The 234,058-nt window shown below is 40.3% G+C and overlaps 12 protein-coding genes across 21 annotated transcripts; 5 read left to right on the top strand and 7 right to left on the bottom strand.

Moving 5' to 3' along the window:
* Positions 1-418: 418 nt before the first annotated feature.
* Positions 419-7,436, bottom strand: fam3a (FAM3 metabolism regulating signaling molecule A). Its single transcript, XM_034695509.1, has 10 exons — positions 7,118-7,436; positions 6,626-6,657; positions 6,424-6,531; positions 6,154-6,177; positions 5,892-6,018; positions 5,496-5,554; positions 5,356-5,406; positions 5,147-5,231; positions 3,355-3,481; positions 419-1,681 (listed from the first exon to the last, which is right to left on the bottom strand). The coding sequence occupies exons 2-10, from the start codon at positions 6,639-6,641 to the stop codon at positions 1,583-1,585; spliced, it is 696 nt and encodes a 231-aa protein (XP_034551400.1). The 5' UTR covers positions 6,642-6,657; positions 7,118-7,436; the 3' UTR covers positions 419-1,582.
* A 159-nt stretch (positions 7,437-7,595) lies between these two features.
* On the top strand, positions 7,596-15,723 carry idh3g (isocitrate dehydrogenase (NAD(+)) 3 non-catalytic subunit gamma). Its single transcript, XM_034695508.1, has 13 exons — positions 7,596-7,729; positions 7,949-7,996; positions 8,337-8,348; positions 10,486-10,583; positions 10,675-10,790; positions 10,926-10,986; positions 11,160-11,292; positions 13,360-13,493; positions 13,613-13,715; positions 13,801-13,947; positions 14,079-14,173; positions 14,291-14,351; positions 14,743-15,723. Exons 1-13 carry the CDS (start codon positions 7,649-7,651, stop codon positions 14,842-14,844), a joined length of 1,191 nt encoding a protein of 396 aa, XP_034551399.1. The 5' UTR covers positions 7,596-7,648; the 3' UTR covers positions 14,845-15,723.
* A 3,023-nt stretch (positions 15,724-18,746) lies between these two features.
* LOC117821690 (vasopressin V2 receptor-like) lies at positions 18,747-58,835 on the top strand. Of its 2 annotated transcripts, XM_034696144.1 has the most exons (8): positions 18,747-18,814; positions 43,468-43,575; positions 44,457-44,519; positions 52,501-52,886; positions 53,655-53,900; positions 54,139-54,285; positions 55,303-55,873; positions 57,178-58,835. In XM_034696144.1, exons 4-8 carry the CDS (start codon positions 52,503-52,505, stop codon positions 57,375-57,377), a joined length of 1,548 nt encoding a protein of 515 aa, XP_034552035.1. In that variant the 5' UTR covers positions 18,747-18,814; positions 43,468-43,575; positions 44,457-44,519; positions 52,501-52,502; the 3' UTR covers positions 57,378-58,835. The 2 variants fall into 2 exon arrangements, with proteins under 2 accessions (XP_034552035.1, XP_034552036.1); XM_034696145.1 differs by lacking the exons at positions 18,747-18,814; positions 43,468-43,575; positions 44,457-44,519 and adding an exon at positions 52,212-52,336.
* Positions 58,836-63,416: 4,581 nt separating this feature from the next.
* Positions 63,417-69,147, bottom strand: ssr4 (signal sequence receptor, delta). Its single transcript, XM_034696578.1, has 6 exons — positions 68,949-69,147; positions 68,614-68,732; positions 68,444-68,518; positions 67,024-67,113; positions 66,819-66,884; positions 63,417-64,007 (listed from the first exon to the last, which is right to left on the bottom strand). The coding sequence occupies exons 1-6, from the start codon at positions 68,995-68,997 to the stop codon at positions 63,903-63,905; spliced, it is 504 nt and encodes a 167-aa protein (XP_034552469.1). The 5' UTR covers positions 68,998-69,147; the 3' UTR covers positions 63,417-63,902.
* A 2,418-nt stretch (positions 69,148-71,565) lies between these two features.
* Positions 71,566-82,937, bottom strand: arhgap4a (Rho GTPase activating protein 4a). 3 transcript variants are annotated; one of them, XM_034695511.1, is made up of 22 exons: positions 82,514-82,937; positions 80,910-80,999; positions 80,558-80,729; positions 80,257-80,419; positions 79,989-80,051; positions 79,776-79,904; positions 79,396-79,524; positions 78,048-78,269; positions 77,870-77,971; positions 77,194-77,367; positions 76,912-76,996; positions 76,751-76,778; positions 76,491-76,590; positions 76,289-76,349; positions 76,049-76,126; positions 75,826-75,954; positions 75,624-75,729; positions 73,500-73,727; positions 73,360-73,415; positions 73,036-73,261; positions 72,873-72,921; positions 71,566-72,313 (listed from the first exon to the last, which is right to left on the bottom strand). In XM_034695511.1, exons 2-22 carry the CDS (start codon positions 80,974-80,976, stop codon positions 72,137-72,139), a joined length of 2,544 nt encoding a protein of 847 aa, XP_034551402.1. In that variant the 5' UTR covers positions 80,977-80,999; positions 82,514-82,937; the 3' UTR covers positions 71,566-72,136. The 3 variants fall into 3 exon arrangements, with proteins under 3 accessions (XP_034551402.1, XP_034551403.1, XP_034551404.1); XM_034695512.1 differs by lacking the exon at positions 82,514-82,937 and adding an exon at positions 81,079-81,366; XM_034695513.1 differs by lacking the exon at positions 82,514-82,937 and having other exon boundaries at positions 80,910-81,005.
* Positions 82,938-83,861: 924 nt separating this feature from the next.
* naa10 (N-alpha-acetyltransferase 10, NatA catalytic subuni) lies at positions 83,862-87,052 on the bottom strand. Of its 2 annotated transcripts, none has more exons than XM_034696310.1 (8): positions 86,835-87,052; positions 86,580-86,678; positions 86,418-86,476; positions 86,213-86,258; positions 85,450-85,565; positions 85,326-85,370; positions 84,515-84,599; positions 83,862-84,411 (listed from the first exon to the last, which is right to left on the bottom strand). In XM_034696310.1, the coding sequence occupies exons 1-8, from the start codon at positions 86,853-86,855 to the stop codon at positions 84,229-84,231; spliced, it is 654 nt and encodes a 217-aa protein (XP_034552201.1). In that variant the 5' UTR covers positions 86,856-87,052; the 3' UTR covers positions 83,862-84,228. The 2 variants fall into 2 exon arrangements, with proteins under 2 accessions (XP_034552201.1, XP_034552200.1); XM_034696309.1 differs by having other exon boundaries at positions 83,862-84,420; positions 86,835-87,049.
* Positions 87,053-88,118: 1,066 nt separating this feature from the next.
* Positions 88,119-96,921, top strand: zgc:158263 (ceramide kinase family protein). Its single transcript, XM_034696081.1, has 13 exons — positions 88,119-88,726; positions 89,730-89,825; positions 90,091-90,228; positions 91,379-91,507; positions 91,619-91,682; positions 91,792-91,937; positions 92,021-92,095; positions 92,229-92,381; positions 93,864-93,969; positions 94,485-94,588; positions 95,836-96,032; positions 96,114-96,406; positions 96,560-96,921. Exons 1-13 carry the CDS (start codon positions 88,567-88,569, stop codon positions 96,666-96,668), a joined length of 1,770 nt encoding a protein of 589 aa, XP_034551972.1. The 5' UTR covers positions 88,119-88,566; the 3' UTR covers positions 96,669-96,921.
* A 921-nt stretch (positions 96,922-97,842) lies between these two features.
* LOC117821742 (glucose-6-phosphate 1-dehydrogenase-like) lies at positions 97,843-114,612 on the bottom strand. 5 transcript variants are annotated; one of them, XM_034696224.1, is made up of 13 exons: positions 114,363-114,583; positions 104,585-104,767; positions 103,827-103,864; positions 103,584-103,692; positions 103,270-103,499; positions 103,031-103,189; positions 101,350-101,475; positions 101,158-101,251; positions 99,920-100,106; positions 99,583-99,818; positions 98,460-98,536; positions 98,271-98,363; positions 97,843-98,173 (listed from the first exon to the last, which is right to left on the bottom strand). In XM_034696224.1, exons 2-13 carry the CDS (start codon positions 104,699-104,701, stop codon positions 98,083-98,085), a joined length of 1,557 nt encoding a protein of 518 aa, XP_034552115.1. In that variant the 5' UTR covers positions 104,702-104,767; positions 114,363-114,583; the 3' UTR covers positions 97,843-98,082. The 5 variants fall into 5 exon arrangements, with proteins under 5 accessions (XP_034552115.1, XP_034552117.1, XP_034552116.1 ...); XM_034696226.1 differs by having other exon boundaries at positions 103,270-103,487; positions 114,363-114,582; XM_034696225.1 differs by lacking the exon at positions 114,363-114,583 and adding an exon at positions 105,033-105,147.
* A 3,000-nt stretch (positions 114,613-117,612) lies between these two features.
* On the bottom strand, positions 117,613-162,135 carry LOC117822008 (adenylate cyclase type 6-like). Its single transcript, XM_034696601.1, has 23 exons — positions 161,840-162,135; positions 158,528-158,712; positions 157,499-158,405; positions 135,796-135,945; positions 135,205-135,326; positions 133,636-133,747; positions 133,240-133,367; positions 132,870-133,028; positions 132,631-132,772; positions 132,333-132,461; positions 129,030-129,058; positions 128,630-128,777; positions 128,441-128,538; positions 128,243-128,330; positions 127,992-128,108; positions 124,641-124,790; positions 124,340-124,515; positions 123,539-123,568; positions 123,309-123,441; positions 122,031-122,294; positions 121,680-121,884; positions 121,216-121,340; positions 117,613-119,551 (listed from the first exon to the last, which is right to left on the bottom strand). The coding sequence occupies exons 3-23, from the start codon at positions 158,402-158,404 to the stop codon at positions 119,423-119,425; spliced, it is 3,540 nt and encodes a 1,179-aa protein (XP_034552492.1). The 5' UTR covers position 158,405; positions 158,528-158,712; positions 161,840-162,135; the 3' UTR covers positions 117,613-119,422.
* Positions 162,136-167,058: 4,923 nt separating this feature from the next.
* Positions 167,059-192,440, top strand: cacnb3b (calcium channel, voltage-dependent, beta 3b). The gene is given in 14 exon segments (XM_034696796.1): positions 167,059-167,278; positions 181,684-181,803; positions 181,991-182,113; positions 182,205-182,262; positions 182,265-182,324; positions 182,579-182,631; positions 183,195-183,275; positions 187,790-187,848; positions 188,069-188,169; positions 188,336-188,487; positions 188,582-188,677; positions 188,778-188,948; positions 189,040-189,087; positions 189,192-192,440. Coding segments are annotated over 13 exon segments (1,143 nt in total). The 5' UTR covers positions 167,059-167,239; the 3' UTR covers positions 189,070-189,087; positions 189,192-192,440.
* Positions 192,441-194,249: 1,809 nt separating this feature from the next.
* On the top strand, positions 194,250-210,228 carry rnd1b (Rho family GTPase 1b). Of its 2 annotated transcripts, XM_034696799.1 has the most exons (7): positions 194,250-194,284; positions 196,824-196,926; positions 199,143-199,293; positions 199,803-199,890; positions 206,265-206,374; positions 206,546-206,680; positions 207,268-210,228. In XM_034696799.1, exons 3-7 carry the CDS (start codon positions 199,174-199,176, stop codon positions 207,511-207,513), a joined length of 699 nt encoding a protein of 232 aa, XP_034552690.1. In that variant the 5' UTR covers positions 194,250-194,284; positions 196,824-196,926; positions 199,143-199,173; the 3' UTR covers positions 207,514-210,228. The 2 variants fall into 2 exon arrangements, with proteins under 2 accessions (XP_034552690.1, XP_034552688.1); XM_034696797.1 differs by lacking the exons at positions 194,250-194,284; positions 196,824-196,926 and having other exon boundaries at positions 198,902-199,293.
* Positions 210,229-227,415: 17,187 nt separating this feature from the next.
* LOC117821581 (probable E3 ubiquitin-protein ligase DTX3) lies at positions 227,416-232,005 on the bottom strand. The gene is made up of 3 exons (XM_034695962.1): positions 231,570-232,005; positions 228,056-228,273; positions 227,416-227,786 (listed from the first exon to the last, which is right to left on the bottom strand). The coding sequence occupies exons 1-3, from the start codon at positions 231,876-231,878 to the stop codon at positions 227,708-227,710; spliced, it is 606 nt and encodes a 201-aa protein (XP_034551853.1). The 5' UTR covers positions 231,879-232,005; the 3' UTR covers positions 227,416-227,707.
* Positions 232,006-234,058: the final 2,053 nt, after the last annotated feature.

Genomic DNA, 234,058 nt, shown 5'->3' with positions numbered 1-234,058 from the left:
ATTCAAATTAACGATTTCTGAAACAACACTTGAATGCCACATAACACATTTAAACGGAACATGGAATTTGATCGTGTTTGTCAAACTGTTTCAGTCTGTAGATTTAACGAGAGATGCTATTGTGCGCTGAGACTGCAACCAAACCTGAAGTCTTCTACTCTCAGTCCGCGGTGATTAACCTAACGATAGCATATGCTCAATAAAGCAAATGCCTTGAGCAAAATGAACCGACTAACCCCAGTAAGACGTTGGCTTTTGTCGCCCTCTGCTGCATTTCTTCAAGATAGTCTAGCTGAGTTGACTGAAGACCACTCAGGATCTAGGACAGTCTATGCTCAGGACCCTCAGGACCTAAAGTCTATGCTCAGGACAGATAGAGGGTGGGAGGGTGGGGTGGTGTGAAAATAGAAAACAAAAGTATTTGGACATTTTTATTTATAGATATGGTTGCAACAATATAAAGACAGACTTCAACGCTCCAAAGAAAATGTTTACACGTAGATGTAAACATAATTCAATCAAGGCGTTCAAATTTTACCTTTTAGTTAATCATTAAAACTTATATTTTTATTTCTATACATTTCCCACCAGTCAGTCTGGCAAGACACCCATTCAAAACACTTAACATACAAAAAAAACCAAACCACACACTTAGAGTGAATCCTTAAACAAAGCACTCAGTGAAAAGATGCTTACAAGCTTGAGACAAAGTTTAAACTTATGGCAGTGTTTAGAATAACCCACACCATGAACATGTTTTCTAAAAAAAGTATTAAAATAAATAGTTTTATTAAAACGGAAAATGATCATGAAGAGTATTACCTAATGAGGTTTGTAAACATATGGCAAGCAATAACTGCAATGCATCAAGTTCTAAGGAAACAATGACAGCAAGCGTGAGGCATAACCATGAAATATGTATCACAGGGTGATAATATATTAACATATTTAAATATAAAATCAACTCACAACCTGTTGCTTAGTAGGTTATTAAAACAATAAGTGTACCTCATACATTTGTCCTATGCTGAGCTGGATTAGGCTTTCCAAAACCTTTATGTGTAACCAGTTGAGCATGTCTTTTTTTGTCAACTGAACATGAACTGTGCAAGAATTCAACATTTCATATTCCTGTTGCTCAAGAATATTGACACCCTACAGGCAGGCTTGCACAAAGGAAATATATCCATTTCCATTGCTGGCTTTGGAAGACCTACTCCAGCTGTTTTCATTCATGAGTCGCAGTTACACTTTGGTCAACAAACATTTGGCTTCTCAAGTTTCCCTTAACCCAACGCACACATTTCCCCCGTTTCTACAAGCTCAGGGCTGGCTCACAAAGCTTGATACACAAATCCCCTACAACAAATTCCAGCAACTTTAAAAATATTGAGTCCCAAAACAGTCTTCATTGTTAGCTCATACCGCAGCAACAAGAGGGAAAACAAACTGTAGCTTGTGGCCAAGATATCAGATGTTTCCATTTGTTTGGCAGTTACATGGCTTTCCAATAGTCTTTTGGATCCACTGCTGCTACTCCAGCTGTTACTGTGCTGTTAATGTCAGAGAGTACCAGGCAGGATCATCCTTCCAGGGGTGGACGGAGTGGGATACAGCCATCCATCTCCAGGGACTCGGGCCAGCCTTCATACTTGTTGCTGCTCTTGCTGTTCTTCATACGCTGTTGGGAACAATCACAGTAACACAGTGCAGATGTCAACAAAACAAAGCGGGATCAGCTGCCCAATGGATAGCAGCTGAAACACAGAGTGCTGAATAAATAATAAATATGATTTAACAATTTAAAATGATGAATAGATTTTCCCAACAACAGGGTTGGTGTTTATTGACAGCTTATGAAAGCTTTCTAAGAAACACAAAAGCTACTGGACCCATAATCTCTGACTTTTGAGTAAGCACATAAACGCACCAGCCTTACCACGTTCATAGGGCCTTCTACTGGCTGACTTTCTATCCAACGTAAATTCACTCTTTATAAACTCAAGCTTAAAAAATATAACTATGTAGAAAAAAAGTTTGTAAAATCATCAAACTTAAAACAATGATCAGGTTTGGTCACATTTAAACAGTGGTGGACAAAATACACAGCTTCTTTACTTAAGTCAAAGCATAGATATTCCATGTCAAATATTACTCCAATACAAGTGAATGTTGCACTGTCAAATTATTACTTGAGTTAAAGTACTGAAAACTTGCTTTTAAAAATACTTAAGTATTCAAAGTACTTCTTAAAAAATCTCAAAACGTTGTATTTTCACGATACATAAATGCAGTCAAGAATACATAGGAGTACATTCTGTTACATTATGTTTATTTAGAAGCCATTACTTGAAATCTCTAAAATATATACCATGGAATAAAAACACACACTAAGTTACTCCAAGCACAGACCCCTTAGTTTGAAATGTTCATCTGGAATGAAACAAATGTTATGTAGCTCATCACGCTTTCTCAGGTTGGACCGTGAATTTTTGTATGTTTGGGCAGAGTGGGAAACAGGGAGAACATTTCAAACGATACGTATCATTCATCATTTCAAAAACCTCTAACACGGGCTGAAGATATGACTATGGGTGCTCAGGTGGAGAACTATAGCCATCATCACCACCTCTAAATGAACTGCATGATCTGAGTGATGTTCTGTGTTTGCTCCACGTTTAATCTTGGAGATGCACAATGTACACGTATGGCTAAACCACTGAGACAAACAGAACTACACAAACACATTTTCTGTCTTAGGGATCAGATTTCAGAAAAGAGAAGGAAATACATGAACTGACTTCAAAGCAAAAGTAGTAAGTAACTAGAGCATTGATAGAAATGTAGTGAAGTCAAAAGTAAAATAATTGTCTTCTAAATGTAGTGGAGTCAAAGTAATAAGTTCCCCCAAAAAGTAATACTCAAGTAAAGTACAGATACTCAAAAAATGTACTTAAGTACAGTACTGAAGTGAATTTACTTTGTTACTCATTTAAGTTAGTAAGTTTTTCCACCTCTCTGCATCAGGGTAACATCACTAATCTAACTGTAGGATAACATTGACTTTGCTGGCAGACAAGAGGCCTTAAAAGAGAGGTTATTTCGAATTTATGCATGCAATGACAGTTTAATATGGTAATATTCTAGTTGTAGTTTTCTATAAATCCTCAACAATACAGACCTTACCTCCAATACTGCTCAACTTTTCTTTGTGATTTCGCTACATTACTTAATTTCTTTGCACTCCAGAAAAAAATCTGTTGACAGCTGTAAGCAGTAAATTCTTGTCACAGCCAATGATTGATCATTTCTACCCTTGGCTTCTGCTCATTTTCAATAACAACAGTGACATACCTGCTCAAAAGGACTCTTATTCTCGATTCCCTTGGCACCAACAAACACCCAGCTGTCTCTGAAAGCCAGCTCCTTCACTGCTGTGCTCCCCAAGTCCTCAAACAGTCGCCGAGACTCATCGTTCATCCTGAAAATACAGTGGCAAGTGTGTTAATGTGTATTAATGCACTGGGGGCATGTTGTTCTTCTAAGCAAGAGACGTACGAGTTACTGTAAGTGATTAACCTTTCAGAGATTTTATTGAGCTGAAACGCAGGCTCATGACTTTAAAAGCCTGTTTTGTGTTTGAGCCACAAGGCCATGTCAGACAACAGTAAGGCAGTTTCCCACACAAAGACGATACTTGGGCAGCACACAGATTCTTTTCAACTTATGCTTCCTCTAGGTAGTATCAAGAGGAAACACTCAATACATTTTCACTGTAATGCAGATGTCTCTAAAATTAGTATGGGAGGTAGAACCTTCAGTTATCAGGCCCCTCTTCTTTGCAATCATCTACCAGTCAGGCTCTGGGAGGCAGACACTCTCTCCACTTCTAAGAATAGTCTTAAAACTTTCCTTTTTGATAAAGCGTATAGTTAGAGCTGGCTCAGGCTTGGGCCAGCTCTTAGTTATGCTGCTATAGACATAGACTGCCATGGGAAATGGCTCACCAAGCTCCTGTCTTTTCATCTCTTTCTACTATCTGCTTGTAACCAACTTTAAATCTTCATGTCCCATTAAAGTTACCAAACATAGATCTTAGTAGGAGTCCCTGAGCTCCCTAGTCCCTAGTTTTTCCCTCATGAACAATCAAACTGTAAACCAGTGACTCCTGTGACTGATCACATACATGTGCAATACTTTGATTTCCAGTGCAATACCTCAATAACCATGTGCAATATTGTAATTTATCACATAACATATTTTATTATTATATTCATCTACTACATGTGCACTCCGGCTTTGGCTAAGTGAACTTATTTCATGTCTTTAAAAGTACTTCTTTACCTTTCTTTGTACAGATAGTATTTTTATTTTTATTTAGAATTTTTGGATGTGTTTAGGTTTATATATTTATTGCCCTTACTGTCTTGTTGTGTCCTTACTGTCTTGTTGTTAAGTATCAGTGTTCCATTCACCACGTCAAATTCCTTGTCGGTGTGAGCTCACTTGGCAATAAAGCTTTCTTGAGTCTTGAATCTTGAATTCATTCCTACCCCTATTGTCAACATGATTATTGTGAATGCTAATGCTAAGATCAATATTATAGCATTCGTTTGAAGTTCCTGCAAATGCTACAGATATTTTCACCATCATTACTGGTACATTATTCATGAGTCTAAATGTGCTGTTTTTATTGTTTTTGATGTTGATGTTGTTGTTGCAGCTTTGTTCTCCTCCTTCAGTATTTAGTGGCACTTTTAAAACAAGAGATTCCTCAAAGAGCATTTTTAACAGTGGCTGGAATAAGTACTGTAATTTTGGCAAAACGTTTTCTGTAGATTGATTCTACCTATTTATGATACATTTGTAAAATGCTAGAATTAACAAAGACATAGAACAGATTCTGGCAAAAAAAAAGAGTAAATAATGTTGCTACAAAGGAAAGCTGACATACTTAAGGTCCTGCTGTTGTTTTGCTTTAGTAGTGACTTGTAATATTTTAGCCCTCAAAATATTGTTGAAGTTAAACTCTGAAAGTTCTTCAGCTTTTGCGGACAATGTATATGAAAAAATTGCTTTAAGGTGCATCAAAAGTGGAAAGAGAAGTGTGACAGACTGGAAATGATAGAAAATCATGGATTCTTACTTTGTAGCTGCATCATCAAAGGAAGCCACGAACACGAGTGTTCCCTCATGAAGTGGCCGGAGAAACTTCAACAGCTCAGAAACATCTGAGAACAAACGTCAGATGAGCTATGAACTGTGGTTTACAGCTTGTTATTAAAGAGTCAAATGTTCCAGATGTGATATAAATACATACATACATACTATACATTTATGTCTGGTTTTTATTACCTCCTGCCCACATATCAAAGATCTTAGTGGCCAGCAGCTCTCCTGTCACCCCTGGAGGAAGAAACCCAAGACAGATGTTACAAAAAACATGGCTAACAGACAACATAGCTGGATATAAAGGAGATGGATGATGCTCTCACCATTGACCAAAGCTATGTTAAGTCCTCGGCCTACGTTGTTCTTCACACTGCTCAATAACCTGTAAATGGAGATAAAAGAGGTTGATGCACTTTCTTGTCTGACACATAAGCATATTGTACACACACATACACACTGCCTGGCACTCAAGAAACAACAGCAAATGTAAAAGGACCAACTACAGACAAAAACAAAAGAGGTGGGGGGAGAGACAGAGTGAAACAATACTTGCATTCAGCTCCCCAGACAGACTTGGAGGCCTGGTTATGACAGCAAAGAGGAAGAAAAAAAAAAAAAGAAAAGCATGTGAAACCCAAAAAAATGAAAAGGGGAGTGAGACAGCAGGGGAGACAAAGACACACACAAACAGAAAATAACTGGAAAGCTCTGATTCTCACATCTTGTCCTCCAGGCATATTTTGGGCCCAATGACGTTGGCAGCACCAGACACCAGGCGGAAAGCCAAATGTTTTGCGGGACAGGGAGCCGTGAGTCCACATTTATACCTTCGAGGACGGGGTTCGACTAAAATATCAGATACAGTAGCAAGAGAGTGGATGAAAAATAATGAAGGTTTCAATAATATCCTGGTACTTCTCATTATACTTTTCAGGAGAAGAGGTCATGATACAGTCTTGTCATAGATGTTCTTCTACTTACCAGGTGTTGGTTCCTCACTTGCACCTAAAAAAATGGACACAGTTGTAGCACTTGAATTAGGCCACATCCTATCAGCAAGGCTTTATTTGATTGAACACAAACCCACTATCAGGCATGTACTGAGGTGAAACCAACAAAACTTAACCTTTGAGTTTCTTTTAACCCTGTGTTTGTTCTGTTTCTAGTCAATGAAACATAAAAACAACCCTAACCCAGACATTAATCATCACCGTCTTCATCCATTAAACCCTGAATAAATATTTCTCTTACCAGTGAAGAAAAATCTCACGGATGAGTTACTGTCCCCCCCAAACAAGGAGTTTGCCAGCAGCCAGGTGAGCCCCACTAACAGCAGCACAACCACAGCTCTCAAGGGCCCTGCAAAAACCAATAGAGAACACTTGGTCAGGCTAAATTCACATGAGATTAGAAACAGATTAAAAAATTCCAGCTGAAATGTTGCAGAACGAACCTGTTAATCTCATCATTCACCCTTTCATAGACCTGGAAAGAGACAAATGAGACAGATTGTATTTACTTTCCAATTGTTTAAAGTTCAAAATAAGATTGCTACATACAGATTGCTTTTTTGATGTGCCATAAATATATTAATCCAAAATTCACTTTACTGGTATTGGGACATAAAGGGCGACATAACTTAAGTGCTTTATTGTATTGCATCATTAATGAGCTTATCAAATGTGTACAGTCATAGCAGATAGGATCACCTCGAATGAAAACTTTGCAAATGGTCTTTTAAAGAACTCTGTTTTCATATAAAAGCTTTGATATAAAGCTTTTAATGTTTACTGTGGTATAGCAAGATGGCACTGCAGAAATGACGCTTGAAGTGACCACACGAGCCCAAACCATTCTTAACACAAGGACACACAGGTTAAAAAGGTCTCTTACAACTTATTTCATCACTTATATGCACTTTCAAGTAAAAAGCAACAGGTCTTACCTTCTGTGCTCAAGCTCCAGGCGAGTACCACCTTTTTTCACCTTTTCTCAGGTGCAGTACACGGCAGAGGAGAGCTGTTGCTCCTGCCACTCGGGACTCAGACTATTTCTTGCGCTGTTTCCTCATTGAAGCTTTTCTTTGCATACATAATCTATCACTAACAACAAAAATGGTGGTAATATGCTCTCTGGATTATTTACTCTAGTTTTACAACGCTACTTTTTTTTACAAGAAACATCGAAAAATGATGTTCCGTTCATCCCATCTGGCTGTCTTCCGGATATTGTGCCAACCCTCAGTGCGCGGCCAGTGAGTTTGCGCGAGGAACGTCACGTGACTTAAATGATTTATTTATTTTAAATTATTATTTAAAAGTCTTATACATTTTAAAGAAGCTCCTTCTTTTTAAAAACGAAACGAAAAACAAAACTTAAAACAAAAAAAAAAAAGAGAAAAATATGAATAACTTTCGCACTAGCACAATCACCACGCCTCCGTCCTCGTGCCCGCGACCATCACTTCCAAATCAAGATGGCTGCCCACAGTGCTGTACTCTCGATGTCCAAAATTATTAATCCTTTCTGGGGTGGACGCCTTGGAAATACGGTTAAAGTAAGGACCGACATGTTTCCTCGCATTATTGTTAATTGTTGTTGTGTCGTCTCAAATTAAAGGCATAGACGTAGGTTTATTTTAGCACAAGGTCATATGGTTTGATGCATACAGCTGTATTAGCAAGCTTTTAGGCTTCTGTCAATTCTCTTCAGAAATAAAAATGATTGTTTTATCAAGCAACCCCCCTGTAATGAAATGCTTTACATTGTATTGCAGGTATTTGGAACAACTCTGACAAGTCACAGGAACAAGACTTTGCTGACTGTGAGTGCATCAAATTGTCTCTGTGGGCTTCACTTATAATAATGAGAAGAAGTGATTTTGTCAATATTTGATTCATGAATTCAATTCAATTCATTAAAAAAAAATCACTTCTACTCATGAAATCATTAATTTCCAAGATGTCTGGCTTTGGGTTGTGACTTTGGGTACGTTTGTATCTGTTTCGATGTAACCTTGGAGTGGTTTTTATCTGTTTTCAACCCCCTTGGGGGAGGAGAGGTTCTTAACATTAAACTTCTGAACCACTCCTTGGATTCTCATGTGGAGCTGTCAAACTGATTCTTGCCCTTCTGCTTTCCTTGCTGCGCATCTTCAACAACAGGGAGAAAACATTGTAAGTAGCTGACTCTGATGTGCTTTATTTGACTGCAATGCATCATTTCACATTCAAGAAAGTATAGTACTGAGTAGGCTGAGTGGTATTGAAATAAAATAAAAAACACATTTACAAACAATGACCAGAACAAGTATCATTAAGAACAGTGTACATTTGGATCTCTAAAAGGTTATGAAATATCACGTGTAAATAATGTAATGAGTGATGGATATACTTACCATACTAGTTAAGGTATGACAGTCTGACCCCCCTTCATGCCCCAGTAACTGTTAAATAAGTCAATGATATGTGATGCTTTGGCTGGTGGAAGGTAAACTGGATGCTTGGGCCAGCTGGTCTCGGAATTTGCTAAAGCACTGGTGGAATCACTGACTAACAACTTTCTACTGTCTTCACCCTCACACAACTTCTACCTGGGTACACAGGCCTAGTAGGACTAAACTAGGGATTGTTCCATTAACATCAAACTTACTTAACTTATAAAACTTACTTAACTTATTCATTTCTCACATGTCAGCCTCCAGATGTTTATGTGCAACTGTGTATCAGGGCATGCACAAAGAAATGTGTTTGTTTTGTAATCAATGAGTTTTATACAAATTGCATTTGTGACATTTTTGCTTTTAAATTGACCAAAACATAGAGATAGAGATTTACTTTATTTGTCCCCCGTTGGGGGAAATTCTTTTGTTACAGCAGCTTACAACACGGGGCAGGGGAATAAAACAATGTACTAACATAGTTAAAAAATATAATAACAATAGTAATAGCAATGACAAGGGTAAAATATAATATAATATAGTAAAATAAAATAAAATAAAATGAAATAGAATAGAATAGAATAAAATAAAATAAAACCAAGTAAAAATAAAATAAAATATGGCAACTATCATGGAGGTATACACACTATGTACACTTCTATCTGATAAATAGATAAGGTATTTGGAATAGTTGATATTACTTAGTGTATGTGTGCACTATATGTATTGTATCTTAAATTCTATCATAAATACTGACTCACACATACTGAAAATGGAGTGAAATAGCCAATGCACTCAAATTAACCTTACTCAATGTTATTTAAAAAACATATTCTATTGTTATTTATTAAAATTAGGTAATGGGAAGCTCTCTTGATATTAAAAGTACTTGTAAATAGAGCTGCACAATTAATCAAATTTTAATTGTGATCACGATTCTGACCGCCATCATTAAATTAGCCTTATCGTCTGCGATATTTACATTTAAAATGTGGACTCTGCTTCATATCTGATCAAGCACTTTCTCAACGAGTCAGCCAACCACCAGGGGGCGAATGCATGGTTAAGGCTTCATTAAGCTTGCTAAATAACAAGCGGATGTGCCCAGCAGCGGCAGCCTCAAGTCACTCACTGGACAGATGAGAGCGAGTCATGTCGAGAGAGAAAAGTACAGCAGCAATTGGAGATGAAGAGCATCATAGTGAGGAGGTAGTGCCTTGAGAAGGCTCACCATCCATTGTCTGGACTTGTGACGTTAAACAAGAAGAAGTCATATGTAAAGAGTGCAGCAGAGTTGTGTCTGCCCCGCAAGGTAACACAACTAATCTGTTCAACCATCTGAAAAAAAAATCACAAACTGATATACAAGGAATGCATGTTTGTTTAAAAGTAGTGCAATAAAAATACAGATGTTTTCCCTATGAATAATCGTGATTACAATATTGTTCAAAATAATTGTGATTATCATTTTGGCCATAATCGTGCAGCCCTACCTCTAAACCCACAACATCCGGTTTATGAAATCCATGTTTTGTATTCATTTGGATTTAAATTGAGAAATTGATATTAATAATTAATACCATCATGGCATTTACAATAACCACAACATTGTGGAAATTACCACAAACCAAGCTTCTTTAGGTTGAATTGGCTCTTCAATTTGTCAAGTTTCTGCAAGTGAATATTCTTAAAGTGGTAGGTTGGAAGTACATCTAAAATCAAATGCCACCACATGTTAATACATCATTTACTACATGTATGAATTTTAAGCATGTATAAGGTCATAGATGTATATTAGTAGGGTTAAAGTGTTCAAAATCACCAGTCTTGTCCCTTGAAGGTGAGCACACTTAATGATGTAATGAATGTTGCAGCCTCCTCCAGCAAAGTATGGAGGCAGACACACTGTGACTCTCATTCCTGGAGATGGAATCGGTCCAGAGCTGCTCAATCATGTCCGAGAGGTGTTCAGGTTTGTAAGATTTAAGCTCAGTCCTATTTTAAAGTGTAGCCCACACACTCATGTCTATGGCCTTACAATGTATTTTGTGCTTATACTCTAGGTTCAGCTGTGTTCCTGTTGACTTTGAGGTGGTGCATGTCAACTCTGCCCTGGAGACCGAGGATGATATCAATAATGCTATTACTGCTATCCGCCGTAATGGAGTTGCTCTCAAAGGTAAGCAACCGCTTGTCAGTCTGTTTAGAAGCCGAGCATTAACGCAAAAGCAGAACAGCTGCTGAGAAGAATTCAGTTTATAATAAGACCATGACACTAAAGCTAAACCGTGATATTACTCCACTCTCCTGGTAGGTAACATTGAAACCAAACATACCATGGCGCCATCTGTCAAATCCAGAAATAATCTCCTACGGTAAGAGTTTTAATGAAATACCCAGCTCCCTTTGTAAAATCTCTGTTTTGTCAGATGGCTTACATTTCTCACATAATTGGGTCCTTTGTGTCTGGTTGAGTGAGTTGACCCATTTTTTTTTTCCTGTATTCCCCCCACTTTCCCGTTCTCTTGTTCTATGTGTGCATGACCAGCACAAGCTTGGACCTGTTTGCCAATGTGATGCACTGCCAGTCCCTCCCTGGAGTCCAGACTCGCCACAAGAACATTGACATCATGATCATTAGGGAGAATACAGAGGGAGAGTACAGCAGCCTGGAGCACGAGGTCAGACAGTGCGAGAACACTGAATCAATATTATTGACCACTGAAAAGCACTGAAACTTCAACTTTCTCCTATTGAAGATCTCTTTTCCCTCTGTGTCTTGTATTCGCAAAACAACTTCTTTTTTAATCAGAGTCAGACACTACCCTAAAACTTTTAAGAGTACAGCACTTGTTTACCAAGGGGAGAACATAGGTCTGCTGATCCTGATTAGTATTGGTGCAGATAGTGACCCTATTAAACCAACTTTTATAGACCAGACAAAAGAGACCCACATTAAATACTAGGTTTCTTAGTTACAATACTAGGTTTCTTAGTTACAAGCTCAAACACGCTCTGTTAAGTGTTGAGATAACTTCTGTTATGATTTGGCATTATGTGAATAACAAACTGATGGACTGATTACCCTAACACCTTTTAAGTTTCATTCATAAAATACAAATAATTTCAACTAAAACTAGTGACGGCATGAAGGTCAGTCTAGATCGGGGATTCCCAAACTTTTCAGCCAGCGACCCCCAAAATATAGGTGCCAAAGACTCACGACCCAAACTGTCCCTCAAAGCGATTCATTGTTTCACTTTTTAAAGCTGGCCTGAAGAAAATTAGTCTACCTACATGCACATGTGGCCGTTTCCTGTGCTGCTGTGAATTAACCTGCTGTTACTGATGCTTTTGTTAGTTCATCGCAAACTAACCATAACCTTAACCTTAGGAGTAATCTTGCAACAAAGTTGCAGTTTTAATATAATGAGGTAAAATTTGCAATTTTTACTGAAACCAAAGATTAACTTCTGTAAGACATCTTGCGACCCCTCCATTACTGTCTCGTGACCCACCAGGGGGTCATTAAAGTTAGTTCAAGTTGGTCAGATCAAGTAAGTTCAAGAAAACTGCACAGAACAGTCTGCTAATAATCCTAGCTCAGCTGTCAGAGATCTGTGAGACATTACTACCTAATCCTTGACGACTGTTTAAGCTCTGATAGTTTCAAAGGAAACAGGAGTCGTATTTTCATTGACTATTACTACCAGAATAACTGCCTCAAGCTCGACCCTGGAAGAAAACCTTTAATTTAATTAGAATTTAAAGAAAAATATTACATTTTTTTTGATACGTGTAACAACAATTATATGACTTTAATATAGAGTCGGTAATTCTTTTTTTTTTTAAACTGTTTTTATTTTCACAGCTTGACACACAATTTATACATTACTTTCCTACTATATAATGAAGAAAGACAAAATAAATAAAAAATAAATACACATATATGACTATAAAAATAGATATATAATAATAAAAATAAAATAGTAAAAATAGAAATAAAACACAACCAATTCAAAGGCATTTTCGGCAGAGGTCAGGGCCAGCCATACGACCACGCTCTATGCTGAGCTTAGCCACGCCATGCAGATCATATGGTTACATATCCAAATAAATCCGAAAGCAGTTCCATCTTTGCATAAAAAAAGTCCAGCTCCAGTTGTAGATTTGCAGTCATCTGTTCCATTGTGTAGACCTGCTTTAGTGTCTGTGTCCACTGAGCAGTTGTTGGCGGCTTAGTGTCCTTCCAGTTAATAGTAATAATTTTTTTGGCAATCAACCAAAGTATCCGCATTATGTACCTCTGATCTCTGTCATATAAACCTTTGGGTAAAACTCCCCCCAAAAATATCAGGGGCGTCAGATTAAGTCATCAACAGAACCTTGCAGAAACAGCCTTTTTTTCTTATGTTTACCTTCTAATGCTCACAGTAAGTGGTGCATTTGACTGTCAAAAGAAAGACAAGAAACTCTTATTTACACCTGCAAGAGACAAAATTTGCAAACAGATGAGAAATACCACTTTGTCCACAGGGGTCACCAAAGTCATGACACACTGACATTTCTCACAGGAGCTTTAAGAAACAATAACTACAGTGGATAAACTTTTAGAGTTAGGAAGTAATCTGCAGTTGCACATGTCGCCTCACAGATAACTCAGAACAATGCAACTTATTATCAACAGCTTGATCTACATGAACCGAAGTTGTGATGTTTTAGTCTTACTCCTCTCTGTCTATTTCTAGAGTGTGTCAGGGGTCGTGGAGAGCCTCAAAATCATCACTAGGAACAACTCCCTCAGGATCGCTGAGTATGCTTTCCGACTGGCCAGGGAGAAAGGCCGCCGTAGGGTCACTGCTGTTCACAAGGCCAACATCATGTGAGTTTCTCTGAGGCAAATGTAATGCCAGAGCTGTTGGCCTCCTGAGTCTTACATAATAAAGTAAAGTGAGTTTCTCAGGGCTGGAAATGATTTAAGTGGACTTTCTGCTCGAACAGGAAGCTTGGTGATGGCCTGTTTCTGGAGTGCTGCAGAGAAGTGGCCTCTGGTTACCCGGACATCACATTTGACAGCATGATCGTGGACAACACCACCATGCAGGTAACAGATGATGAAATCTCTCATAATGTGAGTTTAGAAAAGTTTAGAAAGGGTTTTAGAAGTCTGAATGTTTGTGTCATCTCAGCTGGTGTCCAAGCCCCAGCAGTTTGATGTGATGGTGATGCCCAACCTGTATGGAAACATAGTGAGCAACGTGTGTGCAGGCCTGGTGGGAGGGCCTGGCCTCGTGCCCGGGGCTAATTACGGTCATGCCTACGCTGTCTTTGAAACGGTGAGTGTTTGGCACCTCATGGTTATTAGCACACTATCCCCTCTGTTCTATTTTGGAAGAATGGAACATCAAATGAATCATCAGCATGAGTTGTGCCTGGTTCTTGCCCTAATTTTTTCTGCTACGCTCAGGCCACGAGGAACACAGGGAAGAGCATCGCTGACAGAAACATTGCCAACCCCACTGCCATGCTTCTTGCCAGCTGCATGATGCTGGACCACCTTAAGTAAGATTTTTTAAGATGAAGTACTTAGAGTAAATTCCTTTTGGGTTTTGATCTGGAAGTAATGTGTTGACTGTGGTGTACCAGTGTTATAAACAATTCTTTCTCCTTTGTCTCCAGGCTTTACGATCATGCAAGTTCTATCCGAAATGCTGTCCTCACCACCATGAATGAAACCCGGGTTAGTCCTTCTTCACTAATAGGCCCTCCCTTCACCTGTGTCACTGCCATAAAGCTGTTGGTCCATTGTTGTTTGACAGAGGCTTAGAGGCCTTGGTGACATGTCTGGCATGCTTCCTAGTGGGCATCACAAAACACCCACACAAAGCACTATTGTATGCCTTTGATGTCCCAAAGCTCATGATCAAGTGCTTCACTGAGTGGTATCTGATTTTACATCGTGTGGCATTTCTTACAGTCCTTTAGTTCATTTAAAAAACAACTGATCTGCTTATCACTCAAAACAGAAGAGAGGTTTCTGCTTTGGCACAATTTTTGAGAAAGTATTTTCCTCTATTGAGAGTATGTTACAGCTTGCAGGTTTTTAAATTCTCTGTTTTCTTGTCTTGCAGTTGCACACAGCTGATATCGGGGGTCAGGGCACCACTTTAGAGGTGGTCCAGTCCATCATGAGGCTCATCCAGAGTAAAGGGCAGCTCACGTCTGACCTGTAAACCCAACTCATCAGAGGTGGGATTTTGAACAGGTGTCTGTAACTGGGACAGGTGCACAGTATCCAAGAGGGATGTCCATGCATGTTTGTTTCCATGGCACCATGTCCTTTCAATGACATCAGAATGGTTCTGTTTTTTTTCTTATCCACACATCTTGCTTATTCATTCAAACAGAGACCTTATATTCACGTCCACCTTCGCACATTTCTTACCTGTACCAGACCTTAAAAAAAGTTTACTTTCAGTAAAATTCAAATATCACACACATTTAGATTGTTATCCCACTGTAAGAATATATTTTATTTCCTGAGTTCATCCGGTTCAGTCTGTTGAAATTCCATTTCTTACCAATTCTCATGACATCCGAGGAGGCCTCTTTCCCAGCATGTCAATCAACAAACACGTATTAGCTTCAGTACTGTTGAAAGTATCCTGAAATGGGCATGCAGAGTCTTTATTGCGAATCATTATTTATTTATTTTAATTGCAGCTCTGTTACAGCCTTTCAATGAACCAAAAATGTTCAATGTTGATTTAATGCCTTTACTTTCTTCTGTCATACTTTAAATGTAATCCTGTAATGTCTGTCATATACTGTAATACGCCTTGTGTTCACATCAGATCAACTGTATTTTTAAATGTTATATATTCACTGCATCATCAGAAGAGGTATGCATCAAACAACTGTCAGAGGTCAACTTTTATGTTTGTGCCATTCTTACATGTTTACTTAAGTTTGAATCATATGAAAGTATACTGTTGTCTTAACTTAAAAAGGGTTGGCTTTAACATACCAGTGGATGGGTTATATACTGTATAACACATATATTATCAATACAAAAAACAATGTACATTAAAGTGAACTTTATGGACAAAGCATTACAAGTGAAAAGTCTCTTTAATGAACTCTGAAGCTGAAGTAAATAGATATATAGTGCCATGTTAATTTGTGCTCAAGTATGATGAACTAATGTAGAACAATATAACTATCCAGAAATGTTTCAATTCTAATTTTTGGGGCATCTTTGTGATGCTGATGCAAAAAAATAGGCTGTGGTCTTCCTAAAAAACGCTTTTAGTTGAATAAATACCTCTTTAAAAGGGTTAGAAATAATTAAAAAGGAAAGAGCAGGACACCGGCATTCCCTGAAGTAAGGCACAACAAACACCCTGGATACTAAGGCTTACAACCAAACTCTACCCTTGTATCGCTCAGGACTGTTCAGTTCTATCTTGACTCTTTGTCTTTGGTTCAAGGAGGAAAATCTCCCTGGCTCCCTGCTGGGAATAAGATTATTTTTCTGCATATTAGATAAAGCTCACTGATTCTTCCGTTTGTTTTACAATTTCATGCCCCATCAGTCTTACTTGAAACACTGGATGACAAGTTGCTGTTTTACATTTCATCACTAGGTGGCACTAGAGGTGCCAGCAAACTGCAACTTGAGGTCAATTCTTATGAGCAGTGAGCCCTTTTTTTTTTCTTTTAACAGAAGAAATGCATGTTTTAGTTCACAGACTTGATAGGTAAAAAGCTGCAGAGAAAATAAGACGCTGGCAATCTGGCAGCCAGATTGTTTCACATAATAGGGAACATGAGGTTGATATCTGTTGTTTTCATGTCACTGATAGAAATGAGGCTCTCTGCTTTTTATCAGGCCACATGAAAAAGATTTGTTCTCTTCCTTTAAATCATGGCATAAATCTCAAGTACTTCTTATAATGTCATCTGACAAAACTATGTTACATTGTTTGATTAGGTTTCAGATAAGTTGATAAAAGTTTTAGTAATAACAAATCAGAAAACACCCCGTGCTCATATATTGTGCAATAATCCCAGTGTGATACAGTGATAAAAACAACATCCATAATGCTGCATTTGTATGTTGAGAAAGGATAGACCTTTTAGTGCAGCAGATGTCTTCCTGTGGCACACATGTGAAACTAATAACATTAATTGGTGCACTGCATTACATTGATTGCTTAAATGAGACTAATTAATTACCCTGGTAACAAACTGTGTTTTCTTTAGAGATAAATCAGAGGGTTTGCTGTGGAAAAGGAAGGGCAACTCTATTGTAGAATAATGTGAGCTATTATTTTGTCACTGCGAAATGGTAAAAAGCCATACAAACTAAACTGGAGAGCTCCTTCATGAAGCAATTTTTGCAAAATTAGAAATAAAACATAAATGTAATGTCTTTAGGGTCCTGATATGTAGTTTTTCTTTGGATCACTGTAATCATTACAAGCAATAAAAAACTCAAGTTTATGACATGCTCTTTGATGATTTAGTTGGCTGTGGGATGAGCCAGAGATAACACTTTGGGATTAGCAACAGGATAAGCAACAGGATGAGTCCAAGCAAAGACTAACAACCAAAACAAATAGAGAAGAAGGCAGAAGAGTAAGTACGGGAGGAGCTGCTGGACTGTCTACTGGATGAGCCAGCTAAATACCCAAAGTAGGAGGTAAGACAGGAGAATGAGGGGGAGCTCAACAAAAGGTTTAGGAGGAGCTGGTGGAGTGGGCTGGGTCGTGTTGCTTTCAAAGTCTTATGTTGTTAGATTTTGGTAAGCTGACAAAAGTCCCTGTGTGACGTTAGTAATGATACAAACTCAACATATAAACTGCTGCCACATGTCAAATAAATGTAACACCAAATGACCATAATGACTTAGAGTGAAAAGTGTTATGTTTATAAAATAAATAAATTAAGTGTTGTTACCACCACTCAATAATTATTGTATAAGAGTGGCCTATAGGTCAGAAATACACAAAGCTATCCAGACTGCACTCGTCTTTTGTACCAGGCTGTAAACATGTTTATTTCTGCTGTAAAGATCGGCTTTTTTTGGTGTGTATGTGGTTTCCAGTACTTCCGGAGCCAGCCCCAAGCGGATCCTTGATGAACTGCAGTTTTTGGCACTTACGCATTGGACTCATATTTTTTTAGACCGGAGGTTGCTGCTTGGTTACACCCTTAACTTACATATGTTTTATTTCTTTAGGTGTCAAGTGTAGTCTGAGGATGCTGTGTTGTTTAGTATAGAATGATGTAGTACCAAATATTAACAATATACTGTTTAGAGTATATATTTAGCATCTACATACCCACAAAGTTTATTTGGATACTTGTGTAGATAATGAATGCATAAACAGGCTGTGAGATATGCTGCTTTGTCCCTGCTGCACTCCCACTGTCTTTGTTTCATGTTTATGTTTTGTTTTATTTACAGAATGGTATGTCATCCTATTGGACCCATATGTATGTATGTTTGTTTGTTTGTTAAAAAAGAGAAAAACTACATTAAAAGAAAATTATATTAAAAAAAAAGAAAAACACAAATCATTAGCAGTAAAAAGTAAATGTTATATGAAGTTACAGGTAATGCTTGCCAACCATGTTAATATTTAAAGTGAAGAGTACAAACATGTATTTCAAAGTTTAATGATCCAACAAAATAAAACAGTGAAAATAAGCTGTTGGTAAATGCAGTGATGCTTAGTAATATGTTAGACTGTAAATAGGTAAAAAAAAAAAAAAATCTATGATGGAGAAAAAGTTTTCTATCATACTAATATTTATAGTATCAAACATGCATTTGTTCACACTTTGCTAACCAGATTTCAGATTTTTGACTAGACTTTTCCTTTATAAAATTGTTTCATATTTTTTGTACTATTATAATGACATGATATAAAGTGACATGATAAGATGAGTTCACAAACGCCTACAGGAAACGTCGCCACGACTTGTGTTGATGAAGTATCCACTACATTTATTCATTTTTAAAACCTGGGAATGTGAAACGAGTTTAGTTTCACATAGTTTTCGAAGCTAAAGTTGTTAGCCACCCCAACTTCTGTTTCTTTAACCCTCCAGCTCGCTAGCTTCCCATAGCTGTGAATTTTGTCAAAGCACACATGGCAACCAATGTATTCACCCGGAGAGCCCAGTCACATTGAAGTGAGTTTTCCACAACTTCTACACTGTAGTGATGTAATCAAAACACTAAATTAAATTTAATATTTGAGAGTGAGGTTGAAGAGGAAAATCTTTAAAAACCAAACACTGCAGAGAGAAGTCATCAATGCTAGAGGTAGGTCATCTTTGTTGAGATTAGATTAGATCTCAAGTTCCTTTTTCTTCATGGGAAAATAACGTCAGTGGTGGTAGAAGCAGAAGTTCCAAGTAGCCTGCATTTCTGTCAGTAGAAGTGATGATTAGTGGTGTGGGCGTATCGATTCTGTGGTATCGATATATCGATATTTTCAAGCTATTCATTTGAGTATCGATTACTCTAATAAAATATCGATACTACCTAATAAATGCAAAATAAAAGCGCATGTGTCACTTCTGATTCGTTTAGGGTAACTTACTCCCAAGTTTTGTACCAACAAATTCAGAGACATTGTGATCACAGTGACATTTTAACAGTCATGGTGAAGAGGCTGTTTTAAGCTTTCCACTCAGAGAATTTAATTAGAGGGTGTTATCATATCGAATCATAAAAGTGTGGTATCACCCAGCACTAGTGATGATATCACAACAGAACCATGCTTTAGTTCAGGGGTTCCCAAAGTGTGGGTCGGAACCCCCTAGGGGGTCGCAAGACACAAATGGGGGGGCCATGAGATGTCTTCCAGAATGTTTTATTTTTTTAAGTTATCTTAAAATATTACATTTGACCTATTATAGTAAAAAATATCAACAAAAATAGTAGCTAAACTTTGAATAGAAACCTTGAAAATAGAACATGTAATGAGTTTTCTGCCTTTCTTTTTGCCAGATGACTCCTAAGTTTAGGGTTAGTGAACAGTTAATCATTAAAAGCATCAGTAGCAGTAGGTTAATTCATAAAGGCACAGGAAACACAGACACACGCTCATATAGTTAGGCTAATTTTCTGCAGACCAGCTAAATGAAGCCACATTAAATCACTTTGAGGGACAGGGGGGGGTAGCAAGTCTTTGGCACCTATATTTTGGGGGTCGCTGGCTGAAAAGTTTGGGAACCTCTGCTTTAGTTCATAGTACAAGGGTACATGGACATCAACATACACTTAAAACATAAGTACATTTTAGAGGAGCTCTATTTGATTATATCACACCCCTGGATAGTTTATCAAATTCCACTGTGTTAACACATAGTTATAATGAAATACAAGAATGTGTCTGTTTATCATTGTTTAAATTGTTAGTCTAAATCTGCAAATGAACTGACTTTGTTTCATAAATGCATGCTAATAGGCTGTCAGGGCACATAGCAAACCAGAGTGTTAATGTCCTGAATTAGCTATTAGTATATATCTTTATAACCCACTGCAATCGCTCATTGTTTAACAAAAGCAATCAATGTGCACCAGCTCAAGCATAACATTGTTGCTATTTCTATGACAGCACCTGCTCGTTTCTGTCTCGTCTGCTCCCTCCTTGCCTGTGGTCATAGGGGGAAATCCCATTGTAATGTATCAGGTGTCCCATTTGAACATTGAGAACATTTGCGTATCAAGCAAAAGTCATTTAAAAGTTCAGTTGTCCTGGTGAATCAACATTCATACTCAATCATTTGGTGAGCAGTGTATGAAATGTGCAATAAATTACTGCATGTGTACATTGGCCCCTGAAAATTGGCTGTCCATTCCCGTTTTACTTTCTCTTCATTTATGTAAGTTATTCAAGCTAGGGCGGTAAAGAGTTTGCTTCTTAATTTCTCTGCTACTTTTCATTTCAAATCAATCTTTTTTTTTCACTTTCCATAAGAGGTCCCCCACCCTAAGCCAGCTTTTTCTCATCATCCTATTCCACTTGGGCTGTTTACCTCCCGTTCCTGACATCACTTCTCATCGCTGCACATGGAGCTATACTTACTCACTCTTGTCACCCCCTCACCCGCTTCTCACTCTTGTCACTCCCTCACCCGCTTCTCCTCTCTACTCTGAGTCTCTCTGTCCTCTCTGAGCTGCTGCTGGAGCCAGGCCATGAGGCAGATAACCAGAGAGGGAAATGTTGCAACAAACAGCCGGCCACTTGATCTTTATAGGCCACCATGTAGTGCTTAGTATAAAGCTGTGAAGGGCCTCAAGCTGCTGGGCAGGTTTTGCTGCAAGAGCTGCCTCTGAAAGGTTGAATCGCCAGAATAGAAATAAATACAACAACAAAGCCAAATAAATCTAGCCTTTAGAGATTTGTTTTCATGTGCTTGTTTCATTCATATCTATCTCTGAGATTTGTGCTGTCAATCCAGGACAAATGGGGTGTCAGGAAGTTGTTTTCAGTGTTCTGAGTATTGTTGAATTAGCCTGATATGTGGATAACTGACAAATCTCAAGATAGTCTCAATGAAAACTAGTTTACAAAGATCGTGTTAAGGCACATTTTCTCTAAAAAAGATATGTTGCTTGATTTCTTTTCCCTCATTTTTATTCAGTTTGCATGAGCTCCTCCTAAAAACAAGTTACTGTGTCCAATCATTTTAAAGGACCTTAGGTCGTCTCCAAGTTTGTCATTCAAAGATCTCAACTTTTTTTTTTAGTTGCGTCATACACAAACTAAACTTACTCACCCGTCAGTGTTTATTGTTTATTCATGTTTCTCCAACTTGCCTCCTTTTGGACACAGAACATCAAGTGGATCTGCCAGTAAAGATGTTGCTAACTTGCTTGACAGTGATCAGCTTGTTTTAAGGTCAGGTGTTCCCTCAGTGTACGGTATTTATGAGGTTACCCATTGCAGAATTCTTTTTGTGGTGTGACCCTAACACTCGATGGAGGGACTAGCTGGGCTGCCATCCAAGCTGTTACTTAAGTTACGTTTGATCACAACTGCCTAAAACCCTTTGCCCGATTAAGCAATTGAATAGAAAAAAGATGGTGGCATGACTTGTAACACTAGGAAAGGAGTTTCCTGGAATGTCTTTATGTAGTGTTGCTTGAAAAAGCATAAGACTCTAGTGTGCTGATAGAAGAGTATGGCTTGTTTGCAAATTGTTGAAATCAGCCTTACCTAAACCACAATCAGATATAACCGCCTTTGTTACTTTATTGGCTCGACGCCTCATTCTAATGAGGTGAAATCAGCAACACCCCCTTCCCACATCTCTCTGGGTGAAAGAGATTTTTAATAGCTTAAAACTTGAAAGAATTTGTTATACATTAAAAGGATTGTCTCATAAATTCAGAGAGGTGTGGGGCCCCTTCCTTGTTTATACAGAAAAGATTATTTTTACACTTGTTCCTGAATAGGATCCTGCTCTGTCCTGCTGCTGGCCTCTGTTTGTCAATTAAATTAAGTCTTGTAAGTCTTGTAATTATTGTGTTGATGTATGTACAGTATCTCACAAAAGTGAGTACACCCCTTGCATTTCTGAAAATATTTAATTGTATCTTTTCATTGGACAACACTGCAGAAATGACACTTTGATACAATGTAAAGTAGTCAGTGTACAGCTTGTATAACAGTTTAAATTTACTTTCCCCTCAAAATAACTCAACACACAGCCATTAATGTCTAAACCACCGGCAACAAAAGTAAGTACACCCCTAAGTAAAAATGTCCAAATTGGGCCCAAACTGTCAATATTTTGTGTGGCCACCATTATTTTCCAGCACTGCCTTAACCCTCTTAGGCATGGAGTTCACCAGAGCTTCACAGGTTGCCACTGGAATCCTCTTCCACTCCTCCATGGCGACATCACGGAGCTGGTGGATGTTAGAGACCTTACGCTCCTCCACCTTCCGTTTGAGGATGCCCAACAGATGCTCTGTAGGGTTTAGGTCTGGAGACATGCTTAGCCACTCCATCACATTCCATCACCTTTACCCTTAGCTTCTTTAGCAAGGTAGGGGTGTTTGGGGTCGTTATCATGTTGGAATACTGCCCTGTGGCCCAGTTTTTGAAGGGAGGAGATCATGCTCTGCTTCAGTATGTCACAGTACATGTTGGCATTCATGGTTCCCTCAATGAACTGGAGCTCCCCAGTGCTGGCAGCACTCCTTCAGCCCCAGACCATGACACTCCCACCATCATGATTGACTGTAGGCAAGACACACTTGTCTTTGTACTCCTCACCTGGTTGCCCCAACACACACTTGACACCATCTGAACCAAATAAGTTTATCTTGGTCTCATTAGACCACAAGACATGGTTCCTGTAATCCATGTTCTTAGTCTGCTGTCTTTAGTAAACCTTTTGCGGGCTTTCTTGTGCATCATCTTTTGAAGAAATGTGAGGGGTGTACTCACTTTTGTGAGATACTGTGCTTCTTTAGTGTATCTTCTTTTGTCTTCCCTCTCCTACTCTGCTTTAAGGACTGAGATTACTATTCATACCAACAGCCATGATCCATAGTATGACCAGACTGACCACCATGTTCTAATGTTGTCTGTTTTTTTTGTTGATGTAAATCTCTCAACACTGTCACTCATAAGTACTGTGAACCTATTACCTCTTTGTGTACAAAAACGGTTTAAAAAAAAAAGGTTGAAATCAGCCTAGGTGACCTCCACAAACAACATTTGATTCAACCTTTTCTACAGGGACAATGAATCTGAATGTGAGGCGAAGATGTTATCTTTCCATAATTTAGGTCAAGCCACGCCTCCACTGTCCCAGTTACTTACTATCCATCATCACTGACTGGTTTGTAGTTGAGATGCTCTTAACTTACCAGGCTTATAAGAGTCTGATCCTGTTATATTGTTTTATATTCCTTAGTAACCCTTTGTCTTCCAAGCCGCAGACACTTCTCATGTCATGTTCACTCATGCAGTCATGTTTTAGCTTACAAGCACTCACTAAAAAAAAAAGGTGCTGGCTGTTCTGCTCCTTCACCTGTACCCCCTAACCTTCTCGTGTCTCTTTGAAGCATCATGTTTGGTTTTTGTCTTCCCCTCTTAAAGATAAACCCTCATTTTAAAGGTTGAGTCAAACCGTGAGATATGACGCAGCCATTATAACATTTGTTTTCATTATTGGCCATAATTCTGACCATGCTTGCTCCAAAATACTTCCCCTGTTGTTTTTTCTCCGTCACACTTTCACACACATACTATTAATCCAGTGTAATCCAAGACCCAACAGGAAATTTTAACCTCATATGAGCATGCCCCTTCCTCTCATCTTGATTATCTCCACTAGTTCATGCAGTCTATTACAGGTAATTGTAACCAATCAACTTGCCTCTGATCAGGCACTTTGGAGCACAGCTGCATTCAGTTATCTCTGCTCTCCATTAACAGAGCTTCCCCCCCCCCCCCTCTTTAAAGCTTAGCTACATTAAGCTACGTCAGCGGATAGCTATTCTGTACCTCTCGGTCCTGCATATGTGCGTTTATGTTCTCTGTGTATCCCATAAGCATTCTCTTTCAGTGTCTTCCCCAGACAGCACTAATCAGCAAAGGATTATAAATGGGAGTTAGTGGTAGTGTTTGCTTGGCAGAAATGGATGTGGAAAGGAGGTCAAGAGGGGTGGCATACAGAGAGATGTTGTGGAGAGAGATGGAGGAAGAGAAGGAAAAGCGTTGGGGTAACATGCTAGTTAAGGGTGAGGGGGCTTGTTGAGGTTATGGTAAGGAGTGGAGGGAGGACAGTATGATAAATAGCTTGTCTAGTTGGACTATCAGGGAGTTCACTGGTCCATTTGCTTTTGAAACACTTCATCACCATCATATCTCCCACACTGAAAGGAGCCAGTAAAGCATCTGAGTCCAGCCTGCCTCTTTATCAGGAGCTGCACTATGTTATTTTTCACTGGGCTGCTTTTAACCACTAAGTGAGACCAAGATGCTTATCATCGCTATTCTGCTATGAGTGAAGGTGTTGCATGCCTTCAGTGAAAACAGCTTAGTTCCTCTGATATCAGTTCCAGTACTGTGAAAATGAAAAAAGAAGCACAGTGGTTCACAGTGTGCACTTACACATGTGTACACAGTGCATTACGCACGGAGTAGTGAACATTTAAGTGCTGCTAAATTGGCGTACATACTGTGGCGAACCACTGTAACTTACACCATACCAGAAAAACAACCCTTTACATGGTCCATAATCAATAATAACAAACCTCGCTCCACACGCATTTTCAGACCTGGTTTGACCCCTATGTTACTTAAGTGATCCTATGTACTCTGTGTTTGTGAACAAAACTGCATACTGCCACGCTGAATCTCAACAAAGCACAGACAGTCAGCAGAATCGCCTCAATGCATGCAAACAGTATAAGCAGCCTGTCGGATAATTAAGCTAAGCAGTGCACCATGCTCGTCTGCTCAGCAATAAATACTAGGTGGCTGAAAACCTCATAAAGAGATATTCTGTTGTGTATTGTACTGAGCACTTAGCTCTTAACCCAGAAACATGGATAGCATATTCAGGGATACTTCACTGACACCCATGAGAAAGGTTTAATTTTCCTTTTTTTGTCCCCTTTATCTGCTGGGGTCGCTCTACTTGACATGAGGACACTCCAGAGAGCTTGTGCAGGCCAACATGGTGCTTGGACCTTGGATACCACTCTAAGCCCTATGTAGTAACAGACGGCTCCCCACTCAGAGCTCATAGCCAGAACATAGTTGCTTATTTGAAAAGAACCATGCACACTTTGTCATGTGACTGCACCACTTATCTTTTGCAAGTCCACAGTGCTTTTACCCCCCAGGGGAGGAAATCCAAGCTCCCAGCAGGCATAGCTGTCTATATGTATATGCAGGTATGCATATAATTACATGCCTGCATGTGTTTTATATCCTATGGCTGCACATCTGCATATGCTTTTACTAGAGCCGTTTTCTGAGCTGCAGGCATTGAAACTGATCCCACCTGTGCTACATGAGCAAGCCTTTCCTGTGGCCCTGCGCTGGTATTCTACCCTGTCAGAGGTCCAGCATGGTAAAATGTTGCATGCAGAAGGGGGTCAGCATGCATGTGGGGGTGCTTTATTGCATTGTGTCTAAATAGGAACCTGTCTGTCTTGCTCACTTTTCCTCCACCACATAACACAATTTTTCCCCCCTCTCCCGGCACTGGAAGCCTTGTGGTGAATCATGAGTGAGGAAAGCTTGTGAGCCATTTCTGTTTGGGTTTATCTTTATGATGAATTAGTGGGCTTGTGTTGCTAGCTGGGTCTTGTGATAAAGAGTTGTCTCTTAGAGGTTCAAGGCAACACTTTGGCCAGATGTATATTGTGAATGAAGGGCGAAAGGAGAGGTGATTGTTGGTTATTGATGAGCTATTTGTTCCATCTGAAACCATTCTTTCAGCATGGTCAGTATTTCTCTCTACTCTCTCTCTCTCTCTCTCTCTCTCTATCTGTCTCTTTTTCTATTTATCTCAAATGCTATTAAATGTTTCCCCGTCTGTGCCTTTGCAGTGAGTTCAGGTGGCACTGCCAGAGTTACATTACATCAAGGAAAGCATGCTGCACTCATGACAACCTGCATTACACTGGCCTGATGTCATTACAACTCTGCGCCCCTGAAATTGGAGCTTCTTGGCACTTTGACAGCTCAGCAACCCCCCTACTTTCCAGCTCTGTGTTCACCGGTTCAAAAACAGTGTTCCCTCGGTTGCCAAAGCAAAGCATATTTCCCAGCGACACTCGTGTGGTTTAATCTTATAAATCTTTTGAGTCTCATCTACAGCCAGTGACTCAGATCTGAGCAAGGGGCGTGCAATTCTCCATCTCCAACTTGTTGCCAGACACATTCTATTAAGCAAGTAAATATGTCAAATTAAAATACGTACGCCATACCTCTTAAACTCCCTAAAATCATAAGATGAGAAGTTTTATGTTACCTAAAATCCAAATCCTTTCTATCATGTCCTGCATTGTCTAGGTAACAGTACATGTTGCATTAAAATAACTTCCATTTCTTCGTTTGTCTGTCTCAAAGAATCTGGCATTGTTTCTTGATTTCTGTCTGTTTTGTCTCCCTCCCTCCCTCTTCCAGTTCCCTCCCGTCTCCCCTCAGGCGAAGCATCTCTAAAGAGTTTTGATGAAAACAGTTTTCTGCAAATCCACCAGAAAACACAACTTTGATTATACATCTCTATTCCCTATAGCAGGCCGGAAGGATTCTTGTCTATGATGCTTGTCATAAACGTCTAGGAGGGGAGGGAAGAGGAGAAATGTCTGAAAAAAACAAACACACCCTATTGTGGCATTCTGAGGATATTTGGCAGACATGTTGTATAAAGACATTTATTGAATATTTGCTAACAATAAGTGAGTAAACTGACTTCCCATTGACTGAACAATATTTCTAGCAGCTACAGGAGTTGATTTGTTGTCTGCTACATCCTGGCAAACGCTGTGTGAGTCTGCAGATATGAAGCACTGTGTGATTTTGGCAGGCAGCTTAACACACCTCTGGGCATGCTGAACAGGGAAATACCTGATATGACCTGTTGCAAAGCCATGTAAGACAAAGAAGATATGAAAACACAGTCTAGCAATCATCCACCTCCATCTCCTCATCTTTGGGTAAATCCGGAGTGAATGAAGCAGTAAGGGTCCTCTCTCTTTGGGTCGGCTGTTCACAACTGATGTGCTGCCATTAGGTTTTATTACTTATGACACATGTTTCTTAGTTGAAAATCAAAACATTTGCAGTGCTTTTACTTTAATTTCCAATCTTTGATGTTAACTTGTGGAACAGATGGGGGAATCATGAAGGGGGAAAAATTGGAACAATGAACCCTGCCAGGTTTAATGATTTGACATATGTCTCCTTAGGATACAGTCACACAATCAGAACCAAACTTGGTTTTGAAAAACATATTATGTCACCGTCCAACTGCACTGTTGTTATTTAATCTGAGGGTAAAAGTTCATCACTTTTATAGCCTCTTTTTTTTCTCTCAAATTCTTCCACTGCCGCTGATTTGATGTTTCTGTCAGCAACCCTTCAAGTCTACATACCTGCCCGCCTCTTCCCCTTTACCCACTTCAAAGCTCCTCCACCATCCTTATCCATGGCGTCCCATCATCATCACTGCCTAATCTTAGACAAACAACACACACTGCCCAACTGGAGATAAGCAATGCTCAGCATATGGCTCCATTTTTCAGATTTTGCTATGACCTCATGCGGGATTCTTCCAGGCTGTATGTTGTAGTTCCATGAGTTTAGTGTTGAGTCTGTGCGTAGGCCTGTATCTGTTTGTCCAATCTCAGCTCCTACACTAACTCTAGGTGTGCACACGGTCTGTGGTGTCATGGCTCATTTCACTACAGCCACAAGCCAACAAACACATCATCTACACTCTCCCTCTGTGTCAATACTCAAAACTCAATCATTTAAATGATTACACAGAATCGTGGAAAGAATCCTCAGACAAGCTGTGTTTATGTGTCAGCGCAGAGGGTGTTTTAAGGGTTTTGGTTTAGGAAATACAGCGCAAGAAAGACAAAAAAACAGAGGAGAGTCCTTCGAGCAGGCAGGTGGAAACTTGAGATAACACAAAATGCCAGGAGGTCATGACAATCTGAAAGCCCTCTACATCACCAGCTCTTTTTCAAGGCAACACAATGCAGAAGAATAGTCTAATCCCTGCTCTGTTAAGCGTAACAATGCACAGAAGATACACTCTAGATATATCACTTTCCTTCTTTGCAACTATGCAATGCTATCCACTACCACAAAAAGTCAATCAAGCCCTTCGGGTTTTATTAGGGGGCCGTAATCTGCCGCAGGATGCCTTCAATCATGAGAAAATGTTTCAACATCCACTACAAATGACTTGGTTTGTATTTGTAACTGTGGACTTACTCCAGCTAATTGTCTGCATGATGACTAACATATGACCCTATGAGCTGACAAGGTTGTTTATGTTACTCTCTACCTTGTATGAGCCCTATTGTCCTCAGGCAGGACATCTGCTGAAGAGCTGAGGGGAACAGGGGCCAATCAGGGATAGTTTACTTTGTAGTGAAAACCTCACTTCACTTCAAAATACAACAGGCGTTGTGCCCTGCACATTGACTGTATATAAAAATGGATGACATGTGTCCACCTCCTCCTCTTGAAGAAAATTGGACCAAAATCACCTGTCGACTTATTGAGCTTGAGACATGTCTTGAGCAAGGGCCTGCACAATAAGGATCGGCCAATGGAGCTGCAGTATTGACGTCAAGCCCCTTCTGCTAACCAAAATGTATTGCTTCATAAAACGGCTAAGGCCCCTGAGGTCGACAAAGTTTATAGTGTGCCAGATTCTTGTGTCAGTGTGAAGCAAACATTGTTACGCAAAGTTTGATGACTGTAGAGTTAGAGTTTGTATCCTCTTGACGTTCCTGCTCAACTATGCTAACAGGAGCGCCACAGGAGATGCAACAGAGGTGTCAATCAGGGTGTTATATCCTGTTTTTTTATAGCAATAGATAACTTATTAAAACTACACTTCCGAGAGAAATGAACACTTGGACATAAATCAACATGGAAATAATTTACTATAATGACAGAAACCATATAACCATATTATTCACAGGAACATACACAAACACACATACACATATTAACATGTACCACCCCACCTCCCATAGTTTCTCTCTGTTTTCACTTCATGTTATATCATCATCACAACCGGTGATCAGTATGTGGATGACAGTTGTTAATGAAGTATTGTTTCACAATACTCTCTCTCTCTCTCTCTGTCTTTGTGATCACCTGCAGAGCAAGTGTTAGTCACCACACGATACAAGGGCACAGAGCAAGGGCGACTGATCAAAGATGAACATTTCTAAGTTATAAAAAAGAAAAATTTAATTACTTGGGTGGACACTATTATACTTGTAAAGGCCACCAATGTATCATCTAAGTGTGGGAAACACTTCTGTATCTGTTAACATAGAGGAAGTGTGGTTTATGGCCTATAGAATGTAGCACTGCTTTTGTTGAAAAGGGGGAGTTCCAGTGGTTTTGGCCTCACCTTTAAGCTTTGTTTATACTTCCGCCTCGAGTCACTGCTGTAGCCTACGCCCTCCTCTAATAACTTTTCTCTTTTCTTCCTTGTAATAATTACTGTATGATCAAAGGCAACATGTATAATCATAATTATAATGATAATCATAATCATAATCATAATCACAATCATAATCACAATCATAATCATAATAATACTTTATTTACATAGCACTTTTGCTGACATTAAGGACAAAGTTGTCTGTGATTTAATTTCTGACAGACAGTTGTGAAGATGTGTGATTATTGATTGGTCATTATGTCTTATCGGGATGTAAACTTGCGTGCCATCGGCATAGCAATGATTTGGATTATATGGCCAAAGGGGAGCATGGAAATGGAAAACAGAGCGGGACCCAGGACTGAACCCTGTGGAACCCCATGTTACAGGTTCGCCGCAGATGAGTATGAACCAGCCGATGACACTACAAAACATCTGATCTCAAGATATGACCTGAACCAATTCAAGGCCATGTCATTTAATCCAGACCACTTTTCCCGTCTCTCAATAAGAATATTATGGTCTATAGTGTCAAACGTGGCCCTCAGATCCAGATGCATCAACCCCAATTAACCATATTATGCTCAGAAAAAGCAAGCAGAAAAGGTAGCAGGACTAGAAACAGGTGACCAGACTATCAAGACCACACTGGCTTAGGGCCTAAGTATAAACCAGGATTTAGAGAGCAGTCATGTCTCCCACCTTTTCCACAGTCTATTCTTCTACCTTGGTTTTTGAGTTGTGAAAGGATTAACCTGGCTTGCTTCAAATAGATGACATTCGCGCTTCACAAGACTCTATAAACCATCAAAGCATTGAGGAAGAGAGAGAAAGTCATCCATCAAATCTGGCTGCTTGATGCAGAGTCACATTGCCCTGTTTCCACTTAGAAGCTCAGAGGCCCAGACTAAGAAGTCACAATGAGAAAGAAACAGAACTTGTGCTTCATATTGGGCTCCAGTACACTCGACTTATTCAAGGTCTGTTACGCTGCTCTGCAGGGCACAAAAAGTTTTTTCCAATATTTCAAACTTCTAAATGGAAGAGAGACCTCTGTCCCAAGAGAGGAGGAGCAGAAAATTGGTACACCAAGATCTTTTCATGGTCTGAATGGTCAAACTGTTGCTGGGTTTCCACACCCTGTTCAGTTTCCTCTCCTTTGGCATTGACGCTCCTCAAGACACTATAAGAACACTGCCATGAACAGTCGCACTGCAAGGTAACACAAATCACATTTGTACCTTCAGACTTTGTTTAATGTGAACCTCACCTGCTGACATTTGATCGTGATGTAACAACAACCAAAACTACCAGATGCATGCGTCTAGACAAGGTCTAACAAAGTTACTCTATCAGATTAGCACCCTCGGCCACGCTGAAACCCTGAGCCTGATCAGGTGTTAAGACTCATTTTACACATGAGAGGGCTTCATCAAACAAACAGAAATAGGCATGCTCATGACTTCACGTACACACACACTGTAAAGGCCAAGAAACGACCAGGACTTCTCTGCAAGGGTGCTAACCTGACACCTCACAATCTCACAATGGTGACTGACACACTTAATGTTTCATTGACTGTAAGACGAGATGAGCGCCATCTTTCTAAACCCCCCTCTGTAATGTATGCAGGTAGTCTGCTTGTCTCAGAGTGTTTGTGTGAGTGAGTGCCTTTTCTCCCTCCCTCTTTTTGAATCATCTTCATTACCTTTCTTATATTTCCTGCCTCCTTTTTTTTTATTTCAGAGGTTTTCCGCTACATGACTAAACAGTTTTCCTTAAGACCAAATGTACTCCATGATCTCTATTTTCGGTTTCTTCCTTTCCTCCTTCAATCTGTGGATCACTAAAACTCTCTTCTACTCCACTCCTCCCTCTTCGTACATTTTTAATAATGACAACCACAGCCTGTTTTAATCAGCTCTGTTGCTGCTTTAAACTCAGGAAATGCTTGGATTTTTGCTTAGGACTCACATAAATTATTCCCACATTATTTGCGCCACGCTTCAAAGCTGAGCTGAGCAGAGCATGTTTGCAAGTGATGGGCTGTTTCCTGATAACGCCCTCGTATCAACACATATGTCTAATTAAGTAGATTGATTACAGTGGATGGATATGGTGGTAGGTGCAGATCGGAAAACATTGACTAAGCATAAAAATAAACCTTTTTTATAATCTTGGATATGAACACAGTCGGGTTTTGTGGATTTATTAGTCATGGTTACATTTAATTTCCATCAAGAACTTCAAATTTGGTCCATTCTCCTATTTAGTACGCCTCCACTGGTGTCTCTCAGTCCAAATTAGCATCTGGCCAAGCTTAGATTTACACCACTTGCCACATGGAGCTGGTTTGTAAGTTTAGGCTATGATAAATTACAACCGTGGTAACACACTCCCTCTCTTTGCATAGGCAAGTCATTACTTATCAAGCCCAGTGAGTTTCTAAACTAAACTACATGCAGCAACACTTCATTCTGTGGCACTTAATACATAATAGACATAATAGTACCACTTAAGTTATGGTGCGTTGAGGCCCTAGTTCTTCAAATTCCAAATCCATTCTGTGACTCAGCTGCACACGCACACTGCCACACAAACACACAGATACGATCAATCAGGCGAGAAACCACATTGACATGTAAACACACCACAAGAGGTTCTCTCTTTTCTCTCGCTCCGCACACAAGAGGACTATTCACCCTTCTTCGCCTCTCTCCATCTTCCTCGCTCCCTCTCTCTTCCTGGCGCGGACACGGCTCTCTGCAGCCCCTCACACTGCAACCATTCAACCGCCATCTACCTTTTTCCACCTCTGCAGATAAATAAACACCATCATCGTAATCATCATTAGCACTATGACGTCTTGTGCACGCAGAGCTGTGCATGATAAGTATGTAATACGCATGAGAGGGTATGCAGCAGCACATACATAAAGAGCATGCACGTGCACACATATGCACTCACACACCTTGGATTTGAACATGTCCTTTTCCACAGGGGAACACTAGTTACTCAGTATGACATAAACAAATGCTTACGTAGATAGAAAGCACAACACCTTTAGGGTGACATGAGTGTGTGGTCACATTTGGACTTACATCTGTTTTGCAATTTCAGTCCTTGTTAGGGGAAACATCCAGAGATGGTTTCCAGAGTGGATTTACTTTGCCCTAATGCTGTTTATGTTGCCTTCATTCACCGAAACACTTGGGTGGAAGGTTTGTCCTCAGGTTTCGTCTTTGTCTAACTCCTTGTATTTCCAAAGTGGAATTGATATACCTCTATTGTCAATGTTTGTTTTTTCTTTCCAGCCGCAGCTCCTCATCTGTTTCCTTCTAGTTTGTTTTACACAGTCTGACTCAGTTTATCTCTCAGGGTTTACAGAGGGATGTCCCATAATTCAGGGAGATCTGTCTAAACAAATAGCAGCCGCTCATCTGGTGGTTATATCTACTCCAATGCCATTCTTCTCCACACACACTGCTGTTCCAGATTGTTAAAAATCTGTACGAGAAGTTCGAGAACATGCAGGTGAACATGGCTAGAACAGCTTGCTATAGGCAGCCTCACAGCAAAGTTGAGCCAAGGGGCTCCTAGTGACCCCCTAGTCCTCCCACTCTGTGCATTGTGTGTACTCACTCCCTTTCACCTCCAAGTATCAATCAAGCACAAAGCACAAAGCTGACTACACTTGGCAGCTTAATTATATTTTGCCCGAAGCAGCAGAAAACAGCCATTACTCCTTTGCTGAAATATCACCTGACCCAAGGTTGACTGTGCATTTAATGGTGATGTGATCAAAGACAAATGTATTCAGGAATATGAGCCTTGTAAGCACTTTAAACTCAAAGGTCTTAAAACTAGACACCCCAAGAAGAAGTCTAATGATAAGGTGTGGTGTAGTTCGGGTTTATCATTTAATAATGAAGAATAAAGATGACATGTAAATGTTCAACATGTACAATATGAAGCTATGATCAGCAACCTGCCAACATAGCATGGTATTGAGTTTTAAATATTTGAGTTGTGCTCAAATTGTAAAAATACCAAGGTATCAAAACTAAAATGAGCTGTTTCCCAATGCCTAACTGCTTCTTGGCTCTGACCAGTGGCCAAACAATCACAAATATCTTCATATTAAAGCTCGGGTTGGTAGTCACGGAAGACTGGCATGGATTTGAATGTAGCATGTCCTCTGGACTCCGTCTAACACCTCCCCCTCTCCCCTGGAGCTCCTCCAAAACGACTCCCCCGCTCACATGCACGAGCGCCGCTGATTTGCGACCATATGATTTGCGACCATATGATTTGCGACCATATGATTGTGACTGATTCAAAACCGGTCCTCAGCACATCGTTTGTGTTTTGCTCTACGTCAACTCATGTCTCACTCAGCGATAAGAAAAACACCAAAACATTATCATAGTGAAAGTTAAAAACACAAACAAACATGAAATGTATGCGCAGGAGGTGGGCAGAACGGCAGGACGGGATTTGATTGGTTTCATAATTTGGCTCCTGATAGCAGGGATTGGTTGGTGTTTTCCAAGGTTTACTCCGGCTTTAGATAGCGGCTTTTGTTCGCTCTTTTTTAAGAACACATTATGTATTGATTGCCATCAGGACATAAAGATCATTTTAACCAGAATAACAAAAAAGTGTATCTAAATCTGACTACCAACCCCAGCTTTAGGGAGCTTCAGAGGTGCAGGCAGTTTGGTTTTGAGCTTGCCAGCCATCTGCCCTGTTTCCGCCATTTATGCTAAGCTAAGCTCAACAGGAAGCCGGCTGTACCATCAAATAAATCAGACAGAAATATGAGTCCTTTCAATTTCCTTCTACATATCATAAAACCACTTCATGTTTAAACAACTTAGTCAACAACACAAAGCACAAACTTGCAGCCCTTAGCCCTTATTACTTACACAGTGACACTAGTGTTGTAGTCAAGACAACCTCTTGACTTAGACCAAGTCATGACCAAGTGTGTACTGAGATTGAGACAAGACCAGGACTTTAAGGGGTTTTGTGCACACTCTTTGTACCTACCTTTTTTTATACTGTCAAGCTTACATGCACTGTACTACCAAAATCAATAAAAAGAATTGTGAAAGAAAGGACTTTAAGGGGTTGAGTCTCACACATAGACTGTATAGTACATTGACATAATTTCAGTGACATCACACAAGTTTTAAAGCCTATCATTGGCAGTTGCCATATTGGAAATGCTGACTCAACCTAACTTTCGGTAATCTTAATATCTTCTAAACTACTGAGTTATAACCTCCCTCCCCCCGCCCCTCCATTACAGTTTGTGTCAATAAAGAAATGAGCAATTCAGCTCAAAAATGGTTGGTAAGATTGTTTTCTTTAAGTGTGCATATGTGGTTTCAACTATAGGGAGCCAGCCTCAAGCGGACACTAGAGGAATTGCAGTTTTTAGCACTTCTGCATCAGCTTCATTTCTTACAACCCGAGGCTGCCGCTTGGTCTCACACCTCATGCATCTCCCTACTATAATGTGTGTGACAGTTCAACGTGTACTATGGGAAATGTCTGTTCCACCTCTGCAAAGACAGCGTTTCAAAGATACATTTTACTGCTAGGAATTTTCTTCTTTTTACATCTATATAAAAAAACAAATACAAAATGCTAAGATGAACTGAAAATCAATACGAACTTTACCATGTTTGACCATCTAACTAATGCACTTAGTGTCCTCATGAAACACTCAAACAACAATCATCATTAAAGTGATTAGATTCCCCTGAATGAAGGTGGGTGTGTGCTGTTCATATTATCTAACTCCAGAAGACTGGCAGACTGAGAAAGCAGAGAGATCGTTTGACTTGTTTAAAGATGTTACATAACTGATCTGCATCTGTTGATTCAAGCTCACAATTAGCACTCTAATATGAAGTGTGCTTTAAGCCGGACATGAGTGTGTAAAGTCTTTTATAAAGGTGTGCTCTTACATGTCTCTGTCACGTCTCTGTCTCACCTAAGAGGGGGAACATTTCTGTGGCATGTTGCCTTTATGTCTGAGCTGACGTTAGCTAACATTGATCTAACATTCCTTTATATACGTTATCTTCTTTGATGTACTACGTCTCTACAGTCATTGTTTATTAGCCAGATATTGGTTTCATGTGAGGCAAAACGTTTTGCATCAGATCACAAAGATTTTGTGTAGAACCAGACATTGCAGAGAAAAAAAAACAAGATTCCCACACAGCTGGTTTTAACAAGTCTTTATCTTAGACTGAACAGAAATCAAATAGAGGTCGAGAACCTTAAAAAAAGTGGTCTTAAAATCTGTCCAAGAGTCTGTGACCACGCCTTTACTTCAGGACTGCAGCACTAAGAGAAACAGTTCAGCCTCAATGATGGATGTGGAGAAGCTTGGACAACATTAATAAAGATGCACTATGTGATCAAGGATACTCCATCCTTTGCTGAGTGCACGCACACAAAGACGTACAAAAACAAACACAGTGCAGGTCATGAGTCCAGATCCTGCAGGGTTTTTTTGGCTGACGTTGGGAAAAAGAGGAATAAATACGTAGGGTAAAACATCTTGACACTGCCAGTTTATCCACGAGTCCCCTGAAGCGCACACAGTGTGCTATTCACCCCATCTGCATCTCCATCTGCATACTTTCTTCTCACACTCATGCTATACTCTAAACAAACTTCCATGTGTATGGAAACATGGGCCACACTGTGCTGATCACTCATGTACACATGCATGTGCACACGCGAGCACACCGCGTCTTCCCACAACCATCACGTTGTGCTTACAGTCTGTTTTTTCTGGACCATCACGTTCAAAACTCCACGAGCATAGTACTCCTGAGTCGTGCACTTTGTTCCACTGCGACATCACGGGTGTTCCCACTTCTCCTCTCTAAACTCTGACAGAAAGCCCTCCCCCCCTAATTTACCCTGCACTCTTCCTTTCAGCTAATCCCTCTAATTCTTTCTCCTCATGCTGTCTGTTTTTCTCTCTCCAGGATGCAGATATCTACCACCCCTCTGCCTTCTATCCATCTTATACGCTCTACTTACAGCCTGTCCAGTTTTTCCTTTTCCCAACCACTTAGTTTGACTCAGACGGGACGCAGGATTAGGGACAAAAAGTGTGTGCAAAGGAAAAAGGGAGGTAAACAATTCCCCAGCAGAACGCTTTTAGAGTTTGTTTGTTGTGGCCTTCGCTGAATAACGCTTTAAGTGATACATCCTAAAAATGTCTTTCATTAGTCGATCAAAACAAAACATTTCATAAGTTTCCTCATGCTGAGTTACAAACCATGAAAGCACAATGTCCCGTTGTGTAACTGTCTTGTCTTTTCACTGCTCTCTTTCTTCTCTTTTCCTTTGTCTTTTGTGCAAATTCTCGACCTGCTTCTTTCCTTGTTGTCTCCTCTTTTCCGTCAATATATTTGCTTTGTTGTTTATCTTTCCCTTATCTGAGCCTTTTGTGTGTTCGCTGCGCACACAGAGAATCCATCATTGCCACCCAGCAGTAAGGCAGCACTGAAGACCCGTAAACACCCAAAGGCCCAAAGTGAAGAAAAAAGATTTGAATTCTCAACAATTCGCAGAAAGCGCATATGTATCACAGATGGCTCTGCGGAAGAGGTCTCAGGATCCTTTCATACACACACTGTGCATCCTGATAACTCAAATGTGCTGTTAAGTCACCTTCACAACACTTGTCTTGTCTGATAACCTCGATGATTATGTGTGGTATCTTTTTATGGAGAGAGAGAGGGGTCCGTATGCTAATCCTCTGGCTTCTACAGAATTTAGACCGACTTTCTTCTTTTAAAACTGAGGTTGTGATGCACTTTCAGAGTAATTGCAGCACTTTAATTGAAAGTCCATTTACATAATGCTGTTAAAATCTAGGCGAAAAGATACTGTTAAGTTTTCAGCCACTTTGAAATAAGGGCAGCTGCAGCTTCTGTTGTGTCTGGAGCAAATCAAATGTCAGAAATAGGCTGGGATTAATAAGCTGTTCTTCATTACCATATTCAAAACCATTTGGATTGGAAACATGTGTTTCCAGCAGTATTTTTGTATTTTCTGGTTCATTTCCTTTCCAATAAACCTTCTAATCTCTGTAATGTTTATGCACAGAAAAAAAAATGCAAAAGATTTGGGTCATGTGCAAACAGCAAAGCTTCATAAAACTTCTTTCTTCAGGCTCAGATCTGTCTACACAAATTTATATTTACATCCAGCTCTGCAGAATCCCGTCTTCCAGCGTATTCATCTCTGTCCTCTACAGCCATTAGAATGACAAAGCACACAGAGATAATAACCGTATCCCCTCAATGAAAAGTGGTTATGGCTATCATACTGTGAACGTATGCAGAGCTTGCTATGATGTGACAAATGAAGTCATCACCGTGGGCTTCATGGTTGAAATAAACATGTCACTTTGAAAAGAAGATAAGGAAGAGAAAACATATCTGCACTGTCCGGCAGCCGGACATTTGTTTACAGAGCACTTGCATCTCAACCACAAATTTGATCCCAATTATGAGCATCCTGTCCTGCCCTGATTCCTCATTTATAAGTGTTCAAACTTCCCCTTATTCATCTCACATCCCTGGTTGCTTTGGAAAATGTAACTTTGTATTATCAAAGCATTTGTTTTGCTAATAAGACAACTCATTGATGATTAAATCAAGCCAAGTTTTACATTAAAGGAAATAAACGGAAGAAGAAAAGGAAGGAAGGAAGGAAGGAAGGAAGGAAGGAATGAATATCACTTTAGAGCTGTTAAATCACAACAACACAGGAGAACATGATTTAACTTTTCAGCACAGCACACAGAAAATTGCTCAACTCAGCATTGACTCTTTAACAGGACAGGACAAATTTGAGGAAGACATTTTTTACCACATGTTCTTCCTCTTTGTGAAACACCTAATGCAACTCAGTAGCTTTAAGTATGGTGGCATGTTTGCATTTGTTCTGTCAGAGCCTGTACACGCATTTTTGTGAGTAAAATTCAGTGGAGCAGCTCTCTACCGAGAAATAGTCCCGGTGTTAGGAGTGGCTGTGATTATGAGCTGAAGACCTTTCCAAGGAAAACTGCTTCCACAAAGAGATATTACTATTGATTTTTTTTTTATGTTATGTTCTTAAGTGCTATCATCCCCACAAAATGTGTTTAATTTCCTATGCACATGGCTGGTGACAGAGAAGAAGGGAAGGTAGATGGAATAGCTGTACTTTAAAAAATAAATGTTTAAATTATGAGTGATTGGAGTGAGCTAAATCTCTAAAGGAACTATCCGTTTATTGCACGTGTGAGTTTACTTAAATATTCCACTTCTTTTTTCACCTTTGTGGCTCCTTTTATGAGCAGTTACTTCAATCTATAAAACGTAAGTGGAATGTGTTTTCTTAAATGTAAGTGACAAGTTCATAAAACTGATTCATGCTAGTAGCATCTTATGGCAAACAGCTTGGGGTATAATGACAATAATAGGGCCTTTGACAGAAATAAAACAGCCCTTATTGGCTCTCTTATCTACCACAGGATCTTTTCCTGGTTTGAAGTGATTCACACAAGGAAAAATACCAAATTCTTCATCTGTCTTTGTTATTCATGGGCCGGCTGACAGTTAATGATTCCCTCAGATGTTCCTTAACATTTCGGTGCCAACTTTGTCAAAGCAGGTGTTGTTCTGTGCTTTCTGCACTTTTAAACCCAAGCCATGGCCTACTTCAGTCCGTCCAGCAGGAAGATAAATAGCCTTGTTCGACTTTTTGTCCCTCTGAGTGAACATCCAGTTGGACCTCATCATTTTCTTCTTAAGTTGATGGTAGCTGTGTTTCAGAAGGAAACTAAACCAAACTCAATGGACTGAAAAAGTGGACTTGATTGACTTGACTGTGTTTGGACTGAGTTCAGTTTATTCTAGGACAGCCTCCATTTTTTCTGCTCTTGTCAACAGAGAGCTCTTGATTGGCCACACGGCTGATTCACATAATCCCAGTGCAAGATGTTTTCTGATTGTCAACACCTCTGTTGAGATAAGGATGTCCCTGGGAGGAGTCATTGAGAGGTCTTTGCAGAAAGGACCCCCTCTCAGAGGAAAACAGCTGTCATTTTTATTTCTGGCACAATACTAGGAGCTGGAAATAAGCCCCAACATGTGGGAGAATGTCCAGCCAGAAATCTCAGTGGAAAACGTTGTCATAGATTGAGATATTTAAAGGTCTTGACATTCCTTTTAAGCTTCAGTCCTGCTCTGCATCCAGTCATGGTGTGCAAGAGATATTCTACCTGATGAAAAATATCAATAAGAGAATTCTGGTGAACTTGTTCCCAAATTGAACATTTTGAACAGGGTGCTTTTTTCTCTAAACAGTTGTTTTTGTCACACCCTTAAAACTACTTTTGTCCTCCAACCAACACCTTCTCTCAGTGTTGCCTCTCCTTCTCTTGTTCACCAGTTGTCATCAGTGCAGCTGTTAAACCAACAAAGTGGATTGTGGTTTTAATTTTGCTGCTTTGACACAAAACGCCCTTTAAGGCCAGAGGAGCCAGGATAATCACATTACAGTGATTCTCAGGGAGCTCACAGCTCCACCTTTACAGCAGCAGGACAGAATGGTTTGACAGAGCGAGGTGTCTGATGTGAACCTGGCAGCACCGCTGGAGGACAGCAGCCAGGTTTTCTGACATCATGGGACAATCCTGGCCCCGCTGGCTGAGGATCAATGGCTTTAGGCTAGACAGACAGAGAGGGTTCCATGGGTGCAGCATGCTGTCTGTGTTTGCATCTGTTTGTTTGTAAGCTGCTGGGGGCCACTGAATGAGATGATTAGATACTTGAAAATAAAGTTGCTCTGATACTGATGTCTGTGTTGGCCGATAGCCCTATTAGTATCTGCCTCTGACACTACCTAAAATGCTGAATCAGGTATTGGAAAGTACACCAGTAAACGCACGGATATGATACCATGTTTTACTAATGCTTTTAAATGTCATCAGGTTTCAGGTAAATTATCTTGTGACAATAGATGTTCAGTCCTGATAGAGTTAAGTTTGTCAAAGCTAGCAAAATGTCCATCAATTCTGTTTTTTTCTTTTTTAAATCCTCCTTAGGAAACTAAGTATTGGCTGAAACTCAAGTCCAGGTATTGCGAATGTTACCAGGAAAGAAAAATGGTTTCAGAGCATCTTTACTTTTGAAGTGACAAAGAACTTTCAGGAGGAAATGAAGCTGCAGTTTACCTTTCCATTTTATATTTGTGTTTATTATATAAACTGTACAAAACATAGACAAAGTCTAAATGTCATTCCACTGGTTTCTGAGGAAGGGTTATGAAGCCCATTGGCAGCATTTTGAAATGCTAACTCTAACTTTTGACTAATCTAGAGTCGCGCTGTTAGGCTTAATGAAACTTGGCTGCTGGCTACATTTCCCCCACCTGTCAGTTGAATCAGCCAACCTCCAAATGACCTCTTAAAATGCACAAATATTAAGCCTGTTTATACTTCTGTGTTGACACTATGCCATAGTCTGAGAACTACATGGGCATTGTTGTGTCTGTGGCACTCTACAATACTCTGGGAAATGCTTAAAGGCAGTGTGGTTCTGACTCTGAGTATATTATGTCAAGTTGGAGCTGATGAATGTTGCCCTTGACCATACAACATTCATAACAAAGAAGAATAGAGATGAGACTTTGGAGGACCTGGAATGTAGAGCAGTTCTGGTGAATGCTATACATGTATGGAAGTAAATCAGTGAAAAATACTTGTTGAAAATGTGAAGACCTAAACTCAATGACAAAAAATTAAGATACATAATTTCTATGCAAAAAAACTCAGATACATAATTTCAATGCAAAAAAATGCAGTGCTAGGAATTCAAAGGCTTAAAAAATTCAAATTCTGATGAGACTGATTTACTTCCATATAAATGCAGGCTTTAGCCTTAAAGCTCCTATGTGGAGCTTTAAGTGCTGGTTTGGGCGCCCCCTGTGCACAAAGTGGTCCTTTCTTTTCTATTTGCTGATTTTGCCCCGTGCTTCTGTAAGTCAAATTTTTTAACAAAAAATGTATCATGCATTGGAAATCTCTGCCATGTAATTGCATGTTGATAAGGGATGTTTCAGTAGCATACAGTTAACTAACTCAACAGACACCTACCCCCTGCCAGAAGTTTTAGATATTACACAGAACGATGTTACTGCTATGCTGATTTGTTACTGATGGTCTCCTTTACTTTGGAATGTCAATAAGAGGCACCAGTATTTACTTCAGTCTGGTCTACTCACAATGAATTATTTCTAATCCCTCAAAAAAAATATTTCTGCTAGGTTGTAAACGTATGAACTTGTGCTGTAAAAATAGCCTCTTATGGGGTTTCTTTTGCATCAGCCTCAAGTGGACACACTCAGATCTGCAGTTTTTGCACTTCTGTGATGGCATCATGTCACAAGAGGCTGTCAAACGCTACATAAACACCATGAGCCAGTTGGGCCAGATTTTTTTTTATGTGCATGTTTGGGTATGTACGAGCGAGTGTGTTAATCGGAATCTGAACTAATCAATGAGTTTCCTCATTGTGTACACCTGTATGTGTTATGTATTCCATGTGTATTTCTTATCATCACTGATCTGAGTGTGTGTGTGTGTGTGTGTGTGTGTGTGTGTGTGTGTGTGTGTGTGTGTGTGTGTGTGTGTGTGTATGTGTGTGAGGTGGGGGGGGGGGTTGTTTGTGAAAAGTGCCATTAAATCTGAAAAACAGCATTTTTTTTCCATTGCTCTAACCTTCACGGCACTTTGTGTACACCAAGGGCGTGACCTGCTGCTGGCCCAGCTGACTCAGCCATTTGGCATTCCTGGAAAGGTGGAAGAGAAGCAGCCCTTGTCCACCACAACAAAGCAAATGAAAGAAAAAAGATCAAATAGGAGACGGCTTTGAATAAAAACATGAGCGGTGACTATCAGTGATTTACAACAGGCTTAAATCATTACAATGGAGGGAGGGACTTCTTTGTATTTATCCTTGCTTTCTCTGTGCTGCACGCAAACACACACATGTTAACTTCCAAACAAGTTTTTTTGACATTTACACACCTTCACACACACATATCACGTGGACGATAAAGCCAGTCCTCAGTGTCACTGTGCACCTACCTCTTATTGTCTCTTTCTCTTTAATACACATACACTCCCTCCTTTTCTCTGTTTCACTTTATAGGTATGTATAACACCCTCCCCTCCACTCCTGCATGCACGCTCCACCCTCAGTCCTAGAGGACAGGCTGATTGACCCAGGAGGAGGGGATAGTGGGGGAGGGAGGGGGTAAGAAGGGGGAGGTAGGAGCGTACGGAGCTCAGATTCATTTCTGCTGCTGAAGGCTGGAGGGAACAGCACATTGCAGGAGCATAACGTGACGCACAAGGAGCCGGGACACACACATGGATATCAAATGGATTACTCTGACATACACTTGTGAACTCTAACGCAGCAAGGACAATACAGACCGCAGGCGCAAAAAGGGACCTGCACAGGTCCTGCAGACCTTTGTTGTCACAGTGAAAGAAATAAAAGAAAAACTTCCTGATTTATTTTATTTTATTTTTTTGTTGTTGTTTGCATTCTACCTGATTCATACAGGAGCCAGCTGTTAAAGCTCTGAGTGGATTGACAGCACTGAAGATGTCAATGTTTTGGGGGAAATTTTGACAGCGCCTTATCCCACTGCAGCACAGAAACGGATCATTGGTAAGTCCTTTTATTCACTCCATGTTGATACTGATACTGCTGATATGTGTCCATACAAGTCTATTAATAAGCCTTCATTAAATATAAAAAAAAAATTAAAGCTCAAAACACTTAAGAGCCCAGGGGTCTGGAGGAACTCAAAGTTGTCAGATTGTGTGGGAATGGATTTGTTTACTGATCAATCTAGGTCATCTCTCTGTATATCTACAGCGTCCACACGAGGCACTGATATACAACTCAAGCTCTGTATTAAGTCTTGTCTAAATTATTTTGATTATTTTCATTATCATTTAATCAGTATCATCAGTCTTTCTTAACTGTTTAGTTTAACCTTCATTCTGTTAATATACAGAGTGGTCAGTCTGTCATTTAATGATGAATTATGTAAACCAGAGGGACACGAACCATATCTACAATAAAACACCACCAATATCAGGACAGTGCATGAGGTTTGGAAATTGAAGCTCAGTAATAATAGAGAGGGTACTTTTTGAAATTTGTGCTGCTTTTCTAAATGCTTTTATGTGTTGGTTGAAATGATTGAAAGTCTCATTCAGAAATGTATATATATCTCATTATATGACTAAATACAAAAAACACATTGAAAAGCTTTTAATGATGTAATGATAATAAAATGTGTTTTTACCATACCTGTCAGTCCCCGTAAAACATGACAAATTAGAAAATTATGCCACACACACACACATACTAGATTAGAGGTATTTTGTGTCACTGTCTCATTGAAAATTCATGTGGTCCTATACGTTTTCCTGCGGATTAAAGAAGCTCAAGAGAACGCTCAGCTTGTTAATATGATCTGCTCTTGCATGTAATGTTAATGGACTGTAATGTTGACGGCTCTTGATGCTTTTGTCTCACAGTCACAGAGACACGCCAAGAGAAAAGGGCACGCGTGAGACAGCTTACCATGCACTGAAAACAAGGTGAGAGAAGCCAGAGGCACCTACACTCACCTTGGGGTGCTCTTCTTTTATGTGTTTGTGTGTAACTTTCTGTGCGCGTGGGTGTATGTGTGTGTGTGGGTGTGTGGGTGTGTGTGTGTGTGTTTGTCCCCTGCCCGTATTTTAATTGGCGAATCAAAGGTGTTAAGAGGATAAAAGGCGATTTGTGGTACCAGACGGGCTGGGTGTTTATGCAACACACATCTTCAAAGATGATTGATTTATTGCCTGACTTTTAAAAGATCAGCACAACAGAAAACAGATCTCGTTATAATTTAGTGGAAGTTTGAAGTTCCCTTCACAGTGCAGTAAAAACACATTTTTATGACGCCTGGATCTCCTCTGTCTCTGCCTGGATGACACAGTTTGTAGGCCAGCCTGCAGTTTAGTATCAGTCTGGCTTCATTGACAAAAGCCCATTAAAAAATTTCCATTGGATTTTGGATTGTTGCAGAAAATAAGCTCTATTGGAAACCGACATGTTGATACTCAAGCCTTTTGTTATACAGCCGTCTAATCCTCTCAATGAGCACCACTCTTATGATTTTTGAAGCATGAATAAAATCACCAGAAGTCAAAAGCTTTTGCTCAGCAGGACTGCAAAGTCACGACCTCTGCTCATTCATGTTCATGTGATCACAATTACTTAATTTATCTTCTCAGCTTGTAAAAGATAATTAAAAGCTTTACAATTCACCAGAATCAAACCAAAAACCCATTAAGGCCTCTGTGAGGGACTCTCCATTTGTCAATTTGAGGAACCCTTTTGCCAAAGCAGCACATTGTGTCACTTTCTAATTTTATCCTGTCCATGTGTGTATATTTTTTGAACCAAAAATACACACATATCTCACGATGGGCATGCTGGGTTAGCTCAATTGCTACAGCAAGTGCCTCATGTGCAGAGACTGGAGTCCTCACTGTACTGATCACAGGATCGATTCCTGGATCCGACGGCGATCAGTGTATTTCATTCCCCACTCTGTCCTCACATTTCCTGTCTCACTCTTAAACTGTCCAATCTATTAAAGGCAAAAACCCACTTAAAAGAAATTAAACATCTGAAATATCTCAGCCTGCTTGATTTGAAGTTGAATCAAACAAATTACCCCCTGTGATTTTTTCAGTGAAATGCTGAAAAAAGGTTGTTTTTCTGTTTTAATGTTGGCTTGCTGTTAATCACTTTGACACCTTCCCTGAAGGCAGCAGTTTTTAACATTAAAGAACACTTCACATGAATAGTCCATCTTCATACTGATCTTCTCTTTATCTCCTGGAGTTCATCAAGGAGCATCAATAAACAATTGTTGCCTGTTTCATAACTAGCTTAACCTCCTCACAGCAGCTTTTAAAACAGCCCATTGGCTCAGAGACAAGGGAACCCTACAGGGCAGAAATACAAACTGGCCTAACTACAGAATTCATGCCTACACAACACAACAATTTAACAACAGCAGTATTGAAAAAGAAAGATTCTTGTTATAATCAAGTTATTTTAAAATTAGCTCTTCATTTATCATTCTGTTTTATGTTTGGCTATATCTACGATTTGCACTGAATGACTTCCTTCATCGTAACACCCTTCGGGAAAAATCCTCCCCATCATCATCATTACTGTTATTTTCATGGTTAATTTAGTGTAACAGCAAATTATTTTATGGTCCTCATTTCAGCATGTGGCACAGATCCTGACCATAGCTACAAACATAGGGGCCAGTTCAAGCTGATGTTGTAACATCGTGGCCCACTTTCCAATCTTCCAGGGAATGCTCTAAATTTTTATATCACTCTGTTGGCATGAAAAAGGCCCTGCTTGTTGGTACTGTGTTAGTTAATGATACATAAAAAGAAAAACAGTGGTCAGTGGTCTTATGAACCAGCTTTATCAGTGCTGATAAGAGGACTTGAACGTACTTCAACACCTGTCATGGTGCCTTCTGTCCACTGGCCGGTGTATTGTGGAAATAAACGCACGGTGATGTTTGTGAATACAAAGCTCAAGTAGCGCGTCGCAGCACACACACACACACACACACACTGAAATGTGGGCGAGTAATGAGTATATCAGTGTGTGCAATGAGGTGTGGTCCCACATGATTAACATTTAATGGGTTGTTGACAGTAAAAGAACAAAGTGTTGACTTTTTCTGCTCATACGGGCAGCAATCTGCAGCAGAGACAGCCACTGGGTGGGGGGGGGGGGTGGGGGGGGGGGGGGGGGGGGGGGGGGGGGGGGGGTGATTGTATCATGCATACAGAGGTGTAATTCATATTTTATTAAGCACAGCAGGTTCATCCTCAAATTGAAAAGTATGAAAATGCATAACCGACCCACCAGTCATTGAAAAGACTCATTCAGACAAGGAATTTATGCCAATGGGGCTCAGATTTATTTTGAATTAATGCTGCATGTGGAAGTGCTGGTGGGGATCTAATTTATCAACATGTGCAGCCTTAAGGAGTGTGGTCACATTTGCTTTATCATGCAGATGAAATGCAGAACTGCCCAGAGTGTGGCACCACATGACTCATCCAGACCTTTATTGTGTAAGAACCTAATGATTGATATGTAAATAAAGTCCCCAGCCAAACCAAGAAAAGCAGCACAGAATATCAAAGCTGAAGTGCATCACATGGTGTGATCCAAAAAAGGTGGATTTATGGGTGTATTTCAGATGCAGATTGAGCAACACCCTTTTAATCCAGTTACACGCTGCCAAAATCTATTAAAGAGAGTGATAATTGAAATCAAACAGGAATAATAAGCATGTCAGAGAGAGTTTCCTCTGCAGTTTTGATCCCTAATGACAGGACAGAAATAGAGTGAGTGGAAAAAGATTGAAATTTTGAGGAAAGAGTAGGTGAGAGAGAAAAAAGGGAAAAGGAAGAAGAGTGGATCAGAAGAGGGCAATCAACTACAGCTTGTTTTGGCTGCTAATGAGAACAGAGAGGTTCTCATTAATCAGATTAGGTCAAACCTGGTCAATGGGAACTAATGAAAGGACTGTCTGTATTCACAAGACAGACAGGAAGTGATGGATCTTTCATTATGTCTGGATTACTGCACCCTGTGCTTACACACCTGTCTGCCTCTGGTGCCACCAGCGTTTCATGTTGATTAGTTTAAGTTGCATGCAAACAAACTGCTGGGATCCTTAAATACAAATAAGGTGCTGTGTGCATGAGAGGGTGAGAGAAACATGTAGGCATAAGATGGCAAGTGAGGAGTCCAGAGAGGGGATGTGTTGACATCAAACAGCAGGGCAGTGTAAGGACAGGAGGCTTCGTGTCCACTTCATGTTTTGTCTTTTCTCTTAGATTTGACTTTGTGTTATAAAACAAGTTCTTATTCCACATTGTGCACATCCTTAACATAATGGACCAAAGCGATTGCTTTGCATTTTTCAGCCCATTTAACTTATTTAAATGCATTTTGTCCTCAATTACAAAAATCGATTGTATTGCATTGACTTGAACACATTATTAAACCCTAGTGTTGAGCTGTAGAAACCACACTGGCTAACGTGAACCTTCATATAACAGATCAAATCTTTTGCTATAGATGAATTATTTCCAAGATTCGGATCTCAAATGAATCCACACTCAACATGCATGCTCACAAATGCAACGTTTTCCCTGGTTGATTTTGCAATAGAAGTTTCAAGTCTGTTGGTAAAATCATCAATAAAAATCAATAGCCTTTTTCATATTGCCCGTTAAAGACTATATATACATCGCTGTAACAATCATTCTAGTCTGATGTCCAGTAAGAAAGTCTAAGAGGTGTGTGTGTGTGATGGAGCAAAGTCTTCCAGCCGCTGTGACAGCAAGGGAGGTGGTACCAGAGACGCTACAGAGACGAGACGGGATCTCTGTGAGCGGAGCAGGAAGGGCAGAACAACACTGTGTGTATGTGTGTGTGTGTGTGTGTGTGTGTGTGTGTGTATGTGTGTGTGTGTGTGTGTGTGTGTGTGTGTGTGTGTGTGTGTGTGTGTGTGTGTGTGTGTGTGTGTGTGTGTGTGAAACAACCTCTCCTCCCACACCATAATGCATTATGATATGACACTTTAGGACATCAATATTACACCACCACTGGATCAATATGAAAGAGTAATGACCACATGCATTATACCACTGTTGCAGAGTTGCAATATAAAAAGAGCCTATGTAAAAATGTCAGAATATAATAATAACAATAATAATAATAATAATAATAATAATAATCTTTAAAAAAAAAAATATATATATACCCAAAACTTTACGCCCCACCCTAGGGCAGCCTTGTGGGGTTAAAAGCAATCCAGAAAAAGAACACCTTAAAACACTTTACCATAGGATTTACTGTTAACACATAAAGAGTTCAACAAAGAGCAACTATAGACTAAACCAACAAAACATACAACATTTCTGAAGGTGGAGTATCAGGGCAGCAGTGCCAAACTAAAAATCCTTCACTCTACTTTGTGCATCAGAGCGCTTCTAAGTGCTTCCAAGTGATGAACCTCTATATCGTCATCATTAGATACACCTGCTGAATGAAACACAGAGTGGGGAGGGGAAGACACACAGAACAAAACATACAGCTGTAACATTTGGAATGGTCCACCCCGTATTTGAAAGACACATACAGAAATACTGATATTCAATTCATAAAAATATACTGGTATTCAATACATAAAAATATACTGATATTCAATACATAAAAATGACTGTAAAACATATACATAATGAATAAGGTGTCAACATTTGTGGACATACTGGTATCGTCCAGTGTCAGGTGTTATTTCCTACATTTCTGTACTAAATGGTTTCACTCTACTTTCCACCCACAATCCATTCATTGCAGGAAAACAGATTCACAGAAATCTTCACATTAAAGTTTCATATATTGCATGAGACATATGAAGAAAGTGTCCTATTATTTTAATGTGTCACCCAGACAGTATCCAAATTAGTGATTCCACTAGAATATCACAGACAGGATCCTTTTCTCATCTTAGAAACCCTTTTCTCTCTCATGGAGACATGTGGTACTGATCTTACTTCAGGATAGTTTCAGAGGAGTCTAAAAAGAACAGATAGAGTTTGGGTCTCAACATCGCTGCAACATGACGTAGTTTCTCAAAGCAAATGACCAAAACATGTGTGAACAGCAAAGCAGAAGACAGATATGTTGAAGGATGTGAATGTTTGTTAGCTTTATGTCTTTTTGCGATCTTTAACTACCTGTTTCTGTCCTCCCTGAGGCACTGTGGACTCGTGTGAGAGAGCAATGTAAAGGATGGGGTGGACGTGAAAATGGATGGTTGCACTGTAGTCCGGATCTATAGAGGAAAGCAAGAGAGGAATTGACTCCATCATTAATCATACCAAAAGCTTTAAAGTAGCGGGAGGAAGCAACATGCAACACAAAGTATACTAAAGGAAGAGTCTACAGTCTGTCTGGCACTGAGCAATTGAATAATTTGAGCTGAACATTAAGTCGATCGGACAGACAGGAATGCTGTGCACTGCTTGTGTTGTTAAAGAGAGAGCAAAGCAGAATACATTTTCAGAGACAGGGAATACATTAAAGTGCATCCAGGATTTTTTTGCTGACAATATTTACCCTCTCTGAGCACACTCGGTGTGAGGAATTTCCTCAGAGGGCAGGAGAAATCTCTGCCAGAAGTTTGGAGCTATGCGTGGGTCTCCTTCTGTTGAGCCGTTGAGCAACTTGAAAACAATCAATCTTGAGTTCTTGGATGTGCAAGTCATGCAAATGAGAGCATATCTGGAGAAAGTCTGTGGTCCTTCTGGAAAAACAGGCTGATACAGAAGTTAACAGAACTGAAGTGAGAGATGGAGCAATCCGAGAATTGGATCAGGAGGAAATGCCTCACAAAGTTTCTTATTATATCAAGAGAGAAAGCCATCACAGCATATTCCTCCTGCCCGTTAATAACCCTTTTATTTAATTTTCCTGAATACAGTTACTGTTATCATATTCATTTCACATTGTTACACTATAGATTCATTTCTCAGGCCTCAACGTACTATAGCACCTCCCAAAGTCATCACACCTTATCTTTGCAGAAGGATTTCACATCAGAGATGAGTCACGTGGGCAAATATACATAATGAGATTAAATACTGAGTATAAAGGGGCACAGCAGCACAAAGAATCCCCTTATGAATTGTGCTGTAATTACAGAGAGGGGCACAAGGCTCCTCAGGTACTGACAAAGAGGGGCCACAAATTCCTTGATGATAAAAGGCCTCGTTGTCTAAAAACATAATTAAATAGAACACTTAAAACAGTCAAATAATAAGAGAGAATATTGCTTGCTTTTATTCAAAAGACCTTTTGACAGAGACAAGATCAGAGGTAAATTCTACGCACTTGCTAAACTCAAGTAAGCTGGACTATAGATGCAGCTACGTGTCTCAGTGTTATGGACTCCAGCAGGGAGGATTCACTCAAACCAAAGAGTCCGGCTTAAGAGGAAGGGTTCCGCTCAGATTCTCCTCCTTTCAGCCGCAGCTCTGCCTTCATGCTGGGTGGAGAGGTCCAGCTGGCCTGGCTTGTCATGCATTCATCTGAATACATTCCTCTGGCAAAGCCGGCATGCAACGCTTGACAATGTGCTCAGCTGTGTTATCTCACACACCCAGCAGTGAGTTTGCTATTACTAGCAAATTGGCCATTAGGTCTCTGAGGAGTACTGGGAACAACCTTGTAATGTCGTGTTAGTCACACTCAATTGCACAATACTATCCCTGTCGTTTCCCTCCTATTTTTGGTTGTGGAAAAATTCCAAGATCCACTTCAGTGTAACATTTGTGTACCTAACCACTCCTTGCACATTAGTCAAGAAAGACATCAATATTAAGCATCAATCAGCACACACAGACAAGTAAAAGCGCAAAGTTCTCCTTGGGGCTATGTTTGCCCTCTTTTCTTATTGTGTTATCTTCTTTCTTTACCTTTTTCCACACTGTTTTTTTCTTTTCCTGTCCCATCCCTCCTCACTCACTCATCTCCCTTCTTTTTTTCTCCCAGACGTTCTCTCTACGTGCGGTTTATTTGACCAAGGATGCCCCCAGCATCCCACGACTCTGTGTCTTAAAGCTGACATCTCATTCCTATCGGCTTTCAGTTCCTTTTGAGACATTTATTTATAAGCAAAGAAAAACAAACGTAAAATGTATTGAGATTGAGAGAGTTTGAGTGTCAAGGAAAGGGGGGAAAAAAGTGGCGGGTGTATGAGAGAAAGTTGGAGACGGAGATGAGAGGAATAAAAACAGGGGCAAACAGGAATGTATGGGGGTTAGCATGGGATGAAAGTGATTATGAGAGCGGAGGTGAAGGAATAAGAGCGGGATGGAGGGAGGGAAGCTGTCAAATCAACCTTGAGAAAATATGAAAAGGAAAATAAACAACGCTGGACTTGCGTCAAACAGAACCATGAGCTTTGAAAGATGTACAAACACATGCTCTGAAGACTTATTTCAAATTTGGAGACAGCATCAAAAACACAACAATATTAACATGCCGGCGTGATTGGTACAGTCTCTGGTTCTCTTCATTTTATGTCCAATTTCCTTTGGATTGATCAAAAGAGGCTATTTCTGGTGAATCATGTGAGAATGTCATAAATGCAGTGGATAAAAACAAGGCCTGTGATTAATCTCCACATAAACATGTGTCTAAAATGAGGTCTCTGTTGTAGGATAAAAGAGAAGTACCAGGCTTCTCAGCTGACATGTTTTAGGGCAATTGAAGTGTGATATAAAATGGATATTGTGATAAGAACAGAGTAAGTAAATTGTTAGCGATAAAACTGTGATAAAATCAGAGTCTCATGATCCTGCACAAATTTGACCCCTGGTAAGGAATTACTGTAGCTCAGGGCATCGTTTTAAAAATAACAGCAGGTTTATGTATACTGAATCTCTTGCATTAACACTGTTTGTCTTGCAGGAATGGAAAGCATCAGTGTGGAAACAGACTGGGATGGGTTAGCCCCCTCCTCTCTGCTCACCACAGGAAGGAACAACTTCTCTTCTCCGTCTTTGCTGGTCTCCGAGCTGAACTCCTTCAATAGTTCTTACAGCGGGGGGTCCTTCTTCGGGATCTTCCCTGAAAATGGTTCCACCACTACACCCCACACGCTGCCCCAGCCCCGGAACAGGGACCCGGGCCTGGCCCGGGCAGAGATCGCCGTTCTCGGGCTGGTACTGGCACTCACCACCCTGGGGAATAGCTTTGTACTGTGGGTGCTGCTGAGGAGGAGGAAACACAATGCACCGATGCACGTGTTCATGGTTAACCTGTGTGTTGCTGACCTCGTGGTGGCCATATTTCAGGTCAGTTCAAGAGTCAGAGAACTTAAGACCAGAAAAAAAAAAAAAAAGTTTAAAACTGGATGGACTAACTGTACAATTAGATTACATTGTTTAGTGGATTTTTTTTAAGGCGTTCATTATGTCAAAAATGTGTTTTCAGCTACTGAAATTCAAGACTGCCTACATGTCATTAAATTACAATTAAGTCATTAGCCTTTTCTTTGTTGTTAATTATTAGTCATGCACAAACAGTTCAGATAATCACATCTGTTCTACATTGTTTACTAAGTATCTTGTCAGACATGTTTAAAGTGACACAGACTACAAATTGATTTGGACTTATTTGAACTTGTCATTGTGACTGCTTTTGTTAACATGAAAAATTACATATTCAGTTATTTTGCATTAAAGCGCAATGAGCTTCAAACCACCATACCAACATTTAACAGGTCTGGTCCATAACAAAAAATGCATAGATTAAAAATATGAGTACTGTCTCTTTAGATTATTCTTACAGTTGAAGAATCAATTAACCAAATCTTTAATATACCCACCTGTCCTTAAACAGCTATCACAGCTATATTACTCAAACTGGATTAAAAAGTACAATTGTTAGGGACTATTTTCAGCTGTGGATTAACACACATTTCATACTCTACAAAATGTTTATTGCACTTAGCTGGGCAGTGTGTGCTATAGCCTAAGTCGAAATAAGCTTCTTCTACTTAAACTACTTCTAGGAAACCTCTCCTCATATAAATAACTGTTTCCTTTTTTATCTGTGTTCAGGTTCTTCCTCAGCTGATATGGGACATCACAGGGATCTTTCAGGGGCCTGACGTGCTCTGCCGCTCCATCAAGTACTTACAGATTGTGGGCATGTTTGCTTCCTCCTACATGATAGTTGCCATGACTGTAGACCGGCACCATGCTATCTGCTGCCCTTTACAAGCTTACCGCGGGGGGGCAATGTCCCGCTGGAACACCCCTGTCATGGTGGCCTGGGGTTTGGCACTTTTACTCAGCATACCACAGGTGGGGAGGAGGAAACAGACACACAAACACAGACAAATATATACACATGAAATCAAACACATGGTGATAAAGGAAGTGAAAGTTCAGCAGGAATTCACACACTGATCTCTACAGTAGAAGCCAAGAAGTTGGTTTATTTTTAGCCTGATGAGGTCATCACAGTTCAGCTAATAGATGAGGAAACTGACAGTCATGTCTGTGGGAGTGCTAACCACCCTCCTTTTATCCGATCTCTCAGGTGTTCATCTTTTCTCGCACAGAAGTGTCTCCTGGAGTGTACGAGTGCTGGGGTGAATTTGCCAAGGTGTGGGGCCTGAAAGCCTACATCACCTGGATGACTGTGGCAGTCTTCCTCCTGCCTGCCTTGATAATCACCATCTGTCAGGTAACTCTGCTGTTATAGGCTGGACCCTTCATCACTGCTCTGCCCACAAAGACCACATGCTGTCTGCAGCATAATCCAACAATGAAGGCATGAATGAAATTCTGTTTTGTTTTAGTGGAGGATACATTTGGCAGGCATTGTTTGATAACCCATGGGGACGACTGTGGTTGGTGTTATATAGCATCCCACGGTGAGGAGGCATTCTGGGCAAGCTCCCATCAGCCGTGCTGCTCTATTTAGGGAAAGATATTTCCAGGGTCTAGCTATTTCCCCTAATTAACACAGCACTTGGAGGACCACTGCTGAGACTGCTGCTCAGAAAATCTGCCCACTCTGAGAACCTCCTGCCAGGGAGAGGAATGTACTAGATCTCAGCCAAACATAGAAACCCTGACCTTTTTTCATTATCGAATTTCAAATTGAGAGACACCTTTATTGAGGGATGATATGGTTTCTGCAGAAGGAAGTTACTCGGAAATTGACTCAGCTGACCAGTGCAATTCATTTAACTCTTATATACTGTGTGGTGTTGCGGATTGGAGTGCATGTTCAAGTGCACCCTTACAAAGCTGCGTTTAAAAGTACAGATGAAGAGTTGGCAGTAACAAAACTTAGAATCTATAAAAATAGTGTAAAAATAGTTTAGTATAAATCACCTATATACTTGATTTCAAAGGGTATTTTATTTTCCTAGCAGTGCATGAAGAATTATTATACCGCAATAAAGTTTTATGATGGCTTCTCTGATTATTACAAAGTAAAGGAATGGAGGTTTCAAATAAAAATGTCTGAAAGGGCTTTATAGCAGATGCTTAGGGCCAACACACACACTTTTCAAATTTCCTCTCACTGTTGAAGCAGAAATGCAAACAGGATTGTCTGCAAAGAGTAAAGACAGCCATCTTATTCTGGCACGTGGCACTCGTAAAACTATCCTCAGGCCTTCTTGGTTCTGGATTTTGGAATGTATTTTCTCCCTGGGCCTCCCCCTTGCATTATTTCTTTCTTTTTTTCCAGATAAGAATCTTCCGAGAGATTCACAACAACATCTACCTAAAGTCAGAGAGGATGGTGACGGCTGAGCTGAAGAAAAACGAAATCCTCTTCCGCTTCCACAGCTTCAAAAAGGACGAGGAGCGAGCGAGGGGGAGGCGAGCATCAGGGGGCGGGGGTAGAGGAGGAGGAGGACAGGTTTTAAAGGGTGTAAATAACAACCCTCACAATAACGGTCATAACAGCCAAGTGGGAGAGTGTTACGACTACGTGCCCTCCTCTGTTCAATATAACAGTTGCTGCAGTGAAGCTGCGACAGCAACAACAGTAACATCACCCACACAGCAGCAAAGAGTGAACGGCTCAGACTGCCAGGAGTCATACGCATCCTTCGAGCAGGCCTCAGGCTCACCCAGATGCTCCCTGGACTATGTCCCACCTCAACCTCCTTCCGCCCCACCTCCAAGCATCACTAAAGCCATGTCCAAGACTGTGAGAATGACCCTCGTCATTGTGTTGGTCTACACAATCTGCTGGTCTCCTTTCTTTATCGCTCAGCTTTGGGTGGCATGGGACCCCAACCCTCCAAAGCAAGGTCAGTCAAATACACACTTCTGGTCGGTTCTGATCCACAGTACCAGCCAGAGTTATGGTTCAACACTGAACAGCAACAAAAACAGACATCTGGGTTGTAACTGTTGCCAGTGAATCACTTAAGTTGTTTGTCTCATATGGATTTATCCTCCTAAGCCCATTTTATCCATTTAATTGTACTTAATGAGTAACCCCGGCCTGCTTTGCACTATAGGAAGCCAAAAACAAAAGCTAAACAAACAGGTCTGGTTTACTACAACACTCTGGGATCAATGCTGCTCTCTGTCTTTTGGAACATAAATGTAATCGTCCCAGGACAACCTGCTCCAGCTCAGAAATGGTAAGAGTGGGTGGAGTATGAGGTCAAAAACAACAGGTTTTTCTTACCCACAACCAGCCCCCCTCCCCTGCATGGCATCTCTGGTCTCTGTACATTTTGACACACAAACAGCATCTGCTGGTGTCTTTTCTGGCAGCCGGTGATGGAGCGCACTAGGCAAGTGTGGCCTGAAGTTGTTGCTGATAGTTGGGCAGAGTGGGTGTCCTCTGATCTGAAACCGAAGACAAACATCAGAGGCCTGTGGCTAACCTGTTTGCATCCCCCTGCTAATTTTGCAACGCTGCCAGATGTTGACATTTCATCAACAGTGATGCGTGCCAGCAGCTCACACACGTAGTTCGAATCACAAGCAGACACACAGAGCAGGGCGCATCAGTTTGTGCGCATACACATATGCATATACTAAGTGTATTCCCATGCTGATACAAGTATGTATACACATGAATGAGTCCTTACTGGCAGGCGGCCGCTATCCCTACCACACACATAAACACACACAGAGCTGATCATGATCAGCTTTGTACTCTGAAACCAGTTTGTTCATTGCTATTGTCCTCAACTGACCATGTTGAAATAAGCATGTTCTAGTTTCTACATAAAGCACCCTATTATTAGTATTAAAAACAATTACATGGCCTTATTCTTTTGGCTATTTATAGTTATGTTGCTTATTCTAAAGGAAATAGTATTCCTAACATAATCATGAATGATTTACAGTCAAAACGATTGTATTACATATGTATGTTTGTTTCAGAGAGGAAGAGAACAATGTGATGTAAAGTGTGACCATTTGTTGTCACACTTTACATCACATTGTTCTCTTCCTCTCTGAAACAAACATCCATATGTAATACGTAAAAAATTGACATGCAAGTAAATCCACTTGCCACTGTGTTTGCAGGTGTGTATGTACCTTCCCGTGATGTGTGTGTGTATGTGTGTGTGGATTTGTGTCCTCTCAGCAGAAGTGGCCTTCACCATCCTGATGCTGCTGGCCAGTCTGAACTCTTGCACCAACCCGTGGATCTATACCGCCTTCTCCAGCAGCGTGTCAAGAGAGCTGCAGAACCTGCTGCACTGTGGGTCCAGACCAGGCCGCCGAGGATCCCTGCCGGACGACTCCACCACCACACACACCTCAACCACTAAGGACACCCTGTACTGATAGCGACTGACAGGACAGAAGCAGGCACACACACAGAGGCATGTTTGAAAAAGGGACATGCATGGATGCACGTGCACACGTTGCAAGGACGTGCAACTCCACAGCAACCACCACCTCTGGTGTCAAAGCCTGAGAGCAGAGAGTCCTGACCTCCACCAGATGTTTCCAACAACAAAGGACAGCTGTTCTGTCAACAGGACCTCCATCTGTAATCACCTGTCCTCTCCACCCAGGCAGTGAGGAAGGGTGTCATTGAAGATGTCAACACCACTTTATGAGGGTAGCGTGGAGTTTACAGCCGCTGTCAGTGGGAGCATCTGCGATGCAAAATGGCCTTGAAAGTTGCGGTTGAGAGGGATCCTGTTTGTTGTTTCATATGAAAATAAGTCTTGCCCTGCTTAGACAGAGCAGAGCCTCAGGAATGCAAGGGGTGGATCACTGCATTAATGGCCTTATGGCACGCCTAATATACATAGCAGGCGACAAAGCTATGGATGTAGAGAAAACAAAACAGCAGAGGGAGTGAAATTGGAAGAGAGACACATAAAGAGAACAAGAGAGAGAGAGCCAGACCGCTGCTGGACTGAGAACAGACAGAGGGGATGACATGGGTGTTACAGTGGAGGGAGCGTCCCTGAGAAGGCTGTAGCTGAAATCTAATAATGTGAAGAAACTTTGTTGAATCAAAGATGAATGCTTTGGGCTGTATTTATATTTGCTCAGGAGGAATCCGGTTCCAAAGAACAATGGCGATTTGTTTGGAAGATGGATGGACACTGACTCAGAGGATGGTGCGATGGAGTCCAGACACTGCCCAGAAGAGGAACTGGAAGAGCATGGGTTAATGCAGACAGGAGGAGGGTTTGGACCTGGAAGAATACAAATAAACAATCCAGGTTTCCTCCTCGGACTGGGACACAATTATGTGATTGTATTCTGCTCAAACACAGCATATGAGGTACACAAAAGTCCCTTCCTGTCGTGCTCTCCTACAAATACGAAACAGGAATATCAAGCAGAGGACACGGTAAAGAAATAGATAGCAGATATTCAACTGCATTCCATGTACAGTACAATGATAAACTATGTATTTGTGTATGTATTTATTTCAAATGTAAGGCACATTATAATAAGGTGTAGAAGATAAATATTGAATGTCTATCACACAATTTTAATGGTCCAATTTCTGTAGGTGAGCACAATCTACAAGAGAAACCAAAGATTTTTTAAGGCTTAATTCAAGTCTTAATTGTAGATATTATATAGCCTCAACAGATAAGATATATATAAAGGATAAAGACAGTGAATCTACTCCCTGTCATACTAAGTGCCTGTGTCAGAGAAGATTTATACTGGGGCCTCCTTCACTGGATTAATCTCTGAATGATGTCAGCTGTGTTCTTGTAAGATGCTGGTGGTAGCTCTCGTTAGAAATGTAATATATGTTATAAGAGCGAAGCGTTCTTTGACCTTTTTATTTATCGTTGTATGAATGAAAATATACGTAAATAGGATATATATATATATATATATATATATATATATAAACTTCAGTTCCCCTCATTGCCTTATGTTCATGTAGAGTTCTTACATTACATTTTATTCCACATTATCTATTGTGTCCTAAAACTGCATGACAGACTTAAAAGACTTAAAATATTCTGAAATCTTTTTCTGAAAAGTGGGATTATATAAGCTACTTAACATACAGTACATGTGATAGCTGTGTTTGTGTACAATAAGAGTACTATATGTGATCAAACCTTCATTGCAGAGTAGATATTCATGGAAATGATTGAGTGTTTAGTTCCTTCTTTCATGGGAGAGCAGTGTTATCTGAGCGTGTGGGACAATACCGGGATGCTTATAAGGTGTCTCAGGAGTGTTCGTCTGGGTCGAAAGGAGAAGCCTCACCTTTTCCTCTGTGTGGCTAACGTGTTTGAGCTTTCAGCACGCCACTGCGAACTTGTTCCCAAGACACACGCCTCCTCTTTCATTCTCTGCCAACCGAAAGGCTATGGCAACAACTTCCAATGCTTCACTTTGTTATATCAGGAAATAGATGAACTTCTCCCAAAGCCTGAGGGTGTTCGTGTATTTTCCTCTTCCTGTCAGGAAGTGAAGAGGTCAGAGGATGATTCTTCTTTTCTAAAAGGGCCAGACTTCACATCCATCAGGCTTTTTGATTGATGCTAAGACGCCAAACGCACTCTTGTTGTGCATTAAACTTTCCGCACAGCCATTATTGACCATTACAACGGCTAAATAATAAATGTTCTCCTGAATGGAGAAGAGGCTGACACACCGAATAAACACCCTCTAAAATTAGACCCATCACTGCAGAGAATTTTTCCCTCTGACTCAGACTTGCTTCCTGAAGACCTGACAGTAGCTATTATCACCCCAACCACCACCATCCCCTGTTGCCAGAGCGTATGATGGATGGTCTATAGGGTAGGTCCCTGCTTTCTGTATTCCTGCAGTGTGTGTGTGTTTATGTTAAATGTCCTGATGCTTATGGTATCCAGGCTGAAGCAAGGTTGATGTCTACACTGAAGGTCACTTCTTCATTATAGAGGGGCAGAGCGTCCTGGGAGGGGGTGTAAGGGAAATAAATGAGCCTTCTGTGTGGCTGTCACAAGGGCAGGGAAATAGGTGAACTTCCCTCAAATCAATTTCAGGTTGGCTGAGGAGTGCATCCAGTGGCGCTGAAGAATGACTGAGCGCCCCCCTTACCTTACCCCAACCCCCCCTGCCTTGACCAAAGTCGGTATAAATCAGACCCGGAGCCAGGAGCTTTACTGCACAGAGAAATGTGTCTGCATTGCTTAACTGAAGACCCCTCCGTAGACCTGATGACTGCCGAGGTCACTACTAAGCTCATTCCAAGACACAGGGGGGTAAACGTGGCCCCCACCTACTTACACAACAAACTCCAGTGTCTGTGTTAGCTGAGGGCAATGGACCATCTTTATGAACAGAGGAAGCAGAAAGATGTTAGCATTTTTCTCCCCAAAAAATATTCTTTGTTCAACTTTCTTGTGGTCAGGAAGCTTGGAATTTATTTTGAAAGAGACTGAATTTTTTCTCTTAAACTGTCTTTTTTTAACTCATTGCCTTTATTGGCAATGACAGTTTGAATGCAGCTGTTTTCAAGGTGATCTCCTCCGAATACAGCCACACTTTTATTTTTACTGCCAGCCTTGCCTCACACTTAAGAGAAGATGAAGTATTTACTGATTTATTCCTCCGAGAGCCAGAGGCATCAAGGTGAGCTTTTATCGCTCTCACGCACCTTGTTTTCATTACTTAAAGCCTGGTTGCTCTCACACTTCAACAAGAGCACGTGATGTTTCTCCTCATCATGAAAAAACAAACAAAAAAGAGGCATGTGGACATGTATTTCACTGGAGCTCTTTCAACATGCCTTGAATGGGTTTATGCCCAAAGAAATGGTTTATTGTAATATGTCTGCTCCTGTTGAAAAAGCAGTTCCTCATGGCTCCAAGCCAAGATATGAGCGTTTAAGAAGTCTCTATTACTGAGGTTGACCTCTCAGTGTGAAACGTTAAAGGGGTGTCTTATTTGATGGAGGAAAATACATTTACAAAGACAGAAAGAAAAAGGCAGATCCCCTTATATGGTTTGTTTTTGACGGGCAACTGCATCAACAGGCAAAGTGGATTAGAGGATGCCCAAACAGCACAGGAAGAGGCACATATCACAGAGGAAATAACAAAAGCTTTGAACCCACTGTGAATCTGTTCACTCTAACCGCAGTCCAGCTGTTGTGACTGAAGCGGCTACACATGTAACATGCCTCACTGTACTTTCACAACCATGAAATAACCACAACAATAACTGTTATTGTAAAGCTAACAAGGGAAGTCCAGCGTGAAGAGATACAGTGTAGTTTCTGATTGTTGAGTTAAATCCACTGTTTGTTGATCTTGTTCTGGTTTTTTAAGAGAAGTGTGTAAAGAGCAGGCAGTACAAACTTATGGCAGAGACAGTAAGTGTGACTTCATGTGAGAGTAGTTTGTGCGACGCCAGTTTCCACATTGCTGAATCTCACTAAGCCCATCACTGTCTGCCCCCTGAGCTGGTATTTTATACACCCCTGTCAGAGCAGCTCTTCTCTGCCTGACAGCACACACACACACACACACACACACACACACACACACACACACACACACACACACACACACACACACACACACACACACACACACACACACACACACACACACACACACACTACAGTAAAATGATGTCTTATGTAATATTGATACACTTATAATTATAAACACATGCAAACCTCTAAGATTCAAAACGATGTCTTGTGAAACCGTATAAAATTTAATATATCAGATTTATTTGTTTATGTGACTCTGTGGATTAGTGACTGAAGTCGAAATAAATCTGCAAAAACAATTCACCACTGAATGAACAAATTGAGACATCCTGTGAAAGCATCCACTCTCAAACATCAACAATCAATTTAATAAATTTCATCCCACTTCCGCAATAATCTGCCCCGATGTGCGGATAGGAGCTTTTTACTCTAAACACCACACAACAAAGAGGAGGAAGAGTCTTGGCCTTCTTTGCCTGTTTGTTTGTTCATTCCATTTATATCCCTCCATCTAGTTGCCGGAGTCCCCCAACCACCACCACCACCCCCCCACTTCCCACAGCCTTAATAGGTGACTCCTCAGGCAGGGCTGATTCTGGATTCAATCCAGCATGTGTCTGCTCGGAATTAACAACACTGTGATGTCTCTATTGTCTTCTCGCCAAGGTGACTGAAGACAAAAGCTGAGATGTGCTTACACCATGGGAGTGTGTGTGTGTGTGTTTGTGCTGACAACGCTTCAAGAAAAGCAGACATATGAGAAAGCTCTGGTGCACTCTGTACACTGTGCAGGGTTTATGAGAGTAGGATCATGTTACTCATATACAAAGTTTACATTAGTCCTGTGGGAGTCAGGGAGAAGTTGCAGTCTTGCTGATCCTGTAGGCTGAAAAGCAGACTCTCCCTGTGCTGTACGCTGAGCACAAACACCGACTCGGGCCATCTACAGAAATAGACATGCTGAGTGAAAATCTCTCCAGAAAACTGGATCACATGAGAATGAGATTGCACTAAGCACAGTACCTAATGTGACAAATTGAGTGAGATAGATAAAAAAAAATCAGATCAGGGCGCAAAAGTGCATTATACAATTTTCTGCATTACATTAGCAGCTAATACTGACCCAGTAAAACCAAAATCACATGTGGTCCGTCCATGAGGTAATATCTGGCTTCACTGGCCATCAGACAGCAGCTTGAAGAAGCAGCACGCAGCTGCCACAGTGTGTTCAACAGGTGGTACTGCAGTGCAGCAAGCCTGAGAGATAATGGAAGAAGCTCCGGTGTCTAATTGCTGATTTAACACCTCTAACTTGAGTATAGATGATGCATACTGAGTAAAAACAGGACATCAGTAGCTAGTATACTTCTACAATGCACACATTTTTCTCCTTGACTGTCAGGGAATGCTGGAGGGACAGGCAAAAATAGCCCTCATGCCCACTGAGAGCTCAGCCACAACCTCTGTGCTCAGCATCTTTACAGTGAAAACTAGTCATTCAAAGTGCTTCTGTTAACTGCTTAAACACTATCAAATGAGTACTTGGGGTGAGACTTTTTAAATGAGAATAATTCCCATGAGTTAAATATTGTCTAGAAGAAGTAATTTTCCATGAGTGCGGTAGGTGAAGATCTTTCTTTAGGGAAAAGTGATCAAATCAGAGGACAGAAAATGAAGTTCTTCATACTGAATGACTTCCATCTTTTAATGTGTAATACTTAAATCTGGTTGAAACTGGTTATCGTTTGATCTAGATGAGATCAGGAGTTGTTGAGTCATCAACACAGACTCCATAGTTTGCATATGTTGCTATGGAATGAGACACTGTGAACCTTCCAGTCCCTCTCAGAGAAGAAGGAATTTATAGAGGAGGGGGTCTGTCACATGAAGCAAAACATTACTCTGGAGGGGAAAAACAAGCCATTTATTCAATTTACTGGAAGAGACAAACACGCCAGGCCTGTTCAGGCCAGCCTGTGTAGTCACATTATTGACATTTCATTTACATTGAGGTCATGATCTTGCTCTGTTTGTGTTCTGCACATCTGTACAAGTTCCACTCAGACCAGTGTCCACACAAAGGGACCAAGTCTGGCTGAACACATGATTTAATTTAGTTTGTTCTTAAGTTGTCCAGGTTTATTGTTTATTTTAAAAAAATTACAAAACTCCATCCATACTGACGAGCCCAACCCATGTAGAAATTCATCTGTCAAAGGAAGAGTGATCCCAAACAGTCTGAATAAAAAGGAAAATAAAAAGACTGCAGCTCCTGCTCCTCCATCCAAAGCGAGTCGTGTCAAATCAGTGGATTACGGCTCGCTGGTTGAGTGCCACCAGAATTCAGTCTTTAATGATCCAGTGGTGAAAATGTGACTGTGAATCTTTTATGCCTGGATGGTGCTCTTTGCACTGAAGGCCATGTAGTAGAACAGGATTCCAATGAGGGCAGCGACCACTTCAGTGGACACCCATGGGCCGTTCCATGCACCCTGTGGAGAGATTTAAAAACGTTTAGAGGGGGAGCGAAGTAAACAAATAAACATGTTCTAGTTATTCAAGATTCATCTGGGGGGGTGTAGCATGTAGCCAGGTGAGAGGGTAAGCCAGAGTTTTCAGTATAGCAACCCTGGCTCTTTTAACCTAACTGGATCACCATGGTAACTAACTTTGAACCAATAACCTGGTCGGGAACAGTTTATTTTCAGATGACTGTAAAGAGCAGTATTTTTATTAATTAATGCCTGCCGATATCCAACACTATGGATCCTTAGCTAAGGTAATGTGCAGAAGGAAATATTCAGATAATATTTTTTTAAGTTACATTTTTGGGCATTTTTGCCTTTATTGGATAGGAAAGCTGGAGAGAGAGAGGAAATGTGGGGAGTATAGAGTTGGGGAAGACGAGCAGCAAATGGTAGAGGCCGGGAGTCGAACCAGCGACCTCTGCGACGAGGACTGTAGCTTCTGTACATAGGGCGCTCAGACTGCTAGGCCACCAGCGCCCCCAGAACTCTAATATTAATGATGCTTGCTCCTTATATCCTACAAAGTCTGTTTTAATATATAGCCTACTGGTTTTGCTGTGTATGCAATTGATAAGTCTTCAGTTTTTAATCACACATTAAATGAAATCAGTAAATTAATTTGACTTCTATTGAGCTGATTACTTCAGTTATGCCTGTGTGTTTTTCACGAGGTGAAGGTACCCAACCTATTTATGGTTCTTCACTAAGCCTCAGCAGAAAATATGTGTATCAGTGTTCAGGTTTCAAAGATGTAATGTGTATAGTTGTCTGATCAGAAGGTCACAGGAGGCACCAAGTGTATTCTGTGGTAAAATCAATACATTCATTTGAAAATCAATTGAATAATTATCTGCAGCTGCAGTTGTAGTCACTTTTTGTGTAATAACTTTTATATAATCATCGTCATACTTCTGATCATATCAGTCTGACTGAAGCAGGCGGACAGTGATAGTTCTTTTTTGTGCGTAAGAAGACATAACCCACCCTACTCCCCCTTTTTGTGTGATCTGACACAGAAAGCCTGAGATCACAAACTGGGTTCATAACCAGCTTTTTGACAGCCAACCTCTCTGATTGGAGCTTAAGGCTTTGTGTAGCCAGCTTATGTAAAGAAAGACTGGGTATGTTGAACTAGCTTCAAGGTGCACCTCCTAGTTGTAGGAATCCTCTGAGGCTGAAAGAAACATCTGTGACTGCACAGATTGGGCCAAAACCTTCACTAAGAACACAACCAGTGATGACAGTCATTCTACTGGTATCATGTGGGCCTATGATGGGACTCTAAATGGAGTAAACACACTTTTTTCTACATTGATTTAATGAAAAAGTAAAATATTTTCTCACTATGTCAAAACAAACCACTCATGGGAAGAAGCAAAAATAGCACCTACATACCAGCACCTCTGTCGCTCTAAGCTACTGACCTACTGAGCGTCTCTGTGGGATTCTGAAAATAATTTTTCATAAAATGTGGAATTCCAGCTGTGCATCACAAAAAATATTCCTTTCCAATAAAAGCAACATGTTTTACTTCTGATTTTGTATCAACAAATGTAATTAATCTTTGTCTACATTGAGCAGCTCTGGAATTTGTCTGACACAGTAAGGACGATGATAAACAAAACTCATTCTGAAAAGTTAACAATAAAGTATTTGTCTGCTGTTAAAACTTTACAAGGGTAACAGGCTTGTTCATTCTTGTTCAATGCTTTCTGAGAATGATGTAGCTGTAGAAATGTCTTCATTGGTCTTAATGTGAAAATGTGCATGACTATGAGCTTCTAAGGGGATTTTTTGGCCTCTGTGGGAAAGCTAAAACCAGATGTAAACACAGAATTGACAAACTCACCTTTTAAGGTGATTTGGGTTGTGTGTTTGAAAATGACTGGCACTTTGTGAGATATGGATCGGTATTGGGATAAGTGAAAGTTGTATCTCTGGCTATGAATACTTACTGCTGTTTTCGGTCTGAGGTAAATACATGCTCCTCTGTGTTCACCTGATAGTCACTGGGTTTTTGATAGCTCTCTGGAACCTGCCATTAAGTGTACTGAGCTCTTTAATCTTTTTTGTTCTATAAAAGCTTCCTGCTGATGAGAGCCATAAGACCAAACCTAAACAGCTGGCTCTAAGAGCCAAGAAATGAGCTCACGCTCAGGCAAGCAAAGGGAAAGTATGCTGGCCCTTAAGTGCAAATCACAATGGCAAATCAGAAAACATGCTGGCGGCACTCATATTTGGAAAACATGTAAACCATGTTCTTCCGGGTCAAAAGATAGACCAGTCCAATCAGCGACGAGTCAAGTCCCACGGGGGTACCTACATACTTCTTCCGGTTTGGTTCATGTTTTCTGATTTGCCGTATTGTTTTCTGATATGCCATTGTGTTTTGCACTCCAGGGCCACTGTAGGAAAGTCATGTAAAAAATTCTATATTCTAGGGGCACTGTTGGCCTGGTGGTCTAAACGTGAGCCCCATATACAGAGGCTATAGTCGTTGTCGCAGTGGTCGTGGGTTTGACTCCCGGCCTCTGCCATTTGCTGCTCGTCTTCCCCCACTCTCTACTCCCTACATTTCCTCTCTCTCCAGCTTTCCTATCCATTAAAAGGCAAAATCCCCCGAAGCATAACTTAAAAAAAAATCTCTATTCTAGAAACATCAAAGTGTTATGATTCAACCTTAATTTAAAATAAGTGATTTATTTCTGCTGTTAAAAAAAAAAGTGTTAACTAATTTCTTCAAAGTGCCATGATTATTATTATTAAGAGACTCACCCTATGATCAATGTTGACAGAGAAGAGAGGCTCAATAGCATTAACGTCTTCATTGTTTCTCTGGGCCTGGAACAAAGAACACAAACACCTGATTAATTTTAAATAAATCAACCGTCTTTCCTTTAAAACACACCACACACTAAAATCACAGCAACCCACTTGTAGTAAACAAATAGCTTCCATGGAGTATGCATCAAAAACTAACCTTGCGCAGGGCACTGTAGGACTCCTCATCAAAGAACTTGACCTGATATGTTCCAGAGCTGGCCTGTTTGTGAGGAAGACTCCAGGATACCTAAGGGAAAGAAGACACGTGTTGAATGACATCTCCATGAGTGGACTTAAAGTATTCCCCTCACTCAGAAAGGCTGTGTGACATGTTTATTGGCTGTTAGGTCTTTGAGAAAGGTAGATGGTAGATATACTAACAACTTCCCAACCCAGCAGCTAGCCAGTTACTTTTAACCTTTGGTAGTTTAGGATGAGATGTTAAGGTGGTTTTGGTCAGGAATTTCACTTTGATTTCCGGTGCAATACCTCAATATCCATATGCAATATTGTAAATTATTCCATGACATTCCTATTATTATATTCATCTACTAAATTTGCACTCTGACTTAGGCTAATTTAACTTATTTCATGTCTTTAAAAGTACTTCTTTACCTTTCTTTGTATAGATAGTATTTTTATTTTTATTTAGAAATTTTGGATTTGTGTTTATACATTTATTGTCCTTACTGTCTTGTGTCCTTACTGACTTGTTGTGTCCTTACTGACTTGTTGTGTTCTTACTTTCTTGTTGTGTTCTTACTGTCTTGTTGTGTCCTTACTGACTTGTTGTGTCCTTACTGACTTGTTGTGTTCTTACTATCTTGTTGTGTTCTTACTGTCTTGTTGTGTTCTTACTGTCTTGTTGTGTCCTTACTGTCTTGTTGTGTCCTTACTGTCTTGTTGTGTCCTTACTGACTTGTTGTGTCCTCACTGTCTTGTGTTCTTACTGACTTTTTGTGTTCTTGTTGTGTCCTTACTGACTTGTTGTGTCCTTACTGTCTTGTTGTGTCCTTACTGTCTTGTTGTGTCCTTACTGTCTTGTTGTGTCCTTACTGTCTTGCTGTGTCCTTACTGTCTTGCTGTGTCCTTACTGTCTTGCTGTGTCCTTACTGTCTTGCTGTGTCCTTACTGTCTTGCTGTGTCCTTACTGTCTTGTTGTGTCCTTACTGTCTTGTTGTGTCCTTACTGTCTTGTTGTGTCCTTACTGTCTTGCTGTGTCCTTACTGTCTTGCTGTGTCCTTACTGTCTTGCTGTGTCCTTACTGTCTTGCTGTGTCCTTACTGTCTTATTGGGTCCTTACTGTCTTGTTGTGTCCTTACTGTCTTATTGTTAGGTACCAGTCTTCCATTCACCACATGAAATTCCTTGTGTGTGCGAGCTCACTTGGCAATAAAGCTTTCTTGAATCTTGAATAAAATAACTGAAGTCTACAGCAAGACAACGATCAAAGTTGCACTGATTAAGACTTCACTGTGTGACGAACCTATGCGACGTAACACCAAGCACACCCCACCATCACATAAAGTGAGTTCAAGTCTTAATTGGTACATTTGAACATCAAACCACTTCCATACCTGGTACTTTCCAACATCCTGGCCTCTGGTCACAGGGAACTGTCTTCCATTGACATCAGCATACAGAGTCACACTCTACAGAGGCCAAACACATGATCCTCAGTCAGTTCATCTCTCAGTTACATCAACACACAATCACATTGTTAGACATGTTGTACGTGGACTGTTACCTGTGCCCCGTTAGCGCAGGCTAGGCTGAGTTCAACGATGAAAACAGACTCAGAGGAGATGACGGCGTCCGACGTGGTGTAGGCCGACGGAGTGATCGCTGGGTCTGTGCAGCTCTCCCCTGTCACCACAGAGCGAACAGATGAGGTTAGAACATATGCTACACACCTCTTTAATGCATAGATGATGATTAACATACACAACACCAAGAGCCATACTGCATTTCAACCAGAGGACAAACACAAGCGATGTGATGCACTAGCTACCGGCTACCTCCTCCTAGCTTTTCAGGCTGAATTACCTCGTCAAATCTCTCACCGGTTCCCCGATAACTTACCCGAGCAGGCGGCCACGAGCAGAGCGAGGAAAGCGACTATCCGGATCATTGTGAGTCTGTAAGGTGGTCAGCGAGGTTCACTAGTTTCTGAGGTCCAGCTGCCGGACTGTACTACTGCTTTCACACTTCAGAAAGGGAAGAAGTCCACCTCAGCTCTCAGGAGAGATACGTCTGCGCCTGCGCATGAATGACGTGGGCTATTTTGGCGCAGAGCATTCTGGGAGTTTACTATGTCGACACGTCATCTGAAGTCAGTGGAGATCTGTCACATGAAACCAACAAAGTCCTTCATGTTTAATCAATTTAACAAAGTCCTTCTCGGCTGCTAATTATGTTTATTCTCATTTTCAACTCTTGTTTGTTACTATGATAATAAAGGAAAATATTGCTCTTGAATACATCATAAAATTCATCATACTATATGCCAAGTTTTTCATTCACAAATTCTCAAAGGCACTTATGAAGTTTTCAATTTTTCTTCTAGAATTCAAGTCCCTTATTAAATCATTTCCTTTAGTCAATGACAAAAAAAAAAAGCATCAAATTCATGAACTATTATAACACCCTTTTCCCTGAGACTCCTAGGTAAACAATTATTTACATATTTCTGCGTACGTTTTGGTCTTTTGTTGTCATAGGCGTATTTACTTTATATACAGGTGCAGCTCAAAAAATTAGAATATCGTGAAAAAGTTCAATATTTTTTGTCACTCAAGTCAGAAAGTGAAACTCATATATTACATTGATTCATTACACATAGAGTGACATATTTCAAGCCTTTGTTCCTTCTTATTTTAATGATTATGGCTTACAGATAATGAAAACCAAAATTCAGTGTCTCAGAAAATTAGAATACTACATAAAATCAATTAAAGAAAGGGAACAGAAATGTTAGGCTTCTGAAAAGTATTTTCATTTCTATGCACTCAATACTTGATTGGGCCTCCTTTTGCATGAATTACTGCATCAATGTGGCATAGCATGGAGGAGATCAGTCTGTGGAACTGATGAGGTGTAATTGAAGCCCAGGTTGCTTTGATAGCGGCCTTCAGGTCATCTGCATTGTTGGGTCTGGTGTCTCTCATCTTCCTCTTGACAATACCCCACAGATCCTCTATGGGGTTCAGGTCAGGTGAGTTTGCTGGCCAATCAAGTGCAGTAATACTATCGTCACTGAACCAGCTTTTGGTACTTTTGGCACTGTGGGCAGGTGCCAAGTCCTGCTGGAAAATGAAATCAGCATCTCTATAAAGCTTGTTAGCAGAAGGAAGCATGAAGTGCTCTAAAATGTCCTGATAGATGGCTGTGTTGACTGTGGACTTCAGAAAACACAGGGAACCAACACCAGTAGATGACATGGCACCCCAAATCATCACTTCAAGCAACATGGATTCTGTGCCTCTCCCCCCTTCCTCCAGACTGAATTTGGGGTTTTCTGTAAGCCATAATCATCAAAATAACAAGGAATTAAGGCTTGAAATGTGTCACTCTATGTGTAATGAATCAATATAATATGAGTTTCACTTTCTGACTTGAGTGACAAAAAATATTGAACTTTTTCACGATATTCAAATTTTTTGAGCTGCACCTGTGTATTGTTTTGATGTCATGTCTTCTGTATTTATGAAATGTTTATATTATTTAATCTGTCTTCATGTGATTTATGTGTTACTGTCTTCTACTACCTGTATATGAACACCTTTACTCTTGAATAGTAATTTAAAAAATAATTTAAAAAAAAAGGAAAAAATAGTTTTTCATGTTAACGGAAGTATATAATGTTAATGGTGAGGTTTTTTTAGCTTTATGTGAAGTAAATAAAAAGACAAAATAACGTTACAAGCAGTGTTTAGAAAAGTTCGAGAAACATTTGGATGCTTGGTTCTTATTTGACAGATCAATACTCATTTTAGTGTTTTTTGTGTAAAAAAAAAAAAATAACTCACTGGTCTACATTATATATCTAATATTTTTTTTGTAAATGAATACTTTTTTATATATTTAATGGAGCTCATGGTCTTCACTGAGAGGGACTGTCATGACTAGGGTTGCAAACTTATTCACTACTAAATAAGGGACAGGTGCACAGTGCCATGGTGGTGTGAGCATGATGTGTGAATTCAGCGTATATTCATATTCTGATTAGACTGGAAATGCAGAAAGTGTGAATATCCCCTTTAATCCTTACTGTATCATTATGTAACCTCATGAATACACCTCAAAGAAACCACAATTTGGCTCTTTACATCAAAAAACAGGCAAAAGAAAAAATAAATGCAAAATACAGGACAATTGAGGTCCTGTATGAAACAAACCAATTTAGCCCAATATACGGGAAGTCCCGGCTAATACGGGACAGTTTGCAACCCTACTACTTTACATTTGAAAAGGTGAAAAGTAGGGACTAGTGAACATATTTGACTCTATACTGAGCAGTCAGGGATCAAGGTCATGTCATTTTATGTGCTTGAATGTAGAATTAAATTCTCCATTAACTAATAATGCCGTTGCTCGGTTACAAAATTTTAGATAGAAAAACACTTGGTGCCAAAGGATGAGGAAAGGAATTCATATGAGAAACAATATGGATCTGGCATTAATGTTTCTTGGACCCATATAACTGTCAGAATACACAAAATATTTATTTTTGCATGAGGTTCAGATATACAGACAAATCATAGAGTATGAACCAAGTTACAAATAATTAATATATACAAAATCTTTACAGCTACAGTATTCACAGTTCTCTTAGAAATGTTGCAACTCCATTATATTTTCAAGAACACACTCTTGATGAATTCTGTGTGCTGTATGACGATGTGCGTGTACCGACTAAAAAAAACAACCGAAAATTTGTCTTAAACAGAAAATTCAAAATCAACATTTTTACAGATTCAAATAAAGTCGCTAACTGAATAAAAATGTTGAGCTGTACACAAACACACCTGTGCATTTCAAGTAAGCCAGATTTTAACATTGTACTGCAGGGCTCAGATGTACATGAGTGAAAGGGCTTCTGAGAGGAGAGATGGTCTGTGTGAAGCAGCCTCGACCACTTACAGGAACCTCAGAGAAGTGACTATAAATCAGTGATCTAAGATTTTTAGAAATGCAGTCCCTATAACTCATCACCACACACCCCAGTTTTCATTTGTCTCTTCCTATATCCTCTAGTGATGGCAGTGCCCTCAGTCCATTGGATCTGCTGCTTTGAAAAGTCCTACTCCTCTCCCCCTGCGTACATCTCGCCTCCCCTTCCTTTGGGCAGCTTGGGCAGAGGGAGAAGAGGCGGTGGAGGACAGATCTTGCACTACTTGCCGAGAGAGGAGCTCCTTGAAGACTGTGTCCATCTGGCGACAAACCTCCTGTGAGATGAAACAATGGTGATGAGAGAGAAAAAGACAAAAGTTTATTTTCCACAAGCTCTCGAGCTTTGCAATCATTGGTTAGGCTGCCTAATGACACTTTAAGCTTCAACTAACGCTCAGATGGGTTCACAATAGTTAATATAAATACATAATTTCTAAATTCTAGGTTGATCAATAAGAAACCAGAAAAAACTAGGAGGAGGAGTTTCAAAAGATGTTTGTTTTTATCCTGTGTATAAATCGTAGTTCATTGGTAAGTCTTTTTACCAGAGAAGTTTAATTTATCCTCTGGAGTGCTGCAGAACATCTGGAAAATATCTGTTTATAACAAGTAATTTATACAACTCCAAATTTGACTGGTGTAAAAACCCTTTGTGGCTTACTAAAGTTTATAGTTCAGATGACCTACTTGATAGTCCCATGACCTTTATTACAATAAAAACAATGAAAATCTATTCATCAACTCCTTTTCAAACCAATAGTTCCAACTCGCAGACCCTGTCTAAAAACATTACCCTGTCACATAATGAAACAAGTCTTCAGAAACAAAACTGACCTTGTCTACTTTGACAGGAATATCCTCAGAAGAAGACACCTCCTGGTATCTGTATGTTAAAAAAAAAAAAAAAAAAAAAAAAAAAAAAGGGGGGTGAGAAAACATTAATTTGTCTTTCAAGCATGAAATGTCTTGTAAATTTGCATCAATCAGCACTACTCACTGTCTGAGCACATGTCCAGGAGAGTGGAAACGCCTTGGTTTCCCCATGGGAATTTGCAACATTAACTTTCCACCTGGTGTGGTGATGCTGCCCCCTGTTGGTCCAGCTGACAACCTAGTTTGATCAATTGAGCCGCTACTGTTGGCTCTGGGACGTACTGCTTTTTTCTGTGCTGGTGATGCAGATGAGCTGGTGCTGTTATCAGCTGAGAGGCCTGTTTCCAGCTCTGAATGTAGGACAAAGAAATGTTTAAATGTGATGTGTTACAGAGACAAAATCAAAGCCTCAGTAGAAGAACAAGTTTAGAAAATCAAATAAACTCACCGGCTTTGATCTGGCTGTATTCTGCTTCGACATCTCCTTCCTCAATGTTGGGTTCACTGTGAAGGACAACACCCTCAGTTAATCATTCCACTATATATCAGACCTGTGTATGTGTAGTGTATGAAACATTTTTCTCTTACCAGTCATCCTGTTCCAGCGTCATGCATTTCTCATACACCGGTCCTGGTATTTCAGCCTGACTGGGGAAGATAATCTCGTGCTGGTGGATGATGTTCTTCACCAGAGCATTGATTTGAGGCTGCAAGGTGACAACATCCTCATTTTGTTCTCCTCTCACCAGGCTGGGCCCAAAACACACCGCCAGGTTGTAAGGCTGCATCATGTTCTCATCACTGTACTCAGACACACTGAAGGCAGGGAGAGAGGAATATCAAACATTTATCTCAAACATTGTCTTACAAAAATGATCTCACTCTTGAAGTTCTGGTACTGCTACAATGATTCAAACTATATTCAATTTGGTTGTTTGCACACAAAAAAGTGGAAAAAGGAACTAAAAGAAAAATGTAAACAATGTGTTTATTAACCATATTTACCCATCTGATTTTGTGCGTTTCCCTTCGTCTATGCCTGCATTATCTTGCTAGTCACTTTAAAAGCAGTGGCGTGTCCAGAGGGGTGGCGAAGGGTGGCACTGACAATCCAATTGGCCACCCCAAAATCCTAAACTATGATTGGCTGATTGCCTTGTCAGATGTGGGGTTTCTGTTAAAATCTATAATTTGGGATGAGTTAAAAGGCTGACAGTAAATTTCTTTATTACTGCCCTCAAATGTGACTTTGAAAAAACATCTTTTGTAAGTCCTTAAATAATTAAACTTAGAAGATTAAAGCCACTTTGTAAAGTTTTTTTTTTTTTTAAGTCAAAAGGAATATAACAACCGTTTAATACTTTAAAAGTGACATATCACGCTTTTTTCATCAATATATATTGGTCTAAGAGGTCCCCAAAACATGTCTTTAAAGTATACGCTCAAAAAAAACACTTTGAAATCAGATTTTGGCCTGCCTGAAAGACCCTCTTCTTCAGCCCTCCTCAGAACAGTCTGTTTTCCCTCTGACCACGCCCCCTCAGGAAGTGGATGTGGCCTCGGCTCTCCAGCATGTTGATCTAATGTTTACATGTTGGCTGAATATACACACTGCTTACAGATCGCGTTACTTCAACCCTCTGAATTTGATCCAGAATCTGATCCTAACGGAGAGGCGCCTGCAGCAGGACCATTCTGAATGATTGGTCACAGATTTTGTGTTTCTTGTTGTTTTATTTGTCAGTATGTCGACGTGTGTCTTGGTACACAGCTACTAACATGTAGCTATATGGCTATGCTAACTAGCGCTAGCACTTTTCCATGAAAAGTAAAAATCATCCACTAGATCTTCAAGTCTGCAGACGTGGGGAGTAAAACCGACCTCTGTGTTTATTAAGACAGCCTAAAACTAGCATGCCTCCCTCCTAAGCTCCTTGTTAGCACACGTGTGTGCAGGGAATGAAAAACGGAGGAGGGGTTGAGTTGTATTTTAAACAGTCTATGGGCTGAACAAGCACCGAGCCCTGACTCCGTTACAGACCGGATATTGTGACGTAACAAAAACACGGAAGTCTGAAGCGGCTCGTTTCACACACATTCACAGAAAGGTGGAGAAATCAGAACAGGGGTTTTGTAGACATGCCAGGGAAACATATTTCAGGTAGAGAACCATTAAAAAGTCGATTTTGCATGATATGTCACCTTTAATGAAAGTAGGCTGTTAAGACAGAAAGGGTAAATGTTATTTATTTCTAAATGTATTGGCCACCCTTGCCTAAGTGAGAGCCTCAGTTGGGCCACCTCGGTCAAAAAGTTCTGGACACACCCCTGTTTAAAAGTAAAGCAATTCTGCTGTATTCATTTTGCAGAGAAACGTTTTAATTGTGAATAAAAAAGTCCAGAGTCTCCTCTCTTGTCTTTTCAAAATTTTAAATAAAGTCACTTTCTGGCCTCCTTCTCTCAAAGACAACATTAGAAGCTTGCCTTGGAAATCTGTTGGGATGTTTTGCTCAAAAATATCATGTCAAAACAAAAATATGATCTATCGCTGTCAGATCTAATAAGGCATGAACTATCTTGTCTAAATATTTGCTGCTTTAAGTGTCCAAATTACAAAAGAAACAATGTCCTGTGCTCTAATGTTCGATTCATGTGACCTTTTTTGCAGACATATTCTGAAACATGGTGACGGTAATGAGTTCAAACACTTACTGGTGAAGGAATGCAAAGAGGTATCTCATAACGATGATTACAGGCTCTGGGTAGCAGGAGATGACCGTTTTGAGCTGAGCCGCTCTCTCGGCCTCGTTCTTTATTTCTGAGAAGAAGGGACAAAAGGAACGATAAGCTACTTCTGCACGCCCTCCCTCAGCCACACTCATCTGACATGTCAGTGTACGACAAACACACTTACGAGCGTGCTCCAGAAGCAAGCTGGTGCTCTCAATGGGGAAGAGGGGATTCTCCAAACCTCTGAAGTAGAGCTTTAGCACTCCAGCTACAGAGTCCAGGTCAAATCTCTGCTCAGCCAGGGGGTCCTCTCCTGCAGGAGAAGCCCACAGCACACTACCCCACATTATTCAAAGATGAAGGGAGCATTGAAACACACACACACACAAAAAACAACGCAGGCCTACCTCGCTCAAAAGCGTCCCTCAGGTTATTGACTTCCACCTGAGACCCGGGAACTCTAAATATGCCCTCATGGTGGAGACCTAAGGGGCAGACGCAATATTACAGTAACTCTATGCACTAAATTAGCTGAGAACTTCAACAATAAAAGTCACTTTTTAAAATTGGCTTCAAGTCTATCTGTTATCTTGTTGATACGTCTTAATATGCTGTTGCTATAATGTTACCATCTTGAATATACCCACCATTGAGGTTGATGTAGCAAATGCAAGTTTCTACAACTACTGGAATCTGTTGTCCTGATGCCTGAACAAAACAAATTGAGTGATTTAAAAAAGGAAAGTCTCATATTGATGGAGCAGCAAATTCAAAGTCACAGACTCCAACAAGTGTGAGAAATCATGACAGAGGAAGTGATTGACTGCTGTTATCATGATGGTAACTCACCTGAATAAAGGATAACATGTCTCCATTGAAAAGTTTGTGATTGTGCATCAAATTGGCGCTGGAGGGATTCTTTCTGACACGCACTAACTGTCCGTTGAGTCTGTGGAGTCAGATACAGTGAAGTGAAGACACAGTAAATCCACTTTGAAGTAAATGTGGAATATATACAAAGTTTCTTGGGTGTGTAACTTTGTTCTCCTCTAAACCAAGACCAAAAAATGCCTAAGGGCACTAAATATTTATAACTGTACTTTCTGTACCTTGGCTGATGTCCATTTGATGCTTCAGCTAAAAGGAAAAAAAGACAAAAAAAGCTGCTTAAACAAAGTTCATAAAAAAAATGATACACAAGTTCACAGTGTTTTCGAACGGGGTCAGCAGTTTGCTTTTGGAAAGTTCGTGAGAAATGAAGAAGTGATACCTTTTTCCACAGCCCCTTTCAGCAGATCATGTTTGGCTTGCAGTTTAGATTCCAGGGAGCTGCTTACGAGATACTCTTTTACCCTCTGTAACACGAATTAGATATGATACTAAATTATTGTCTAGTCATGATTGGTTACTGTGTTTGTCACGGGAGTTACAACAGACTAACCAACGATCAAACCATAAGATCACATTCTGTCACCATCTTTAATAACTGAAGTCTTTTTGAAAAATGGTAGCCATGATTGCAATGGTTTGTGACATAAGAAAGCCAACTCACAGTGATGTAGAGGTTTTCTATTTCCTGCAGGCTGGCCCTGCGACGGGCCACACTGGGCTTAACCATCAGATTCTCAGTGCTGCCCTCCTGAGATGAGCCGCTGCCAGGGTCAAGATCATCATCACTGATGTTATCCAGCAGGGAAGACTGAGCTGCTGTCATGCTTGTATTGGCCTGTATGACAGATGAAGAGATAACTAATGAATACAGTGCTTTGGCAACACTCCAATAAATCACAACAATCATAACTATCAGGGAAGAAACAGATTAAGTTGATAGACATTTCTTATAAAAGCAATTGTGATGCACTGAAGTGATTGTTGTTGGAAAGATGCAATTATAACATGAGGACATGCAAACTATACAACAGGGGCACAAGTATGATGGGCATAATCCATCTTTATTTGGCGCAAAGGTTTGCTGACCAACAGATCTGATATTTGGTCAAATATCTGTTGAATCAGGCACACTCCGGTCATTAAATGACCTAAAAAGCACACTGGCCAGATTTGATACAGCTTTCTTCTGGATTGAAAAAACAAGGACATAAAATTTTACTTTGAGCAGACAATAACTGGAGCCTTGGATTCATGTGTGGTTAAATAACAACACTGTTTACAGTACACAAAAACAAGGGTGATGAGGGCTATTCAAGGTTTTTGTCAATGTACCCTACCTCCTCAGCTTCCTGGGTGACTGCTTTCAGTCTGGTTTGGATCTGTTTGAATCTGGTATCCAGCTCACATCTCATCTCGCACTCTGCACTGACCTCAGAAACCTGAGAGACACAAAACATTTTAGAGAGAATACCGAACAGCTGAATAATCTGCAGGAAATAAACACAAAATACAGACCTGGTCTCCATCATGTGGCTGATAGGGGAAGCGGAGTGGCATACAGAAAGTGTTATGGTGGTCCTGCAGGAGGATGTCCCTGTCATGGCTCTGGTCCAGACCAGTCACTGTGCCTTGGAGCTGCTGCAGACCTGTAACGAGGTTCTGCTGAGTCTGCCTGCGGCTGGACAGGTAGGTCTGCATCACCCTGCTCAAAGAGAGGTGGTACCCTGCATCTGCACACTGAGGGGACAGATTCAGGTCACAATGACTTCCTGAAACACCTGTTGTTGAAGGTCTGCACTCTGGGTCTGTTCTGATTTAAGGTCATAGCTATGTCACTGTGTTTCAGGCAGAGTGTCATGTGAAAATGGGAACCTGACAAGTCATTATCATTTCAGTGCTTCCTTCTGATCAGCATAAACATTGTTTGAAAATCTGGGAGGAACAATGAGCCATATTTTATGAACAAAATACATATTTGATTGAACTGTCAGCTGTTAAACAAAAAGCGAACATTCGTCTACAGCCACCTCTTTACTAACCCTACCACTTATTAGTAACCTAAATAACATTATAGAAAAGCCTGAACTGCATGCTCAGGGAAGTCCCAGAATTCATTGGCAAATGTTCCTCTGGAGCCTTTTGGAGCAATGATTAACATTTCAAGGCTTCCAGTAAAGCCTTTGATTTCTTTATGCATGCATTGGTCATTGTTTTTAGTCCTACAAAGAACTTGAAAAGCAAGAATGGAGTTAGTATTTGCTTCTTAAAGCCTACTGTTAGCTGCACTTGCATGCAAATAGCCATTTTAAGACAAATCAAAACCACATTGTGGTGGACTATGCTTGTGCACTACAAAACAGAAACCTGACCTCTTTAAATACCAAAATCTGATCTTGCACCTTTCCATTCTGCATATTAAAGAATAATTTGTGATTACAGATAAAGTTTGGGGTAATGTTACCAACAAATTTGCCTTAGTGCTAAGGCTAGCTGTATTTAATGTATTTTATCTAATGGGATATTGTATGCAGTTTTATCTTGAAATATGGCCTGTACCACTCCACATTTCCACCGTTTCCTTTTCAGTTGCTGTTAACAATTTTTTCAGACATTCTAAAAACATGACACAATGAGAAAAATCATTACAACAAGCTCCCCACTCTCAATCTGATGGCAGGAGAAGATGGTGGTTGTGTGAATGTGGTGAGTGGAGCATGGTAGTAAAGGTCAGAATTTTAAAATTCTAAAAGAAATAAACTGATGATGCAGATGATCTCAGAGCAAACATTTTATAGGTACATAATGTTTGTTATCTTCAAAGGAATCACAGCAAAGACACACACACATGAACTGATGCACTCACATCTATGAGAGTAGAGATGTCTTTGAGGTAGTACTTGCTCATGGAGGCGTTGGCTGCAGCCAGGTTTAGAAGGTACTCGTTTCTGGCCTTGCTGCACTTGAGGTAGATCTCTTTGACCTTACCTTGTCTCTGTGGAACAAAAACAAACAATCATAATCAGGGGTCAAATAGATGAGAAGAAGAAGAAGAAGGAGGAGGAGAAGGAGAAGGAGAAGGAGAAGGAGAAGGAGAAGGAGAAGGAGAAGTAGAAGTAGAAGGAGAAGGAGAAGGAGAAGGAGAAGGAGAAGGAGAAGGAGAAGAAGAAGAAGAAGAAGAAGAAGAAGAAGAAGAAGAAGAAGAAGAAAGTGCATAATAAGTCAGAATTAGTATTTTTCTTTTACTTTTTCTATCAACCTCTCCAGTTTCTTAGCAGCACTCTGCTTCTGCTTTTCCTCCTGTTTCTCTGCCTCCTTCAGCTTCCCATCTGCAAGCATATATTCTGAATGGTACTGGTAGTATGTCCGCCATGCCTGCACACAGACACATACTGGCATGATTACCTTTGTGCGATTAAGAAATGGAAAATGTTTTGGGTGCATTGTTTTCTCACTTACGGTCTGCAGCTCTGTGGTAACCTTGAGCAGCCCGTCTTGTAGCTGAGTGCAGACATCTTTACTCTAGAAACAACATGCAGAGACAAAATACCACAAAGTGAAATGGCACAACACGGAAGGAACAAAGTGCGCCACAAAGTGTCAAGTTTGAATGTGTCAAGAGTTCAAGAGAAATCCAATGCAGAGAGTCTGAGAGGGAAGGTGGTAACAAAATGTCACCATACAGGTGCAGACTTGCTTTGTTGGAAGACAGCGCTTTTATCAATACCTTTTTGGCAAGGCGTTGTGTGTACTCCAGGCAGTGTGTGAGGGGCTGGATGAGGAGATTGCTACAGCTTTCACTCAGTCTGTTGTGGTCCTTACTTTCTTGGCGGGTCTGGGACAGAAGAGCCAGCCAGACCTGAGCCACAGAGTGACTGCTGGGCTCCTTCCTGAGGTGTGAAGAAGAAGGAGGTGGGCGCAGGAGGAAAACATTTGTATACAACTAGGAGTGCTTCACAACAGTGTCCTGAAATGCACTGCTTCGTTTTAGTACAGTGTGTGCTTTTGAGGACTGGATCAATCTCTACCTCTTAGTCCGGGAAGTGAATCTTTCAGCAAGTTTTTCCATGGAGCGTGCGTACTCGCTTTCAATCTCACTCCGCCGTCGCAGATAGTCTGTCAGGTCTAGTAGCTGCTGGCTCTTCTGCTCTAGTTGAAGGTCCAACACCTTCAGCTGGTCTACAAGCTGGCATCGCACCTCTGAAAGAGAAAGAGAAAAACACACGAGTAAATATGAGTCATTGTGAAAGACTTGCGGTTGGTGACAAACTGTTTTTTTTTACGGGTTTAGTTTCCACAAAAGAACACGCTGGCCGCAGAGAAAGCAGGTTTGACAATAAAAGAGAGTTTAAAAGAAATGGATTAAAAGAAGCCTCTGACCTTTGATTTGTGTATCATAGTCCACAATCCCGACTCTCTCTTTCCGGAGTTTCACATGGGAAGTCATTGTTGCCCCAACTGGGTGAAATTCTGGAGAAAAAAAAAGATAGCGAATATGAAATAAAATCCCCATATAAAGTAGTAAAATCAGCTGCTCTGTTCCCTTTACCTCTCTGGCAGAATCACAGCGTTGTTTATGTTCATGCAAGCTAACGCGATCTCCTTTCCATGACAAAGTCCAGTCATAATAAAAGGCCTCTGACACACTGCAGCACCAAAGCATGGCCCTCTACTCACTCAAAGTTTTGAAACACACTCTCCTCAGAGGCGCATGCTTTACTTCCTCCAGGCACAGAAAGAGCAAAAAAACAAAAAGAGCATGTTCATCTTACTGTAACACATCTCCTCAAACTGGTCACCCTCTGCTGATCGGCAGACAACGTAGAAAACCAGCTGGCATGTGCTGCCTACCGCACCAGTCATGCTGCAGAATTGCACGACGTGCAAAAATAGCTTCAGCAACATCTCTGCTGCTCTAAAAATAGGGTGAACCACAATCCGTTCAACTCTGCGGGGAGGTTTGCACTGAGGACTACAGGTGGTTTAACTTATGAACTTTGTACTGGTGCATTTATAGTAAAGACTTTTCAAAACTATGAACAGCAAGTCTGGCCTGTTTGAAGCTTTGACTGTCTCTCACTGTGACAAGACTTAGGAAAAAAAAAAAAGAGTAAACGAAAATACAAGTGGTGTTTTGTTTTCTTGCCTTCAAACTTTCACTCCTATGTAATATGTAGGCCTGTTCTCTGCATCACACAACTGTAATGTTGCAGAGAATGAATGGTGCATATTGATGCATTACTGTCAGTTGCTCCAAGCCTGTCAGATGATCTTGTTTGTACATGACTATCAACTTAACCTGTTGTTCCTGTCAGATTTCACATATTCAGACATTATTTAGGTCACTTTAAAAAGGGGAAGAGTAGTTTCTTGCTCGATCATAGCCCTTTGTACACAACCACCACACACATTCCTTCTTTTTTCCCCCTTAACTTCCCTTTTTTCAGAAGCCAAACATCACTCATCAGCATTTAGTTCTTCTGTAACATTTACCAACCGACCTGCTGCTTCTAAAAAGAGACTTCTGCGTTACAGCAAAGCAAGAACTCCCTAATGAGAGGAGAGAGTCTCATTTTCTCCAGCCTGTCACCCTTTTCCATGAGTCCTTCTCATTCTTGCTCAGTGTGATCAGCAGTGAATCACCAGCTCCTGCATTACAGTGTGCAGGAATATTTCATTAAAGCTAACCTTAACTTCGGTGGAAACGTTCTTTTCGGTTGTTATCACAGTGATTCTGTGTGTGTCACCTAATGTCTCCACAAGTACAAACACATAGATGCTGCCTGAGTTGAGAAACGGTTATGACCTGAGGGCTGTAACAAGCACATAACTGAGATAATCAACATAATGATGTTTTATAACAGTACAGTTACTTCACAGCAAAAACATGTGTTCAGTAAACTTAATAACAGTACAACAGACATCTTTTACAAGACAGGTTACTAAAGAAACTTCAGTAAAGTTGAAGTAAACAAGAGTCCTACCTGATAAGGAGCAGTCTTGACTAGTCTCGTCTCCAGAGTGAAGCAACTCAATAATGCCAGTTAATAGCACAGTAAGCTCTCAACTGTTTCACCTCCCCCTCACACTGGACACGGATGGATGTGGGTGGAGTAGAAGAACTCATCTCTCTGACTCTCTACGTCTCTTTCTCTCTCTCTCTCTCTCTCTATCTCTTTCTCTCTCTCTCTCTCTCTTTCTCTTTCTTTCTCTTTCTTTCACACGCACACATTCACCGCTCTCTCTTTTTCTCACCCGTCATCTCAATCACACATTCAGTTTGAGCCATCCGGGCACAATTGTGTGAGTCAGATGAGTGAAAACCTTTTTTGAGTGTTTCTCTTTCATGCTGCCTCTTGAACTCCTCACAAGTATCTCAGTCCAATCAGACAGCAGCTGTTTCCACTGATTGGTCCCTCTGCTCAGGTTGTTCACAGGCCACTGAGTGAAATCAGCTGCTGTGGTGCTCAGTTAGGAGGAAAAAAATACACAGATGCTATGGTGGCACAAGACTGCAGGCCACTATAATCCAAAACTGGCTAATAGAAGTAGTTTGTGAGTCAAGAGATGTAACTTTTAACACTTCATGTGGAGGAAAAGGGCCAAACAAAGGTGTCTGACCTCAAAGCCCCTGAAATATTCACTGGTGGTACAAAGTAGCTGCATTATTTGTCGGAGCCGGATTAGTGGAACATTTGTTTTGACACAGGCAGTTTTTTTTCACACCTCTTGCTGAAAAATGTTTCTGAAAGGTCACTTGGCATAACTTGCTGTTATCTGTTGTGCACTCACTTCTCTCTCCTGCTTCCTTCCTCTTAACACACAGTAGAGAGTGCTAAAGCAGACGAAATAGTCATTTTATTCAGACAACAGTTTTAATCACTGAGGAAATCATAATGTTTACATTGATTTAATTATATGGCTTTTCAAGTTTAAAGCAGGGTCAAGCTGTTTCCAAGTAAAGCATTCCCACAGGGGTTAAAGAAGTGTAATACGTGATGCTTCTCTTCTCATCCCTCCACTAGGGGCCGCCAAAGTGGCAAATATATAGCACTATCACACGCACTGAGGACTGTTGCATGATTAATGACAACCTTTTACAGATCTTGTGTACATCATATGACTGTATGTAAGAGATGTAATATTAATGAAAGAGATTATTCAACAGTAACCTTTACTCTTGATATGTAGATGGTATTCAAGTTCAAAGATTTGATAATTAATTCACAAGAAAGTGTTTCTTTGGCCTACTTGAGGCCAAATTTCACATTTTTCCAGCAGAAAAACACAAAGATTACTGTCATCCAAATGAAATCAGTGCAAAACAAGAGGAATTATTTGAAAGATTTATTTGCAGTAATTGTTAAATTACGAACCAGAATGAGACAACTTAAGAAGCACAGGTTGTTTTCTTAACTGCAGATCTTAATTAATATTTTGGGCAACAAAAGCAATCCAATAAAAACACAGAGACCTGTTACTCAATTTAGTTTCTTTGAGAAAACATCCCGATTCATGTCATCCCCTGAGAGATTTGTTTATCGCTGCAGTGAAAGAGAGAGAGAAGGAAGAAACAAAAAGTGATGGCAAAGGGGGGCTTTGTCGTACAGGTGGTCAGGCTTGTAAATCAGAAATATTGTCAAATAGAGATAAAACGTGGAAATAAGGGATGAATTTAAAAATGTCTACGACTGCAGGGTCATTGTGAATCAGAGGAAGAATCTTTAACATCTGTGCTCTCTGTGGCCTCGCTGACTTCACTCAGCTCTTTGCTCTCTCCTCCGCTGTCTCTCTCGCTCTCTCTCTCCTGGTCACCGGACCCTGATGGGCTCTGGCCGGATGGCGCCTCCTGACCCGTGACTCGGACCCCAGGCTTCCTAAGCTGTGGGACCCGCAGACAAAACATGACAAATTCAGGGTAAGAATCTTCCATTAAAGTGTGAACATGTGGTGTTATGGTCCATTCACATTTAGAAGTACACTACCTCATCAGCCATGTGGGCCAAGTCTCTCTTCATGGCGTAGGCATCCTCCCCATCTGCATAATACTTAGGCTCTACCTCACTAATCCTGAGGAGGAATAACAAAATAACAATTAAAGCAGCTTATGAATGATACAGATGACTTCTGAGGCCAATAAATGCCAAAGACAATACGTGTATCTGAATAATCTAATATCAAATGGCAAAAACTAATTTGTGTTTATGTAAACACAAAAACCAAACATTTATGAGTAGATCCCTCAAAACTGATATGCAAATTAACTTTTCCACCCTCTGTGATCATCTTTTAAAGCAACTTTCCAAATGACCTCAACTATAGGAGTGAGCAAAATAGTTAGGACCAACTTTGTGCTTCAGAGCTGACGCTGCTTATTCTGAGAAAACACATGCAGCCTGATCAAAGTGGAACATACAAGGGTTAAAAAAAAAGATATTAGGGTTGATATTTTTACTGGTCAAGTTTGCATTCACTTCCTCAAATGTCTGTGGTTTCACTGTCTTTTGTCTGCCCCTAGAGGATATTTTTGGCACTTCTGTGATGCAATTTCTCATAAATGGTTGGTCAGTTTATATCCACATATACCCCTAATAGCAATGCATCTTAAATAAGATCATAGCAGTTGATATATCAGCAAAAAAAGTGTATATGTCTAGCTCTCAGTGACCTCATTATGTCCGACCATCCAGGTTATAGGCATGTTATTTAAAAAAAAAAAAAAAACAACACCACCCCAGGAATAAATACATTACCATAAAAATATTTAAGTTGTGTCAGCATGGAAATAAGACTTACTGGAATTTGAGTGTGTTTGAGTACAGGTGAAGGGCTGCTCGGTTGCTGCAGTGCGGAGGAAAAGATCGGTCAGAACATTGAAAAGTGAATTGTGAGTCAACAGTGCAGTAACAGTCAACAGTACCTTTTACGAACATGAAGAGAGACATATTTAGCATTGAAGTTTTCTATCATGGCCCGACTGGCCTGGTCCATCAGCTTTTGAGCCAGACCAAGACGTCTGTGGGAGCGCTTCACTGCCTGCAAGACACAACACAGGGTTTTGTGATGCCTCAGAAAAGCCAAGAAATACGAGCAATTGTCATATCAACAATGGAGGATTTATTCACCCTAGAACACTATCGCCGGATGATTTTCACCAAAGCAAACACATTTACATGTGTTGCGTTTGACTGAGTGTCATGGGTCCCTGGGTAGCTTCAGCATCGTCTTTGAAGGCGTGAGTGTTTCCCTATTCCAAAACCCGCTTTTTCCTACAGGCACGTGTTCAGGTGATTTTCACCCTTTTTTTTTTTCTCTCTCCTGCAGCTGTTTGTGTGTCAAGGAGACTGTGGCTTCACCAGGGAAGTCTCAAATGTCCCAGGAATGGGTGGACTGAACACCAAGTTTCCAGTTTCATAATTTTTTGTTTTAGAAATTTTTGGTCCCGAATTTCCAAATTTTCAGTCATTTTGAAGCATTTTTATCTAGGGATACATTTTTTCCATTTTGTTAGACATGGCACAGTTTAAAATAAAAGAACACTACTCTAATTTATCACGTATTCCCATATTTTGATATATTATGATGACAAGTACTTTTTATTTGGTATAAGAGATCGGTTAGTGATGGTGTTACTAATTTTAGCGATGGTGTTCTAGGGTTAAAGGTGTCTTGTTTAGACTCACCAGGGAGGTAATGTGTCCATGAGGCACATCATCTGGGTCCTCCTCCCTAAATAGAATGAACAATAATTTTAAACATATAACACATCTCCAACTATTCTGGCATATTTACAGAAGTGTTAATTAATATGCATGGTCCTTTTAAATGAAAATAAATAAATAAAACAAATAAATTAATGACAGGTTAAATTAAAGTAATGAAACTTACATCTTTGCCAGCACGTATCCCACAATTTTTCCATTTTCGTCCTCTGCAATGTAAGAGAGCTGGAACGTTGAAAAATAGAGAACAGGTGTCAAACAAATGAACTGTACCATGTTAACATTTAGATCACAGAAGCAGTGTGGCTAACAGGATAAAGAGAGCTACCTGAGGCCAGGATAATCCGTGGTAGAAATAGTATTTCATCTGGTAGTTTTCAGGCAGACACAGCAGATTGCAGTGCTGCATGTTCATCAGGTCTTCAGGCTGCAGAAAAGGAAAATTAAACATGAAAAGGTGCCTGACATGCTAACACCTCGCCCAGCTACATTTGGTCAGATATTCAGTCGGCTTTGGGAACTAGCTTTAGCCACCCGGGTAGTAGAAGCAGCATGGCTGTCGAGAGAGTTTCCACATACTTACCCTGGCGTTTCGTATGTTCATTTTGTAATCTGGCTGTTATTCGGACAGAAGAAATAAAAATCAAATATAATACGGAAATCAATCAATTCATAATAATAAACCTATATACTTTAATGACTCTGACTTGCTAGCTAGCTAACCCGACTTGCTAGCAGGGAAGGGAGGAGCGGAAGGAGCGTGCAATAATAACGAACGGGACTTCCGGTATCAGTGTGTTTGGATTTCAAAGTAAAAGTATTAATTTATAGACCAAATATGTCAGGAATTACTTTTATTTTGAAGAACAGTTTATGGTAATTAGGGAACCGGATATTGTATTTCATACTGTTGAAGCAAACTTTACTTTTTATCAGTCTGGGCAATTCAAATATAACTTTGACTACTACCGCGGGGCGCAGGTCCCCAGGCAGTAGTCCATTCAGGTCCCTCCATCAAGACTTCATTAGAATCAGGGATTCTACCTGTGTCCAAGAGTACACTTTATTGAGTTCCTTTATAGGCATTTAGTTTAGATTGCTCTCTTTCTTGATATTCTAATACTTTGATTCTTCTGTTGTCCTCTAACATTTGATTTTTACAGAAGAGGATTAGGGCCAATGAAGAAAAAAAAAATTAAGGTCAAACTTTTTAAAATTATTATTCAGAGAAAAAAGTCAGAATTATGAGATTAAAGTCAGAATTATGAGAAAAAAAGTCAGAATTATGAGATTAAAGTCAGAATTATGAGAAAAAAAGTCAGATTTATGAGATTAAAGTCAGAATTATGAAATGAAAGTCAGAATTATGAGATTAAAGTCAGAATTATGAGAAAAAAGTCAGAATTATGAAATTAAAGTCAGAATTATGAGAAAAAAGTCAGAATTATGAGATTAAAGTCAAAATTATGAGATTAAAGTCAGAATTTTGAGATTAAAGTCAGAATTCTGAGTTTTTTTCTCATAATAATAATGATTAAAAAAAAATTTGGCCTTCATTTGTTTTTCTTCAGTGGCCCTAATCCTCTTCCGTAAAAAAACCACAAGTTAGAGGACAACAAAAGAATCAGAGTATTATAATATCAGGGAAGAGAACAATCTAAACTAAATGCCTATAATAATAATAATAATAATAATGATAATAATAATAATAATAATAATAATAAAATTACTTTATTTTCATTTTTTTCCCCCAGTGGACCTAATCATTTTCCGTAGTCTTTTATCTCTCCTTGTCAATATTTTTATTTTTTGTATTTGGCTTTTACAAAATTGTATTTCAATTTGCAAATTTTACCACCTACTAAACGCTTTTTATTCGTCTATTTGATATTATACGTTTTACTATACTTTATTTTTTTACTTTGATTTACTGTAAAATTTTTGAATCCCTCTGTCACTCACAAAAAGACTTGTGTCACTATAGTATTCCAATCAGCCGACATGCTAACACATCAGGTAAACTCCTGGCATCCAATCAACAGAGCAGCATGCAAATGGAGCAGGTGTCACCAGGGAGGGACTGAAGAGGAAACGAATATTTTTAGAACAACAGCCCGTGTGCCAGGCTCTGTCTTCAGCATGTCACAGGAATGATGTTCTGAATGTGTTTTTCTGAAGAGTCTTCAGACCCACACAGAGGAGGATGGAAACTTTCACATGCGAGATAAGGACTCCGGGTTGTTGACTGATGGCGAGATCAGATTGTCAATCTACTTCTTAGACATGTTTACGTTTTTAGACTAACATGTGATGTTATGAGTTTTCTGAGAAACGGAAAGAGATCTTTTCAGATGGAGTCAGAATCGAGGCTGGAGTCGAGTCTGTGGGTCAAAAATAAAAGGTACCGGGCTGTCCTGACGGGCTGGCACTTCAAATGGACTGAATTAGATAAGAAGAACTGCGACAAGAAAACAAGTAGGTGACGTTTATCTGTCAAAATAACTTATTATATTGTGAGAGATGCCATTCATGTACCAGGGAAAATACCTTCTGCAGTCACACCTGTTTGAGGCCAAACTAAGATTGCTTTCTATCTGTGTTATTGTGAACAGGATTAATGTCAAACGAAATAGTATCCATTCTCTAACAAGGCAGCAACGTTAATAAAAAAAAACATTTTGATTTATATACATGTTATTATGGACCAATAAAGGGAGGGTTCACTTTAATTAAACCCATAGCTGCTTGAAGAGAACATGAAGAACAAGTTAAACAGCACCAACACGAAACACAACCTACTGAGACAGTTTACTGAAAACACAGACAGAGATCTCACCCACTGGTAGATTTTATTATAGGGGTTGTCTTTACATCCATCAAGTTAGCCCTGTTCTCAGAACAAAATAAACTCATTGATTTGTGTTCAAAATCCGTAATGCTGAAACTATAATCCCAAATATTTCACAGTGATGTTTCATTTGTTGTGCACAAGCTGTATGACCCACATCTCAGTTTATAACTGCAAATCAGTCATTATTTGTCCTGATACTTTGGATGATCATTAACAGGTGTATCTTCTAGAATGAAGGATGGTGTAGCTTTTTTCAGGTGTGCCTGTAAGGCAGCATCAGCAATAATAATAACTTGCAACACCCATTTTGACTTGTCCAAGCAGGAAAAGTTTAATGTTTCTACTAACATTAATACTGGCCCAAACATCCCAGCAAGTACTGACACTCCAAAAGTTAGACAGAATTCACTACACCAGGAAACTTAAGTAGCTAAATGAAATTCAAGCAGCATTTAAATGACTTTTTACATCTGTATTTTCCAAAAGTAACAAGTCAAAAAGGCGTTCAAGTGAGCTGTAGCTTTAGAACGACTCTAACTATTATGATGGTGTATAATAGATTATTTTCATTATATGCAGTATGTGCACTGACGGTAATGCTGAGTGTATCTGTGTGTGTGATTAAAGTTTCAGTGCCTGTGGCTGAGGTGGTTGGAGTGGAAGAGGGCAGGGTGGAGATCTTGCGCCAGAAGTCAGTTGAGGACACGGACAAAGACTTCACAGGTGGGCTCTCTTTGTCAACTCTCAGGTATCACAAACTCAAGATCACAGTAAGACTTAAGTAAATGATAATAACACAACACCAACCCTGCTTATCTGTGTTGTTGAGTTGAAAATGAGATGAGAGGAGTATGAATAATTCAAATTTAAGTCCACCAGACAGTGGCTTAACATTTTATGTAAACATGATCATGTCAATCCCCACATTGCTACAGTTGTTATAATCTCTTTATTACATTGTTCTGCCTTCTTTTTCCATCACTTGCAGTTTTCTATGTGAAGCGCAGCAGCAGTGGGGGCACTTATGGGTTGCTATGGAGACTGGGAAGGATCCAGTTCAGTTGCTCGAGTCGAGCCCTCAGAGACCAGTGGACGAAACACCTACGAACTGCCCTCAAAACTCACAGTAAGGACTTAAAAATTCATGAAGGGTAAAGCTGATACTTTCAATGTGTTGATGAAAAGTTAAAGCCAGAGTGAGGAGTTTCTGACTGGACATGAAGCAGATTTAAATGAACAGTGACGCCTTTTAAGATCAATAAAAGCTAACTGGACCAACAGTGACAAGATCGACAATCTCTTGATTGTAATTTTCAATACTATTTTTTTTTTCAACTTTATTTGTAGAGGGTTAGTTGATTTTCAACATTTTAGACAGACAGTGCGACATACAACAGAAGGTACAAAAATGAAGACTAGACATCAGTTGGCACATCTGAATGTCAACACCCTTCCCCACGCGCCACCCACTACAAGGCCATCCAACAATTAAAAACAAAACAAAAAAACAACAACAATAATAATACATACATACATAGACAAATAGCAAAATAAAATAATAATGGTAATAAATAAACTTTGCACACATCAGTCCTCCAACTCCGAGGAGACATCTAGGGAATGTGTATAGTTCAAAAAGGGATCCCAAGTAACATGAAAAGATTTCACAGAGCCTCTTAGTGTAAACCTAAGCTTTTTAAGTTTAAAATTATACAGCTAATTTTCAATACTTTTAACCATTATTAGGGGGTAGGTGTCTGACAAGACTGTTTGTAGGGCGCTGAAAAGCAGTGTTTACTTTTTCCAGGGGCATCATTCCCAGTAAGTGAATTATTTGCAAACAGAAGGTAGAGATTTATTTTGTCAGAAAATATAGCTTACTTATGTACAAGACAAAATCAGCAAAGATGTAATGGTTACTGCTTATCCACATGGGCTGCCAAAATCAACACAAACTGTACATTTCTCACAGGAACTTTAAATACATAATCAAGTGACAAAAATACAAAAAAAAACCCAGATCAAACAGAGAAAAAATTACAATACAAAGAGTAATAGTAATAAAATGTATACCCACTATGTACACCTTTTCCTTCGTAGACATATACAAAGGGTTATATTGTTGTGAAGAAAACTACATAATTATGAAAACACACATGATGAGCATAATGACATGACAGAGATAGGATTAGATATTCTGTTAGACTGTCCAAAGTAGAAGAAAAGGCTTCACAGAATATTGAATCTATTAAAGATGAATTATTTCCATTTTACAGGTCCATTGCGCCCTCAAAGGCTGTTAGTTTTTATCAATCCATATGGAGGGAAGAAGAAGGGAAGAGAAATCTACCACTCTCTGGTTGCACCTTTGTTTGAGCTGGCTGGTATCAGCTGTCATGTAATAGGTAAAGACTACTTCTTTTATCTGTTTTCAGAAAAGATTGATTTAATGTCACTTTATGTGAAGTAATCACTACACCTTTTTCCAATATGTAACAATTCCATTTATTAATCAGTGACTGAGCGGGCAAACCATGCCAGAGACCACATCCTGAAGAAAGACCTGGCAGGTTTCGATGGGTAAGAGCCATCAGCACCGCAGTGCAAACACTGTGGTATGGGAGCATTGTCACAGCTAAGCCTGCTGGGAGGTGCTCTCCTGACAGACACTGTTGTGTGTTTATTACAGCGTGGTGTGTGTGGGTGGGGATGGCATGTTCAGCGAAATACTTCACGGTTTGATTGGACGAACACAACAAGAGGCAGGCCTTTCTGAGAATGACCCTGCTGTCACCCTGCAGCCATGTCCGCTGCACATCGGCATCATCCCTGCAGGTAGGACACATCAAAATATGTCTGTGTTAGATACAGAGCAGTGACATACACACCCACATCCTGTTGCACTGTGTCATTTGCAGGTTCTACAGACTGTGTGTGTTTTGCCACAGTGGGAGTGATTGACCCTGTTACTTCAGCCTTGCACATTATCATTGGTAAGGAACAATTTTTACACTTATGATCACCATTTTTAAAAATTTACATCTAAATACACTGAGACAATTTTGTTTATTGTGAGCTCTGTAGTGCATTTTGCATGGCTTTAATATTTCCCATATTACCTTGCAGGTGATTCTCAGCCCCTGGATGTGTGTTCAGTCCATCAGGCTTCTACACTTGTTCGTTACTCTGTGTCTCTGTTGGGTTATGGCTTCTATGGGGATGTACTGGCTGAGAGTGAGAAACACCGTTGGATGGGACCTCTCAGATACGACTATTCAGGTATGAGGGAGGCGTCATTTAGAAAATAGAAATAACTTCACACTGAGCTACAGTAGATGTTGTTACATTTATGTTAAGTTCAAAGTTTGAAATTCATGCGGCACTCCCCCTTATTACCATCAATCATATTACAGAGATGGACATTGACTATTGGTTTCATAAGTAAAGCCAGTCCAGAAGTGCAAAACCTGCTTCATTCCAATGGTCAACGGGTCCACTTCCTTGGTTCTAAAAGGAAAGTTCAGTTGACCATTTTAAATGACGGCTATTTTACCCCTGATTTCATAGAAGCTCAGCTTGGAAAGCTCAAATACTGTTATAATGTTCTAGTTTACAAATCGATAAAAGGAAGAAATCCAATACATATTTCTACTCCATGACTTGTCAGCTATTTAAACGAAAATACACAGTGAAGTTGAAAAGACTGGGCCATATTTCAAGTTAAAACAAAATACTTATTACTACTAGTAACAGCTTACATTAGCATTCAAATGCTTTTTTGTCGTTGGCCAACACTGTTTATAGTTTTACGTTATGGTCTAGGAAAGGTTTAACCTCCTAGCTAACAGCAGTTACTTTTTTTTTTTTAAGTTATACTTTTGGGGCTTTTTGCCTTTATTTTTTATAGGACAGCTTAAGAGAGACAGGAAATGTGGGGAGTAGAGAGCGGGGGAGGACATGCAGGAAACGGTCGTGAATCAAACCTGCGACCCCTGCGACAAGGACTGTAGCCTCTGTACATGGGGCGCTTAGACCGCTAGGCCACCAGCGCCCCAGAAGTTACTTTTTATTCTAGCTAACAAAACTTAAAGCTAGAAATTGGTTAAAAGCTAATGTGGGCTATTGTGATGCAGCTGTTGGTAATAAGTTATAGAGATTATTTTTTAATGATCTCATGGCTTTTCAGTCAATGATAAATCAAAAAGAGATTAAATGATCTGAAATTTTTGGCTTGTAAACCTTAAACACAGCAGTACAACATAATAGCAACTGAGCTTTCTGAACTAACATCAGAGGGAAAGGGCTTGTGGCTGAATGTTGTGGGACTAGTTTAGAAAATTATCCACTAATCAGCTGATGTTAAAATTGTCCTATTGAATGTAATGCCATAATTTGTTTTTGGTCGTCTTTAATATAATCTATGTTGTAAATATAAGTCCCATTTAGAGCAAAGTAGATGGTAAAGCAGGGTTTCCATCAGTGCATCAGAACCTGTGATTAACAATTCCCCACAGTAGAGACGTCTCTCTTTTTCTCCAAAATATCTGAGATATCAACGGCTAACATCAAGAACTGAGGAACACATGCCCACAAGCAGTGTTCACCATGTTGGTACATTATCTATGTACATGCTCATAGCTCTGCGCCTAAGATGAAAGGCTTTTACATGTCACATTTTCTTTTTATATAATCAATTTGAGCTGTTGTGCAAACATCTTGTTTTGTGTATTGTCAGCAAATCTAACTGCTATCTTTGTATAGGCACAGTGGTTTACCTGAGCAACAGGAGCTACACAAGCGTAGTTCAATATCTACCAGCAGACCCAGTGCTCTCCAGCCCCAGAGACAGAACACGCTGCCTTGCAGGGTAAAACACAAACTACTACTGACAACATATTTACTTTTCCTCACAAAGGGGACTTTATGTTCATTACTTTACTTCACCCCCTGCCTTTTTGTGTCCTCATTTATTTTAAACTGTCTCAGTACAACAGAAAGTTTAACCTTGTGGACATTAAACCCTTCTAACAGCAAAGAGAGAAAGTGTCCAGCATCATTATTATTTAAGCACTGGTGAAATGGTTCAAATTCACTGCTTGAGATGCCGTAACCGCTACCACCTGCAGTAGACTCAGGTGTTGTTTGCACCTTAAGGAGGGTATAAACTAGGACAAGAGGAACTTGATCTAGATGAAAGGCGAGCTTCGTTGCTCTGTTAGAGTGAACACTACCTCACTCTTTGTCTGACGGAGCTGCCTCTGGCTGTCAGCTAAAGGGGTTTAATGCTCTATAGAATGACATGACGTGTCATGGTAAAGGAACTTGTTATTTCACATTTTACAAACATGGTTAAATTCTTTCTGTATGTGTTTGTGTTTTTAGGTGCAGCGTTTGCTCCAGAAGCACAGAGAGACTTTTCCCCCACTCTTCAGACTCTGGATCTCTGTACAGCTCCCACTGCAGCCAGTTCAATAATGACTCAGAAGGTAATAGCAGACACAAACAAAATGTTCTGAGTGAATGTTAGAGGTATGAATCTTCCTAGTTAGAAATTGTATTTGATTAATTTACCGACAGCAAGTAAAAGCAGTATCTTTTTTTTGTTGTTGATATATTTATTGCTTTTCCAAACATAGAAAACAGACTTAACAAAAAAAAAGCAAAACTAAAAGCTACCCCCCCCCTCCCAAAAGGTAAAAAAAAAAAAAAACAACAACAAAAAAGAGCACGTCTGTTGCAATAGAAGCCTTGATCACGTTAAAACCTTATCTTAAGCACTTCTTATTCGGAAAAAAACAAAAACGTGAAAAAATAAAGACACATATTCGCAGCAGGATGGTGCAGTTATGACACAGAATATTAATCTTTGCCACGAAAAAAGTTTAGTAAAGGGTCCCAAATCCTATTGAACACACCTCCCCTGTATTCTTTGTGGAATCTCAGTCTCTCAAGATACAGTGTTCGCCATTTCTCCCAGTCACAGATCAAAGGTGGGCACAGAGTCCATCTTCCACACTCTTAGTATTAGTTTTTTTGCAACCACCATGCCAAATAAAACAGCTTTCTTCTCATACTTATCAGCAAAAGATAAGGAGCTTGCAGCTCCAAAGATGGCCACCAGTGGGTCAGGTTTCCAACATTTTCCAAAAGCCTCAGACATACAACAAAATATGTTTATCCAATACATTGATAGTTTACTACATGACCAGAAGTAAAGCAGTATCTTAACAACTCAGAAGAAAAGAAAGTGTAAAAAATGTTTTATCTGGGATTAGAGAAATCCCCAGGGACAATCCTGATCCTCAGGTTGGGAAAAACTCCTCTTTAATTCACTCGTGCCCTCAAAGTCTTTCTTGATCTTTTCAGTCAAGCAAGTTTTTCCTTTCAAGCAAAAGGTTAGCAAATTGAAGAGTCTTGTAAATTGATTGAAAGAAACATTAAATCATAATTTATATCAGAAGATGATAGTGATCATTTTTAAGGTTAAGAGTTCAAAGTTATATAAAAAGCACAAGTTGCTCGATAAAATAAACACTGCAGTGCAAAGTTAAACCAATGTTTGTCTAAAAAAATGAGAAGCCCACTCAGAAATCACAAGTATGGCCAGTTTTGGAATTTGGTAGTAGAGATTGCATGATTGGCTTGAGAGTCCAAAAACATCAGTAAGGTCATCATATGATTATTCATGATGTATAGGAATATGTTTTATACGTCTCTTCTTTCGTCCCTGTAGAACAGTGGGTGAGTGTAGAAGGCAGATTCAGGTGTGTGTCCCTCACTTGCATGTCCAGCTCGTGTCCCAAGAGTCCTCTGGGCCTCTCTCCCTCTGCTCACCTAGCAGACGGGACAGGGGACCTCATCCTGGTGTGGGAAACTCACCAACTGGAGTTCCTCAAGTTCCTCTATAGGCACACATGCACCCAGGACCAGGTATGAGCACTTATTGATAAACACAAATCTCTTCATTCAAGTTCAAACACAAATTGACCAAATCTCTCCTGCTTTTCTCAGTTTGACATGCCGTTTGTTGAGGTCCATCGGGTGAAGGCTGTCCGTTTCTCTCTCCCCCCTGGCAAAGAAGGGGACTCTGATGAAACTGAAGGGCAGAATGATGACGAAGAGAGGAGCTACACTGACACTTTTGAGAGGAATGGATCTCAGATACACCTGGCAGAGAGAGGTGCAGGGCAAGAGCAGAAAACAGCGAACCCCTTTTTATGTGGTGTGTGCTGCAGCAAGGCTCCTGATGTGTCTGTGTGGAACTGTGATGGAGAGCTTCTGTCTCTGACTGAGATACTCTGCAGGTGAGTCGCCCATGTTTTTCCTTGTGTAGTTTTATGTGGTAGTGTTTCATTTCTTTGTTATAATGTGTATGTTAGCTCCAGATTTCATATTTACTAAGCTCTGCTGTACATTCGCTCAAGAAGATAATTTAAAGTGCTTAAACTCCTTCTCAGGGTTCATGGCCAGTTGGTACGGCTGTATGCGAGGGGCATTGAGGATGGAGCAGCCCTGCAGAACTACAGTGAGGCAAATGTTCCAAAAGAAGTCTCCCCTAAATGTTGAAAAAAGTGTGAATAGAGGTGATCTGGATGTTTGAAAGGAAGAGCTAATTTGTGAAAGGTTTGCGGTCTCTTAAAGCCACAAAGCTCCTAATGTTTCAGACCCCTTTTCAAGTTTTCTTACTGCAAAAATGAAGATAAATATTTATTTTTAAAGGAGCGTTTTTCCTGAATTATGCTCCATGAAAATGACTATTAAGAATGGATATTTTTTATCTCTGTAGGTTTTTCTGTGCAATAAAAAAAACCTTTTTGGTATGTGATTTGTGTTTATTTTCATTCATGCCTCTAGGGATTTAAACCATGGGTGAAGTCAAGATAAGTTACAACCAAAAAATCATCTTAACCCTCCTGTTATGTTCGTTTCTCTGGTCTGGAAAAGCAATAATGTTCCTGGGTCAATTTGACTTGAGGCATATTCAATTATCCAAAAATGTTAGAACCCCAAAAAATCCCAATAAACATTTTTTTAAATCTAATTTTTAACTCAATTTCTAACCATTTAAATCAAGATTTAGTCCATTGGTGTTCTTTAACTCTCACAGATCATGGTTCAAAGATGATCATGGTTCACATTTGTCTTTGCTGCTCTTCACATGGCTCTCTCGGCACGATCCACGTTATTGTCCAGGATGTGTGTATCTGTGTGTGCGTTTGAAGATGAGAGGCCCCATCTTAGACCACGCACCTGGTAGGGACAGACACAGGTGACATTAGCTGTTGAAATAACTCAAACAATAATTAAATTGACTGAGGCTGAAATGTTAAAATGAATTCATGTGTTGTGATTGATGAACCATTCTTATGTTAGTTACAGTTATTTAGTTTTCATGAAAATTGCATTAGGGCACCTACCTGGGAGCCATTCTCACCCAATGAGGGACATTCAAACGTTTCCCCTTTGTCATTGTTATTACGGGAGTCACCTCATATGTCAAACCAGACCAACAAGCCCTCCTGGTATAAATATGTGGCAGTGCTTTTGTTAGGTGAACATCACAATCAGTGTTGTCATGCTTTAGTACAAACTGTGAAAACAGGCCGGCTATTAGAGAAATAGCAGAGTATTTGAAACATTCAAACAATCATGTGAGACCAGAGTATCTTGCCCTAAGAGTTTAACATACCTAAAGGTGTTAGCAGGAGTCAGTGGGTTTGAAGAGAAAGAAAAAAAGCTGTCAGAAGAGTGAATCATTTATTTTGAAATTGTGCAGGTGAACACTCAAATCAGGCTACTACAGGTTTAATCTAATTTTTAATTCATTTATGATTTGGGATAATCTGTTTTTTTTACATGCAGGATAAATTCAGATGGTCACAGCAGTAAAAAAAACTGTAGTAAACTTTATTTTTGTAAACTTGCCCACAATGGCTTGTGTTTGTGTGTTCGTGAGCTCATTAGTGTGAGATAGAAGGTATCACATTTTGTGGGGCTGCACCCACTTGTATGTTCCCTTATAGCAGAATCCCACTCTCTTCAACAGATCGTCCCCTTCCTTTGGACCCCGACTGTGGATGCAATAAAAGAAAGACAGCATGAAGAGGTCACTGAAAATGAAAATGCTTTTAATGTTTTTTCAATTCAAACATCTTGTGAAAATCTTACCTTCCATAAATGTAAGGGATGGGGTTCTTCTTCTCTGCCTCTATTTGGTGGAGGAGGAGCGTGAAGATCCTCCAGGCCTCCTGAAGCTCATCACTGGGACAGAAAGAGGAGCAGCTCAGGTAAAAAAAATAAACAATAAACAAGACAAAAAAGAAAAGAAAATAGATAACAGAGTATGGCTCAACCAACCTGCGCACAAAGTGCATCTGGTTTCCACAGAAGACATCCAGGATCAGCCGCTCGTAGGCATCTGGGAGCTTCACATTCTAGAGTTAAGAAATGTTGAACAATCTGTAAACTCATGTTTATTTCAGGTTTGAAAATCATAATTATATATAAATTATATGAAACTAGAATGTCTCTGCGTCATTAGGATATAACATGTAAGTCTTTATGTTCTGTTACATTTTATATGACACTTGTATTTGTCCATGGGGGGGAATTTTTAATTTTCAACATTCTGCCTTAATATATTTGGTGAACCGTGACCTTATGTCAAGTTATTCTGGGCAAAATCTTATACCTACTGTAAAGATGAATGAGTGAAGTGAAGGTATATTGCAATAATTATATTATAGTATGTCTGTTGTATATGACTATAGATATGTTTTATATGTATGTTACTTTACTGCATAGGCGTTTCTAGCCCATTTTTGGTGGTGCTGAAGCACCTCTAATCTGGAAAAGTTTCAAAACCATAAAATACTTGGTTGAAATGTAATATTTTAACAACAAAAATACAGCAGCGCCACCGTGTTTTACATGTTGTGCATTGCATTTCTGAAGAAAGTCCAAAAAATAACTCCAATGTCCATTTTTGGTATTTTTGGTACTCACTATAGGGGGCTGGTTTACTACTGAAGCATGCATACTGTTTTGAGGAGCTGCTGTATCAAAATGAGTTGTCTTTCCCCAGAAATGAGGGTTACCATATGTTTCTTATCAGATTTGATGGTTTAGTCACAGACAAAGTGTTATAATTTTCTTTCACAAATGTGGGAATGAAATTGCATTCAAATGTACAAAACAGTGAAATTTATCTTGCACGGCTCAGCACGCTAAACATCCAATCCTAGAATCACCCCTGCTTTACTGCTTACAGATTAAAATATGCTTTTTTTTAATTAGGCAAGACCATTTTCTCTAGAGTCAAAAATAACAAATTAGGAAAGTTGAGCAATTTTAAACAAGAAATAGTTTTAAAGAAGAAAGTCAACACACTGAAAGGATGGAAAAAAACATTCTAAAGCTTGAAGTTGGACCTTAATGATGGACCGGAGTGAATTTTGTGATCTATGTAAGACCTCAGCACCTTGTATCTGCTCTTGTATGTGAGGTCCAGCTCAGTCTCCTCAGGGCTGAAGAAAACCCCGGGCCTCTTGGTCATCATCTTCAGGTAGATTGCTTCATCCGGCTGCACCCGCACCACCAGCTCGTTCCTCTGGCAGCGTTTGTTAAAGATGTCTCCTGGCACGTCTGTAAACTGCAGACGCACTTCTGCCTTCCTCTCGTTCAGAGCTTTACCACAGCGGAGGATGAAAGGAACTCCTGGGTAGAAGGTGACGGACATAAAGGGTGAAAAAACACGTCAGGAAGAAAATAACAAGGAGTGTTATTAATTACATTTTCTAAAAAGTGTTCTGCCCTACCATCCCATCTTTCATTCTTGACATACAGCACTGCAGTAGCAAATGTTGGCGTGCAGGAGCCTTTGGGTACAGTGGGGTCATCAAGGTAACCTAGCTTGGATTGGCCCTCCCCCTTAGGATCTCCCACATACTGACCGAGCACCACATCAGATACAGTGACAGGAGCGATACTTTTCAGCACCTTCACCTGCAGTACACCAATCATTTCATTAAAACAACATGGATCACAATTAAAGCTGGGGTTGGTAGTCAGATTTAGATACACTTTTTGTTATACTGGTTAAAATGATCTTTATGTCCCGATGGCAATCAATACATAATGTGTTCTTAAAAAAGAGCGAAGAAAAGCTGCTATCTACAGCCGGAGTAAATCTGGGAAAACACCAACCAATCACAGTTTTTGGGTCCCAAAATTTTAAACCAATCAAATCCCGTCCTGCCGTTCTGCCCGCCTCCTGCGTGTACATTTCCCCGGCGTGCACACCCCGTCCCCTGCCTCTGCTTCCTCTGACTCTATTGACTGCCCTTCTCGCTCGACCTCGGACCTGTCCCCTCTGACCCGATGAGGTACTTTGCTCAGGACTGTAGACCGGATCAGAGTCTAAAAAGCTCTCACCACGGGGGCTCTGACAAGCAAAGGACTTAATGACATTCAGTAAGTCCTACAGAAAATGTATATGTACGTCCGTCCGGACTCTGTAGGGATTCGTGAACACGTTGAGTTTTAATAACCGTTCACTGTCGGCAGTGATCACGCCAACCAACAAAGCAACAATTAATGTTTGAATGAATGAAAAAATTCTTGTCTCTGCTCGCTCCCGCTCACACCCTCTACACAGTCTCCTGATGCCTTCACTGACCGTCAACACTGTAGGAATTAGGAACATCTACACTGAACACGTTTAACAATGCTAGCATGAAAGTTGTGAGTACTAACAGCAGCCATGCTTGTTTGTGTTTTTAACTTTCACTATGATAATGTTATGGTGCGGAACGGTTTTGAAACAGTCCCGATCATATGGTCACAAGTCAGCGGCACTCGTGCATGTGAGAGGGGGGGGGGTTGTTGTCATTTTGGAGAAGCTCTGAGGGAGGAGGGGAGGAGTTAGACAGAGTCATGAGGAAATGCTACATTCAAATTCATGCTAGTTTTCCGAGACTACCAACCCCAGCTTTAAGTTTAGACAGAAAATATGCACAAGCGTTTACTTTTTCAACTGTTGAGTTGATGGTGTTACCTTCTCATCTCTCACGTCATCAGGGCTGGTGGAAGCAGGCTTCTCCATGGCGACTAGACAGAGCATCTGCAGGAGATGATTCTGCATGACATCTCTACATCAAGAAAAATTAAAAGAATAAGGCCAAGGAAAAGTCCCCTTCGTAACAGTAAGGTCTTATTCAGGGATTAGTCTGGATGTAGTGTCTCTCACCTAATGATACCAAAGTCATCAAAGTATCCTCCTCGACCCTGAGTACCGAAAGGCTCCTTGAAGCTGAGGACCACACAGGCCACATTGTCCCTGTTCCATATGGGTCCAAAGATACGATTTCCAAATCTGGAGGTGAAAAAAGGAGACTTAAACAGGCAAAACAGAAAGAAAGAGATCTAACTAAACAATATAATCCAAGAGGAATGTTTATGTGATATTTGAATGGAGCACAGCACTGCTTATATTCAGTATAACATCCTGACCCTGAGTGTGATATCGCTTTAATTTGTTTGCTAGCAACACAAAGGAATTGTGGGCCCCCAAAAAACATATCATATTTTCTTAAAGATGTTATTGTTTTAATCACTGCCCATAAATGTATGATCTTTTTTAATTCAAACATATCAATAAATGTATGAATACATATGCAAACACTTTTGGATGACTGGGGGACACATGGTGCTCCAGTATGAGTCACTTGCACCTCTTTGCATTGGCTTTTAACACCTATTGAGTGAGACACCCAACATTTTTCTAATTTTCCCAATGTGATATTGTCCTTTTACTCTGAAAACCTCTTTTATTGCCCTTTTAATGCTTTTATTTACTTCTCCATTTTTATTTATTTATTTATTTTTATGTATTTACCCTGAAAAACCTCTCAACACTGATTTACTGGTCCGTTGTCACACCACTCCATACTGTTTAATTGAAGTGTATTCCTTTTAACCTCTTGCGTTGCATTTTGTTTTGCATTGATCAAATTTTCTCCTCCCTGTATTTCAAATTGTTTACTCTGCTATTTTAACTATGCTTTGTTTGTCAAAGCACTTTGTGAACATTTGTTTTTAAAGGTGCTATATAAATAAAGTTATTATTATTATCATTTTATTTTGCTTTTATTTAATGTGGCTGTTTCTTGTGTTATCTATTGTGTTTCTCATATCTATTCTTTTTGAATTACTATTTGTTTTTATTCATTGTGGTTTTAAGCTTGCACAGCACTTTGGCCAACTGCGGTTGTTTTTAAATATGCTATATAAATAAAGTTTGACTTGACTTGACTTGACTTGGCTCTAGTTCAGGGCGGACTAAACCATTTGCGCTTTATGTAGGGGTGGAAGAGAGACTCCATTTTATTTAATATAAAGGTTTCATGATATCCTTTTTATTTGGGATAATTTTACTGAATTTACAATAAGTTAATTGAGTAATACTTTAGAAGGAAAAAGTTGCAAAGAGAAATTATATTTTCCTCTCAGACCACTAAAAGGTTCTACCCTCTTTGGGGCCCAGTCCCATTTTCCCTCTCACTTTGAGCCCAAGGCAAAACATAAATACTCTCCTGCATTCTTACTTCTTTGTGTGTGTTTGTACTTGTCACCACAGTCCAGCTACATTTATCTGTGTGTTTCCATCTAACTTCATAATATAAGTCTGCTGACATTTACATGTGTGGTTGTTAAATGTAGAAAGACAGTTTATTGTAATGTTAATTATCAGTGTTAAAAACACCTGCGACAGAGTGACACAGAAAAAAATGCTCATGATGTAATTCTATACAAGTGCTCATGTAATGTCCTTATCCAATCAGATAACTTGCTGTTGCAAAACTTATGTATGACATTTATTGTTTTAGAAGAAATGAATTGCTTGAAAATGTGTGCATGAATCTTGTTACCTGAGAACCATGAGGTTCTGGACCATCTCCTTGCCCAGGTAGTGGTCAATGCGATAGATCTGGTCCTCTGTGAACAGGGATGACAGGTGGGCAGACAGCTCCTGGGAGCTCTGCAGGTCCCGACCAAAAGGCTTCTCAACGATCACCCTGTTCCAGCCTCTGTTTTTGAAAACAGCTGATTAGAATAAAGTAATCAAATAGTAACTTTCTGTAAACATGTGTGTGTAACAGACACTGACTTGCGACCCATGCAGCGGGCTCTGATGTTTGCGCTGACATGGTGGTAGACAGTGGGCGGCAGAGCAAGGTAGAAGAGTCTGTTGGCATCAGCTCCACGAGGCAGAGACGACAAATGAGCATCAAGCTGCGCGAAGGAGCTGTCATCGTCATATTGGCCTCTGAGATAGGAGTTCTTGCTGAAGAAAGCTGAAAGGCTCTCATTCTCTTCATCAGTGACCTGAGTGAAAAGCTGAACAGTTATTACAGAAACTGAAAACACACTCAATCAGTAGTCTTGTGTAGGAAAACCAACATGGTACGGTAGGTATACTACCTTCATATGAGGCAGACATGCTGTCTTGATGTCTTCCACAGTCAGATTAGATCGGGCAAACCCCACAAAGTAGGTGTCATCTGGGAGCAAACCATCCCTGAATAACCACCTATGGAAGGAACAGCCAGTCAGCAGTGATGCAGAACACTGGCTGAGGGTCAAACCCCTCTTAACACAAGGAGATCAAACAACTTCAGAGTAAATCACAAGCAAATTGGCATTTGAACCACTACTTTTACTCACCATAAAGTTGGATAGATCTTCTTTTTAGCAAGATCCCCCTGTGCAGAAGAATATAAATCATACAGAGATACGATCAGGAACCTCTAATGATCATTTATAAGGCTAACACTGATCAATCAAAAGTCCAAAGAGCAGAGCCACTCTGAAATGAGTTGCCACAGTTGAGTTGAGTGAGTAGATATGTTGAGTAATTTGAGAGCTGTGCACACCCTCTTTAAAGGACCATGTGACTTAAAGATACACTGAAATGAAAGACTTGTTTAGACAAAAGAAAAAAAAGATATTGCAACAAGTGCAGCATTTCAATTAAAGGAAAACAGACAGACAAAATTTCTATGCTCCAAAATGATCCCCGTCTTTCAACGCCCAACAAAGAAAAAAAGTAGATGCAGCACATTTCAGCCAACGCGTTCATTCCCCAGCTTTCATTTACTGATTACCACACTCCAAAACTCCCCTGTGAATTGTTCCCCTGCCCTGCTTATGTCAACTCTGTCGGGGACCTGTCACAGGAAATTCTGTTTCAACCCTTTTTTTTACTGTTACAAGTTAATGCAGGTAAAAAACTAGAGAGACAAACCTGACATTTGCAAGCATAACAGTTTGTTGACATAGGACTTTGAACTTAAACATCTAAAAAAGACCAAATAGCCTATTTGTACAAGTTTTGGGAAACTGCAAATGCTGAAGTTAAAATTTTACAATAAAGGAAATTGTAAGTCATATCATGTTGCAAGAGCTTCAGAGTTTATACTCACAGACGCTCCCAGGATAATGAATATGTGTGCTTTGGACTGGCTGGACTGCTCCTCTCCATAGAGCTCCTTCCTTAGCTGTCCAAACACCTCAGAACGACTCAACGGCTCAGTGCTCATCTCGTGGCCAATCTGGTCTCACACCTCACACCGTCTCTCCTGTTGACTCTCTCATTTCTCCTATTTCTGGAACATACAGTGTGGCAAAAATTCAAAAGTCATCATTGCATTGCAAAAATACCTGAGCATGGTAATGCTGCCACCTATTGTTCTAAATTAAAAATGCCTTCAATTCCCAACTTCCTTGTGCTTTGTAATGTATAATCTCTGATCTTCAGTCCAGCAGGTTCAGTGAGCAGGACAACTCCAGGCTTCAATAATCAAACCTCCACATTCCAGCTGATTAGGCTTGACAACTTTGGAAAAAATCTGCTCATTGTCATCTACTCACATTTCAGGTCGGCACAGACGTGGCTGAAAGTAAATGGCAGGAATGTGTCCCGTTTCAAAACCACTCCTTCAACAAATGTTGCGCAAACCTTTACTCAGTTCCTTCCGACTTAGAAAGTCTTGAGGCTTTGTTGCAGACAGAGAGGTCTTTCAGTCCATCACCAGACACTGTAACTTTCAGTGTAATAAAGTAGGTCATATATAGTGGTTCCATGCCAGCAACTAATAAATCCCAATGGTTTAATATCTGTTGTGTCAGTAACGATAAAGACAAGTCTAAGTTAATAAATGAGAATATGACAAACCAGGTGAATCAGTTCCAACCATTCTTTTCGGCGAGCGGAGGAGAAATTCCAGAACTTCCAGAATTAATACTAATGGTACATAACACAATACAATCAGCCAACCAGGAAAAACCCAACATTAACACACTGGAAGTTACTCAATGCTCTTTTATTATAAATACACATGGTGAAAGAAATTACTCAGTGATATCAATAAGCAAATATCTTTCACATTTAAATACACTTTTTATTAAAAAAAAAAAAAAAAAAAAAAAGAAATCACATACTCTTTCAAATTGTCAAATTTCAACAATCAACACCAGACTTTAGGAAGTCACAGAATAGTGACTTTTCCAAGCTGGATTGTCAATTCCCTGAATTAAGATTATTGCAGGTGAAGGGAATAGCTCCACCATGAGGTAGTACCTCCTGGATGTTGAGTCTATGCTCTTCTTGATAATCCCTTGCCACCTTTAAATGTCTTTTCCCCGGTTTCCATCATAAATACATTTTAAAAAAGGTCAACGCCAACCCAAGCATCCTCGACAGATGTGACTGTGATCACTTTGGTCACCATCTTCCATCTGTCTGCTCTGAACAGCCCAACACACGAGCACCACAGTATGAAGCCGTCTGGATCAATTCTGAGTTGGCCCTTCACAGCAGAGTCTGAGGAAGGCCCGTTCGGTGCCAGAGGTCACCTGATTGTCTGAGTTAGGGGTCAGCTGAAGCTCCAGTGCTGGTAGTTGTTAGCAGCGTCACAGTTGTCCATCTGAATCTGGGCTCCATTTAGCTGTAAACATTTTCCACTGCTTGGATTCTTTAAAAGATTGTCCTGTAGAGTAGCAGAAGTATATGAACACACAAGCCCGACTTGAAACTAATATAAAAACACACATCTTTTCCTCCAACAGCTCTATACTAAATAAATATGACGTTCTAGGGAAATAATCATATTAACAGTTCGTCTTGCACAAGAAGACGAAAAATGATTTCACCTATATAAATAAAAGACTGATTTGAAGCAGGGGGAAACAGCAAGCCATGTTCTGTCCTACAAACTGAAGCTCATGATTATGTTTGCAAAAATCTGCAAAAAAACAGTGAGTCAGAAACAACTGTGTGTATATGTTTTATAGTTGTGTTGTTCCATGCCAGCATCCTTCTTGGCTGGGTGCAGCAACATCCTGGAGTCAAGGATGTGTCCAGTGTTTGTACTAACAGAGGCTAGGCTAACCAATGTTTTTAGTCATATATAATAACAGCATATTCAACAATTGCTTTTACAATTGTCCTTTGAGTCTAGTCTCATATGCTCCTCACCTCTGTAAACGCCCATTCTTGTTGCGGTGACAAACTTGTGCCCCTCCCTTTCAAACTGCAGAGCTCAATCTTCACTGGTTGAGACTGGGGCGAGGCATGAAGACAAAGCTGCTTGCCAATGTTATGACGCAACTCTTTATGAGAAGAGTACTCAAAGTACTAGAAGAGAAAGAGAAAATCATCCAGTCAGAGATCTGACTTTCTAAAAAATAATATAAATAATTGTTAATTTTTCAATTTTAATGTGTAATCCAGAGTCAGCGTACCTGGTTGCCTCCCATGTTGTGACAGTGGTACATGATCACAGGTTTCCCTCCCTCGTTGCTTTCTCCAACATCAAGACAAGTCCCAGATCCTAAGTTTCTGATCTGGGGCAAACACGGACACAGAATATAAATTAAAAACATCTTCTGTTATATAACATGTGAGGTTTCTTATATCTTTGATATCCTCATTCAGGCACAGGGAAACATGACTCACTGTTCCAAATTTTATTGGGTTTAAATCTGGCACGAAGGCCTCTGGGTAGACGTTGCTCAAGAACCAGGTGAAGTTATTGCACTTCAGCCTCTCTCTCAGATTCACTCGATCTGAGATGTCTCCATAATTATGCTGCAACAGGGAAGGTCACAAAGTTAAAACTGTGAAACAATCAAACAATCACTCACTCTTTAATATCATCTTATTGCAGAGGGGGATGGAAATTGCTGTCAAAATCACAGTGGGAGTCCAACGATAAATGGCATTGAATTTATGGGCATTTGACATCAGAACACAGCAGGTCACACTGACCATTCTGGCCATATCTGCAGCATTCTTATTGCGACGATAGAAGATTTGTTTGTAGTCATCCATCCAGACCTCAGCCAGGCGAACCTGATTGCGAGTGATGACCTCTGTTCCCTTTGGAAAAGTGTGGGGGCTCTTGGTACGGAAAACATGGCCAACCACAGAACATGGGATGATCTCGAGCTGACCCCCACACTGCCACACCTGGCAAACACATTTACAACAAGAGAAATCCAGACTCTGACGTCATAACTAATGGGGGAAATGATTAAATAATGTGTGAAACTTGGGAGGTATAGATAAAAAAAACAGACCCTGAAGGACATCTCCACATTTTCCCCACCCCAGATCTCCATCTTGTCATCGTAAGTTCCGATGTGTTCAAAATACTTCTTCGATATTGAGAAGAGACCTCCGGCGAATGTAGGTGTTCTGAAATGTTCAAATAAAAAAAAAGGTTACAGATGATAAAATGTTTCATGATGTTCTGAGCAAAATAAACAAGGGTACTTCTTACTTTACTGGGTATGTTTCATCCTTGCGCAGCAACTTTGCAGACTCAGGGATTTGCTCCCAGCCGAAGGTAAGGCTCCAGTCAAAGTTACCACGGTTGTAAGCACGGCTGTGGGGGGAAGGCTTGTTGAACTGAAAATTGTTGAGGTCAATAGTGGCAATCTCTGGACTAACCACAGCTGTTGGTTCTTCGACAATACGGGCCAACAGCGGCTCAAGCCAACCGTGGAAACACTCACCTAGAATGAGAGAAAGGACAAAGATTGTTTTATTTCTTCCTCATCACCTCTATCACATCAACAATGATTGTTGCTTTGGGTCAGTTTCAGATGTGGCACTACTTATGGTGCAAAAAAGGTTGCAAGACTTATGGTGCAAAGAATGGCCTCATAACAGAGCTCATGCAATATGAACATAAGCTGAAAACCGTTGTTTGATTCTTTTTTTTTGCAACACACAGGAACTTGAAATAGCCATTGTGGGTTGTGTATTGGTTGTTGTGTGAGTGTTTCTCACAGTGAGCATCCAGAAAGGTGAGCACCTCGCCCTGAGCGATACTGGCACCAAGCAGCCTGGCAGTGATAAGGCCCTTCCTCAGCGGCTGCCTCACTACTTTGACAATCTTCAGCTGCTCCACATATTCCTCCAGTTTGGTCTTGAGGTGGTCTAAGAGAAAATAAATCACATCAAATCTTAATTTTTGTATCATTGATAACACATTTGTCAAACTGATAGTGTTGTCTTAGAGGAGTTCCAGTGCTTAGAGCTTTGATAAGATAAGGTAAGATATTACTGTATTGATCCCCCGGGGTGGAAATTCAGTTGTTACAGCAACCCAGACATAAGCACAATCAAGATGAAGTTTCAATTAGTAAAATAAAATAAGTAAAAATAAAAATAGATAAATAAAGCTAGAATACAAATTAGATATATACAATGTTGCAACTGGAATTTAGATTAAATAGCAGTAATTAGAGGCAGCATTAAAAATGGTTCAGACAGGCTGACATGGTGTGATTATGGTTGGTACCATATGACAGACTAAGCAATAAAAAAAATAAATATGGGTATGTAATATGACCGTGAGCTGTAGTAAAAAATTATAATAATGCAATACAACATAATATATTATGGCAAAGATAATTATATAATATAATATATAATGCACTATAATGCCATCAGCAGTCAGAGAGTCAGTGCGGGAAATGAAGTGTGGCCGACAATGCAGGGATGGTATGGATGGGCGTGAGGGGTCAGTGGTCAGCGTGGTGCAGTCTGTGGCCTCCATTACTGTTTCACAGTCTGATGGTAACACTCTATTCATGTAAGAGTATAATCAGGATACACTTTGACATTCATGTCGAGGGTGTTACAAATCACCACTACACATACTCAACGTCCGATGTGGTCCGAGAAGAGCAAACAGACACTCACAGTGGTCAGTAAGACGATTACTTTAAAACTGTCATTTAAAACTTGCCGCTTGCTTCCAAACAGAAGAGAAAGCAAATCAACTATCATATTTATAACCATGAAAGCACAGTTAGAAGAATCGGTAATGAAGTGGAAACGCTGCTCGTAAAACTGGGTCACACTTCCTTTGAGCAAGCCTTTTTTACCACAACACATGCTGCGCATTTGTCACAAGTCTTGGTCTGAGTGAATCCACCAACTGTAAACATTTTGAAAGCTGCTGCTCTGTTACAGAAAATAGGGAAGTGGGGGTTGAGTAGGAACGTGTATATATAGTTGGAGCCGACCACACTCTAGGTTATGACGGATAACTGACGAGGAACTCATTTTCGTCTCAGTCAATAAGTCACAGATTATTTAAAATACATGTAGAAATGTGATAAAATATTCTCATCTCATTAAAATTATATCATGTATATCTACAGTGTTCAAACTGCTTGTCACTGATGAATCATCAAAGTGTCTTAACTCTTGATAACATCAGCAGTGATTTTTGAAGGTCTAGGGGAAGGCATGACTGCAAGACTGAAATCAAGCAACACCAGAAATGTGAGCTGCATTGTTGGTGTTGTCTAAAAACACTGATCTGCCTTTTGAATTAGATTCAACTTTACAGTGGTTATCGTAAACATTAGGACATGCACTTTACATTAAAGCAGAGTCTGTATGTAAACTAATGTACACAAAAAATGCTCTTCTGCTTGTTTATACATAAAACAACAAGCCTTCACAGACTCAATTAAGTACCTGCAGTATGATAATACATGGCCTCTCAAAGTTGAATTGTATGCACGGAGAAGCCCGCTTCTATGCAAAACGTATAACAAAGCTGCTCTCCACCTCAAGATAAAATGACTGGAATTTGCATTTTATACAAGGCCTGTCTTTCACCGACATGTTGTAAAATACACAGGATCATTCGCATGTATGACACTGTTATTTCTTGTGTAACTTCACTCCACAGTCAAGTCTCTTCTTCTATTTGAAAAACTCACCTGCCTTATAATCCACCTGCCTGAGAGCAAGCAGCTTTACATACAAAAACAACTGAAGCTTTGGATATCTTATCGAAGCTTTGGGCTTACAGAGACTGGCATGCTGCCTTCGAAACTCTAAAACTCAAGTTAATAAATTACTTATGACTGCAGACTTCATGATTTCTGATATATTTCCCTGTTTTGGCTCTGCAGCTGTTTCCTATCTATCTTAAGAAATAACTCACCAGAGCTTCCTGATCTCAAACTTGACTTTCATGTGAAACTGTCCCTGTTTTAAATTGTATTTTTATTTGGAAAGGGTAACAATACAAAATGTACAACACTTCTAAAGTTGTATTCATCCTTTTTCAGTCTTTTATATGTGTATTTATAGAGATAAATGGTATGTCCAGATAGCCACTCAATCCTGAAATGTTTCTGTCCTCCATCTTTCCAAGTGAATGCATCAATTTATACTCTTAACATTTAAACACATTATACATTAATCATCACCTCTTCAGTCACTAATCAACACTTATTTTCCTGCATACACCCCTTACACAAACTATCAGATTTATAACTATTTACAGAAGAACTAGGGGAGCTTATATTTATATTTATTCTCTAAGGAGGGGGAGGGTTAATACCTTGTTGGTGGAGTCTTATTCCGAATTTGATAAAATTTGTCCTTTCAGATCCTCAGAGAGTAAGTCAATTAAACTGTCCCTGTTTGAAACGACTGTGCTGTTATTAGAACGTTACATTATATTTGAATCTTATAACTCATATTTATATCATGAATGTGAGTTATCATTCATGTCATATTTTTGTATTGTTCTGTTTCTAGGTTTCTCTGTATGTCCTCTCTGTTTTTTGTTTTGTTTTTATTTATTGTCATGCCACCTGTGTTGCCTTTTCGCCTAGGTCGTTATTGCAAAATGAGAATTGGTTCTCAATTGACTTACCTGGTTAAATAAAGGTTAAATAAAATAACTGAACTACTAACAACTGACATATCTATCTTTTCTTCTGTTAAATATTTCAGTTGCATTCTCTTCATTGAAACATTGCCTAACAGGTTAACAGAGCTGCTGAACACAGTTCAAAGCAAAAAAAAAGTGTTGAGGATTTTTTTTCCTGTCAGCATTTCTTGAGCTATGTTTTATCAATAGTTTGTGTTCATATTTTTCACACCTGCAACGCTGGCATCATCTACCAGGATGATCTCTTTAAGCAGGAAAGCAGGAGATGAGTGCAGGACGCTGTAGACGGTTCTGAGGAGGGTGGACCAAGCCTCATTGTGGAAGACGATAATAACACTGGTGGTTGGTAGAGGAGGACAGCGCTGAAACTTTCTGTCCACACACCTGTGCCCCATCAAAACAAAGAGAGAAAAAAAATACACAGAGGTTTGTGACACACGAATATTTGCAGAAATATAACAGACCACACTAGATATTCAAAGTCTGTTCACAAAAATGTATGATAGCACAATCTGCAATAATAATCAGCCATAAAAGTTGAGCTATTTACTTGTCAGAGGCTTTTAAAATAAGCTCAAGGCCTTCCGAGCCTGTGACACGTACAGATGTCAAGTAGAACAAACATTTATAGCGCGTGGAAGATTATACAACACAGATAAAGGCTCAGTCTCGATAAACCAGGATACAGACACATGGATGCTGCTATGTACCAGCTGTACGTTTTTGTGATCACATTCGGATTAGCCTTTTGACTAAGTAATTGAGCACTATTAAATATCACCACTAACATAACATTAAGAGCATGACCCTGGGTGAGATGCTGAGTACTATCTGGCTTGCTGTGTACATGTCAACACACTTGATGGTAAAACAGTGATTAGTGTAAGATTAATTTGGGAACATTTTCTTACTCTGGAGGTCTTGTGTCATCCCCAAGACTGCGGCTGAGTGATATGCGGTCGCTGGCAAATTGGTTGAAACAGTGCCGTGACATGCCATCTGATTTTTCCTTTTGCTCCTCTGGGGACAGTGGGTCTTTTTTAAATCCTTTCCCATAGGCCCCGGGGCTATTGGGGTCCTGGGGTGGTCTATCCAGGTGTGGTTTGAGCTCAGCCTGGGTGTAGTGTCCAGAGGGGCATTTGGCATCTTCAGTGGGTTGGGGCTGCACTGGGGGAGGCTGAGGAGCTCCGATCTGGAACCGCATGTTGTTGACAGCATCTCTGACCATGACCATCACCTTGTCCCCCTTGTCCACCAGCTCCTGCAACCAGGGGTCACTAGCAGGAGAAGAACTGACATCCTTCTGGAGAACAACGAGGGCCACCATAAAGAGAGTCCCCCCTAGAAGCACAAGCTTCAGGGGGGACATACGCCGGCTGAGGTACCAACGCATGATCCTGAGTGGGTGTTTTTCTCAAGGCTGCTAAAAACAGAAAAAAAAAACTAACCAAATCTCCAGGCGATGACTACAAAATATCTTATCATCTAACACAAGTGTTTTAAGCAATCTTTCAAGAGCACCTCATCATATCCTTAGCCCTCGTCACTTAAGAAAAACCCTGTAAACCGGTTTGTGCGTCTTTGCAAGTGTCATAGCAGCAGGTACTCTTGCCGACCTCACTCCTCCCACCCTTTCCTCCCTTACCTCTTTAGGAAACAGTCCCATAGGGCAGTTGGAGAGAACAGGGTGGAGAATGTGCACAAACACACCACACCTCTAAGCAAACACCTGAGTTCACCTGCTCTGGCCACGGTCCTCCAGGGCCCACGTGGCAGCAGGTGCGCTGTGACACAGCAGGTTCAACCTGCATCTCCCACACAGGTTAATAAGTGACACCACACCAACCCGCGTAGACACCTGCTTCATGCACACCTCATCTATAATGATCAGCTGTCATCTCCTACTGGATGAGGAGTTTGCAACGTGGAGCATGACGAGTCCTTCATGTCAAACAGCCAATCAGGACTATAAGGGACTGTTTCCTGCCATGTGAAACAGGATATGATTGCAATGTGGGACATCCGTGTGTCCTCAGGTGATCACTGTTCACGAAGAGACTCACTCTTACTTGGTCATAATTAATTCACTCTATTCTCAAGCCAGCCTGCCTCATAATTGATTCAAGAGGACACTCTTTTGGTGTTTAAGAAAAAAAAAGAGTTACCACAGAGTACCCTTTGTGTATAAAGGGTAACCAGTTTGTCCAGTTTGTCACCAGTTATGACAGAATAGCTGGACAGAAAAATATTCAAACAAGCAAGGTTAAAAACGATCTACAGATTATTTAGGTTCATATAATCTGGATTAAAAAGAACAGCGTCAAGATTTACTCTACATTGAAAGCACCCTGAGATAAACTGAGGCTGTATAGGTATATTTGACTTGACTGCCAATAAATTGTTTAGTAGGCCTACTTGTTGCTTTTGGCGTAGAGAGACTATGTGTCTGCCTGTCACAGCCTGAGGGACGCACCATCCCATAATATTTAATTTTAGGTGAAGGTTTATGAACATACCGCATCAAGTGAGGACATAAAGATATTCTGTATGGGTGACACAATTGTTTTAATGTGTATAAAATATGTAATATATATAATATGTAATGTATGTGTATGAATTGTATGTGCTTTGGCAATAACATGTCTTTGTTCATGCCAATAAAGCAAATAGCCTATGCATACTTTTACAAGTTAAGCTGACTTATTTACAGCTTGATGTAACGTAACGGTTAAATAACAGATCATGGTAACTGTCAAAAGAAGTTCAGAAAGACAATGCCGCAGAGAAGTGAAAGAGGAAGAGCTGACTTGCTGTCATTCAAAGTGTGAGGAGCCGAAACAACACATGGAAAAGTCACGTCTTATTTTTTGTAGAAGCTTAAAAACACGTTTGATGGATATATAAAACAGGCCCTCTGTAAAACAACATCGACACGCCTCATATGGTAAATATAACAATGTTTCTAGCACTCTGAAATGCCGTCACTTACCTCTTACTGACGCTAAGTCCTCTACACCTGTTCCGGTTGCTGTGATATTCTTTTTTTTTTGCGTGGATCGTTGCCAAATGATCACGCAGTGGTTTTTCTAGTTTCTCAGACTTGTTACTCTGAAAATTGTATCGAACCAGACACAAGGCAGTCCCTTTGCCTCCCGGCTTTTTGCTTTGAAAGGAACAGGTGCCATTTGTTGAAATAATTAGCTGGAGTGAGTCCCCTGCTGGTCGTGTGCGCTGAGGTATTTCCTTGCAGCGCTTTAAAACATTGAATGCAGTTTCATAGAGAACAGAGAACTACAGCGCCTACATTCAGATGTCATGAACTGCAAAATCAATTCATAAATTAGTGACAGAATATACAACAAATATAGAAACACAAAATTAACAGCAAAAAAAAGGACAAAAAAAAATCTCCATTGAACAACCATGAAACGAAATAAATTATTTGCTGTAAAAGATAACAGATTTTTTAGCCTCTGATGAACAATAATTAGGGGTGTCAAAAATATGGCCCGCGGGCTAAAACCGGTCCGCAAGAGGTTCCAATCCGGCCCGTGGATGACTTCCAAAAGTGAAACAATTACAGAGAAGACATTAACTACAATGTTTCAATAAAAGTAACTACTATTTCAGATTTGTCTTCTGGGGGTCGTCATTGAAAACAAAAGGGGGACAGGGCGATCTGCCCAAGGAGATCAGGTCTGCTGAGTCAGTGAGCTCTTTTAAATTACTTCTTAAAACATACTTTTATCGCAAGGCCTTCCCAGATCTTATCTGAAAGAAATATATTTTAAACCATTTTTATTCCTTTAGAGTTCTTTTAGGGGAATTTTGTGTCTTTTAAAATATGTTTTATTTCTTTATCTTGACTTGTGTGTTTTTTATGATCTGCCTGTTTTATTTTGCTGCCCATGTAAAGCACTTTGTAACTTGGATTTTGAAAAGTGCTCTACAAATAAAATTATTTCTATTATACAATCATAGTGCTGATGTAGCACACCTGAACGGCAGGAGAATATTTGCAGATTGCATAATCCGGTGGAAATTCATAGACTTTTTAGAGCACTTCAACATCCAATCAACACTAAAGTTTTCCTATATGTAAACTTCTAACAGCAGGAGTGATGGATCCACCTTTTTTGAAAAAAGGAGCCACATATGCACATGCTCATAATACATGTGTCATATGTCTCACTATGAGACTCATCATGGCGAACAATACAACAGCTAAAAAGATAGTTCATGTAATGTGGACATCTTCAGAATGTACTTCTACATTTTTGCACTACAACAAAGGGAAAAACTTTGAGTTGTCCTTCTCTATAGGTCATAATGTTATGATTTTCCTGTTCCGGCCCACTTGAGATCAAATTGGGCTGTATGTGGTCCCTTAACTCAAATGAGTTTGACACCCCTGAATTTGAGTGTAAAAAGTTTACTAGTGTGTATTTAACACACACAAGGCCTGCCCCGAAGTCCCTGTATCATGAGCCTATTATAGATACATTAGTGCTTTTTCATCAGGGATTAGGAGGAATTTATGTCGCTTAATTAATGTTCAGAATAGAGTGCTGTAAGTGAACATAGCCATTACCTCAACAGAAATACATTATTCATGTGCAAGCAATTAAATACTCTCTCCCATATCACCATCTTGTAACTGTAGACTTTTTTATTCAGAAAAGGAGAAGAAGGCCTCTCTCAGGTTACTGTCAAAGGGAGAAATCTTGATTGCAGGCTGCTGATTGACATGCAAGCTAAATTAAATCCCAACAAACAGAGAACCTAGAAAGCTATACCTTTGCTGTGAAAAAAACAGTTTGGGAAGTCACTTTTATGAAAGAAAGAATCAAATCTTACTATATTTATATCCGATTGTTGGGTCAAAGTATGTCAGTGGCGTATTCAGGCTGTTTGGGTCAGGGGCAAAAAAAAGGAAAAAAGGAACCTACAGACATAAAGTTGTAATTATGATAGATCTACCTCTAGCAGATTTTTGAACACCTCTTTGTAAGCTCTCCAGTTTTCTGTCTCTTCTCGGCCTTTTAGTAATCACAAAGTAGTTGCATAACAGGCCGGCTTCTAACCAGTCAAAAAAAGCTGGTTGGTAAATCATGTGGATATGAAAACTAGTCAGTTCTCTTAGAGGTTTCAGAGTTAGAGTAGTTTTTGAAACCCTTGATTTCCTGGGATTTTGAGAATACACGTGATGGTGGAAAATTAAAGAAAAATGCTCCTCCTGCATGAAGCTCATATTCTGGAAAGATTTTTTTTTCCACATGGTCATTATAAGAGTATTGTACTGTAACTCAAACTCTAATGACAGAACTTTCTTGAGCATAAACTTAACTATAACTTTGTCAGTTAAACTATATAACAAGTTTAAATGACCAATAGGCCACTTATTACATTTTACCCACTGGTAGTGCATCTCAGAGGGCAATTCATTACATTTTATCCTCTAAAGCAGGGTTTCCCAAACTTTTCAGCCTGCAACCCCCAAAATATAGGTGCCAAAGACTCACAACACCCCCTGTCCCTCAACATGATTTAATGTGGCTTCATTTATGTGGTCTGCAGAAAATTAGCCTACCTATATGAGTGTGTGTCTGTTTCCTGTGCTGTTATGAATTAACCTACTGCTAGTGATGCTTTTGATCATTAACTGTTCACTAACCCTAAACTTAGGAGTCATCTGGCAAAAAGAAAGGCAGAAAACTCATTACATTTTCTATTTTCAAAGTTTTATTTCAAGGTTAGCTACTATTTTTGTCGTTATTTTTACTATAAATGGATAAAATTGACTATTTTAAGATAACTTTAAAAAAATTGAACATTCTTGAGGACATCTCACGACCCCCCATTTGTGTCTCGCGACCCCCCATTGGGTCCCGACCCACACTTTGGGAACCCCTGCTCTAAAGGATAAAATGTGATAAAGTGTGCCCTTCCAGTGTCTACAAGGGCTTCCAGAGGGCATTTAATCGTCAAACATGGGGGTAATCGCACATCCCCTCCCCTATGTACACCACTGAAATCCTTAGTAGGTCTGTCATTGTCATTGGCAGATTTTAAAACAGAAATATCGATAATATTATAACTTTTTCACAATATATCACTCTCAATAAAGGTTGGGTGCAAAAAAGCAAGCGGCCCACCTCCGTTTGTTTAAATTATTTGTTCTGCCATCTCTTCTGTAAAATCCCTGATGGAAGAAGAACAAACCAGATAAACACAATCAATGCAAAACAGCCGTTTATTAATTTCTAATCCAAGGGAAAATTAATCAAATAAAAAATTGCTGTTACTCCACCATTTTTTAAATAAAATGCAACAGTGTTTAGTTGACCTTTCATTTGAAGTGGAGAAAATAATAGGCAATATTGAGGACATTTTGTAGCCTCTAAAGGCTGCATTCTTAGGCTCAGACAGAAAATTGAGCATAGTAACACCTGGTGTAAAAATCATCTCAATATGAAATACACCTTTACTTCTAAGCAGACATGAAGTGAAATCACTTAGGCCTCAAGTAAAACAATTAAGCTCCCTTCTCAGTACCAAAGGCAATGTAAAGAGTGGTTTTCTTCAGTGGTAGTCCTGTGGACAAAAATATTCATTATTACATTCGTATTGTTTTAAACTACTCATTTTGTGGGGGGGGGGGGGGGGGGGGGGGGGGACACTCCATGTGCCAAACACAACCATAAAGGGTCAAATACTGTTGTGTAAAGGTGTGAACATTGGTCCAGGATGTATGTGGATCCTGGAACTGCATAATCTCAAGGCAATAAGTGTGAGCAGAAGGAGAATCCTGCATACAGCAACCAATGTACGTTCACATTATGTCACACAATCCAAAATATATGTTTCAAACGCTTTTGCTTATTTAGGTTGGAATGAAAGCAGTCAGAATCACAGTCCAGTCAAAGGCGCTGTAGACACAACTCCCTTCATTTTGACACAAGAAATCAGGAATGGGCACACAACTCCAAAGAAATAAAATATAAAACATGCCTTGCAGCAACCAGTTTGGCAAGAAAGCATTGTCGTACAGTATCATAAAAACCTTACAGTGAAAAGTTACAGTATGCCCCTTTATAGATAAAGATCAGCATCCGGCTACGTGTGCACACACCCACACACACAAACACACCCAAACACCCATACATACTGTCTACTCAAACACACTTTTATAAAACATGTCAGTTAACAGTCTCTCTTTAGTACCGTGATGCTAATGCAACTATTCCTTCCTTCATTTCATACTTCATGATTTTGGCTTTAACCAAAAATAGATTGCAGGGAGCAGGTTTATCATTCGTACATTTCAGTGAACCACAAACAGACTGTGAGTAATCACAGGCTGGAAGAAACAAATGAAAGCCTTGGTACAAAACTAAGAAGTCCAAGCCAAGGTTATTGTGAGTGTTTTCTACCTGTGTATGTGCACATGTGCCTGTGGTCTCCTTCATGGATAAGTCCACAATAAAAAAAACGTTTGTCTCTACCACCAACAGTGATGTTACCGTGGCCTTTATTGTGAAAGGATGAATACATTATTTAAGGTCACTGAACTTTCGAAAAGAATCATTAGCGTTTGTTTCATATGAAACATTTGTTCTTTGGTCATTTTCATCCTTCATCTTGTCCTTGCATATTTTCTTTTAAGTAACATGTTTTGCTGACTCATAGATTTTTTTTTTGTACATCACAAAAATCCATCTGCACAAAAATAAATAAAGACTCCAGAGGAAATACTTGTACTATTGCTCATAAACACAAGCATAGCACTTCCGTTCTAAGGCAACTGGGCTTCGTGATCTCTTGAGCAGCTTGGAAAAAAGACTTTACAACGTCCTACATGTGCGCGTCTGAGTCCGTGACATCATACAGGCAGGCCAAGCTCGACGCTGCAGGCCCGTCTCCTCCTGTCCCCGCTGTGTTCATCACACTGTGCTGCGGCACTCGTTGCCGAGCTGACCTCTCAGTGTCTTTGCAGTCTCTGTTGTGTCAGTGCAGTGGGAGTCACACTGCGGTCGGCCTCTCTCAGTGTTAACTGCCTGGGGGGCCGCTGGTGAGGAAGTAAGTGGTCATCTCCCCCTTCCCCTTCACCTTAACAACACCGCGACAGTCCATCTGGTATCCGTTGTTGGCCAGCACGTGGTGTAAGTCTGTGGTCACCTAAGAGAGGACACGGACATTTGAGCCAGGATGTCAGACACTCAAACCCTTCAGAAGAAAAACACTGTCGGACTTTGTTTCACAATGAACTAACTCCCTACACTGACGGTGAAAAAAACGCATAACATTGAACAATGAAGCACTGCATTAGACATATAGTGTAAATGTTTGAAAAACATTAATTTTGTAAAAAGCAGAGCAAAAAATATATTCTCATCTATAAATACTTTAAAAAAATTAAGGGGAACCAACATTTTTTAAATCTACTTTATTAATGGAATTTTTGAAATTCCTTTTTAATTGTATTTATATTCATTCATATTTTCTTTCATTTATCAAACATTTCTGAACTATTAAGCATTTATGATGTGAAAAATGCTCTTCCATGTTAACATATACAGGGTTTTAATATTTGGTGGACTAGATTTAATGATAGACTGATAGATGCAGATTTACATCCTCTTTATTATCTTTATTTATGTTTATTTATTTGCACAATTAAAAGAAAATACATACAAAAAAAAAGAGCAAAGATAAATAATATACTGTGCAGGAAGAGGCAGAAAACTCAGAGAGCTTATTTGAAGCCTCCACTCAAATAGAGTTCTAATATAAAAAATGAATTAAAAAATACTAAATTGACACATATAAAGACAACAGTTGATACTAAAAATAAAATAACATAAGAATTTACAAAATTAACAATTAATATAAATACAGATATTACATCAACAGAATTCAAAAGTACAAAATATGAATATGATGTGTATGGACACCTGTTTATGAATATGTGGTTGAGCATGATGAGTATAATTAAGTAACAGTGGTTAAAAGTTTTTTCAAGCATCCTTTATAACATTTTAAAGATGAACATTTTTTCGCTACATTGGAATAAATATTCCAGAATTTACTGCCCCTGAAACGTATTGAGAATTGACTTCTACAAGTTATTGTTAAGAGCATTCTGATTTGCAGTGACTCTGACTGCACAGCAGATGGCAGCATTGATCCGTAATCAGACTCTCAGCCAACTTCTGGTTTTGATTTGGGTTAAAAAATGTCACAACAGCTCTGAGCTCAGTTGGTGTTCTTCTCACAAGTCTTCACATCAAATATATATCCTCGAATGAGATGATGAATCAGACTGTGGGAATCTTGTCCTTAACTGACCGGACTAACTGTGATTAAAATTTCCCTCTTAAAGAAGAGAACAGCATGTTTGGTGCTGACAGGAATTCTTGCCCAAGGGCACTTCTGCAGAGCAGATGTCTGAACCTAAACATCCAAGCCAAAGGACTGTGTAGCCATGATACTTTCGTGCATGACAAAGGCGAATGACTCAGTCTCTTTCAGATGCAACAGTACTCAGTGATGTACATGCCTTAGAGTGATTAACATCTCTGAGTTGGTTGCAGAAAGATGCAGAGTATAATAAGACGGCAAAACTCAAGCAGGATATGTTTTAGGATTAATAAAATCACTCACACTTTCATGTTTGCATGACACTTCACACTACATAGTAACATATTCCTATGGATGTTTATAAGATGTATGATTGTTTTTTCTTCATCTGTCGAATTAATGAACTGAATCTGCAAAATGCTTCTTTTTAAAATAAAGGAACAAACTGTGGAGGATACATTGATCAGATTTAAGGTCAGTACCTGGATGTAGTCTGGCACTCCTGTGCTGTCCATCCGGCTGGCCACATTCACTGTGTTCCCCCAGATATCATACTGAGGCTTCCTGGCTCCAATCACCCCTGCTACCACCGGCCCCATGTTTAACCCTGAGAAAGATACCCCAGTGTGTGTTAAAGCAAGTTTATACCATTATGTTTCAAATGTAAAGCTGTTTCCAAGGTAAAGAACACTTGAAGGATCCTTTGACTGGGTACAGGACACTCAATTGGCACAGTGTGTCATCTTTTATATCCACATAAAGAGCGAGGCTGCAATCTTGACCTGCCATGTTTCTACACTGGCACAGAACAGAAAAACAATCATGTATCACAGGAGGATCTGACCGCTGAATATCGCTAAGTATTTCCATTTCTACACACTGTATCTTATAGATTTTTTAGATAATGAGATGTTTCAGGCCAAACTCCAAAACCTTCTAGACTTACCTATCTTCATCTGAAAGTTGTTGAAGGAGTGCTCATTGATGTATTTCATCTGTTCCCTGAGCCTCATGGCATAGTCGGCCAGAGCCAGGATGTGCGAGCGACCTTCTCTGTCGTAGGTGGAATCGTTTAGTCCGGAGGCTGCCATGTAGGTGGAGCCGATGGTCTTTATTTTCTCCAGCTGACGGAACCTGTCCTCACTGATGATCTATAGAGGAACAATCAACAGTGAGGAGGATAAACAAAAGCAGCTATTAACACAGCTATTTGTTTAAAAGCTTGCAAAATGTACAAGCTAGAAAAGTTGTTGTCTGTTTTGCAATAATTTTCTTCTCTTCAGTTTTCACTTCCCACCTCGTCAAAATCAGCGATGATCTCGTTGAGCAGTCTGAGGCACTCCACCCCCTCGTTGTTTGCCTCCAGCTCCACGTAAAACTCTGAAAAGTTGCTGATGGAGGCAAACATGACAGCGACACACTCACACGACTGGTAGTACAACTCGTCATTCCGACGCTCACGTGCTAGAAAGTGGGCAGCTACATCCTTGGGAAGGATGTTGTGAAGCAGGCGGCGATTGTATGCCTGCAGCTCCTCCATCTCCTCCTTCTCCTCTGTGGCCTGCGAGTGAATGGGAAAGGGGTGGTTGCTTAGTTTGATGTCATGTGATTGGATTCCTGAAGTACTTAGAGCTGTTGCTAAAGCATTTTTCTTTTATGTAAGACATTTTAACATGTTAATGTGTTGTGTGTTAAAAGAATAGAATATAGCTTAGCAGCTCCATCTTTGGTTTCACTGTTTCATGGATGAAGGGACATTTGAATTGAATGATTGATGACCCTTATTTCCTGTTACTGCAACTTAAACTGGCTGCTGTGAAAGAGTTTTATCGAGTAGTTCCAGCTTTAGTTGTGTGTTTATTTCAGTGTTTTTCAACCTTTTTTGAGCCAAGGCACATTTCTTACATTAAAAAAATCCTGATTCACACCACCATCAAAAGTGTTACAAAATGACACATTAGTCTCTCCATTTATGAATCTGTTTATCTGAGGGAGGATATTTGGCCACTTCTTTAACTGTGTCAGTGCAAAGCCTCTTATTAACAATGACTTTTGCAGGTAATATTAATGTCTCTGCCACAGTGTGTGGCTTTTTCGATTTGGCCACAAGTTCAGCTACTAAGTAGCTAGCTTTGAGAGCTCTCAGACACCGTTGTAGTTTTTCTCATAAAAATTGTTTTCAACCACCCTTATTACGCTCTTCATCCGGGTTAGAATTTTGTCCAAGGCCCAGTTTGTAATTTTCATTTTTCCTTTTCGAATATTTATCCATCGCTGTTGTGCGCCTACGTCTTGTCACATACACCTCTCACGTGCATCATTAATTCTATTGTCTTAAATTAACAAGGTCAGTATGATGAGTATTGAATTACTCCGCCAGTCACCAAACTGCAGGCACATACCCACTACATGGCAAATTATTTGCAGTACATGAATAATATTTTTTGGGACTAATTAAGTGAAATTGGAAAATGTCCCATGGCACACCTGACGATCTGTCACGGCACACTAGTGTTCCACGGCACAGTGGTTGAAAATCACTGGTCCATTTTACACATGAAACTGATTCTTTTACCTGCAGCTTCCAGAGGAAGTCAAGGCGTGCAGTCGACTCCACCTGCTGGCCGTGCAGGTATAGAGCCAGAACAAACACTGTAAGGATTATGGGGGTCAAGACCTTAAGGGGCAACTTTGTCACAGCTTCCTGGCTGAAGAAAGAAAGGGGAGAGGACACGAAACATAAACAAGTGTCTGGCATGGGAGTACAATGTTTGTACCTGTAGGCTGCAGGTAAGAAGTACTCACCACTCTTCAGTAGTTCCATTGAGGACGTGCCTTGAAAGAAAAAACAGAGGAAGAGGAAGTCAAATCAACAGATCATATGTGTCACTGAAATCAGGTAGTACAAAACAATACAACACAACTTGTTGATGTAGGTGATCATGGGACGGGAACATGATAAAGTAGGTTATTGTATAAGAAGTAGGGGGTGGGGGGCAGCGTAAATTGCAGTATTGTGACAAAAGGCTGATTTATACTTCTGCGTTGAATCAACGGCGTACCCTACGCCGGGGGTCAGCGTAGCTCCCGTACCTACGCCGAGGCCTACGCACCTAGCTGACGTGCACCTCCTCCAAAATGTAACTCCCCGTAGAGCCGACGCGGACTGCAAGCTCTGTGATTGGTCCGCTCGGCGGCTTTGTCTTTCCCGCATTTACAACACTTCCTGGATCCCGGACATCGGCCGCACATCGGCCGTGTATTTCATCTCCTCCTCTCTATTCTGCATGTAATCATGTCTGTATGATAAACAGCAACATGTATCAGCTGTAGATCAACATAACACGCTCTGAAACTCTGTGGATAAGTAAACAGAGATCGTAGCGGGACTGGAAGCAGGCGGCCGGCTATCAGAGAGACCGCACTGCCCTCAGGCGTTTCGGCAGAGAATTGCTGCGCGACACGGACACACCGACGCACAAGTATGTGGGGCTCATGTCCGCGTCACTCAGCCCCTGCTGCGTAGGGGAGACGCAGAAGTATAAATCAGCCTTAAGTGGCTATTGAAAATTAGGAAATGTGTGTGTTTGCCATTCGAGCACTCACAGGGTGTAAGCACGGGCCAGCTTGTCTGCATTGTCAAACAGGACAACTTGAGGCCACTCCACTAGGAGGAGGTAAGTGAGCTGGATGAGCAGCATCAGGGCCAGCTTCCCGATGCTGCTGATGTGGAGGAACACGGAGCAGGCCAGCAGGGTCAGCAGTACACTGTAGCTGAAATACTGCAGAAGAGAGGACACAGCCAGTGTGGAGGAAGAAGAGGAGGAGAAAGAAGAGGAAGGTGAGTTGGTGGAGGAGTATTCAAACACACAGAAACACACAGATCTTTAAATGTTGTGGGACTGACCTCGGGAAAATGGCAGGGCCTGACCTGGCTGGAACACGCAATCAAACCGTCCTTTGCTGTCTGTGTCAGGTTGTACAGCAGGCAGGGAGATACGTCTGTGCTCAGCCCCTTGGTTACACACTCCAGCACATTATCTCTGCTGCAGGTAAACTGAGGGGAAAAGGAAGACATGTTTGTCATTTAGTTATGAGCAAGTGAAGGTGAAACAAGCAAATAAAAGGAAACAGCAGAAGAGTCCTCAATTATAAAACATGTACCTGTTTTATTTGGCCTCATCAAGTGAAAGTAGAGCCAAACTGTTACTCAAATCATATCGTCACCCTATTAAAATAATGGCCTAAGTCATTTTTTAAGCTTTTGGGAAAACACAAAAAACCTTACCAAATGCAGAGCATACGATATCTATTAATCATTTAAATCAAAAAGGCCTTGACAGTGGATGACTGTTGACATACATAGAACGTTGTGTGTCAATTATGGAACATTAAAGAATAAAGTGACTTAGGCCAATTTTCGAACATTCTAGTGTGATTTAGCCAACTTTAAACCTGGCTTAAACTGTCCTTTAATTCCATAAAGCAAACTCAAAACCTAAATAACTCTAACCTAAATTGAACAAATGTCAGGTGTAAATCAAATTGGTCAGGAGGCAGTCCCTTTCCTCACTTCTCCAGGTCTTCTTTGCTGGGTTTTTATTGAACTTAACCAATTTGCAACATCCAGTTTTGACAACTTGTTGAAACCTGAATATTAACTGTCCTTTAATTCCATAAAGCAAACTCAAAACCTAAATAACTCTAACCTAAATTGAACAAATGTCAGGTCGATAGTAAACCTTATCACTCACTGGTAGAAACGTATTCAAGAATCATGTTTAGAGCTTCTTCTGCACTATAGATTCTTGAAGCAGCTGCCATCATGAAAGCTTGTTAAATTGACCAAGTCAGACATTGTATCCTAAATCAAGAGATGATTTAGGTCAAAAACTCATTTACGTCAAAAAATGACTTAGGCCTTTATTTCAATAGGATGACGATGTTGAAGGGGTGTTTTTGCTCATTAACATTTTGGATAAAGATCCCCATGGTCCATATTTTTTAATAATTATGACCAACTTATGAACCTTGGACATGGTACATTTGAAAACTAGTTATCTCCAGTGGACATACATTTTAAAGAGAGGTGTTTTTGACATCAAATTAATTGCAATACCCACAATCACATAATACTACAATAAAGTTTCTTAATCCATGAAATATTCATGGTTTCTGCCGTGTGATCTTGAGTTAAATGCTCAGTCACAGAGTTAAGAAATCATTTCTGCCCTAAACTGTGGGGACTCAATTAATATAATATCAGCAACATATTAAATACGTCTGTATGAGTCCGAGCTGTGTATTGGATAATGGCACTGAGTAACCAATTACAGGCTGATATAACCCTGCAGGCTTCAATCTTACAAATTAATCAGGGACAGCATGACTGCAAGAGAATGAAGCAATAAGCAAGGTGACACCAATCCACCGTGTTTACAATCACATGGAATATTAAAAGATTCCCAATGCACAAAATGAGCAGTTTATGGGGCCCTGTATTCAAAACTCGAGGCTATTGTACTCATTGCAGCAATCGCTGGTTCAACTCCCAGCCTCAAACCATTTGCTGCATGTCTCCCCCCACTCCCCATGTCTTTCTTTAGCTAGCTAATAAAGGCAAAAATGCCCAACTACATGAATTCCAGTCTATACAGTAATGTAATCTTGATTTTGCCTTAATCACAGCACGGTCTTTTCCTACATCAGTTAAAAAGAACATTTGATGTTGGTGATATACACAGTGAAGTTTCAGTATTGATGAGCAGATTTTTTTCCAATAGATTACTTTGGGGCTTTTAGCTTGTATTGGATTGGAGAGAGACATGAAATGTGGGGAGAAAGCGGAATGACATGCATCAAATCATACTGGCACCAGCAATCGATCATATGTCCAGCACGACAAGTGCACAGCCTGTGTGTACACCGGTCGACTGTTCTACCAGCTAAGCAAAACCAATGCCTCTCGCAAACATAACTTAATCTTTTTTCAGTGGTGGACAAAGTACACAGCTTTATTACTTAAGTAATAAAGTATAGATCCACTTGATCAAATATTACTTCAATACAAGTGAAAGTTGTTCAGTCAGATTATTACCTGAGTTAAAGTACTGAAGTACTTTCTTTTAAAAATAAAGTACTTCTTAAAAAAACTCAAAACGCTGTATTTTCACAATACATATATGCAGTCAAGACTACATAGGAATAAATTCTGTTACATTCTGTATTTTCACAAAATCTTACTTGAAATCTGTAAAAACTACACCATGGAATAAAAACAGAAACTAAGTTACTCCAAGCACAGACAACTTAGTTTCAAATGTTCATCTGGAATGAAACAAATGTTACGTAGCTCAACACTCTTTCTCAGGTTGAACAGTGAATTTTTGTATGTTTGAGAAGAGTTGGAAACAGGGAGAACATTTCAAACGATATGTATCATTCTTCATTTTAAAAACCTCTAACACGGGCTGAAGATATGGCCATGGGTGCTCATGTGGCGAATTATAGCCATGATTACCACCTCTAAATGATCTGCCTGATCTGAAGGAAATCTGCTCTGTGTTTGCTCCATGTTCAAATGTGGAGACGCACGACATACAGGTATGTCTAAACCACTGAGACAAACAGAACTACACAAACACATTTTACTGTCTTATGGATCAGATTTCAGAAAAGAGAAGGAAATTCATGAGCTGACTTTAAAGCAAAAGTAGTGAGTAACTAGAGCATTGATCGAAATGTAGTGGAGTAAAAAGTACAATAATTGTCTTCTGAATGTAGTGGAGTAAAAGTAATAAGTTCCCGAAAAAAATAATACTCAAGTACAGATACTCAAAAACTGTACTCAAGTAAATTTACTCTGTTACTGTCCACCACTGTCTTTTTATAACTTCTTCTTCTTCTTTAACACTTAACCAGTCATGTCATTAAATGATAGTGTTGATGTCATGGCATTTTATCCACGCACACACATAATGCTAATGAGGTCTAAATAATGTGGTAAACATTAGACAAATTTCTACAACCCAATTAGTCCCTGTTTGGTGAACATGATGACTTTCATTGGCTCTGAGGCAAACTGGTCTTATTTTAAAAAGAACGAGTGGTGATCAACAACATCTGGGGTGAAATGTGTAACAGATTATTGGCAGATGAAAAGACCCCTGGAGTAATTCAAATGTGGGCAACAATACAATACTTTTGACAACCATGACATGACACAAAACTAAGAAAGTGAAGAGTTCTAAATGCCTACCATTTTTGCAAAGGAGGAAATGAAGAGGAGGAGGATGGTAAGGACGCCCACCAGTGTGCTGTTTGCACGAGACTGGACTATCTTCTTGGTTAGAGTCTGCAAGGCAGCTGGGAAGTGCTTGAACAGAGATGGTGAGGAGGAGAATAGATAAGACAGCATTAATACCATTAGTGGTAGAAATATGATGATGACTCTCATCTAAAGATATCTGCACAGAAATTATATGAGTGGTCAAAGCCTGAGTTTCTTACTTTGATGCAGGAGTAGATGGCACAGATAAAGAGGATGTTGGCGAGGATGATGAAGATGGCGATGTAAAGGCCAAACATAAGTAGTGTGCTGCGGAAGAGAAGAAAAACAGGCTTGTTAGCAACTCTCATTAACTCCTCATAAACAAATTTCCTGCACAAATTTGGTATTACTAGGAAACTAGGAAGAGAGCGACTTACTTAGGAAAAATGATAATCTGAATGAAACAGATGCAGCAAAAAACAAGGAGTGTGCAGGCCACGTATCCCCCAAAACGGTCGTCAACCTTTTTGGAGTACTAAACAATGGGAAATCAATCAGCAGTAAGATTCAGTGTAGCTCAGTTGAAGAGGAAATAATGATTTTAATAAACTTGAGTCAAAACCGACCTTTTTCTCGAGGTCAGTGGTCTGAAACGTGAGAAAGAACTTCTTGACGTGGTCCTTCCTCAGCTGGTCAATGCTACGAGCATCGATGGCCCGTCCAAGAAATTCGTCCACCTCATCCTCAGGGTTCAGAGCCTCCTGAGCGCAGCGGCTGTGCGGTAGATTAAACAATAGGTCATTGTGCAGTGTGGGTTTCTATTAGTGTGTGTGTGTGAGAGAGAGCTGGCCTAAGCTGTGACAGGCAGGATGACTCAGAGCTAATGTGGCATTAGTGCTGGTTTGGATCTGACCGTATAAAATCAACAGTGGGCTCTGAAGTTAGACCGCCACACTGACAGTCTGCCAGTAAACCGTTAATAACACAAGCTGATTTGGTAACAAAAACTGGGGCCAAAACACTCACTTGTCTTTGCTGGATGCTTCATCGATGCCCTGAGAAAAAAATAATAAAAGAGTGTGAAAATGAAACCATGATGTAGAGATGAAAAAGAGGGAGAGAAAAAGAGGGATTAATGTGTAGCCACAGTACATTTAAAAAACAGACAGAGACTCAGACATCTGCACAGTTAATCCCTGAGAGTCAGACTGATGTTTTAATTAATGCTCGGAGGCTTCAAATTACACCCTAGTTGCCCCCTCGGGCTCAAACCCTCTGAGATGGGAAAGGCAAAAGGTGGAGGAATAAGGGGAAGAATATAGGAAAGACAAGGAAACGAGAGTTGAAGCATAGAGAGAGAGAAGGTGGCTGAGAATGAGACATATCTGCAGCATCATCAGATTAGCTTCAGTAGTAAACGATGCACAGGGAATCCCTGGGAGTCCTGTTGTAACTCCAGTTTGTACAGGATCAATACTTCCCTCACAATTCATTGTCTGCTTCGTGTTTTACCACATATACACATCTGGACTCAATCCTGTTCATGTTTATAGAGCAGCTTACTCATGTAAGTGTGTAAATCCAAGCTAGTTAACTATTTAAGCCAAATGTAGACGCACTTTGTAAGACTGAAAATATTAACATGTTTACATCATGCTACCACTACAATTTTAAACTACACAGTAAAATGAAATATGAATGAGGGCACCGTTGAGAAATTTAAACTAAAGAAGAGTTTTAGTCAGACAGGGCACTGTGTGTGTGTTACGGGTACAGTCTGTAGAAGTGGGAACATTAAGAGATATCTTTCTAGATTAAAATACTCATTGCTCTTTCTTTCCATTGGTGAAGCTCCAAGTGACCATGGATTTCGAGGACAAGAAGCTGCTGTGGTGTATGATAGGTATGATCCTTCATTTGTAAAGTTTTTACTATCATAAACTTCGACCAATAGATGTCCTTTTGCACACATACAACCACTCTCTTCTCTGTGGGTGGCCACTCAGTATACACAAAAACACGCATATGGCTGTGACTAGTTAGTCCGTTCTGTGCTGCTTTAGAAACAGGGCAGTGCAAGATGGAGGGCAAGATAAGTCTGTTCTGCTAAATGCCACTAGTTATTACACAGTAGGGATGCAACGATTAAAGATTTTGGTGGTACGATTATTGTGAGAGAAATAATCACGGTTTCACAATTATCCCGATTATTATGCGTTTAATTCTAGATTTTGAGCATTTAGTGACAAACATGTTATTTGAGTATTCTTATGTACCAGTTTGTCATTAAACTGTCTAAAGTGGGAATTCTTTATCTTCAAGATGAATGTCTGCTACTTCCTTGATGAATGTCAAAGTTCATATTCTAGAAGATTTTAAGTGTCATTATTCACATGTTAGTCTGTTGCTCATAAAGACAAAGGGAAGTTTGGTGTTCAGCTAAACTGTACTCTCATTTTACAGGATTATGAATTATCAGATTTTTAACATAATAGTTAAAATAATAGCACTTTTTTAATGACGTAGAAACTCTGCACAGGTGTCACTCAATTTTCGTTTACAAGTTGTGCAGAGCATATTGGACCGGCCCCTTTTTGACAGAGACATTAGAAAAAACTCGGTGTAGCGGAGCCTTCACGATTAGATTAACCGTGACACTTTTAAGTGCGGTTAAAAGTGAAACAGGTTAATCCCGACATCCCTACTACACACTGCACCTTTAAGAGGAGCATTGTATAAAACTTGTTGAAAACATATTTGTTACTACTCTGATGTTCTGAAAATGTATCTAATAGGGATGCACCGATCTGATCCTGGTATTGGATATTGGCTAGATAGGATTCAAAAAGCTAGATCGGATATCGATGACAAAGGGCTGATATATAGTGCCGATCCGTATGGCAGATCTATTCATCTCAGTTCTATGCTTTTCTGTGTTTACAATAGCCATGTGTGTCTCCTACGCAAGCTGCAACCTCCGGTCTAAAAATATGAGTCAATGCGGAAGTGTTAAAAGCTTCAGTTCATCGAGGATCCGCTTGAGGCTGGCTCCGGAAGTACCGGAAGTCACATACACATGAATGGGAAAAAGACGATCTTTGCAGCATTAACAAACATGTTTACAGCCTGGTACAAAAGATGAGTGTAGTCTGAATAGCTCATTTCTCGATGTCCTCTCACTGTGAGGGGGGTGATTTTTTACCTAATTCGGCAATTTTGAAGCTATTGAGATTACTAGTCTTCCAATGAGAGGCACAGCTGCCTGTGGGAACACTGCAGCTGTTGGCTAGGAGGCTCAAAGCCCGCCTCTTTACGTCACACTGGCTCGACAGCAGCAATATGGCTGCTGCCGCCGATTGGCTTCAAAACAGCATTCAGAAACAGATGGAGATGGGTGACGTCACGGATACTAAGTCCATATTTTTTACAGTCTATGCTCCTACGTCATCAGCGCTGGCCGGTCTGTGCATTTTTGCCCGGTGGAGCATGATGGAGCATAACTACAGAGACTCTGCAGTTTAGTCACACTTCTTTTGCTAACAACTTTGCCAGAAACTTGCAACATGTGCAGCAGTAATGTTTCGACGGATGACAGTCGCGTTTAAAAACATAATGGAAGCCCAAAGGAATAAGTTTATGTCAGCTGTAGCCTACTGCAAAGAAGCAAGAAACCTTCTATTAATGGATTCAAAGTGTGAAAAAAAGAACAGGTTATTGGATTTAATTGTTCCGGATCCTTGAAATTGAGGGATTCCAGCCTCTGGTTTAGTACTCGGAACCCAGGTACAGTTCACCATCAAGTCAGAAAAAGCTGAAGTTGCCAAAACGTGATTCTATCCTCACATTAAGGAATAGAGATTGTTAAATCAATACCAGGATCAGATTGGCAAGTATCCGTATCGGCAGATACCAAAGCCCGGGTATCAATATCGGTCCTAAAAAGTATGATCGGTGCATCCCTAGTATCTAACAGGAGAGTTAAGGAATATTAGGATTACCTGGCACAAACGTTTGGTATGAGCACTAAACACAGGGTGCAGTTAAGGCTTTTTGAGGATGTTACTGAAATGTATTCAGTAATATATTTTCAAACATAAGAGGAAATGCTACAGGATTAGGGGAGTTAAGATAGTAAGAAATCTGCCCTAGAAAGAGACCTCTAACCCTTGAATAATAAAAATGTGTATTTAAGTTCTTAGAGGGAATATTTAAGAAGCAGATGTATGCTTTAGCTTGTGGAGAGGTGGAGAAGATGACACAGGTAATCTGATGTAGACAAAAAGAACAGGTGCCATGTGCTTGACTAAGTGCTCCCTGTGCGTATCCTACCATCTGCCTGAAGACTTTGGACTCCTTAGTTCTGGAGAAGGATCTGTCAGGCACCCAGCGTGGCATCAATCCCTCAGCAGAATTTGCACGTGCTCGTTGCATCTTGGCCATCATGGCTTTCTCCTCTTTCTGGAGGTGAAGAAAACCACACGGTGGTAAGTGCCTACAGAAACAAGGTCTTGTATGGCAGGTGACAAGAAATTATATTGTGTGTGTGAAAAGTGACACCAGTGTGACGTTTGGAAGAGGTCAAGCATTAAATGGAGGTGTGTGTGTTTGTGAGAGGCGGTGCACCAACCCTCTTCTGGCTGCAGCCCAGCACCAAGAAGGTTTCAATGTTGTTCTCCTTCAAGTACGCATTCCTCTCTCCTCCAAATCCTGGCTCCACCTCATAGTCGTCGTTCAGATACTGCAGTGTGGCTTTGGTGATGTGGATACGCCTGCACACACACACACACAAACATACATACAGTGTGTCAGAAACTAAACTTGTCTAAGAGAACAAGTGAAAGAGCAGGTGGTGTAGGCGGGACATACCCAGCTTTCCCCCCTGCCTCCATTTGGTTGGCGAGTGTCACGTCATTGGACCAGACATCAAACTGCCACTTGCGGAGGCCCAGCACACCACAGTGAACACGCCCACTGTGAATGCCCACCCGCATGTTCACATTCACACCCGTCACCTCTCTTACAAGTCTGAAATTACACACACGCACACACACTGTTGTAGAAAAAATGTGTCACCTTCAGTTTCCCAGAGTCTCCTCTACACCCTGCAAAGCATAAACAAAGGCAAAAAACTTCACCTTCACTGGCGTGTTAGTTTATGACTGTGAGGGTGTGTGTGTGCCTGTTTTCAGAAAGAGGATCTTTGTGCTTTTGGTGCATTAATGTGTGGCTGACTCACGAGATGGCCTCGATCATGTCTACTCCCATCTCTACACAGCAGTGGGCGTGGTCAGCCCGCGGCTCAGGCAGCCCTGACACACAGTAGTAACAGTCCCCGAGGATTTTTATACGAAGGCAGTGGTTCTCCTGGAGAGGAAAAAACACAAGGACACAAGGACGCAAGGAAAATATGAGGGTTAACATTCCAGCTGTTTCCCAGCATGCTCTTGTCAATATAGGACTTTTAACGTATAGTTAAGTTGAGTCACCGGTCTCGGCATAGTCTTTCACAAAGTAAACCAGTGTAGCTTTGTTGTAATAACATTGAAGGCTCAAAACTGTACAATAACATAAGAAACAATGTTTTTGGGGATTTCTGGTTTAAAAAAGGCATCAGTAGGAAGTCGGCGCTCACCGAGGCCAGCTTGTCGAAGCGGGCGAACAGCTCGTTCAGTGTCATGACCAGCTCCTGCGCTGTGCACTGTGATGCCAGGCTGGTGAAGCCCTCGATGTCTGCAAACAGGATGCTGCATATGAGGAGGGGATGGTGGAGGACGACAGGAAGGAAAGAAAAGACAAAGAAGACATAGAATGAGATAACAATAAAGAGTAGTTAGTTAGCATGATCTAGCAACACCCTTTCTCCTAACTGTCCAGCAGTGGAGGGAGGGAGGGAGGGAGGGAGGCGGACCTTTGTTCAGCTCTGGCTCTCATCATGTAGGCCGATGTAGGTCACCTCCTCCAGCCCGCCCTTCTGAGAACACCACCCCCTGTCCCCCTGTCTGCATGCCTTTCATTGCTAACTTTTGATAGTATTAAAAGGCTAGAATAAACAATGCCACCAGTTCCAGTTAAGGGTGACAGATGGCGCTGGTGGTCCCATGAGGTCATGCACTGGGGGAAGAACAGGCTTTTATTACAGCAGTCCAGAGCCTGTCTGCATCTCTTGTAAATGTAGTTCCAGAGAACAGTGACAGAATAACCAGTGGATTGTTTCTAGAGAACTTTCAAATTACCCTGTTTTAATTATGTGAGTACTGAAACAATAAATCACTTCAGCTGCATTGTTCTTCACGGCAACTTAAGACAAAAGAGACATAGTCTACGTAAACACCATCAGAACTCCCCGCATAGCCAGACATCACTTACAGTAGGTGATACATTTTTTTCTGATTTAACATTTTCTTACTATTGAACAGAAGAGTTTCTTTCACACCCATAACATTGAGTTATATTTAAAAATATTTAGATAAAAATTTTGAGTATAATTTGGATTTAACGATATGCCCAAATTATCGGCCTGTTTTGCAAACATCAGTGACGTAAACAAACCTTTTATTTGTCTGGTGTTTAAGCCTTATCCCAGTAACTTGATTTGGTGAAAAAACAGTGGGTTTAAATCCTGTGGTAAAGTTGGATTATGGATTTTTCCCATATATTCACATGTCCTGCAACACCTAATCCCACCATGTGCATCACTTGCACCTATGTGGTTCACCTCTGACAGTACACCTCTGCTGTAGCCTGGTTTCACTGTCCCTTAGAACCATCTGTCGCCCTACAACCTCAGCATCATAGTCTGATATGTTTGGTAGGCTAATGGATGAGGACTTTCAATCACATGTTAGTGCTGAGTAATTCCCACTCAGGAGGTGAAATCCAGTGACGAGGGCTGACACAGGGGGCCAGAAGACTTGAGATTTCTTCCTGTCATTTGCTGCAGAGAGCACAGCAGTGGGTCTGAGTCAATATCGTTACTGCAGCCGCTGCTGTCAGTGTCAATAAACAACAACATGCATAATACATGCTGGCAGGGAAATAGCTGTTGGAGTGACTCTATAACTGACACATCAGTCAGCGGAGCAGGGTCAAAGCCACTTGTGGTGGTTGTTGTAGCGAAGAAGACAAGCGGGCCAACATCTTATTCAGTGTATTAGTGCAGTTTAGTGGAAGTTCGAGCAAGTGTTTGTTTATCTGTATTTACCTGACGTTGTCGTGCTTTTGGATGTAGATCTTGTGGAACATCATATCTTCCTTCTTGGCATTGATATCAGCCTTCATCTCCATGGCAACATGCCTTGGCAGCACTGACAGCAGAAGGCGCTCCTGAGAGAGAGAGAAAGAGAGACAGAAAGTGAGAGACAGAGGAAGAAATTAAAGACAGAGAGAGAGAAGAGACAGGGGGAGCCCATTCATTTTCATCAGCTTGTACTGGTAAGAATGCTCAATGAGTCACTCTGCCTTGCTGGCATCTGCGTGGGAATGTGTTAGTCAAATAGAGAGGAGTGGAGATATGTGTTACACTTCAGAACATATTGTTGCACTTGAAACTGAGAGAAAAAATTAGACCAGAAAATGTAGACACCCATTTGTTGCTCTTTTGCATTTGTGTATGTGTTTAGTTTTCCTACAGGACGCGGGCAAGGCTACACCTCTCATTCATTTGCTTAAGCATGCGTCTACGTCTGTGTGCGTGTGTGTGTGTGTGTGTGTGTGTGTGTGTGTGTGTGTGTGTGTGTGTGTGTGTGTGTGTGTGTGTGTGTGTGAGAGAGAGCATATGTGTGTGGGTGTGTACCTGCTGCTGGTTTTCCCTCTGCAGGTGCAGTCTGGCCTGGATATATCCTCTCGTCTCCTGGAAGGCTTGTCTCTGGGAGACCTCAGCAGGGTAGTGGGTACAGATCCCGATCATGTTAGTACACAGGAAGATCAGCACGTTGGCACTAATCTGGGGTCACAATAACAAACAAACACACACATATGGGAGGGAGAAGGAATTAAAAAAAAAACATGAGTCCTACCAAACATGCACATGTCACATCATAAGCAGAAAGTGAACTCTGCCTGACCTGGGAGGAGTCAATAAACAAAATTGATAACACTCTGTGTCATAGGATTTACTGTGAGGAGGAAAATTCCTCAAACGTCTTAGGAGCCATTAGATGTGATCTGGTTAGAGATGATGAGCGTGGCCTCGTGGCTGCTCTGTGAGGGGACATTTTCTTCATGTCGCGCTCTGAACAGCAGAGAGGAAGCCCAGAGGGTTTAATGAGATGCATGAGTGGGGACACGTGAAGACGATGCCGCTCATGTTTCTCATTCTCCGGAGCTGAGAGTTTACATTGTCTCGATGTTGTACAGAATCAAATCAAAAGAGAAATAATGTCAACACGTAACCAGAGAGTGAAACTACAGCTTTTGTTGAGGGGCAAAAAAAAGGATGTGAGTTTTCAAAACACACTTTTTATTAAGCTGAGAAAAACACAAAAACATAAACCATTACCACAAAAAAATGTCCTGCTTCTGGTGGGAACTCACATTTTCATTACTAAAGAAGAGGAAGTTTGAGAATTCTAAATGCTGATTTCATTTATTTTCTGATGTAACAGTGAAAATGCTTTCTTTATTCCCTTATATCCATGTCGCTACAGGCTCTCCATGCTGGTCACAGACATCACACTCACTAGATGCCACTTTTCTGTGGTTGAGTTTCTCCTTCTGGTCTATTCGTCTTCATACGTTTTATATATTGTTTTTTTTTTCGTCTGATCAATTCTGTCATGCATGACAAGACACAATGAATACACCAAGAGATCCTATTTTCTGTGTTAGTGTCATCATACACAGTCCATGATACTGCACAATAAACAGGTCTCTAATTTCTGCTCAAGCAAAGAGATAGAGCAAAAACCCTGTTCTCAGAATGTAAGGGGTAGGAATAATATAGGTGGAAAGACTGAGAGGTTTACAAACACAGTAAAGAGCAAGCGGCAACCTCCGGTCTCAAACTATGAAGCCCATGCGGAAGTGTTATTAACTGCAATACATCAAGAATCCGCTTGAGGCTGGCTGCAGAAACACCGGAAACCACATAGAAATGAATGGGAAAAAGCTGATCTTTGCAGCATTAATAAACGTGTTTACAGCCTGGTTCAAAAAACGGCTTGTTTCTACGTAGCTAATTTCTCTATCGGCACACACTGTACGGGGGAGGATTTTTTTCTAACATGACGGTTCAGAAGATATTAAGATTACAAGTTTTTGCCCAAATAAGGACATGGCTGACTTGACTCCCGGTCTGGAACACATAGCTGTTGGCTAGGAGGCTCAAACCCCGCCTCGTTACGTCACACTCTGCCTGGTTGAGTTCTGCATTTCCAATATGGCTGCCGCCGTCATTTGGCTTCAAAACAGCGCTCAGGAACAGATGGGTGACGTCACGGATACTACTTCAATATTTTATAGTCTATGGTAAAGAACAGATAACTTATATCTCCATCTAATTACAGAAACAATATAACAGTTACTCTGTTTCTTTACATCTCTGCTATCAACAGACTCTACACTTTGGCAACCAAGCAGCAACTTCAGGAACAAAAAATGAAGTGCAGGGGTGCAAAAAAACTCAGATCCTTGAGTGTCCACTTGGGGCTGGTTACCAAAGCTAAGGAGACCCCATGAGTCCCATGATGTTTCCAGCCTGGTTCAAAAAACAGTTTGGGTCTGTACAGCCTATTTCTCTATTCATGCACAATGTTGGGAAGAATGTTTTTTCCTCAACAATTTTTTTGGGGGTCTTTTTGCCTTTATTTTGATAGGACAGCTTGAGACAGACAGGAAATGTAGAAGAGAAGTGAAAGACATGCACTAAATTATGCCAGTACAGGGAATTGATCCTACCAGTGCCACACTTTCTGCGCCCGCTCCACCAACTGAGTCAAACTTGCTAACCATGCATTTGTATCACTTTATGACTCAGATGTTTTGAGAACAACAGAGATTTATCTGCATAATTACGCATAATGAGGGGTGGGGCTGACTTGACACCAAGCGGCAACCTCCGGTTTCAAACTATGAAGCCCATGCGGAAGTGTTAGAAACTGCAACACATCGGGAATCTGCTTGAGGCTGGCTGCAGAAACACCAGAAACCACATAGACACCAATTCAAAAAAAGACGATCTTTGCAGCATTAATAAACATGTTTACAGCCTGGTTCAAAAATATGGCTTGGCTCTACATAGCTAATTTCTCTATCCGCACACACTGTACTGGGGGTGAATTATGATAACGGTTCAGAAGATATTAAGATTACGAGTTTTTGCCCAAATAAGGACATGACTGACTTGACTCCCAGTCAGGAACATAGCTGTTGGCTAGGAGGCTCAAACTCGCCTCTTTACGTCGCACTAAGTTAGGTTGATTTCTGCATTTCCAATATGGCTGCGCCGTTGATTGGCTTCAAAACAGCGCTCAGGAACAGATGGGTGACGTCACGGATACTACGTCCATACTTTAAACAGTCTATGCTTGACACAGAGGGGGGTGTGTTGAAGCTATGTATCACTTAAAGCCTTAGCTCCAGCTAAGTTAGGTTGAGTCAGCATTTCCAACATGGCGTCCACCATCTCTGGGCTGTGTTAACGCCTCTTTAGAAACCAATGGGTGAAATCATTAAGACGATGTCCATGTTATGGTGTCCTCTTTTTGGCAACAATGTATGATATAACACTGAGGAGAACATTTACTGTCAGAGCACATATACATTTTCCCATGATGCCTCAAACGAAGCAACTCAGAGAGAATTCCTATCTTGTCTCATATGAGAAATAGTTTCTGTATACATAGTGATCTACATTGATGTTGTTTACCCTCCACAGTCTTGCTGCTTTCTAAGCCCTCTTCTACTGTAACTGTTTTCATCATGATTGTATAGCTTGTTTGACATGCTTTGGTTGCGTCATGCCAATAAAGCTACATGAAACTGAAAATAAGAGAAACAGAAGCAACCATTACTCTAAGTTCCTTCTCTGTTTGCAGAGGCATGAGTTATGTTACTTGAACAGGGCTCTAAGACTGCAGAGACACATTCTGTAAAACAGCATTATCTGTAGCCTGAGTGAATTAAGTTAAGATACTGTATACTGCACATTGAGCTTCGCAGGGTCAAAGACCTTAAACGCATTCCTCTGCTCTGCTCCAGCAGCATTCTGTGTGTGCCTTTTGTCTCCCTACATGTGTGTGGTAAGCTGCTGTGTAAGTCTGTTAGTTATTTCTCTTCTCGCTCGTTCACAGCAAAGACTGAACATCAGAAATGGAGCTCTGAGATCCGGGCTTCCCCTCCCCTCCTCTCCCCTTCCCTCCCTCACACACACACACACACCCACATATACGTGCACACAGACATCCTCTACATGCTCAGAAACACACTCCAGCCTGGGAAAGTCACTTGACCCTTGACCGGAGCACAGAGTGTTTCCTCTGAAGATGATATCATCAATAATGAGAAAAAGACATGCAGGCACCCTGCACACATAAAAACTCCATTTCAATCAATCTTGTTTACAAGATCTTGACTAAACTGGATGACATGAAAACTCCACTACCAGTATTTTTGAACTATTGCTGGTATGTTGCCAAACCAGTGTGTGACTGTGGGCATGTTTTAAATTGTGGGGTTTTGAAAAGCAGAAGAAAGATAGAGCACTGGAGATAGAGAATGATTATCTGAATATTTTCATGTCTTTCATTTTAAAAAGAAACTAGCACACTTCAAAGTTAACATCCACACGTTGATCGAAACTCCCAAAACAAGTTGACTCAAACGCACCCTTAAGATTTTCAGCACTGTCCTGGGATCAGGTTTGGACTATATACACACAAGAACTCTCCTGATGTTGTCACAACACCAGTGACAATCTAACGACCTGTGCTTGAAACAGAACACCATTACCTCAGGACAGAGAGAGGCAAAATCCACTGTTTACTCCGAGAGAGAGAGTCGGTGCTAGCTTCTTATTTCACCTGAAAATAAATGGCCAAACTAGATTAGAAGATCAGCAGTAAGCAGAAAACAAACCCACTGATGTTTGCAGGTGCAGAGGCGAATGTGCTTGATATATTTGGCTAAATACAAACCCCTGATGTAGCTGATGTAGCAAGAGGGCAATGACACAGCATCCAAACTTCTCCTCATTTTTTTTTTTTTTTACTGTTGAGGGATACCGATGAAGCCCTGGAAAAAAGTTTTCAGGACCAAACAAGGAGCAGTTTTTCCCTGAACTCCTGGAAGCAGGATGATAGAGAATGGTTGATGACAACTTTTAAAGACCTAGATCAGAGCTGTAAAGACAAGGAGCATTTCAACTAAGAGTTTCGGGGTCTTTTAGCCCCCAGAACTACTTTCCCCCTAACTAAAAGGTTCCTGTGCCCCCATAGTTGTCTGCGTTTCTATCGCGGGCTGAAGTCCTGGGTAGATTGTGCAAATCAGGCCAGGGACGTATGGAGGAAAAAGTTATATTAAATCATATTTTGAAATCTTTTTTTTTTTTTTAAGTTATATTTTTGGCCTTTTTGGCTTATTTTATAGGACAGCTGAAGAGAGACAGGAAATGTGGTGAGTAGGGAGTGGGGGAAGACATGCAGGAAATGGTCGATCCGCCGGGAATCGAACCGGCGACCCCTGCAACGAGGACTGAAGCCTCTGTATGTAGGGTGCTTAGACTGCTAGGCCACCAGCGCCCCTATTTTAAAATCTTAATAAAAAACTAAACTAGTATGCATTCTCAGGAACTCCCTCTGTGTTTCAATAACTGTGTAAACTCCACTAACACTGTTACGCTCAACCGAAAGTCCCAGGACCTTTGAAAAGTATTACCCCTCAAGCAGGGGCTTTTTAGGGGGGAGATTATCTACCCCTGAACTAAATTTAGACCCTGGTTCCTCCGGTCGAGACGCATGTAGTTCAGGGGTAAAGTCCCTAGTTCCGGGGTAAAGTTCCTGCGGTCGAAAAACGCCTATAGTGGGACACCTCATCATCTGGCCATAGAGGATCACCAGTGACTTTGAATATCTAACCTTGTTGCATCACTCTTATAGTGACAAACCGATTGTTTAATAAATCATTGACGAGCCTGGGCAGCCTGATAAGCATCATGATGTAACAGACCACCACTGTGGAGCTGACACTTCCGTCTTGAGGGGCTCTGATATAACCTGATCGCATTAATCCCAAACAGATGGCTCTGAACAGTGAGCGCCAGATAACTCAGTTAAGTGGCCTGTCTGAGATACAGGGCCACCTGCAGTTCCCAGGACCACACTTTATATCCCCACAATACACTCAATTTACATTCAGCCAGTTGAGTTTCCCATGTGAGTGCTCTGAGATTTCAATCCGAGAAACAACTGTCCTCTATCAAATTGATTTCGAGAGCTTGGAGTGGGCCTAAACGCGGCTTAGGAGGTCCCACATTTAGGAATTTGGGTATTTTGCTGAGCAGGGAAAACACACAACAGTGCAGTGATAGCAGAGATACTCAGCTGTGTGCTAATGTCACGCATGTGGAGACATAGCAACTATTGAGATGACGCCATTGCTCACAAAAACTGGAATTCAGGTCTGGCATTATTTGAGCTAAACTACAATTAAGTACCTTCTTAATTAACCCAGCGTGAAAACACTGAATAAATGAAACTACAGTGTTAGGAAACATGAAGGAAAAAGCTTGTCCTGATGCTGAGTCCTGCTTAGTCACCACGTTTCTGGAGATTAGGAGCAAAAGCATTTCCAGGGGCTTTTGAATAAATCTTGTGTGTGTTGTACGAGTGTGTGACTCCATTCTGACAGGCAGCTCTTTAATGATGTTGCAGCGTGTTCTGTCTGTCACTGCACTTGTTTCAACAAGGCATGGAAATTTGGTACAGACTCCAAACAGACATGTGGTGTAAAGACAGCAGAGGAAGCTCCCTCTCATTAGCACGCTGTCTCTCTTTATAACCACTAAGCTGGACTTAAAAGCATCTACCCCTGATCATTCTTACTGCAGACTTCTTGAACTCAAAGATGATCTTAGCCCAACATTTACTTAAGCAGGAACCTCTTGGCTGCAAAGTTAAAAGGAGTCCAAACATTGGCTTATAAGGTGCGGCTCTCTGCAAGGTGCTTTCTACAGTTAAGGCAGACCGATAATATTTTTAAGAGTGAATGAAGGAAACGGATGGGAAAGATTTGTTCTTGGCAAACACAGAAAACACATTCAACTTCAATGATATCCCAGAGGACAATCCTCTCACGCAGAAGAACACTGGCATAAACATCTTTCTTCTCAACATAAAAGACATTATCTGTTCATTCAGAGGACAAAATAACTTATGCAAAAGCAGATGTTTCATACTGATCAAGAAGACATGAAGGTCTTCTGCTATAACCTGCATTAAACACGGACAACTCAGTGACATCCACCGTTCGTTTCAGAGGTAGCGTTATGAAGTCAGAAATCGGCAAATCGTATTGCCAGCTGGCAAACAACCACAGCGTGCCAGGCTGTCAGTCAAATCAGCTGCATTGTGTGTTATTATCATCGACTGTATAAATATAGACGTAGTATCCGTGATGTCACCCATCTGTTTCTGAAGCTGTTTTGAGGCCAATCGTCAGCAGCAGCCATATTGCTGCTGTCGAGCGATTGTGACGTAAAGAGGCGGGCTTTGCGTCTCCTAGCCAACGGCTACAGTGTTCCCGCCTGCCAATCAAGTCAGCTGTGCCTCTCATTGGAAGACTCGTAATCTAAATATCTCCAAAATTGCCATGTTAGAAAAAAATTCACCCCCCTCACAGTGAGAGCACATCGAGAAATGAGCTATCCAGACTACACTCGTCTTTTGTACCAGGCTGTAAACATGTTTATTTCTGCTGTAAACATCAGCTTTTTTGAATTGGTGTGTATGTGGTTTCCGGTACTTCTTGAGCCAGCCTCAAGCGGATCCTCGATGAACTGCAGTTTTTAGCACTCCTGCATTGGACTCATATTTTGAGGCCGGAGGTTGCCGCTTGGTTATTATGTGAAACTGATCTGATGAAAATCAATGAGTTATAAAAGAAGTTCACACCCCATTGATTATGATTTAAGAAATGAGGTATAAAGATAAAAAAACACATTTTGTAACGTGATGTGAATTATTTGCTTCTGATGGGGTTTCCTTGGCTTTCACAACAAGCCTCAAGTGGACCTTTGAGGAACTGCTATTTTGTATTGTCTTGTTTCTTTTAAACACTGGGAATTATGGCTTGGTCTCCGCTCATGTTTCTTCTTTAGAGGGTTCATGTGACACTGTGACCACAGGCAGAGCTTGGTCACAGGCAGAGCTTGGTCACAGAACAATGAATATGTAACTAACAAAAACTCCCCAGCAACACAGCGAGACGAGGCCGACATAAAACTGATGACTAGAGATAAAACAGTGTTGCTTCTTTAAAAAGAGGCCATCTAATCAATGTTTGGATAGTACAGGAAGTTTTAAACGGCCCGCTGTGATTAATTCAAATGTCCCACAAAGCATAAGCTCAACTGAAAACAAAGTTTTCACTTTACAAAGGCCAGAGTTCTTTATCCCATGAGTCCACACACAGACTCTGGGGACACTGACTGCTGTTGACATCGGGGCTTCTCTCCAGCTCACGACCTCTGATAGGCATCTGGAGCTTCTAAAATGTCTTACAGAGATACGTCAAAACATCGTCAAACTCTCCTGATTTGAGCCTGAAAAGACAACATGTCAACATTAAGAGGTAAAAATAGAAAATATTATGAGACCTTGTTGCACTTGATCTTATCTATTTGAGGTTAATATTAGTTGTAATTACTAACACGAAAAAAGCCATTCCTTATAAAGATAACTATTGTAGAGGGGTGGGGGTGCCTGTCTTTGCCATCTTGGGTCTTTGCCATCTGGAATCAGAGCTCTGTTTTCGTCACGGCTCGGGCCAAACCAAAATTGGTCTCAGGCGACCAGAGAGGCCACGAAGTAATCTTTGTGAAAGACTGAAGCAAATTCCACAAAGCTAAATAGAGCTGGACCCAGGCCGCACATCTGTCACGAATCCAGATCCAGAATTAATACATGTCCATTTACGTTTTCCAAACATGAGGAAAATTTCCCAGCCGTCCTGTAAGCACTGACTAAAACAAACTGCAGCCACTTGCTAAAATTACCCACTCGATTTTTCAAATCTGACCAACATTTTTTTTCCTATAAAGCCAAAAGATAATAATGATAATTTATCCTTTTAAGTCAGCCTTCAGTTTTTAGAGGTTCAACAGTTGGGATTAGGACACGTTGCATTTGTCCGGCCCATATTCAACAACCTTCCTTCTACATTTGTGTCTGTAGGTAAGTGTAGAGCCTAAAAAACAGTCATGAGAACATTAACAGAGGACTGTCTGGACTTGGAGGAAAGAAATGTCAGAGAGTGAAGTGAAACAACTTTCTGGCAAATCCCACAAAGACAGGAGACGTTCTTTGTTGCAGTTACATGGTCATTTGAGATCTTTAAACATGGACGCTCCCTAAACCAAAGCAGAAGGGTCAGACAAGCCACAGTTTTAGCCGTCTTAATACTTAACTGTGGTTCATTTGACTTGGCCTTAATGTCTCCTCTCGGTTTTACATCTGCTGCTTTCGGACATTTATCACGTCCTTTATCCCTTCTTCCCACACACTTCCTGTCTCTGTGAATTAGACAGACAGCCACAGAATAATCCTGCATTAAATAAAAATGATTAAATGAGTGTGTAACCTCAAGTTTTTAAGGTTGATGTGCACTAATCCATCATGAAGCTCTTTTTGTTTTTGTAATGTCATTCTTCATGTTCCATTGTCATGTCTATGAATCTAAAGGATAATTTGTTATTTTATGTATTCATTTATTTTTTGTTTACAATGTTTATTATGAAAGTATTTGCTTGTTAGTCTACAGATTTCTTTTACGAGTTATTATAATTACTACATTTACTTTTAATATTATTTGTTTTATTTTTGTGTTTATTTATTTTTTCATTCTTGTCACTCTTGTCTCTAGGTTTAGGGAGGGTGGGTAATATGGGTGGATGTGTAATAAATGTTCTTGTTTTTAAAATGAAAAACTATAAATAAAGATATTTTCCAAAGATACAAATATAAAACAGATTGATTGATGCTTGGTTGAAGCAAATCACAAGAATAATATTGAGATATGAACGGCAGAAATAGTAGTAGAAGCACTACTGACAGCATCATCAGGTGATGATCTGTCCTCCCAACTTCTTAAAGGCACTGTGAGGAGTTTCCATGTTGATTCTGGTGACCCCTTTGGTTGTAATCTGTCCTGTTTTACAGGACGAGGACTTCATTTCCCATGAGTGCCATCACCCGTTGTCATAATGACGTGGCTCTTTCAAGTGCAAGCATTTGCTGTGGAGGCAAATGAAAGGAATACAGATCTACTTCTATTTGTTCAAGACAACTTTTTGTAGGATGCAGAGTAATAAGGAAATGTACCGATTTGTAACAACAAAGATATGTGACCGGAGATAATTGTGTGTTTGTCAGTAGTCTTGTCTGCTCAGTGGTCCAGGCTGGGGTCAGTGTTTGACTGGACAGACTGAGATTGAGGAGGGGAGGGGAGGGGAGGGGGGAGGAGGGAGGAGGGGGAAGGCAGGGTGGTGGGGGTGGGGGTGGGGGGGGGACAGGGCCGGACACAACACTCTCCTCCCAGCTGTGTCCTCGCTAACCTCTCACTTCCTGCCCACTCACACCCTCGCAGGCGCAGCTGCAATTACAGCACGGCGGCTTTTTGAGAACACAAGATTTACTTAATAGGCTTTAACAAACCAACCAGCCCACCAGTTCAATACTCTCCTCTGCTGGCTCGTCCCACTGATCTGAACTCTGTGAGGGAGTCCAGACCTTGAACTATGTGACTGTGAGCTAAACATCCAGGAATTTTCATTTCAGCTGCTATTGGCTCAAACTCCTTTTAAGCACAATCTACAACATGATCCTACGGTCACCATTACGCTTTGACACAAGCAGGTGTAACATAAGTCTACTTCTGACAAGTAAAACTACACGGTGCATCTTCTGTTTTGCCCCTGAACATGTTTTCCTTCTTCTTCTCTCCAGTGTCTTGAAATACTTCAGACTAGAATTAAGAAAGGCAGCTTTTTACTCTTTAATGAGAAGCGTGTGTGGGCCAATAAAAACATACAAGAGTTTACTTTGATGAACCAGTTATATAAGCATCTGCTAACATGAACAACACAGTTTTTACTGGTGTCCTTCTCGGTTCTGACTCTTCTTGTACACAATATTGACTTTTACTACAAAGCACACAGATCAATACTGGTACGAGAACAACAGGTTATAGTTTAAACAGCGGTGGCACGAGAGCAGCTTGGTGACTGTTTTAACTGAAGTGTTAGGCTTCGTCAGTCAATGATGAGCTAAGACTGAACTCATGCATGGACCACATCCGCCTCCCAGACTTCAAGAAAAAACATCACATGTGACGTACATGTTTGTGAAGCCTGATACATCAGGCGTTTCACGTGGATAAAACACACTGGGCGCTGAGCTTCAACACATGGTTTGAAAATTAAAAGCACTACAGCCACTGTACTAGTATATGTTTCTGTGTGCTGACCCTGTCTTTATGAAGTATCCATCGTGTTTAAGGGGCTTTACACACCATGACAAAGACTCTTTGTGAGTGTTTTAAGCACATTTCATGTTAAGGACAACGTACAGTCTGACAGCTGTGGCTCTTCCTTACGGCATAAAGGTGCTCATGACACTTTATTCCAAACAAAGAAAACAGCATCGTCTTTCTGCCTCCTTAAAAGGAAACATGTTCATTTTTTCACATGTGCGAGGGGGTAGTGTTACAACAAAGTCATTCTCTTTCTAAGCTTTCTGCTACAGAGCTGGTCCCATCAGATACTGTGAAGGCAAAAAGACAGTGTGTTACTTCCTTTGGATTAATCAAGCGTGTGTGGAGTGTGTGAAATTACATCATGAGACTGGAGTCTTGTTATGGTATCTGACATCATTCACTGAAAATGTGAAAAAGCCATGCTTTGAGACACTGAGGCTGGGTGCTTTAAACACAATAACTAACAGGAAAAACAGTCCACACTGAGTGGATTAAATAAGACGGGAGGCCTGTTCTTTCCATTTCATTAGCAGGTCGAGCAGGTTAAAGAGGGTCTGTGTATGTCAGTAAAGACATGGGTTGTCCACAACAGCGGTGTATATTTCAATAGCAGGAAGGTGTTTGTGCAGATAGCGAGCATGTTTGTTAATTACAGCTTCACCCTGGCATTCTCACGCAGGCCGGACATATGTTGTAGAAGTGTAATTGTAACTGGGGAAAGTGGGATAACAAGACAGTTGGCTTGTCTGACAGTGACCTCTGACAGAGAGCCATTCACCTTCCTGTCACCAGCGCTAGGATTGGGTGCTCTACACTTAACAGGATCTCTAAAGTAAAACTGCCCTTAAAAGCCTCAGGGCTTGCGTGCTCTACAGATCAACATTTAACACCGCTAATGGATTCCTAATATATATCTCTTGGCCGTCCGCCATAGCAGTTCAGCCTCAAATCCCTGTATTTACTTTTGTGGAGAGCCAAGTTGTTAGTAAACCATGAGCTGTTATTAGAAGCCTGTACTTCCTCATCCCTGACTCACCTACTATTATTAGCCAGGCTATTATTTGCCTTATCGCCGGCTACATTCTAAGAGCAATACTTCGCTTATCGCTAATCCTAATTGCTCCCACCCATGGTGGTGGAAGCTATCCGGGTTTGTATCATTGCCTCTGGTTGTAATACAATAAGGGGGATGAGTCACAAGCTCTCTCCCTCTCTAAAGGGGAGGGGATGGGAAGAATGGGGGATCTATTATTTGAGGCAGTGCATTGTTTGGCACCCACAGTACCTGATGATGGGTTCTCACCATTTGATAGCAGCCGAGTGAGCTGCTCTGATCCATGCAGACAGACACAGATCACACACTCCACTTCTTGTGTGCTGTGTGTGTGTTCGGCTGGACATAATGTGCGAACACAGGACACTGAATTCGCTTAATGTAAGTCAGGCTTGGTGTCAAACTTCAATACTCATCGAGTGCGGAGCAAAATGTGTCTACAGGATCAGGTATCAAAGTAAACAGATCTTTGCATGTTGGCTCTAAATAAAAAAAATAAAATCTTTTTTTTTCACATCTGACTGGATCTAAATCAGCATTTTCATTAGGGAACAAGTATTGTGGTTTTTTTTAAGTAAAGCATGTAGAAAACGTTTTTTCTTAATCATTTTTTAATACAGACGCTGATTTTAGGATGTAGTCTTTATTCCTGCTAATACTCCAAAAGAGGTAAAAGTGAGATTTGTTTTAATTCCTCAACAGCATGACTCCTTTTAGCTGATCAACACCGAAACTTAAAGAAGTTATCTAAGTGATACAAATATGATTAAAATGTAAACAATACCCCACCCTATTAGAAGGCCTCTGCAAACTCTGCCTCAGTTTAAAAATGAAATATTCCTCGTACATCCAGAAAAGATAATAATCCATGAGAGATAACTGATAATACTGAGAAAGCAAAAGGTGTCACACACAGCTGGTGCACTACTTTATGAAAAAACGTCATAAATAATTGCATAAAGGTTAAGGTAGCCTCTGCGCTTGCTGTCTGGTTTTTCTTACATAACACCAATGTTCTGGCCTAAATGCATTATGCATGCATCGGTCAGGCCTGTGACATTTCATTGATTGGTATCTTTTTCTCCATTGTTCAGCAGAGGTTTCAGTATGTTTCCACTAGTCCCACATTCGTTGACCCCATAACAATCTGCCAAAGGAACAGGTTTTTCCTCTAGCGCCGGATCAGCACACAATAACAAAAGCGCAGATGAGATGTACCTTTGAGACTTCACTCTTTTATTGACCTGCCTGTCGATAGCTCCTCCTCGGGGGACTCCGTTTAGAATTTGGTTAGCCAAATATATCCTGCTGCACACACAAAAGGACTACTTCTGTTTGGTTCCTTGTTAATCCCTGTATGACATCTTGCACCCCGGCTGCTTCTAAATTCTTAGAACTAAACAATGACTCTGCAAGTCACATAATCCTCCTAAAGACTCAAAGGCGTACACATGCACAGCTGTATATACTTAAGTTATTCAAATAAATATATCAAAGCAGAATTCTTCTGCACAGCACTAGATGCCAATCATGTCGGGGTTAGTACTCCCCCCAAGAGAGATTGACAAACCAAAACAAGAGGGACAGGTGGTCTCTCACAGATCAGCACCCAGGGGCCAAATGAATCTGCACCAAGGGATGTGTATTTGAGTGCATCTCTATACGTGTGTGTGTGTGTGTGTGTGTTGGTTGTATGTGTGTGTGTGTGTGTGTGTGTGTGTGTGTGTGTGTGTGTGTGTGTGTGTGTGTGTGTGTCATGCATATCTGACTTCCAGCCACAGTCCAAGTGCTTTGGGACATGAGCTTAAATCAAATCTCAGGTGACTGGACAAAAGTAGACCGTTGCATGAAGGCATTTTAAACTGAGGACTATTTTCATTCTTTATTTTGGGTGCATCTCTAAACTCAAATTTAAATGTGGATGCAGTAGGTGATATAAAGTTAGACAATGCTAAAGTAACCGTTTTACTTCAGGTGTGCTGAAACTAAAAGCTACAAAAAGGCCTTAAAAAGAAACCAGATCAAAACAGTTCTCTTCAGTTGGCTCTATGTGATGCAATGAAATGTGCAAAAATGAATTAAAATGGGGTTGTTAAGTAATTAAATGTATTTATTAGGTGAGACCCCTTGAGATTTACCATCTCGTTTTCAAAATGGTCTGAAAAGGGGGTCCTGTTTTTAACTTTCCATGCGCAGAAATTTCAGAGAAACCTGACATAAAGCCAACATAAACAGAAAAACAGAACTCTAGATCCATCCTCCAGTCAAAAAGCTGCTGGTCAAACTTGTCTAAAAAGACTGTAGCAAACTCTAAACCAAATGCAAATGCAAACTACAAGGAAGAGGTGTGCAAATCCCAGAAAGAAGTATTGACGAGGAAAAAATGAGCCGACCCCTCTGCAGCACTGGAGGGACTTTAACACAACAAAGTATCCATAGAGAGCTTCCAACAGCTTGACTCACTTTGCAGTCCAGATGTGCCATTCAGTTTACAGTGATTCAATGAAAAAAAGTTATTGAAATCATTGACACTGAAGACAGGTGAAGAAGTTTGAATTGGTCAAAAGTGAAAAAGCAATAGCTCTGAATTATAGACTATATATATATAATGGACAGCGTCGCTCCGCCTTTCGTTTTGAAGCCAAAATATCCCGTTCCAGAATGCTGCCATCTTGTACATTTTCTGCGGCCAGAGTCTGGGCAGTAAGGAGTTTGAGTGTTTTGACGGTAACAAGCTCCGCCCTACAGCGTACTGTCCCAAGTTCCTACGGAGTTTCTCTCTACAGCAGCTGTCAACAAAGTAAAACCGGATGTGAACCTCTGTTTTTTAAACTCTAATAACTAATGAGAAAGAAACTTTTTAGAAAAAAGAGGCCTTGAACTACATATCACCATAGCATACGGATGTGAGAAACATTCGTACGCCGTGTATTTATTTTTTTAAGTTTGACTGGAGCCCATTCAAATGAATGCAGGAGACAGAGATCTTGACCTATACTGCAGCCAGCCACCAGGGGGAGCAGTTTTTGTGGCAGCCTCACTTCGAGCCGAGGAGATGACGTCCATTTTATATACAGTCTATGCTTTGAATAGGGTTTACCTGTTTAAAAAAAATCAGTGGCAACGATCAAAGAAAGCCGAGCAAGTAGAGAAAAAAGTGTATTAACTTTCTGTCTTTCCAAGCTTGAATTCACACTTGTTTCGTTCAAGCTTTATCAAATTAATGTTACCTCCAGGGCTTTAGTCAAGACCAAAGTCTAGTCCAAGACAAGGCTGTGTCCAAATAGAAAAAGATGAAACTGCTCATTTCATCCAAGATAATGATGTAATCAAAGGAGCAAAGTATGTATTTGTGCACATTATTCAAGACTTCCTGAGAGAGTCTGAAATCATTTTGCAGGGGGTGTGTATTCAAGCTTGTAGAAACCCATGGGGACATTGTGGTCAGGACTCAAGAACAGCCCGAGTTACGTCAAATAAAAATCTTTCTTACAAGGTGCAACCTGTTGAGATAAATGAGCATCGTAACTAGCTGCTTCCCCAGAACAGTTTCTATCTTGATCTCTGTGTGATTGTCTGAGGAGTCGCAGCAAGGAGATCTGATGGACACAATCCCCATGAGTGGGTGAGCTCTATCTCAGATTGTTGAGGTATAATGTGAGCATGAAGTGATGACTCAGAGAAAAGTGGAGGGGGGAAAAAAAGAAAGAAGACTGGCGGCTCTTTTACATTTGGAGAGTCAGCTTAGCATTTCACACTCTCCATCAGTTGCCATCGCATCAGCTTCCACAAATGCCCCCTTCTAACCTGCTTCATTGTGAAGGTCTCTCACAAAGACCCCTTTTTGTCATCTCCATCATCGCTCTCACGTCTTCTCAGCCCTGAACCTGCATGAACGCCCCACAGGGACAACACAAACAAGGGGAAAAACAAGGCTGGGACACAGAGGGGGCTGGAGGATGATGAGGTCCCAGAAGAAGGAAGCAGCTTTCCCAGAACAGAGAGTCTGGCCCTGAGACGCCAGGAACCACAGAGCTTGTGTAAGCTTACATGAGGGTGTGACAGACTGAATGGACTCCTTCTCTATTCATAAAAGTGCAAGCAGCTTAGGAGATATCTGCTGGTACTAAGGATTGACCAAAAGACACCTTGTGCTGCTTTTTTGAGGGAGAAAACACGAATCACCCTGAAATCATCTTGATTTACAACCCTGATTCTAAAAAGTTGGGACGCTGTGTAAAATGTTAATAAAAACTGAATTTGATTGTTTGCAAATCATTTAAAACCTAAATTAAAATGAAAACAGTACAAAGAACACATCAAATAATGAAACAAATAAAGATATACATTATTTTAAGAACATTTATGCCCATTTTCAATTTGATGTGGCAACAGGTTTCACAAAAGTTGGGACATGTTTACCATTGTGTTGCATCACCTCGTTTTAACAACACTCTGTAAATGCTTGGGAACAGAGGAGACCAGTTTCTGGAGTTTTGAAGGTGAAATATTGTCCCACTCTTGCCTGATATAGAATTTCAGCTGCTCAACAGTTCAGGGTCTCCTTTGTCATGTTTTCTGTTTCATGATGCGCCAGATGTTTTAATGGATGACAAGTCAGGACTACACGCAGGCCAGTTTAGCACCAGGACTCCTTTATTACAGAGCCATGCTGTTTTAATAAGTGCAGAATGTGGTTTGGCATTGTCTTGCTGAAATATGCACAGTCTTCTCTGAAGGGGCTTTGTCTGGATGGCAGCATGTGTTGCTCCAAAACCTTATATAATGTTCAGCATAAATGGTGCCATCCTGGATGTGGAGCCACCCATACCATGGGCACTTCAGCATCCCATACCCTCATGGATGGTGGCCTTTGAATTGTGCACTGATAACCCCTTAAGCGGTCCTTCTCCTCATGTTTATGGTTTCCTTTTTGCATGGTACAGTTTTAACCTGTATTTTAGGATGCAGCAATGAACTGTTCACAGACGATGTTTTTTGAGCCCATGAGGTGGTTTCTACTACAGAGTCATGTCTGTTTTAAATGCAGCCTGATAGATTATGGCTATCCAGTACTGTTTTTCAGCCTTGTTCCTTTGTACAGTGCTTTCTCCAGCTTCTCTGAATCTTTTAATGATATTATGGACTGTACATGATGAAATCTCCAAATTCTTTGAAATTTTACTTCAAAGAATACAACAATGCTGAACCATTGTCTCATGCAGTCTCTCACAGAATGGTGAACAATGGTGGTCAATTTGACCTGGGTCATATTCAATCATCCAAAAATGTTGGAACCCCAAAAAATCCCAATACACATTTTTTTTTAAAACAACTCATTTTTAACTCCATTATTAACCATTTAAATCCACATTTGGTCCATTGGTGTTCTTTAATTCTCGCAGACCATGGTTCATGTTTAATTTATGGAGTGATGTTAATAAATTAACACGAGACACCTCTTCTGTCACATGCTGCCCAGATTTTTATGCTGCATTTAAGATAAGATAAGATACTCCTTTATTCATCCCACAATGGGGAAATTCACAAACTGGTTTGGAAGGCATATATTGCCTAAAATAGACTTTTAAAAGGGTCAATTTGACCTGCAACATAACAGGAGGGTCAAAAGATATTCCTCCTTGTTTTTTTTTTGTTTTTTTATGCAACTTTTTCAATATTTCGTTGTCCCTGTCTTCACTTTCCTGAAACGTGTTGTTGGTGAAAGATGTATTCATAATGAGCAACATTTTACACAGTGCCCCAAACTTTTTTGGAAGAGGGTTGTAGATTAATGTTAAGATGAGTGCAACACAGCTGATAACTACTGAGAAAATTGTTCAACCTAGCAGTGCCAGGCCCCTGTCCCATGACTGATCGCTAAGAGAGCTGTAACATACAGTATTGGGGGGTCCAAACCCTCAGGCAGGGCTGCTGTCAATCATCAGAAAGCTAAAGCAACAACCAGGGCTGGAGTACACGGAGGCAAGTCTGGGGCATTTATGCTTAACATACCAGCTCACCAGACTAGTAGAGTTCTGTCAATATTGCCTCATTCAGAGTGGCTCCATATTCATCTGGTTGCTTAATAGCAATGGTTGGTAGAGAAAACCAATAACAGGTCCAGGCAGAGTTCAACCCCTATGTGTTTTAGAAGAGCAAACATGACAAATTCAAACAGGAACAGATATCATGTCAAGTTGAAGTTTGTGACATAATTCTGACATTCTTTAAAGGGGTGAAAAGGGCTACTCGTAGGCCCTCATAGAGAATGTTAAAATTCCTCACTGACAAACAAACAAACAAGGCTCCACTACACTGCACGGTAACAATCAAAAGAGGGAGGACAATTGTAGGTTGATGACGCAAGTGACTCTAACTGTCGATGTTTTTGGAGCCATAGCTGTCATAATGGAAGAGCAACACTGCAACTAAAAGCGTTAACCGTGGCCCCGTATATTTAAGTGTCCTGTTATGCAATGACTTTCTGACAGAACAAGCATTCACAACACTGTGGACCTGACATTGACAAAGCTAATGGAATTTGGTCATCATCATTTTATTGATAATGCCTTTGCTTCCTACTGCGAGGGGTAACAATGCCCTATATGGAAGCAGCCTGTTGTTGACTTGACAGTAAGAACATGTGTAATGGTTTGGAGCTGATATAACAGTGGATTATTTAGTTCTCCATTATTAAAAAAAATAATCAGCCATAGAAGTCATCTGTAAAGGTAAAATGCCAAAAATGAGTTTGTTCCAATGTGTGAAATAACTAAGGTTGTATTTTTTCTCAGTGTTACTTCATTCAATTATAGGGAACTTTGCATTTTGGATGTTGGTGGGACAATAAGGGACCTAATGCACACACATGCCACCAGGAATAAAAACCTAATCAGTGGGAAAAAACGAAGATTAAAATGTACCAGCTTTAGCATTGTATGCAGAGGGCCGCAGATATGGAATGAGCTCGACGATGGGTTAAAAATGTCACATTCCATCTCCATCTTCAGAAAAAAACTAAAAATTGCAACTTTTGGCAATGTATGATTAATTTACTGATCACATCAATGCACCAACTAATCTATGTGTGTAACCCACAATATTGGAATTGTCTGTTGTGTGTTTGTTGTCTTTCAGTATGTTGTTGTTGTTGTATCTTGTCTGTTACCACTTTATTTGTGGGAAATTGGGCCCCCTATTAAAAGCTTTAAATAGCTTCCTTGGGGCCACCCCTTTCCACACATCCAAACATTGTGAAAATGTTTACTGAATATATGAAGAGTTCATTTGTAAAAACAGATAACTCAGTTTTTAGAAATGTTCAAAAAACACATTTCTTTTTGATATGGATTCCTAATAAAGTTACATTTTCAAGATATCTCTGATTATTTAAGTCTTTTTGGACTAAGTCAAAGCCCCCCAACCTCAGTTGATTGATCATACCAAAAGCTAGTAATAAAAAAATATGTTTTTTTTCATTTTTATTTTGTTTTTTAAAAGTGAGTTAAGTGTTTTTGCAAATTAACTCTTCATATATAGATGTACATTTGTGATGATGTGTATGAATAAACTAAATGTTGGGTTGGGTTGGGACCTCTGATAAACATTTTGTACTCCTTTCCTTTTAACCCCCCCCCCCCCCCCCCCCCCCCCCCCCCCTCTTTTTTTTTTTTTACATACTTTGGAGTCATTTTAAAATTAACAAATTGCACAAATAACAGACGGATGAATCTTCTCCAATTCAAGTATTTGTTAGTTGTAGCCCTGTCAAAGACAGTGTTTGTGTTAATTTGAAGGTTTGGCTGATCATGAATAGTTTTGAATCCTCAAGTATAACTAAACACAACAATCAGATGTATTGTGCACCCTTCAAACAAAAAGACATTTATCATTCTGAGAAAATTAATGAGACTCAGACAGCACATACTAAAAGAATTAACAGCTACAAGTAATGAAGAAATATTTCGATGTGTTGGGAGCTACAGCCATAATAAATTACTTTTTCCTGTGTTCGTTTTATTCACAGCCTCCATTCGAAGTAGTCATCATTCTGTTTTCCATCAAATTCATTGCACAATCTGAGTTTTCCACCCCACCCTGTGTCATTTTACCACAATAGCCTCCTTGTTGTGAGGAACTGCGTCCTGAATGGCACCATGCTACATTATCATGATATTCCTCCACAATGCAGCTAAACGGGCTCATTCAACCCAGACGACCTTCTGCAAACCCCAACAGAGTTGCCAAAGCCCTACAGCACAAAACATAGGCTCATTAAAAAGCTCATTTTTAAGGCTGCCGAGATCTACAGCATCATCTACTTTTAGTACGCCACCTTTGACATGGAAAAGTGGCTGAGGAGTCTGCACAATGTTTGTCCTATATTGACGGAGAGAGAAAGAAAGTAGGGCGTTTTGACTGGTGAATACAGTGACAACACTGGGCTCAATTGTACGATGATAATGGTGGGCCATGACTTGCACCAGTCTGAGAGATGGGTCTTGTTTTCTCATGAATGTAAATGTCCACTCTGACTTCAGAGCTTGTTGCTGTTTAGCAGGCAGAAAAATTCAAGAAGACGTATCAAGGATGAAAGTTGCAACAGAAAAACAACATTCCATTATATAAATGAATGTAATGACTATTAAAGGATAGTTTCACATCTCTAAGTCTATCTTTGAACGATTGTCAAAGCCCAGATCTCTATGGGCTGCTGTCCTTTAGTGCTTAATGATAACTGGGAAGAGATCCGTTACTATTATGACTTCAGAGTGATGGGAAACAAAATCCACAGTCCTCCTCCTGTTCAAAAATGCATCATGAAGCTCAGCCAAAACTGATAAGAGGCTTCAGCAGTCTGAGCTACACCAATCTTCCAAAGTTATGATCTTTTTTTGAGAGACAGTGTAACAGGAATTTTATATTGAAGACCATACTGTTCGATGTTTTTCACCCACTTTATTATCAGACTGCTTAAGCCTTGTATCAACTTTGGTTGAATTTTGGAATGTTTTTTTTTTTTAATGCAAAAATACAATGACTGTCGATTCCCTGATGACATTGAAATTGCACTTTAAAGTGACCAGCAAAGAGAGGAGGAACATGTATAGTGAAAATTATTGTCCATTTGAGAGTTTTTCAAAAAGACTTTTAAAAATTAGAAATTGACTTTAAATAATGCAGAAAGTTTGCCTATTTTGACGTCATTGTTTATCTGATGTCAAAAACAAAGGTGTCCATCTCAATAATATTCTGTCTGTGTGAGCCTATATTATGCGAATTAATGACTACAAATGCCTGAAAGCAATAACTGATTGCCAGTTCTAATGTGAGGAAGCAATCTGCATGAATAAAACCTATTGACACCTGAATAACAATAATATGCTGAATTTTGGTTAAATTGTGTTAAAGCATTTGTTTTTTGTCATCTGAAGATTTCATTAGATTTGTGTCACGATTTCTTGAAGCTGAAGGTGGCGTCTTCAGCTTGCTACATTTATATGACAGATAGTCCAGAACCCAAAAGATGCTAAGTTTAAGATCATGTCAAACAGAAATATAACAAGATATAGTCATAGTTAAAAACATGCTCCTACAGACTGTAAATCTACAACCAATAATGCCAGCTCTAATTACTGACTACATCTCTGATCATACAGATGTTGACATTACAATCTAACTTATTGTAATATCAACATGGATGTTGCATTTTCAGACCTGATTTTCATCATGTTTGACACCTGCTGTCACTCACCTGTTCAAGGACAAACTGGTGCTTCGGGTTGAGCTGCCAGGCGGTCACTACATTTATGATGGACAGCACAGCTCCACAGACCACAGCAGCTCTCATCCTGACTGGCAGCAACGTGTAGATAATATAGATAAAGAAAACTGTCCACCAGATGCCCTCTGACGCACTGGGGGGGTAAACCACCCACGCCCCAAATACCTGCACCACGATTAACAACCCAATCACCAGGTAGCTCACGATCCACATGTAGTCCTGGTGGAAGCCGTTACGGTTGCACACCACCATCATGGCAAGGAAGAGAGCCATGGCCACTGAGAGTACTGAGATATAGGCTATACCACCTTTGTGGGGGGTCCGGTGGATGCAGTAAATAGCCAGGATGACTCCGCAAACCACCACCAGCATCCCCATAAGCATGGTCAGAGAGCTCTGGTTGAGCCTGAAGAAGTAGCGCTGATAGAGACGCTCCAGCTTGGCAGACTGAAATTTCTTGGATTGGAAAATCCAAATAAACCGTCTCCAGCAGTCCAGCAGAGACATCGCCTTACAGCTGCCCTCCGCTAACTCCCCTGATTCCTCATCTTTCCTCCCTTTCAGATCACCATCCTCAAAGCCTAGATCCACTGCCTTAAGACCCAGATCCCCACCGCCGCCACCCATCCTTGTCCTGTAGTGGTCCTCCTGCCATCCACAGCGCACACCAAAGTGGCCCCCGCTGGTGCCTGCTGCGCAGCTGTAATGTTTAGAGGCTGCATCAGGGGGCTCCAGGTCCTCAGGGTCTCTCAGGCAGCTCATATAGTGTGGGTTGCACAGTGATGAACTGTCCTTCCTTTTTTTGCCATTGCGCTCTCCCCATGCAGTCTTTCGCTCATCCGTTCTGCCTCTGAAGAGGTCTCTGGCCCACGACATCCTGAAAAAACAAAGATGAAAAAAATACCTTCCGATTGAAGATTTAGACTTTAAATCATCAAATATTCTGAAAAAATATATTTTTTAAAGACTGTAGGAGAAAGAATGAAGAGTTCTTCTCACCTGTGTGGGCTTTATCTCTGCACTCTTGGGCCAGGCCACTAGTTTATCCCAGCTCACACACACCATGAGCTCAGACGGGTCGGAGGCATCAGAGGTGCGTCTCTATTTGAGTTGGCATTTGTGAAAACAGTCAGCATGTCAGCCCTATACACTGCGCCTGTTACTCCTATACACTGCCTGTTTTCCTGTGGGGAAAAAATACACATCAAAATTGACTGACAATGTTTTAAAATCCAGATCAACATGGAAAAACAAAAATCAGGGTAAACACACACATTACATTTGTTGACAGGGTGACTGTGTTTGTTTATGTTTGTATTTGCAGATATTCTCCGGCAGAAAGTTTGAAAATCAGGAAACAATATCCAGTAAATGGCCTGGTCATTTTGTTTCCCCCCCAGCAGCTTAGGAACAGCATTTCCATGGAATTTACTTGCTGTTTTGTTTGCAAAACACTGGATTGTGACGGCCAAATCTCCTCCATGAATTACCTCATGCATCCGTAGGTAACAACCGATCATCTTTGTCATCAAGCTGTAAAGTCAAACAGTCCTATTTCAACAAACTCAGATGAGACTTTCACAGAAGAATAACAACTGTTCCTGGTTGGACAGCCTGGCGACGCTCTATCACTGCAATCTGCCTCGAACATCTTGAGTGGGCAGGGACGGGTGTGCTCTATTTGACAACAAAGGCCTTCTGAGTGGGCACCATCAGAGATCAAGAGCTCTCCAGTCCAGATTAAATTGTCCATGCTTCCCCCATTAGCTTTGATGACTCACTATGGCCGGCTTCTGGCAGCACATGTCAAGGACACTGCTAACCTCTAAACTTAATAAGCAAATCTCTGCCGTGCTGCCTGAGCTGAGGCAACAGTGAGAGGAGAAAATATACATGAGCTGCACACATGATGACCAGGTTTGGGATCAATTACAGTTTTTGCATGAGTTTTTCAACAGACAGCTCAAAACAATATCTTATTGAAAGTGAGGTTTCAGTGTGGTTCATGGATTTTGTCTAAATCTCTTCGTGGGCCTGAAGGACAAAACTAATTTACAAAAGATGAAACAGTTTTACAAAGTTGCAGACAAATTTTACATTTTGGAAAACAAAATGTAAATTTAAGAAAACAAATTTACAAAATCAAAAAACACTTTTAAAAGCGGTGAGACAATTTTACAAACGGCGGAACAAGGGATCCTGCAAGGGAATGTACCAAATACCAGAAGTGATCCGGGAGTGATCAAGTGAGGGGACATTTAGTTTGTTTTGATGGAGAGAAACCAAACGGAGCAACGTTTGGTACTGGTACTCCGTTTGGTACCGGATCACTTCTGGTGTTTGGTCCATTCCCTTTCCCTTAAAAATAAATGTAAATTTGTTTCAGAAATTGTAAAAGTGTTCCGTTGCTTGTAAAATTATCTCACCGCTTGTAAATGTGTTTTTTTTTATTTTGTAAATTTGTTTTCTTAAATGTAAATTGGTTTTGGGCTTGGTAAAAGTGTTTTGCTGATGTAATTTTGTTTTATAAAATGTAAAAATGTTTTCTAAAATGTAAATTTGTCTCCATCTTTGTAAAAGTGTCTCATCTTTTGTGAATTTGTTTTGTCCTTAAGGGCAACCGTAAAATCCCACTGTAGTCCCACAAAACACACTCAGAAGTTTTTGCTAGCTTGGAAAAAGATTCTGATGGGTACAATAAATAAAACACATGTTTATCATCTTGGAGCAACAAAACTATGATAAACTAACACCAAATCATCAACATCATACATCAAAGTAACAGTGTTTGTTTATTATGACCCACTCCAGAATAAAGTGTCCACTTCTCTTCATGCCCCGAGCTTACAGGCATCTTAACCTCGACTCACCTTTGATATATTTACGACAGGTCAGACAGCAGGCTCTTATGTAATACACTGTACGTGCAAAACAAATCCAATAGAAAATAATGTCACCAATACAAGAAGAATTGAGTTAGCTTTGGTGCATATATTGCAAATTATTATTATTATTATTATTATTATTGTTATTGTATTATGTTATATTACATTATTATTCTAACTCCAACTCATGGTCATATTGCATTCCCGTATTTTTTTTATTTAATGCTTAATCTGTCATCACTAACCATAATCACACCATGTCAACCTGTCACTACTAAGAATGTTTTAATACTGCCTGTAATTACTTCTGTTTAATTTAAATTCCATTTGTAACATTGTATATATCTAAATTTTATTCTAGCTTTATTTATCTATTTTTATTTTTACTTATTTTATTTTATTTTTACTTATTGCAACTTCTTTCTTGATTGTACTTATGTCTGGGTTGCTTTAACAACTGAATTTCCCCCCTGGGGGATCAATAAAGTAATATCTTATCTTATCCTATCTTAAATTCAAATGGTGATGCTTTCACTTACAGTTGAATATTTCAGTATCCTGGGTAAAAACCATTATGCCCTCCACCCTGCATCCCTCAATACACACATATGACGAGACAATGACCAGCATCTACACCCCCACCACCTCTCTGTCACTATTGCTAACACAGACCTGATGTCAAACAACATGTTTGGCACTTACACGTGTAGGCCCAGGCAGGTTTGGATGCGGGCAACCGGCCGAAGCGCATTACATAACAGGACGCCCAGAGTAGCCTACATGTGAAGTCGCCAGCTCAAATCAAGCCTCTTAATAAAAAGCACACTTACACATGGACACCACAAACACTGCACGACTTGTTTAAAGGCTGAAGTCACCCTGGAAGTATGTGGACTGCAGAAGAAAAAAGTGCAGCCCCGACACACATCACCAACTTATCAGGAGTAACACATTCCGTCGGGCAACTTCAGCTCTGGAAGCAGGTCTCCTCATTGCATAGGGATGTTCAGTTCAGCTCACAGGACTGGGGTCTAATATAGGCTACAAACTGGGCCTGTCTCCCTCAATATAAACGTGTACGTCATTATGTTTAGACTCCAAACAGGTCACTGGACCAGAGGATATTGGTGAAAATACGTCTGGTCACAATGCAAAGTACATCAGCGGAACTCTGAGATCATCGTGGCTTCGTTTTAAATGTGATCGACATGATTTCCCTGAGCCTGGATAAGGACCAGTGTTTATTATGTGGACAGTCCTGCAGAACAGTTCAGCCGCAATCATCACAGCAAGCACTGGAGTACAAGTCAGCTGTTGGCATTCTGCTGTATTCTCCTGCAGTTTAGCTAGCCTGCAACACATTAACATTGTGCAGATCAGTTTCCCAAGACTATCTAAGCTACAGAGAGAGAGGTAGTGTACTTACCACTGGACATCCTCGTTATTTCAGGAGTAACTGTAAGACCGCAGTGGAGCTCCAGTTTGGCCCCGTCTTCGGTCTTCACGCAGCCGCCGTCACACGCTTCACATGCGGGTCAGTCCGGCTGAGAGGAAGGAAGGGAGGGAGGGAGGGAGGTGGTTTGATTCTGAGGGAAGCAGGGGGGAAACTGAGGAATCGGCCAGGCAACCTTCGCTCTTCTCAACCAGAGCTTACAGTACAACCCCGCTGCTGCTGTTGCTGCTGCTGCCTCGACCTCCCCGACTCTCTCTGCCTCTCTCTGTCATACTCACGCGCACACAAGCACACACTCGCACGAGCTGCATTCCCATTCTCGAGAGCACGAGTCCCCCTAGAGGTGGTGCGAGCGTGTCTCTTTGCTAAAGAGTGAGTGATTTACACTTTGCTGCAATGTTTCCAATTTGTTCGTGTGCTTGTTCTTTCTTTTCTCATTCATGGAACAACCAACATTGTCTAATAACTTTAAAGATAACACACACATAAGAAGTATTTTATGTTTCAAAGTGGCAGATAACAACATATAACACAACCAGAAATGTCAAACATCCCATTCAGACAGCGTTGTAGCACCACCTAGTGGTCATAACAACTGAAAATGGTCTTCCAAAGCGGTCTTACAGTATTTCTCAATTGCTAAAACACTAAACCCTATTGTTTGAACCAAATTCCTTAGCGGCCTGAACCCATGTATTGAATCAGTCACTCTTTGGGCAAAACCAGAAGCACTTTTCACCTGTTTGACACAACTTGCAAACACATTCTCACTCACTAAAACACACTTTGCACTGTGATGCACTTGTGTTGCATAACGGTAAGCACAGGTAGCAAAAACACATTTGAAGCACAGGTGTCACAGCTTCAACGCAACGACTCAAAACTGATCATACTTGTGGCTCATGATGTGAGGAAACCAATATAAGCCTGGATCCAACACGCCAGGGTTTTTCCCCTGTTGCCTGGCCAGGGAGAATGTGGCCTGTGATGTGGATGAATCCCTGGGGCCTGACCCGGCACGTAGACCTGATGCTGTGGCTGAATGATTTTAGATACTGTAAACATTTCAGTTTGATTTTGTGGATTACACTGTAATGTTCTTCTCATTAAATTAGTTTTTACTTTTTTACTGTTTACAGGTGCTACATTCATTTGGCCTACTGTGAACAATAAACATTATTTTTACAGCTTCATGTCCTGAGCATTGTTTTTTCAATGTTTTGATGTAGTGTGTAAGGACTGTTCAGTGTTGCTTTAATTTTGATTGACTTGTGGTATGATCTGACAACATTGTTTGGTTTTGCAGGAAGAGTCAGAGGTTTGGTGAATGTAGTTTGAAAAATGTGTTTTGTGCTTATAGTGTTGAGAAAAGCGTGGTGGATGTCAAGAAATTTGTTTTCGCAATTGAGAAATACTTAATGAAACTGCTCCACATTGTTTTAAACAAGTGTTTACATTTATTAGATGTGACCATTCTAAATATAACAACAAAAAACAACAGTATGGGTCCTACTGTCTGACTGTGATCCTTCCAGTAAGCTGCTCGTCACACAACAAAGTTTAATCTGCAAACCAGTAAGGCAACACTGGTGTTGACACAAAAGAATCTGTTTACTTTTCACCCATTAAAACAACTACACACCCTGGAAGATCCCACCGAGAACATTAAACATTTGCTTACAGTAAGTTGTTTCACTTTATATTGCACAACAGACAAAAATAGAAAATAGACCAAGATAAAATTCAGTACCATAGCAGAACAACTTTCTCAAATTAAAATACAGCAGGAAATTTGAAAACAAAACATAAATAGGCTGCCCCAAATGTTTGGTTGAAAATAGTCAGAGACATTGAAAATACAGCATATTGTTTTAAGTAAAAAATACACGTTAGGGAACAATTGTATAAATATGGTATAAATATTCAGTTATTGATCTTTTGGTACATGTTACATTTTCTAAAACTTCAATGTGTCAAACACAAGTTGAAACACTAATGCAAAATTATTAGAAAGTTTAATGTACATTTGTAATTTTGACTGATAAAAAACAAAGCTTATTTTTTGTAAAACTACTGTAAACCTTATACTGTAAAGTGGACACAGCATCTTTTGGTCTTTTTTTTTTTTCCTGCAGTGGGCGCCATTGCTCAACGGTGGGACTAGCCGCTGGGAGCCTGTGGAAAAGAATGAACAGACCCCGAAAAAAAAAAGTCTTCTAATTGATCAAAAATGACCTTGAAAAGAAGTGCCCCCCTCAACACGTGCTGATTTGCAAAAACTAAATTAAGACAGTTTAAACTATTCCGTACCCTGATGGGCTTTCTAAATGTATTTGATAAAATGCAAATTTACAAAATTATGCATGTATAATGGTGCATTTATTAGATTGCATATATTTGTATTGTTTAGTTTAAACTGCAATATAATATCTTTTTTTTCACTACACTTACAAATATTTTGTCAGCTTTAAACAGAACATCGCGACATCACAGAACATGTGATAACTTTATCACATGTGAAAAGTGGCAAGAGAGTGTAAAGGTAACCTTTGTGTGAGAGTATATCTAGAATATAGATATATCTAAAAGAGAGTATAAAGCAGTCTGTTTATTTTATTGAAACTGAAATACAGTGTGTACTTTCTTTACCCTCCAGTACAAATGTTGATAATGTTATGTGTTTGTTAAAATAAACATTACTGAAGATGTTGCTGGGGGGAAGATCACACCCTCTGCTTCTATTATTAATCTCAGATGTTCAGAGTGTAACGCAAAGTTATGGTTATTGAAAGCTTTTAATGTTAATTTTTGTAATGATTGTGTGCTTATTGCAATTGTGCAGGGTTGGCTTTGGTTGTGATAATGGGGCCAAAGTTAAATCTTTTCATGGGGGCCCAGAATTCCTGATGACACCCCTATCTTCATTTTACTGGATGTGTGGGGTCTAATGGTAGATCATCTGGTTAACTATTTTATCCTAAGATGCACTTTGTTGCTGATTTGGATGTTAATCAGTGAGACTGTTCTGCGAGATTATGAAACTCTGTATTATTATATGTCCTTAGTGTGAACAGCTTTTGTGACAGGTCGTTTCCCCCAAGAACATTTTGAGCATCCAACGCTTTATTGTCTGGACTCAGACAAATATTTATTCAACAGTTAAAGGTGGAAATATATAATGATAATAATACGAGTAATAATAATAATAATAATAATAATAATAATAATAATAATAATAATAATAATTCATAGGATTTATGTAGCGCTTTTCTGAATACTCAAAGTCGCTTTAGATAAGATAAAAGTAAAAATTAAAACAGGTAAGTAAAACAGAACAAGGACAGAGGCGGGGGTTAGAAGTCATGTGTTGTATGGTTTTTAGGAACAGGTAGGTCTTGAGGTGGTTTTTGAATGATTGGAGTGAGTCAGAGTTGTGGATGTCTGGAGGGAGAGAGTTCTAGAGAGTCTAGGCAGCAATGGTGAAGGCTCTGTCCCCCAAGGTGCGGTGCTTGGACTTGGTGATAGGGAACAGGAGATTGGCATCTGATGATCTGAAGTGGCGAGATTGGGAGTGACGTTTGAGGAGGTCGGTCAGGTATGAGGGGGCTTTAATAATTTATAAGGAACACACAAAACTATTTAAACAAACTCAACAAAATATAAATGGCAATTCCTGCATAAGCTCACATTTTAATAAAATGTAATCTGTTATTATCCACATGGTCATTTTAAAACTGAATTTTTTAATGCAGCAGAAACTCAAATTACTAAAATTTCTATTATTTTAGGAAAAACACACCAGCAACACCTTTCAAAAAAAGTTGGGACAGGGAGAACAAAACACTGAAAAACATTTTAAAAAACGTACTACCAGGGCCCCAACAGAGGGGGATTGGCCCCCTTGGTCCCCCTGTGAGTACACCACTGCAAGGCGGATGTGAGGAGTTTTTTGAATCAGTCAGCTGCAGTGAAGTGCAACTGAGCAACACAAGCATGTTCAAATGAAATGTATGCTTTTCACACCTGGATGTTATATACATGTGTGAGAAGAGTCTTCTTCCACTATGTGAACTTAAACAAGTGAGAGGCAGACACTAAAAGCTTTTAAGGCACATGATACTGACAACCTTATTAAACTTTTAAAATGAAGACACAGCAATATTTTGATTTTGACTAATTCTGGATTGTTCAGTGAAGGAGTATTAGAAGGCTTGAATGGGTCTGAACTTTGCAGGGAAACCTTTGATCAAATATTTTTCTTAAAGTTGTTTTTATACAGTATACACCTGTGCTTCCAAACATGGCAGTGTGAGACAACAATAACCACTCCTCTCCACTTCAGCCTATACCTTCTCCTATTGGAGCCCTGTGTGTGTGTGTGTGTCTGTATGCATACAATCTCTCCTCCTTTTGGAGCCCTGTGTGTGTGTGTGTCTGTATGCATACAATCTCTCCTCTTTTTGACATTGGCAGTGGAAGCTATACCTGTCTGTAGCGATCGATGGACTCTGTGTAAATGGAAGGAGTTTACAGGATGCCAGGGGGGCCAAAGTGCTAGATCAGTGAAAATTGAGAAGACCTGCATCCCGCCCCTGCCTGCATGTCCTTCGTGGACATCGGCACCCAGCACGGACAAGTCCCTCTGTCACAAACAGCATCCCAGTCAAACTAATCTCTTTAAACCTTGCAGGCAGTTTTAATTATGCAGCAAACATATTCAATTTTCTTCTCCATGTGTAATGAAATTTAAGCATGAAAAAGGAATAATGGATCATCCCATTTCATTCATTGATTGCTATGGCAACAAATCCGACTGAACATTGAGCTTGTGGGGGATATATTTGTTTCAGACATTGACTAAGAAGTGGGTCGAGAACATATTGAGTCCTACTGAGAATGTATTTAGGTAGATAAAATCAATTTTGCTGCTTCTGGTGATTTAGAAATGAATGAGTTTTGGCACAAGTTCTATAGGGGCTGGTGTCAGACTTACATGTTCACCTTATAGTCAAATTTAAAAATAGAAAAGCGACACAGAGGAGTGAAAAATCTGTTCTGTGTGAAAAGTGCAGGTCTTGCATAATTTATAAAGAAAGCTGTAATCTATCCATCAGTGTGTCCGTGCGCGTGGCTTTGTGTACAGTCATTGATCATACCGTGAACCCACAAACTGAAGTGTTTCTTTTCACAGCGCAGATGCCGCCGGAGCTTCACGTCCACATGAAGCTCTCAGCCGAGCTCTCGTGTTGTGAAAATGTTAACACGAGGCGCGGTGTTCTGCCTTTAGCTGAAGATATGATTCTTCAAACTGAGTCTTTTACTTTTATTCCACCCAAATTGGGCCGATGTGACCGAGGTCCCCTTTAACTGCGGATGTCCCTGACCAATTCCAGCGTCTTTCTGCTCAACGAGGTGGGTTGTTTTCAGTTTTTTTTCTCTTCTTTAGGACCTCTTGTTGTGATGGAGGTAATCACGACCGAGTGAGATTTCCCACTGTGTTGTTTGAAGCGTCGATCAGCCTTTTCAAACTGTACTTTCAGACATAAACAAGCAGTAGGCGAAATGCAAAAGCAGCTCCTCGATGGGATAGTACCGATGATTTAATTAGACAGGCTGACCTCATCGGGGATCTCTCACTTCAGAGTAAAGGAGTCTCAGCATGCATGCATCGACTCTGTCAGGCTGCCAGAGGAAATAAAAAGCAGATTTGAAATGTCCGTGCATGACAAACATTTAGACCAGAATAGAATGTGTCAGGTGGAGCAACAGATGCATACAATCACACAGCACTGTGGGTGTGTTCATGCTTCCACCTTATTATTTATCAGAGCATGAGAGAAATAATTTACATTTTGCTGCAGGATAACAATGATTGTATTAACCCTGTGGTTATCACTTTGACACATACGGAGCCAGTGCGTTGTTACTCACATTCATATTTAACTCCTCCCTGTGACTGTGTGCATGCAATACAACAGCTCCCCCCCTTCAATTATTTAGTTGCTGTTATGTCATTTTGCATTTGAGACTTCCATACTTGTTTATGTGGGCAATTAGCTGTAGTTCACTCACTGGAAGCTATCATCCTCTGTATTATTTGCATAACAATGACAGGTGGAAAAAATGCAAATATTTCTAACGTTTCAAATGAAAGAAGGCAACTTTCAGCGTCACAACATGGGGATGAAAAGTGAGGAAAACTAGGGATTAAAGGCACATGCAGAGGGGAAGCTGATGATATTGTAATATGCATTTACATGGTGTATTGATTTTCATCTAAATAATGCACAATTGTTCTCTCATTATGTTTACAAATGCAGTGATTCACCTTAATGAAATGCAATCCACTAAAAGCTGGTGAGAAGATTTCCATTATGTGGAGTAGAAGTGTGATGAAATAGCAATGCAATCATTCACACAGCCTCAAACATTTCATATGATTTCTAAGGTTGTTTTGTGTCTTTAGGCTGACTTTCACCCATCGATCCTGGTATTCTCAAAGGATATGGCACTGTGACTTGGAGCTTTGATTTCTAGAAGATAGATTGATGAGTAAAGTTATAGATTTACATTTTCAAATTAATTCTGAGGGTTGATAAAACTGTTCCATCATTCGAGCGCACATCTGCATCTCTCTGAGCTTGATTCCCTATCAGAGGATCTAGATTATTCTAAAGGTGCTTGAAAGGTCAAAAGTTAGAATTCTGAGTGTGCTCCCAAGCCTTTTCCGGCTGGTAAAAGTTTTTCTGGAGGAGCTGGATGATTGCATCATTTGCTTCAGTGTGTGTCTGGCAGGCGAACCACAGGGGGTCTGGCCGGTCTATGGGCTATGGATTCACGCTGGGTGCTGAAGCGAAGGTTCTGCCCTTCACATTAAACTCCTCTTTGAAAGTCAGCTGCAATCGACTTGTCATAACATCTGTGCCATGTTTTTAGGGTTCAGAACGTTAAATAAAGTAAAAGACAGAGGCTTTGAAATGTTAGTTCTATTCTTTGTTCCCCTTGCTTTCTTCTTTTTGTTTCTGAGACAGTAGGGGATTTTGTGGAAAATAAAGTAAGCCACAGAGATCTTGTCAGACTACTTTGAGGGATATCAATTTGTTTGATCAAGTTTTTGTGTGGAGCATCTGTCAAAGAACAAAATCAGAGGCTGGTGCATTTGAATCCTTTTGACTGCAGTAGCCTGGAGAGCAGTTTTATGTCCTTTATTTTTGATTAATTACACTTTCAAGTTGTTAATTTTGAGTTATAATTAAAAGATACTAAAATGAAAATGTCGAAGCTTGCCACATGGATGTGCACTCATATGACAAATTACTCCATTACACCTTAATCATCAGTTCATTCTGTAACACATCAATGCCTGTTTTATGCTTAATCTCATTGAGAAAAGGCCTATGATATTTTGTCTTGACTCTATGCTCATGTTTTCACTTTTGCTCTCACCCTGATAAATATGTCTTTGTTTTAGTCAAAGAAAAGTTCAATATTGTAACAAACAATCTGACCACACTCTGTGTACATATGCTGCATGTGTCTGTGCTTCTCCAAAACATAAAGCACACAGTCTGTGTGTAAAGCTGCTTGGTGACACTATCACTCGCCTCACTGTGGTCACACCAGTCTGTTTACATCCCTCCTCCGCTTGAAGTTTAAACTTCAAACAGAGATCAGCTCTGAGCTGGAACACAAGATGTACCTGCACATCTGAATCCATCAGGTAACTGTACCAACCTTGCGCAAGGATTTGGCAGCAGCCAGGTGTCATCTTCCTCCAGTCAAAAATCAAAACGCAGCATCCCCGCCGCCTTAAAATAGCCCCTCATCCATAATGCACCAGCAGCAGCAGCAGCAGCAGCAACAGCAGCAGCAGCAGCAGCAGCTCTGCTTCATATGGGACACACTAACAGACATCTGCACTCAATGCTTGGGTGCAGCTCTCTGCCATGTTTCTGCCTGTCTTCAGCTCATTGCACAGCACTGTGGAGTTTAACTTTCAAACCTTTATCCATTCATGTTTTATTCACTCTTACTGCTCATGCTGAATTCGAATGGATGGTTCCCCCGTCTTTCTATCTCTCCCTCCTTCTTTTTTCTCCTCTGCCTCACTGTTTCCTGCAACCTATCCTATGAATTATGAATCTCAACTTTGCAGGAGATTTTCACATCACCCATTGTCAGGGCTTTATTGTGTCACACTGGTTTCTGTCTTTAGATGTATGTTGTTCATCTGCACACAAATTAACACTCAAAGCTGATACATCCCTTTCTTCTCTTTGGTTGGTTTTTGTGGTTCTGAAAAACTCAGACATCCAAAGATATCCGCTCTGATCAGGTGTCAGAGAACAGCCAGCCATGACATCCTCAGAACACACAGAGTGAACAGAGGGCTTCACTGGGGACGCCTCCACATGTCGAACAGAGACAAGTAGCACGGCTCCCATAGCTCCCATCAGCACAAGACTTTCCCCTGTCTGAAAACTTTAGGTTTTGACAGGTTGAAATCCATAGAGGCTTAAACAACAGTGTGTTAGGGCTGTAGAAAAGGCAGATTTTCTCCTTTGGAGAATTTGTCTTTGTATTGCTCACCATGGCTTTGACCACTTCCTGTGCACTTTTGCTCATTTTTGAAGGTCTGGGCTTGATGATTAGATCCTATCAAAGGAAATACTAAAGCTATGACACAAGATTATGTTTTAGAGAGAAGAGTTCTTCAAACTTTGCAGTCACATTTAATAGAGTTAGATTTTGATCCAGCGATAACTTCATTTGATCTATAAAAAATAGTCCTGGTTTTGGTTTGTACTCATTTTACTGGCCTGCTCAAAGACCGGACATCAAACCATCACTCTTTTAGGATAAAATGGAAACCTATTCAGAGCCAGACGTTCACTCGACATAAAGGCATGGCATCTTTAATCCAAATGTGGAATAACACGAGCAAACACTTGCAGTCCTCCAAAATTTGATATGAAACTTCCCAGAAGAGCAGACGGAGCATATCATCCCTTTGACTCTGGAATGAGACGTTCATCAATCAATAATGGGTTTAATTTGCATTTGCGAAACTACTTTTTTTCATCATGTTTATGCAAGATGCCCTACAATTCACACAAATAAGAACAAGATGCTTCATAAGTACAATTTAACTTGTTTATTTTCTGCCTGAACTCATGATCTGACTGTTTGCGCTGATTATACATCATGATATCATTCCAGAGCCTGAATGTTGCAGTGAGATGCAGAAAAGAGACATGTCAGCGTCCTGAATGAACTTAACATGCAGTTGCAATCCAGATCCAATCCTTCGGTCCCATCGGGCTGGCGAGGTGGAGATCAAGGGAAGAGAGGGGAGCAGCATCAGAGAGGGCGGGAGAGGGAGAGAGCCTCTGTGACGTAGACGAGGGTTGTGTACTGAGAGTGGTGGAGAACCAGAGAGGAGGAGGATGGGGAGGAGGAGGGGGTGTGGAGAAAAAGAGAGAGGGATAGACTGCTTACAAGCACGCTACAGTACACTTCAGTGTTACCCAGGAGAGAGAGCACACCATGACTGAGTAGCAGAGAGGGCGAGCAAGAGAGACGGGGAGTTTGCTCTCCTACCTCCGACTGAGTAAGTAACCGGCTGTATCTTCTGCGTCTCATCTCTGATTGAAACGGCATTGGTAGCCTTTGTAATGTGAACTATAGATCTGTGCTTGGTTTTGGACTGATACCTCATTGGATGTAGATGAAAGATGGAGGAAGAAACAGTAATATTTTTCAACTCTGCCCTTGAAATTTTAAGTGGCAGTTTGCAAATCGTGGCTGTAAAAGTTAGGCACAGCTGAGTTTTCATCTGCATTTGAGCATTTTGTGACATATTTTTATGAAACTCCTTCCCCTCCTCGCTGACATTTCAGTGCAAAGTCTGAGTTGCTCTAAAGCAGAAAATGCCATTTAGTGCTGATGTAGTGCGATGGAGGAGCGGTGGTGGGAAGCTGTGGGCATCCTTGCAGGCATTCATGCTCTCTCTGTTGGTGGGGGGAAGGAGTGCATTTGGGACCGCTAGGCTTCCTGTGTGGGGTCAATTAAATACTGCATGAGACAGAGCACTAAAAGCCTGTCCCGTGAGGAGCCGAGTGCTTTGTGTGTTTGTGTGTGTATGTGTGCATGAATATGATCGTGTGTTGGAACATCAGTGTGCAATGTCTTGATCAAATTTGATGAAACAGTGATGTTGAGAGGGCCAATGAGTCCAGTTCCAGTTTTTTTTTTTTTCCAGAAAAACCCGCTTTTTTAGTTTTTTACTCTGAAGGGACAAAAAAAAGGTCTAAATATGAAGACAATGTTTCTCCCTTTTATTCATGACATCTGTGTGTTTGTCTGGTCTTACCTAAGACCTTTTTCAATTCTTATATTTAAAGCATCTCCAGCTTATTATCCAAGCTTCTTACATCTGTGATCTGTGAGCTCAAACTATGACTTTTATTTTCCTAAACCAACGCTCTCTTGTCAAATGTTGACATCTCAAACTTGAGAGGAAACACTATGTTTTAGATGTGAAGCTGAAATGTGCAAATATGTAGGGCACCATTACATATTGATAAGTCTGACATTCCCCTCAGTAAGCTAAACCCACGATTCAAGACGCACCAATTAGGCCCAACTCGAACCTCAAGCTTAAATCAGGTCAGCTTCCGACAAACACTTCTGGTTTAATAAAGGATGCAGCAGCACTGTGCCTTTCTGTGCTGCACTGAAGGTACACAGCTTTATATGGGTTAGCTCCAGCCGCTCCGCACTTTGAAGCAGTTTGGTGAAGTCAGGTTGAAGGACCCTTGGGAGTGGAAGAGAACCGAAGTATACACAGTGTAGCCGGCAAGGCCAAGTCGACAGCGTAGATGAAAGATGTAGAATCCTCTTGGTCGGGCTGCTCCTCTTCCTCTGCTGTATGTCACGACACAGTCGTCCCATACACTGATGATTCACGTCATTACATACAAGATGTCCCCCTATTTTTAAACCTCCATACTGCCAGCTGTTACTGTGAGGACTTGGTGTCTTTGGTGAGAAAGCAGTAGCGTGCGGCATGCTTTGAAATGACTCGAAGTGCGTATTTATAGGCTGCAAAGGGCTCATTAGAGTCAGGGAGAAAGTATCCTGAGGTAACATTAGAGCACAAGGAGGGTGGAGCTGCTCGGGACAGGATGGAGTATCAATCTGGGTAGCTCTCTTATTGATCCGCTCTGCCCTACTCTGGTTGCACTGTCAGGAGACCTTCTCTATGTTTCTGCATGATCCTCCTCTGCCTGTTAATGCTGCCTCAGCTCTCATTGCACACAGGAAGGTGCCTCTCCTCACAAGTCAAAAGGTTGGAGGCAGGGGCAGGTGTATGCACAGATTTTGTGCTTGAATGTCCAGTTTTGTTGGGGACATCTGGAGCTTTGTGAACTCTGAAGTGCCCTTTTTTCAAAAGTCAGAGCTCCTAGTTGGTGCAGGGTTTCTCAGGTGCTTGCAGCACAAGAGTGTGGCTCAGCGGTGCTAAGCTAAAATACAATATAATGGCCTCAGTTTCAAACCTTAATGCTTTTTTTGGTCCCAATTGAAATCTCTCTTTAGCAGCAAAGATTGTTAAAGATGAACACCCAATTCATCGTCTTTTTAATAAATTCTAAATTTGATATTTAAATCCCTCTTTCGCCAAATTTAGGTGGCACCTTTTCTGCAAAGTCCTTGTGTGTTTGATCTTGTTATTTGAAATATGTCATGCTCATACAGGGAATGATAGAGTTAGGGTTTAGGTTAGGGGAAAATGTGTTCTTATTCTTCAAAGTAAAGATTGTGGCGAAAGTATTGTCACATTCCAAAACTCTGTTGCAGTGTCAGCTAACATTTTAAGAGAATTGGCATATGATGTTTGAAAAGTGACAACATTTTTGAATCACTTTATCCCCTTTTTGTCTGCATCCATATCAATTGGTTTTGTCATTGTGCAACCACTTTCTTCTTCTTATCTCGACTCTGAAGCCTGTGAACTTTGAAGACAAGAGCTAAAAAAAGAAACCTTATGAAGTACACCTGCATCATATTACCAGGAGGATTGAACAACATCAGATGCAATATTACCCTGTTCAGAAGAAGGAGAAGAAAAACACTGCTGCATAGACTGAATACATACTGTAGACTGGGCTGAGACGCGCCTTGGCGTCTGTTTGTTTATAGTTGTCTGTACAGCCACTTAGTTCACATTCAGATGGGCTATCTAGCATCACTGAATATAGCTGAGCCAGTCCCAAATCTGCTTGGCTCTTTCTTGAGGGAATTCATCAAAACTCAGTGAACTTTGACAATCCTCCGCTCTCCTCTCCCCACTGCCAGCCCCAGTCTGTGATGGGGAGAGGGGGGAGCTATATTTAGACCCACTGAACAGCAGAAAAATAACAAAAAGAAAAGATTCTGCGGTTAATCTGTGGTCCAATTGTTATAACATTCTGACTATCTTATCCCTCTTATTGTTTCTCACCGTTTCTTGTCACACCCTTTCTCTTTTGGGCTCATTTTGGTCTTAACTGCAGAGAAATGACTCGATCAACATTCAGAAAAATCACTATTCAGGGTTTGCCTTCTTTGAAAACGTTTCTCAAATTTAATTAGCCATTCAGGTATGTTATCTCTCTCCCCTCGCTCTGCTTCCCTCTCTCATTTTATTTCTTGCTTTTTCCCGCCCTCTCCATCTTTGGTTCCTCTCCCGCTGTTTGAAAGGGCTGCTGTGGCTCCTTCATGCACCACACTAATGAAGAAAATAGTCCCCTTATCTTCTGTGTTAAACTGGAATATAGGGGAAATAAAAACAACAATATGTGAGTGTGCCCTTGTGTGTGTGCTTGCGTCTCTTTAATTTTCAAAAGCCGCACAGAAATATAGCCCTGAGACATTTGTTGCTAAAAGCCTCTGCTGGAGTGCACTTAATTCTTGAGTTGAATGAGCGTGAGTGAGCGCATGCTGCCAGTAAAATGGTTGATAAAGTAGGGTCCTCGGTGCCTGGGGGCGACCTGGAGAGCAGGCATGCATGCAGCCCCCGTCCTGCCAGGAACGACCATGCTGTCTGCTACATCAGAGACCTTCTCTCCCCGCTTATTATGAAGACGTCTGATGGACTCTAGATGGTTGCCTGCTGACTCACCGCTGCATCTCTGTTCTGTGGGCTCATGCATCACCTTCCTGTCAGGAGGGATGGTGCAGGGGCAGGAAGACAGCCCTGCCCTCCTTCATACATATCACCTTCTCATCATTTCACCTCTCCTTTCTTGTATTCACTCTTTCCAACCTCCCTGTTGTGGGTTTATTTTTGCCACTGTGGAAGCAGTCACCTGTTAGGCACAGAAAGCTTCCATTTGGCGTCAGGATAGACTCGGTTGTCTTTCAGCATTCATCTCATCGTTATCATCACTGAGAATGTCTTACATAACTGCTCAGTCTTTTTATGTCTTATTTATAGTGCAATCTGTGCCTGGTGAAAAATGTGAGGGTACACAACATTTAATAACCCTTTTCAGGATCTTCTAAAACAGAAATTGGAATCAAAGACATGTAAGAAAAAGCTTATGTTTTGTGATGCTGAGAGGAATATATTAGATTCAGTGGGAGGACTGAGAAGAGAGGAGAGGATTTAGAGACTGTGCATGAAACCGAAGCAAAGCTCCTTTTTTGAGGGCAGCCTGGAAGCAGTAGAAAACCCACAGAACTGGACCAGTATTCGGGCGTGTACACACCAGTGCTGCAGTCAGGGCATCAATTTTGAATAGGAAATGGCTGTTGAGGCAGTGCAGCAACGTCAGCTGTGAAGCACTTAGTCTGAACGCGGCTGCCTCTCTCTCTCTCTCTCTCTCTCTCTCTCTCTCTCTCACTCTCTCTCTTCCCCCCTGTAACCACGGGGTTGAGGAGAGGAGGAGGAGGAGGAGGGCTCTGTCTTCTCTGTGCACTGGGGGAGAAGAGAGCGCTGGCAGCAGCATCATGTCTGCCTCCGACTCGAGCGCTACAGGACTCATCTGTAACAAGGTACGCTGTGGATGCTGCCCGTTTTGTTGAATCACGCTGCATGCAAACTCAGACTCCATGTGTCCCCTGTCTGTCTGCTCTCAGACATCTTCTTCTTGTGTTTTGCTTCCCTCCCCTCCTTTCACTCTCGTCTCGGCAGAAGTCTGCTCTGATTCACTCACTTCGCCAGCGTCTCCTCTCTTCTTCTCTATTACCTTGTTCACTCGTCTCATCTTCTTTGGACATACTGTACCATACACACTCGGGCAGTTTGTCCATCTTTTGCAACTCTGTAGGTAACTTTGAGGCTCTGGGAGTCCCATCTGTTGAATGTCATGGCTTTTGACTTTGTCATTGTCCCAGACTTTTATCTCCTGTCTTTGTATGAAGGGGTTCTTACATTTTGGTTTTATTGTGTATTTGTACTTGTGGTTTATTTAGTTAGTCAGTTTATCGATGTTGCTTTGAGTATGCAAGAGCCTCTTGTAGTCCACTATGAAATTTCACAAATCAAGAGAGAGAGAGATATAGACAGACAGAGGGACAGAGACACATATACACCAAAGTCAACCAAACAAATGACTTCAAAGCTAGTTATTTGGTACAAAAATCACACTTTGTGTTACTTTCTGTCCCACAATACTTAGTGTAGTAAGACCATCTATAAAACACAAAGACAAGATTTTTCTATAATGACTTCAGTATATTCTGGATTTGCTTGATTCAAACAAGGGAAGCTTCATTTTAACTTTGGATCCAAATAACCTGTGGATCAGATTTTTACAGAGAACATGGACTTTGATTATTTTCTCCTCCATCACTCCTGTTTGATGCACACACGTGGTCTGAGTAACCAATGAGAAGATCTCAGCAAGATGTCCCAAGAATGTTTATGTATACAGCATAAGCGTTTTTTTGCCCTTTTTTTGGGGGGGGGGGGGCTGAAGCACCTCTAAATTGAATCCCAGCACAAATCCCAAAGTTTCAAAACCATACAGTACTTGGTTGAAAGGTAATATTCTAACAACACAAATACAGCAGCTCCACCGTGTTTTACATGTTGTGCATTGCATTTCTAAAGAAAGTCCAAGAAATAACTCCAATATCAATTTTTGGTATTTTTGGTATTTTTGGTACTCACTTTCGGGGGCTGGTTTACTCCAGAAACATACATACTGTTTATGTGTATGTTGAGGAGCTGCTGTATCAAAATGAGTTGTCTTTCCCCAGAAATTAGGGTTACCATAGGTTTCTTTTATGATTCTAATCCATTCCTCTTTTGCTGTGGCTCAGCATTTAAATAACCTTTATCAGATTTGATGGTTTAGTCACAGACTTTCCCAAAAAGTGTTATACTTTTCTTTCACAAATGTGGGAATGAAATTGCATTAAAATGTACAAAACAGTGAAATTTATCTTGCACGGCTCAGCACCCTTAAACATCCGATCCTAGAATGGCCCCTGGTATACATTTAAGAAACTTGTTTTACATAGATGTTTACAAGATGAAGGTATAGCTCGTGTGATAAAGCCAGTGCCACATGTATCGAGGCAAAGTCCCTGACACACTGGTCCCTTATGACAATTCGGTGCATGTTATCTCCTCTTTATCTTTCCCACATTTGTCCCATCGATCTCAATGAATACAAGAAATAAAAGCAGCTTAATAAAGTCAAAAGGCCACAGACAACATACAAATAACAGACTTCTTTAAGAGAGTTACACATTAAAAAACTTGCAGTATGCATGGTCATGTCACTCCATCCAAAAAAATGTCTTGCAGTACAGTCAACTGCTAAGTAATTCCATTTGTATTTCTCATTTGAAGGTGTGAAAGGTGTCCTTTGTCCAAAAAATACAAGTAATTGAAGATCTTCCACATCTCTCATTTGATCTCTTCAAGAAACTCCAAGGAGAATATAAACTGCTAAACATTGCACATTAGAGCATGAACTTGAATGTCTGCAGACTCCGACTTTCACTGCACTCAGATAAGTCAGGGTTACCTATGGAAGGTGTTTGTTGAATGTATGTGGAAAGTGGCTGTAATGTGTGAATATAAGGCACTTATCACACAGTTAAACAACACTGAGAAAGAGAGAATAAACTAGAGATGAACAGAAAGACATTTTTAACAATTTCACATCTTTATGAATGTTTTTTTGTTGATATTTCTGCCAAATGCTAAAACAGTAAAAGTTTAAAATAGCTTCAAACACTCAAACAAACAAAAAAAAAAATCAGCAGTGAAGCAACACACAACTGTTGACAAATTGTTTACATATCTTGGGATTATGTGCATTTGTTGTAATCATCCAATAATGCAGCACAATATATGTACTGTATCCCCTAGCCTGCTATGTGGTCAGCAGTTCATTACTTTGAGAATATTACACTTCAAAAATAAAAAAAATGCATTCATACCTTTGATTCCCTGCATCTGGCTTTGAAATTTGCAAAAAGAAAAAAACAGCAGTGTTTTACATCAAATAAAGGCCTTTTGGACTGCATGCACACTAAAGCAAAGTGATGCAAAGCTTTTTGCAAAGAACCTGGACAGTAACAAAGAGAAAAAGTCTGGCAGTCCTGGGCTTCAACTTCAAGAGAACGTGTCTTTTCTCTTATATAACTCCAGAGAAATTTATGCTTTTCATCTAATCAAAACAGTATCTATGTGATTATATGAGTAAGATTAATAAAAATGAAGAGAATGTATGGATACTTAGTGCAAAAGAGACACAGTTTGCACTTAAGAATATCAGTTCTCATCATCCATCTGCAGAACTGTGTGTGTGATTTAATTAGGTTTTGTTTCTTCTGCTGGTAGACTCCACAGACGCTGGCAGGCTTTGATATTCAAATGATTTCCACAAACTCTGCTCTGGATTCTGATAAAGCAAAGGAGGGATGGAGAAAATGGTGGGGAGGAGGGAAGAAGAGAAGAGGCAGAGGGAGGCTGAGGAGACAGGTGGGGGGGGGGGGAGTAAAAGAAGTATGACGTTGTTATGGAGCTATATTTGGCTGTGTTTTGTGGGAGCTCCTGTCTGGTTTATGAAGAGTCTTCCAGCCCTGCACCCACCTGGGACTGAAGCCACCGAGGGGAGGAGAGGGCTGCTGGTGGAGGGAGAGCACAAAAATAGGATCTGGTGAAGTGAGGCTTTGTGAGGGGTTTTCAGTCTGGAAGTTTACATATGTGGTTGCAGAATTTGGTCACAAAGTCTTTGGTGATTTTTTATAATGTTCTTGTAGTTTAGTGATTGAAAATGTAATGCCTTAAACCGTTGTTGAACCAGGATGTATCATGTATCATGTTTTAACATCATGCCTGGTGGGGATCCTTTGACTTTTTCAGTCAGCCTCAAGTGGGCACTTGGGAACTTCTATTTTTTGTGTTTCTTCTGCATTGGCTTTATTTCGCAACATTGAAGGTTGCCGCTCTGCTGTAAGCGATGTAATGAAATGTGTGTGCAAATGGTGCATAGTGTAAAGCTTTTTTGTGGGGTCAAAGGGACACCAATTTAGCTAGAAGTTTTGTTCACAACCTTAATAACAAATAGGGTTGCAAAATTCCGGGAATTTTAAAAGTTGGAAACTTTCCATGGGAATTAACGGGAATTTATGGGAATAAACAGGAATAAACCAGGAATTTACTAAATTGAAGGTTGGCTCTAAATAGGGAACTTAAATATTGTTGGGAAGAATATATATTTTTGCATAATCCTGACTAAAACAACCAGATTTCATGCAAGTAATGTTGAATATCTATGCTACTCCTCAATCACATGCACATAGAACACTGCTTACTGCTGAGACCACGCCCCCTACATGCACTTTTTTATTTGGATGTTGAATGGGACTTTTTGGAGGGAGAGGGGCTCTTTTCATTTAACATTTTGAATGGGACTTTGTTGGGATTGTATTTGTAAATTTTTGAATGGGTTGGGTTTGAATGGATGTCTGCTTATAACAAAACAAATATTTATGCTTGGATATGATACCTTTCCATAAAATTACCCTCAGTTCCCAGTTATTTCCCATAAATTCCCATAATTTCCAATTTTGAATATTTCTAAAATTCCCAAAATTAACTTCCCATGGAAATTTACCTGAAACTTTCCGAAAATGTACCGGAATTTACCACCCCTTTGCAACCCTACTTACAAAAGAGTTGGCATACTGGTAAAATGTTGAAAACATAATTTGATGTTTTAAACCATTTAAACCATATGTTTAATTGAAGATAGTGCAAAGACAATGTATCAAATGTTGGAACTAAAAAAATATTGTTTTCTTATTTTTTATTTGATGGCTACAAAACGTTTTTAAAAAATTGGGACAAGGGAGTGTTATCCATTATGTTTCATCACCTCTTTTCCAAACATATTCTGTAAACATTTGGGAACAGAGGAAATTGAAATGTCTGTTTCATGATGTGCCTTGTGTTTCATTGGGTCACAAGTCAGGACTGCAGGCAGGCCAGTTTAGCACCCGGACAAATCTACTACTGAGCCATGCTGTTGTTTTATGTGCAGAATGTGGTTTGAGACTGTCTGCAGTTCTTTACTTGTTGTTGGCCCTTTACTCTTTAGAGCGGAGGAGGAGGTGGTTTCTACCATTTCCCCCCCAAAAAGTCAAATTTTAATTTGCCAGACCACAGGACAGTTTTCTACTTCCCCTCATTTTATCGATGTTGCAGTTCAATTAATAGTATTCAAGTCATCCGAATTGTCAACTTGAAAATGGAAGTCAATTAAAATGTGTTAAAATTGGATTTCAGAGAAAGTTCATTTTGAAATAAATGCGTTTCTTCAATTAGTCATGATATATTATAGCATTTGGATTTCGTGATACACAAGCAATAAAGCATATCAATTTGAAACTAAAAACTTTTAATAAATCAGATTTTTTCTAACACGTTACACCACTTCTGCAGCTGATTTAGATCAATGTAGAGTCTCTCAAATAAATTTGAGATTTAATCAGATTTTTTTCATGGTAGAGGTTTCTGGATATTTGCCAACATCTGGTGAAGCTGTTGAGTGGGTTCATGGACACCAAGTGCTGTGCTTGATGTTGGTGTTGTTGCTTTTCTCACGCACATTTGGTTCCCCTGAGACTGCTGCTTTGGAAAGCTACAGGAAGGAACTCACTGGTCCTCGCAGGCTTGATCACATGGCTTCAGGAGAGGAAAGGCAGGTTCAGACTCAGGTTGAACAAGGAGGGAGGCATGGTTGACACAAGAAGATGTACATGTAGTTCTCGCTTAACAGTTTGTAATTTTACATTGCAGAACGCTTTATTTGTGTCAAAAGCATTCTTTTGTATGTTTGCAGACCATGTAGGTTTGCGGTCCATCGATTTAGCAGTATCTAAGAAAACAGTCCAAGTGGAGATCAAAAAGGCAGAACACATTCTCCTGTAATGTGTTCCCAACTCATGTTGGCAGTCATCTGATGTGCATTTAACTTCTCTTAACAGCTATTTGCTTGAAAGTGTAGCTAAAGATCATCTCCTAGATGCTGCCACTGCAACTCCGCTCCATTCTCCCTTCACAATTAGACTGTAAACAAAGACAAAGCTTGTAAAAGGAAGTCTTGACTATGAGTGCTTTGTTGCTAACCACTGGCTACACCTGAAGCCTTGAAAACTTGGCTCCCATATATTGGTGTCAATTCTAAACAGGAAACAGCAGCTTCCACAATGTATTAGGTAGTGGATTTATGTCCTTCCTTCCCGGGCTTATAATTATTTCTCTCCTCTCCTGTCTCCTCCTTTTCCTTTCCTCCTGTCCTTATCTTTAGGGTTCAGCCGATTCCTACACTAGTCGACCCTCGGATTCCGACCTGTCCCTGGAGGAGGACCAGGAGGCGTCTCGGCGTGAAGCCGAGCGCCAGGCTCAGCTGCAGCTAGAGAGAGCCAAGGTGAGAGTCTGAGGGTTCAAGGTCAATGCCTGTAAACAGGAGCAGTATTTTACTTCAATCCTATAAAGATTCATCATGATCTATTCAACCAAAACTGAATCCTCAGAAGTGTGAATATTGACAATCAAAGTGCTTATTTCCATTTGTCTCATTTATGTATATTTTTCTTCATTTGGTTTGTCATCAGTCCAAACCTGTAGCATTTGCTGTTAAAACCAATGTCAGTTACTGTGGGGCCCTTGATGAAGATTGTCCAGTCCAAGGTGCCGCTATTAACTTTGAAACCAAAGACTTTCTGCATATAAAAGAAGTAAGCGTTAAGATGATACCATAATTAGTAAAACAATTTTTAATTCTTGTTTAATTCTTGAGTATTAATAATGTGTCTCCCTGTCCTGCAGAAATACAACAATGACTGGTGGATTGGTCGACTGGTGAAGGAAGGGGCTGACATCACTTTCATCCAAGCCCGGTCAAACTAGAAGCCATGAGGATAAACAGGAGCAGAAAGCAGCAGCAAGGTTAGAGGTCACTCGGCTGTGAGAAATCTCTTCATGTCTGTTATAAATCCCCTTTACTTTCATCTATATCTCTGTTTCTCTGTCTCTCTCTGTTGACCCAATTCTACCAACTCTGCGTCTCATGCAGCCCTTTGAAAACTTTTTTTAGACCAACTTCTTGCTCATGTGTTGCTCTGTTTTGGAAGTCCTCCTCTCTAAATTGCAACCTGAGGGAATTCACGCATAATGAAGCTTTGCATTATGTTGCTCCACAGGAAAGGAGGGAACGCTTCATCGGGAGGCTGGAGGTCCACCCCTCCATCTGCAGGTAAGTGGGACTGAAGGAGACCTGCTGCTGTGTCAGTCTGCTCTGCCTTGACGTGCTCTCACAGGGTCCCATTTACATACCCTGCTGTGCCTGAGCTAAAATGTTGTCTTAAGAAGTAAAATACATTTTAGTATTCCTTTCAAAGCTTGCACTTTTACACCTAAATAAACCTTATAGCTACATGAGATAAACACGGATTGCATGGTGTGCATGTTTTCTGTGCTAACACACTCTTACTAATTGCCTTAGCCGTCTTGCTAGCTTAATGCTTAATGTTCATTCTGTTTATCCTGAAAGCAAAACAGAAGCAGAAACAGGTATGTTTTGTGCCTATTCCTCAGTGTATCACTTCACATTGTTATAATTTATCTAAAACACGCCAACTGATACAGGACTATAAAATGTACTGTGCCAAAGTGCATTTTATAGCTAGCTCTGCTCATTGCTAGCAACAATGCAGAGAGCCCACTAACCATGCATACCAATATGTAAGCCTTATGTGTGTCATTGCAGTAAACTTACTCAAACATGTTATATATTTGTCCATATATTTCCACCTGCAGACAGAACATGTCCCTCCATATGATGTGGTTCCCTCTATGCGGCCTGTGGTGCTGGTTGGCCCTTCTTTGAAAGGTTATGAGGTGAGAAAAAAATCATCAAGGCTTTCATTAAAGCTCCTGTCAACTGAAATTGAAACTGATGCCTCTTTATGAGCTTGAGAGCAATCAAGACCATCAGGAACCAGACCAGTTCTAAGAAGGATCAGTTCTATGATGTAATTTATGAAACCACTGCTGCAGGGTGGGTGTTTACATTGCTATTAGCAAAGATTCCTGGTGAGTTTGATGGTTGAAAAAAATAAGAGGATGGGATGTTTGTTTTCAGACATGACTCAAACAGGTACAGGTACAGGTAAAATATCAGCATAAAGACAAGATGTGCTGCTCTTCCCACAGGGGCCACCAAAATCAAAACAAAAGGCGTTTTTCAACCACAGGAACTTTACTCCTTAACTAGGGACTTTACTCCTGAACTACGTGTGTTTCGACCGGAGGATCCAGGGTCTAAATTGAGTTCAGGGGTAGATAATCTCCCCCCTGAAAAGCCCCTGTTATGGGGGTAGTACTTTTCAAAGGTCCTGGGACTTTCGGTTAAACGTAACGGTGTTTGTGGAGTTAACACATTTGTTGAAACACAGAGGGAGTTCATGGGAATGCATACTAGTTTAGTTTTCAAAATATTATTTAATATCATTATTTTCTCCACACGTCACTGGCCTGATTTGCACAATTTACCCGGGACTTCAGCCCACGGTCAAAACGCAGGCAACAATGGGGGCACAGGAGCCTTTTAGTTCCGGGGAAAGTAGTACTGGGGGCTAAAAGACACTGGAACTCTTGGTCGAAATGCACCTAAATCAAAAGTTCCCAACGGGAGCCTTAATACACTTTGTCTCTGCTTATCGAAGTCTTGACATGGCCAGATTTAGAGCATGTTATGCAGTCACTTGAAATACATTATCAGCAAGCCAATCAAAAGCCAAATGTATGACTTTGGCCTTAATAGTAAATAACAGCTTAAAGCTTCTTGAGTTTTCTTGGTAGGAGAATGATGAAACATCATAGAAATATTGTCTCTGGTTTACTTCACAAAACTGTTGGAACATATTACTTTCACACACAATCTCTACATACATAGACCACTACTGATGGGAGTCAAAGTTCCACACATGTCTTTTATTCAAGGCTTCATCATGGCTTCTTGAAGTGAAAATAATTGATATTTGAGTTTAAGCTTCTGAAAAAAAAGTCATCTTGAGTTCAGCCATGCAAACATTTAAGCATCTCAGAATCTTTTGGATAGATTACTGTGACATTTCACTTGGTGCCCGGAGGATGAATCCAACTAACTATGTTGACTTCTGAATTTTTCTCTAAATGTGATAAAAAAAAGTGACTTTTAAAAATTCACTCTTAATTTTTATGTGGCCTTGGAGCTACATGTGGAGAAATGTTGCTGTTATTTTTGGTGTGCACAACTTTACAAACGGCGCCCCATATATGAGGTCCTCTTCCTGTAACTTCTCTGTTGGCTTTTCTTTCTCACTCCGTTTTCTTCAATTTGGTTGACATCTCTTTCACTCAGCTTCTGGTGTGTTAGAACATCCCCCTGCTGTTTCTTGCTGTCCCTTGTCTTCTTTTCTCTGCTGTTGACTGGTCAGGCATTAACCACCAATCTGTCCAAATAAATTGAAAGTTATATAAAAATGTCCTCCATGTTGTCTACCGATGTTAACGCAAAGTAACATTTTGCCAGATTGTCATTGGAAAGAAGTACAATCATAGTCCCCTATACTGTATGTGTCATAAGTTCTCTCTGTGGATTGATTGGGTAATATGTGTGATCAGGTGTCCCTATAGCGTCTCCTCCTCATAATAACCTTTGTCGAGGAGTTTTGGCCAATCAGTGTAAAGTATTGAACACAGCCAGGTGATTATTAAGAGAGCCTGGTAAAAACAGTAAAAAAAAAAAAAAACAATGATTAAAATATCTGTTAATGGGCTCCCAGCCATACATGTGATATATGTGAGTATTTGCATTCAGTCCCTGGTCTTCTTTGATAAGGACTATCTGTTTCATTCAGCTCAGTCTGGACTGTATTTCTGCTCAAGTATGGATCCTCGGTTTGATGGTATCCATTATCTCATTACAGTAACTGTGATACGAAATACCAGAGACTCATCCTGATGAAATTATCGCTCCCACACCAGGAATCTTGGATTTTTTTCCAGACACATATAGCAGCATGTTTGCCTCTTTATATCAGCTTCTGTATATGATTTCCACTGTAACACATGTGGGCAAGGTGTATGAGGAATCATGGTGGTTGAAGCTGATTAATCTTGCTGGTGAATGTGCTGAAATATGGGGCATGTAATTGAACAGAGTGTATTTGTGCTATAACATTTTCTCTCTGCCTCGTTCCCTCTTCTGTGACCACGCAGGCTGTGTGCCAAGCCGTTTGTTTTGTGTCTGTGTGTGTGTGAAATATTTATGCATCGCTCTGGCGATGTGCTTTGGGGATGCTCCAGTGGTGAGCACCAGCCTGCCTCCTCCTCTCCTCTTCCCCTTTCTCTCTGCTTTGTCTCTCTTCTACGTATATTCAGTTGCTCTCCCCTGTTCTCCGACATTTCCTTCCTGTTTCCATCTCTTGCACTCTTGCTGTTTCTCCATCTCACTGTTATAGTGTAGAGGAGCAACACCACGGTGCACCTCATTCCCTATTCGAAAGGCCATCCATTTTTCAGGGCGTTTTGAAAATAGACTGCTTCCCTTTACCCTCAGAGGGTTGAAGAAATGTTAGCTAGCAACACACACCCTCATGCATTCCCCCCACACATGTTTAAATACATGCAAACAAACACTGCTTGGAATAACAATTTGTGAAATGTTACGTTTTTCCACAAAAATAATTTATAAACTGATTTAGAATTCTTCATTTCACATAAACTCGTTTCCCCCCTTTGAAAATCCCAAATCTATGAACATACATTGATTGTACAACCTAAAACTCAACTACTGTTTTCAAAGTTTCACATCGCACTTGTGTAAATTTACATATTGGACTATGGCTTGCTCCAAAACCATCAAACCCTGCTTGTACATCCACCTTGAGAAGTCTGACTGAGTGAATATTTCTGTTCTCTGTAGATGATTAAGAAAACAGTTTTTTAGTTCCAAACTTTGCATTTATCATTATGTACAGTGGAGCTCAAACATCCAGCTAAAGTAACAAAACACCATCATGTGTGTAATAATTTATATTGTAAAAGGAAGGAGTATTCTTGATGTGTATTTGCTGCTACAGCATATAATATTGTGCTGTGTGTAAACTGAATTATATATGTTCTGATGTGATAACTTATATTGCCAAGATTATGAAATACCCAAGGCAATTATTTACTTGTTTTGTATTCAAATTTTGTTCATGTTATTTTAGTTTAAAGCAGATGTTGGTTTTAATTAATGTATCTATTATTGATTACAAAACAGATAAGATATGAAAGAAAAAAATCAAGTAATAAAAAATATGTTTTTTGAGGTAACAATAATTATGGACAATTTCTGTACATTTATTAACCATTAAAAGTGTTTCTTATTAGGGACGTTTAAAAGGAAACTCAAAGTTCAACAAACAGACTAGTCTGAAGGTGAGACAACACTCATGAAACTGTGAGCACAATTTGTTTATCACGGCCAGACTGTCGACCGTATATTATTATTTATTTTAATACACAGTCTATGGGCTAAACACACAGTTTGTTGCAGAGTAAGTAACTAACATAAGCAGAGCTGGCACCATCAGCCTCTAGTCCTCCTTGCAAGTCAACGCCCAAATGCATGTGCTGGTCACACACTGCTCGGTCAAGTGCTTACAAACCAGTTTTACCAGACACAGCCTACATACAACTTTATCTCAATTTTCTAGATGAAAGTAATGACAAACTATGCCACGCTATGAGATCTGATCTGGCATCCGTGCTTTTACATCCTTATAGTGGAGCATTATAGAATTATGGAAGTTGAGCCGGGTACTGTTGAGCCGAGGATTTGCTTGAGGCTGGTTCCAGAAGTACCAGAAACCACATACACACCAATTCAAAAAAGCTGATCTTTACAGCAGAAATAAACATGTTTACAGCCTGGTACAAAAGACGAGTGTAGTCTGGATAACTCATTTCTCGATCGGCACACACTGTAAGGGGGGTGAATTTTTTTCTAAGGTGGCAATTTCAAAGATATTAGATTACGAGTCTTCCAATGAGAGGCACAGCTGACTTGATTGACAGGCAGGAACACTGTAGCTGTTGGCTAGGAGGCTCAAAGCCCACCTCTTTACGCCACAATCGCTCGACAGCAACAATATGGCTGCCGCTGAAGATTGGCCTCAAAACAGCGCTTCAGAAACAGATGGGTGATGTCACGGATCCTACGTCCATATTTTATACAGTCTATGGCTTTGAAACTGAAATGTTAACAAACCCAAAAGTGAATAACAAATATTTTTTCAAGTCTAGGTGTGTGTGCAACGGTCCATATTTCATAACTCTGGACTTCTCTCCACTCATCCCTCCGCTTCCTCTCTGTCGCCTAGGTAACAGACATGATGCAGAAAGCCTTGTTTGACTTCCTGAAGCACAGATTTGATGGCAGGTGAGTACAGCTGTCTTGTGTGTTGCTGCAGCTCAGTGTACAGTAACTCTGTGACCGAGCTGCTGAGCTGTTCAGAGGATTCTGCCTATCACGTTTCATGGTCGATAGGACACATGATGATGATGACGACTTATTTTTAGCTGTGAGAGAGCACAAGTTCATCTCATCCTATGAAATGGAGCAGTTATGGATGTGGTGTGATAAGACACTTCTCCTGCAGGATCTCTATTACACGGGTGACTGCTGATCTGTCACTGGCAAAGCGCTCGGTGCTCAACAAGAAGGCCATAATGGAGAGATCCAACACTCGCTCCAGTCTGGGTGAGTGACAGTTAAGTTGTCTTTGATCTGTTTTTGCTAAATAAAGATTAATACCTGCTAAGAATAGATGCCTTTTTCTGCTTTTGTGTCACGTCTGTACTAAACTTCAAAGGAAGTGTTGCTCTGTGAGATGTTTTAAATCCCTGTCTTCTTTGGTTTGCTGCAGCTGAAGTCCAGAGTGAGATAGAGAGGATCTTTGAGCTGGCCAAGTCTCTTCAGCTGGTCGTCCTGGATGCTGACACCATCAACCACCCGGCACAGCTCCTCAAAACATCACTGGCTCCCATCATTGTCTACGTCAAAGTCTCCTCGCCCAAGGTAGAGTACCCAGAAAGTACCTTTGATAACCATTATTTCTAAAGTGTTTATTTCTCATTTGCTGTACTGTCTCTGCCTTTGGCTTATATTACAGGTTCTTCAGAGGCTGATCAAATCTCGAGGGAAGTCGCAAAGCAAACACCTCAATGTCCAGATGATGGCAGGGGACAAGCTGGCTCAGTGTCCGCCTGTATGCCACTCTGACTAACACTCATAATAATAAAGCTCAGATCCTTTATGTACACTGAGCCTGCTAACTTCCCTTTTTCATTGCTCATGTTCCTCATTAGGAGATGTTTGATGTCATCCTGGATGAGAATCAGCTGGAGGATGCGTGTGAACACCTCGCAGAGTACCTGGAAATTTACTGGCGTGCCACACACCTCCCGTGTTCTGCCCCTGTTAACCCGTTACTAGACCAAAGTGTGATCACCCCACCCTCAGCTAACTCCAGCCAACAGGTAAGACAAAACCACAGCCACAACTTGGTTTATTAGCATTCTGGTTGCTTTATAAATGACAACTTTTCTGCCACTTATCTCTGGTCTTTAGTTTTCCGAGACTCAAGAGTTGATAGAATAATGACCACCACGAAAATCGGTAAGTAGAGATATGTCTGTCTTTCAACCTTAAGTCTTTATATCTTCTGCAGCTGATTTGTGGAACTCTTTGCCCTCCTGAAATTTGTCCTTGCTCCTCTGCAGCAGCAGCCTGTGCTGTCGGCTGGGGTCAGACGAGGAGGTCATAGAGCACAGGGACCAGGGCGCCACCAGGGGGCAGCAGCAGCCCTCATATCTTCAGAGCCAGCCACCACCTTCTCTGGCGAAAAGAAGAGGAACAAGAGCAGAGTCGTTCAAGCGAGGAAGAGCAGGAGGCTGGTGAGCTGGAAGAAGAGAAGAAACACAAACAGGGAGAGGAGCATGAGGAGGAGGAGGAAGGTTAAACCAGAGGTACCTCCACCTCACTGCTGCCCCCTCGACAAGAGCTCCCTGCTCCCACAGCCACGCGACATCTCAGGGCCGCTTTCTACAGCTGCACAGATACTGGTGACAAAAACCAGTACAGCAGTGCAGTCACTGCACAACACCTTTTTCCCCTCCCTCACCCACCTGACCTCACCCGACTCCCTGCTCCCACACTGGAGGTCAAGCTGAGCCAGCCCAGGTGTGATTGACACCCAGACAAATTACACACCTGTGAAGTCAGAGGATGTTAGCATAAAGTACTGTAGCATAGCAACACAAGATACAAACAAAAGTAGCTTATCATTGTAGTGTTTCCTCTCAGATAATCACGGCTTCCAAAGAGAGTGACGCAAAACCAATTCTTTGTCTTCCATCTTCACAGCTCTCTGTGAGCTCACTCCAGTTTGACCAAATGTTTCCTTTAAAATGCACAACAGTTACTTTATCTTATTTATGTTCTTCCTAATCCAATAGATTTTTTGAATCATTATTTTCCCTTTTTTTTTACTGCAGCTAAACACACTACCCTCTGTAATCCATATCTTGGCCCTCATGATAGCTGGTCACATATCCATATGCAACAGTAATGCAAACCACGTACACATCAAGTGCATGCTTCCATATCAGCAGTCTATATGCATATTTTTTCACAGCTGTGAATGTATAAATGCTGCTCTGTCAGCTTAAGAGGGATCATTTGCGATTATTAACTGGTTTCTTTGCAGATGGTTGGTGGCAAATCTCATAACGATCACTTACAGTTCTCTGAAACAGAAACAACAAAAAATACGTGAGCATCAATCAAGTCTTATTCTGCTTCGATTACAGCACTGTCTAATCCCATTTGATCATTCCAATTTATAATACTGCTTGCCACTTGGTAATATGCAGACAGTAAAAATCTTCTTTTTGACACTTAGAAATGATCCAGAAATATAATTGGTAGCAGAACCAGATGTCAGAGTATGCTCTGGCTTTAACAGATGTAAAACCATCTCGAATGCATCATTCTAGTCTCAAGCTTTCAGTTTTTGCTTTCAGTAGCAGTCATACCCTGTCACCAAACTGCTCCTCATGATGATTTTAAAGTAAAACTGAGAGTTTGATACTGGAGCAATAACCCTGTCCAGTCTCTTATGACCAGATGTTGTAAATGATGTTTCTTTTAAACTGTTATCTACTCTCATTTTGTTGTATTTTTTTCTTCAGTAGAAGAAATGCTGAATATGTGCAAGATTTAACACACATGACTTGACTTGATCTCCAGGACCATAAAACTTGAAAAAAACAACAGCTTGTTGATTAGATGTAGTGTATGATTTCTAAATAGATGTCTAGATTAAGAAGGGTTACATGTTGCTTCAGCATGTGTGCTGAATGTACAATTTGTGATATTAGCACTTAACTTAAAAAAATCACATCTCCATAAACCGCACAGTCAGGAGCATATCTGCCTTTTTTATCACAACAGTAGCATTATTTATATTTTACATCACTCGTTATGCAACTGAAGAAATGGTTGATTATAGACACCTAGTTTCTCTTTGGATATCAGGGTGAGTTGAAGGCATCAGCAGGGACTCAGAGTTATGTAACTCGATGAAAAGAAGTAGCAACTTTGCATGCATCTGTACCCACCCTCCACCCCACCACTGTGCTACGACGCTGAAAGGATTTCATCACCGCCGAAGAGACACTGAGTCTCTAAGCACATCAAAAGATTGCCAGGCTTACTTCCCAATAAGCCAGTAAATTGTTTCATAATCTTTTGGCCGAAGTTCTGCAGGCACATCAATACATGGAGGGCGACCTCTTGTGGCAAATATATGTCATTATCTGCAACTCACTTAACTTCAAAGCAGACATTACACGTGCATCCATAGAAATGAAAAACATGGACAACCTCTAGTCATAACGGCAGTTTAATGTATTTGCTGCAAACATCAAAAGCTTAATTTTAACATAATTTCTCATGTTTATTTATTTACTTATCGCGCTGCTTCCACTTTATGTCTAACAGTACAAGTGAATGCATCTCAAGAAGCACTGGTATTCTCACCTTAATGCATCTGCTTTGCATTATACAAATATATCAATCGGTTAACGTACCACACATGTAAATAACCTAATATATGTGCATGACATATTGTATTCCTGTTCATCAGAAGGGCTTTTTGGGACCATCCTCACATGAGCCATTCACTCTGCAGAGTAATCAATATGACATTCATAACCAGTAACATGAACACATTATTCAGGCTTTATTGTACATACTGTATAATCTGTATGCAGATATTATAAGTATTATCATAATGCACAGAAACAAATAATGCTGACAGAAAGCAGAGAGGGTTTTAGTCACAGCACATAAATCTATATTAAACGTCTCAGAGAGCATGAGTTTATATGTCTTTACCTCTCCTTTTAGAAAAAAATGCACTGCAGTTATTTAAGACCACAGTAAAGTTTGCTTCCACTGATACCCACATTCATTTCTGAAGGACCAGGTTTGAGAAACATAACCTCTACTTGAGCACAGTTTCTTCTTTTAATTAGAAAATATCTTACATTTCTTTAATTTCTCTTGCAGGAAACTTCTACAAATTATTCCTTCAATGTCCAAAGCACAATTTTTTACAATTATTGTTTTTCCTATTGCTTTCACTCGCCTAAATTCTGTATGCAATACAAAGTCTATTATTGACACGACACTAGCTGAGACTATCAAGATATCTCTTCGGGTATGATGAGGTATAATTGCACTACTATGATTTCTGTGTCTGCTTTATGATGCAATAAATGCACTAAACATTATGCTGTACCTTCCTCCAAAACTAAACAAGATGTCCGGTCTAAGGATGATGTTAACATTTCACTGGGCTTCTGACAGGTCGACAAGATAAATATCCATCAGTGTCTGAAGATAATGTGTACAGGGTGCATCTTTTGTTAATAGCACATTTGAAAGAGGGGGTGATTAAAACACATTTAAGTAACATTTCTGTCTCCATGTGTTGTTTTTAATTAGAATTTGAAGTGTTTTCTAAACTCACCAGCAGAGGGCAGTAGAAGCACGTCTGTACCTAGAGGATGTACTATATAATGATGGAAATATTCCAATTATCACCCAAAGAGGACTTTGATGTCACTTAAACAGTGTTTTTCAAAGGGCCTCTTTAATACAAAAAAAGATTATCTAGGCCAGGTGAGGAGAAGCAGAAAATCCAACCCTAAAGTGCAGCTCCTTAACACTTGAAAAATCTTGAGAGCTCTGATCTTAACTTTTGAATGCATCAAATTAATTTGGAGCCATCCAAAATTGTATCTTGTCAGATTAAAAGCAATTGTGTATGGGCAGGGAGTATGACATAAACCTCTAAACAATGAAAATAAAACAAAACCTTCAAAGCATTTAGTTGAAATGTTGCTGAAACAACCCTTACATACAGTCGATTGATCATCGACTGTATATTAAATGGACAATGTGCCTTAAGCTCCTTCCATTGTGGTGTGATGCCCAAAGACAGCCTCACTGGGTGCTGACATACTGTGCTGATGAAGAAATCCCTGGCAGCACCTCTGCCAACATCACATCCCTACAGCACACCAAAATACACATTTCACTTACCCTAACATGACAAAGGTCCTGCAGGTTGGTACAATTTACAGCAGAGCAGATCTGGTGTTGACTTAAAGCAGACACACAGTTCAATGACACTTGGGTCAGTGTTGCATTTTTTTCTCACTGTTCCTCCTTTACTTCTGTCCAATTCTTTATTATGGGTTTGATACAGCAGATTCCCCTGTACGTAAGATTAATGTTAACACAACTGCAAACATTCCTATTTAAAGGGATACTTAAGTTTTTTTGAAGTGGGGTCGTATGAGTTACATTACGCTAGTGCTCCTGCTAGCTAAAATGAGTGCCGGTGAGCTCTTCCTCTTTAATGAGAAAATTCCCAGATGACCGACAGGGAAGCTAGGTTATTTTCTCTGCGGACGGGGCCTCCTATTTCACGTAATTTCGCCAAAGTTAAGAAAATATGGTCCAGGCACTCATCACGGTGCAAATGCTTGGACCAGTAGAAAAAATTGGAGCTATTCAGTTTGTACATACTTGTCTTTATCCCGGTTGTTCAAACAAACAAACCTCCTGCAAGGCAGGGAACTCTGGGTGATGAGTGATGCAGACTGGAGCCGTATGTGAGCCGCTGGTATCCTCCAAGCGTGCCGGATACGGCCCTGGTGGTGAGGCTTTCAGCAGTGTGACTGCCCCCTGGTGGCTGGCTGCAGTATAGGTCAAAAAATCCGTCTCCCCCATTCATTTGAATGGGGGAGCAGTCAAACTTTAAAAAATAAATACAGGTCGTACAAATGTTTCTCACATCCGTATGCTGTGGTTAAATGTAGTTAGTATTTGACTGTTTTGTGTTCAAGGCCTCTTTTTTCTGAAAAGTTTCTTTTTCGTTAGTTATTAGAGTTTAAAAAACGGGGTTTTACTTCCGGGTTTCCTTTGATTCACAGCCGCCGTAGAACGAAACTTCAAAGGGCACACAGCGTCTTGTGACGTTACGCTGTAGGGCGGAGCTTATTACAAAGGCTTCACAGGCTCTGGCTGCACAATGGCTGCGCCCAGGAGAGGGATTTTTTGGCTTCAGAACTGTACAACGGGAAGAGGCAGAGCAACGCTGTCCATTTTTATTTACAGTCTATGGTATCCTCTGATTCAGAAAGGTCCTGAAGTATTGTTGTCACTAAGTCCCACTCCTGATAGCAGAAGCTCTCTGGGTTTTTTTGGCATGGGCTCATAGTTTACACACCGGCACCACCAGGTAACGTGGGATCTCTCCTGCTCACTCATTAGCACAGAATTTTCTCCCCTCTTTTCTTCAGTAGGTTGGGTCTGCATCTGGAGTTCTTCCTCTGTGAACTCTGGTTCATAGAGAAATCCTCTCGTGTCCACAGTAAACGGCATGTCATCATCGCTGTTAGAATCACTCATTTTTGCAGTTTGTAGTTTTTGATCCTAAAAGTGTAGGCAGATCCAAACAGCTGATCGGCATGTATCCGTGCTCATGCAGCGGAAGAACACCGGTCTGCGAGGTGTGTCGGAAAATAGTGCCAAAACAAAGGGGGTTTAAAATGGCAAACTGAATAGCTCCCATTTTTTCTGCTGGTTCATGCATTTGCACCGTGATGAGTGCCTGGACCATATTTTCTCAACTTTAGTGAAATTATGCGAAATTGCTGCTTTAAGTGAAAGCCTGAATATCACATAAGAAAGTCATGTTAGAAACCCCGTGTTACAACACCATCTGCTGATGAGTTTGAGGAAGGCTAATAAAGAAGTCTCACGTTTCTCACCGTCTGAGTGTCTTGTGAAAAAGTCGTTGACTCTGCTTTTTATCTGTTTTCCTGAGGCTGTGTGTAGACTGGTGTTACAGTTTTAGTGATAATTACCAACACTGTCACAAAATATATGGAGGTGTGATTTTAGGTGACAGTGCTTACCCTGCCAGCTAATATCCATCCTCCCCCTCTCTGTGTCCTCCACGGCCTTGTCCTTCTCATCCTCTGGTATCAGCCATATTGGAAGGTGTCACTCTACTCCTAATGATTATTCACATCCACCTGTCTCTCTCTGTCCCATCAGGGCAGCACTGCAGTGGTTACACAGGCATTCATGTATGCATTGCAGCTACTGTTACAGGGTTAGACAGAGTTCATAGTCTGAAACTTTTCTTCTGCACTGTTTCTTTCTGTCCCCCTGAGTTCAGGGTGTTTTAATGCATTACAAAAGATGACCCAATCTGAAATCTTAGCATACTTTTACACTCTATAAATCCCCAACCCAAAACACTAAGCTAACATCACTAGCAGCAGCCCAGCTAACCTTAATTCCTACCACATAAGAATCCAATAAAGTCTTTAATAAAACTGGAATTACTTTATTTAGCATTTTTACTTGTTTAATCACTGTGCCTGTTTGTACTGGAGAGATGCCTCACCGGAAAAGCTAAGCTAACATCACTAGCAGAAGCTCAGCTCAGAGCCAAGCGGCAACCTCCGGTCTAAAAATATGAGTCCAATGCGAAAGTGCTAAAAACTGTAGTTCATCGAGGATCCACTTGAGGCTGGCTCCGGAAGTACCGGAAACCACATACACACAAATTCAAAAAAGCTGATCTTTACAGAAATGAACATGTTTTACAGCCTGGTACAAAAAACGAGTGTAGACTGGATAGCTAATTTCCCGATGTGCTCACACTGTACGGGGGGTGGATTTTTTTCTAACGCTGCAATTTTGACGATATTGAGATTATGAGTCTTCCAATGAGAGGCAAAGCTGACTTGATTGACAGGCTGGAACACTGAAGCTGTTGGGTAGGAGGCTCAAAGCCCGCCTCTTTACGTCACAATCGCTCGACAGCAGCAATATGGCTGCCACCGCGATTGGCCTCAAAACAGCGCTTCAGAAACAGATGGGTGATGTCACGGATCCTACGTCCATATTTTATACAGTCTATGCTCACAGCCTTTAAATTCTTACAAAAGGGCATCAAAACACTTACTTTGATGAAAAAAACTTGAGTTTGAGGGTTTTAATCACTTGACTCTATTTGCAGTGGAGGATCACTCTTTGGAAACCCCGAAGGAACCCAAACCTGAAAAACCTGAGCTACCAGTGAGCTCTGGCTCAGCTCACAGCATCTATAACCCTGTCTGTGAGCATCACTTTGAAACACAGATTTTTACCTTTAAACTTTCAGCTTGATTCAATGTTTTACTTGTTCTAATTACCTGGTCTGTTTGGTTTTGGAAAGAAGGAGACCACAACGGATGATTCAGATCCCTGCTAAAACCTTATGAATAATGAACCTTGAAGGAACTCAAACTTTATGAACTGGGCAGATGTCCTTAGTGTGTTGCCCCTGCTGGTGCCCTTCTTTCTGTTTTGAAAAACACTTTGTTTTTGTTTTTTGTAAAGATTTTTTTATCTGCATTTAGGGAATTTTAGGTCTTGGAATATGAAAAGGTTGACTGCAATTTACATCTATACCTTCAGTGACAAAGAAACACAAAATTGATAACTTTAACTTTTTAAAACTTGTAAAAACTTAAAGGCAACACTCATTCATTGTCATAAAGATAATACTGTCAAATAGATACTCACTGTTATCCATGTAGAATTTTGCTGTATGATTTGCAATGTGATGCACTCTTGACTATGACCAATAGAACATAACAACATATATTTAAAAAAGCATAAAAAAAACAAAAGGTCCCATGAATAGAGATACAAGTGCACTTGTTCAAATGTTCTTATCTAAAAAATGAAATGCTAACAGGAATTCTCTTCTCAACCTTCAGACACATCCCCCTCCATTGGAGCTATGTATGATGACAACAAGACATAGTGGGCTGTAAAACACAGACAGATCTCCGCATGGGGGAAGAATGATACGGGCTGTTGGTGAGCTAAAGCAAATTGCTTTGACCTACTGGGGCAAATACTGAGACGACTCTGATTGGAAACAGTAAATAAATTAACCAGTATGCTGCTAGACACAGGGGGAAGGAGGCTAATTGACTTTAATCATTTAATTCTTCTTTTCCTAACAATGAGATGCTATTTCCATACAGTAATGACCTTCAGGGTGTGAAAACCAGTGCCTGAGAGTCTCAAGAGGTCTCACCAGCACTAGTAAGAGGAAAGAACTGTGACATGACCCTGTGGGTAGTTGATTTGGTCACCTATCAGAGGCCTCACACCATGCCACTAAGTGTCACCATGGTGGGGTTATACTGGGAGTCACAGTGACACAGGTCAGACTGCTTATTGACTATATTCACATAGCAATCATTTTCCCCTGATGTCAGGCTTTATGTGGGAGCACAAGGGCTGTTTTAATGTTGTAGCCTACTGTTTTATTCTGGGTTGCAAGTCAAATAAAATGAGCTAATCTTACCTATATGAAATAAAGATATTATTAGTTTGGTATTGTTACGTGATACAACAGGAAAGGTGTGAAGCCCCTGAAGTCCCCAACATATATTTTTTCTAATATCATGTTATATTAGGTTGTTAATTTTTGCGCACAAGATAGTAACTTTCTTGGAACATGCTATTATTCACATTGCACAAGATAATTATATAATGCACATACGTTATTGTCTTGTGGAAACAAGTTAATAATCTTGTGGATACAATATAACTATCTTATGTGAACAAAATAATTGTGCACACGATATAAAAAATATTTTTGGGGGCTCTGTAGAAAGGTGTCATTTCAGTTCTCACACATTGGGTGTCTTGTAAATAACGTTGTAGCTACCATAGTGTTAAGTAGCATAATGTTTGCTATAGGGAGGGGTTCAATGCTTGCATTAACTGACAGGTTATCAAACATTTTGTCTAACGTTGACATATGGCCTAAGATCCCAAAACTATGTAAACTACTGTCTAACTATTGACTTTTAAAACACTTTACAAGCACAAAACACAAAACATTTTTTTAACAGCACTTGAGCTTCCCACCCTTAGTTTTGGGCTGCATCAGAGGAAAATGTTAGCGGTGTGATTATCGTAAACAGCTCAGACAAAAATCACAGAAACAGTCCTTAATGCTTATATTTCGTTCTAGGGTGGGATAAATGACTGATATCAGTAATATGATATATTAGTGTGTGTGTGTGTGTGTGTGTGTGTGTGTGTGTGTGTGTGTGTGTGTGTGTGTTGGTTTCTCCCCTCCCTTCTTACTTGATTTTATTTTACTTTATTTTATTTTTTATATTTGTTTAATCTTGATCCTTTTAGGGAGCCTTTTTAATATCTGGCAAGGGACTATGGATGTAAACTAGCCTTTTGGCTAAATCTGGCATATTTACAGAAGTGTTGATTAATATGCATGGTCCTTTTAAATGAAAAATAAATAAATCAAATAAAAAGTCACCCAGCTATAGTTCTTGATCAGCACTGAAAAAAACTTTTGATTCCTTGAAAGACAATGACATAGACTCCAACATACATCCAAATCAGACTGTTGCTCAAAGGTCAAAAAAAGAGTGGCTGAGTTGTTTGGCTAACAATTTGTTACTTTTGTAACGCAGATGAAAGGTATCTAATTATTCCTCTGTTGATTTGTCTATCAGCCCTATTGTTCTCAGCCAGTGGTACGCTTTTGATCCCGCCAGTCAAGTCAATCTAATCAATCAATCAGGTGACAGCTCCCACAGGTGACAACATTGGAGTCTGTGGTGACAGACTGCCTCCAAATCTCATGTTAAAACATGTAAAATAACATTAAACTTGCTCATAATAAAACGTTGCTTATAATTTGCTGCATAAATATTTGCTAACATAAATACATACGCCTATAATCTTATCAGTGTTATCTGTAACTGAACAAAATCTCAGCTTATAACGCAGCTGTTCTCTCATCCTTGACAAAACAACGTGTTCCTGCTCTCTGGGAACATCTCTGAGCGCAGTGAGGGGATGTTAGAAAGCCTGTGGAATGGAGAGCTCTGATTGGCTGCTGCTCTCCTGTATAAAGAGCCGCAGTGGCAAATTCAATCAGATCATAGCGAGCTTCCACAGACAAGCCACATAACCGGACGATCCGCCACACTGGGACAAAATCTGAGCTTTTCTTCTGCTTCTGCTCGACATTTTCTTGCACAACACAGAGGAAATAACCGGAGACTTATCTCTAACATCATGAAGGAAAGGAGGAATACACAGCCGCTGGTGGTGAGATGTAAACTGGTGCTCGTGGGAGACGTTCAATGCGGTAAAACGGCGATGTTGCAAGTGCTGGCGAAGGATTGTTATCCAGAGGTGAGCTTTAATTAAGATTATGTTATTAAAAAAAGTAAACCACATATTAAATCTGTTGTGTTGTGTTAGTGATACATTTAAATTCTGTGAAGGGATTCAATGCGGCTGTGAAAAATATCTGCGTCTGCTGCGGAGTCACAGTTTGCTTGCGCATTTTCCTCCAATGTTCAGCTCTTGGTTTATATAAGATGTATTTACCGTAATATTTTTAAGTGCATCAGCTATCTGAATAAAAGCAGTAAAATTACTGATTTCTGATAGCTCATGTTGTAGACTATCTATCGATCGGTGCTGCATATTTCCTGCAGCAGCATCATGTGATTGATTGATCCGAAATTCCTTCAAATTTAGAGAATTATTATTCGGCTCATTATTTAATCCCCCTCACCCCCCTTTTTTTTAGTGTTGCAACATTTATCCGACTAAATTACATTACCTGCAGCTGACTGACTGACTGACAGACTGACACCTCCCCACTAATGGCACCATGTTGCTAATTGCTCCCACAGACCTACGTGCCCACAGTGTTTGAAAACTACACAGCATGTCTGGAGCTGGAGGAGCAGCGCGTGGAGCTCAGTCTATGGGATACTTCAGGTAAATTGATTATCACCTTGGTCTCTGTCCGTCCGTCTGTCTGTCTGTCTGTCTGTTTGGCCTATCATGGCCTGCAAACTCTGCCTGCAGCACTGGAGGAGGCTGGGATATTAGGCAATGTGCTGTGAATGTAATGAGTGTCTGTCTGTGCAGAAAGGGGAGCTGCAACAAGAATTTCTGCCCAGATACTCCGCTTTAAAGGGCAAGAATTGTAATCTGCATGACATAAGGTGAAAGTCATGTAATTTTTTAATGCAAAGACACAGTAAATGCACACTTGTTGCATTGCAGTCTGGCTAAATATTTTATTCTCTGATTCGGACACAAAGTGTAATCTTATATAACATCATTGCGCTTGGCAGGTTGAATCACTGGCTCATACACGTGTTTATTTCTGTGTCTAATGTGTTTCAGTGGAAACTGGGCAGAAAGAGTGATTATTCTGCTTCACTCGCTCTTATTGCTGACTTTGTGCATCATATGTTCATTTACACTAAGCGTGAAAAACAGGGTCAATGTGTCACTGTGCATCTCCACGGGGGATCTGCTGCTTAGAGAGTTGACCTGGATATTGTGTACACGCGTCTGCAGCACCTGTTTGATTCCCTTCATGCTCACTGCACAATGGTTTCCCTCTCCCTCTCGACACACTTGTGCTGTGTGTATCTGTGTCCTCATTGGGTCATACGTGTCTGTGAACAACAAATCCTTTATGTAACAGACCCACTTGTATGAGATGATTCAGTATACACTGTGTTCACAGATATTTTCGGCCCTATTACAAAAGCGGAAACAAAAAAAAGAGTGTAATTCCCTCCCCAGACCAAATCCTGCTCTTTAATCCCAGACTACGGACCTTTGCTTGGGTCAGCAGAAGTGGGCCTGGTTCAGGGGGTTGACGATGATGATGATGTTGAGTACATGGAGAGGACTCCTGTTGAGTAGTAAGGTTTTCTGGAGCAAACAGACAGGAGGCAGCTCAGATACACTGGTGACCTGCATTCCCCTCCATATGCTGCTCAGGGTCACCCACTAGGCGAGCATGATGCAGGGGATTAAGATTTTGAATAGGAGGACCACTGGGCAACCCTCTCCGACTGACCCACTCAGTTTGAGAACCTCATTCATTCTTCCTTTTCTGTCTTTCCTACTTTCCCTTTTCTTTCTTTCTTTCTTTCTTTCTTTCTTTCTTTCTTTCTTTCTTTCTTTCTTTCTTTCTTTCTTTCTTTCTTTCTTTCAATTCTCTCAATTGTTTCTGTTTGCTTTCTCTCTTTTTAATTGTTTTTTCTCTTCTTATTTTTTTAATTTCTATCTTCTTTCTTTTTATTTTACCTTCACTGTTTTTGTTTCTCTCTCTTAATTTTCTGCCTCATTCTTCCTTTTCTTTATTTTCTCCATCTTCCCCCTTTCTTTGCTATTCTTTCTTTTATCTCTCCTTATTTTGTCTCTCTTTTTCCCTCAGGTGTTTCTGCTCCTATTTTGTACCCCATCATTTGTTGTCTCAACTGTTTTGCTTCCCCTCGGTTGACCCTCTTTTGTCTCTTTCTCATTGCCGACTGACAAAGATTGCTCTGTTAGTTAATTTGCATTAGGGAACAACAGTCAAACTCAGTGACAGCCACAAACCATGCAGTGTACTGCTAACAGAATCAATTGAGTCAGAGTGACATCAAACAAAGTTATAAAGGATGTGGATGAATATGGTTTTGATGCTCACTTCCTTCTCTTTCTTTTGCAATTTGCTCTAATTGTGTGGAGTTGCGTCGCCCCAGCACTCAGAGAGGGTCTCCTCATTATCCCCACACCCCTCCATCGATTGGTCTGACCTCATCCTCGGCTCTTTCTCCTAGGACCCGTCATGGATTTACAGACCAAAATCAATCCACCAGTTTTAATCAGCCTGGTCTGATCGGATATTTGTGTGCGTGTATGCAAGTGTGTGTGTGTGTGTGTGTGTGTGTGTAGGTGTGTGCGTGTGTTCGTGTGTGTGTGTGTGTGTTTGTGTGTGTGTGTGTGTGTGTTTGTGGGGGGGGGGGGTAAAAGTGTCCAGTGACTGTTAGTCGTGTATGGTGAATAATGAAGCTCGTAAGTGAGTAATTTATTTCAGGCTGAGCGGTCTTGCTGATAAAGCCTTTGTGTTTAGAGGATGTTGTATCTATAATCATTCATTGTATGATTAATGAATGGGAGTGATTTGTAATGAAGCCACTGTCCATATAAGCCGATGAAGCAAACTGTAAAAGAGAAGAGCTTCGTTAATAGACAATAATAATATTAAGGGATTTTTAGCTGTCAGTCTTAACGGTCTTTTAGCTTTCAGTTTTTTGAGCTTCAGCTTGTTTTAGTGCTGAAAATAATAATACTTACACATAGACTGGTCAGTTGATCATTATAAAGTAAATAACATATTTCTGTGACCCTTGAAGCATCTTGAAAAGGGGAAAGTTGGTGTTTACAATTAAGTTGGATCGAAAAAAGTATTAGAGTTTATAACAATACTGTCTGCCAATACTGCCTACAGTGCTGTGTTGGGTATTAGTGAGTATTTTTTGGCCTTTTTGCCTTTATTTTTATAGGACAGCTGAAGAGAGACAGGAAATGTGGGGAGTAGAGAGCGGGGGAAGACATGCAGGAGATGGTCGAGCAGCCGGGGATCGAACCAGCGACCCCTGCCCCCTGTACCCCTGTACGTGGGGCGCTTAGACCGCTAGGCCACCAGCGCCCCTTATTTCACTATTTTATAATAACAAACTACAGCAGGGAGGTGCAAGCAGATGGTGTAATGTTGGTGCAAGTTAACATCATGTTGGTTGTCAGTATTATGTATTAACCATCATCAGCCACCCTGCGACCCCACATGGGATAACTAGTGAAAGATAATGGTTGGATGGATGGATGATTGGATGGATTATCAGCCAATATTCAAGTTAAGGTATCAGGATTGGTATCAGCAAAGGAAAATTTGTATCAGAGCATCTCTATTCAATGTAAAGTGATTTCAATGTATATTTATTATTTCAGGCCAGGTGAATCCCATGTTATCATAGTCAACCCTTCAACAGATTTTTACTTCTGAGAGTATTCTTTTGTAAAAGTAAGCACTTTAATTCAGTGAATGTCAAGTCTTGAGTTGAAATTTTTTAAATCTGTTGTTTGACTTCAAAATGCAGAGTGTGATCAGCTCTGACGGTGTCGAGTTACAGAGTGAAGCTTGTTAACAGCTCAGACGTGGTGATGTTCAGGAGCAGAGACACGGCCTCTCGCTCCCTGCGGTGGTCTTAAACTGTGATTCTGACCAGCTCTGGCATGTGAAACCCTGGAATAACCATCTGACGCAATGTAGTGTTTTTTTATTTTGAGTTTTTTTTTTGGTCCTGGATGTGAAATCCGTAGTTATCATCTGCAGCAGCAGCAGCAGCATCTCCCAGCTGGCTGAGCGTGGGCGGAGGGGCTTGGCTACTCTCATCCCCAAATCTGTGAGTCATACCATCAGCGGATCATTAATCTGTCTGACCCCTGTGTTCTCACTGTAGGAGAGGAGTGTGCTAATGATGAGGATAGGCTCTGTCATTCTGTTGATTTAGCATGCAGAAAAACAAAAATACACAAGCAGAAAAGTGCCCCCCCTCCCCCACCTGTGCACTCCAACACAAACCTGTCATCCTGGACTGTGAAGCCTACTTCTGCTCTGGCCCACTTTCCATTTCGACACTTAGCTCTGGGCATCGCACCATCAAGACGGATGGAGTCGAGCTCAGCCGCAGGAATTCGGTTATGCGTTTTTCTTTCTCTCCATGTTTCATGCCTCAGAAACTCTCCATCTGTCGTAGATGCATGCTGTTGAGAAAAAGGAAGAGAGGGAACATTGGGAGCATGCTCAGGCTCTGCGTGTGCATTGATCTGTCTATCTAAGGCAGTCTTCGGGTTGCTGCATTAAAGAAGAGGAGGGGAAGAGACTGGTGCTCTGTGATATCAGACTGCAGGGGGTGAAGGATTAATGGCACAGGAGGGCTCTTTGTGATCTTCCTCTGTAGGCTACACCCCTGCTTTCCCTCCCCTCTTTTTTACTGGCTTTTTCGAGCCACAATGGAAAAAAGCTATTTCTTCCAGGATTAGAATCTGGCTCCTGGAGTGTTAGGAGAGTGTTTCCAGGTCTGCTGCAATACCCAAACAGCATGCTTTGGAGCTTTAAAAAACTAATATTTACACACTCATATCAGTTTTTCATTCATCCCCTTTGAAGAAAGCAGAAATATGCCGACTGAATCATATATTATTTGTCCAGTGTGAAAGAAATAATCGATCACAGTGGGGGTATGTCTAAAAAGCATCTTAGACATCCCCTCCATCTCAGTCCCCAGTGGCAGGGTAACTAATTTGTCTGCTTTAATTGCAAAGGCTCAGGGACCCCTGTGTGCATCTCTCCATTGATTTCTGCATTTAAATCAGAGGCCATTTAATGCAGAATCACACCCAGTTTCCTCGGCTGTGTGATAGCCTTGTGTGGGAGATTGAGAAGACTTATAGATCGCCTTGCCTCTGACTCTCTCCTGTGAGATCCCTCAGAGTCACCACCTCACACACACATAATCTCACAAACACACACAGACACACACACACACAGGCTCATCATCCAAGCTGTGCTAATTGTCCTGGTTCTAATGTGTGTCAATTTTCACAGTCTGCAACGTTGTTTCACAGATGAGTGTGGCTTTTCTACTCCAGCCCTAAAGGTGTTAGACCAATAGTGGAATTTGCATTTTTTATGTGGCAACGTCTGCCCCGGTTGTAGAAACAGCTCTAGCGAATTATCTTTCATCAGAATGTTTCGCTACATTTGGTATTTAGGAGTAGAACAAAGGTTTATTTTTGCCCAAAAGCACAGTTTTAACACAACAAGCATGTCCCTTTTGTTTCTACACCAGGATGTTTACTTTCCACAGGATATTTAGCTCAGAGGAATTTCATCACAGCTCGTCATTATTCCACTCACAGCGCCCGGCAGCTGGTAAATTCAGTTTTACCCTTTGATAATGTGGAAAATCATGAAGTATTCATGAAACTAGTCTGCATATGCACACATCCATGTTTGTGTGTGCCTCTTCTTATGTTGTCTTCTTATGCATTGTTTTCCTTGCTGTAAATCAATTACCATGCTTGTGTAATATCTAATGAGTGATTACTCTGTCTTTGTTATCTGAAGCTATAAGAGGAACACTGAATCCCTCCTGGGACTCACACAGAGCCCAAAGTAAACATGTTAATCCCATTGAGTTGCTCCTCTTCTCATCTCAGCACAGATTGGCTGCACCTCTGGCTGCTGCCAAATTTAAATAGTGTGTTTGTGTGTCATTAGGTGTGCTGTTGGCATGTGTGAATGTGTGTGACGGGTGTTTGTCTGTGGCAGAGCAGAGGAATGTCCCCAGCAGTAGGTGGGCGGGCGGTGTGCGGTGTAAAATGATTGATTGGCAGTTAAGGCGAGCCTTTATGGAGAGGTGGGAGGAATGGCTGATTTAGATGGTGGATTCCTCGCCTGTTGCTGTGGTAACAGGGGGACTGGAGGTATTGCGCGCCTACCAGAGGATTTTTTTGGGGGGTGGGCGGTTTACTTAAGGATTCTGAGCATGAGTGGGAGCGTCTGCCTGCCCCCAGCCCCATCGTTTCACTTGCGTAATCTACTGCAAGAGGAGATCAATGAGGATTTAGAGCTTGATTATCATCTTTTCTCAATCTGAAATGCAGGCAGAGGATGGAAGAGCAGGGAAGGAGCAGTTTCAGGGACAGAGCGGTGAGGCCCAGCGAGAGAAGTGATGCCGATTGCTAATAATCCCTGCAGCTGTACTCTCTCGCTCTGCCTCTGCCTCTCTGCTGCGCATCACACTTTTTGCTCTGACCCACTGTCCTCTGCTACAGCAATGAAACGATCTCTCTTTAACACATTTTCTAATTGATCATCTGATCCAATCATGACATCATAAAAAAAATGAAGCTTATACTATTGTACCTCTCCTCTGATATAATGATTAGCCTTGAAATGAGCATGTGCAGGCATGACCATGGAAGTTCTTCTTTCATTCATTCATTTCACATACATGGATTTGAGTTCATGAGAATATTCTAACATGTCAGTATTTCAGTCTGAAGATAGAAAAGGGTAATTTCCATAATTTTCTTAATGGATTCATCGCAAGACCACTCTAAAACATATTACTTACATAACAGCAGCATACACGTGTTCTTCTTCGAGCTACTGTCGTCATGGGGCTTGAATAAGTTTGTGATGGCACATGAAATGAGAGATGACTTAATGTGTTTTCAAAGTGAAATATTGTGTTTTATCTGCATTAATGATTATTTCTTCTTTCCTTTCTAAGGTTCCCCCTACTATGACAACGTGAGGCCCCTATGTTACAGTGATTCAGATGCAGTTTTGTTATGTTTTGACATCAGTCGCCCAGACACTGTGGACAGCAGTCTGAAGAAGGTAAATCATTTCCAGACATAATTCACTGTTACATCTCAGTAGCTTCTGAAAATACAGCTTGTTGTCATTAAAGTGTACTGAAAGACAGAGCTATTTATATATAAAGGTTATTTTTAACTGTATAATCTGAAAAACTGAAGTGATCAACTTATTTCCCTTTTATCTCCACAGTGGAAAACTGAGATTTTGGACTTCTGTCCGAGCACACGTATTCTTCTGATAGGCTGTAAAACCGACCTGCGCACAGATGTTTGCACGCTGATGGAGCTGTCCAATCAGAAACAGACTCCCATGACATATGAGCAGGTAAGACCAAGAAACAATGTAGGATTAGATAAACTGAAACATGTATGACAGCCACACTTAAATTCTGTAGTTGTTAAGAATTTCAAAGAATAGAAAAGGTTTCTGAATTAATGAGTAGTTAGGCAAGCAGAGAGAGTGGAGCCACACAGTTTTTTGACCTCTCTCTCGCTCTCTTTTATTCTTTTTGGATTTTGTGGATACAAACTTGGAAAACGTACACCGTTCTGTACTGTTTTATTATTGTTGCTGAAGTAAACAGTTGAACCTGTCATTGAGTTGTCCAGTGGATTTTTTTAGGAGAGTTTAAGGCGTCAAAACTACAGCTTCTTTCAGTGGAACACACAGACCTTTTTGGAGCAAATATGATAACATGTTGTTATCAATATCAATAACTTATATTCGATACATGAGGAACTCATGAAGTTTATAATTAGTAAAGTATTGTCATGATTGCTCCCTCACTTATCATTTCACAGCTGTTTCATGAGCTCAGAGAGACATTTCCTGCACTATGTAGTGACCCTGGTGTAAATAGAAACAATAAAAATGTGTAATAAGCAGCATTCTCATTGCTCCATGTATTGCAGGGCTCTGCCATGGCCAAGCAGCTGGGAGCAGAAGCTTACCTGGAGTGCTCAGCGTTCACCTCTGAGAAAAGCATCCACAGCGTGTTCCGCACCGCAGCAATGGCCTGCATCAACAAGCTGCAGCCCCTCCCCAAATCCAGCCCCACCCGCCGCCTCTCCAAAAGACTCCTACACCTGCCCAGCAAGTCCGATTTGCTCTCCTCCACCTTCAAGAAGGAGAAGGCCAAAAGCTGCTCGGTCATGTGAGTGGAGACCTCGGGGGTCACAGTCATCACATGCAACCCCAAGCCCCCCTGCCTCTTTGGTCTCGGGGAAGGGGGGGTGGGCACGATGGTTTTATCAGGGCTTCCTGCTGGATCCTTCCCTCACCCCCCCAGAAACCAAACACCCCTCAGAAGAGGTGGACACCTCGCTGTCCACTTACTCCTGAACCTTTTAGCGCACATCCATCCTTTTCCACCACTGTATCTTGCTTTAAAACAATATCAGTCAAGGTTTGATCATGGAGCTGTCATTATTTCACCTGTAAACAGTATGCAACTACAGCGGTGTTACATCTGTCTGATTTTAATATCTCTAGGCACATGTTGATTTTGTCCAATTGGAAATGTGCAACGTGTGACGTTTAATCTTGTGATGTAAATGCCTCTCAGACGATTCAATGGATATTTTTCTAAATACAAAAATATATCTAGCATGAAACTGTCAGGAATGATCAAATTCCTGTAAATCCCTCTTTAGGCGTGAAATAGCTTGTAACTGGCGTCCCCATTTAGGTGTGTGAGAGCACAGAGATGTAGAGGGAGTACAGAGGGACGGAGCACAGTGAAAGCTATTACCCAGAGAGCTGTTCTCATTGTCTCAGTGCTGATGAGAGCAGGGATAAGAGCTGTGAGCACAGGCTGCTGTGCAGACAGACAGCAGTCTAGACTATTTCAACCTGCATGCATTGTTGATGCACGGTTGTGTAGCTCTGCACAGCGTAGCTCCACCGAAAAGTGGAGGCGGCTGAAGAGGTTCAGTGTGTAAAAAATGAAATGAGGACAAACTGAACATAAAGGGAAGTTTATTCAGGCTTCCGGTGTCTCTGCTGTCACAGCAGAGTCTATTTTAAAATGCTATTTTGGTGAAGGGACAGACACACTTGAATAGATGAGAAGAGATGCTATTGTTGTGTCCAGAAGCAGAAAGACAAACAGCTCCAAGCCATGAGCTGTCGAAGGTTTTTTATGAATCTGTGGCTGGTAATCAGTCAAAGTGTTAATAGGCATATTTAAAAGCATAGGATTACACCTACTCAAGTCTGGCCGACCGCTAATGGGAAAATCTGGCTCGTTGTTTAAAGTATTCTAATAGGATAAAAGGATTTGTAGCATTGTATTGTTGAGTTTTCAACAATTTTTCAAATGGTATGCAGTTCTGAAAAATGCCTTTCATATCATGTTCCCAGAAGTCATTGACTTTTGACTTTTATAATCTGCCTGAGGATTTCTCTCATTCGCAACAATCTGATGTAGCATTCCCAACCTCACTCTCTTCTTCCAAGACGACTGAAGTCTTTGTGTCGGGTACTCTTGTTAATCCATCAACCTCCAATACGAAGCACTTACTGTAGGTTACTATGAATAGCGAGCAAAAACTGGTCCCTTTTCCCGAGCTTAAATCTTTGGCTTGATGGTTACGTGCGTGTGCAGCATCGATCTCTGTGCTTCGAACCATAAAGCAATAATGATTTAAATGCTTGTGATGCAAAGGTAACCTGTGCGGCAATAAAGATGCAGCTTTGTGAAAACTGTCACGCTAAAGTGCTTCATTGACATCAAACCATCTCTGCTGTACAAAGAGGCTGCTTATATGTGTTTGCCCCTCTTCCCTATCCCGTATAAGTAGCAACTGGACAAGAAACAAACCAATGAAGTCGTGGAATAGATCAGAGTGTGTGCATAGGAGGGAACAATGCTCTTTGAGTTGGTGATGCTAAACTTTGCTGTCAGTTTTACACAATCATGATAGAGCTGAGGCAGTAGGACTTCAATGAGCTGCTCGTGTGAGTTCACAGAGCAGTACGTGCTTTTAAATTAGAAATCGACAAAGAAACCTGCAAAAGCCTAACAATCATGTTGTTCAAAAAGGGCTAGTGTGTAGAAAACTAAAAATGTGGGACTAAAGAGAAAAATAATTCAAATGCACAGGCTGGCCCTGTCCAAAGTAAGCTATTTTTCCATTATTTGTATTTTCTTTTGTAAATGTGTTTTTCTTTTGATTTTGCCTGTTTGTTGGTATTTTAAAGCATGATGTGAGTCTCCATTTTGTCTTGGAAATCTCTTCCTCTGAGATGGTCGTAGCGTCTTTATGCAGCTGTGGACTGACCCTGGTAGTCGGTAAAAGGGATGATTTGCACAAAAGCTTCCAGTTCATGGTCACACACCAACATTCCCCGGCATCGCCTAGCAACAATCCAGCGTAGAAAACAGAGACGGGCGATGGGGTTGGTTGTTTGGACAGAGAGGGTTGGCTCACATGCAGACATCCCTCCTCATGCATTACTACACAGTCAGTTATGCATTTATTGCCAGGCTTGTTTGTTGATATTTTGACTTTGTGTTGGGAGCTGATGCCTTCTGAAAACGATACAGATGTGAGGCCATGTCAGTTATTATGCAGCCTTTGTGTTGTAGTCAGTGTGTGGTACAATGGTGCAGTCAAACTCCTAAGCATGTCCTATTGAAGATGTATGATTGTACATACTGTCTCCTGTTTTATAATCATTGTAAGACATCTGCCAGGATGTCACATGAAATATTGTTGTTGATGTGAATATTTATTTTGCCTCTTTTTTTTTTTTGATTGACATGTACATTTGTTGAAAATCTATTTTCGAAACTGGAAATCTTTTTTTCAATTTTATTCTGTTGTTGTTTTTGCTGTGATGAATAAAGCTTGCCCTGTCTGGCACCCTTGAATCACTGTTGTACTCTTATATTAATCCTTGTCTAATCTCAGTATATTACCCAAAAGGCTGTGTGAAGATTGTCTTTAACCCTCCTGTTATGTTCGTTTCTCAGGAACAGTGATAATGTTCTTGGGTCAAATTGACCCTGGGCATATTTAATCATCCAAAAGTGTCAGAACCCAAAAAATCCCAATACAGTTTTTTTTTAAATCTCATTATTAAGTCCATTACTAACCATTTAAATCAATATTTAGTACAATGGTGTTCTTTAACTCTCACAGATCATGGTTCAGTGAGGATAAGTCACTCGCTTTTCATGTGTATGTTCGTGCTTGGGGTGAAATATGTCACACAGTTGCAAAGAAACAATTAGTATTTGAAACTTCTGACTCCTTTAAGCCTCCACTTTGACTGCCGGGTCAAGTTGACCCATGAACAGTATCTATGTAATATAAATAAATATGTGAAAGGAAACATTTTTATTTTATGTGTTGGTTAAGCTAATTAATCCAAGCAGAAGAAGTTTCATACTAAAAAAAAATACTTTCAACATTTATTTATTTTTTACTTTGAAATGGGTCAATCTGACCCGGAACACAATAGGAGGGTTAATATCTACCCAGTTTTTCCTGTATTACTGAAGTCCAAATCGTATGTCAAAATATTTTCTTTCACAACAAATATATTAGACCACATGCTCCAGAAAAATAAAAGGAGTTTGTAAATTGATTCATATTTATTAGTCTAATCCCATACTTTGAGCTTGGCTATAGGCCTCCATAGCAGGTTTTGGGGACTTTTTTCATGTCTTTATGATTTTCTTTTTTTTATCTATACTTTTATCAAGCAGTCACACAGCCTATTAGTGATCAAAAAGTTTCACAAGTGTTCTTAACAATACTTTCAGAATGTGAAATAATGCACATCACCTTTAAACAAACCTGTCTTTTTTTCGGATCACACACAACTGAGAGTGTATTACTGTAATGAAAGAGAGCAGATGTCTGCAGCGCTGTCTCACGTCAATCATCTCTGTGGGAAGTGAGGTGCTAATCTTTTCCACTTTATCACTGCTAATAATGCCTGTAAGAGGCTGCGTGTCGCTGAATGCATGAAGAGCATGTCTTATTAATGATAGAGCAAATTAAAATCACTGTGAACTGGGGATTACTGTCGTTTTCTATTTCTTCAGCCCTGAACTAAGATCATAGTGACTGATGATAAGGGAGTCTTTATTACACATAGACATGTCGGTCAAATAGGTAACTGACAGAGGATTTATAACTTTACAATGATAAAAAGGATAGTACGTATACTAGTAGGTAAGACAGACAGACAGACAGGCAGGCAGGCAGACAGGCAGACAGACAGACAGGCAGGCAGACAGGCAAACAGACAGACAGACAGATAGATTCAGGCACACATTGGGGCTTACAGGTTGTTGGAGTTCCTCCCAGTGTCTCCATCTCCTCTGAAGACACACATGTCTGCTGCTCTCATCTGTCTTCAAACACATCACATCTGGATGCAGACAGCTGCAGAGGTGTGTGACTCTGGCCTGCCGCCACCGAGTGTAGCTGAGGAGCCATCGGGCCAACAAGACCATGTGTTTCTCACCCTTTCTTCTTCCAGTTCTGCAGACTCTTGTAGTGCTAGTAAGCAGCTGTGCTGCAAGTGATGTCTGCAACAGGACTGGATGATTGTGAAAGGATGAAAAATTTTGTCAGTAAGGGAGACACTTTTCTTAATCTAAACATATAATTTTGCTTTTAAGACAAACTTAGTGAGAAGTTACTTATGTGCAATTCAGCAGACATGGAGACATGTTAGTATTTCTTTTGAGTCATGTTTTTATACACAACATATTTTAAAGTCAATTTAATCTCCAATTTTAGCTCTGACTTTGGTCTCCATCAAGCAGTCTTTACCCGCTAAATGCTCCACTTTATCTGCACACTGGCGATAACCAATTTCAGTCTTGCTGTTTGATGCAGAGTATGAAGCTGGCCTTTCAGATGAAACCAGCCTGTTTTTAAGAAACTCAGTGAAGTTCAAGGTTCAAGGTTTTTTTTTATTGTCCTGTGTATTGCACAAGTGCAAGCACAGTGATACTGATTAACTTACATTCACTGTAGTAACAGCCCATGCCATATGCTGTATACTGAGCTCCAAGCCTTGAAGCTGTAGGGTGTAAAATTAAAGCAGATCACGAGAACACACTTGCTTGGAAACCTAAAATGAGTAAGTTAATTACCAGGAACAACATTCAGGTACAAATTACAAATATTCTTTTTTGTGCCATTTTACAGAAAAAAAGAAAGCACTTTCTTTTTTAAAGTTATGTTTTTGGGCTGTATGACAGGACAGCTGAAGAGAGACAGGAAACATGGGGAGTAGAGAGTGAGGGGAGACATGAATACAGCCCCTGTATGTGGGGCACTTAGACCGCTTGGCCACCAGTGCCCCAAGAAAACACTTTTTAAGCCAAATAGAATCTTAGGCCATCACAGTTATTTAATCTACCTGGTAATTAATATACTTTCCTGCTATGAGTCTAAAGCCATTATATTCCAGTAGCAACAGCACCATAACAAGGCTCTGCCATCATCACACCTTTTTACTTTTTATCCTGTAAAGGGGAGATATTGGTGTCCCAGTGTGTGATTTCTATTGTGCTATACTGTTGAAGAAGCATGAGATGCAAGACGTGTAAACACACAGCAGGAGCTTCTCACGCCTTGCAGTGGCAGTATAAGTGAGATTAGCTTCTAAGCTTTGCTATGGCAAGATACCAAATATTCATTACAGAGGAACTTATTGTGTATTTCTGATGTATTAAGCCCAACACATTTTCAGAATTTGATAGAAAACTTTTTTTAATTTCATTTTTGCACGTTTTGTGTAAAATTAGTGGAGCCTCCTCATCATCTCAGGCCACCAGAGTGAAGTTTGTCATGTGAGTAAAAAATAATCATACCTTTAATTTAGGTGAAATGAAAAATCCCTTTTCAAATGCATTTTTTATCCAGTCTCCTCATTTCTCATCCACAGGCTTTGAGCCATGAATAAACTGGAATAAGAATGTTGAACCTCAGTTTTTCTCGTACTGTAAATCTCTTGCTGCTTTTATTGCTGCAAACCAAATGAATCATGGGATGTCAGTGGGGTGGATGCTGGCGCACCTGAGGTAGAGGCTGGCGTTGTGCACATGCAGGCACACACACACTGGGTGTGAGGACATGTAAATGGCCCACATACGCTGCTAGTCGTAGTAAATTAGGCCAACATCTGGACAGGCACAGAGAGTTCAATTGCCCACTCAGCTGTGGCTCGTACCTCCAGGGCTCCGTTAAAGAGACGTGTCATCACGGCACAGTCCAGTGAGCTTTAAGGATCCACCCTGCCATTTTGTTTACACTGGGCCATACACAGCCGCCTTAAAAAGAGTCTTTATCTGCCATAGAGGGTCACTTTGACCCATGATTAATGTGTTACAGTGCCTTCAGGCTGGTGGGAGGGCGTTTTACCCAAACAAAGCCAATTTATTGGTGATGAAAGACATCAACAGAAGATGATATTTTTCTACTTTGACATGTTGGAGGCCAGAAAAGTTGGAGAAAACATGAAGAAGGAACATTTTAATCCAGTGAGTCAGTGTTTAGGCTGAACAGATTTGGACGCTGGTGTACAAAGGGTGATCTGAGGGGAGTTACGCAGCACTGACCGGACTGCCCTCAGTGCTGTTGTGTAACATTAAAATCATGTTGTGGGTCCTCAGATAACTCTCTGTGAGGACAGAACAACAAGCAGCACAAGCCAGGAACAACCAGTCACTTTAAGTTTCTCATTACTTTGCTGGCGGATTTAAATCAACCATACAGACGAGGAACGGTTCTCATCAAGGGTGCTGCCTAATTTACCATTTACCACACACAACTGTGCTGATGTGTGCTAATGTTTGATTACTGATGAGGTGTGATGAGATGTCGAGTCCTGCAGTGCTTTCTCTCTCTCTCTCTCTCTCTCTCTCTCTCTCTCTCTCTCTCTCTCTCTCTCTCTCTCTCTCTCTCTCTCTCAAACACACAGACACAAGAGTCTCTTCTCTGCCGCAGTGCAGGGCAGGGCCGCAATATCCAAACCTATCAATTCCCAGTTCTGCCAGTTTTACGCTCAGATAGAGGTAGTATAATAGGATTAAACAGAACATGATCACAGCACTCCTAATTACCCTTTATCCCTGCAATCTCTGTGCAGGGCTTGCAGTACGATCTAGTATTTTTAAATGATATTCTTTTCATATTCACATCTCAGAGGAGGTATATGTTTGAAGATGTAGAAACCCCAAATATGTCTTTTAGTTTCTTTCTATGATTTATCTTACACTTGTTGATGCTTTAAAAAATCATCACTCATGAAGACATCCTCTGTTTCCTTATCATCTGTCAACCTGCGTAGCTCTTCTTCTGTATCTCCAGGCTCAGTTGCAGCTCTTCCAGCCTCTCTGTGTGTGACCTCTGACCCCAAATTCATGCCTGTGGCTAAACCTGCAGCTCCCCTGGAGCTCACTCTTGACCTCATGCTTCCTTGGCAGCAACACCAATAACCTCAGTCAATTGTTTAATGTTCCCTGCGGCCTCAGCGGTGGTAGTTCCTATGAAAGCCATTTTTTAAAGGAGCAGACAAGTATCTGTGTTGTTGGTAAGATAAACATTTTTGCATTTACAAGGATGTGCTGGGAATTTGTCTATGAGGCAAGTCAAACAAAATAAGCCAATGCAGGATTGGAGGGTAACAATCTGTTTATTATAATCCATACAAGCTGCAAGTGCATGCAACATGCCCTTTGTTATATTTTTACTTGCTCCTATTTTTTAAATCTTGTTTACAATTAACAGTATTTGTTTGTGGCACAAGTATGTACGACTAAACCTAAAGGCCAGAAAATAGAGGTGCAATACATCAAACTACAATTTCTATGAAGTTATTGTTTTCAAAAAATATTTTTTAAAAGTGTAGTGTTTGTATTTCTTGTGAAATGTTTGGGGTCTCTGTGTCCCAGGATAATTCCAACAGTTAGTGCACCAAACCAGACAAAACATTCAAAACATAAACACAGCAGACAAGCACTCACACAGGGAGCACATTTCTCTTTGCCCTTCTTTGTGATCACTGGGCAACCGCATACAAAGGCTGAGGCGTGCTCTGCCGTGCACAATGTGACACTGTGAGCACAAGGGGCTGAGGAGGAGCACTGGGCTGTACCCTTACCACACACACACACACACACACACACACACACACACACACACACACACACACACACACACACACACACACACACACACACACACACACACACACACAGGATTTGGCTAAGGGCCACATCCTGCGTGTGTCTGCACAAGCCAAAACAACATGGAGACATCCAGCTCAGCGCCCATGAGCACTGTCGCCTCAGCTGCACCAGTGGAGGAATAAGCAGGGATGCTTTGCCCTTCATGCTGATTAAAATGCTAGATTAGGTCAGCTGCAGCAGACTGAGTGCACAGCAGTGATAATTACTCCATAATTACACCTAAATACACTTGGTGTCTCTGCTGTGCTTCACCACCAGCATTTTTACCCAGTGGCCATGTGCAAAAACACAGCAGCCACTCTATAACTCAAAGAGGAATATATCAACAACCATTAAAAAGACCAGTGCATTGGACTAAAGAGAGCACATCCATCAGTTATCAGCCTGCATCAGCTTACATTCAGTGTGCATGCATGTATGCAACTGTTATCCCTGAGCTCCCTGCAGCTATGAGGGAAGTATAAGCAGTGGGGGGAAGGATGGAAGACAGACAAAAGGGAGGCCAAGGCTGCCACAGACAGCTTTTAGTGCATTTCATTTTCTGCAATTCCTCTATAGGGAACCATGGCTACAGGCGGGAGCATGTGCCTTTAGTGGTTTGAGAGTGGGAGAGGTGTGTGCTCGGCTTAGTCCGGGATGCATGTGGGACCAGAGGGCCCTCCCACTGAGCAATAACTCTTCTGCTCCTGCCTAAGGGGGGTTGGGTGTAAAGAAATAAGGGGACAGAAAGCAAAAAAGAGGCTAAGGAGAGTGTGTGCACAGATGATAGGATATTTTTCACATTTTTTTGTCTTTGAGTCCAAACAAAATAAGGTCAGATCAAAACGAAAGGAAAGGGTGTATGTTTGCTCTGCTGCAACAGATCCAGACAGTGGAGTGTTAAAGAAGGAGTGTGGCTGTAAGAGAAACTCTGAGGCGAGCAATGACATTGATCCTCAGTGACAAGGGAGCTGTGAGAACACAGAGAAAACACACACTGGAGGGATGTTCTTGCATGTACGTACTCAAAGGAGGAACTGAAGCATAGAGCCACTGTAGATTACATAAGTGCTGCATTGGGGAGAGGTCTCTCCTGGCTGGCAGCAAACATGAGAAAATGAAACAAGGCAACATGCAGAGGAGACTTGAAGATCAAACACACATGTATGTGATCACTTACACTGCTTCTATATCCGTTTACGTGTTTGACTGTATTTACATCACGGTACTGTTATTATTGTGGGGATTTGTTGTCATAACAACAACGGCAGGGTCATGTCCAAATTTTTGGACACATGATTGAAAACAATTATTTACCCTTTCTGTTTGCATAAAATGTATCATAACTACAAACATGTAAGTGTCATAAAGATGTTGTATTTATGTGTGCATTTTTTTACTGTGAAAAGTGACACAACAGAGCAGCAACATGTCAATCTTTCTGGTTTAACTCTGCAAAGGATGGCTTTTTTTCAAAGTCATAATTTAAGGTGCAGTGAAATGTTACAGAAGCTACCATAAGTCACTTGAAACACAGCCCAGCTAGTTGTTTTGAAGGTCTAAGTTTTGTTTGTTTGTGAAATAGACAAAGTTTAGGATTTTAGCGTTGGGTCTGCACCCTTAAGAACCAGGCCATCTATGAAAAAGCATAGGTGCATTTCGACCAAGAGTTCCGTGGTCTTTTAGCCCCCAGAGCTACTTTACCCTGAACTAAAAGGTTCCTCTGCCCCCATTGTTGTCTGCGTTTCGACCGCGGGCTGAAGTCCCGGGTAGATTGTGCAAATCAGGCCAGTGATGTATGGAGAAAAAAAATTGTATTAAATAATATTTTTAAATCTTAATAAATAACTAAACTAATATTTATTACCAGGAACTCCCTCTGTATTTCAACAACTGTGTTAACTCCACAAACACCGTTACGTTCAACCGAAAGTCCCAGGACCTTTGAAAAGTACTACCCCCAAAGCAGGGGGTCCTCAGGGGGGAGATTAACTACCCCTGAACTAAATTTAGACCCTGGTTCCTCTGGTCGAAACGCACGTAGTTCAGGGGTAAAGTTCCTAGTTCCGGGGTAAAGTTCCTGCGGTCGAAAAACGCCTCACGTCTGACTCACCTGATATTGAATAAAGAAATTTAAAATGCATAAGATCTTTGGTGCCCAAGACCTTTTTTACCACTTATCTTACAGTATAATAGTGGTGTCAGGAGTATGGTGCAAATTCAAAATATGAGCCTTAATCACTGACTATTTTATGAGGTGCATATAAACAAACACTGAAGCAACTTAGTGAGACAAGTGAAGTTGATGAGCTCACTAAACACGAGTCCTGCAGGCCAAAGTCCGGCTGGAAAAGGCTTTAAACTTGCTGCCAACCTGATCGTCTATGCAGCTTCTGCCAGCTCCACTGTGCATGGCTTCATAGTTCCAAGCACAAGCCAAATGTTTCTGTCAACTGTTCTATATTTAACTCATAGTTTAACCGTCACCACCTGTTACCTAGTGTGCAGGTTTAAACAATAAGACATAAAATCCTGATTGGGTCAAAGAATGGATTCATATCCTCATATCTTTTAGTGAATAAAACTCTGTTATGATTATGTGGTGCCTAAGATTACCTAAGGAGCTGCATAAGATGTATTGTTGGTACAAAGAGGGATTAGAAAGAGGAAATAAAATTGAGATTAAGGACAATGCACGTCAGAGATCTGTTTATCTGACAGGGGAGTTATTTTGCTCTTCCTTTCTCCTTTCTTTTTTCATTACACAATCATGTAAACCCTGATAGCCATCCTGAATAAAACCTGGTTCTTGGTTTAGGTGTGTACTATCACCTTAAAAATGTGAGAAAAGAAAGTACTCTGAGATAAAAGAGAAGTAATAATGAATTCAAGGTCTAGATACTGGATTGTATTGTCTGTTACTATGCAACACATCAGTTCCAGAGATATTCCCGCAGAGGATTTTCATCCACCCTCTGTCTCTGTCCTCCCTCCCTGAAATGTTCCTTCTTTTTTCTTTGTTTCTTCTCTTCCACGTCTCTCCTGCTCACATATTCCTGTTTTTTTTATTCCCAGCTTCTTGCGGCATCCCTTTGAAAAGTAAATATGCATTTTTTCACAGGTTTTCCTCTTCCTGCCTTGATTCTGACTGGAAGGCTTAGAGGCACCTTTGTGACAGGAATCAGTATGCCACACTGGTTATTTCAATGTTCACTGTCTCGCTCGCTCTCTAATTATTGACATGGCTTTTGATGTTCAAAGAGCTTCAGAGGGGAGTCGAAATATTCATAGATCCACACAGTCTTAGCTAATCTGTTTAATTATTTACATTACACTCTCATTTCACATTTTCACTCTGGCAAATAATAAAGTTCTTCAGAGAGAAAGGACTTTTAAAATGTTTGCTGTGTTTTAAGACTTGTATGGTAATTATATCCTAGAGTCCAAAACAAAGGTCCCTACAGAGCAGTAATGGTTTGGTATGATATTGAGTTGTTTCGTATTATATTGTGTCTTATTGTTTTGGTTTTCCTTTTATTGTAATGTATCAAATCATATTTTATCCTCCTGTTGTCTTACTGTTATTGTGGCACAGTATTGTATTGAATTATGTAATATTGGATCATACCATATTTTGTCTCATGACTTTGCATTTGATCATATTTGTATTGAATCAAACTGTATTGTATTGTATTGTATTGTATTGTATCATATCGTATCGTATCATTGTGTTTTGTTTCGCATTGTTTCGTTTCATATGTATCATATTGTTTCATATCATATCGTATCTCATCATATCATATCATATCATATAGTTTCTTTTTGTATCTTATTGTATCATATCATATCGTATCATATTGTATCGTATCGTATCAAATCGTATTGTATCTTATCATATCTTATGTTATCATATTGTATCGTAACGTATCGTATCGTTTCGTATCATATCGTATCGTATCATATCTTATCATATCATATTGTATAATATCATATTGTATCGTATCGTATCATATCGTAACGTATCGTATCGTTTCGTATCATATCGTTTCGTATCATATCTTATCATATCATATTGTATCGTATCGTATCATATCTTATCATATCATATCGTATCGTATCATATCTTATCATATCATATTGTATCGTATCGTATCATATCGTAACATATCGTATCGTTTCGTATCATATCGTAACATATCATATCGTATCATATCTTATCATATCATATCTTATCATATCATATTGTATCGTATCGTATCATATCGTAACATATCATATCATATCATATCTTATCATATCATATTGTATCGTATCGTATCATATCGTAACATATCGCATCGTTCCGTATCATATCATAACATATCGTATCGTATCATATCTTATCATATCGTATTGTATCGTACAGTATCGTATCATATCGTAACGTATCGTATTGTTTCGTATCATATCATAACTTATCGTATCGTTTCGTATCATATCGTAACGTATTGTATCGTATCGTATCGTATCGTATCGTATCGTATAGTATCGTATCATATCATATCGTTGTGTTTTGTTTCGCATCGTTTCATATCGTAACTTATCTTATCTTATGTTATCATATCGTTTCGTATCTTATTGTATCATATTGTATTGTATCGTTTCGTATAATATCGTATTGTGACGTATCGTAATGTATCGTAACATATCATATCGTATCGGGTCAAATCATATCGTTCCGTATCATATCGCTACGTAATGTATCCTAATCGTATCGAATTGTATCGTATCATATTTTATAGTGTAGTATAGTATAGTATCGTATTATATCGTTGTGTTTTGTTTCGCATCGTTTTGTCTCGTATGTATCATCTCGTTTTATATCATATCGTATCTCACTGTACCGTTTCTTTTTGTTTTATATCATTTCGTATCATTTCGTATCTTATCGTATCGTATCATATCGTATTGTATCATATATTGTATGGTACTGTATCGTATCATACCGTTTCCTATCCTATCCTTACGTGTCATATCCTTTGTGTCGTATCATACCCTATTGTGTCATATTGTATCATGTCTGACTACACTGCTTAATTTTGTCTCACTGAGATTTGTATTGTCGGGTCATTTTATATTGTATGTATTATTTTTTTATTACATACAAGTTATTTCCCCACAGAGCTCTAAGATTCTTTCATCATTTTATTATGCCTTTGGGTTTGTGAAAGGTATGCAATAATCACTGTTAAGTTTTTATTTTTTCCTGTCTGTTATTGTACCAAGTTGTAATAACCTGAGAAATATCTTTTTCTGTAACAGGGACACCAGTTAGGCTAAGAATATGTAAATGTGCTATGACTCACTGTGATTTATGTGTCACAAGAGGACATGCTGCTGCTGCAATGGTTACTCACACCACATAGTCAACTCTTGCTATAATTATCTGACATGATTAAGCTTTCTGTTTACTCTTCTGATAAACCGCTGAGTGTGCTGTTTGTTGTCGTAAGGTGCAGCTGTTCTGTTTGCTAATTGTAGGAGCTCCAGCTAAGCCCTGAGGAAGCGTGGCATCTATGCATCAACAAGGCACAGGTAAGGACAGGTGCATACTGCATAATCAACTTTGCAAACTTAATGTTGAGACATTTTAAAAACAACAACACACATTTTAGAGATAGCATTGCTTGTCTGATAGTCCTGTAGGATTAATCTCCTTTACATTTGTTTCAGGTCTCTGCACAGATGCCTGATGTACCAGGAAATAGTTACATCACATTGGGGTGAATAAATCTTTGTGCAAACCACAATGTCTGCAAGAATTTCATGCAGCTGCAGCAGAGGAAGCTTTTCCAGCATATTCCTTGGTTAAGCATTATACAATCTTCAATTGTGGGATTGTGGCAGAACAAATTTTTCATGAGACAGTCCATATTTATATGCAACGTGAAGCCTTAAAAGCTTGTGCACAGGAATAATTCCTGAGCACATTCTTTAAATAATAATGACGCTTTCTTGGCAACATAGAAACAAATGGTTAACACTGATTACATAAGTCCTGCTCTGGTAGCACAAGTGTAAATAAATAGGGATGAAATCCAAGCAGAGATGATTTATTAGATATAAATTTGATGTGTATTTTTTTTTTGTTTGTTTACTGATGCTTCTACTTTGACTTAGCAGACTGTATTTAACATTTTCTTAAATTAAATGCCAAACTCTCATCTTTTCTATTTGGAAGCATGTTTTAAAAGAACTATGGTACCTTTAAAAAAACAATTAAACATTTGTTAAAAACAAACCAGTCATGCACGCATGAATAATCTGTTTTCTCACGTGATGCCTGTTCCTGGGGTCTTTGGCCTCACCTTCCATCCTGTTTTTATAATGTCACAAACGTTATGTATGTAAAATCTGTTTGTAAGTCAGTTCGTGTAGTGTCCTGTTAACTGTTTTGTGACATCCTGTAGTTTTAAATCTTTATGTTTTATGTGAGTACATGCCTTAGGACTAAGGATGAAATTTAGCTATTGTGCTAATTTCGGCATATTTACAGTACATTGAGGCATACTGTTGAAATATTGATTATTTGTGCATTGTCCTAATCAAATAAACTTAAATTAAATTAAAATTAAATTAAGCTTATTAGTATTGGAAAAATACAACAAAGGTGCTCCAAGACTTAGAACAGTCAAAATATATTCCACAAGTAACACATGTCATGCTCAATGTATTCCCTGAGACAGTTTTCCGCACATCTCAGACTGTTTCTGTTTGGGATTTTAAAAAAAGAAAAAAGGAAAAAAAATTTCATCAAAGATGAAAAAAGGTGGCAGATGTTCAGAAAAAAGACTGACCTTGGCTGAGATTCTTTTCTATAAAATGATAAAACTGTCATGCTAGTTTCCATGACAGCCAAAGCTAATTGCTTGTACATGTGGTGGTGTGGAAGTAGGCAGCCAAGGCTGAGGATACAGACAGGAGGGACAAAAAAAGGAGTTTAGCACTTTAGAAAACATTCATTTTCAATTCCAACATGAATCAGACTACACGGTGTGTGATATAGATAAAAACATACAAAATAGATACATAAATAAACTGATAAAAACATTGATAGAGTCTGGAGAGGCTATAACAGGTAATTTTTTTTGCATCCCTCTCACAGAAGACAGATGATGGAGATGCTATCAACATATCCAGGAGAAGCATGGTTGTAGTTAATGAAGAACAGCTTGAGCCAAACAGTGTCCAACTCTGCCATTGTGTCCTGTTGGTGAAAAAAGTCAGTAAATCTGTCAGCATCACTGAGAAAAACAGAGAGGGTCTATTCTGTTAAAGTTGGCAGACAAAAAGCCATGTCTTCCCAGCTATGAATCAGACAATAGAATGTGAGAACCCACCTCAACACACACACACACACACACACACACACACACACACACACACACACACACACACACACACACACACACACACACACACACACACACACACACACACAAAAGTAGTCACTAGTGTGTATCTTTGCACACTGTATGCACAGATGCAGTCAAGGGCACACAGACAAAAGCCAGAGAAGCACAAGCACCCATACACCCACAGTCACTTCACTGTTCTTGAGCAAACAGCCTCAGGCACAGTGAATGAGCATGTCAGCGGTGTGGGCTGACATTCTGTCACACAAACCGTCCTCCTGACAGTTTACCTAACACACTAACAGCCTGAAATATCCATGATTTCCCATTATTATTTTGATTTATGAAGATTTTTAATTCCAGAAGCCACAGAATCTTTACCTCTGTCAACTTTGTCGTACAGAGAGAGTGAAGGAACAAAAATATAGCTTCAAAGGTAAGTAGGCTACATGTGGTGGAGATGATCCTCATTACAGTGAAGGTAGACAGAGAGCAGTGTGTGCCCTGCACCCAGAGAGACAGGTTTGTCTGGGATTGGGTGCCTGTAGCAGCAGAGGATGAGAGGATGAAGAGACAGGCAGGCAGGCAGGCAGGCAGGCAGGCAGGCAGGCAGGCAGGCAGGCAGGCAGGCAGGCAGGCAGGCTGGCAGGCAATGTGCCAGGGTTCTCCCCACATCCAGAGACGCTCTAATTAAGGAGCACAGTGGGGAGAGAGGGCGACAACAACTGCTCTGCATTGTCACATAATGATTTTCTTATCATCTCTAGTCCAGGAAACAGTACACTGCACATCTCTTGTCTGATGGGTATGCATGTCTGTGTGTTCCATGAGCGTCCGTCTAATCACATCCAGAGAGTCATGGTGCTATTTTCAGAGCCTGGCGGGAGAATATTCAAGTCATCCTGCAACAGCAGTGTGGAGCAACATTTGATGGAATTCACCCAAAGATGCTACAGATGCATCCCTCTTAATCCATACACTGAGAGCTTATTTTCACTCTGTCAGCAATCTGTTTTATAGGGGAAGCTTTTCTCTTGTTATCTATATGGATGCATGTTTAATCCACCCGCAATGTTGCTCTACTTATGCATTGATACACATCTATATCTCTGAACCATTTCTCTATTTCTATGCCTGGTTCAATCAAGGATACAATTAGATTTTTTAATTTTTATTTCCTGAAGACATACAGTCAGATGGAAGGATGTCTTCTCTGGAAACTATCTGAAGCCTTTCACAAAGAATATTTTATGCTCAAATGTGGGTTACCTTCACTGAACTGAAAGTAAAATTTGAAGTAGTAGACGTGAAAGTCAACTTTCAGAGAACCTCTCCGTAGCTTACGTGTGTTTATTGCTCTACTTTCCTTTTGCACAATCTGCTCACCCTGGAAAGAACATTGTACAGTCTGTCACTATGTAAGTAACATGCAAACATGTAATAAAATGTTCATGATACGCTCCATTTATACAATACTAATACAATGAGGAAAACAAATGAATAGAAGGCTGTAACATAAAACTGACCGAGGATGCAAGAGAAAAATGCATGGACTGGGGAAGGATGGGAGGATGCTACGTCTGACCAGATGGGTCCTGGTCTGCTTTGTGAAAGAGAAGCAGATGCCCTGAGATCCTATAGGCCACAGAAGGGCCCCCAGCAGCTAAAGACCAGAGCGCTACAGAGGCAGAGGCCAGTGACTCCTCCTCATCACATGTGCACTCTTTCTGATGAAATATGAGAAATAGGGGTTAACTGTATTTCCCTACCCTATATCCTGGTACTATTTGCCTTGGAGGGAAGATCAGCCGGATATTATTCCTGTTCAGTTGTAATTTGGTAAATGGATGCTGGTCAGAGAGCCAAGTGTAAAGCAAAAACAGAGCTTTGTGTCCTGCTTTGCGCCGTGAAAATAGATTAGTACAATGCTTTCCCATTTGCAATACCTTTAGGTTCATTTGAGCTGTTATTGCTGAGACACTTAACATTTAACACTCAAAGTGAGGAGACTTGAATTCGCCTTTAATTTGAAAGTGCAAAGACTCCAGAGACGCTCAGTTCAATTGGGTCCGACTCAGGGTGATGAGCATGCAAACAGTGTCAGCTTATGATGCTGCAACTGCCCAGAGCACCATAGAAACACATGACTCATCATCCACAGAGGAGGATCTGCTCCTCTCAAAGACTTTGTGTGATGAGGTTTGGGGGGGTGCTGTGGTACTGTAGACTTTTAATGATGAAACAGCTGCATACTAAGCAGACATCATCGAAGCCCTGTTTGACGAGAATATTGCCCTCTAGTGGAGGAGAACTGAAAATATTCAAAGCTTTTAAGAACTAATGGAGCTTAATAGATACTTTGATCAAGTCTGATCGCTCCTGACACTCCTTTGTGACACTCAAAGGCACTAAATTAGTCAATATGATACACATGCCACAGAATAAGAAAGATGGTATTTCTAATTTTTTTATTGATGTTAACGCTGCGGTGAAGAATTTTTAGCCAGTAGTTATTTTTAGTGCCTGAAAATGCTCCCTAGGTGTCAGATGAGGCAATAAACTAGACCCTGCTCAACTGGCCTTTTATGTTTTTCACAGCAAAGATTCTCAAAATAAGTGGACCATTCGTCCAGCATGCTTTAAGTGCTGGAGCAGACTCTTGCTTCCTCAAGCACCATCCTATGGGTAGAATATCGTGACACAATAAAATACCTCCATCTGCATTCTCTGATGGTTTTATCCATAGACTGTATAAATAATGGAAGTAGTATCCGTGACGTCACCCATCTGTTCCTGAGCACTGTTTTGAAGCAAATTGACGGCGGCAGCCATGTTGGAAATGCGGAACTAAACCAGGCATAGTGTGATGTAAAGAGGCGGAGTTTGAGCCTCCTAGCCAACAGCTATGTGTTCCCGTCCGGGAGTCAAGTCAGTCATGTCCTTATTTGGGCAAAAACTCCTCAAAACTCAAAAAATCATAATATCTTCTGAACTGTCGCATTAGAAAAAAATTCACCCCCCGTACAGTGTGTGCCGATAGAGAAATTAGCTTTGTAGGGCCAAGGTGTTTTTTGAACCAGGCTGTAAACATGTTTATTAATGCTGCAAAGATCGTCTTTTTTGAATTGGTCTCTATGTGGTTTCCGGTGTTTCTGCAGCCAGCCTCAAGCAGATTCTCGATGTGTTGCAGTTTATAACACTTGCGCATGGGCTTCATAGTTTGAGACCGGAGGTTGCCCCTTGGTTTTATCGTTAAACTGGTTAATAGGTGCAGCTTACATTTTAGATGACAAAAAAGATATTACAAGTTTATAGCCTGAATTACACTGTACTATTTCCTCAAGAGATTTAGGGTTACACTTTTTCCACAGAGGTCTCTAAAATCAACCCAAATGAAAAGTTCCTCACAGTAGCTTTAATTCATTCCATTAAAGTACAAAAAAACAAAATAATTAGTTTTCATCTGGGAATTTTTCTGACCTCCTGAGCATAGTAAAAGGTAATACAGTTTTTTTCTTTTTTAAAGATTAATTAGTTTTTCCGCTGTGGGTTTGATAAATTATTGATCTTTAACATGAGCAGGGCTGTTTATATGAAATAAAAAACATAACAAACTGCAGTCTCTATGTTCATTGAAATGAAGGAACATATAAGTCATAGACTTGTTGCTTGTGTTTCTTTCCACGACAGTGGTCCTGGTATGGTAGAGAAGAATAAGCTACATACATGATAGGCTTTTCCTACAAAATCAATGCTATAAAGATTAAATTGAGCTTGAGGTCTTTTGACGTTTTCTTTGATCAAAATATCATAAAATAAGTTGTGAATAATAACATCAAATATCACTGCACCTATCCTTTATAATGTTATACACTACCTGACAGAGGAAACTGAAACATGATGAACTGACTACATTATAATCTGCATGCATCTTTTTACTGTGAACCTCACAGATTGAATGTGCTGATAGTACATGAATGTATCATACTGAACAAAGCAGTCACCTGATCTCAGCTACTGTATGAGGGGTTTATCATTCAACAGTCTAAGCTTGGGATTAATGACAGCAAGGATATTTTGGTACATACTTTTCAATCATTTTAACAAATGTGCCACAGCTCAGTACTGCCAAGATATGGACACTTGCGGCCACATAATCATCAGGTTATGTCACTATTTGTATAACCATCTACATAGAACACAGCTAGCAGACGCTCTTTGTCAGTGGTGATGTAACACTGTGTTTTGCTCACCTTAGCCCTCAGGATGATTTTGACGGCATCTTTGTTGCCATCTGACGAAGATCAAGTGAATATTTGTTTAATTTATACTATGTTTACCACTTGCTCTACCTCCTTTGTCTGCTCTCTGTTATCTTTGATGCTGTGTTATAGAGGATAAAATATGGCTTATTATAATATTACAGCCTGATCATCACAAGTGAAAGGAAACTGTCTGACATCCTGCAGTGTAATCTATGGGGTGTTTTTTTTTATTACAAATGAACATACAATAAACAACTTAATATTACTATAATAATACATTTGTACATGGTCTGTTTACAGATGAACAATCTTTGGTAGAAGCCCCCTTCAAGTCTCAATAAAATAACCCAATGTGGCGACAGAGAAAGAACAAAACTCTTAAAGTGCTAGTAACAAGGATTTCAACGTTGGGGCAGCAAAGAGAAATAAAACCTTTGATAACATTTAGAAGTACTAAAAGTTTTTAAAGATGTGTATGGATGATTGTCACCCATCAGTTATCCTCTGTCACTCCTTTAAGACGAAGCTCCTCTTGAACCCTGGATAAATATGATGGGTCTGGATATCCAAAACTGTAATGGTAAAAAGACAAACAAGCAAAAAATGATGTAAGTACATATATGGTTCTTTTCCTTTATCTGTGTTATGAAACTACCAAACAACATAAGATTTGCACAGGCTTTACAGCACCAAATGTGAAAGGATTTGTTCATCTCACAGATATATGAAATGTGAAAAATGCCAAATAACATATCCTGTTGACGACATGTAGATATAATTAATTCTTTGCAATCTGAAGAATTTCCCTTTAAAAGCATTTGTCCTTCAATAATGTACTTACTATTGTGGACCACCTTCCATGTTGGTCTTGTGGTGAATGTCATTCCAGGTGATGACATTGTTAAGTCCTGTGGTGACAGATCGTCCGACAGTGAAAGTGAGCCTCCTGTCGAAGGCTTTCTGCAGCAGCCTCAGGACTTTTTCACCTTCCTCACAGGCTGGCAGGAAGGCTGTACGAGAGGTTCTGCTGTACCTCACACCAGGGTTTGGATGCTCTGGCTGTAATATTACAAACAAAAAGCTTTATGTGACATACACTGATTGTTACCCATTTGAGATAACTGTTAGAGTCTGATGAAAATTTCCCCTGAGAATTTCATTACCAAAATCCGTATTGTAAATCAGGATGTGGAGCTCATTTTCAAATTTGGGGTTTGTCTCCACAGTGGCAATTGAGAAGAAAGCATGGACTCCACATTACCACAAGGAGGAAGTCAGCAGTATGGTAGCTGACAGTTTATCTTTCTGAAATCCTCCTGACACACAGAAAGCATTCCCACATACAACAGACACATCAGAAGCTTTAAGACGCCTTCAGTGTTACACAACATCCACAAATATAACCTCTTTCTCGCTGTCCTTCTCCTACTCACACATCTCATCCCCTCATATCGTGACCTGTAGAAAATGTTATATTCTTTCTTCTCCCTTGTTGTAAATACATTCACCCTGAAAATAAATCTTTTTTAAACTATTCCTCCAACCAGAAGCCTAAAAACACATCTATACCATGGTATGTGTGCTCTGTTTTAGTCACACACAAACACACACACACACACACACACACACACACACACACACAATCCTGTTCCTGCCACCGTTAAAACGTTGGTTGCTTTCTCATACATAGAAATACCCTCTATAAAGGGTTGCAAATAGATTTTGTTCCACATTTCAAATCTGTTCACTATAGATGTAAAAAAAAATGGCACCATTCAACATGTTGACTGAGAGAATTACTAGGCACTAATTTATCACTAAAACATCACATAGTCTTTAATTAGCTTCAAGCACATCTACTGCACGGTGGGGATTGGCAACCTTCTCTGTTTTACATCACTGAAATTGATTATCTTTTAAGTTTCTAATTGTTCATCAGAGTAAACAAGATGTGTTGATGCATCACCTTGAACTTGCTCCCATGCTGGACCTTTGCCAATCTCAAGCATAAGAAATACAAATAATGAAAAGGAATCTACATGGTTATTAATCAGCAGATTAATTGATGATGAAACAGTCAACAGTTGATACACTTTAAAAATGTGTTATATAACATTCAAGATATCTGAAAGCCACAGAGACATCCTCAGTCAGTGCATAAAAAGAGGAACTGCTTCCCAGCACATATATCAAAATAATTTAAAACAGAATAGTCTATTTTCTATTTCAACAAAATATCAGAAAACTGTCCTGATTTGTTTTGCATGTCTGAAGATAGACTTCAGTTCCTGTTTACTCACAAAGTGTTCCAGTTTGCTCAGTTTGTGTTAAATGCTGTTCAGCAGCGAAGGAGCACACTCTATGTATGATTTAGTTGTTGTCACTGTCAAATGTCTGAAGTGTACCACTATGCTTTTTAATTACTTTAGGTCATTGCTGGATGTGTGCAGTATTGTAACTGCTCCCTTCTTTTTTCTTTTTCTTCTTATGTTGTTGCTCCTATTTTGTTTTGTTTTTGTAGTGTCTTGTAAGTCCATGTGGACTGGGCACCTTTTCTGTGCATGACATGATGAATAATGAATAGACTAAACTAAACTCAACTAAATTGTAGCTTATAACAAAAAGAAAATGTATCAACCATCAACTCCATCAACCAATTTTGACCAAACAACTATGCCCTTCCCTTTTTTACACTGTTTCTGTGGCTAATGATTGATGCACCTCCGAAATCACTTCCTTATTGAACAGCATGTATTTTTACTTACTGTAGGCTAATCATATGATTGTAGTTCAGTGGGTTTCTTTTAACCACAAGGCACTGAATATTAGAAATATATGTGTTAAAAAAAAGCCATAGTAAGTAATTAGAGATGTGACGTTCGTGAACGAGTCAGTCTTTTGAACGGCTTTTTTAAGTGAACGATGAGAAGCCGTTCATTTGGGAGCCGTTTTTATATGCAGATTGCCCACGCTGCCTTCACGTGTCACCTGCGTGCCCCATGAGTCTTTTGTTCACAGTTATTGTCTACACTTTGTTATTGTTTACATTGTTCTGATGTGGATTCGAGTCAAGGAGCTGAGCTCCTGTTTGTGAAGTAGTTCAGGTATAGGAACACCAGGTGGGGTAGTACAATTTTCCATTCACATTTTTATAATGTCCTAATTTTTTATTCTGGATTTATATTTTTTATATACATAAATGTTTATTCTTATCTATTATTTTCATATTTCTTTCTGTATTGGTAAATTGTCTTTTGTGGAAAATTTTACAGTAAAGTTGTTTTGCATGGAAGTTATCTGTAGCCTGCATAGTTTTTATAGTGCCACAAAGTTTTTTAGGTGAGGGAAAATTAAAAATAGTGATCTAACTGTCAAAGCATGGGAATATGGCACCATCTTATGGAACGTTTACAACGCCAAATGAAATTATAATCAATACTTCAGAATAATTCCCACCAATAGAGTATATATATTGTTGGAAGTGTAAATTTGAATCCTCTGATCCAAATCTTATCCTATAACTGCTACAAGTGATTGTTTCCTTGATAAAAACGAGGTACCCCTGGTTGACTTCTAAAAAATAAATAAATATAACAATGAGCTAAAGAGCCAGTCCTTTGAACGGCTCTTTGAAAGGAACGGCTCCTCAGGATCCAGTTCCCTTCAAAGAGCCATAAATCCCATCTCTATAAGTAATATATCATAGTAAGTTGAAGATCAACCAATGTGACGTCTGTTTTATCATGACGTATCCAAATCATAGACTGTAAATTAAAATGGACAGTGTTGCTCCGCCTCTTCCTGTTGTACGGTTCTGAAGCCAAAAAATCCCTCTCCTGGGCGCTGCCATTGTGCAGCCAGAGCCTGCAAAGCCACTGTAACGAGCTCCACCCTACAGTGCAAGGTCACAAGACGCTGTGTGTCCTTTGAAATTTCCCTCTACGGCGGCTGTGAATCAAAGCAAAGCTGGAAGTAAAACCCCGTTTTTTAAACTCTAATAACTAACGAAAAAGAGACTTTTCAGGAAAAAGAGGCCTTGGACACAAAACAGTCAAATACTAACTACATATCACCACAGCATACGGATGTGAGAAACATTCGTACTTGTTAATGTTTGACTGCTACCCCATTCAAATGAATGGAGGAGACAGATTTTTTGACCTATACTTCAGCCAGCCACCAGGGGGCAGACACACAGCTGAAAGCTTCACCACCAGCCATGGGAACTTCTCCCTTGATCCAAATACACTTCAGTGTCCATGCAGCACTGAGGGATCATTATAAACAAACAACAGCGTCCTCTGGTGGACAGCTGTTATATCTTAGGCAGCTCGAGTTTCCCTTGTCAGCCTCACCCCTTGTATCCCTGCCGGGAAGTTGTACTGAATGGTAATAGTTCCACAGTGTTCAAAGCCAGGTAGTCCCTGCCAGCTGCGGGTCACTGCCATCGTGCCCTCCGGCTGGGTCCCCGTGTACTCTCCGTAGTAGGTGTTGCATATTGGACAAGCAGGCTTAAACTTGAAAAGTGAGTCAATACATTCAGAGCAGAACGAGTGGAAGCACTTCAACGATTTCTTGTCTTCAATTTTGTCCAAGCAAATGGCGCAGTCTTCTGTAGATTCAGGGTCTGCTCCACCAGAGTTAATCCGTGGTTTGTTTTCCATTACGTCCCGGGTTTGTGGCTTTACCGTGGCTTCAGTAACGATGGTAGGTTTTCGGTCACGGGGAGGAGGGTGCTGCTATCGTTCAGTTTCACCATGCTCATTCAAGGAAGTGGTGCCAGAACTGTCCTCTGATTGGTTATTGTTTATTTTCTTCTCTGACAGACTGGCTCATTTTCTTCACATGATGCAAATATAAATAGTAAAGTCTTATGGAATTAAATATCTAACTACTAAATCATGTCTAAGTGAATTATTATATTATTGCATAAAATATACAACAAATGTATAAAACGAAGCAAAAAACACTATTCAATATTTGTTAAAAACGTTAGAATTAACACCACAGACAGCCATACCCGGAAAAGAAATTTAGAGAGATCTCAAAAGTGTTTCATTTATGTTTTGTGTTTCATAACAATGAGATCTGTTTGAAAGCAAAATGAGACTATAGCGTATGTCTCCTGTTTCTCATTCTTGTCTCCAGAAAAAAGTTACAAAAAGTCTCAGCTTAGCCTCCCTTTCAGTTCAAAAGGAGATCTCGTCAGAATCTGAAATGATTCTCAGGTATTTCTCAAGTTGTGACTCATTTTTAGCTCAGGTGGAGATATCAGGGAGCTCTCTCAATTGTCTCAATCTAACCTCATCCATTTGTTTTTGTCAGACTCAGTTTTTGTGTCTCAAGTTGAGCTCAGATGGAGCAAAGAAAGAGCCTGAGCTCATCTTTTGATGAACATTTATAGTGCCCTGCAAAATTAAGATTTCAATGTAATTGTCCACAAACTTACAATTCTCATTAAAACATTTGAACCACTTGTAAGGTCAGCTATTTAGATGTCAAATGATCTCTTCTTTGACTTCACAAAGATTTAGTGTATTTGAGAGAAATTGCAAAAGATAGAGATTTCATACCAGGCATGACGGACGATTTATTTAAAATATGGGCCACAAAAGGGCTGACCAGATTTAGCCAGATTATTACAATTAAAGGGGTGGATTATTTTGGGCGCTGGTGGCCTAGAGGTCTAAGCATCCCACATACAGAGCTTACAGTCCTCGTCACAGGGGTCGCCGGTTCGATTCCAGACCGGTCGACCATTTCCTGCATGTCTTCCCCCGCTCACTACTCCCCACATTTCCTGTCTCTCTTCAGCTGTCCTGTCAAATAAAGGTGAAAGGGCCAAAACTAAAATTAGCCATTAATGAGATCTATCATTTAAGTCTCAAATAAGACTCATGTCATGGTCTCAACTATTTCTCCTAGTGAATTTTAGGAGAAACTAATGAGAAACGAACGAAAACAATTTGAAACTTGAATGAGGCTGAAGTGAGAATCTCAATTTTGTCCCTAGAGACTTAGAGGAGAAACCCTTGAGCAGTTAAATTTTCCTCTGGGTAGTATTAAAATGCTGACTTCATTCTAAGGCAGGTAATAAAAAAATTGTGACCACCATAGTTAACCTTAATCTCCCAGAATATACTTTTAGTAGTATTAGGTAAAATCAAAGTGATAAATGCAAGGCTTTCCCTTGTGCATGACTGTTTTTGGCATCAAGTTTTTACCACAGTGATCGGTCTGAATATGTTCGTCTTCTTCGTAAATGTGTTGTAGTCTGCTGCATAATAAGACCATTGTTTATTAATATTTTGTACTTGAATTGGAAATGTATTACAATTTGCCAATACCTTCACTAACCACAGCAAGAGAAAAAATATCCCCATACCATTGTGCATAAGTGCCCATGGTGTGGGTACACACACATCTGAGAAGGCACAATTAATGTTGAACAATATAAGCACGTTTTGGAGCAACATATGCTACCATCCAGACAGTGCCTTTATCAGGGAAAACTTTGTATATTACAGGAAGACAATGCCTAACTACATTGTGCATATATTACAACAGCATGGCTCTGTAGTGGAGGAGTCAAGGTGCTAATCTGGCCTGCCTGCAGTCCCAGCTTGTCACCTATTGGAAACATTTGGCAAATCATGCAACAAAAAACACAAAAAAAGGAAGACCCTGAACTGTTTAGCAGCTGAAATCCAATACCTCGCAAGAATACCAAATGTTTACAGTGTTGTTAAAAAGAGTTGATGAAACACAATGGAAAACATGCCTGTCACAACTTTTTTGAGACATGTTGCTGGCACCAGTGGCGGTTCTCAGGAGGGGCCAACAG

Source organism: Notolabrus celidotus, chromosome 11 (assembly GCF_009762535.1).
Source record: "Notolabrus celidotus isolate fNotCel1 chromosome 11, fNotCel1.pri, whole genome shotgun sequence".
NCBI classification, from domain to species: domain Eukaryota; kingdom Metazoa; phylum Chordata; class Actinopteri; order Labriformes; family Labridae; genus Notolabrus; species Notolabrus celidotus.
Note: the sequence above shows the minus strand (reverse complement) of the source record. Positions and strands in the feature narration are given on the sequence as shown.

Bases quoted from the DNA above. Each gene is read 5' to 3' on its own strand.
- LOC117821742 (XM_034696222.1), bottom strand. From the start codon at position 112,766: ATGCGTTGGTACCTCAGCCGGCGTATGTCCCCCCTGAAGCTTGTGCTT. The intron at 107,860-107,944 runs GTAAGAAGTACC...TGAACATTTCAG, and splicing joins GATGAAACATACCCAGTAAA to AACACCTACATTCGCCGGAG. The intron at 107,251-107,430 runs GTCAGTGTGACC...TCCCTGTTGCAG, and splicing joins CTGCAGATATGGCCAGAATG to CATAATTATGGAGACATCTC.
- naa10 (XM_034696309.1), bottom strand. From the start codon at position 86,855: ATGAACATACGAAACGCCAGG. The intron at 84,600-85,325 runs GTAAGTCTTATT...ATTCCTCCTCAG, and splicing joins TCAAACACACTCAAATTCCA to GATTAGTGAGGTAGAGCCTA. The intron at 84,421-84,514 runs GTAGTGTACTTC...TTTTGTCTGCGG, and splicing joins TGGCCCACATGGCTGATGAG to GTCCCACAGCTTAGGAAGCC.
- LOC117822008 (XM_034696601.1), bottom strand. From the start codon at position 158,404: ATGTCGTGGGCCAGAGACCTCTTCAGAGGCAGAACGGATGAGCGAAAG. The intron at 132,773-132,869 runs GTATGTCCCGCC...GTGTGTGTGCAG, and splicing joins GAGGCAGGGGGGAAAGCTGG to GCGTATCCACATCACCAAAG. The intron at 124,791-127,991 runs GTAGGCATTTAG...TTTTCCCCTCAG, and splicing joins TTTCCTCCTTTGCAAAAATG to TTTACCTGCAGCAGAGATAA.
- fam3a (XM_034695509.1), bottom strand. The intron at 5,555-5,891 runs GTGAGAATCAGA...CTCCATTTACAG, and splicing joins ATATGCCTGGAGGACAAGAT to GTTATTGAGCAGTGTGAAGA. The intron at 3,482-5,146 runs GTAAGAATCCAT...CTGTATTTTCAG, and splicing joins TTTGATGATGCAGCTACAAA to GATGAACGATGAGTCTCGGC.
- zgc:158263 (XM_034696081.1), top strand. From the start codon at position 88,567: ATGAGTTTTCTGAGAAACGGAAAGAGATCTTTTCAGATGGAGTCAGAA. The intron at 91,508-91,618 runs GTAAAGACTACT...TTTATTAATCAG, and splicing joins TATCAGCTGTCATGTAATAG to TGACTGAGCGGGCAAACCAT. The intron at 96,033-96,113 runs GTATGAGCACTT...TGCTTTTCTCAG, and splicing joins ACACATGCACCCAGGACCAG to TTTGACATGCCGTTTGTTGA.
- rnd1b (XM_034696799.1), top strand. From the start codon at position 199,174: ATGAAGGAAAGGAGGAATACACAGCCGCTGGTGGTGAGATGTAAACTG. The intron at 199,891-206,264 runs GTAAATTGATTA...TTCCTTTCTAAG, and splicing joins CAGTCTATGGGATACTTCAG to GTTCCCCCTACTATGACAAC. The intron at 206,681-207,267 runs GTAAGACCAAGA...CATGTATTGCAG, and splicing joins CTCCCATGACATATGAGCAG to GGCTCTGCCATGGCCAAGCA.
- ssr4 (XM_034696578.1), bottom strand. From the start codon at position 68,997: ATGATCCGGATAGTCGCTTTCCTCGCTCTGCTCGTGGCCGCCTGCTCG. The intron at 66,885-67,023 runs GTTAGTTTTTGA...TCTTTGTTCCAG, and splicing joins CCTACAGTGCCCTGCGCAAG to GCCCAGAGAAACAATGAAGA. The intron at 64,008-66,818 runs GTGAGTCTCTTA...ATCTCTCCACAG, and splicing joins CTGTCAACATTGATCATAGG to GGTGCATGGAACGGCCCATG.
- arhgap4a (XM_034695511.1), bottom strand. From the start codon at position 80,976: ATGACTTCCCATGTGAAACTCCGGAAAGAGAGAGTCGGGATTGTGGAC. The intron at 75,955-76,048 runs GTAGGCCTGCGT...CTTCTCCTGCAG, and splicing joins GAGGGACGCTTTTGAGCGAG to GAGAGGACCCCCTGGCTGAG. The intron at 75,730-75,825 runs GTAAGTGTGTTT...CCTTCTTCTCAG, and splicing joins CTTGCTTCTGGAGCACGCTC to AAATAAAGAACGAGGCCGAG.
- LOC117821690 (XM_034696144.1), top strand. From the start codon at position 52,503: ATGGAAAGCATCAGTGTGGAAACAGACTGGGATGGGTTAGCCCCCTCC. The intron at 53,901-54,138 runs GTGGGGAGGAGG...CCGATCTCTCAG, and splicing joins TTTTACTCAGCATACCACAG to GTGTTCATCTTTTCTCGCAC. The intron at 54,286-55,302 runs GTAACTCTGCTG...CTTTTTTTCCAG, and splicing joins TGATAATCACCATCTGTCAG to ATAAGAATCTTCCGAGAGAT.
- LOC117821581 (XM_034695962.1), bottom strand. From the start codon at position 231,878: ATGGAAAACAAACCACGGATTAACTCTGGTGGAGCAGACCCTGAATCT. The intron at 228,274-231,569 runs GTGAGGCTGACA...GTAATATTACAG, and splicing joins TCCCGGCAGGGATACAAGGG to CCAGAGCATCCAAACCCTGG. The intron at 227,787-228,055 runs GTAAGTACATTA...TTACCATTACAG, and splicing joins ATGGAAGGTGGTCCACAATA to TTTTGGATATCCAGACCCAT.
- idh3g (XM_034695508.1), top strand. From the start codon at position 7,649: ATGGCTGCCCACAGTGCTGTACTCTCGATGTCCAAAATTATTAATCCT. The intron at 10,791-10,925 runs GTAAGCAACCGC...CTCTCCTGGTAG, and splicing joins TAATGGAGTTGCTCTCAAAG to GTAACATTGAAACCAAACAT. The intron at 11,293-13,359 runs GTCAGACAGTGC...GTCTATTTCTAG, and splicing joins ACAGCAGCCTGGAGCACGAG to AGTGTGTCAGGGGTCGTGGA.